The sequence below is a fragment of the Macaca fascicularis genome, chromosome 6 (assembly GCF_037993035.2).
Source record: "Macaca fascicularis isolate 582-1 chromosome 6, T2T-MFA8v1.1".
Classification (NCBI taxonomy): domain Eukaryota; kingdom Metazoa; phylum Chordata; class Mammalia; order Primates; family Cercopithecidae; genus Macaca; species Macaca fascicularis.
Window position 1 is genome coordinate 147,774,666 of NC_088380.1, and position 288,358 is coordinate 148,063,023.

The following is a 288,358-nucleotide window of genomic DNA, read 5'->3' on the forward strand; positions in this document are numbered from 1 at the left end:
CTCATTTCCTATTGTCTTTGTCTTTAGAGGTTAACATCTTTTAAAAATCCTTTCTGTTGTTTTACTTAGCAGCCTCTTAGGTAAAGCAGAGAGGATGAGAACAATCTGCAATTTGAAAATATAAAACTTCATTAAGATTTTTAAATCCCTCATGTCATAGTTGAGGAATTTTTTTCTATGTTTTGATTTCACTCTCAGCAAAGGGAAGGGAGGAAAAGCGTTTTGTTTTGATTTGTCTTGCTCTGTTGCCCAGGCCAGAATGCAGTGGCACAATCGTGGCTCACTGTAGCCTCAACCTCTCAGGCTGAAGCAATCCTTCCATTTTAGCCTCCCAAGTAGCTAATGGTGCCAGAGGTGTGCACCATCACACCCAGCTAATTTTTTTATTTTTTGTAGAGATAGATTCTCACTATGTTTCCCAGGCTGGTCTCAAATTCCTGGGCTCAAGTGATCCTCCTGTCTCAGCCTCTCAAAGAGCTGGGATTACAGAAATAAGGCACTGCACTCAGCCCAGAAATTATTTAAATAATAACATATTTAGTAGATTTTGCCACAGTCACCTAATATAAATTAGAATTTTTTCCTTTGAAGCTTCCTGTAGTCTAAAAATAAATACTGAATGGCAAATGAAACAGATATTTGGAAATGGTTTAGCCATTAGATGTAGACCTTAAGACAAAGGGAGCCCATTATATGTGTAATAAATATAAACAAGTACAAGGCATTCCAAGTCTAGTGACATGGCATATACTCTCTGCATTACTATTTCATTATGGAGAGAGCCTAAAACATATAATTAAGGTTATTTACTGTAAAGATGTTATCTGAGTGAGATTTAAAAAATATTTTACATCTTTTATCTTTCATTGCAAATAAATGGATTAAGTTCTACATTGCTATTTTATCTTCTTTAGCTGTATGAACAGCCATGCTAGGCTATCTTTGCCTCCATAAAAAGCACTTCACTGCATTCCAACCTGGCTGACAGAGCAAAACAAGACAAAACAAAACCTTTTTTCCCCCTTCCCTTTTCTGAGAGTGAAATCAAAATATATGGATCCCATTGGGCTACAGTGCATGATGCACACATATTGCCAGTCTTTAAGCACGTTTCTGTGAGTGGAAAAATGCACTCAAGATGTTTTGCTTCTGTTCACAGCACAACAATCAACACAACAGACTTCTGTGACCAAAATGGATGGGGCTTTCTCCCCACACACCAAGCAAGCAATCAGTTCTACAGCAGACACCAGCTGGGTGTTTTCCAATCTAATTCCAACACTATCTACCTGGAGAAAGCATTAGATCCCACAGGGTAAGTGCTCAGTATCCAAGACTGCACCCCACCCCACCCCAATCCCACCTCAGACACCAGTCATAAGTCTGGGGCTCCAGAACTTCTGATAGACCAGCTTCATGTTGAGGTTGCTATTGCCCCTCTTTGGGTTTAATTCACTAGAGCTGCTCACAGGATTCAGGGAAACATGTTTACTGGTTTACTATAAAATATATTACAAAACGACACAGATGAAATGATGCATAAGGTGAGACACAGGCAAAGAGGCACAGAACTTCCATGCCTTCCCCAGGGTTCCATCCTCCAAGAACCTCCATGTGTTTAGCTATCAAACAGCTTGCTGAACCCAGGGTTTTTATGGAGGCTTCATTACACAAGAGTGGTTGATTGAATCATTGGCCAGTGGTGATCAACTTAACCTCCAGCCCCTCTCCCTTTCTCTAGAGGTTGATCCTAATCCTGCCTTGGTCTTTCTGACCACCAGAGCTCATCCTAAGGCTACCTAGGGGCTGCCAACCTTCAAGTCAATCATCAGCATAGAAAAAGACATCACTTTGGAGTTTCTAAGGATTTTAGCAGTTGTATACCAGGAAACGAGTCAAAGACCAAATACATGTATCACAATATTACACTTTTCTTCACTTTGTCTCTCGGATCAAGAACACACAGAAATAACTATTGCTCCCACTTGATAGCAACACCCAGTATTATATCTTTTTTTTCTAGACACTTGTACCAGGGGACCAATATTAGATCTTGAATTTAAGAATCGAAGGCTCTCCATGTACTAATTCCATCTACTCTTCTAACAAATTCTGCTTATTTTTTTCAAATGACATTTATGTACCGGCATTACTTATATACTTATGTGCAATAAATCACTCCCAAAACTTAGCGGCATTAAAACACAAAAAACATTTGTTATATCCCATAGTTTCTGTGTGTCCAAAATTCCAGAGTAGTTTCTCTCCATGTGCAGACCTGATTTCAAAGCCACTCTCACACTTTATATTTTTATGGCAGCACCTCCCTTCTAGATAGGCAGCAAAAATTTGTATTGGTTATCTGCTGCTGCATCAGAAATTACTCCAAAATGAAGTGAAATAAAAGAGCTACAAACATTTATATGTCATATAGTTTCTGTGGATCAGGAATTTAGGAGCAGCTTAGCTGGGTATTTCTCACTTTGGGGTCTCTCATGAGGTTTCAGTCAAGATGTCAGTTACAGTTTCAGTCATCTGAAGCCTTGACCAGGGGCTGAAAAATCTGATTCCAAGATGGATCACTCACATGTCTGGTAAGTTCTGCTGGCTGTTCACAAGAAGGCCTCAGTTTGTCACCACTTGGACCTCTCCAAAGAGTGTCCCCACAATATTGTGGCTGATTTCCCTTGGAGTGAGTGATCCAAGAGAGAGCAAGCAAAAGTCACGTCTTTTATGACTTCGCCTTGCAAGTCACAAATCATTATTTCTGCAATAGCTTATCGTTTACTCAGGACATTCCCCTTCAATGTAGGAGAGGACTATACAAGATTAATACCAGGAGGTAAGAATCAATGGGAGCCATCTTGGAGGCTAGCTATCACAGTACCTGTGACAAAAAAAAAAAAAAATCTAAGAGAAGATTGTAGAGAGAATGTGGGAGATAATTTCCATGGAAGGGTCACTCTCAGGCTTCAGGTGAATAGGAAGGATGGGCATTGAGTTGAGGACATGTAGGAAATGGAAGTAAATCCAGGAAATGTAGCTCTTGCCTAGAAAAGAATATCCCAATGATAAGGATACCCATGAAAAGTTACTTTTTCTGCTTAGGAATATGTTTTCTTTATAAGAAAAAAATGTTAGGATTGTATAAAAATATATCATAAATATTGATAGGGGAAATGAGAGTTTTAATGGGACCAAGTGAATAAATGCATGAAGAGAAGAGCAAGAAATAAGCAAGAAAGGAGAAATGTTTTACCAGATAAGTGCTCCTTTCTTGCTTATTTCTTGCTCTTCATGCGTTTATTGTCTAGTATTGACTTGGAATACGTGCACTTGGAAAGTCAATACTGGACTATTGTTTTGTTTTCAATTCTCTCATGTTAGTACAGTAAATTACTTTGTATTCTGAATTTAGCTGCTCATTTATGAAGGACAGAAAAGAAAGACATCTAATCTTTCCCCTTTGGCTCTTCTACAAGGAGATACAATATAGAAACCACATATGGCAATGGAAAGAACAGAATTTTTAAAAATGAATGTGCTACATTAACCATATGCCTGCTACATTAACTATATGCCTTATAGTAGCTAGTCAATGTACTAGCTACTATAAGAAAAAGAAACTGAAGCACAGATGTTAGAGAAATTTGAGGAATTAGAAGTACCTGAAAATGGCTGAATTGCGACACTGCCCCTGCAGTGGGCTTATTCTGGTGAGCATTTTTTTTTTTTTTTTTTTCCTGAGACATGGTCTTGCTCTGTTGCCCAGGCTGGAGTGCAACGGCCAGATCTTGGCTCACTGCAACCTCTGCCTCCCAGGTTTAAGCAATTGTGTCGCCTCAGCCTCCCAAGTAGCTGGGATTACAGGCACTCACCACCATGCCCAGCTAATTTTTTGTATTTTTAGTAGAGACAGGGTTTCACCATGTTGGCCAGGCTGGTCTTGAACTCCTAGCCTCAAGTGATCTGCCTGCCTCGGCCTCCCAAAGTTCTGGGATTACAGGAGTGAGCCACTGCGCCCAGCCCTGCTGATCATTCTTCATAAAATGTACCTGAAATGAGATAAGTCTTTCTCACGAATAACAACCAAGGACTTCAGAATAGTGCTCTCTCAGGACATTGTCTCTTAAGGTAGAACACATTTAATGTGAAGCTTACTGAATGGGGTCATATGTTTCAATAGCAACAGTAATTATGAAGAGACACATGGTGAGAAAAGCCAAGGCCTTATACATTTTGAAAAACTGTATGGCCTGGCCCGGTGGCTCACGCCTGTAATCCCAGCACTTTGGGAGGCCGAGGATCACGAGGTCAGGAGATTGAGACCATCCTGGCTAACACGGTGAAACCCCGTCTCTACTAAAAACATACAAAATTAGCCGGGCGTGGTGGCAGGTGCCTGTAGTCCCACCTACTTGGGAGGCTGAGGCAGGAGAATGGCATGAACCCGCAAGGTGGAGCTTGCAGTGAGCCAAGATCACGCCATTGCACTCCAGCCTGGGCGACAGAGTGAGACTCCATCTCAAAAAAAAAAAAGAAAAAGAAAAAGAAAAATAGTACAAAACCAATGCTGATATTGAAAATATCTGCAGATGTTGAAAAACCAGATAGTGAAATTCTAGTTATAAGTGACAATCATGTGTATTCTTTTTTGTTTTTTGAGATGGAGTCTCGCTGTCACCCAGGTTGGAGCACAGTGGCGCGATCTCAGCTCACTGCAATATCCGCCTCCTGGGTTCAAGCAATTCTCCCGTCTCAGCCTCCTGAGTAGCTGGGACTACAGGTGCCTGCCACCACAGCTGGCTAATTTTTGTATTTTTAGTAGAGATGGGGTTTCACCTTGTTGGTCAGGCTGGTCTTGACCTCCTGACCTCAGGCAATCCACCTGCCTTGGCCTCCAAAGTGCTGGGATTACAGGCGTGACCTCCGTGCCCAGTTGGGTATTCTTTTACAAGTATAAAGACATCTATTAAAATGAGTATAAGGCTATTGCCTGACATGAGTTTCCAGTTAAGGGGTACCTGAAACTTCCACATGAGAATATGTTGTCTGCAAACTAGAATTTGAAAAGCAATGCTTATTTTTCCCTAGATATTAAAACTAGAACAAAAAGAGACACCACCATGTAGCTGATCTTACAGAACAATTTAGAAAAGGAAGAGCAAGTCTTTCATTATCTCACTGTGATCACCAGAGGTGAAACAGTGAGAGAAGCCCACATACCCATAACTAAAGATAAATGTAAATGACAGTGTCCCAGTGTGCCTCAGTTCCATTAAACAAAGCTATTTGGAGGAAAATATTACATTGGAAACCATACTGCATAACACCAAGGCCAGGAATCAGTACAAGAACATTAATACCTTCAATGAATTGTCAGGCATAAAACCACAAGTAACAGAGACAGATTCCCTGAGGTCAAGTTCTATGAAATACATTTGACTATACAGTTTGACTTGGAGAAAACAGAGCCAAGCATATACTGTAACACTGCCCAAGATAATAGGCAATCTTAACCAATTAAAACCATTTCCCTGATTCCAACTAACCAAAATGATGCTGCTTCTATTTTAAGCACATATCCTCCAGAACACATATATTAGAAAATAGTGGCAAAGAACCTTCCAACTTTTTAATGAAGACCACTGCACTTGACATGGCACCTGACTTGATGAAATATATAAATCACATGCTTCTTAGGAATTAGATTGAATGGCCAGATAGAGTTACCAGAGAAAATAAGGGTTGAGCTGGGCCTTCAGTGACCAAAAGCTATCTATGAGAACATCTGGTGACTATTCCAAGAAAAGAGAACTGTAAGTGCTAAACTGTAGTAGGAAAGAGCTGAGTAAATCTGTTTATGCTGCAGATAAATTTGAAGCAAACTGTTTCTGCTGTAACCTAATTTATAAGCTTTCATTTAGAAATTTTTTTCCCATCTGAATTTGGTTGAAAATGATCTCCAAAATTTCTTAAATTTGAAATCAATTACATTTAGAATAGTTGTTTCCCTATAAACACTTTTTCTAACATTTCAGTCACTCTTTATTTAGTATCTGTTATGGTCCATACCCTAATGGGTTGTAATAATGGTAAATTTACTTCTGTGTTTACTATGTTCCAGGCATTGTTCTAAATAAGTTATTTATATGATTCAGCAGCCAGCAGCCAACAGCCCAATAACCCTATGAGGTAGGTAGTATTATTGCCTCCACTTTGGAGATGAGAAAATTGAGGTAAACAGATTGCTACCTATGCAAGGTCACACAACTAACAGGTAACTGAGCTAGTATACAAACCATGCATGACATGTGTTGATGTTAAACTTTTGATCTCTCTACTATTCTTTAGTAAGTTTACAGTCACTAATGAAGCAAAATATCTCAGTAAATTTAAAGCCAAGCAGGAGACATGAACAAAGGTAATTTACACTTTAGTTATAACAGATACTCATCCCAGTAGACCATGGAGTGCATGAGTTTATAGACACTAAATGCTTCGTTCATCACTGTATATCCAGTAGCTTGTAGTTTGGCACAGACACAGACACACACACACACACCCCTTGTAGTTTGGCACATACACACACACACACCCACAAAATGTTTGTCAAATACTTGAGAGAGGGAAGCACAAAGTACAAAGTCATAATAGGGTGCTTAACCTAGAGGGAGAAAGGGGTCAGGAAAGCCTTGCTGAAGTGACACTTAGGTTGAGACCTGAGGGTTAAGTAGGACTCAGACAAAGGGTAAACTCATCTAGGTGGAGTGAACAGCTTGTTACAATGATCTATGGCCCAGAAGTGGGAGAATGAGTAAGTTCCTTGAAAAAAATGTAGGTTCAGAGTGGATTGACCATATACTGAATGAATGTGGAGCTGGGGCTGAAAAGGTAAGTGGAGCACTCATAATCTTGTGCATCTTTTTGTGAAATATAAACCGAGCCCTGAGAACAATAAGATGTCACTGAAGGGTTGTCAGCGTGGTAGTAACACAATCAAATATGTCTCAGAAAAATCACTTTGGTGGCAGTGAAAACTAAATTGGATGGTAAAGATATTGCCATTTGATAGATGATAATGGTTTGAAATAGGACAGTGGCTGTAAGGATGAAGTAGAGTGAGTGAAGAACTTCTTAAGAAGTAAAATCAGGCCGGGCGCGGTGGCTCAAGCCTGTAATCCCAGCACTTTGGGAGGCCAAGACGGGCGAATCACGAGGTCAGGAGATCGAGACCATCCTGGTTAACACGGTGAAACCTCGTCTCTACTAAAAATACAAAAAACTAGCCGGGCGAGGTGGCGGGCGCCTGTAGTCCCAGCTACTCGGGAGACTGAGGCAGGAGAATGGCGTAAACCTGGGAGGCGGAGCTTGCAGTGAGCTGAGATCCGGCCACTGTACTCCAACCTGGGCGGCAGAGCGAGACTCCGTCTCAAAAAAAAAAAAAAAAAAAGTAAAATCAGAAGTTGCGAGGGAAAGGGAGAAATGTAAAGTTGTGGCTCTAGTGTCCAGCTTCCACAGTTGGGATGTGTGGTGTGCCATTTATTTTTACTGAAACCCAAAAGGAAAAGCAAATTTTCAAGGAAGAGGAAGAGTTCCATTTTGAACCTGTATTTTTTTTGAGATGGAGTTTTGCTCTGTTGCCAAGGCTGGAGTACAGTAGCACAAGCTCAGCTCACTGCAACATCCACCTCCCAGTTTCAAACTATTCTCCTGCCTCACCCTCCCGAGTAGCTGGGATTACAGGTGCCCACAACCATGCCCAGCTAATTTTTTTTTTGTATTTTTAAGAGATGGGTTTCACCATGTTGGCGAGGCTGGTCTTGAACTCCTGACCTCAGGTGATCTGCCCACCTCAGCCTCCCAAGGTGTTGGGATTATAGGCATGAGCCACTGCACCCAGCCATTTTGAATATTTAGACTTGAGTTTCCTGAGATACTTTCAAGTATTTTTCTAGTACACATCTGGCTAAACTAAATCTGAAGCACAGAAGAATCAAAGTTGGAAATGTGGATTTTAGAATCCATTTAGAACTCATAACTGAAACAGGAATAGTGAGATCAATATACTATTTTGTTATTGTATCCAGAATCTTTCCTTTCTGTTATTGATGGAACTGCCAATATTGGTGAGATCTTGGTAAGAATAAACTACTTGATAAATGATCCAGTGTAAAGCCAGATATGGTGGGAGCTTTTCAGGTGTCAATCTTTTAAGTGTAGCAAAATACCTAGATTACCAAAACAGGAAATTTTGTCACCTAGCATCCTAAACTGTTTTTTTGTTGTTGTTGTTTAATATATATTATTCGGAAACCTCAAGACAATACAAAACCTAGATATTGAGGGAAATCTTGCTTAAGCTTACATATTCTGTGTTAAAATCTTAGTCACGGCCAGGCACGGTGGCTCATGCCTGTAATCCCAGCACTTTCAGAGGCTGAGGCGGGTGGATCACAAGGTCAAGAGATCAAGGCCATCCTGGCCAACATGGTGAAACCCCATTTCTACTAAAAATACAAAAATTAGCTGGGCGTGGTAGCGCATGCCTGTAGTCCCAGCTACTCGGGAGGCTGAGGCAGGAGAATCGCTTGAACCTGGGAGGCAGAGGTTGCAGTGAGTCAAGATAATACCATTGTACTCCACAGCAAGAATCCATCTAAAAAAAAAAAAAAACAACAAACTTATAAAAACGTTTTCAGTTAAAAGATAAATTAGCTGACCAGGCGCGGTGGCTCATGCCTGTAATCCCACCACTCTGGGAGGCCGAGGCGGGCAGATCACGAGGTCAGGAGATCAAGACCATCCTGGCTAACGTAGTGAAAACCCCGTCTCTACTAAAAAACACAAAAAATTAGCTGGGCATAGTGGTGGACGCCTGTAGTCCCAGCTACTCAGGAGGCTCAGGCAGGAGAGTGGTGTGAACCCAGGAGGCGGAGCTTGCAGTGAGCCAAGATTGCACCACTGCACTCCAGCCTGGGCAACAGACCGAGACTCTATCTCAAAAAAAAAAAAAAGATAAACTAGCCTTCTGAAGCCTGCAAATGTCAGCATATATAATTGTAGACCTGAGGACTAGGTAACTAATTTTTTTAAAAAAACATTTTAATATAGTTTCCTGTCGGATACAAGTAAAAGGGATTTTAGGCTGGGTGTGGTGGCTCAGGCCTGTAATCCCACCAATTCGGGAGGCCAAAGCGGGCGGATCACCTGAGGTCATGAGTTCAAGACCAGCCTGACCAACATGGTGAAACCCTGGGTCTACTGAAAATATAAAACTAGCCAGGTGTGGTGGCGCATGCCTGTAATTCCAGCTACTCAAGAGGCTGAGGCAGGAAAATGGCTTGAACCCAGGAGGCAGAGGTTGCAGTGAGCCAAGATCACACCATTGCACTCTAGCCTGGGCAACAAGAGCAAAACTTTGTCCTTAAAAAAAAAAAAAAAAAAAAAAAGGCCGGGTGCGGTGGCTCACGCCTGTAATCCCAGCACTTTGAGAGGCCGAGGCAGGTGGATCATGAGTTCAGGAGAGTGAGATCATCCTGGCTAACACAGTGAAACCCCGTCTCTACTAAAAATACAAAAAAAATTAGCTGGGCGTGGTGGTGGGCACCTGTAGTCCCTACTCGGGAGGCTGAGGCAGGAGAATGGTGTGAACCCAGGAAGCGGAGCTTGCAGTGAGCTGAGATCGTGCCACTGCACTCCAGCCTGGGCGACAGAGCTAGACTCCATCTCAAAAAAAAAAAAAAAAAAAAAAAAGGACTTTATTTTCAAACCCAAGCTTCTCATAAACCAACCTGTCAGAAACAAATTGCATACAACTCTACCTCTTTTATCAGTAACTGATTTTTCAAAAATAGCTCATGTTGTGAGGCATTAGATTATCTTTAAAGCATGAGAAATTTGGTACCGACTTACTTTATGAGCAATTTTGATGAAATGACATTGATAAATGACCTCAGTTCTCAGATTATTAATTATAAGAACTCAACTGAAGAAAAATAGAAATAAAATCTTAATCCAAACCAATGGAATGATTCATTGGACTGCACTTGATAACCACTGCTTTGTTTCCAACATTTTGTGCAGGTAGATTTAGTAAGCTTTTTAAAAAAGGCACGAAGGCCTTCATCTACAAAAATTAGGGTAGTTTAAGAAAGCTCTGTATCTAATGTTTCCCAGCTTTCAAGTAGATCAGATAGAACTGGAATCTTAATATGATGCAAACATGACAATTCCCAATTTCTTTACCCCTGCTGTGTTGCTTTTTTTCATAAACCAAACTGCCTCTACCTGCAGAACTGGATCAAATTTCTTAGTCACTAAACTCCACCACAAAACCACCTCAAAAGGGACCTGACTCCCACCAACCATGAAAGAACAAGATACACTACAAAGTGAAAAACAGATGCTTTTATTTATTGTATTGTAAACAACTTAATAAAATTTGCATCTCTACATATGGGAAACTGCTTTGAGTAACTGGGAAAACAGCTATTGCATGGGAAAACATATGCAAACTAGCATCACTGTCTCTAGACTAGGTTCTTCTTATTGATCTCATGTCATCATAAGGCAGCAACAGCAGCTTCTAGAAAATGGAGAAACAGCAAAGTCCTGCAGTGGAGCTATAATTAAGGTTGAACCATACATTCCACTAATCCTGCAACTTTCCTACTATCATTTTTCTGCCTATACAATCCTGCTTCTTATAGGATGAACACCTAGCAAAACAATGTAAATTTGCTGAAAAACAAAACTATAAACAAATGAAAGAACTTAACAGAACACACAGCATTAGAGGGACTAGGAAGTGCAAGGTGTTAATATCCAGTACAAGTAATAAAGCCAAGAATTTTCTAATGCTGATCAGTCTGAACACTGAAATTAAGAATCAGTTCTTTTTACTTCTCTAGGAGTGATTCTAGCTCTTCTTGCAAAGAGCTGAGTTGCTCCTTTTCTCGGTCTTCCTTTTGTTTGAGCTCATCCAGTACAGCCTGAAATCTGTTCTTGAGAGCCAGATTTTCCACTTTCATGATGAGATCCTCTTGTCGTTTTGCCCTGTCCTGGGTCTCTTGGAGCTTGCCTTTCATGTTGTCAATCTGCTTCTGAATTCCCATAACCAGCTGATTGGTTCCCTCATTTTCCTGGTGCTGTTCATCTGATTCATTTAGCTTGTCCTGTAGTTGTCTCTCCAGATCTTCCTCAGTGTCAATGATGTTTATATCTTCTTCATCTTGATGCTGGGTCTCATCTTCATCCTCACTGCTGCTGCTGAGGTCATTGAATATCTCCCGAAGCTCATCATGTTCTAATGAGTCATGGCCCTGCCTGTGACCAGACATTCCTGGAGAAGAGATATCCAGGCCTTGATTTTCTGCCTCCTTTGTTTCATCTTCAGCAATTATTTCCCACCGAGTACTAACAGCTTCAGCATCTGTACTCAGCAATCGTTTCACTTCTTTTTCCACATCTGGAGATTCAATATATTTCTTCTTTGCTGTCTTCCGGAACCTTCTCTTCCTGACATTCTTCAGAGGCAGAGTAATTCCGTGGTTCCAGATAAACTTTTTCTCTTTGTCCTTATCCTTTTTCTTGCTTGCTTTAGGATCAGTGCTAGCAACTGGCTCCTCCACAGGTGGATAGAGATCACCATCAACTGTGGATACAAGCATCTGACAGATATCAGCTGTCTTGTAAAAGGTTTTCTTATCAATGGTTTTCAAGCTTTCCATAACACAGGGCAGGTCTACCAATTTTGAGGCCAATGGAACACGGTCCACTCTGACGATTCCATGACGCCCATCAGGATGTAACTCAATTGTCAGTCTGTCCTTGAGGTTGACATGACCAGACTGTACTGCTCTTCTCACAGTAGAGGCATATTCTGGAGGCAGACGTAAGATAAACTGGCTCTCCAGTTCGTGAGGAGCATCATCTTTGCTTTTACTCATTTTTATTTCTTTGTGACTCACTTCTCCAATAAATGATGGTTACCGTAAAAAGTTCCAGCTACTGCAATAATTTAAAACACCAGTTCGCTATGAATTGAAATATTTTAATTACAAGAAGTTCTCTGTAGATCAGCAGCTTAGCGTCTATTTTGCCTTCGTTTTTATTTAAGCTCCAAGTCTTTTCTCTAAATATGCTGTGACCAAATACCAGTCGTTAACACAAAGGCTTATTCACAGACTTAAGTTCATTAAATCAGATGCAATGCCAAGTCCCAACCTCTAGGTGCCGCTGCCCGACAACGCGGAGACAGCTACCTAGCTAGGAAGCAGGAAAGCAAATGGCGGCTCCCGCGGAACGGTTTTCGGCCCAGAAAGGCCAGCAGAGATACTCTCAATTTACAAACTCTCCCGGAACAGACACTCAAAACATCAGGGCTCAGTGAGCTCTCTTCGCCTCGGGTACTTACAATCCAGTGACGATTATAAGTTCAGTTTCACCGGGCCGGAGCGAAGGGAAGAGGAGGCCGCAAGGAGCAAAGCGGGAGGCAGCCAAGCGTCTCCTTGTCGTTTCCTTAATTCTTCCTGCCGCTTGGCAGAGTGATCCACTATCGATTACTGATGAAAGCCCAGGATGGGCAACGCGAAATCTTGCCGAGAGGCGCAGCTCGGAGAACCAGACCCGGCACCTCGCCGGCCCTCCGTTCGACCGCTTGCCCAGAGAAAACGGAAGTGCTACGTCACGACGCGGGGCGGGAGGTGGATGTGAGTGACAGCCCCTCCGGCCGGAAGGGCGGAGCCCCGGCGCGCGCAGGCGCAATAGCGCAATTACGCTGCCCAGCGTGAAACTCGTCTTTTCGCGAGAACTTGCTTTTCTAGGATGAAAATGATAGTGTTTTCGAAGAGCTGTTGGTTTCAAACTATTTAGCGCTTGGAAGTTACAAGAAAGACACGGATTCGTCCCCCGCTAAGCCAGCACTTTTAAGGGATCGCTGTGGGGCCGGATGGCTTCTAGACTTCCGGGTGATTCCGGGAGATGGGGGACGCCTGGCAGTAAGCGTCTTTGCTTCTGGAAACATCTCGGATGCTTCCTAGGGTCTAGCCAATCTGGTGCCAATACAAGAATGTGTAGCTACTATACAATGGATTTTAAAGAACCCAAATCAGTGGAGTGAGGAGGACATGGAGCTCACTATATAATTCTAAACCTCTCTTTGTTTGTTTGTTTGTTTGTTTTGGAAATGGAGTCTAGGCTGTCACCCAGGCTTGAGTGTAGTGGCACAATATTGGCTCACTGCAATCTGCACCTCCAGGGTTCAAGCGATTCTCCTGCCTCAGCCTCTTGAGTAGCTGGGATTACAGGCACCTTCCACTACCCCAGCTAAGTTTGGTATTTTTAGTAGAGAAGGGGTTTCACCATGTTGGCCAGGCTGGTCTCCAACTCCTGACCTGAGGTGATTTGCCTGTCTTGGCCTCCCAAAGTACTGGGATTATAGGTGTGAGCCACCGTGCCTGGCCCAAAGTCTATATTTTGTTTAATATAATTCCCTGTAGGGGAATTGTGCCTCTGGGTTTCCTTCTGTTCTGTAATACTCCTGAGGAAACAAGGGTGATTCCTTTTTATATGCTTGATTTAGATGTAAATGTAAGCAGAGAAGGAAGTGTTCTTCTGCAAGCACAGGTTCATTTTGGACAGAATTGTCTGATAGACTGAGCATCTGGTTAAAGTAGACATAATTGAAGTATTGTTTCCTGCTTCTCATGTACAAGTAATTTTAAATACTTTGACTTTTTTTTTAACTCCACCTCTACTATTTTGCTGTTTTGTGCTTGTCTTTTCTTTGGAGGGTCAGGTATTCATCAACACATATTTTTAGTATTTTGACATAACTGGGTAACAGTTGGTACTTATTTCTATTTATTTCCATTTATTTTTAAAATATCTGGTAGAGCATCAAGGCCATTAACATTTAATTTCTATCCTCTAAAATATTACCAATTGCCCCTAAATTTAAGAGAATTCTCTTAAGATGTAATTAACATTTCCAAAATTCACTTTATTCCTGTATGATTGAAAGCTCCATGATAGTGATCTTTTTCTATCCTGGTCATTGTGTCCCAGTGCCTAGTACCAGAACATGGGAGATACACAAAAAATATTTGCTAATTGAATGAAAAAATTGATCTATCTAGAAAGATCATAGTCTTAAATGCTGTAGTGATTTGTGAGAGAAAATACATTCTTTGTCACTTTAAAATGAGATAGAGCCACTTTACATACATTTCCTCTCTAGTCAGGGACAATGCTAATTGTTATGAGGTGGGGAGGTTTGCTAATAGTGTGTGTGAATGTGGTTTAGCTAGAATGAGATACTGTCGTGGGAGGAAATTAAAATGACCTGAGGTTAGTTTGGTTCTTAATGTTAATTTTAAAAGAGAAAGTATGCCCTTCCAGATAACTGTAAATTATTTCTCTTTGCTTATAATGTGTTGAAGAATGTTAGCTGACTTACCTATACCTCTTTTTCAAAGATAAAGCTTTTTCTAGTACAGGCATGAGCCACCTCACCTGGCCATGTTTTATTTAGCCATATAAAATGTGAAGTAATTATACTTGAAAATAATCCAAATATTACTCAGCATCTTCCCTATGAGTTTTATGATGCTCAAATATTCTTATCATAGAAGTTAACTTGAAATAAATTGTATCCAATTTTTCATTTTCCAAAATTACTATATATTTTAGTTTCTAAACCTTTTTTTACATGGAATATTGCCAGACATAGTTAAAAGGATTAACTAAGGTTTTCTTAATGTATCTAACTCCTTCAGTCCTAAACTATATTTTCTGCTTTTGAGTTTAACACATTTTCTATATGCTGTTTTTAGGAGAGGAAATTATATTGACCCTAAATATTTTTTAAAATTGGGTTTATCAGTAAACATTAAGATAATCTGCTGGGTGCAGTGGCTCATGCCTGTAATCCCAGCACTTTGGGAGGCCAAGGCAGGTGGATTGCCTGAGGTCAGGAATTCAAGACCAGCCTCTCCAACATGGTGAAACCCCATCTCTACTAAAAATATTTTTAAAAATTAGCCAGGCTTGGCAGCAGGCACCTGTAATCCCAGCTACTCGGGAGACTGAGGCAGGAGAATTGCTTGAACCTGGGAAGCAAAGGTTGCAGTGAGCCAAGATTGTGCCATTGCACCCCAGCCTGGGCAACACTGGAGCAAAACTCCATCTCAAAAAAAAAAAAAAAAAAAGATAATGTGATGTGGCAGACCTCTGCCTATCACTAAGGCCTAAGGCCTCTGCCACATCACATTATCTTAATGTCTACTGATAAATCCCCAGTTTTTTTTTTTTTAATTCCATTAGACATTCAGAAAAACTCTGAATTGATGAATTACACTCCTGTGGTTGTTCCATGGAATATCTGTGATAGTAGTGAACAAAAGATTTGGGGAGAGCAATAATTTCCCCGGTGTGGTAACAAGTCCTCCAAAGGCTTCCTGCCTGTCATTAAGGAGTGTGGCAATCAGGTTACTAATAATTGTGTATGTTTGAAAATTCCATTTAATACACTTTCTAGTTCCTTAAAGGGCTCCAAAGTATAAGCAGCCCTTTAATACACTTTTTAGTTCTTTAAAGGGCTGCTTGTACTTTGGAGGTTAAATTATGGGTGATGGGAGAAATCCTGCTTATATTTAGGAGGTAGAAAATTATAGGGGTGAGGAAATAGCAAATACCACAGAAAAGCCAACTTACATATTGCTATATCACCATATATTTTAAAGGTAAAAAGGCTAACTAAAAATATATAGCAGTTCCTGTATCTAGTAGGATGTTTTCTATAGGAAAAACATTAAAATCTAATTTACACTGGTTTAAACGGTAAGAAAATCTATGATCCCAAAAAACAGGTAGTCCAGCGCAGCTTTGTCCAATAGAAATATAATGTGGGCCACAGATGGTGAGCCATAGATGTGATTTTAGATTATCTGGTAGCCACATTCAAATAGCAAAAAGAAACAGGTGAAACTTCAATAATTTTAATCCAGTATATCTAAGATATAATTGCAACATATTTTTACAATAATGTAAATATATTAATAATACATTTTACATTCTTGTTTTGTACTAAATCTTCAACACCTAGTGTGTGTTTTGCACTTACAGCACATCTCAGTTTGGACTAGCTGCATTTCAAGTTCTCAGGGACCACATGTGGCTGGTTGTTACTCTAGTGGACAGGCAGGTCTAGAAGTTTCAGTGCCTCTAGGCCAGATACAATCATGGTATAGCACAAATTGTTTTTTCTTCCTAATTTTGAAGAATAAGCACTTATTTATACTTTTTCTATTATTGTTTCAGCTCTGCTTTCCTCTCCTTGTAGAATTCCAAAGGCTGCAGTCACAAGATACCAGCCAGCAGCAATAACTGGAGAACTTTCTTCCTTGTCCGTGACAAGAGAGTCACTCTCCCCAAGCAGTCTTTCAATCCAATTGGACCAACTTAGGCCATGTTCCTATTCTTGGCTCATTAATACTCACTAGGGAAATACCCTAAGCCTGTGTTTCTGAAAATGGGGAGAGGTGAAGAGACATTTGGTAATGTCTGGAGATATTTATGGTTGTCACAACTGTGGGGGGTGGGTCCTACTGGTATCTAGTACATAGAGGCCAGGGATACTGCTGAACATTCTACAAGGCACAGAACAGCTCCCCACCACAAAGAATTATATGGCTCAAAATAGTACCAAGGTTGAGAAACCCTGCTTATTATTTTAAGTCTGTATTCCTAACTAAGCACTGTCAAGAGGATGAGATTATCATTATTAGATTAAATTTATCAGAACCTACTACAGCTCTGAATAGGTTCTGCTTCCCTAGGTACATGAAGGGTGAAAACCTAAACTAAAAGGAAGTATTACAAGAGGAAAAAGGGCATGAACAACCAATAGTATCCATAAATGAGCTGATTATTTTTGTAATTATAAAAGTATCTATTTTTAAAGTATGGATAAGCATCGAATGTAAATTCTTTATATCAGTAGTTACATAATGCAGTTACTCAATTTTACATTTTTATCAGTATTTTCCACCTTTTATAGTGAAATTTTCTCCTTTAATATATTGAATTTACAGTGAATTTTTTATAATAATTTTTTACAGTGGATAATTTCTTGAGTAGCCATTTTCATGAAAAATAAGTTTCAATAGTGTGTCATCTTGAAAAGAAAACATCAAGAGGGAAAAATTTGTAAGAATTCTTAGTCGAATTTTAATGAATTTTAGTATGGGTGCGGTGGCTCACGCCTGTCATCCCAGCACTTTGGGAGGTCGAGGCGGATGAATTACCTGAGGTCAGGAGTTCGAGACCATCCTGGCCAACATGGCAAAACCCCGTTTCTACTAAAAATACAAAAATTAGGGGGCCGGGCGCGGTGGCTCAAGCCTGTAATCCCAGCACTTTGGGAGGCCGAGACGGGTGGATCACGAGGTCAGGAGATCGAGACCATCCTGGCTAACACGGTGAAACCCCGTCTCTACTAAAAAATACAAAAAAAAACTAGCCGGGCGAGGTGGCGGGCGCCTGTGGTCCCAGCTACTTGGGAGGCTGAGGCAGGAGAATGGCGTGAACCCGGGAGGCGGAGCTTGCAGTGAGCTGAGATCCAGCCACTGCACTCCAGCCTGGGCGACAGAGTGAGACTCTGTCTCAAAAAAAAAAATTAAAAAAAAAAAAAATACAAAAATTAGTCGAGCATCGTGGCGTGTAGCTGTAGTCCTAGCTACTCGGGAGCCTGAGGCAGGAGAATTGTTTGAACCCTTGAGGCGGAGGTTGCAGTGAGCTGTAATCACGCCACTGCACTCCAGCCTGTGTGACAAAGCAAGACTCTGTCTCAAAAAAAAAAAAAAATAAGAATTTTAATAAAACGTTTGCATTAAATTTTGTGAAATGATGATTTTGTTAATATTTTATCAAAAATAATGATTTGCACCCTTCTTAGTAAAGCAGCTGGTATTTTAAAATATGTCTTGAGAAAAAAGCCGATACAGTCTCTTGTGAGGACCTTGAAAACTAACCTGCTAGGGATATCATACTGGGCCTCTGGGTGCCGCTGTCCGCCAATCCGTGGCTGGAGGGAAACAAAGCAATCCACTGACGCAGCAGTCCCTGCAGGCTTTTTAGAAACACTATAGGAGAGGACTCTGCCTGCTGTCTCTCTTGCAATCTGCTCCAAATATCTTGGTCAGGAATCTCACGATGTCTAGTGACCCAGAGTGAGGAGCTGCCTTTTATTCCTGAGCATCGCAGGGGGCAGGAAGCAGGGAGCAACGGTAGAGAGAGGTATTCGGATCTGAGTACCAGCAAGAAGAAGAAACAGAGGAAGAAGTCCCCCATAAGGAAGGTGTGAGGAGTGCAGGAATCGCTGTTTCCCTGCCTGAAGTCTTTATTCTACGTAGCTGATACGCTGTAAGATTCTGGAAGAGAAGGCTAGGGGTTGAAAGGTTGGTAATCTCTCAGAAGATCTGTGTCTCGGTGACGGGAAAAACTACGGGTAAGTGCTGAGAAGCCTCTCTTTATATACAGCTGGAGAATGAGCCAGAGAGGAGCTTGAGAATGACAGGATAGATCTAGCAGTTATGCCCAAGGAAGACCCTCGGCCATTTGAATTTGAAGGTACTGAAAAATCATATAAATGTTTTTCATACAAACGTATGCATCTTGGATATAAATAAAATGGCTTTTAGCACACGTTTTGGAAATTCTGGAAAACATCTTAATAAGAGGAACTTTTACTCTTAAGCCCGCAGTAGATTTTGAACACTGGCAGTAACTCTGTACAAATATATCAGATTAATTTTAATAGCCATCTCCTCTTCCCCTAGAAGTAAAGCAGAGTACTACAGCAGTATGTACTCTGAATTGCTGCTATTGAAGAATCCCTGAGCCTGTGCAGTGGGGCACTCCTGTGGTCCCTGTTACTCAGGAGGCTGAGGCAGGAGGATTGCTTAATGCCAGCTAGAGGCTGCAGTGCGCTATGAGCACAACTGTGAATAGCCACTGCATTCCAGCCTCAGTAACATAGCCAGACCCCATCTCTTAGAAAAGAAAAGAAAAGAAAAGAAAAGAGAAAAGGAAAAAAAAAGAAACCCTGAACCAGAGGAGCAGAGCTGCCACCATTTAGTGATGGGGAGGGGGCAGAACAGCTCAGGGCAAGACACAGGCCTTGGATGGCAATGCCAGTCATCAGATATTGAGCAATGTGTAAGTGGGGTTAGCCTGCAGGAGAACATGCCCACCACCTCCTCCTCTTCATTCTTCAGGTGATCCCCAATGACCTAGACAATATCTTCAATATAGAGTTCTCCTGATCTTTCTACACAATTTTACAGGGCATACAGAATATATTTCCTGTCCAATAATGACAGAAATACTTGATTCTGAAGAGTAACAGTTACAGCATGGAATATAAGACTGGAGGCAGTTTGAGGGCCCACTTCAGAGTCCTGGTTGAAATGAATGCAGTCAGTGCAGGTGACTTTCAGTTTGGCGTCTAGTCCTATCAGAGGTAAGAACTGTGGTTGCCCTAACCAAAACAATAGGACTAAGAGACCTTAAATGAAAGATGAAAATTATTATAGAGAGAAATGATCATACTGGCCAACAATTCACCTCCAAGAATTATGATATAATTCTTTGTCAGCTACTCACAGATGGAATTCTAAACTGGTAGCAGACCCTGAAGGACAATGTCACCATCAGAACCACCAACAAGGACAAACTGTCCCTCTCCTGCATCACCCTGCATATCATCGGCATCCACAAAAATGCTCATTCTTCAACAAGCCTCCTATTTCTTTTGGGTGACTGGAAACACTACCCAGAACCTCCATCACATACTTTAGCACTCCCCACCCTGACTTAGGGTCCCATATGCCTCCTGTTTCTTCTTGACCAGTGACCTGCCACTGTGGGCACTGTCATTCTGCATGTCAGTGAGTGCAAAGTGCTGTGGTGTTCATGCAGACTATCTTTGAGCTGACTCTGCGGGCCAGTGACCAGGGTTCAACTTGCTCAGTATCATCCTGAACTTGCATGTGATGGTGGATGACCATTGTGAAAATGCAAGGACACTACGCCAGGAGTTACAGCCAGGTGGGGCCCTCTTTGATGCTGCACCACTCACAATGCAACTGAGCTATCCCATCACCAAAGTGGACACCAGCTGGGGCACAAAGGTTGACTGTCCTATCGTGCTTCAGGTCAGCTAATGTGGCTCTTCAAACTAGGGATGTGCACGAGCTAGATGCGTGCTGTGTCACTGTGGGTAACAGAGATGCAACCTGCCAAGGTTTGTTGGTCACCATGCTCAATGGTGAATCATCACGCTGTACCTGGTTGCTGCTCACAGTTTGCAGGAGTTGCTGCCAGACCTCAGCAATCACCCAGCACCCAACAGCAGGCAACAGACAGCACCCAACAGCTGTAGTTTAACCTGGGATGGCCTTTGCCTTGATCTCCATGCTATTTCTCCTCAGTGTGACTCTGGGCATCTTTCTGAACCTGCAATGCCCTCTATAGCCACATTGCCTGGGGCTGCTTTCAGCCAGATCTCTGGTCCAAGCCTGGATATGGAGTTGTCTCCAACTTAAAGGAAGGAAATTTGCCATGTTCCTACAACGTATGTGTGGCTTTAGGTATTTTTAAAATCTTAATGTCTTTAAATTAACTCAAGAAACAGCTTTCAACCAGATATTCTCTGCAGTGCCAGCTATGAAGCTTTGTTTTGTTTTGTTTTTGTTTTTGTAGAAACGGGGTTCACTATGTTGATCAAGCTGGTCTCAAACTCCTGGCCTCAAGTGATCTGCCCACCTTGGCCTCCTAAAGTGCTGGGATTGCAGGCATGAGCCACTGTGCCTGGCCAGCAATGAAGCTTTAAATGTTACATTTGATTCAAATGTATTTGTGTGATATTTTAACATTTTTATTTTATACTTATCATCCTTTTATAAATCACTCCTGCGTGTTTTTGGTTGCTGAGAGTAGGGAGCCCTACAGGTTTACTTGCTAGTTCTTATGTATATTTTAATTTGCCTCATTAGCTCACAGTTTCCTTGGGGAAAAGTTTGTGCCTATTAATGTGTATTCTGGAAAGTTACGTTCTCTGTTAAAGAGTTCCTTCCTTGCAGTATCAAAGGTGATTTATTGCATTTTTAAATTTCTACTCTTTGGCTCCATATACTTGTCTTTGAGAAGCTGAGAAACTGTAGATTTAGTTATATAAGAACTAAAATTCTCTTTCCAAAAACTATTCTTGAGACCTTTCGTTGTTTTCTTTCTTTCCTTATTTTTAACTTTTCTCAGTCATGGTGTCATTGGGTTGGCTCGCTCAATTTGTTCCTGAAGATATCAGACTCTGGAGTGCGGATAGCATGCTTCTCTAACTTTGGGGTAAAGATAAGTAAGTCACTCTAAGCCTGAGACATTTTAATTAGTAACCCTTTGCTAATCCTGCAGTGATTAAAAGAAAGAAGGCCACATCCTCATCTTAACTGGTTAAAAAGTACTGTTAGGAGAAAACCAACTTCTCTTGGAGAAAATATTAAGCACAATTACAGGGGAATACATATTATAAGAGACAATCTAAAAATAAAGATGAGACCATTTTTCTTTTCAGCTGTAAAGAATAATATCATAGAATTTGACTCTGAAATTTGAAATCTAAATTATATATTCATGTGACTTTTCAATGAAATTCCAAGAGCCCAGTTTTATTATTTTTCAAAATGTATTACCTTTGGGTGAATCTTAAGAATTTTTTAAAACCTACATAATGCAAAGACACTTCAAAAAAAGAAGAGGAAAAATAAGGATATGGTTAAACCATACCCTTCAAAATCCCAAGGTTTCTGATAAATATTCAAATCGTAATGGGAAGGAAATGGGATGGTACAATTTTTTAAAGTCTAGCTTATATTCTAAAAGATTATCTTTCCCTCCAAGACTTTTCATCCTCTAGTCAAAGGAGAGCTGCTCTATGTGGCCTGGGAAATTATCAAGTGGTCAAGCTTTACTACAGAAAAAGTGGAGAGATGATTTTGTCCTCATTGTGATGTTAGGTTTTTACTATCATTCCCTGAATAGCAAACAAGGAAAGCAGATAGCATGAAAATACTAAGATTCTCCTGTATATTTCAATTTGGTGACATTTAGGCACATTTAAGGAAGTGAACATATAGTTTCTCCTTTTCATACATATATTGTAGAATGATTTCCTTGACAATAGACTAAAACTTAAGAAAATATTAAGTTAATGAGAAAGTTTTAAGTATTTTCTAGGAATGCAGTAACTGGTTAGGACTCTGGGTGCCGCTGTTCACTAATCTGGTAGATACAGGCAGTACACACACTTCAGGAGGAGGGGGCAAAAAAAAAGCTCTTGTGCCTCTTGGAACCTCCATAACCGCCAGATTGAAAACAGACTGTCCAAGACTGCCTAAATCCTACTTCTGGATGACTCTCCACTGAGAATTCTCCTGAAAATTGGGTTAATTTCAGCTCAGAAAAGCAGGAACGATACCCTTGGTACTGGACTGGAAGAAAACTACGAAGTGAGAGAGCCATGAAGATTCAGAAAAAGCTGACCGGCTGCAGCAGGCTGATGCTTCTGTGTCTTTCTCTGGAGCTGCTGTTGGAAGCTGGGGCTGGGAATATTCACTACTCAGTGCCGGAAGAGACAGACAAAGGTTCCTTCGTGGGCAACATTGCCAAGGACCTAGGGCTACAACCCCAGGAGCTGGCAGATCGCGGAGTCCGCATCGTCTCCAGAGGTAGGATGCCGCTTTTCGCTCTGAATCCTAGAAGTGGCAGCTTGATCACCGCGGGCAGGATAGACCGGGAAGAGCTCTGCGCTCAGCGCATGCCATGTCTCGTGAGTTTTAATATCCTTGTTGAGGATAAAATGAAGCTTTTCCCTGTTGAAGTAGAAATAATTGATATTAATGACAACACTCCCCAATTCCAGTTAGAGGAACTGGAGTTTAAAATGAATGAAATAACCACTCCAGGTACCAGAATCTCATTGCCATTTGGACAAGACCTTGATGTGGGTGTGAACTCACTCCAGAGCTACCAACTCAGTTCTAACCCTCATTTCTCCCTGGATGTGCAACAGGGAGCCGATGGGCCCCAACATCCAGAGATGGTGCTGCGGAGTCCCCTAGACAGAGAAGAAGAAGCTGTCCACCACCTCATCCTCACAGCTTCTGATGGGGGTGACCCAGTCCGTTCAGGGACCCTCAGAATTTACATTCAGGTGGTGGATGCAAATGACAATCCTCCAGCATTTACTCAGGCACAATACCATATGAATGTCCCCGAAAACGTGCCACTGGGCACTCGACTGCTCATGGTAAATGCCACCGACCCTGATGAGGGATCTAATGGGAAAGTAACGTACTCCTTTCACAATGTAGACCACAGAGTGGCCCAAATATTTCATTTAGATACTTACACAGGAGAAATATCAAATAAAGAACCACTAGATTTCGAAGAATACAAAATTTATTCAATGGAAGTTCAAGCCCAGGATGGTGCGGGGCTCATGACTAGAGCTAAGGTACTGATCAAAGTTTTGGATGTAAATGACAATGCCCCAGAAGTGACCATCACCTCTGTCACCACTGCAGTTCCAGAAAACTTTCCTCCTGGGACCATAATTGCTCTTATCAGTGTGCATGACCAGGACTCAGGAGACAATGGCTACACCACATGTTTCATTCCTGGAAATTTACCCTTTAAATTGGAAAAGTTAGTTGATAATTATTACCGTTTAGTGACTGAAAGAACACTGGACAGAGAACTTATCTCTGGGTACAACATCACAGTAACAGCAACAGACCAAGGAACTCCAGCTCTGTCTACTGAAACTCACATTTCACTGCTAGTGACAGATATCAATGACAACTCCCCAGTCTTCCATCAGGACTCCTACTCTGCCTACATTCCCGAAAATAACCCCAGAGGAGCCTCCATCTTCTCTGTGAGGGCCCACGACTCGGACAGCAATGAGAATGCACAAATCGCTTACTCCCTAATAGAGGACACCATCCAGGGAGCACCCCTATCTGCCTACGTCTCCATCAACTCCGACACTGGGGTCCTGTATGCGCTGCGATCCTTCGACTACGAGCAGTTCCGGGACTTGCAACTGAAAGTGATGGCGCAGGACAGTGGGGACCCGCCCCTCAGCAGCAACGTGTCGCTGAACCTGTTCGTGCTGGACCAGAACGACAACCCGCCCGAGATCCTGTACCCCGCCCTCCCCACAGATGGTTCCACAGGAGTGGAGCTAGCGCCCCGCTCCGCAGAGCCCGGCTACCTGGTGACCAAGGTGGTGGCAGTGGACAGAGACTCGGGCCAGAACGCTTGGCTATCCTACCGCCTGCTCAAGGCCAGCGAACCGGGACTCTTCGCGGTGGGGCTGCACACGGGCGAGGTGCGCACGGCGCGAGCCCTGCTGGACAGAGACGCGCTCAAGCAGAGCCTTGTGGTGGCCGTCCAGGACCACGGCCAGCCCCCTCTCTCCGCCACTGTCACGCTTACCGTGGCCGTGGCAGACAGGATCCCCGACATCCTGGCCGATCTGGGCAGCCTCGAGCCCTCCGCCAAACCCAACGATTCGGACCTCACTCTGTACCTGGTGGTGGCGGTGGCCGCGGTCTCCTGCGTCTTCCTGGCCTTTGTCATCGTGCTGCTGGCGCTCAGGCTTCGGCGCTGGCACAAGTCACGCCTGATGCAGGCTTCGGGAGGCGGCTTAGTGCCCGGCTCGCACTTTGTGGGCGTGGACGGGGTGCGGGCTTTCCTGCAGACCTATTCCCACGAGGTCTCCCTCACTGCGGACTCGCGGAAGAGCCACCTGATTTTCCCCCAGCCCAACTATGCGGACACGCTCATCAGCCAGGAGAGCTGTGAGAAAAAGGATTTTCTATCAGCACCCCAGTCTTTACTTGAAGACAAAAAGGAACCGTTTTCTCAGGTAAACTTTTGTGATTAATGTATAAGCTATCTAGAGAAAAATAATTCTTGATTTAATTTACTTGCGTTCACTCTTTACTACAGATAGTTCTTCTAACCCATGTATCTTTGTGGCTTTTTATTACAAGTCCTGGAAAATCACGATTAAGTGAGTCTACACGTTCATATGCAGGTATATTTATAATTGTTCTTGCATTGAAAAGGAGACTGTGATCATAATGTAGGTGGTTGGGTTGAAGGTATGTGTGAGATGCCATCTCTGTCTGGAAGGAGCACTGCATTAGAAACAGGGTGATTTAGCTTCTAACATTTTCTTACTTGCCTCTGGGTTAAAGGGTTTGATTAGAAAAGGCTCACCAATATTTAAATGTCTAATACTATTTTCAAATTTTCTTGTTATAAATACCTGCTAATTTACCCCGGAATTTAATGTAGACGTCATCTGTCAGGACACTGTGATATTTTATTTGGGGACATTTGAAGAGGTGAAGATTGTCTAAAGTAGTATTTTTAATTGTGTTCATATAAGATTATAGGGATCTATATAAACTGCAATTTTAAATTATTGTTGAATATTTTAGCCCTTTATTCTATCTTTATTTTCAGATTTTTTTTAGTTTTGAGACAGGGTCTTGCTGGAGTGCAGTGGCGTGATCATGGCTCACTGCAGCCACTACCTCCTGGGCTTAAGTGATCCTCCCACCTCAGCCTCCCAAAGTGCTGATATTACAGGTGTGAGCAGTGGTGCCTGTACTGAAGAATACATCTATTTAAGTAATTTATGAAGTAACAAAGTGAACAACAGAAAATTTATCGTGCAACTTGAGAAACAGCTTTGAAGCCTCCTGACTTATACATTATACCTGTAATGAAATCAACTAACAAAAATCAAGTGTACATCCTACTTTAATGTGTGTTAACTTTTCAGAAGAAAAAAAAAGCATGGTCGGGGAGTAGGTCCATGCTTTTTTATATTTACTCTGCTCCAATAAAATACAGAGATACATAAAATATAAGAGGAAAGCAAAAGCAAAGTGGTTAGCTGGTCTGAAGCCATGTGAGTTACAGTCTTGGACTTAAAAGAAGAAATTGGGCCGGGCGCGGTGGCTCAAGCCTGTAATCCCAGCACTTTGGGAGGCCGAGACGGGCGGATCACGAGGTCAGGAGATCGAGACCATCCTGGCTAACACGGTGAAACCCCGTCTCTATTAAGAAATACAAAAAACTAGCCGGGCGAGGTGGCGGGCGCCTGTAGTCCCAGCTACTCGGGAGGCTGAGGCCGGAGAATGGCGTAAACCCGGGAGGCGGAGCTTGCAGTGAGCTGAGATCCGGCCACTGCACTCCAGCCTGGGTGACAGAGCAAGACTCCGTCTCAAAAAAAAAAAAAAGAAATTGAAGGTTAGGAAACTGCCTCCAGCAATGTAATAGGGACAGAAGTGCTTCAGACTAGATAAATGACCTGGACCAGGCTTACTGCCTGAATCCAAAACAAGCAATGAGGCCCTTCAGCTGGTTAAAAAGGAAGAGAAAGATGCATGAACATGCTGCCTAGCTGGGCGCAGTGGCTCACGTCTGTATTTCCAACAATTTGAGAGGCTGAGGCGGAAAGATCCCTGGAGCCCTGGAGTTCAAGACCAGCCGGACACGGTGGCCTGCAACTGTAGTCCCAGCTACGCGGGGCGGGGCGAGGCGGGGCGAGGCGGGGAGGGGCGGGGCGGGCCGAGGCCGGGCGGGGCGGGCGGCGCAGGTGCTGACGTGGCGGGATCGCTTGAGCCCAGGAAGTCAAGGCTTCAGCGAACCGCGATGGCGCCACTGCACTCCAGCCTGGGCAACAGAGCCACATCATGTTAAATAAGTAAATAAATAAATAAATAAAAATAGAAGCTGCCGCCCAATTCCTGTGGTTATAGCTTTCTTGGTAAGCTGTGTAGACTGAGAGAAAGAGACAGACACGGATGCTGGATAGAGACAGCGAACACCAAGTATCTCTCATGTGAGCTGTGGTATCCAGAATATCACTGCTGGGTATCATTAAAGCGTCATTAAGAGACCCAGTTATGGCCTGGGACCTGAGGTCAGAGAGAAATTATTTATTTCAAAACCATTATAAATGAGCACTGAACCCAGGAGGGAAGGAGACAGGGACATAGTGTAGAAAAGAAAAACAAACTAAAACTGAAAATAAACAGAGCTCTTCCACTAAAAATAAATATACAAACCAAAATTTCAAAACACACATGTCTCGTAGAATTTATTGTTGCTAGTAAGAAACTTTCAACAAACTATTATCTTTTAAGGTAATCTCTGTTTTTTCTCTGATAACCATTGAAGACTTTCTCTCATTCTTGCTGTGTGTCTGTTGCATTTTTATTTTTATTTTTTGCTTGGTACCAAGAGTATACTCTCAATTGATAGCTAAGTTATCTCAGTTCTGGACTTTCTCAGCTCTTATAATCATAACTTTTTTCTGCGTATATACAAGTGAGCTACATTTACCTATTAAAGGACAAATATTACAAAATTAGTTGATTTTTAAAATCCATATTCTAATAATACATATACTTAAAAATACACTGAAACAGTAAAACTAAATATATATGTATGCACACAAAAAAAGAAAGCAGTCATGTTAATATAACAACAAAGTTGTATTTAAGGTAACAAACACAAAATGTGATTTTAAAAAATGAACTGATTATAGTTGTAAAAAGAACAGATGATCAAAAGAATATAAAAATATGAGCTTCTATTACCAAAAAATGTAGCTTAGAAAATACCAGAATATTTTAACATAATTCCATAAGAAATAATAGACCCTACAGGGAGAAAGTTCGTTAATATACAGAAGATCTAAACAACATAATTTATAAGGTTGATCTATTAGGATTCTAATAGATCTGTTGTACACACAACAAATATGGAATAGTCATCCTTGAACAGATAGACAATCTACAAGTTTATTATCTAGTCATTACAAAAAAGGGTTCAGCGAATTCCAAAGTACCAATAATATACTTGCCTTACAACACATACTTAAATCACAAAGCAAACATTTAAAAATAGAAAAGGGGGAAAAAGTTTGGATATTTACATCCACACCCTTAAATAACTCTTGGATTTCAAAAATCACAATGACAATGACAACTACTCAGAAGAGAAGGATTTAAATATTATTTATTAAAAATTATGAGATGCAGCTAAAACTAATTAGGAGTAAGTTTATAGACAAATGCAATATTTTTTTAAAAAAAACAAACAAAAATCTTTTTTTTTTGTTGTTGTTGAGACAAAGTCTCGCTCTGTCGCCCAGGCTGGAGTGCAGTGGCTGGATCTCAGCTCACTGCAAGCTCCGCCTCCCAGGTTCACGCCATTCTCCTGCCTCAGCCTCCCAAGTAACTGGGACTACAGGCGCCTGCCACCTCACCTGGCTAGTTTTTTGTATTTTTTTAGTAGAGACAGGGTTTCACTGTGTTAGCCAGGATGGTCTCAATCTCCTGACCTCGTGATCCGCCCGTCTCAGCCTCCCAAAGTGCTGGGATTACAGGCTTGAGCCACCCCGCCTGGCCAAAATTCTTTAAAATACATGAATTTAGCTTGCCATTTAAGAAGATAAAAAACACATAATGAGTATATACTAAAATAAAATGATGCAAAAAATAACAAAGAGATACATTTTTGAAATGCAACCATGGAAGAATTCTGAGGATGAAGTAACAGAAGCAGACAAAAAATGTTGTAGTAAAACCAGTGGGGAGAAAATGAAAATTCTGTCAAGTCTAATGTTAGGACTCATTTAAGAGAGCCAGGCACAATGGCATATCTATAATCCCAGCTATTGAGTAGGCTGAGGCAGTAGGATTGCTTGAGCCCAGGAGTTTGAATCCAGCCTGGGCAGTATAACAAGACCCAACCTCTATAAAACAAAACAAACACAAACACAAAAATAAAAATTAAAAAACCAAAGCAAGATATACCATAGTAACTCTACAAGAAAACATGGTTGGTATCAATTATTTCCAATACATTTTTCTTCAGTCTTCTAAGAGGAATGGATGAAAGTAAAAATGAGAAAATTTCAACAAGGAAGGAGTCAAAAGGCAAACAGACTAAAGGGTCACCAGAAATGGGCAATTCCACTTATACCACTTACAAAAATTAATTCAAAATGGATCAAAGAAGCAATATTCAGAAGCAATAAGACCCTTTTAGCTATTACGTTTAAGAACTAAAACTATGCAACTCTCAGAAGAAAACAGGAGGAAACCTTCATAACATTGATTTTGGCAATGATTTCTTGGATATGACACCAAAAGCACAAGCAACAAAAGAAAAAAAAAGGTATACTGGACTTTATCACAATTAAAAACTATGTGCAGCAAAGAACAATATCAATAGAGTGAAAAGGCAGCCCACAGAATGAGAGAAAATGTTTCCAAATCATATATCTAAGAATGGATATCCAGAATAAAGAACTCCCACAATTCAACAACAAAACCTCCCAAACAATTGGATGTTAAAATGAGCAAAGGACTTGAATAGACATTTCTCCAAAGATGATATACAAATGGCCAAAACCATGTGAAAAGATGTTCAACATCACTAGTCATATGTTCAACATCACTAGTCATTAGGGAAATGCAAATCAAAACCGTAATGAGATACTACTTCACATTCATTAGAATTGCTGTCATAAAAGAAAAGAAAATAAGTGTTAACAAGAATATGGAGAAATTGGAATTCTTGTGCTTTGCTGGTGAATATAAAATGATACAACTGCTGTGGAAAATGGTATGGTGATTCCTCAAAAATTTAAACATAGGATTACCATATAATCCAGCAATTCCACTCTGGTTATTACCCAAAAGAAGTGAAAGTAGGGACTTCAACAGATATTTGTACACCTATGTTTATGGCAGCATTAGTCACAATAGTTGAAAAGTGGAAGTAACCCAAGTGTCCATTGACAGATGAATGGGTAAACAAAAAGTGGTTCACAAATACAATGGACTATTAATCAGCCTTAAAAAGGAAGGGAATTCTGTTACATGCTACAATATGGACGAACTTCAAAGACATGTTGTCAAGTGAAATAAACCTGTCAAAAAATGACAAATACTGTACAATTCCTCATATATGAAGTTCCTAGATTAGTCAAACTCATAGAGCAAAAGGTAGAATGGTAGCTGCCAGGGACTGGGTGAAAGGCAATGGGGAGTTACTATTTAATAAGTACAGAGTTTCAGTTGGGGAGGATGAAAAAGCTCTGGAGGTGGATGGTGGTAATGATCACACCAGAATGTAATTTGAATGTACTTAATGTCACAGAATTGTATGCTTGACAATGGTCAAAATGATAAAGATAAAACAGGAGTAAGAAGACATCCACTGCATTGTATTTTACACCCTTGGAAAATGAATATCAGAAAAAGAACTTGACAACCTCAAACAATTTTGAGTGACTGATTCCAAAATCCCCTTCCAACTCTAGCTTTATCAAATAGATCTGCTTTCCATTTCTGTAATGTTCCATGCTGTCTCTCACCTTCAAGCATTTATTCTGAGGTTCTAGAACAATTCTTCAGCCTTTTTCTTGATTCAATCCTACTTTTTAGGATTCAGCTTCAATCATGCCCTCAAAAAGACTTTTCTGACTCCAAATCTAGACTGGATACCCTTCCCAGGTATTTCTCCATCACCCAGTGTTTCCTACCTCATATCATGGCAATTACACTCTCTTTACTTTATTCTATTACACTCTCATTACTCTATTACACTCTCTTTACTTTCTTATGTCCTCCTCCAACCTTCATGCTTGAGACCAGGGCCTGTGTTTATCATGTTCACCATTTCTATCTCCAGCCCCAGTCATGCAAAGTGGGAGGCACATGTACCTAACTAAGTGTCTGATGATTCAATAATTTAAAGGCAGATTTTGAAGGTAAATGCTAAGCCATCAACCACAAAAGTTCAAAATATATAACCTTAGAAGAAAATGTAGCTAACGTTTCTTAATTGATCTTACTGCTTCTGATTATACAATAAGAGATGGAAGATGTTTGTAGCAAGAGCAGTGGTGGCATTGATTAATGCCTTGAGCAGTCAATTATACTTTCCTAGCAACTATTATCAAGGTCATGTTCATTTATACCAGTCTTATTAATCCTGATAAAAAAATTCCTGTTTTGAAAGATCTAATTCTACGGTATCTTAGAGCTGTAAGATTCTTTAAAGCACCTTGAAAGTCAACAAAGGCAAACAAACAAGAAGTAACTTAAGTTTTCCCGAGCAGGTGCAGAAATTATTTAGGCCTCTGAGCGTCGCTGTTGACCACCTAAGGAGTAAAAAGCAGCAAAGCCAACCAATCCAGCAACACGCCTCCCACAGCACAACAGGCTGGAGGTTTGGCCCTAAAGCTTCAGGGCACCAAAGAAATTCAGTCGAACAGCCCACCATTTGTCTCCATAGGGACCTGGGTCCTGTGAATGCTGGTCATCTCACAGCCTGAGGAATAAAGATTGGAATCCGCACTGAATGCTGGAAGTTGACTCGGAGAAAACTGCGACAGGAAGGAAATGGCGGCTCTGCAAAAGTTGCCACACTGCAGAAAACTGGTCCTGCTGTGCTTCCTTTTGGCGACCCTGTGGGAGGCCAGGGCTGGGCAGATTCGCTATTCTGTGCCAGAAGAGATCGACAGAGGCTCCTTCGTAGGCAACATCGCCAAGGACTTGGGTTTGGAGCCCCTGGCACTGGCAGAGCGGGGAGTCCGCATCGTCTCCAGAGGTAGGACCCAGCTCTTTGCTCTGAACCCGCGAAGCGGCAGCTTGGTCACTGCGAGCAGGATAGACCGGGAGGAGCTCTGCGCTCAGAGCGCACCGTGTCTGTTGAATTTTAACATCCTGCTGGAGGACAAATTGACTATTTATTCAGTAGAGGTGGAAATAACAGATATTAACGATAATGCCCCTCGCTTTGGAGTAGAGGAACTGGAGCTAAAAATCAGTGAAACCACTACGCCAGGATTCCGGATTCCTCTTAAGAATGCGCATGATGCGGACGTAGGTGAGAACGCCCTTCAGAAGTATGCACTCAACCTAAATGATCACTTCTCCCTGGACGTGCGAAGCGGAGTTGATGGGAACAAGTACCCAGAACTGGTGCTGGAGCGCGCTCTGGACCGCGAGGAAGAGGCTGTTCACCACCTCGTTCTCGTGGCTTCTGATGGGGGTGACCCAGTGCTATCTGGCACCTCCCGCATCTGCGTGAAGGTCCTGGATGTGAACGACAACGCGCCTGTTTTTACACAGCCCGAGTACCGCATAAGCGTTCCCGAGAATACGCCCGTGGACACCCGGATACTCACGGTGACCGCCACTGACGCAGATGAGGGCTACAACGCTCAAGTGGCATATTTTCTAGAGAAAAGCCCTGGAGAAACCTCAGAGGTATTTGAGCTTAAGTCAACATCTGGAGATCTGACAATCATAAAAGATCTAGATTATGAGGATGCTACATTCCATGAAATTGATATTGAAGCTCAGGATGGTCCGGGCCTTCTAACCAGAACGAAGGTTATCATTACGGTTCTGGACGTGAATGACAATGCCCCAGAATTTTACATAACATCTGCTACTAGCTCAGTTTCTGAAGACTCTCCTCCAGGAACCGTAATTGGGCTTTTTAATGTACATGATAGAGACTCTGGGCAGAATGCATTCATCACCTGTTCACTCCCTGAGAATCTTCCCTTTAAGTTAGAAAAGTCAGTGGACAATTACTACCGACTGGTTACAACCAGAGCCCTTGACAGGGAACAGTTTTCCTTTTACAACATCACTCTAACCGCTAAAGATGGAGGGAACCCCTCCCTGTCCACGGATGCTCACGTTTTGCTCCAGGTGGCAGACATCAACGACAACGCACCCGCCTTCTCCCGCACATCCTACTCCGCCTACATTCCTGAAAACAACCCCAGAGGAGCCTCTGTCTTCTCAGTGACGGCCCATGACCCCGACAGCAACGACAATGCTCATGTAACTTACTCTTTCGCGGAGGACACTGTTCAGGGGGCACCCTTATCCTCTTACATCTCTATCAACTCTGACACTGGAGTCCTCTATGCACTGCGCTCCTTTGATTACGAGCAGTTTCGAGACTTGCAACTGTGGGTGATGGCGCGGGACAGCGGGAACCCTCCACTCAGTAGCAATGTATCAGTAAGCCTGTTCGTGCTGGACCAGAACGACAATGCGCCCGAGATCCTGTACCCCGCCATCCCCACAGATGGTTCCACCGGCGTGGAGCTGGCGCCCCGCTCCGCAGAGCCCGGCTACCTGGTGACCAAGGTGGTGGCGGTGGACAGAGACTCGGGCCAGAACGCCTGGCTGTCTTACCACCTGCTCAAGGCCAGCGAGCCAGGACTCTTCGCGGTGGGGCTGCACACGGGCGAGGTGCGCACGGCGCGAGCCCTGCTGGACAGAGACGCGCTCAAGCAGAGCCTCGTGGTGGCCGTCCAGGACCACGGCCAGCCCCCTCTCTCCGCCACTGTCACGCTCACCGTGGCCGTGGCAGACAGGATCCCCGACCTCCTGGCCGATCTGGGCAGCCTCGAGCCCTCCGCCAAACCCAACGATTCGGACCTCACTCTATACCTGGTGGTGGCAGTGGCTGCGGTCTCCTGCGTCTTCCTGGCCTTTGTCATCGTGCTGCTGGCGCTCAGGCTTCGGCGCTGGCACAAATCACGCCTGATGCAGGCTTCAGGAGGCAGCTTCACAGGCATGACCAGCTCCCACTTTGTGGGCGTGAATGGGGTGCGGGCTTTCCTGCAGACCTATTCCCACGAGGTCTCTCTCACTGCGGACTCGCGGAAGAGTCACCTGATCTTCCCCCAGCCCAACTACGCTGACACGCTCATCAGCCAGGAGAGCTGTGAGAAAAAGGATTTTTTATCAGCACCTCAATCTCTACTCGAAGATGAAAGGGAAGAAACGTCTTCTCAGGTAATCTATCTTTTCACAACATCCGTACAAGCTAGTTTGCTGAAGTAATTCACTTACTTGTTTACTATATCTATTTTGTTCCCCGTATTTCCTTGAGGGCAGAGTCAAGTTGTAGGAAGTGAGCCTTGGTGAATTATTTCTTGGTAGGTCTTAGTGTTCACAGGCTGTAAGAGGAAGAAGAGACACGAGAATCGTTGTGCAATGAATGTAAACCAGGAGTTAATAGATGATTATCCAAAGAGCACTGCATTGAGTGACTAGGGTATCTGGTCTCTTACACTTTCTTCTTCACCCCTGGGCAAATCATCTCATCCACCCGGATCAACAATTTTTTTCTTTGTTAAAAATATAAAGATTGGAGTTTATGTTTGCTCAAGTCCTTTCTTCTTTTAAAATATGACTTTTACTTTATATTTGAATCTGTATATGAACAGTGAAACACCTTAGTCGGCTAATTCTTTCTCATTCAGTCTTAATATATTTCTCTCAGTTTGACAGCAAAATTGTTTTCCTTAACTTGCATGCCCTTCCCTGTTAAAAATATGGAAATTTAGAAATATACATTCCTTACAGTGTTTCCGGAATTTATGTCATTTTATTTTGGCTTAGTTTTAAAAATCACATTAGTCTCTAAGCTATGTGCTTCTTGAAGAAGTGACTGACTTATCATCTGCTCTATAATAAAGTTGTAAAGTAGTAATAAACAGGTTTCTCCTTTTTTTATCTTTCTCATATGTGGGAACCATAGTGCCTTTTAATCTTTAAAATAATATATATCCTCAATATAGTTTTGCTTAAAGAAAAGATACAAAAGATTCATATCATACAATTGTCCAGAACCATCTTTTGTATACATCTCTCTTCTCAAGGTTTCTACTCACAGTAGCTGCTAGAAATGTTCCCAATCCCTCACCCAATCCCAATGCCCCTCTGAACAATTTTCTTTTCCCATTCCTCTTCCTATTGTATGTTGGTTATGTATTTAATAACAGAGAACAATAAACACACTAATGTTCTATGTAAATGGCATAATTTTTAATTTTTATTTGGAAATTATCATGTACCAATTGAGCCTTTTATTGAATGACACCGTATCTCTCAAAGTGCCGTGATTCTTTATGTTGCATCTTTTCTGAGACAATGTGTTGTTTTGGTTACTATTACATAATTCTCTATGAGTAAAATTGGAACTCACTGTGGCATAATATGTCACAATATCTTTACTTGTAAGTGAATAATAAAGTATAAACAGGATAATTAAAGCAGTTATTTTTAGTGTGTGTAGTAACTCCACAAGAATAAATGCCTTATGCATAGATATGTCATGCATCATGATTGAAATGACAAATATATGTGTTTATATTTCTGTGCTTGGAAACTTATAGAGAAAGAGATTCTGGAACATAAAAGCTTATTTCTACTGGTTTTAGTAGTGGGTTTTGAAAAAACATCCTTACAGTCTAGATTTAAATAAAGCGAACTTCTTTCAGTACCCTGAGGGGCTGTGAATTCGCTCTCACATCTAGGCATTGTCATGCTGTTCTCTCCCACATCCAGGCCTTTTCACTGATCCACTCCTCTCATGTTTCCTGGGAAAGCCTTTGCTAACCTTAAAGGCCCAATTGAAGGCCCCCCTAACCCGCTTGGCTTTTCCCACTATGGTAATTATCTCAGTACGCTACAATTCCCTGTTTGCTTTTATATCCTTATAATCTCTGTGAAGGAAGTGACTGTGTCTATATTGTTCACCTTAAATCCCTAAACATATTGTCTGACACCTAATTATGTATTTGTTTAATGAATATTAAATAACAACAAATGTTGAAACTAAGTTATCAGGTCACCAAGAACAAACTTAAAGAAATATAATGTATAAATATGGCTGATATTTTTGTGTGCTTCTTTTCTTCTTTTCCTTCTCTCAGCTCTTAGAGAGTTAAAAGTATAGAGAGGGAAAGGTGAAAGATATCAAATAACCCTGATAAATGTAGTAAGTATAACAATAAACACATTATCCAGATTCAGTGGTTGAAGAACAAGTGGTGGTCATGTCTTTTAATAGTTGTGTTGGTCCTTAGGGCCAGTTCTTTGTTACTGTGTGTTTCTTAAACTGAACAGTTCAAAACAGTTAACTCCACTATGTCTGAAGCAATATTGGTGGCATTAAGGTTAGTGCATGGATTCCCAAGAAAGATAACTTGAGGCCACACTGTTTAACATATATCAATTCAATTATGTTCAATCAACACTAGTCCTCTTATCTCTGAGAAGAAGGATTTCAGGTCTTGGATAACTCAAAAATAATCATCTGTTTGTATGAGAGGATGCAGTAAACGGTTAGGCCTCTTAGTGTCGCTGTTGACCACTCAAGAAGGAGAACGCAGCTGGAGAACTAGTCCACCATTTCCTTGCTCCTGCAATGCAAAGAACCAGCAAATTAGACTCAGAAAATCCGAGGCGGCTGCCAACCTCACCTCTTAGTCAACGAGCGGTTTGACCTGTGAATTAGGCCCATAAAATACTTCGTTTCTTGAGAAAATAAGATTGGAGTCCGTCGTGGGAAACTGGAACCGAATTCAGAGAAAGCTATTCCCCGAAAAGGAAATGACCAAATGCCTGAGTTTCCGAAATGGCAGAGGACTGGCCCTGCTGTGCGCGCTTCTGGGGACGCTGTGTGAAACAGGATCCGGTCAGATCCGCTACTCGGTGTCTGAGGAGCAAGATAAAGGTTCCTTCGTGGGCAACATCGCTAAAGACCTGGGGTTAAAGCCCCGGGAGCTGGCTGAGCGCGGAGTCCGCATCGTCTCCAGAGGTAGGACGCAGTTTTTCTCTCTGAATCCGCGAAGCGGCAGCTTGGTCACCGCGGAGAGGATAGACCGGGAGGAGCTCTGCGCTCAGATCCCACTGTGTCTGGTAAAATTTAACATCCTGGTTGAGGATAAATTGAAAATTTTTGAAGTAGAAATAGAAATTAAAGATATTAATGATAATGCTCCTAATTTCCCAACAGAGGAATTGGAAATAAAAATTGGTGAACTAACGGTTCCTGGAACCCGATTTCCACTTAAAACTGCTTTTGACCCAGATGTAGGCATGAACTCCCTGCAGAACTACAAGCTTAGCCCTAATGACTACTTCTCTCTGGCTGTGAATAGCGTCTCTGAGGGGGCCAAGTATCCAGAGCTGGTGCTGGAGCAGGCCCTGGACCGTGAGAAAAAAGAAATTCACCAGCTTGTCCTGGTTGCCTCTGATGGTGGCGACCCTGTCCACTCTGGCAACTTGCACATCCAAGTGATAGTCCTGGATGCAAATGACAACCCACCAATGTTTACTCAGTCTGAGTACCGTGTAAGTGTTTGGGAGAACGTGCCTGTGGGTACCCGGCTGCTCACAGTGAATGCTACTGACCCTGATGAGGGATTCAACGCTCAAGTGTCTTATATTCTAGATAAAATGCCTGGGAAAATCGCTGAGATTTTCCATCTCAACTCAGTGAGTGGAGAAGTATCAATATTAAAAAATCTAGATTATGAGGATGCCATGTTCTATGAAATTAAAATTGAAGCACAGGATGGACCAGGTCTTCTTTCAAGAGCCAAGATTCTACTCACGGTTCTGGATGTGAATGACAATGCTCCAGAAATTACAATTACGTCTCTCACAGGCTCAGTCCCAGAAGAGGGCACCGTTGGAAGAGAAATTGCTCTTATCGATGTGCATGACCGAGATTCTGGGCAGAATGGGCAGGTTGCAGTTTTTGTCCTGGGAAATCTGCCATTTAAGTTAGAAAAATCAATAGACCAATATTACCGCTTAGTGACGGCCACATCCCTAGACCGCGAACAAATGTCAGAATATAACATCAGTCTGAGAGCCTCAGATGGGGGAAGCCCGCCACTGTCCACAGAAACTCACATCATCTTGAATGTGATTGACATCAATGACAACCCACCCACCTTCCCTCACTTATCCTACTCCGCCTACATTCCAGAAAACAACCCCAGAGGAGCCTCCATCTTCTCAGTGACGGCCCAGGACGCAGATAGCAACGACAACGCCCACATCACTTATGCATTGACCGAGGACACCCTCCAGGGGGCGCCCCTGTCCTCCTACGTCTCCATCAACTCCAACACTGGCGTCCTATATGCGCTGCGATCCTTCGACTACGAGCAATTTAGAGACTTGAAACTACTGGTGACAGCCAGCGACAGCGGGAACCCTCCACTCAGCAGCAACGTGTCGCTGAACCTGTTCGTGCTGGACCAGAACGACAATGCGCCCGAGATCCTGTACCCCGCCATCCCCACAGATGGTTCCACCGGCGTGGAGCTGGCGCCCCGCTCCGCAGAGCCCGGCTACCTGGTGACCAAGGTGGTGGCGGTGGACAGAGACTCGGGCCAGAACGCCTGGCTGTCTTACCACCTGCTCAAGGCCAGCGAGCCAGGACTCTTCGCGGTGGGGCTGCACACGGGCGAGGTGCGCACGGCGCGAGCCCTGCTGGACAGAGACGCGCTCAAGCAGAGCCTCGTGGTGGCCGTCCAGGACCACGGCCAGCCCCCTCTCTCCGCCACTGTCACGCTTACCGTGGCCGTGGCAGACAGGATCCCCGACATCCTGGCCGATCTGGGCAGCCTCGAGCCCTCCGCCAAACCCAACGATTCGGACCTCACTCTATACCTGGTGGTGGCGGTGGCCGCGGTCTCCTGCGTCTTCCTGGCCTTTGTCATCGTGCTGCTGGCGCTCAGGCTTCGGCGCTGGCACAAATCACGTCTGCTGCAGGCTTCGGGAGGCGGCTTAGCGAGCGTGCCCGGCTCGCACTTTGTGGGCGTGGACGGGGTGCGGGCTTTCCTGCAGACCTATTCCCACGAGGTCTCCCTCACTGCGGACTCGCGGAAGAGCCACCTGATTTTCCCCCAGCCCAACTATGCGGACACGCTCATCAGCCAGGAGAGCTGTGAGAAAAGCGAGCATCTTCTGGTAACTCAGGATTTACTTGAAACGAAAGGAGATTCCAACCTACTTCAGGTGAGTTTATTTATTTCTTTGAATATTATGAAGAACAATTATGAGAATGTGGTTATTATAAAGCTTTAACACATGTGTATTTGAGAAATAAAGCCATGAGGTTGTCATTAGTCCTTTGGCTAAATATTTGTCCCCCTTTCTTTCTGGGCCTATAGTAGGACTGCACTCCCTGGTCTGATTATGGTTGAGTGGGCTTAGGGAAACAATAATACATTGTGAGTGGAGGTAAAGTGTGTCACTTCCTAGGGGAATCTGCAATTGTGAGAATTTTCGATCTCTAAGTTACTATTTGAAATTGTGACTGCTCCTTCTACCTGGGTCCTTGAGTAACTATGATGAGAGAACCACAACACTGGTCTGTATACCTGTGATAAATAGGCCTTTTTCATTTTAAATTCCTGTGCTTTGGAGTTTGTCATTCCAGCCTATATAGCCTATCCTGATACATACAAGTAAAAATATATATGAATAAAATGTATTTTATATGCCCATGAAATTAAATTATGTTTAACTCCTTCCAAGACAGATGAAAAAGTAGAGGCTGATCAAATGGTTTTACCTATAATTCCTGTTATGTATGCCTAAAGTATATGCTTATGTGTGTATTCATATTTCAACATTTTGCCTGAGGGTGGAAAGTTCACCTACCTAAACTATTATGAGCCTTGGAGTGGTATTTCTTGCCCTTGAGAAGGATATTAAAAATAAGTAAGGGAATATGTCTCAGCCTCTGTGGCGGATTTCCAGACTGTCTCTTCCAACAATGGAATAGAAGTCCCTTCTTTTGTCATGTTCTACAACTTTCTTCATCCAGAAATTGTTGGCTTATTCTGCAATTTATGAAATTATTTTCATTCATGAAATCATGTAAAAGAGTCATCCAAAATTAGACCAAAATATATTTTATTAGAACCCAAACGAAAGAATAGATTCCTCCCTCAATATATTAGGAAAAGGCACATTTAAATGTATGAGACAACAGGGCCAGAACACAAAAGCTGTAAGCAGAGTAAGGTGTATTCTCACTCAAACATGCAAATACATCACAGAATTTAAAAGGCCCATAGCCAGGGGAGGACTTCTGAGCCTAGGACTTCGAGACCTACTTGGGCAACATAGTATGATCCTGTCTCAAAAGAAAAAGGCGTGTAACTTTTAACGTATCATTTTTAGAAAAAAAAAAGTTTATAGTATCAGTATCACTTTCCCTGTAAGGAGAAAAAAAGTTAATTAGCTAGTGTCAGGGGGGATTTGTATGCTCAAAGAGAATTTCTAAGAATTCTATATGAAATATAGCCTACATATGTGTCATGAAAATACACTGAGAATATGGAACCTACACAATTCCACCTACTTGTACAGGTGATGGAAGATCTCGGACATCCCATTTTCACTAAAAAGGGTTTATTTTTATTTTTTTTGAAGAATGGGCAAGAATCCATTGCAACAGAAAGGGAGGAGAAGTTCATAATAAAAGGAACAGAAAGTATAAAGGCATGATGCAAGGAAACAAGTGAAAAGGTATCTTAAGAAAACAGATAATAGGCTGTTTCAACTGGAGTATGAGTATGGGTGAGCACTGCAAAATAGTAGAATAAATTGTTGAGTTGGATCTCATTTGGTAATGCATTTGAAATAAAGGGATTTGCTTTGAACCAAGACGAGTTCTAAGCCTGGAACTACAGAATAAGTTGCAGAATTGGGTGTCTAAGAACTCTGAATACCTCTCCAATATTTACCAGTGGTCAAGTCAAACTCGTTTTGCTCATTGATGGTTTAAGTTGGCTGGAGCTGAGAATTGGCATTATAGAGAATGTTTTTGAGACAGAGTCTTGCTCTGTCACCCAGGATGGACTTCAGTGGCATGATCTCAGCTCACTGCAAACTCTACCTCCTGGATTAAGCGATTCTCCTGCCTCAACCTCCCAAGTAGCTGGGGTTACAGGTACCTGCCACCATGCCCAGCTAATTTTTATTTTTTTAGTAGAAACGGCTTGCACCATGTTGGCCAGGCTGGTCTTAAACTCCTGACCTCATGTGTTCTTCCCATGTTGGCCTCCCAAAGTGCTGGGATCACAGGTCGCTGCACACAGCCTAGAGTATTTCATATACATTCATTTAAAAAAGAAACACTGGTTTCATAAAACAAATATACATTATATGAAATTCCACTTCATAAAAGCATGTGTGTGTACCCCAATACTAAATTTGCCCTTTTAACAAAATATCAGACTTTGCCCTACTTAACTGGAAATATTATCTATATTTTATAAAGAAGAGAAATATATTAACATAATCGTAAGGCTGTGATTTCCTCTTTTTTGCAAAAACTATCTTTGAAAAGTATTACTGACTTGATAACATATATATGGAGAGATTTAAAATACTAGATAAGGGAACTTATTCCAATGAATTTACAGAAAGGTAGGTATTTTAGTCCACTAAAAATATAAATAAAAATTATTAATTCACTTATATGGATACAGCAGTCATGCCAGAGTTTATAAATATAGTGAAATCACTGAAGATTTTTTTTGCCCCCAAAACTGAAAAAAATGACTGTGTGCCTTGTGACTTTTTTAAATGAAAAAAGAATACAAAATGATGAAGACCCTTATGTGATGATGACAAACTAGAAAATTGAAATGTAAAGGGGGAAATGTGAGTATTTGGTTCCTTCCAGCAAATTAAAGACAGGGTACATAGATTCAAGAGGTTGCGCTTTGAGGATAAATAGCTGGGCACTGTGCAGTTTTCCAAGACAGCCTCTGGGCGCCGCTGTCGACCAAAAGGAAGTGAAGGCGTCTCAATTCTGCAGGAGCGTCAGGCAGGGTGCCTTCCTGCCTTGTCCGGTGCACTGAGGACGGACGCTGCCCCTGTTCACCCTCGAGCGCCTGATAAGTCTTACGCTCAAATTACAGAAGTCCAGGGTGCTGTCATTGCTTTTTAAAAAAACATCCCAGAGAAAAGAAGCTCCGCGGAGAGTTCCTGAAATGCAGAGAGTCAGAGAAGCCGAAACGATGAAAAGTCAGGTACTGTTTCCCTTTCTGCTGTCTTTGTTCTGCGGGGCCATCTCCCAGCAGATCCGATACACGATTCCAGAGGAGCTAGCCAACGGCTCACGGGTGGGGAACCTTGCTAAGGATCTGGGGCTCAGTGTCCAGGAGTTGCCAACTCGAAAACTGCGGGTTAGTGCAGAGGATTATTTCAACGTTAGTTTGGAGAGCGGGGATTTGTTAGTGAACGGTAGGATAGATCGAGAGAAGATTTGCGGAAGGAAACTTGAGTGTGCACTAGAATTCGAAACGGTCTCTGAAAACCCAATGAATGTTTTCCACGTGGTTGTTGTAATCCAAGATATTAATGACAATGCACCACGTTTCGTTGCAAAAGGCATTAACTTAGAAATTTGTGAGTCAGCCTTACCCGGGGTAAAATTCTCTCTGGATTCTGCGCAAGATGCAGATGTGGACGGCAATTCACTGAAGATATACACCATCAACCCCAATCAATACTTCTCTCTGTCAACGAAGGAAAGTCCTGATGGAAGTAAATATCCGGAATTACTGCTGGAAAAACCTCTAGACAGGGAACATCAGAGCTCTCATCGCTTAATCTTGACTGCCATGGATGGCGGGGACCCGCCTCTAAGCGGCACCACCCACATCTGGATCCGAGTCACCGATGCCAATGATAATGCTCCCATGTTTAGCCAGGATGTATACAGGGTTAGCCTCCAAGAAAACGTGCCGTGGGGAACCTCCGTGCTGCGGGTGATGGCCACAGACCAGGATGAGGGCATTAATGCAGAGATCACCTATGCCTTCCTCAATTCCCCAATAAGTACCAGCCTCTTCAATCTCAATCCAAATACCGGCGACATCACAACCAATGGCACATTGGACTTTGAAGAAACAAGTAGATATGTGTTGGGTGTAGAAGCCAAGGATGGAGGAGTACACACAGCTCACTGTAATGTTCAAATAGAAATCGTTGATGAGAATGACAATGCCCCTGAGGTGACATTCATGTCCTTCTCTAACCAGATTCCAGAGGATTCAGACCTTGGAACTGTAATAGCCCTCATAAAAGTGCGAGACAAGGATTCTGGGCAAAATGGCATGGTGACATGCTATATTCAGGAAGAAGTTCCTTTCAAATTAGAATCCACCTCGAAGAATTTTTACAAGATGGTGATTGGTGGAGCCCTAAACCGGGAGCAGACAGCAGACTACAACGTCACAATCATAGCCACCGACAAGGGCAAACCATCCCTTTCCTCCAGGACAAGCATCACCCTGCACATCTCCGACATCAACGACAATGCACCTGTTTTCCATCAGGCCTCCTACGTGGTCCATGTGGCTGAGAACAACCCACCTGGAGCCTCTATTGCACAAGTGAGCGCCTCCGACCCGGATTTGGGACCCAACGGCAGCGTCTCCTACTCTATTCTGGCCAGTGACCTGGAGCCGCAGGAGCTGTTGTCCTACGTGTCCGTGAGCGCGCAGAGCGGGGTGGTGTTTGCGCAGCGCGCCTTCGACCACGAGCAGTTGCGCGCCTTCGAGCTCACACTGCAGGCTTGCGACCAGGGCTCCCCCGCGCTCAGCGCCAACGTGAGCCTGCGAGTGTTGGTGGGCGATCTCAATGACAATGCGCCGCGGGTGCTGTACCCCGCGCTGGGGTCTGATGGCTCTGCACTTTTCGATATGGTGCCACGCGCCGCAGAGCCTGGCTACCTGGTGACCAAGGTGGTGGCGGTGGACGCAGACTCGGGACACAACGCTTGGCTGTCCTACCACGTGCTGCAGGCCAGCGAGCCCGGGCTCTTCAGCCTGGGGCTGCGCACGGGTGAGGTGCGCACAGCGCGTGCCTTGGGCGAGAGGGACGCGGCCCGCCAGCGCCTGCTGGTCGCTGTGCGTGATGGAGGACAGCCGCCACTCTCCGCCACCGCCACGCTGCACCTAATCTTCGCGGATAGCCTGCAAGAGGTATTGCCAGACCTTAGCGGCAGCCCTGAGCCCTCTGACCCCCAGACGGAACTGCAGTTTTACCTGGTGGTGGCCTTGGCCTTGATCTCAGTGCTCTTTCTCCTCGCGGTAATTCTGGCGATCGCCCTGCGCCTGCGACGTTCCTCCAGCCTCAACACTGAGGGCTATTTTCAAACGGGTCTCTGCTCCAAGTCTGGGCCACGGGTTCCTCCCAACCACAGCGAGGGGACTTTGCCCTATTCCTACAATCTATGTGTTGCCTCTCATTCTGCAAAGACAGAGTTCAATTTTCTCAACCTGACACCTGAAATGACTCCCCCTCAGGATCTGCTGTGTGATGATCCTTCTATGATTGTATGTGCCAGTAATGAAGATCACAAAGTCGCTTATGACCCTTCTTTGTCTTCGCACGTGAGTTTCTGCAAATCTAGTTAAATTTTATATATTGCGGCCGGGAGCGGGTGGCTCAAGCCTGTAATCCCAGCACTTAACCAGGCTGAGGCAGGTGGATCACTTGAGGTCAGGAGTTTGAGACCAGCATAGCCAAGATGGTAAAACCCCGTCTACTAGAAATACAAAAATTATTTGGGTGTGGTAGCACGTGCCTGTAGTCCCAGTTACTCCGGAAGCTGAGACAGGAGGATCGCTTGAACCCGGGAGGTGGAGATTGTAGTGTGCCACTGCACTCCAGCCTGGGTGACAGGAGGGAAACCCTGTCTTAAAAAAAAAAAAAAAATTATATATTACATTTTCTTCTCATTGGTGCATAAGTAATTTTGATTTTCTTTCATTGTTCTAGTGACAGTATCTACTGGGGGAGGGGGTATTGGATAGATGGAGATTGCTTTCTTGATTGCTCAGTAGTCTTGGCAATTTAATTTTCAATCTTTACTGTTGGCATTTCTGTATGGTTGGCAAATATTGCTAAAGAGACCTGTTTCCTAGATGTTAACACTCTTAATAATAGCAGTGCCTTTTCTTAATTGGTATGCGATACTGGATATTTTCAAGTCATCTTATTCTTAGCTCTTTATAAATGTATTTAGAGTTCTTCCCACCAAAGTTAAAGTTTATGTTCATCTTCATCAATTACATTCTAGTTTGTCTTTTTGCAGCAGCATGTGTATTTAACACAGCCTTCCAATTATTAAGACTCTTAACACTTTGTCTCATCACAAGTAGCAAATATTGTCCAATTTTACATTTGCATCACTAACTTTGGGTCAATATTATTCCCACTGTATAATTTCAGTCAATGATATTTCATAATTTTTAACCATTCCTAAATGATTTATTTTTATGCTCTTTCTATTTTGTCTCTATTAAAACAAGGACTGTAATGAACATTTGGGTTTATAAAGCATTCTCCATACTTCTTGTTTCTTTAGTATAGATTTCTGAGGAATTAGTTAAATCTATAAACATGTTGAGTTTTTTTAATGCATACTGTCAAATTTATTTCCAAACATCTTATTTCACTTCTCAATCATCCGGAGTTTGTGCAGTCTTTGAGGATTGTGAAAAGCACCTTTAATCTACTCTCTCAAAGTCTGAGGTTTTAAAATTCTGTATAGCTAATGCACTTTTGTATGAGTCATTTCTACTGCTACTTGTTAAGTGAGGAATAAGCTTAAGAACTGATGTACTGCTTTATCTCAAATTTTCTCAGATTAGTAAATTACTGTAAGTATTCATAAGCAAGAAAGCGATGGCACGTGCAATGATAATCCATGTTCAGCTACCAAAACATTTCATTTTACTGGCTATTTCTAAAGTGAAAGCTAAAGTAAAGTTAGAAATTGTAGTAAAATAATACTGAATGTGTCATGTGAAAAAATTACTAAACTATTATCTGCACTTTATAGTTCTTCAGTCTAACTTTTCTTTTTATTTCTTTTTTATTTTTAAGATCAGAGTTATTTATCCATTGTTTTAGGCTTTGCATTTGAACCGGTCATTCATGAAACATTGAAAGGCTTCATTAAAAAGTTACTACTCTATGAAAGGTATTGTTCTAAAGATTGAGAACACATTGTAAACAAGATAGTCATATGCATAGCTTGTGGCCAAGAATGTATTGTATACAAAATTAAGAAGCAAATTCTCTTCCCAAACCTATTATTGTATTTGTCACTCTCATTCGTACAGGGGTAAGGCTAACTCTTAAACAGTAGGTGGGTTTTTTGCAAATGAATTGAAGCATTGCCCCAGGTTCTAGAGGGTCAACTCAAGTAAGGAAACTTGTTACTGCATAAATTGGGACTAAAGCCGAACCTCCAAGTTCCTGTCCCACTGTCTTTTCACTTATCGTCTCCTCCATTTTTCAAGTCCACCTTTCTCTTTAGGAGAGATAAGTATGTCCCTCACACAGTACACAGTACTGAGAATGGGCTGTGGGGATGAACAAGATGAAAACTGAAAAGATGGAGAACACATTCTTAGAAAAAAAAATCGTCATATTTTCTCTAAGAAAATAAATAACTTTATAAAGTTTATTGTACAGGAAGATTTGGATCATTCTTGAATTTTCGTTGCAAATCAAAAACAGGAATTTGACTTTTATTATCTTGGGAGAAATAGGAATAGAAAACGTGTATAAAAAGTAAACTTTTTTTACCAAGAATAAATTGCAGTAACAGGTTTAGACTCTGGGTGTCGCTGTTCACCAATCGGGGGAAAAGACAAACCAGAAATTTAATCAGAATCACAAGATTGCTGCAGCACAAAGCACTGGCTCTGGAGCTTTATGAAAGCTTCAAGCGGAAGCCCTGAGAGCTCCGGCTGTGAATGCACTTTATTTTGGACCCAGAATATCCTGGGGCTCCTCAGGCCTCGACAGAGGGAAAACCAAAGCACAGGCGACTCCGCGGCGGGGTTGTAATGGCGGCGCCTCCTGCTAGCCCAGACCGCACCCGGCTGCTCCAAATCTGCCTTCTCCTGGGGGTTCTGGGGGAAATTAGGGCCGAACAGATCCGCTACTCGGTGTTAGAGGAGCAGGAAGAAGGCTCAGTGGTGGGCAACATCGCCAAGGACCTGGGGTTGGCGCCCCGGGAGCTGGTGGAGCGCGGAGTCCGCATCGTCTCCAGAGGTAGGACGCAGCTTTTCGCCCTGAACCCGCGCAGCGGCAGTTTGGTCACCGCGGGTAGGATAGACCGGGAGGAGCTTTGCGACAGATCTCCAAACTGTGTGACAATACTGGAGATTCTCCTAGAAGATACAGTGAAGATTTTGCGGGTAGAGGTGGAAATAATCGATGTTAATGATAACCCACCCAGTTTTGGGGCAGAACAGAGGGAAATAAAAGTTGCTGAAAATGAAAATCCTGGGACAAGATTTCCTCTTCCTGAAGCTTTTGATCCGGATGTAGGGGTAAACTGCCTGCAGGGTTACCAGCTCAACTCAAACGGTTACTTTTCCCTGGACGTGCAAAGCGGGGCCGATGGGATTAAGTACCCAGAGCTGGTGCTGGAACGTGCTCTAGATCGCGAGGAAGAGGCGGTTCACCACCTCGTTCTCACCGCCTTCGACGGAGGTGACCCGGTTCGCTCTGGCACTGCCAGGATTCTCATAATACTTGTGGATACCAACGATAATGCTCCCCTGTTCACTCAGCCCAAGTACCACGTAAGTGTTCGTGAGAACGTTCCTGTAGGCACTCGGCTACTCACCGTAAAAGCCACTGATCCAGATGAAGGAGCCAATGGAGACGTGACGTATTCTTTCCGGAAAGTAAGAGACAAAATATCACAGCTATTTCAGTTAAATTCTCTGAGTGGGGATATAACAATATTGGGGGATCTAGATTATGAGGACTCTGGATTCTATGACATAGATGTAGAAGCCCATGATGGGCCTGGTCTCCGGGCTAGAAGCAAGGTACTGGTGACAGTTCTGGATGAAAATGACAACGCACCAGAAGTCACAGTTACATCTCTCACCAGCTCAGTCCAGGAAACTTCTTCCCCGGGTACAGTAATTGCACTTTTCAACGTGCATGACAGTGACTCAGGAGGAAATGGCCTAGTCACATGTTCTATTCCAGATAATCTGCCATTCACACTTGAAAAGACCTATGAAAATTATTATCGGTTGTTGACACACAGAACACTGGACAGGGAAGAAGTCTCAGAATATAACATCACTGTAACTGCAACTGACCAGGGAATTCCTCCACTGTCTACAGAAACTCATATTTCACTGCAGGTGATGGACATCAATGACAACCCACCTACTTTCCCTCATGCTTCCTACTCTGCCTACATTCCTGAAAACAACCCCAGAGGAGCCTCCATCTTATCTATGACTGCTCAAGACCCTGACAGTGGTGACAATGCCCTAATCACTTACTCCCTGGCCGAAGACACCTTCCAGGATGCACCCCTGTCCTCCTATGTCTCCATCAACTCCAATACTGGGATCCTATATGCACTTCGCTCCTTCGACTATGAGCAGCTTAGAGACCTGCAGCTACTGGTGACAGCCAGTGACAGTGGAGACCCTCCACTCAGCAGCAATGTGTCAGTGAGCCTCTTTGTGCTGGACCAGAACGACAATGTCCCTGAGATCCTGTACCCCACCTTCCCTACAGATGGCTCCACTGGTGTGGAGCTGGCACCCCGCTCCGCAGATTCCGGCTACCTGGTGACCAAAGTGGTGGCAGTGGACAGAGACTCAGGCCAGAATGCCTGGCTGTCCTACCGCCTACTCAAGGCCAGCGAGCCGGGACTATTTGCAGTGGGGCTGCACACAGGTGAGGTGCGCACTGCACGGGCCCTGCTGGACAGAGATGCGCTCAAGCAGAGCCTTGTAGTGGTCGTCCAGGACCATGGCCAGCCCCCTCTCTCGGCCACTGTCACACTCACTGTGGCTGTGGCCAACAGCATCCCAGATGTCCTGGCTGACTTGGGCAGCCTCAAGCCTTCAGCAGACCCAGATGACTCGGGCCTCACACTCTATCTCGTGGTGGCAGTGGCCGCTGTCTCCTGCATCTTCCTGGCTTTTGTCACGGTGCTGCTAGCACTCAAGCTGAGACGCTGGCACAAGTCACGCCTGCTTCACGCTGAAGGCAGCAGGTTGGCAGGTGTGCCTGCCTCGCACTTTGTGGGCGTGGACGGGGTTCGGGCTTTCCTGCAGACCTACTCCCACGAGGTCTCCCTCACCGCGGACTCGAGGAAGAGTCATCTGATCTTCCCCCAGCCCAACTATGCAGACACGCTCATCAGCCAGGAGAGCTGTGAGAAAAGCGAGCCTCTTCTGATAACTCAGGATTTACTTGAAACAAAAGGAGACCTTAATCTTCAGGTGAGTCAATCTTATAATAGATCATACCACACTGAAATATAGACAAAGAGTTGTGTAAATGTCTCCTATTACATATGTAATATATCAAATAAAGGTGCCTCTTTTAATATTTTATTGCTGTAAAGAGAACTGGTGGATGACCCTTCAGTAATGACCAACAGTCTTTACCACACAAAAATGTTGTTTATTATCCTTTTTGGTCTTCATTCAGTTGTAGTTTCAGCCAGAATTTTCTAATTTTACAACTCTAAACCACCTCATTTCCTTAAATGTCCTTTTCTGTGCTGGGTGCGGTGGCTCACACCTGTAATCCTAGCACTTTGGGAGTGTGAGGAGGGTGGATTGCCTGAGCTCAGGAGTTTGAGACCAGTCCAGGCAACATGGTGAAACCCAGTCTCTACTAAAATACAAAAAGTTAGCCGGGCGTGGTGGTGCACGCCTGTAGTCCCAGCTACCCTGGAGGCTGAGACATGAGAATTGCTGGAACCTGGGAGGCAGAGGTTGCAATGAGCTGAGATCATGCCACTGTACTCCAGCCTGGGTGACAGAGCAAGCCTCTGTCTCCAAGAAGTAAAATAAAATAAAGTAAAATAAAATAAAGAATAAATTTCCTTTTCCTTTAGGTGTTACTGCAAAGATACAAGAGACCTGTGAAATAGAAGGCAATTGTGTAAATTCAGGTTTACAATATTCTTTCTCATGAAGTTATTATTGGATCTGGACTGAGGATTTTTTAATTTCCTATTTTTACACTGTACCATGCTTTACTTGAAGTTTACTTTTCCTTCCTTGAAAGGGTATTTTGCATTATAATAGGCAACATCAATTTAAGAATACTGAAAACTTATGAGTTTAACTTTTAGATATAACTTTAACAGGATATTTTCTCAATGAACTGTTACATTTCAAATATTTTCTTGTTGCTGTTCTGAGATGCACCAGCGGTGACTATACGTGATTCCTTTGGTGCACTCTTGTGATTATGAGAAATATTTCAAAGTTAATTTCACTCATATTTAAGTAGATTCTAGAAGTAACTTTAATAATTTTTAAATTGCCTATCATGACATCACTATTGGGACTTTCTTGATTTCTTTTGTTGTTGTTGTTGTTGAAAAGATATATATATATATATATATATATATATATATTTAGAATTAGGCAGCTGGACTCAGTTTAGATGATCCCAATTTTGTTGGCAACATCCGAAGCATCATAATCAGGAGCCAGTCAAACATATGCCTTTTTCTCTCCATCAGGCCGAATCAGGGTGTTGACCTTGACCACATCAATGTCATAGAGCTTCTTCACAGCCTGTTTAATCTGGTGCTTGTTGGCTTTAACATCCACAATGAACACAAGTGTGTTGTAGTCTTCTATCTTCTTCATAGTAGACTCAGTGGTCAGCGGAAACTTGATGATAGCATAGTGGTCAAGCTTGTTTCTCCTCGGGGCGCTCTTCCGAGGATATTTGGGCTGTCTCTGGAGTCGCAGTGTCTTGAGCCGCCGGAAGGTGGGTGACGTGCGGGTCTTCTTTTTTTTTGTGGCTGTGGACACCTTTCAACACTGCCTTCTTGGCCTTTAAAGCCTTCGCTTTGGCTTCGGCTTTAGGAGGGACAGGAGCTTCCTTCTTCGCTTTTGGTGCCATCTTGTGAAAAGGCGAGACTTTCTTGATTTCTAAGGAAAAATATAAGTTTTTGGAGTCTTTTCTCTTTTCATCATGTGAGCCTCTTTCAAAGGTTGAGTTACTGGGGTTCTGGACTGATATGATTTATGCTGCTTAGTAAGTTGGCCTCATCCCTATTGCTACAAATTGCTATCAGATATTTCTGTCACCATGTGGCTCTGGGATTATTTTATATGTGGGAAAATATTTTGTGTGTAGGGGATATACAACACTTTTGTTCTTTGTGCTTTCATTTAGTTCTGTGAGTTAATTCAAAATTCATGAATGCATATGCTTACACAAATTAGTGTAATTTGATAACTGGAAGTTGTAGTGATAGACTGTGGAATATGCCTCAATTTGATTTACAAAGGAGAGTTTTAGTTTCTACATGGTTTTGTATTCATAGAAAGTTGTGGTGCAATATGTAGAGTAAGCTGGAATATGATATGCAGTTACCTAGGTTGGTAAGCAGAAAGCAGAAATAACAAGTGAATGTTGAGAGACAACTCACATCTGAGGAGAGATTGTTTAAAGTAATTAAGCCATAAAATATAATTTGGAAATGCTCAATTGGCCTGAAACTGTGTCAAGCATATTCAGGTGTTGGCATTAGGAATATGTTCCAGAATGAGAGTGCCATACGTTTTAAAGGCCTAGGAAAGCAGTAGATAACTTATAACCTAAAATCAAATTTTTTAAAAAATGTGTTTTTGTTAGAATGGGCAGTGAGTTTCTTTTAGTAAATAACAATGTTGATTAAACAAATTGTTGTATATTCATATTATGGACTACTAGATAACTATATTATGGGCCACTAGATAACTATAAAAATAAATGGGAAAGCTCTCTGTGTACTGATATGATCTTTAAGATATAACAAATATAAAAGCAATGTGAAGAACATGGTATGTTGTATGCTTACATTTGTGTAAAGAAGGAGACAGAATATTTATACAAATCCGTTGCACTATGTAAAACATATCTCCAGAAGGATACCCAAGAAACGTTAACACTCATTTCCCCTGTGAAAGCAATTCTCCTCATCTAAAGCAGGGATGAATGCACCTTTTGAATTTGGAACTATATGAATATTTCGCATATTTAAAAACAAATGAAGACTTTATAAATTAAAAAAAAAAGAAGAAGAAAAGAAAAATGTTCTTAGCAAACATTTACAAGCCGTTGGTGCAGTTTCCTGAGAAAACCTCTGAGCGTCGCTGTCGGTCAAAAGAACGAAGAGAAGATCCAGAGAAGCTTTTGGGAGCCTCTTAGAAGGGAACTTCCTGCACAAACCAACCACGCAGAGGAGGCCAGTGTAGATTCGGAAACAGAAAACAAAAGCAGGAAAAGTGACCTGAGCCCGGATTCTGCCATCCTCGGAAGGCTTATTCCTCCTATGGGCAAAGGAGCACAGGGAGCCCGAGGGAGACAGAAGATGAAGGCGAGCGCAGGGAGGTACGGGCTGGTGTGGTGGCTGCAGGTACTGTTGCCCTTCCTGTTGTCTTTGTTCCCCGGGGCTCTCTCAGACCAGATCCGCTATTCAATTCCAGAGGAGCTGGCCAAAAACTCTGTCGTAGGAAACCTCGCCAAGGATCTGGGGCTCAGCGTCCGGGACTTGCCTGCCCGGAAGCTGCGGGTTAGCGCAGAGAGGGAATATTTCACAGTAAACCCAGAAAGCGGGGACTTACTTGTGGGTGACAAAATAGACCGAGAGCAGATATGCGGGAAGCAGCCTCTGTGTGTTCTGGATTTCGATACTGTCGCTGAAAACCCACTAAATATTTTCCACATAGCAGTAATTGTGCAGGATATAAATGATAATACCCCACTATTCAAACAGAGTAAGATTCATTTAAAAATTGGCGAATCCACTAAGCCAGGTACAACATTTCCACTTGACCCAGCCCTGGATTCAGATGTTGGTCCTAATTCACTACAAAGATACCACCTTAATGACAACGAGTACTTTGATCTCGCTGAGAAACAGACTCCAGATGGACGTAAATATCCTGAGCTGATTCTAAAACATTCTCTGGACAGAGAAGAGCATAGTTTCCATCAACTGGTCCTCACAGCTGTGGATGGCGGAGACCCACCTCAAAGCGGCACGACCCAAATCCGAATCCAAGTCACGGATGCCAATGATAACCCTCCGGTGTTCAGCCAGGATGTGTACAGGGTCACCCTGAGGGAGGACGTGCCCCCGGGCTTCTTTGTGCTTCAAGTGACGGCCACTGACCGGGATGAGGGCATAAACGCGGAAATCACCTACTCCTTTCATAATGTGGACGAACAAGTCAAACGCTTTTTCAACTTAAATGAAAAAACAGGAGAAATCACGACAAAGGATGATTTGGATTTTGAGATTGCAAGTAGTTACACTCTGAGTATTGAAGCAAAAGATCCTGGAGATCTAGCAGCCCACTGCAGTATCCAAGTTGAAATTCTTGATGAGAATGATTGTGCACCTGAAGTTATTGTGACTTCAGTATTTACTCCCCTACCAGAGGATTCGCCACCAGGAACAGTCATCGCCTTGATAAAAACGAGAGACAGAGACTCTGGAGAAAATGGAGAAGTTTACTGCCAAGTGTTGGGAAATGCCAAGTTTATTTTGAAATCTTCCTCAAAGAACTATTACAAACTAATGACAGACGGCGCCCTGGACCGGGAGGAGATCCCAGAATACAATCTCACCATCACAGCCACCGACGGGGGCAAGCCGCCTCTCTCCTCCAGCATAATTGTCACCCTGCACATCTCCGACGTCAACGATAATGCCCCACTTTTCCAACAGACTTGCTACATGGTTCACGTGGCAGAGAACAATCCTCCTGGCGCCTCTATCGCTCAAATCAGTGCCTCTGACCCTGACTTGGGCCCCAATGGCCAAGTTTCCTACTCCATCGTAGCGAGCGACCTGGAGCCGCGGGAGATTTTATCCTACGTGTCCGTGAGCGCGCAGAGCGGGGTGGTGTTCGCGCAGCGCGCCTTCGATCATGAGCAGCTGCGCGCCTTCGAACTCACACTGCAGGCCACCGACCAGGGCTCACCTGCGCTCAGCGCCAACGTGAGCCTGCGCGTGTTAGTGGGCGACCTCAATGACAATGTGCCACTGGTGTTGTACCCCGCGCTGGGGCCCGATGGCTCCGCCCTCTTCGATATGGTGCCACGCGCAGCAGAGCCCGGCTACCTAGTGACCAAGGTGGTGGCGGTGGACGCAGACTCGGGACACAACGCTTGGCTGTCCTACCACGTGCTGCAGGCCAGCGAGCCCGGGCTCTTCAGCCTGGGGCTGCGCACGGGTGAGGTGCGCACAGCGCGTGCCTTGGGCGAGAGGGACGCGGCCCGCCAGCGCCTGCTGGTCGCTGTGCGTGATGGAGGACAGCCGCCACTCTCCGCCACCGCCACGCTGCACCTGATCTTCGCGGATAGCCTGCAAGAGGTATTGCCAGACCTTAGCGGCAGCCCTGAGCCCTCTGACCCCCAGACGGAACTGCAGTTTTACCTGGTGGTGGCCTTGGCCTTGATCTCAGTGCTCTTCCTCTTCGCAGTGATTCTGGCAATCTCCCTGCGCCTGCGCCGCTCTTCCAGTTCAGACGCTTGGGGCTGCTTTCAGTCTAGTCAGTGCTCCAAGCCTGGACCTGGGGTTCTCCCCAATTACAGTGAGGGAACATTGCCCTTTTCCTACAACCTGTGTGTTGCCTCACAATCAGCCAAGACAGAGTTTAATTTTCTGAACGTAACCCCGGAATTGGTTCCCTCACAAGATCTCCTCTGTGACAATGCCTCTTGGGAACAAAATACAAATCATGCAGACGCTGGGGTCCCTTTTGCCTCAGATACTATTTTAAAGGTGAGCTTTAATTAATTTATTTTCACTTCTGGTTTTATTGTTTCACCTAATTTGGGTAGGAAGTTCCATTGCAATTTCTTTGTCTGTGAGTTAGATTTGGTCAATGTTGTGCCTTAATTATCTTAATCTTATTTAACTTAATTTTAAGTGTTTTCTCTCTGAAGTGTGAGATTTATTTAGCAATAATTGCAAACCTTTATCACATGAGATACTGCACTGTATTTCTTTTTCTTCCTCGTCTTTGCTTCTCTCTGAAGATTTGTTACCATTGGGACTTTAGGCAATTACTTTCACCTTCAGGCTCTTTGTTATTCAAATTTTTGTTTTACTTCCTCTTAGCATCATAGTACTTCAGAGTAAAGAGAGTCTTCATTTTAGTAGTTTTTGGAAATTGGGAACCAAAGATGAAAGACTTTTACATAATGGCATGGCTTGTTAATTGCAGGGCATGGGTAGGACATTGTCCCATTGACTTGAAGACCCACACTGGGTAAGCTAAGTGTCTTGGAATCACAAGCATATTTCTAAAGGATAGGCAATGTTTGAGGTCTGAGGTGTCTGCTATAAAGAGTGCATTTAACAAATGTGAGAAAGCATTCTCTAACATGCATTTTAACAAATTGCTCTTAAGAAAAATTACACATTGAGAAAAATCTTACAACCTATGTTCACATCATTTTCTACCAAATATTACTCAAATCTTTGCTTTTGAATTTCCTAATTATATAGAATTTTTATTTTCTTAGTTTTCTATGAAAGTGTCATTAAACAAAATGACTTTCTGAAATGTTCATTTTTTTCAATCAAGAGGTTTTTCTATTTCTGTTGTCATATAAAGATGATAGCACTAAATAACTGTCTCAACATAGAAAGGCCACTCAGTACTGCTCAATAAGTATCTGGTCATGCTTTCCTGCATAGATGATGAAATAAAGCCCCACCCTCCACAGTTGCTATACTGATTGTCATTGGAACTACAAATATTTGAACATGATAATAGAAAAACGTAAAAATGCATAGTTAACCCTACTCTAACACTGTCTGAGATAGTGGAGAAACTTTCTGAAAGTCCTCACAAGTAATAAAGATCTGTATTTCTTCTGCATATGACAGCTAATATAACTTACATAAATCAGTAGTCCTGTTTGGAAAGGTGCATTGAGAACTGGGTTTGTTTCCTTGGCATTCTTATGTGCAAATAAGCACGTTTTCCTAAATGCATCCTAATAAAGAGATGAAATCTTGAATTCTACAAAGGTAAGAATTTGAATGTCCTAATTTAAAGGACTAAACATAGGTAAGAGGTAAATAAAGGACATAGGCTCCCCCAGTGACACATTAAATAAAATTTTTGTAAGGTATTGGAATCTAATAATATTGATCTCAGTAATTGTGGAAGTCTTGCTATTTCAGAATTAAAGCTGAATTAACAGTCATAGACAATGTTACACAGTTAAACATTAAGGATATGGCAACATTATTAGAAATAAAATTACAACTAAACTTAGGAGAAATAAAAATGGAATTTGGTGCAGTCACTGGTTAGGACTCTGAGCGTCGCTGTTGACCAAAGTGGGAAAGGAGCTGCAGCAGAGGCGACCCGACTCTGCTCCCTCCATACTAAACACACAAACCAGACAAGCTCCTACGAAAAGCCAACGCTCCACGCCCATTTTCGTCGGGGAATATGTACCCATCGGCTTTAGATAAATAAGGAAACAGCAGGCTGAACCAGAACTAAGAGAAAATTGGGCAGAGAGAAGGCAATGGCGAGTCCACCGAGGCGCTGGGCCTGCGGAGAGCTGCTGCTGCCCTTCATGCTCCTGGGGACGCTGTGCCAACCGGGATCCGGGCAGATCAGCTACTCGATGCCGGAGGAGCTGGACAAAGGCTCCTTCGTCGGCAACATCGCCAAGGACCTTGGGCTGGAGCCCCGGGAGCTGGCGGAGCACGGAGTCCGCATAGTCTCCAGAGGTAGGACGCAGCTTTTCGCTCTGAACCCGCGAAGCGGCAGCTTGGTCACCGCGGGCAGGATAGACCGGGAGGAGCTCTGCGCTCAGAGCCCGCTGTGTGTGGTGAACTTTAACATCTTAGTTGAGAACAAAATGAAAATTTATGTAGTAGAAGTAGAAATAATCGATATTAATGATAACTTCCCGCGTTTCCGGGATGAGGAGTTAAAAGTAAAAGTTAATGAAAATGCGGCTGCAGGGACACGTTTAGTGCTTCCCTTCGCGCGGGATGCAGATGTGGGTGTGAACTCCCTCCGGAGTTACCAGCTCAGCTCCAATCTGCACTTCTCTCTGGATGTGGTAAGCGGAACTGATGGACAAAAGTATCCGGAGCTGGTGTTGGAACAGCCCCTAGACCGCGAGAAAGAGACTGTTCATGACCTCCTCCTCACAGCTTTAGATGGCGGAGACCCGGTACTCTCCGGCACCACGCACATCCGTGTTACAGTACTCGACGCAAACGACAATGCACCCCTGTTCACGCCATCCGAGTACAGCGTGAGTGTTCCGGAGAACATACCTGTGGGCACTCGGCTGCTCACGCTAACCGCCACGGATCCAGATGAGGGAATGAACGGGAAATTGACCTACTCTTTTCGCAATGAAGAAGACAAAATTTCGGAGACTTTCCATCTTGATTCCAACCTGGGGGAAATCTCAACTCTACAACCGCTGGACTATGAAGAATCCAGATTCTACCTCATGGAAGTGGTAGCTCAGGATGGAGGCGCTCTTCTTGCCAGCGCTAAGGTGGTGGTCACAGTACAGGACGTGAATGACAATGCCCCCGAAGTGATCCTCACCTCTCTGACCAGTTCCCTCTCTGAAGACTGTCTTCCAGGAACTGTAATTGCGCTGTTTAGTGTACATGATGGTGATTCTGGAGAAAATGGTGAGATTGCATGCTCTATTCCTAGGAACTTGCCTTTTAAACTGGAGAAGTCAGTTGATAATTACTATCACCTATTAACAACTAGAAACCTGGACAGAGAAGAGACTTCAGATTATAATATCACTTTAACCGTCATTGACCATGGAACCCCGCCCCTCTCTGCAGAAAACCACATCCCCTTGAAAGTAGCAGACGTCAATGACAACCCACCCAATTTCCCTCAAGCCTCCTATTCCACCTCTCTCCCAGAAAACAACCCCAGAGGTGTCTCTATCTTCTCTGTGACAGCCCATGACCCCGACAGTGGCGACAATGCTCGAGTCACCTACTCCCTGGCTGAAGACACATTTCAGGGGGGGCCCTTGTCCTCCTATGTCTCCATTAACTCTGACACCGGTGTCCTGTATGCGCTGAGATCCTTCGATTATGAGCAGTTGAGAGACCTACAGTTGTGGGTGACAGCCAGCGACAATGGGAACCCTCCACTTAGCAGCAACGTGTCACTGAGCCTGTTTGTGCTGGACCAGAACGACAATGCGCCCGAGATCCTGTACCCCACCCTCCCCACAGACGGTTCCACGGGCGTGGAGCTGGCGCCCCGCTCCGCAGAACCTGGCTACCTGGTGACCAAGGTGGTAGCAGTGGACAAAGATTCAGGCCAGAATGCCTGGCTATCCTACCGCCTGCTTAAGGCCAGCGAGCCAGGACTCTTTGCGGTTGGGCTGCACACGGGCGAAGTGCGGACAGCGCGGACCCTGCTGGACAGAGATGCACTCAAGCAGAGCCTCATAGTGGCCGTGGAAGACCATGGCCAGCCCCCTCTGTCAGCCACCGTCACAGTCACAGTGGCCGTGGCAGACAGGATCCCTGACATCCTTGCTGACCTTGGCAGTATGAAGACCCCCATTGACCCTGAGGATTTGGATCTCACATTCTATCTTGTGGTGGCAGTGGCTGCAGTCTCCTGCGTCTTCTTGGCCTTTGTCATTGTGCTGCTGGTGCTCAGACTGAGGCGCTGGCACAAGTCACGCCTGCTTCAGGCTGAAGGCAGCAGGTTGGCGAGTGTGCCCGCCTCACACTTTGTGGGCATGGATGGGGTTCGGGCTTTCCTGCAGACCTATTCCAACGAGGTCTCCCTCACCGCGGACTCGAGGAAGAGTCACCTGATCTTTCCCCAGCCCAACTATGCAGACACGCTCCTTAGTGAAGAGAGCTGTGAAAAAAGCGAGCCTCTTCTGATGTCTGATAAGGTAGATGCAAACAAAGAAGAACGGCGAGTTCAGGTTAGTTTTCTCTTTCGGTAAGGATGACCAGAACATTTTTGTTTGTTTCTTTTTTCATTTATCTGTCATATTCAAAATCAGCTAGTTATGCAAATAGTGGAATATTATTTGCTCTATTGGAGATTAATTTTTTTCAATTCATTCTTTCTTCATTTGTTTTCAAATTCTGTTTTGGGAAGTCTAGCTGATATCTGTAGACTTAAGTGAAGCAAATACTTTAAAGGAAAGTGGTTAAATATAATCATTTTACCCAAATATTTTGCTATATTGGAACTGCAGTTCTATTAATAGCAGAGATGTTTTATTAATTCAAATTGTTATATGTATTGTTCTCTTTTGAGTGTCTGCGTAGACACCGTTAGTGTACGTGTTTTGGAAAGGATAATGTGTAGGATTGATATTTTAGTCTACCTGAAATTTGTTTAAGGAAATAATTTACAGTATTTACATAAATCAGTGGAAAGGTACAGAGAACTTCTGCATCATAAATATCAGAAAAGTAGATTAAATTTATAGTGATGATAACATGTAGCATTCTAAAGTCTGGAAAGTTTGTGTTAAGCCATGTAATTATTGGATATGTGGGCTTGTTGAGAGAAGAAATCAGTGTAAAGGAACCTTAAAGTTGGGCTTTGTTCTGTGATGTAAAGCCTCCAAAGAGTTACATACTGCTGCATTCAATAGATGTAAATATGTCACACACCTGGCATCTTCTGTTGTAGACAAACCCTTTACTTATTAAAATCAGCACCTACTGAAATGTTAGCTTTTCTTTAAGTGTAGGTGCAATTCTTCTTTATTACTTGAGTCTAAGGTTGTATTTGAAAAAAGAATTCAATTTAAGGATGGTTCAAAATTTTAAAGTTCATATCTAAGGGATGTGTTCATCTTAAATTAATAGACGTGCCTTAATGAAATACTGGTCTAAGTTCCTCAAATTCCAGGAGGATGTGTTATGTAATGAAAGGACTACTAGATTTCCATTCTGCATCTGATTTGCTGAAGATGATTTTCAGATGCTTCTTATTAAAATATTCTTAATCCTTCAAATTTTGTACTTTTAACACCTTGAGCATCAGCTTCAAATAATGACTAAATAAGGGGAAAAGGTAATAAAATATTACAAATGGGATAGTAAGCTACATTACTCAACCACATGAAAGGTTAGTTGACACATTAAAGAACCTAAGATCACTTGATTTTTATTTTTTAAACATTATTAAAGAGCAGTCAATTATACACACACACACACACACACATATACACATACACACACACAAACACACATACATACACACACGGACATTCTGAGCAAAATGTAAAATGTACAAACTCACTGAATAGTGAATGCATTCAAAGAGTAACAAGAGAATCTATAGAATAGGTGTGACATCATTCACTCCTATCTGAAAACTTGCTTTTCCATTTTTTTTTTTAAAGAAAATGTTATATGCTTCTCAGAGTAGGGTGTTTGGAAAAAAAGTAAACGTTATAGATTTGGGTACACTTCCTCTGAGTTAACTTTTTTGTGCAATGGAAAAATATCTTTAAACCCTCTATAAACTACTAACAGACTTTATAAAATGCTTGATTCATACATTCTGAATGTACGTACTATATATACCATATACTTTTAAATATCTGAGTATTTAGTTTTATATGTGTTCTGAAGAATAATTTTTCATATTAATTGAAGTGTTCATATAATGAACACTTGGCATTGTGTGGGAAGGCCCTTGCTTTGGAATGTTTTGGAGCAAAGTCTTGAGTCAGTTATGTTTTTGATGTTTGTATAAAGGTGACAATGAGTGGCTGTCCAGAATTCTGGATATCGTGACTAGTTTAAGATGCTATCATGCTTTTCCACTATAAGGTAAATTCAGTGTGGAACTCATTGCTTATTGCTGCACACCTGCCTGGTTTTAGAATAACAATACATTATGTAGGCTAAAGATAATTTCTTTAAGAAGATTTTCTGGTTTGGAAATGTAATTAAAACTATAAGACACCTGTCAGAAACATGGAAAATGGCATGTTATTGACCAGGGAAAAGTGTAAATAACAAAAGGTTGGTATGATCAGATGGTAAACTGGGGACCAAGGAAAAGTGGACAGAAAGATTACTTACATAATTAGATAATATAATTATAAGGACTCACAATTCACTCCCCAATCCTAATAAACACATCATTGTCAGGCTACTTGAGAAGAAGCAGTACGGTTCAGAACAATTGTGATGTAGTATGAAAAAACGTCTTCTGTGGAAGTTTTTCATCTGGTCCAGGGTGGTTCATGCCTTATAATCCCAGCACTTTGGGAGGCTGAGGTGGGAGGATTGCTCAAAGCCAGGTGTTGGCGCCCAGCCTGGGCAACATAGTGAGACCCCACCTCTACAGAAAAAAGAAAAAATTTCAATCATACTTATTTAATTTAAAGTAGACACTTGGAAACAAAGGAAAAGAGACCCTCTTGCTTCTTGCTATACTTCTATTTTATAAGGTCAATCATTTCCTCATTACCTGTAACTTCTTTTGGGGGGAAATAATAAAGATAAAAGAGAAGAAAGTGAAACATAGGATGAAACTAAAAGCTATGAGATTATAACTTTTAGAAGTTAGAAGAAAAGGAAATAGAATGCAATAACAATACACGTGAAGCTGATATTTCAAGCATCTTTATACTGCGTCTTCTGCTATCACCAAAAATAGCTTTCATTCGTATGATTTTTCTATGTATCATTTTATTTGGTCCTCATTTCTACTAAAGTAAGCAGAGAAGATGTTATTATGACCATTTTATGAAAATAGAAACTAAAAAACATGACGGGATTGAGCAAGATTATCTCTGCCCTTTGAGAAGTAAAAGGTACTTGATTTGGATGGATGAAGCTCAAATTAAAAGAAATAACAGACTAAAGATATAGTAAATATATTTAATGTTTTTTAAAAGTTCTTTTAAAATGGGAAGAAAGTATCACTATCAGTACACTGCCGATTTTTCTCCTAACTGGCTCCTTATTTGGAGAGGATTTAGTCACCACTGCTGCAGTTCTGCAGCGGAGGCGCCGGGTGCCGGTCTTGGCTAGTGCTGTGCAAAGTATTGGCTCCTCCCGCCGCAGCCAACTTGGAAGAAAAGTGTACTCTCTATCCGGCTTCCTGCAGCGGAGACACCCATCAGAGAATCCAAGCACCAAGACAAAACAAATAGTTGGTTCTGCTCAGAGAGGTCTTGGGATTATTTAAAGATCTCCTCTCCTCGGATTTAGAAAGGCAAAGGCGCAGAGAGGGGGATGGGAAATAGCTCCGGATGGAGCGGCCCAGCAGAGCGGAGGCGAATGCTGTTTCTCTTCCTGCTCTCTTTGTTAGGCCAGGGGCTCTCCCAACCGATCCGCTACGCTATTCCCGAGGAGCTGGACGGAATAGCGGAGGAGGCTCCCTGGTAGGGAACCTCGCCAAGGACCTGGGTTTTGGCGTAGGGGATTTACCCACTCGGAACCTGCGGGTTATTGCAGAGAAGAAATTCTTTACCGTGCGCCCCGAAAATGGGGACTTATTTGTGAGCGACCGTATAGACCGAGAGGAGATTTGTGGCAAGAAGTCAACGTGTGTTCTGGAATTTGAAATGGTTGCTGAAAAGCCTTTAAACTTTTCTCATGTAACCGTGCTGATCCAGGATATTAACGACAACCCACCGACCGTTAGCGAAAATATCACTGAGCTGGAAATCAGCGAACTGGCGATCACTGGAGCCACCTTTGCCTTGGAATCTGCTCAGGATCCTGATGTAGGTGTCATTTCGCTGCAGCAGTACTACCTCAGCCCTGATCCGCACTTCTTTTTAATTCAGAAGGAGAACCTGGATGGCAGTAGGTACCCAGAACTAGTACTGAAAGCACCCCTGGACAGGGAAGAGCAGCCGCATCACCACCTGGTCCTCACAGCTGTGGATGGGGGCGAGCCCTCCAGAAGCTGTACCACCCAGATCAGGGTAATTGTCGCAGATGCAAATGATAACCCCCCAGTATTTACTCAGGACATGTACAGGGTCGATGTTGCAGAGAACCTGCCCGCTGGCTCCTTGGTATTAAAAGTGATGGCCACTGACTTGGATGAGGGTGTTAATGCCGAGATCATCTATGCCTTCATCAGTATTGGTAAGGCAGTGAGACAATTGTTCAAGCTGGACAGTAAAACGGGGGAACTCACCACTGTTGGAGAACTGGACTTTCAAGAGAGTGATAGCTACACAATTGGGGTGGAAACAAAGGATGGTGGACATCACACTACATATTGTAAAGTACAGATAGATATTTCAGATGAAAATGACAATGCCCTGGAGATAACCCTGGCTTCTGAATCCCAACATATACAAGAAGATGCTGAGCTGGGGACTGCTATTGCCCTGATCAAAACACATGATCTAGATTCTGGATTTAATGGAGAAATCCTATGCCAACTAAAAGGAAAGTTTCCCTTTAAAATCGTTCAAGATACCAAAAACATATACAGGTTGGTGACAGATGGAGCCCTGGACCGGGAGCAGATCCCAGAATACAATGTGACGATCACAGCTACCGACAAAGGCAATCCACCGCTCTCCTCCAGCAAGACCATCACTCTGCACATCCTTGATGTCAACGACAACGTTCCAGTTTTCCACCAGGCCTCCTACACGGTGCATGTAGCTGAGAACAACCCGCCTGGAGCCTCCATTGCGCATGTTAGCGCCTCGGATCCCGACTTGGGACCTAACGGCCTTGTCTACTACTACATCGTGGCCAGTGACCTGGAGCCGCGGGAGCTGTCGTCCTACGTGTCCGTGAGCGCGCAGAGCGGGGTGGTGTTCGCGCAGCGAGCCTTCGACCACGAGCAGCTGCGCGCCTTTGAGCTCACGCTGCAGGCCCGCGACCAGGGCTTGCCGGCGCTCAGCGCCAACGTGAGCCTGCGGGTGTTGGTGGGCGACCGCAACGACAATGCACCGCGGGTGCTGTACCCAGCTCTGGGGCCCGACGGCTCTGCGCTCTTCGATATGGTGCCGCGCGCTGCAGAGCCTGGCTACCTGGTGACCAAGGTGGTGGCGGTGGACGCAGACTCGGGACCCAACGCCTGGCTGTCCTACCACATTCAGCAGCCTAGCGAGCCCGGGCTGCTCAGCCTGGGGCTGCGCACCGGTGAGGTGCGCACGGCGCGTACCTTGGGCGACAGGGAGGCCGCCCGCCAGCGCCTGCTGGTCACTGTTTGTGATGGAGGACAGCCGCCTCTTTCAGCCACCGTCACGCTGCACCTAATCTTCGCAGATAGCTTGCCAGAGATACAACCTGACCTTAGCGACCGTCCCACTCCCTCTGACCTTCAGGCAGTACTAGTTTCACCTAATAGTGGCGTTGGCCTTGATCTCAGTGCTCTTCCTCCTCGCGGTGATTCTGGCCATTGCCCTGCGCCTGCGACGCTCTTCCAGCGAGGGCTACTTTCAGCCTGGTCTCTACTCCAAGACTGTACCTGGAGTTCTCCCCAACTACAGTGAAAGGACTTTGCTTTATTCCTACAGTCTGTGTGCTGCCTCACATTCCTCAAACACCGAGTTTAAATTTCTCAATATAAAGGCTGAAGATGCTGCACCACAAGATCTGCTATGTGATGAAGCGTCTTGGTTTGAAAGTAATGACAATCCAAAAATGCCTTCTAATTCAGGCAATTTGCAACAGGTGAGTTTCTTCAAACCTTTCCTTCCATAAATATAATTGGGTTTCAATTCATTGATTTAGAGATAAAATGTTTACAGATTAAATATTTCCTGATTACATTATTTTATTGATTTTCTGGGTGTGGAGTAGGGTGCCTAGGAAATTCTTTGTAGAATTTCCTGTAGAATATCTGTATGGCAGTTGTTCTTTCATAGAAAGCCTCCTTTTGATAGTCTTGAAATTTTTGTTAATCCTAATACACTATAATCTGAAACATTTTTAATACAGTATTGTCTCACACTGTCATTTTCAGACATATCTATCCAGAATTAGACACAAATCTGCACAATTAAGTGGTTTACTTAGTTTTAATGCAGTCAATCCTAAAATATATTAAACATAATGTATATCTTAAGACATTTTTAATGTAACCTATATATATTTTTACTTCCCTTTGCATGGTTTTTTAAAGTATACACAGATGTTGCCTGTGTCAGGGCAGTTTTTAATTTCTATGCTAATCAAAAGAAATAATGGATCTCAAATGGCAACTCTTGTATTGGGTACTATAGTGAATTGGTTCAAAATGTGTTTGTGTAGCATATGCCTGTAGTCCCAGCTACTCGGGAGGCTGAGGTGGGAGGATCCCTTGACCCCAGAAGGTTGCGGCTGCAATGATCTATAATTGTGCCCCTGCACTCTAGCCTGGGAGACAGAGAGAGAGTTTGTCTCAAAAAAAAATGTGTTTGTGGTTGTTGGTACCCTTATTGAAAGTGGGACTAGTGTAAATGATGGTGAAATATGATAATTCAAAATTTACAGAAGATTGTAATATTATTTCTGTTCCCCAAGATCCTAAGAGATATTTTCATAAAAATGAATGGTAAACATCAGAGAACATTTAAAATTATTCAGAATAATCTCTTGCACTCTTCTAAATGCTTCATTGTCTTGGGAAGGGAAATATTATGAGTGTCATCTATGCAGATTTAGCAGAAATAAAAGCCTCTGTATGATAGTTTCACAAAACGATGCAGTATTAAGTTAGGACTCTGAGCGTCGCTGTTCACTAACCCGGGCAAGAAAATCAACGGAAACTTGAGTTACATCCTCCAACCACAAAGCAAATCAGACAGGAAAGCAGGAAAGCTGTGCGGAAATTCTGACCTGAAACGCTTCGCATCCGGTCTCTGCTTGTTGAAGGAACTTCACCGCTATTTCTGAGAAGAGCAAAGTGATGAAGACCTGTTTTTCCTCTTCTTAATCCCAGAGAAGTCTCTAATAAGCCAGTAATGGCGCCTCTGCAGAGGCGTCCGCTGCGCAGCGAGCAGGTCCTGCTCCTCACGCTCCTGGGGACGCTGTGGGGGGCCGCGGCAGCGCAGATCCGCTACTCTATTCCCGAGGAGCTGGAGAAAGGCTCCTTCGTAGGCAACATCGCCAAAGACCTGGAACTGGAGCCCCGGGAGCTGGCGGAGCATGGAGTCCGCATCGTCTTCAGAGGTAGGACGCAGCTTTTCTCTCTGAACCCGCGAAGCGGCAGCTTGGTCACCGCGGGTAGGATAGACCGGGAGGAGCTCTGTGCTCAGAGCCCGCGGTGTCTGGTGAGTTTTAACATCCTTGTCGAGGATAAACTGAATCTTTATCCCGTGGAAGTGGAAATAGTGGACATTAATGACAATACACCCCAATTCTTAAAAGAAGAATTGGAAGTGAAAATTCTCGAAAATGCAGCTCCATCCTCTCGTTTTCCACTAACGGAGGTCTATGACCCTGATGTGGGAATAAACTCCCTTCAGGGCTTTAAGCTCAGTGGTAATAGTCACTTCTCAGTGGATGTGCAAAGCGAAGGCCATGGGCCCAAGTACCCGGAGCTGGTGCTGGAGGGCACCCTGGACCGGGAAGGAGAAGCCGTTTACCACCTGGTCCTTACTGCCTTGGATGGCGGTGACCCTGTCCGCTCAAGCGTTGCCCGAATTCTGGTAACAGTTGTAGATGTGAATGACAACGCTCCAGTGTTTACTCAGCCTGTCTACCGTGTAAGTGTTCCTGAAAACCTGCCAGTAGGCACACCAGTGTTGGCAGTAAATGCCACCGACCAGGATGAAGGAGTCCACGGGGAAGTAACTTATTACTTTGTGAAGATTACAGAAAAGATCTCACAAATTTTCTGTTTGAATGTTTTGACTGGAGAAATTTCAACTTCTGCAAATCTAGACTATGAGGAATCGAGATTTTATGAGCTGGGTGTTGAAGCCCGGGATCAGCCAGGTCTTCGAGACAGAGCTAAAGTCTTAATAACTATCTTGGATGTCAATGATAATGTACCAGAAGTGGTTGTTACATCTGGAAGCAGAACAATTGCTGAAAGTGCACCTCCAGGAACAGTCATCGCTCTTTTTCAAGTGTTCGATCGAGACTCTGGCCTGAATGGCCTGGTAACCTGTTCCATCCCGAGAAGTCTCCCATTTGAATTGGAAAAGTCAGTTAGCAATTATTATCGATTAGTGACAAATGCAGCTCTAGACCGGGAAGAGGTATCCTTATACAACATTACTGTGACAGCCACGGACAAAGGAACACCACCTCTGTCAACAGAAACAATCATCTCCCTAAATGTGGCAGACACCAACGACAACCCGCCCACCTTCCCCCACTCATCCTACTCAGTCTATGTCCTTGAAAACAACCCCAGGGGCGCCTCCATCTTCTCTGTGAATGCACTGGACCCTGATATGGACCAGAACGCCCGAGTCTCCTACTCACTGGCAGAAGACACCCTCCAGGGGGCGCCCCTGTCCTCCTACGTGTCCATCAACTCCGACACTGGGATTCTGTACACCCTGCGCTCCTTCGACTATGAGCAGTTGAGAGACCTACAGCTGTGGGTGACAGCCAGCGACAGCGGGGACCCGCCTCTTAGCAGCAACGTGTCACTGAGCCTGTTTGTGCTGGACCAGAATGACAATGCGCCCGAGATCCTGTATCCCGCCATCCCCACAGACGGTTCCACTGGCGTGGAGCTGGCGCCCCGCTCCGCAGAGCCTGGCTACCTGGTGACCAAGGTGGTGGCGGTGGACAGAGACTCGGGCCAGAACGCCTGGCTGTCCTACCGCCTGCTCAAGGCCAGCGAACCGGGACTCTTCGCTGTGGGGCTGCACACGGGCGAGGTGCGCACGGCTCGGGCCCTGCTGGACAGAGACGCGCTCAAGCAGAGCCTCGTGGTGGCCGTCCAGGACCACGGCCAGCCCCCTCTCTCCGCCACTGTCACGCTCACCGTGGCTGTGGCCGACAGCATCCCGGAAATCCTGGCCGACCTGGGCAGCCTGGAGCCCTCCGACGGTTCTCACAACTCTGACCTCACGCTGTACCTGGTGGTGGCGGTGGCCGTGGTCTCCTGCGTCTTCTTGGCCTTCGTCATCGTGCTGCTGGCGCTCAGGCTTCGGCGCTGGCACAAGTCACGCCGGCTGCAGGCTTTGGGAGGTGGCTTGGCGAGCATGCCCGGCTCACACTTTGTGGGCGTGGACGGGGTGCGGGCTTTCCTGCAGACCTATTCCCACGAGGTCTCACTCACTGCAGACTCGCGGAAGAGTCATCTGATCTTCCCCCAGCCCAACTATGCGGACACGCTCATCAGCCAGGAGAGCTGTGAGAAAAGCGAGTCTCTTCTCACAACTCAGGATTTACCTGAAACGAAAGGAGACCCCAGGCGACTTCAGGTGAGTTTCTTTCCAGGCGGAAGCGGAAGAGTAATCTGATCTTCCCGCCACCCAACTATTTAGACACACTCCTCAGCCAGGATGGCTGTAAGAGAAGTGAACCTCTTTTGGTACAGGAAGATTCGTGATTTTGTAAAGTGGAAGACTCCCTTGTTCAGGTGAGGGAATTGTTTTTATTGGTTGGCATGAAAATTAAAGATTATCTTTGATTAGTGCTTAATTTTCTTAGTCCTTTGCAGGGAATCACATAATTCTAATGTTTTTCTTTTATATCAAAAGAATGTTCTGAAGTCTTAATTTTGTGGGGGGAAAATAATGCATGTCCTAGTTTTTCTTTACCTTTCTCTTCTTGGCAAACTATTTGTGTCTTGGATTGAGTACATCTCGTTTCTTAGGTTTTTTCCTATTATGTGACATTTGTAAGTTTCTTTCTTTTTCTAATGTGGGGAAAAATAATCTTAATTTAGGTCAGTGTTATCAAGATCTTGGTTTTAGCTAGCATGGTGGCTCACACCTGTAATCCCACCTCTTCAGGAGGCTGAGACGGGAGGACCCCTTGAGGCCAGGAGTTTGAGACCAGCCTAGGCAACATAGCACCACTCTGTCTCTACCAAAAAGAAAAAAAAAATTAGCCAGATGTGTGGTGTACACCTGTAGTCCCAGCTACTCGAGAAGCTCTGACAGGAGGATTGCTTAAGTCCAGGGGTTTGAGGCTGCAGTGAGATATAATTGTGTCACTGCGCCCTAGCCTGGGAGACAGAATGAGTCTCTCTCTCTCTCTCGCTCTCTCTCTCTCTCTCTTTCAAAAAAAAAAAAGATTGTGTTTTTTTCGGTGTTACTTAATAATTGTAAATGACGGAGGTTCATACAAGAGATCTTTCACCTTTACTACTTAGGAATCAAAAATTATTTTTAAAAAGATAAGAATCGTTGGTAACTGCAGCAGGGAGCACCTGATCTTTGGCGTTAAAAGACTTGAATAACATTCCTGTAACTATCTGTCATTTACTTGGGCCAGTTACAATCACCATTATCTTCCAACTAAAATTAAGACTTAAAAGACTTCCCTTATTAGAGATGGGATGTCCCTCTGTTGCCCAGTCTAGAGTAAAAATCCACTTCTAACTGCTGCTCATAGAGTGTGTATCCAGGGCAACTTAAATCTATGTTCCTGGGATGCAATCCTAAAGCTTGGCCCAAATAAGCTCTACTTATATTATTTTTTAAAACAAGACTTTCCTTATCTATCTGACTCAAATTCTAAGAAAATAATTTTATAACTTTTTTTTAAACTATAAAGCAGCATAGTGAACAAGTATTTGTTGACATCACCGTTATTATAATTATTTGGTTGTTAAGAAATAACTAAGCACCCGATGCTGTGTGCCTACTACGATGTCTTTTGCATACTGTGTGCCTGATAGTATTTAAGAGTGAAAATGACTGGGTGCAGTGGCTCACACCTGTAATCCCAACATTTTAGGAGGCCGCGGTGGGGGGCTCACAAAGTCAGGAGTTCAAGACCAGCCTGACCAACATGGTGAAACCCTGTCTCTACTAAAAATACAAAAATTAGCCGGGTGGGGTGGCATGGGCCTGTAATCCCAGCTGCTCAGGAGGTGAGGCAGGAGAATCCCTTGAACCCTGGAGGTGGAGGTTGCAGTGAGTCAAGATCGCGCCACTGCACTCCAGTCTGGGTGACAGAGTGAGACTCTGTCTCAAAAAATACTACTAATAATAAATAAATAAAGAGTGAAAATGAATTTTAAAACATGCTTGGTAGTGTCTGCTTACACGACATATCTCTAAAAATAATGACTGGTGAATGGGAGAACAAATGTTAATGAGGTTCAAATAAATAAAAATTTAAATATTTTAGCATTTTAACCCAGACAATAAGGCTTCCATCACATAGTAACTGTTTATTGAAGTATTTCAAGAAAAAGGGGATTATCATTTAGAAGACTGATTGGTCTTATTTATTATGACTGAAATGTGCAAACAAAATCATTGTTTCATGAACAGAAAACAGCAAAGTTTTTGACTATCAATGATGTTCGAATAGAAAACGGATCACTAAGGAGATAGGAGATTCTGTTACCGGCAGTCTTCAAAAGCAAGTTGATGGCCCTGGAATTAATGGAGTACAGGGAATTTTATAATTTGATGACTTGTTGAACTACATTATAGTCAAGATTTTTTTCCAGTCATGAGTTGGAAGATTCTACAATCTAGTGGCATTATAGAATGGATTGGCCACTTGTGCATCTGAATTTGTTATGAATGTGTAAGAAAAAAGTAATTGAGATGATACCTTGAAAATAAATGGAACCTCCTTTGTAACCTGACTTTGTCAGTCTTCATAAAGATAACATTGAGTTGATGTGTTTTTAAATAAGGTGCTAAGAGTAATATGTGTTTTTCTAAACCAATATTGTGGTATTTACATTTAAGGAATTATTATAGATTTATTTATCTCAAGTTTCCAAATGTGTATACCTAACCAAGAGATCTAATCATACACATCTTCAAAAGCTCATTTTTTTGTATCTTTGTGATATACTTTGATAAAATAACAATTTTAAACAACTTGAATCTTGGATATTAGTCTCGTGAGTTAGATGGGCTGTTATATGTATGATTACTTCATAAACTCTGAAAGTGTGAATGTCATTTTATTATACCACCAATTTGGGATGTTAAACTACATCTTGAGCTTTTGTTGTTATAGGGAAAGCTCACTAACTACTTTTCATGGAGACCACACTGGTTTATTTTATTCTCTTTTTACCTGTGACCATTTCATTTAAACAAATAAAACATTTCACTGATGGAAAAACTACCAACTTCTACTCTAGCAAAAGTCATTCATTCATGCGGACTGACCAACTGTTAAACATCCTGGCAATCATGGAATTTGCTAAGTTCTGACTAAATGAGGTTCTTTAATCCACCTGCAATACAGATCATTAATAATAAGATAGGCTATCTGAGGTTTTGACAGTTCATTATAGAATTTTGAAACATCAGGAAAAAAACTACCAAATTATTGTCTTATTTTATGGTCTGTGAAAGCCTTTTTTTTTTAAGACAGAATCTTGCTCTGTGTCCCAGGCTGGAATGCAGTGGTGTAATCTCAGCTCACTGCAACTTCCTCCTCCCTGATTCTCCTGCCTTAGCCTCCCAAGTAGCTGGGATTACAGGTGCATTCCACCATGCCTAGCTAATTTTCATGCTTTTAGTAGATACGGGGTTTTACCATGATGGCCAGGCTGGTCTCAAACTCCTGACCTTAAGTGATCCCCCCGCCTCAGCCTCCCAGAGCACTGGGATTACAGGTGTGAGCCACTGAGCCTGGCCTGAAAGGCATTCATTTCTGATCAGGCTTCTGTTGAGGTAGTAATTGTCAAAGGGGAAGGAGTAAAATCTCAGAGGAGAAACGTTGGAAAATACCTTTATCTTTGCTTGAGAATGAAAATCTAAATGGAACTTCAAAGAACTGTTTTGTTGTTTGTTAGTTTTTTAGTAAAAAAAAAAAAAAAAAAAGTCCCAAAAAGAAAAGAGAGAAGGTAATCAATTCAATGCCCAGGAAGCCAAATAGACTTTACATAGAATTCTTTTTAATCCAACCAAACAAATGGTTAGGATTCTTCCCAATATCTTAGTCAACAATAATATACATCTTTAAACTATGAAATGATTTCAATTTGATATAATGAGCTTATGTCAGATTTTATTAAACATGTTTTGGTGGTCTAGTAAAGATCTTTAATATTTAATTTTATGATGTTCAATAACTTAGAAAATGTGAATGCTAGAGATGATGAAGCCATTTACTCCATAGAGTATGTATGCTTTGTGTTCAGAGTAGTCTATAATTTAATTTAACTAGATCTTATTTCTTTTTCTCCAAAGAAGGTACCAAGACACAATAAGTTAATTGAGACTTTTTTAAAACAGTAGAATAAGAAACAAATGTGAGATGAAATTATGAATTCTGAGGCATCAGGTAGAAATGGATCAAGACATTGAGAGCTATAACCTCCAAACATGGAAGTTTGTTTGAAAATGTCTACAACAAGCACTTATGTTGTTTAATAATCATACACTTTGCTTGCCTCAACAAGAATTTCAAAAGTACTATTAAACAAATAGAATTTAACTCCAGTTTACAGAATTCATCTGTAATACCTCTATTAGTTCCTTTAAACAAAATTTGTCTACTTTGTGAATGCAAAGATAACTATGGATTATTTTGATAGATGGAAACATAATCTCCTGCAAAGTATTCCCTGTATTCTGGAGCAATGCCACCAGAAAGCAGAAATAGGTTACTTAGGAGACTCCCACAAAACTAAGTTAAGCTTTCTTAATGTTAGTTCTGGATTCTCCTGGTTCCACCAGCTACTCTCTAGGACCTAAAATAATTTACAAACCAAGACTGTTTCTTGCCAGGTCTTTATTCCAAAGCAGGTCATTCTCTTTTATTCTGCAACTGTGTGAAAGGAGCTTTCTTTTCTTTCTGCTAGCAGAGGGTAGCCTCGGATCCATCAATAATTTAGTTTTATTCTATCAACATCACTGGAGAGACGAGTACCTCTAAGGATCCTCTGAGGACAGTCCTGCATTTTGCTCAAATGCTGTCTAGAGATCCCTGTTTTCTCAATTACACTAGAATAGAGTAGGTTGAAGATTTGAATTGCATACTAGGGTGAAGAGTTGAAATGAATTGCATAACGAAAAGAATCAACCAATCCATTATCCACTTTCTTATGAATTCACAGCCCAGTAGGATCTCTGCAGATTTCTGCCTTCTGTAGAAAATGGGTTGCTTCTATAGCTGATTGTTGCAGCCAAGACAAACAATGATTTCTTTCTTTTTTTTCTCACAAGACTGTGAGTGAGAATATTTGGATTCCGACATTGTTCTACTACCATATAATCCATAATCAGGAACAAGGCAATTCCTTCTCTCTCTCTCTCTCTCTCTCTCTCTCTCTCTCTCTCTCTCTCTCTCTCTCTGGCGGAGTTTTGCTCTTGTTGCCCAGGCTGCAGTGCAATGGTGTGATCTCGGATCACTGCAACCTCCGCTCCCGGGTTCAAGCGATTTTCCTGTCTCAGCCTCCTGAGTAACTGGGATTACAGGCACGCGCCTCCACACCCGGATAATTTTGTATTTTTAGTAGAAATGGGGTTTCTCCATGTTGGTCAGGCTGGTCTCAAACTCCCGACCTCAGGTGATCCGCCTGCCTCGGCCTCACGAAGTGTGGGATTACAGGAGTAAGCAACCGCGTCTGGCCCCCTACCTCTCATTAAAATGAAGGTGTTAGACTATCTCTAAGGTTCTATACAATCAAAAATTTATTAAAATAGGTCTATATATTTTACAACAATTTTGACTTTCTGAATCCTGCATGATGGTGTCTAGAACATATGTGTTCAATTAATACTGAATTAATTAAAATTTATATACACTGATGTAAATATTTTCTTCGTAAAATTTTTCATATGTATTTAAATAAAATTTACCTTTTTGCCTTCAATGACTGATTTTCCTATGTGCAATAACGTGTGAGTCAGTGCCCAAAAGAGTCACTTGAAAGTTGCAAAGCAAAGCAGTTTTTAAAAAAATTATCTAAGATTATCAAACACCCATCCATGAGTACTGTTGCATTAATTCAGTGTCTTAAAATGGATTTTTAAATTATCAGGGATATCTAGAGCAAAGAAATTTAACAGGAAAATTTTGAAAGATGAAACAATTTTCTATGAAATCAGTGTATTGTGTGCATCAATCTGGTGCAGTAACTTAGTAAGGACTCAGAGCGCCGCTGTTCACCAACCAGGGAAAAACTGTGCGAGAGATCCCACAGAAACCACCGAGTTTTACAGCACAGAGAAACGACAGATTGCGATAAGCCCTCTTCTAGGCTGCACTAAACTCAAGCTTCTATCCTGCTGGATTCTGAGCTCCCCTTCCGAAGACAGAGGTGTCCACCCAGATACACCCGCATTCTGAAGCACTTCCCGAGACTGGCGCCTGAGCAAGAGAAGCAGGACTACTATGGCGGCTCAGCCAAGGGGCGGGGACTACAGAGGATTCCTCCTGCTCTCCATCCTCCTGGGGACCCTGTGGGAAGCCTGGGCAGGACGTATTCTCTACTCCGTGTCGGAGGAAACGGACAAAGGGTCCTTTGTGGGTGACATCGCCAAGGACCTGGGGCTGGAGCCCCAGGAGCTGGCGGAGCGCGGAGTCCGCATCGTCTCCAGAGGTAGGACGCAGCTTTTCGCCCTGAACCCGCGCAGCGGCAGCTTGGTCACTGCGGGCAGGATAGACCGGGAAGAGATCTGCGCTCAGAGCGCGCGGTGTCTGGTAAACTTTAACATCCTGATGGAAGATAAAATGAATCTTTACCCTATAGACGTGGAAATAATAGATATTAATGACAACGTTCCAAGATTCTTGACGGAAGAAATAAATGTAAAAATAATGGAGAATACAGCTCCCGGGGTTCGGTTTCCGTTAAGCGAGGCTGGGGATCCAGATGTAGGCACGAACTCCCTCCACAGTTACCAGCTCAGCCCCAATCGCCACTTCTCCCTGGCTGTGCAAAGTGGAGACGATGGAACTAAGTACCCGGAGCTGGTGCTGGAGCGGGTGCTGGACCGGGAGGAAGAGCGGGTTCACCACCTGGTCCTCACAGCCTCTGACGGTGGCGACCCGCCCCGATCCAGCACCGCCCGCATCCAGGTAACAGTGGTGGATGTGAATGACCACGCGCCTGTCTTCTTTCTGCCTCAGTACCAAGTAACTGTCCCCGAGAATGTACCAGTGGGCACAAAACTGCTCACGGTACATGCTATCGACCTGGACGAGGGAGTCAATGGGGAAGTGACATACTCTTTTCGGAAAATAACTCCTAAACTTCTACAGATGTTTCATCTGAACTCGCTTACAGGAGAATTATCAACTTTAGAAGGATTAGATTATGAAGAAACTGGCTTCTATGAAATGGAAGTTCAGGCTCAAGATGTTCCTGGTAGTCTGACAAAGGCAAAAGTACTGATCACAGTTTTAGATGTAAATGATAATGCTCCAGAAGTGATTATGACGTCTTTAAGTAGCTCAATCCCTGAAGACACACCTCTTGGAACAGTAATTGCTCTTTTCTACCTACAAGACAGAGATTCTGGGAAGAATGGTGAGGTGACCTGCACCATTCCAGAAAATCTACCTTTTAAATTAGAAAAATCAATAGATAATTATTATAGATTGGTCACAACCAAAAACTTGGACCGGGAAACACTCTCTTTGTATAACATCACACTGAAAGCCACAGATGGTGGAATTCCTCCCTTGTCCAGGGAAACTCACATCTCCATGCAAGTGGCAGACACCAACGATAACCCACCCACCTTCCCCCACTCATCCTACTCAGTCTACATCCCTGAGAACAACCCCAGAGGGGCCTCCATTTTCTTAGTGACTGCACAGGACCACGACAGTGAGGAGAATGCCCAGGTCACTTATTCCTTGGCTGAAGACACCATCCAGGGGGGACCAGTGTCCTCCTATGTCTCTATAAACTCTGACACTGGAGTCCTGTATGCGCTGCAATCCTTTGACTATGAGCAGTTGAGAGAACTACAACTAACAGTGACCGCACGTGACAGCGGGGACCCGCCTCTCAGTAGCAACATGTCACTGAGCCTGTTTGTGCTGGACCAGAATGACAACCCGCCCGAGATCCTGTACCCGGCCCTCCCCACAGACGGTTCTACTGGCCTGGAGCTGGCACCCCGCTCCGCAGAGCCCGGCTACCTGGTGACCAAAGTAGTGGCAGTGGACAAAGATTCAGGCCAGAACGCCTGGCTGTCATACTTCCTGCTTAAGGCCAGCGAGCCAGGACTCTTCACGGTGGGACTGCACACGGGTGAGGTGCGGACGGCGCGAGCCCTGCTGGACAGAGACGCGCTCAAGCAGAGCCTCCTGGTGGCCGTCCAGGACCAAGGCCAGCCTCCTCTGTCAGCCACCGTCACACTCACCGTGGCTGTGGCCGACAGCATCCCCGAAGTCTTGGCCGACCTGGGCAGCCTTGAGCCCTCCAACGGTCCTTACAATTCTGACCTCATGCTGTACCTGGTGGTGGCAGTGGCCGCAGTCTCCTGCATCTTCCTAGCCTTCGTTCTCGTACTGCTGGCGCTCAGGCTGCGGCGCTGGCTCAAGTCACGCCGGCTGCAGGCTTCAGAAGGTGGCCTGGCGAGTGTGCCCACCTCACACTATATGGGCATGGATGGGGTGCGGGCTTTCCTGCAGACCTATTCCCACGAGGTCTCCCTCACCTCGGACTCTCGGAAGAGTCACCTGATCTTCCCCCAGCCCAACTATGCGGACACACTTATCAGCCAGGAGAGCTGTGAGAAAAATGATTCTTTGCTAACATCCGTAGATTTTCATGAATGTAAAGACAAAGTGCCAACTATTCAGGTGAGCCCAGCCCTTCCTTTATTTCCGTGAGTAATTTGTTTGCATGATATTTCTCTATTATTTTGCAAAACAAGTGTTTTGAAAATAGGGATTTTAAAAACTTTGTAGAGGTAAAACTGAGTTTACCAGTTTCCTTCAGTTGTGACACTTTAATATAGAACACATAGGATATAGCATTTCTTTAGTGAAAAACCTGTGGACAAGATTATGAAAAAGTGGACTATCACATTTTATAATTTCCACCTACTTTCCAATCTATGTTCCAACCTACTTTCTTCACTCATATATTTTATAAATTAGAACGAATCGAGTCTTTCACATTGCACAAGGTTAGCAGGAATAAAACACACCTCAGCTGCCTTCTCAGGATTCTCTTTTGCACTTAAATATATAAAAGGTTCTGCAAGATTTCTTCCATGTAAAGATTTTTTCTGTGCCTGATTCTGCCTCCATGTACCTCAGCTTGGTGATCCTAAAAAATCTTGATTGCTTCTTGACCTATTTACAGTATAATCACCTATTAATGGGGTGATAGTAGAAGGTTATATTTATGCCTAAAGAATGAAATGTGTGTGTATCACACTTCACTAAGATCTATATCAAAGATAGATGCCACACTAAAGGCCATCAGACAAAACCAATAAAATATGTCAAATGAAATGTCATTTCAAGTGTTGTAATTGGCATTTGACATAGGCAATTACATGTTTTAACAGAGAATTCCAGTGTGCTGTTTTAGTGGTACAGCCAGGTGAAGTGTGTCTGTGGGCTATCAAAGTGGGAGATTGGGGATACTGGCTTTGTTTCAACTGTCTCATTTACTCAAACCCTCGACTATCTTATGTACACAGATCCTAGACCAGTAGTTGATTTTATTTATTAGGTCTACTGAAAAATTCAGTTGGAAATAACCCAATCTGGGATTAACTACTTCCGTATTCTTTTGTGTAACATTTTAGTAAAACTCAATATATCAAGTGATTGTCATCCAGAAGGGGTGGATGACAAGGTAATCTTGATTCCAGAGACCTTTGAGTATTAATTAAAAAGACACTTTTAGCCAGGCATGGTGTTGCAAGCTATAGTCCACCTGCATGGGAGGCTGAGGCAAGAGGATAGCTTGAACCCAGGAACTGGAGGCCCACCTAGATAATATAACAAGATTCTGTCTTTTCAAAAAAAAGACTTCTTTTTAGACTAGTGTTGTATTTGGTAGTATTTTGCACACGATAAACTGTACAATAATGTGGGGGATATATTTTACAAGTTCTGCAGTGTTCACATTTCAGATGTACAATCACTTGGGGTAGCAGGCAATGTTGCTGACACTAACAATGTTACTGAGGGAAGGTCCTATGCCAGAAATATGGTTATAAGGTATTTTGTGAAAGAAAATCTCATGACAAAAATTTAGTAGATGCATAAAATTGCTTTTAAGCAATGGAGAGAAATAATCACTAAACTCAGTGAGCTATTGAAATCAAATTTTCCAGGGATTGTTTCCTTCAATTCAGAGGTCACCAAGGAATGTAAAATAACTGCAGAGGTAGGAAGCAGTGCTGCAGTGCAGCAGATCTCAGTGACTTTGTGTTTTGAGGCTATGTATTATGCCCCTGATAACTCTGAAGATGAATGTTGTATCTCATAACCAGGAAAATAATTGTGTAATGAGGAGAGGAGTAGGCTATTGCCTGTGATCATCGAAATGAGAATCACATAATATTCCTGTAATGAAATCACTGAAAATACTGGGAAGGGGATGTATTTGAAGATAAGTATAAATTGCACCTTCTAAAAGGCAATTTTGGCATTACTGATACTCTCCAGAAAAAGTTGAAATAAATCAATTTGGAGGTACTTAGAAAAGTGGAAAAAATGTTGGGAATAATGAAAGAAAGATAAAATGTATCCAGTATATTTCTAATGAGTAAGTATGGAAAATTACTGTATTCTGAGATGGTTTAGGCCAAGTTTGTGTTATGGCTATCTTTGGGGAAAGCTTATGTCAATAGACAGATGTTTATGTACTTAATCTACATGATTTGCCTAAAAATCTTCAAAGTTGGGATGAAGGCATTCCTAAGAGTACATTTTTAGACGTCATTAAATATATAGACATATCCATGTAGTTTTTGTTCTTTCAGTTAGGCACACAATTATAATTACTGCACTGGTTAACTTGAAGCAGCAGAGGCTGTAGTTTCCTAGTGATCACTCTGGGTGCCGCTGTTGGCCAAAGTGGTGAGCTTGGCCCTCCAGATCTCCTCGCGCAGCCGCAACGCGCTTTCCAGGGCAGCCCCAGCTCAGATTCCCCAGCGCCAGCCTTTATACTGCTTCCTCCTTGGAAAAAGAAGAATTTTTTCCTGAACTGGAACTGGAACTAAAGTCCGTTCGGAGATCCGAAAATCTGCAATAAAGAGGTTATTTGTAACCCGGCGTCTCCAGGCTGGTGAGCAAGCTGAGGAGAGCAAGAGGGATGGGGAGCGGCGCCGGGAAGGTGGGCCGGGCTGAGAGGCTGCCAATGCTCTTTCTCTTCCTGCTGCTTTTGTTCTGCCCGGCGCTCTGTGAGCAGATCCGCTACAGGATTCCCGAGGAAATGCCCAAGGGCTCCGTAGTGGGGAACCTCGCCACGGACCTGGGGCTCAGCGTCCAGGAGTTACCGACTCGAAAACTGCGCGTCAGTTCGGAGAAGCCTTACTTCACCGTGAGCGCAGAGAGAGGGGAGTTGCTTGTGAGCAGCAGGCTAGACAGGGAGGAGATATGCGGGAAGAATCCAGCTTGTGCTCTGGAATTTGAGGCTGTTGCTGAAAATCCACTGAACTTTTATCACGTGAATGTGGAGATCGAGGACATTAATGACCACACGCCAACATTCACGCAAAATTCCTTTGAGCTGCAAATAAGCGAATCTGCACAGCCTGGCACACGATTTATATTAGGATCTGCCCATGATGCGGATATTGGTAGCAACACACTGCAGAATTACCAACTCAATCCCAGTGATCATTTCTCACTGATAAATAAAGAGAAATCAGATGGCAGTAAATACCCTGAGATGGTATTGAAGACACCTTTGGACCGAGAAAAGCAGAAATCTTACCACTTGACTTTGACTGCCTTGGACTTTGGAGCTCCACCCCTAAGCAGCACTGCACAGATACACGTTCTAGTGACTGATGCCAATGATAATGCTCCAGTGTTCAGTCAAGACGTATACAGGGTGAGCCTTTCGGAAAACGTGTACCCGGGGACAACGGTGCTACAGGTGACTGCCACAGACCAGGATGAGGGTATCAATGCCGAGATTACTTTCTCTTTCAGTGAAGCTAGCCAGATCACCCAATTTGACCTGAACTCTAACACCGGGGAAATTACTGTTTTAAATACATTAGATTTTGAAGAAGTCAACGAATACTCCATAGTTTTGGAAGCAAGGGACGGTGGAGGAATGATTGCACAATGCACAGTGGAGGTAGAAGTCATAGATGAAAATGACAACGCCCCAGAAGTGATATTCCAGTCTCTACCCAACCTAATTATGGAGGACGCTGAGCTAGGAACACATATTGCTTTGCTCAAAGTCCGTGACAAGGATTCCAGACACAATGGTGAAGTTACTTGTAAATTGGAAGATGATGTTCCATTTAAGATATTAACTTCTTCAAGAAACACGTATAAATTAGTGACAGATGCTTTTCTAGACCGCGAGCAGAATCCAGAGTATAATATCACCATTACGGCCACAGATCGGGGCAAGCCTCCCCTCTCCTCCAGTTCCAGCATCACTCTGCACATTGGTGATGTAAACGACAACGCTCCAGTTTTCTCACAGTCTTCCTATATAGTCTACGTGGCCGAGAACAACCCGCCTGGAGCCTCTATTTCACAAGTCAGCGCTTCCGATCCTGACTTGGGGCCCAACGGCCAAGTCTCTTACTCCATCGTGGCCAGTGACCTGGAGCAGCGGGAGCTGTCATCCTACGTGTCCATAAGCACGGAGAGCGGGGTGGTGTTCGCGCAGCGCGCCTTCGACCACGAGCAGCTGCGCTCCTTCAAACTCACACTGCAGGCCCGCGACCAGGGCTCGCCTGCGCTCAGTGCAAACGTGAGCCTGCGCGTGTTGGTGGGCGACCGCAACGACAATGCGCCTAGGGTGCTGTACCCCGCACTGGGTCCCGACGGCTCTGCGCTCTTCGATATGGTGCCGCGCGCTGCAGAGCCCGGCTACCTGGTGACCAAGGTGGTGGCGGTGGACGCAGACTCAGGACACAACGCCTGGCTGTCCTACCACGTGCTGCAGGCTAGCGAGCCCGGGCTCTTCAGCCTGGGGCTGCGCACGGGAGAGGTGCGCACGGAGCGTGCCTTGGGCGACAGGGACGCGGCCCGACAGCGCCTGCTGGTCGCCGTGCGTGATGGTGGACAGCCGCCACTCTCCGCCACCGTCACACTGCACTTGGTCTTTGCCGACAGCTTGCAGGAGGTGCTGCCGGATATCACTGACCGCCCTGTACCCTCTGACCCCCAGGCTGAGCTGCAGTTTTACCTAGTGGTGGCCTTGGCCTTGATCTCAGTACTCTTCCTCCTGGCCATGATTCTGGCCATTGCCTTGCGCCTGCGACGCTCCTCCAGCCCCGCTGCCTGGAGCTGCTTCCAGCCTGGTCACTGTGTTAAATCCGAATCCGTGGTTCCCCCCAACTACAGCGAGGGGACTTTGCCTTATTCCTACAACCTATGTGTTGCACATACAGGAAAGACGGAGTTTAATTTCCTAAAATGTAGTGAACAGTTGAGTTCAGGACAAGATATACTTTGCGGTGATTCATCTGCGGCCTTATTTCCACTGTGTAATTCCAGTGAATTGACTTCCCATCAGGTGAGTTTCCTTTTTAAGTATAACTTAAATCTCATTGCCTACCCATTTGTCCATATTCACAAGAAAATATACATATTTGCAGGAAAATATGTAATTTTTAGATCTCATGAATCATTTGAGGAAAGTTGTAGTCAGTTAAAAAGCTGTCATATCATTCTTCAAAAGAGGAGTGAAGTAGGAGCAATGGCCCAACATTTGTTTGTTTGCTTTTTAGCCAAGCTTAGATTTACAAAGCAATGAGGGTGTGGTTTTAACCACAAAGTGAAAATGTTAGACAGTTATGGGCTCTCTCCTAAAAAGTGAATGAGATTTTTCCCATACATTTTCCTTCTTGTTGCCTAATATATGATGAATACTTTTTTCAGCTTGGATATACCATAAATATGAAAATAATAAAGCCAAAGAATTTAAGCTAAAATTCAACACTTTTGTTAACTAATTTAACTGGTATGGTCTCCACAGTAGTCTACTGTTTCTTGTGTTAACTTCCCTTTTGTTTCAAGAGCTCTTAGAATAAGGAGTCAACTGGATTTTTATGTCCATGGACCCCTTGTGATTATATGCAGTGTACGCTGTGTGTGTGTGAGAGAGAGATCCTTTTACTTAGAAAAGGGTTTGCTATGCTCATGAGAAGATCAAAAGCAGAATCTCCTTACTTGCAACATAGGAGTTTCAGGATTAACCTGTATTCAAGCTCATTCCATATCCTCCATCAAAGAAAAGACAATGTTTTGTGTCTGTTGTCCCTCTCACACACAGCCCTAATATATAATGTGTAACTGCCTTATCTGCAGCCCTAAACTAATATAGCTATGGGTCTTCTAATCATCCTGCTACCTCTAGGAGAGAAATATAGTCTTGAAAACTGCCAATCTGGTGTGCATACAAAATATATACAAAATATGAAGGAACATTATATGAGCCTTTTGCTAGGTATCTCTAAGCAACTGCTTCAGTTAATGGCCACTTTACAAATTGCTGACGGAAGGAAACTTCTTTTGATTCTTTTTCTTTTTTCTTTGTCTTTCTTTCTTTTCTTTCTTTCTTCTTTCTTTCTTCTTTCTTTCTTTCTTTCTTTCTTTGTTTCTTTCTTTCTTTCTTTCTTTCTTTCTTGAGACAGAGTCTCTCTGTGTCACTCAGGCTGTAGTACAGTGGCACAATGATACCTCACTGCAGCCTCAAACTCCTGGGCTCAAGCATTCCTTCCGCATCAGCCCCCTGACTAGCTGGAACTCAGGCTCATGACACCAGACCTGTCTAATTTCTCTGTTTTTAGTACAGACAGTATTTTCCTTCACTAATTTAACTAATATGGTTTCCATTGTCTACCCAGTTTTCCATATGCATAATATTTTCACAGGAAAATATAAAGGTTTCAGATTTCATGAATTGTTTTAAGAAAGTTTCAGTCAGTGAAAAAACTATCATACCATTATTCACAGGAAGGGTGAAGTAGGCTGATCTGCTGTGTTGCCCAGGCTGGTCTTGAAGGGAAACAGATTTTTTGTTGTCATACTTACTGTTTGGCTTCTTAGTAAGTATTATATAGTCATTACTTTTTGCAGTTCATTAGATCAAAGTATTAATGTAGGTAAAGTTAACTACATTAACTTTAGAATATATGTCTACCTTAAAAAGTCAAGTCTGCTTTAAATTTAATCATCTCTGGTGAAAGGGATGGGATGGAGCTTTGCTTTTTATCATATATTCATCTGTACCTTTAAAGTATTCAAGTAGAAAAATATAAACAATGTAAATAAAATAGCAAAACAATATAATATCTCATAAAACTGCAATGGTAAAAGCATTTATCCTATTGAAATTCCACAATTTTTATTTGAAAACATTATCAACATGTAATTCAAGTGGCATTTAGAAGAATAATTTAAAAGCAACAACTCTCTGGAAAGCTTCTAAAATGATTAAGTAGTTTAAACCAAATAAAACAATTTCTGAGTCAGTCATCCCCAGTAGGTCTATTTTAGTCTCAAGATAAATTCATTTCTGGTGACAACTGAAGTTCTTAGTTATTTGTTAGTATATATTGGAGACATTTACAATAAAGCTTAGAGCACAGTGGGAAATGAAAGTATCATGTTATTTTTTTTAAGACCAAATGTATTGCAGAAATGTAAGTAATTTAATCCAATGCTACAATCTGATCATTCTGATCTAATCTGATCATTTAATAACACTAAATAAAACCTTCATCTCACATTCTTTGGCTGTTTCTTTTAAAATATGAGTTTAGGGATAAATCAAATAAATTCAAAACAAAGTAATAAGCAGATGGTATTTTTTTCTCAGTAATCTAGTAGAGTATTACATTTAGAAGTCATCTGTATCTCAGTGCAGTAACTATTTAGGACTCTAAGCGCCGCTGTTCACCTACTGGGAGAGAAATGCAACCGAAAACACTCAGATCTCACACCTCGCAAAGACCCGCAGATGCCACAAACTAACTGCGGGACTGCAGCGAAACCCCACCCCTGTTTGGAGGCACTGCAGGTTTCCGGAGGATTATCATCTCCATAGCTGCGGCAAGAAACTAAATACCCACTTATGCACAGTGAAGATTCTGAGGGGATTCTGCAGCAAAATAACAATGGCCGCTCCACAGAGTCGCCCCAGACGCGGCGAGCTGATCCTGCTGTGCGCGCTGCTGGGGACGCTGTGGGAAACCGGGAGGGGACAGATTCGCTACTCGGTGCCAGAAGAGACGGACAAAGGCTCCTTCGTGGGTAATGTCTCCAAGGACCTGGGGCTGGACCCCCGGGAGCTGGCGAAGCACGGAGTCCGTATCGTCTCCAGAGGTAGGACGCAGCTCTTTGCTCTGAACCCGCGCAGCGGCAGCTTGGTCACCGCGGGCAGGATAGACCGGGAGGAGCTCTGCGCTCAGAGCCCGCGGTGTCTGATAAATATTAACATCCTGGTTGAGGATAAAGGAAAACTCTTTGGGATAGAAATAGAAGTAATTGATATTAACGATAATAACCCGAAATTCCAGGTCGAAGATCTAGAAGTAAAAATTAACGAAATCGCGGTTCCTGGAGCACGTTATCCACTCCCAGAAGCTGTTGACCCGGATGTGGGCGTGAACTCCCTCCAGAGCTACCAGCTCAACCCCAATCACCACTTCTCCCTGGACGTGCAGACTGGAGACAATGGAGTCATAAACCCAGAGCTGGTGCTGCAGCGCGCCCTGGACAGGGAGGAAGAGGCTGCTCACCACCTGGTCCTCACGGCCTCAGATGGCGGCGAGCCGCGTCGCTCCAGCACAGTGCGCATTCGTGTGACAGTGTTGGATACAAATGACAACGCCCCGGTTTTTGCTCAACCGATTTACAGAGTGAAAGTCCTTGAGAACGTGCCCCCAGGCACGCGGCTGCTTACTGTAACAGCCAGCGACCCGGATGAGGGAATCAACGGAAAAGTGGCCTACAAATTCCGGAAAATTAATGAAAAACAAACTCCGTTATTCCAGCTTAATGAAAATACTGGGGAAATATCAATAGCAAAAAGTCTAGATTATGAAGAATGTTCATTTTATGAAATGGAAATACAAGCCGAAGATGTGGGGGCACTTCTGGGGAGGACCAAATTGTTCATTTCGGTGGAAGATGTAAATGACAATAGACCAGAAGTGATCATTACGTCTTTGTTTAGCCCAGTGTTAGAAAATTCTCTTCCCGGGACAGTAATTGCGTTCTTGAGTGTGCATGACCAAGACTCTGGAAAGAATGGTCAAGTTGTCTGTTACACACGTGATAATTTACCTTTTAAATTAGAAGAGTCAATAGATAATTATTATAGATTAGTGACAAGGAAATATTTGGACCGAGAAAATGTCTCTATCTACAATATCACAGTGATGGCCTCAGATCTAGGAACACCGCCTCTGTCCACTGAAACTCACATCGCCCTGCACGTGGCAGACATTAACGACAACCCTCCTACATTCCCTCGTGCCTCCTACTCAGCTTATATCCTAGAGAACAACCTGAGAGGAGCCTCCATCTTCTCCTTGACTGCACACGACCCCGACAGCCAGGAGAATGCCCAGGTCACTTACTCTGTGACCGAGGACACGCTGCAAGGGGCGCCCCTATCCTCGTACATCTCCATCAACTCTGACACCGGTGTCCTGTATGCGCTGCAATCTTTCGACTATGAGCAGATCCGAGACCTGCAGCTACTGGTAACAGCCAGCGACAGCGGGGACCCGCCCCTCAGCAGCAACGTGTCACTGAACCTGTTCGTGCTGGACCAGAACGACAACGCGCCCGAGATCCTGTACCCCGCCCTCCCCACAGACGGTTCCACTGGCGTGGAGCTGGCGCCCCGCTCCGCAGAGCCCGGCTACCTGGTGACCAAGGTGGTGGCGGTGGACAGAGACTCGGGCCAGAACGCCTGGCTGTCCTACCGCCTGCTCAAGGCCAGCGAGCCAGGACTCTTCGCGGTGGGGCTGCACACGGGCGAGGTGCGCACGGCGCGACCCCTGCTGGACAGAGACGCGCTCAAGCAGAGCCTCGTGGTGGTCGTCCAGGACCACGGCCAGCCCCCTCTCTCCGCCACTGTCACGCTCACCGTGGCCGTGGCTGACAGCATCCCCGAAGTCCTGACCGAGTTGGGCAGTCTGAAGCCTTCGGTCGACCCGAACGATTCGAGCCTTACACTCTATCTCGTAGTGGCGGTGGCTGCCGTCTCCTGTGTCTTCCTTGCCTTTGTCGTTGTGCTTCTGGGGCTCAGGCTGAGGCGCTGGCACAAGTCACGCCTGCTCCAGGGTTCCGGTGGCAGATTGGTGGGTGTGCCTGCCTCACATTTTGTAGGTGTTGAGGAGGTACAGGCTTTCCTGCAGACCTATTCCCACGAAGTCTCCCTCACCGCCGACTCGCGGAAGAGTCACTTGATCTTTCCCCAGCCCAACTACGCAGACACGCTCATCAGTCAGGAGAGCTGTGAGAAAAACGATTCTTTGTTAACATCCATAGATTTTCATGAATGTAAGAATGAAGCTGATCGTGGTCAGGTGAGTTTAGTTCTTTGCTTGCTTTTAATTTCCAGATGAATTTTATTTGACATAAATTATGTTTTGAAAAACATTGTAAAGATAGTTGAAAATAATTTTTAAGGCATATCACAGAGTTTCAGGTTTATTTTGTTGGTGTTACTATAAAGTTAAGCTCTAATAGTCATAGGTTGTTGTTTCATTTGCTTTTAAACGACTTGGAAAAGATTGTTGAACCATTTTAATCCTTCCAGTATTTTATTCCTATGATCACTCATTCACTTAAGAAGTACCTACCCATCCATGCCGGTAATTTTGCTATTGTTTGTGTGTACATGTGTGTGAGTGTGTGTGTGTGTGTTTCCTAAACTAGAACTTCAGAAAATTATCAAGAAGTCTAAAGCCTTGTATTAGCTTAGCAAAAGTAAAATATATCTCAGAATTTTTAGGGTTATGTTTAGCATTTGAACCTATAACTAGGCTCTTGTAGATTTTTTCACTTTAAACCTCTTTTCTGAGCCCTGTTTCTGTACCAGTGCCCTTCAAAACTTTAATACTTCTTACCATCTTTCAAAATATGAACAAACTTTAAAGATGGATCTTGGTGGGAGATGAGACTGGTTACTAAATATTAAGTATGTGTGTCAGTGGTCACCTGGGCTCCATGCCCATGGAGACATGAAATCTAAAGCCTAGAATGTCCATTGCTCCTCCAAACAAAAAACAAAAGCTAAAACATTAGATCTGGATTAAAATGTAATTTTAAACTATTGAAAGTGACTTTTGTAAAATACGAAAGAACATATTTCAATACAATTCCAATGAGCTGTTTTGGTTGTGCATTGACGTGAAATGGTGAGAATGTTGATTTTAAGAACCAACGTTTCAGGTACACAAGTTCTAAATAAGCTGATCAATTCAATTAAGTTATTCAGTCTTGGCTGGACACAGTGGCTCATGTCTGAAATCCCAGCACTTCGGGAGCCTGGAGCAGGGGAACAGCTTGAGCCCTGGGGTTTGAAACTGCAGTGAGCTATGATCATGACACTGCACTCCAGCCTAGGTGACAGAACTAGACCCTGTCTCTAAAAAAAAAAACTAATATTAGGCCGGGCACGGTGGCTCACGCCTGTAACCCCAGCACTTTGGGAGGCCGAGGTGGGTGGATCACGAGGTCAGGAGTTCAAGATCAGCCTGGCCAACATGGTGAAACCCTGTCTCTACTAAAAATTACAAAAATTATCTGGGCGTGGTGGCACGTGCCTGTGGTCCCAGCTACTTGGGAGGCTGAGGCAAAAGAATCACTTGAACCCGGAAGGTGGAGGTTGCAGTGAGCCATGACTGTGTCACTGCACTCCAACCTGGACAACAGGGCGAGACTCCATCTCAAAAAAAAAAAAACCAGAATATTAATAGTAAAAAGTCAGTATAGGCTACCCATTATTATATTCCTGCATACCTTCTTGTAGCATTTGAATAAAGCTAATCCCTGAATTGATTGATGTGAGGTAGAAGTAGATGACCCAATAAATGTTTGTTATTAATGAAAAGGACATTTCCTAAGGATTGTGTAGTGTTCTACTGTATGGTGCATATTCAGTGGAGTGGGAGTTAACTTCATAGTTTGTGTACCATTTGGATGCACATTTGAGAGGACAACATATTATTGGCACTTTGCAATTTAAAAAACTGTGATGAAAGTTGCCCTGGTAGGAAAGAAAATCCTTACTCTACCTAAAAATGTTGGCTAGTTGTTTTTATTAATCTGACAAATTGACTAAAGAAGGTTGACCAATGTCACTATATTCCATAAATTTATGTAAACAAACTTATGAGCTTCATTTATCCAATTCCAAAGTCACTTCTTCACTACAGTGATGGTACATAGATAGGACAATAATGCAATCCACTAGAATATCCATTTGTACCTTGTATTGCAGAATAGATAAGCATTTCCCCAGTAACTCTTAAGAATGAATTTATGTACTGTAAAAGATATGACATAAGACAAGTATTTTGAGATATGAAGAAGAGCAATGTAGTAGGGTATATCATTTCTTGGCTGCATCATATGGGCAGTATACTTGAAGTAATATTTTGTGAAGTAGAAGAGTAAAGAAAAATTATTTTTATAAAGAATGTTAATATTGTCAGGAAGAGGAGATGTTTGAGGATTGGTACAAAATTGCCACAACTTTAAAAAATAGTTTTAAATAGTATAGATTTCCCTAATATGTGTAATATAAAACAGTAGAAATATTGGGGGGGTCGGAAATCATATAAATGAACAGAAGAATGATAAAAGTGTTTCCACACGCCATAGCTAATAAAAATCAGTTTTTGAAATCAATATATTATGAAGCCTCTGAGAGCAAGAACTGTAACATGTTAATTATTATATTGCAGTGACAAGGGCAATACTTAGTTCTAGCTAAGAGTTCAAGGTATGTTTGCAGAATGGTGAAAGAATGGACCAATGTATGCAGGTTTGCATAAAAACCCAACGTGATATTTCTAACAATTTGGAAAACAGAGAAATATACCTTAAAGAGTGTGTTACAATTTGTTATTAAATATATGAACGTAAAAACTTGGCTTGTTAAGTTAGGCCCTCAAATACAATTACTGCACTGGTTAAACTGAAGCAGCAGAGGCTGTAGTTTCCTAGTGCTGACTCTGGGCGCCGCTGTTGGCCAAAGTGGAGAGCTTGGCCTCCAGCTCTCCTCGCGCAGCCGCAACGCGCTTTCCAGGGCAGCCCCTGTTCAGACTCCCCAGCGCCAGCCTTTGCACCGCTTCCTCCTCGGAAAAAGAAGAATCTTTTCCTGAACTGGAACTGGAACTAAAGTCCGTTCGGAGATCCGAAAATCTGCAATAAAGAGGTTATTTGTAACTCGGCGTCTCCAGGCTGGTGAGCAAGCTGAGGAGAGCAAGAGGGATGGGGAGCGGCGCTGGGGAGCTGGGCCGGGCTGAGAGGCTGCCAATGCTCTTTCTCTTCCTGCTGCTTTTGTTCTGCCCGGCGCTCTGTGAGCAGATCCGCTACAGGATTCCCGAGGAAATGCCCAAGGGCTCCGTAGTGGGGAACCTCGCCACCGACCTGGGGTTCAGCGTCCAGGAGTTACCGACTCGAAAACTGCGCGTCAGTTCGGAGAAGCCTTACTTCACCGTGAGCGCAGAGAGAGGGGAGTTGCTTGTGAGCAGCAGGCTAGACAGGGAGGAGATATGCGGGAAGAATCCAGCTTGTGCTCTGGAATTTGAGGCTGTTGCTGAAAATCCACTGAACTTTTATCACGTGAATGTGGAGATCGAGGACATTAATGACCACACGCCAACATTCACGCAAAATTCCTTTGAGCTGCAAATAAGTGAGTCTGCACAGCCTGGCACACGATTTATATTAGAAGTAGCAGAAGATGCAGATACTGGCTTAAACTCTCTACAGAAGTATAAACTCTCTCTTAACCCAAGTTTCTCATTAATAATTAAGGAGAAGCAAGATGGTAGTAAATACCCGGAACTGGCATTGGAGAAAACCTTAGACCGGGAACAACAGAGTTACCATCGTTTAGTCCTGACTGCCTTGGACGGTGGAGATCCACCCCTAAGTGGCACCACTGAGCTCCGTATCCAGGTAACTGACGCCAATGATAATCCCCCGGTATTCAACCGGGATGTGTACAGAGTCAGCCTTCGGGAAAACGTGCCACCAGGCACCATTGTGCTGCAAGTGTCAGCCACCGACCAAGACGAGGGCATCAACTCAGAAATTACTTATTCCTTCTACAGAACCGGGCAAATCTTTGGTCTGAATTCAAAGAGCGGGGAAATTATCACTCAAAAGAAACTGGATTTTGAAGAAACCAAGGAATATTCAATGATAGTAGAAGGGAGGGATGGTGGTGGACTGGTTGCACAATGTACAGTTGAAATTAATATTCAAGATGAAAATGACAATAGCCCAGAAGTTACATTCCATTCTCTACTTGAGATGATTCTGGAAAACGCGGTGCCTGGAACACTAATTGCTTTGATCAAAATACATGACCAAGATTCTGGGGAAAATGGGGAAGTTAATTGTCAATTACAAGGCGAAGTCCCTTTCAAGATTATCTCTTCGTCCAAAAATTCGTATAAGTTGGTAACAGATGGAACCCTAGACCGAGAGCAGACCCCGGAGTACAACATCACCATCACAGCCACAGACAGGGGCAAGCCGCCCCTCTCCTCCAGCATAAGCGTCATCCTGCATATCAGCGACGTCAACGACAACGCTCCGGTTTTCCACCAGGCGTCCTACTTAGTCAGTGTAGCCGAAAACAACCCTCCTGGGGCCTCCATCGCGCAAGTCTGCGCCTCGGACCCGGACTTGGGGTTGAATGGCCAAGTCTCCTACTCCATCATGGCCAGCGACCTAGAGCCTCTGGCACTAGCCTCTTACGTATCCGTGAGCGCGCAAAGTGGGGTGGTGTTCGCGCAGCGCGCCTTTGACTATGAGCAGCTGCGCGCCTTCGAACTCACACTGCAGGCCCGCGACCAGGGCTCGCCTGCGCTCAGTGCAAACGTGAGCCTGCGCGTGTTGGTGGGCGACCGCAACGACAATGCGCCTAGGGTGCTGTACCCCGCACTGGGTCCCGACGGCTCTGCGCTCTTCGATATGGTGCCGCGCGCTGCAGAGCCCGGCTACCTGGTGACCAAGGTGGTGGCGGTGGACGCAGACTCAGGACACAACGCCTGGCTGTCCTACCACGTGCTGCAGGCTAGCGAGCCCGGGCTCTTCAGCCTGGGGCTGCGCACGGGAGAGGTGCGCACGGAGCGTGCCTTGGGCGACAGGGACGCGGCCCGACAGCGCCTGCTGGTCGCCGTGCGTGATGGTGGACAGCCGCCACTCTCCGCCACCGTCACGCTGCACTTGGTCTTTGCCGACAGCTTGCAGGAGGTGCTGCCGGATATCACTGACCGCCCTGTACCCTCTGACCCCCAGGCTGAGCTGCAGTTTTACCTAGTGGTGGCCTTGGCCTTGATCTCAGTACTCTTCCTCCTGGCCATGATTCTGGCCATTGCCTTGCGCCTGCGACGCTCCTCCAGCCCCGCTGCCTGGAGCTGCTTCCAACCAGGTCTCTGTGTCAAGTCTGGACCTGTGGTTCCCCCCAACTACAGCGAGGGGACTTTGCCTTATTCCTACAACCTATGTGTTGCACATACAGGAAAGACGGAGTTTAATTTCCTAAAATGTAGTGAGCAATTGAGTTCAGGACAAGACATACTTTGTGGTGATTCATCTGGGGCCTTATTTCCACTTTGTAATTCCAGTGAGTCGACTTCCCATCCTGAGTTGGTGAGTTTTATTTATGTCTATTCTTTTTCATTACCCACCCAATTTTCTGTATTTACATGAAAATACCGTACATTTTCAGGTCTAATGAGTTGTCTTAGGAAAGTTGTAGCTGCTCAGAAAAGCTGTCCAACCATTCTTTAAGAGGAGCAGTGAATTGTGAGTTGTTATTGTCACATAAAAGAAGTAGGCTTATAGGTTTACGAAGTAGTGAGAGTTTGCTTTTAGCTTCCTAGCTAGCAAAAACATTTGGTTTTTTTGTCCTCTTTCTCAAAGCTAATGAAATTAGCTTTTACCCATTGATTGTCTCATTCTTTAACATGTTTATATTTTATCTGTAGATAAATATTAAATTTAATGTATGTAATCATTTAGTTCATCTTTCAAAGCAAAGAAACTGCTAGTAGTTGTCTTTCTTCACTGATTTCACGTAGTTTCCATCTCTTTCTCATGTTCCTCATATATACTTTCTTATTCCTACCTAATGGATTTATGATTTTTGAATCTCCTAAAATTTAATTTAAAATACTATATGTTGGCCAGGTGCAGTGGCTCATGCCTGTAATCCCAGCACTTTGGGAGGCCGAGGCCAAGGCGGGTGGATCACGGGGTCAGGAGTTCAAGACCAGCCTGGCCAACATGGTGAAACCCCGTTTCTACTAAAAATACAAAAATTAGCTGGGTGTGGTGGCAGGTGCCTGTAATCCCAGCTACTCAGGAGGCTAAGGCAGGAGAATTGCTTGAACCTGGGAGGCAGAGGTTGTGGTGAGCTGAGATCTCTCCAAGAGCGAAACTCCGTCTCAAAAAAAAGAAGCAGAAGAAGGAGGAGGAGGAGGAGGAGGAGAAGCGGAAGCAGAAGCAGAAGCAGAAGCAGAAGAAGCAGAAGAAGCAGAAGCAGCAGAAGCAGAAGCAGAAGCAGAAGCAGAAGCAGAAGCAGAAGAAGAAGAAGAAGAAGAAGAAGAAGAAGAAGAAGGAGACTATATGTTACGTGTATGCGAGAGAAAGAGAGAGACTGATTCACAGAACTTAGAAGGTCCAAATCATCCTAATCATTTCTAAGTTTATCCAGGTTTTCTTGGATGCAAAATCCTTCTCTACCTCTATATAATCGCTATTGCCTGAATTTCTCTTGCTCGGAATCCTGACATATATTCTTGAAGAAGGGGGAAAACACACCGGATTTGTCTTGTCGTTTGGATCTCTAACTATAAATGACTGGATGTTTTCTCAACATCCTTGTAGGAAAGAAGGAGAATGCAGAATTATTCCATTTTTAAGACAAAAACTACTAGTCTTGTGTACATACAAAGCTCCCATTACATGGTATAAGTATTTTGCTTGGTTTCCCTTAGTATGTGATTCAGTAAACGCTGAGATTTCAGTATTACCAGTTATTTTTAACCTTTCAGTAGTTTTCTTTGTTGTATATTTTGTGTTCTTTTTCCCAGATTATTATATAAGTTTAAATGACCCTTAGAATAATGTTTAAAACAACTTTAAAATTGCATAATTTATTGATGGAGGATTAAAATAGAAACTTGCTTTTCAGTGTACGTGCATTTGAATCATTGAAACACAGTCTGTGCATGCATTACGTATTCACATTTAAAAATTAAGCATTTTTTGAAATAGCAGAAAAGTTTAAGCAATCACAAAAATGTAAAAATTTCCAAAAAACTTTAATCCTGTTCCTATTTAGCAATATTAGGTGAGAACATCTGTAACTATTGCTGAATTAACATTACTTTTATAACACAAAAATTTAAAAGAAACGTTTTTCCAGGAATTTTACCACCAAAATAAATTAACCCCGGAAAATAATTTCAAAGTGGATAATGTATCCTTATATATGTATTCAATACAATCATATATTTTACATTTACAAATATATAATATAGGTATAAAAATTAAAAATGAATGTATTTCCAAACAAGATTGAACATAAAAATTACTTCAGAAAATTGTTGATGTACAGAAAAAATTGAAGCATCGTAAAAAGGAAATTATAATAATTTACATATCTAGAAATAGAGTGCAAAATTCTACCAAGAATAAGAGTAAATTAATATTAAGCGATGGTTTGTGATTTAATTACACACAGAAATTTTATTCCACTTTATTTACAACTCAGATATCTAAAAAATAGATTGCTTTTGAAATACAAATGTAAGAAACAATTGGAGAAATCTAAAATCATAATTAGAAAAGAGTAGTGTTTTCTCTATCAGCCATCTGTTACACATCAGTGGGTGTAGTAACGACTTAGGACTCTGAGCGCCGCTGTTGATCAACTCTAAGCAAAAATCAGGACTCCAACCGGATTTCCAGTTATGTGACTACACAAAACCCGGCAGATCCCACAAACCTGCTCCCAGACTGCAGCAAAACTCAGCCTCTTAACTTAGGGCACTCTGGCTTTCTCCTAAGGAAAAGGATCACCATACTTCGCAGGAGGGAAGAAAGAACCTGATGAAGCAGCGCGCACAGAGAGTATTTTGAGAAAATTCCAAAGCAAGGCAGCAATGGCAGCTCCAACCAAATGCCAGCTCCGCGGAAGATTAGTCCTGCTATGCTCGCTCCTGGGGATGCTATGGGAGGCCAGGGCCAGTCAGATTCGCTACTCAGTGCCTGAAGAGACAGAAAAGGGCTATATTGTGGGCAACATCTCCAAGGACCTGGCTCTGGAGCCCCGGGAGCTGGCGGAGCGCGGAGTACGCATCATCTCCAGAGGTAAGACGCAGCTTTTCTCTCTGAACCCGCGCAGCGGCAGCTTGGTCACCGCGGGTAGGATAGACCGGGAGGAGCTGTGTGCCCAGAGCCCGCGGTGTCTGGTGAACTTTAAAGTCCTGGTTGAAGACAGAGTGAAATTGTACGGAATAGAAATAGAAGTAACTGATATTAACGACAGTGCCCCAAAATTCCAGGCGGAAAGTCTGGAAGTAAAAATTAACGAAGTCGCGGTTCCTGGAGCACGTTATCCACTCCCAGAAGCTGTTGACCCGGATGTGGGCGTGAACTCCCTCCAGAGCTACCAGCTCAGCCCCAATCACCACTTCTCCCTGAACGTGCAGACTGGAGACAATGGAGCCATAAACCCAGAGCTGGTGCTGGAACGAGCCCTGGACAGGGAGGAGGCGGCTGCTCACCACCTGGTCCTCACGGCCTCAGATGGCGGCAAGCCGCGTCGTTCCAGCACCGTGCGCATCCATGTGACAGTATTGGATACAAATGATAATGCCCCGGTTTTTGCTCAACCGATTTACAGAGTGAAAGTCCTTGAAAACGTGCCCCCAGGCACCTGGCTGATTACTGCAACAGCCAGCGACCTGGATGAGGGAACCAACGGAAAAGTGGCATACAAATTCTGGAAAATTAATGAAAAACAATCTCTGTTATTCCAGCTTAATGAAAATACTGGGGAAATATCAATAGCAAAAAGTCTAGATTATGAAGAATGTTCATTTTATGAAATGGAAATACAAGCTGAAGATGGTGGGGGATTGAAAGGGTGGACAAAAGTGCTCATTTCAGTGGAAGATGTAAACGACAATAGACCTGAAGTGACCATTACATCTCTGTTTAGCCCAGTGAGAGAAGATGCACCTCAGGGAACAGTAATTCTTCTTTTCAATGCTCATGACCGAGATTCGGGGAAGAATGGTCAAGTTGTCTGTTCTATCCAGGAGAATCTATCTTTTAAATTAGAAAATTCAGAAGAAGATTATTATAGATTGTTGACGGCCCAAATTCTTGACCGAGAAAAAGCCTCAGAATATAATATCACGGTGACTGCAACAGACAGAGGAACTCCGCCCCTGTCCACAGAAATTCACATCACTCTGCAAGTGACTGACATCAATGATAATCCACCTGCCTTCTCTCAAACCTCCTACTCAGTCTACCTCCCGGAAAACAATGCCAGAGGTACTTCCATCTTCTCGGTGATCGCCTATGACCCTGATAGCAATGAGAATTCTAGAGTTATTTACTCCTTGGCAGAGGATATCATCCAAGGGTCTCCTCTCTCCACTTATGTCTCTATTAACTCAGAGACTGGCGTGCTGTATGCTCTGTGCTCCTTTGACTATGAGCAGTTTAGAGATTTGCAAATGCAGGTGAGGGCAAGTGACAGTGGAAACCCACCACTTAGCAGCAATGTGTCATTGAGACTATTTGTTTTGGACCAGAACGACAATGCCCCGGAAATCCTGTACCCCACCCTCCCCACTGACGGTTCTACTGGTGTGGAGCTGGCACCCCGCTCTGCAGAGCCTGGCTACCTGGTGACCAAGGTGGTGGCAGTGGACAGAGACTCAGGCCAGAATGCTTGGCTGTCCTACCACTTATTCAAGGCCAGTGAGCCAGGGCTCTTCTCGGTGGGGCTGCACACAGGTGAAGTGCGCACAGCTCGGGCCCTGCTAGATAGAGATGTGCTCAAACAGAGCCTTGTGGTGGCTGTACAGGACCATGGCCAGCCCCCTCTCTCCGCCACTGTCACGCTCACAGTAGCCATAGCTGACAGCATCCCAGACATCCTGGCTGACCTGGGCAGTCTTCAGATCCCTGCAGACTTGGAGGCCTCAGACCTTACCCTCTACCTCGTTGTGGCTGTCACAGTGGTCTCCTGTGTCTTCCTCACCTTCGTTATCATGCTGCTGGCCCTCAGCCTGAGGCACTGGCACGCCTCACGTCTGCTGCGGGCTACAAGTGATGGGTTGGCTGGTGTGCCCACCTCACACTTTGTGGGTGTCGATGGGGTTAGAGCTTTCCTACAGACCTATTCTCAGGAGTTCTCCCTCACTGCTGACTCAAGGAAGAGCCACCTGATCTTCCCCCAACCCAACTATGCAGACACACTCATCAGCCAGCAGAGCTATGAGAAAAATGAGCCTTTGTGTGTCTCAGTTGATTCCAAGTTTCCTATAGAAGACACCCCTTTGGTTCCGGTGAGTTCAGTTTTTTTCTTTCTTTTTTTTTTCTTTTTTTTTTTTTTTGTTTGTTTGTTTGTTTGTTTTTTGTTTTGTTTTGTTTTTGAGACAGTCTTACTCTGTTGCCCAGGCTGGAGTGCAATGGTGTGATCTCAGCTCACTGCAACCTCCGCCTCCCAAGTTCAAGCGATTCTCCTGCCTCAGCCTCCCAAGTAGAGTAGCTGGGACTAGAGTAGAATAACTGGGACTACAGGCCTCCCAAGTAGAATAACTGGGACTACAGGCACGTGCCACCATGCCCGGCTAATTTTTTGTGTGTTTTTAGTAGAGACAAGGTGTCACCATGTTGGCCAGGCTGGTTTTGAACTCCTGACCTCAAGTGATCCACCTACCTCAGCCTCCCAAAGTGCTGGGATTACAGGCGTAAGCCACTGCACCCGGCCCTTTACTTTCTATTATAGTTAGCTTTCTCTTTAACTGTTTGTACTTAAGGTAGTATAAGTTGATATCAGTGTGTTTCTCATCACTTTTCACTGAGCCTAATTGTTGCTCCAACATCAAAAGGAGGCATTTATTCGTTATATTTGCTGATATAATTTTCATGTTCTCATAATTAACCTTGCTGTCAACATAAACCATTTTTCATGGGGCAGCTCTCAGCCTGTATTGATGTGGGCTTTTTGGGTAGGGTTGCTTGATTGGTTGCAGTGGACTCACGTCATAAAATTCTTACTCCTTTTTTTTTTTTCTTAAGAGATGGGGGTGTCATTCTGTTGTCCAGGGTGGAATGCAGTGGTGTGAGTAAAGCTCACTGCAGTCTCAACCTCCTGGGCTTATGCGATCCTCCCACCTCAACCTTCACAGTAGCTAGGCCTGAGGTGGGAGGACTAGCAAGTTATGTTGCCCAGGGTGGTCTCAAATGATCTTCCTGCTTCAGTTTCCCAAAGCACTGGGTGAGGTGTAAACCACCTCACCCAGCAAATTCTTACTCCTAAGATCATTTATTCAGGTCATACTATGTTTGTAAGGGTTAACTGATAGAAAGGTAAATGTATTCTTCTTAGAGAAAAAGCTGAAAGCCCAGATTTATTGCTTCTATTCTTCCATTTCTATGATAAGAAAACACCCCTTTGAGGTTATATTTTTCAGATCACAAGTGTGTAAAGTCTGTTTGTATTTATAGATATTTTCTGATGAAGATTCAAACTTCAGTTATCCACTTCCAAATCCTAGTAAGCCAATTTTTTTCCCTTTAATGGTGAAAGTTGTAACACTTTTTATTCTCATATCTTCAAAGGTCTTAATTTCCTAACACTTTAATGTTATATTATGAAGAATAGTAGGACATTCTTCTTTTCTATAGTATATGCTTGCTCAAGAGAAATTTCTGAGACTGGACACTGTGAAATGACAAAACAAGGAAATAAAAATATTTCTTTCACTTATATGTTATTTCTGGCTCAATTCTCCAACTTTTGAAGCTAGAAATGAACTTGCATATCAGATATAATTTAAGAAAATAGTCTCAGGAACTGCTGGGAAGATTCTAAAACTCTTTTACTGTTTTTAGCTATAAGGAAGAGAATAATGTATTATTTAGTGTTATTTTAAACATAGTGTCATTTCAAGTAGTAAATAACATTTCACAAGACATTTGAAAATAAGCTTTGAAGTTGAGTCAAAATTCTATGCTAAACATGTGATCCATAGATACATTGATGACTGCTGGCATTTCTGTGGAAATGAAGAATTATTTTATTTGTTTGCAATTACTTGGGTTTCTGTTGCTTTATTTTTAAGAAAAAAAAAGCTAAACTGTCTGGAAATCCTTTATGACATACAGACATTTTAATTATTTCAAACACGTCTTCCCCCTGAAGCAGGTAGCAAAAAATAAAGCATCCTTCAGGCTCATATTTTTAACCATATAACAAGAAAATTATTACAATTTCTGTTCTGAGGAGTAACCTTCATACTTAGTATTTATAAATATTGAAATGTGTGTTAATTTGAGGAAAACATAACAGATATCCATGAAGGCTTATATGTCATGGTAGGTAGTTACTATTCAATACTACAAAAATGTCTCTTGCCCTGAAAACCAGAACACAAGGCTCACCAGACAGATAACTGAGCGGAGTATGGAAAATGTTTACTTCTTTTTTTCTTGAACTATGTAGGACTTAACTTATTGTGCATTGGTAACAGATTGTAGAACATAAGCTGAAAGATAAAATTCTTGACCTTAATGTCTCATCTTAAAAAGAAGCATTGATTGACATTCTATACTTGCATTACTTAAAAATAATGGGGGAGCGCAGTATATATTGACAAAGATTGGCTTTGTGGTGATCATTGTTGAAGGTGGGGTGGGCTATGTGAAGGTTCACTACATATACTCCCTACTGTTGTATAAGTTTGAAATTGTGCATAACACATTTATTTGCAACACAAAGCATAGAAATATCTACTATAATACTATGGTGAGAGCAAAATTTGGGGGGAACGTACACCTGCATTTTCGAAGAATATATACATTTTGGAGACCGAATTCAAAATGAAAAACCGGGCTGCTGTCCCGCACGGAGCCTCTGGGCGCCGCTGTCGGCCAGTGCAGAGCAAGCGCTGACGCCGGGGATCCCTCAGCCTCCAGCCTAGGGATTCCCTGCGCAGCCAACAACAGAAAGAAGAAAACCAGCACACACACAGAAGCTTCCAGCTGGGCAGACCTCGCCCAGCACACCAGATTCCCAGCTCCGAGACCCGGGACTCCTCCTGTCCTGGGCCGAATGCTCTTTTAGCGCGGTAGAGTGCACTTTCTCCAGCTGGAAAAGCGGGGACCCAGCGAGAACCCAAGCGAACGATGGGAGGGAGCTGCGCGCAGAGGCGCCGGGCCGGCCCGCGGCAGGTACTATTTCCCTTGCTGCTGCCTTTGTTCTACCCCGCGCTGTGTGAGCCGATCCGCTACTCGATTCCGGAGGAGCTGGCCAAGGGCTCGGTGGTGGGGAACCTCGCTAAGGATCTAGGGCTCAGTGTCCTGGATGTGTCGGCTCGCAAGCTGCGAGTTAGCGCGGAGAAGCTGCACTTCAGCGTAGACGCAGAGAGCGGGGACTTACTTGTGAAGGACCGAATAGACCGTGAGCAAATATGCAAAGAGAGAAGAAGATGTGAGTTGCAATTGGAAGCTGTGGTGGAAAATCCTTTAAATGTTTTTCATATCATTGTGGTGATTGAGGATGTTAATGACCACGCCCCTCAATTTGATAAAAAGGAAATACATTTAGAAATTTTCGAATCTGCATCCGCTGGTGCACGAATATCGCTTGACCCTGCCACGGATCCCGATATAAACATAAACTCAATTAAAGATTATAAGATAAACTCTAATCCTTATTTTTCATTAATGGTTAGAGTTAATTCCGACGGTGGCAAATACCCAGAGTTATCTCTGGAGAAACTCCTAGACCGGGAAGAACAGAGATCTCATAGCTTGATATTGACTGCCTTGGACGGAGGTGACCCACCAAGAAGTGCCACCGCTCACATACAAATTTCTGTCAAGGACACCAATGATAACCCCCCGGTTTTCAGCAGAGACGAATATAGAATTAGTGTTAGTGAAAATCTGCCCCCTGGGTCCCCTGTGTTGCAAGTGACAGCCACTGACCAGGATGAGGGGGTCAATGCCGAGATAAACTACTACTTCCGAAGCACTGCCCAGAGCACAAAACATATGTTCTTATTGGATGAGAAAACAGGTATGATTAAAAATAACCAGTCATTTGATTTTGAAGATGTAGAAAGGTACACCATGGAAGTGGAAGCGAAGGACGGAGGTGGTCTCTCTGCCCAGTGTAAAGTAATCATAGAAATCCTGGATGAAAACGACAACAACCCAGAAATAATCATAACTTCTCTCTCTGATCAGATTTTGGAGAATTCTCCTCCAGGAATGGTTGTTGCCCTCTTCAAAACACGGGACCTGGATTTCGGAGGAAATGGAGAAGTCAGGTGTAATATAGAAACAGACATTCCATTCAAGATTTATTCTTCTTCCAATAACTACTACAAGCTGGTGACAGATGGAGCCCTGGACCGAGAGCAGACACCAGAATACAATGTAACCATCGTAGCCACTGACAGGGGCAAGCCGCCCCTTTCTTCCAGTAGAAGCATCACCTTGTATGTCACTGACATCAACGACAACGCCCCAGTTTTCGACCAGACGTCCTACGTGGTTCATGTGGCCGAGAACAACCCGCCAGGAGCCTCCATTGCGCAAGTGAGCGCCTCTGACCCGGATTTGGGGCTCAACGGCCACATCTCCTACTCTATCGTGGCAAGTGACCTAGAACCCCTGGCGCTGTCGTCATATGTGTCCGTGAGCGCGCAGAGCGGGATGGTCTTCGCGCAGCGCGCCTTTGATCACGAGCAACTGCGCGCCTTCGAGCTCACGCTGCAAGCCCGCGACCATGGCTCGCCCGCGCTCAGCGCCAACGTGAGCCTGCGCGTGTTGGTGGGAGACCGCAATGACAACGCACCGCGCGTGCTGTACCCAGCTCTGGGTCCCGACGGCTCCGCGCTCTTCGACATGGTGCCTCGCTCTGCAGAGCCCGGCTACCTAGTGACTAAGGTGGTAGCGGTGGACGCCGACTCAGGACACAACGCCTGGCTATCCTACCACGTGCTGCAGGCCAGCGAGCCCGGGCTCTTCAGCCTGGGGCTGCGCACTGGTGAGGTGCGCATGGCTCGAGCCTTAGGCGACAGGGACGCAGCCCGCCAGCGCCTGCTGGTCACTGTGCGTGATGGTGGACAGCCGCCACTCTCTGCCACCGCCACCCTGCATCTGGTCTTCGCAGACAACTTGCAAGAGATACTGCCAGACCTCAGAGAGTACGATCGCCCTGTACTCTCTGACCCCCAGGCTGAGCTACAGTTTTACCTGGTGGTGGCCTTGGCCTTAATCTCAGTGCTCTTCCTCCTTGCGGTAATTCTGGCCATTGCCTTGCGCCTGCGACGCTCTCTCAGCCCTACTACTTGGGACTGCTTCCATCCTGGTCTCTGTGTCAAGTCTGGACCTGTAGTTCCCCCCAACTACAGTGAGGGGACTTTGCCTTATTCTTATAATCTGTGCATTGCACATACGGGTACAAAAGAGTTTAATTTCCTAAAATGTAGTGCACCCATACATTCCAATGAAGACATGGTTTGCAGTGTTTCTCCTGGAGCCTTAATTCCACCTCATGGTGGGGAGGATTTGACTTCACATTCTGAGACTCTAACTTCGGTGAGTTTCTCTTTTTTGTGTGTGATTTATCTAATAGTCTACTAGTTTCTCATATTTTAGGCATACTACTTTATTTTCATATCTAGAATTATATATTTAAAACTCATAGCTTTTTATCATCTTTTCTCAATGTTTTGTCAATTGTAGAATGTCACCTGATTGAAGATATTTAGTCTTTGTCTTTTTTTTTTTTTGAGATGGAGTCTCTCACTGTTGCCCAGGCTGGAGTGCAGGGGTGCGATCTCAGCTCACTGCAACCTCTGCCTTCTGGGTTCAAGCGATTCTCCTGCCTCAGCCTCCCAAGTAGCTGGGATTACTGGCGCCCCTCACCATGGCTAAATTTTTTGTATTTTTAGTAGAGATGGGGTTTCACTATGTCGACCAGGCTGGTCTCAAACTCCTGACCTCATGATCCTCCCAACTTGGCCTCTCAAAGTGCTGGGATTACAGGTGTGAGCCACCATATTTTGTCAAGTTCTGACTATCGAACAGAAGCAGTGGTCTTGGCACCTAAGAAAACAAACAAGTAACCTATCTATTCAAATTTGCCAAGACTTAGTGAATTTACCATATCTTATTTATATATTTTTAAAGCTTAAAAATATTCAGAAGGCAGGCCCAGTGGCTCACACCTATAATCACAGCACTTTTGGAGGCTGAAGCAGAAAGTATCACTTGAACCCAAGAATTGAGACCAGCCTGGGCAATATAGGGAGACCCCCCATCTCTACTAAAACAAAAATAAAACAAAACCATTAGCAGAGTGTGGTAACATTCCCCTGTGGTCCCAGCTACTTGAGAGGCTGAGCTGGGTGGATTGCTTGGTCCTAGGAGGTCAAGGTTGCAGTGAGCCCTGATCTTGCCACTGCACTCCAGCCTGGGTGACAGAGTGTGACCCTGTCTCTAAAGTAAATAAATAAATATGCAGGCAGGGCCAAGTGTGCTGTAATCCCAGCACTTTGGGAGGTGGAGGTGGAGAATCTCTTGAGCCCAGGAATTTGAGACCAGCCTGGGCAACATAGGGAGACCCCATTGCTTCCGAAAATTTAAAAATTAGCAGGGTGTGGTGGCACATTTCTGTGGTCTCAGCTACTCTGGAGGCTGCAGTGGGAGAATTGCTTGAGCCCAGGAAGTCTAGGCTGCAGTGAGCTATGATTGTGCCACTGCACTCCAGCCTGGGTGACAAAGCGGGACCCTGTCTCAAAAAAAAAAAAAAAAAGACATTTCTAAGAAATGAAATGAAATACTATTGCTGTTGCACTCAGTCTCTGTCTCTGATTCGCTGATAGAAGATTTTTGAAGAAAAAAGATAAAATCTTTGAAGAGTTCTATACTTGGAAGGCATAGTGATATAAACACTTCTGAACATCCTGTTCTCTGTGTGAAAGAAGTAAACTTCTATACCCTTTGCATTTGAGGGAATAATTGCTACTGGGTTGATGGGCACACACAGTTGAAGATATGTGAACCACTGGACTTTGGCCTCTCATACAAACTGCCTAAGAGAAGAGATTATTTATACTGGTATTAATGCTCTGATGAAAACAGGTCATTTGACATAAACACTTACTTGTTGAAAACCTATATCACTACATCTAACTTTGTTTTCTAAAACTTTCAGTACTTCAAATTCTACATATTTCTTTTCTCATTACAATGCAGACATTTTAATTTGCAACTGTAATATATGTTCATTTTAGTTTGTGATTGCCTGCTTAATCATTTAAATAGGTCCACTTAACTTATATCCCTATAAGATAAAGTACGTTTTACACAAAAAGGTTCATTAAGGCTCAGTAAAACTATTCTAGAAGAGTACTTTAAAAACCTCTTACATAATCCTAAGCTAAATAAATTTAATGAATTAAGTAGTTAAAATTATAAAGCTTCAGAGTGAACTATGTCATGAAGAGTTTATTTAATATAGTCTTGTATGAATGTATGCTAAATAAAATTGGACTATTTAAATCACAATTTTAAATTATAACACTTTTCTGAATATACCTAGACACTCATATGACCTAAAATAAGTATTATTTACCTTTTATTACAGTATGTACATTTCTGTTGGGAAAACGTGTTGCAAATATATATTTAACCAAACATTATTGTGAAATATTTACAATATTTTCACTCCACTTTGTCACACCTCCAGTAAGAAACCTACATATAGTAAATTATTTAAAGATAGGAGTGGGGAAACCAAAGAATCTATGTAAAATATAATAATCCGACAGAATGGAGTTTACTTTCCAGTCCATGTATAACTTGGGTGCAGTAACTTCTTAGGGCTCTGAGCGCCGCTGTTCACCTACTAGGAGAGAAAACGCAGCCAGAGCTCAATCCGGATTCTCAGGGCTCCAACTACACAAAGCCCCACAAACCGGCTGCTGGGCTGCAGGGAAGCTCACTCCAGAATTTAAAGTGCTCAGGCTACAGAGACACCCTGAAGCCATAGAAAGACAAAGGAACCGGTTTAAACACACAACGTGTCCAGTGAGGACTTTGCAGAATTCTGTAACCAGACTACAATGGCCGCTCAAAGGAATCGCTCAAAGGAATCAAAGGATTGCAGTGAGCTGGTCTTGCTCTGCCTCTTCCTCGGGATTCCATGGGAGGCTGGAGCCCGGCAGATCTCCTACTCAATTCCTGAGGAATTAGAGAAAGGCTCTTTCGTGGGCAACATCTCCAAAGACTTGGGGCTGGCGCCCGGAGAGCTGGCGGAGCGCGGAGTCCGCATAGTCTCCAGAGGTAGGAGGCAGCTTTTCTCTCTGGACCCGCGCAGCGGCAGCTTGGTCACCGCGGACAGGATAGACCGGGAGGAGCTCTGCGCTCAGAGCGCGCGGTGCCTGGTGAGTTTTAATATCCTTGTGGAAGAAAGGGTGAAACTTTTTGGGATAGAAATAGAAGTAACTGATATAAATGACAATGCTCCAAAATTCCAAGCAGAAAATCTAGACGTAAAAATTAATGAAAATGTCGCCACGGGAATGCGTTTTCCTCTCCCGGAAGCTATTGATCCGGATGTGGGCGTGAACTCCCTGCAGAGCTATCAGCTCAGCCCCAATAGGCACTTCTCCCTAAGAGTTCAGAGCCGTGCCAATGGCGTCAAGTACCCGGAGCTGGTACTGGAGCATGCCCTAGATCGCGAGGAAGAGGCCATTCACCACCTGGTCCTCACCGCCTCCGACGGGGGTGACCCTCTCCGATCTGGCACTGTTCTCGTCAGCGTGACTGTCTTCGATACAAATGACAACGCGCCGGTCTTCACCTTACCAGAATACCGAGTGAGTGTTCCTGAGAATTTGCCTGTGGGCACTCAGCTGCTGACAGTCACAGCCACCGACAGGGACGAAGGTGCCAATGGAGAAGTGACATATTCATTCCGAAAATTACCTGATACGCAATTGTTGAAGTTCCAACTAAACAAATATACTGGAGAAATAAAAATATCAGAAAATCTAGATTATGAAGAAACTGGTTTCTATGAAATAGAAATACAAGCAGAAGATGGAGGAGCATATCTTGCAACTGCAAAAGTGCTGATTACAGTAGAAGATGTAAATGACAACAGTCCAGAGGTAGCCATCACGTCTCTATTTAGTCCAGTGACTGAAGATTCACCTCTGGGAACAGTCGTAGCCCTTTTAAATGTGCATGATTTAGACTCTGAGCAGAATGGACGGGTAACCTGTTCCATTTTGGCGTATCTACCATTTAAATTAGAAAAGTCCATTGATAGTTATTACAGATTGGTGACACACAGAGCCCTTGACAGGGAACAGGTATCCTCTTACAATATCACAGTAACAGCCACAGATGGGGGAAGTCCACCTCTATCAACGGAAATTCACTTTATGCTACAAGTGGCAGATATCAATGACAACCCACCTACCTTCTCTCATGTATCCTACTTTACCTATATCCCAGAGAACAACGCCAGGGGTGCCTCCATCTTCTCAGTGACAGCGCTGGACCCGGACAGCAAAGAGAATGCCCGGATTATTTACTCCCTGGCTGAAGACACCATCCAGGGGGCACCTCTGTCCTCATACATATCCATCAACTCAGACACTGGCGTCCTGTATGCACTCAGATCCTTTGACTATGAGCAATTCCATGAGCTACAGATGCAGGTGACAGCCAGCGACAGCGGGGATCCTCCACTCAGCAGCAATGTGTCGTTGAGCCTGTTTGTGCTGGACCAGAACGACAATGCGCCCGAGATCCTGTACCCCGCCCTCCCCACAGACGGTTCCACTGGCGTGGAGCTGGCGCCCCGCTCCGCAGAGCCCGGCTACCTGGTGACCAAGGTGGTGGCGGTGGACAGAGACTCGGGCCAGAACGCCTGGCTGTCCTACCGCCTGCTCAAGGCCAGCGAGCCGGGACTCTTCGCGGTGGGGCTGCACACGGGCGAGGTGCGCACGGCGCGGGCCCTGCTGGACAGAGACGCGCTCAAGCAAAGCCTCGTGGTGGCCGTCCAGGACCACGGCCAGCCCCCTCTCTCGGCCACCGTCACGCTCACCGTGGCCGTGGCCGACAGCATCCCCGAAGTCCTGGCGGACCTCAGCAGCCTCGAGTCTCTGGCTAACTCTGGAACCTCAGACCTCACTCTGTACCTGGTGGTAGCGGTGGCTGCGGTCTCCTGCGTCTTCCTGGCCTTCGTCATCGTGCTGCTGGCGCTCAGGCTGCGGCGCTGGCACAAGTCACGCCTGCTGCAGGCTTCAGGAGGCGGCTTGACAGGCGTGCCCGGCTCGCACTTTGTGGGCGTGGACGGGGTGCGGGCTTTCCTGCAGACCTATTCCCACGAGGTCTCCCTCACCGCGGACTCGCGGAAGAGTCACCTGATCTTCCCCCAGCCCAACTACGCTGACACGCTCATCAGCCGGGAGAGCTGTGAGAAAAAGGATCCTTTGTCTTTGTTAAATGATTCGAAGTTTCCTTTAGAGGATACCCCATTGGTTCCAGTGAGTTTTACTTTTATTTTTACTCTTTTTCTGTTGTTAAAAAAGATTGGTTTTACTTTTAAGTTTGCAGCATGATAGTGGAAAGTGCAAATGCTAAAACACTGATGAGTAGAATTTGATGTTTATTAAGGGTTTTTTTTTAACTTTCTGGTAAAATTCACCTAGTCTCAATCAAGGCCTGTATGTCATCAGGCTTTGTTATGATTAGCTTTGCAGAACCTTGTAGTTTATAGTGTTGTTGAGTACAATATTGACAATTCTTAAGACAGACTTCCATACAGAAGTGTCTGTCGATTTATATTTCCTCCTGGGTGGTCACACATTGAAACTCCAGCCCCTTAAGCATCCCTCTTGTTCTGAAGGCAGTCTGGTAAGAATAGGTAAGTATCAGAAAGAAATGGTCTCTGGAAACACAACCCAAATCCAAGATTACTCAACGCAGCTCTTCCCAAGGAGAAGAGCAATAGGCCTTTTCCAAACTACCTTTTATATGTTTTTAAATTTATACTTTGTGGCGATAGTTGCAGTTGAATATACTGTTTTTCATTAATATTGAATTAACTTATTTATAACAATGTATACTTAGATTTTTCCTGCCCTATTTATACCTGATAACACTGAAGCATCCTTTTTGCATACAATTCTCTAATTTCCCACTACTATGTGGAAGATACAGCATTTTAATGTAACTTGTGTTGCTCAATAGGGATCCTGAAGAGGCTATAGAGGGTGAAACTAGAACATTTGGGGTTCTGCTTTTGTCTTTTTTGTTAAATGTTCTAATCACTAAGGCTGAAAGTAAATATGGATTGGGAAGACAGATAAATTTGTACATGTTCCCAAGAACAGGAGCAACAGATATATGACAAAGCTATTTCAGTGGCTGTTTAATGTATAGGGAGGCAAACACCTGAAACTCTGAAAATTCTGAAATTGAGAGGCAAAATAAACTTAGAGTCAAGAAAGAAATGCCATTTCTGCAGATCAGAATATAAGCACCAAAAATAAAAAAGAAAATAATATATGCAAATAAGTAAGGTAAATTACCTAAACAAAGGATCAGTGGAGATACTGATGAGTTCATTTAGTTCAATGAAAATAGTGATGTATTAGGTTGATCTCTTAATTTCATTACTAATATTCTACTAAATGTGGTAGCATAAGGTCAAAAAGCATTCCAAAGTTTCTCAAGACCCTTTGAAGACCATGACTTTTTTCAGGCCAGTCAACATTTGTTCAATGATAGGTCTGTGGAAGGAAAGCACACTCTTTAGGATCATAGTTATTAACTATTAAACCTTTGAAACTATTATTTCATATTTGTGTTCATAAGAGTCAAAATTGTGCATTCATCTCAAATGAAAAATACAGATTTTTTTTTAAAAAAACTACTCTTTTGACATTGTAGCTATTGTAAGAAAATATTTTTAAATATGGTTATTTAAAAGCAATACAGGACACCCTGGATGATGGTAATGACTAGAGCAATGGTTACATTCCAGTACTTAAATATGAAATTAGGAATTATTACTTTCTAGGTGAATATAGGTTAGAATTGAAGACCAAAAAAAATGTTGCTTATCTTCAGTACTTCCAGCTTCATAGATAATTACTCTTAAAAGGAACAAGAATGACTGCCTCTGGATGGAGGAAGTGGAGAGCAATGGGCCATAGGGTAGGAGACCTATAAACCTTCATGCGATATTCTTTTGTGCCTCTTTAAATTTTGAAGAAAAAATATTCATTTATTCAAGATATATGTAAATTTTAGTACATAAAAAGATGAGCTAGTTATGACCACGTGGAAATATATTTCCTGATGTAAAGGAATCACTGAGGAATAAGATTCAAATATTTTGGTTGTCAACTCAAAAAATTCCTTGAAAGAGATAAAGTCAAGCTGCAGTCCCACACGGAGCCTCTGGGCGCCGCTGTCGGCCAGTGCAGAGCAAGCGCTGACGCCGGGGATCCCTCAGCCTCTAGCCTAGGATTCCCTGCGCAGCCAACAACAGAAAGAAGAAAACCAGCACACACACAGAGGCTCCCGGCTGGGCAGACCTCGCCCAGCACACCAGATTCCCAGCTCCGAGACCCGGGACTCCTCCTGTCCTGGGCCGAATGCTCTTTTAGCGCGGTAGAGTGCACTTTCTCCAGCTGGAAAAGCGGGGACCCAGCGAGAACCCAAGCGAACGATGGGAGGGAGCTGCGCGCAGAGGCGCCGGGCCGGCCCGCGGCAGGTACTATTTCCCTTGCTGCTGCCTTTGTTCTACCCCGCGCTGTGTGAGCCGATCCGCTACTCGATTCCGGAGGAGCTGGCCAAGGGCTCGGTGGTGGGGAACCTCGCTAAGGATCTAGGGCTCAGTGTCCTGGATGTGTCGGCTCGCAAGCTGCGAGTTAGCGCGGAGAAGCTGCACTTCAGCGTAGACGCGGAGAGCGGGGACTTACTTGTGAAGGACCGAATAGACCGTGAGCAAATATGCAAAGAGAGAAGAAGATGTGAGTTGCAATTGGAAGCTGTGGTGGAAAATCCTTTAAATATTTTTCATATCATTGTGGTGATTGAGGATATTAATGACCACGCCCCTCAATTCCAGAAAGATGAAATAAACTTAGAAATCAGTGAATCTGTCAGCCCGGGGATGGGAACAATTCTTGAGTCTGCAGAAGATCCTGATATTAGTATGAATTCGCTGAGCAAATACCAACTAAGTCCTAACGAGCATTTCTCATTGGTGGAGAAAGACAATCCTGATGGTGGCAAATATCCAGAATTAGTATTGCAGAAGACTCTGGACCGAGAAACGCAGAGCGCTCACCACTTGGTACTGACTGCCTTAGATGGTGGGGACCCTCCCCGAAGCGGTACTGCTCAGATAAGAATCCTGGTAATAGATGCCAATGACAACCCCCCAGTGTTCAGCCAGGACGTGTACAGGGTCAGCCTACGGGAAGACGTGCCTCCAGGCACCTCCATCCTGAGAGTGAAGGCCACTGACCAGGACGAGGGCATCAACTCGGAGATCACTTACTCCTTCCTTGGTGTGGCTGACAAAGCGCAGCACGTGTTCTCTCTGGATTACGCTACAGGAAACATTCTAACTCAGCAGCCTTTGGATTTTGAAGAAGTGGAAAGATATACGATGAACATAGAGGCAAAAGACCGAGGATCTCTCTCAACACGTTGTAAAGTAATTATAGAAGTTCTAGACGAAAATGACAACAGCCCAGAAATAATCATCACGTCACTCCCTGATCAGATTATGGAGGATTCCCCTCCAGGAGTGGTTGTTGCCCTCTTCAAAACACGGGACCGAGACTCAGGGGAAAATGGGGAAGTCAGGTGTAGTTTAAGTAGAGGTGTTCCATTTAAGATTCATTCTTCTTCTAATAATTACTACAAACTAGTAACAGATGGGGCCCTGGATCGGGAGCAGACCCCAGAGTACAACGTCACCATCGCAGCCACCGACAGGGGCAAGCCTCCGCTCTCCTCCAGCAAAACCATAACCCTGCACATCACTGACGTCAACGACAACGCGCCCGTTTTCGGACAGTCCGCCTACCTGGTCCATGTGCCAGAAAACAACCAGCCAGGTGCCTCCATAGCGCAAGTCAGTGCCTCTGACCCAGACTTCGGGCCCAATGGCCGTGTCTCCTACTCTCTCGTTGCCAGCGACCTGGAGTCACGAACGCTGTCGTCCTACGTGTCCGTGAGCGCGCAGAACGGGGTGGTGTTCGCGCAGCGCGCCTTTGACCACGAGCAGCTGCGCGCCTTCGAGCTCACGCTGCAGGCCTGCGACCAGGGCTCGCCCGCGCTCAGCGCCAATGTGAGCCTGCGCGTGTTGGTGGGCGACCGTAACGACAACGCACCGCGGGTGCTGTACCCTGCGCTGGGTCCCGACGGCTCCGCGGTCTTCGACACAGTGCCGCGGGCCGCACAGCCAGGCTACCTGGTGACCAAGGTGGTGGCCGTGGACGCCGACTCGGGGCACAATGCCTGGCTGTCCTACCACGTGGTGCATGCCAGTGAGCCCGGGCTCTTCAGCCTGGGGCTGCGAACTGGCGAGGTGCGCATGGCGCGTGCTTTGGGTGACAAGGACTCGGTCCGCCAGCGCCTGCTAGTCGCTGTAAGAGATGGAGGACAGCCACCTCTTTCAGCCACTGCCATGCTGCACCTGGTGTTCGCAGATAGCTTGCAAGAGGTACTGCCGGATTTCAGCGACCGTCCCACACCCTCTGACTCCCAGGCTGAGATGCAGTTTTACCTGGTAGTGGCCTTGGCCTTGATTTCCGTGCTCTTTCTACTCGCGGTGATTCTAGCTATCGCTCTACGCCTAAGACAGTCTTTCAGCCCTACTGCAGGGGGCTGCTTTGAGTCAGTTCTCTGCTCCAAGTCCGGACCTGTGGGTCCCCCCAGCTACAATGAGGGAACGTTGCCCTATGCCTATAATTTTTGTGTGCCTGGGGATCAAATGAATCCTGAATTTAATTTCGTCACATCTGTTGATCATTGTCCAGCCACACAAGATAACTTCAACAAAGATAGCTCTTCCATGCTACTGGCTAGCATTTTAACTCCTAGCTTGGAAGCAAATAAGATTCTTAAACAGGTAAGTATTTAAAAATGTGTTTAATCCTTTTTATATTACAATATGCCAATATATTCCAATATAGTGATATTATTTTAAGATTCTAGATAACCTCTTCATAGAGTTCCCAAAATATAGGTCAAATTTATGGCTATCATTGTTAAAACAAAAGTTTAAATTAAATGCCTCAATCTTCCTACTATTCAAAGACATTTTAAGGCCATCTACATGGGTAATCTCTGGTGACATTTTTTATGAAATAAAATACCTTTTGGTTAAAAATATAAAATACAGGTATATTTTCACGGCATGGTATTTTAATTGAAACCCTGATGCTATTCAATTTTTCTCAAGTGTTTCATTTACTCAATAAAGGAACACTCGTAAGAATTATAGTTAGGCATCCTACCTGATGATTTTATCGGGACCATGTTATTTCCACTTCCAGAAATGTTCTTTTCAGTCGGTTAAAATCAATTGGAACCAATTATAACCTACAAGTTTTCAGCTCCAGTAATATTTTGAAAACTTTCTTAAAATTAAGCAAGTCCTTTTAATAATTACTCCTTTCGTGGGTGTTCTTGGTAAAGTTTTAACATCACATAATATAAGCATTGTGTATAATCGTTTTTAAGCTCTACAAATACGTGAGATTCACGAAGAGGTGAGCATAATCATTTCTTCTGGAATTTCTTAGTCGTTGCAATAATAAGAATGGGCTCTAGGCGCCGCTGTTCACCAATCAGGGAATGGGAAGCTGCGCGCTATTGAGTCCCTCCCTCCCCCGCCTCTACCACACAAAGCAGAATGAGATGGATACTTACTGGAGACTTAGAAGTATTTTCCTGCGCTTTCTGATATATTTTGGATGCAGTCGGCCTAGGACTTCATAGATACATAAACCGATTCACAACCAACCAGCTCGAGAAATCGCGGAATATCGGCTTAGAGCCTGCCATGGCGAATCGGCTACAGCGCCTGGACCGCAGTGGGCTGGTGCTGCTGTGCATTTTCCTGGGGACGCTGCGGGGGTTCCGGGCCGGGCAGATCCGATATTCGGTGCCCGAAGAAACCGAAAAAGGCTACTTCGTGGGCAATATCTCCAAGGACCTGGGGCTGGAGCCCCGGGAGCTGGCGAAGCGCGGAGTCCGCATCGTCTCCAGAGGGAAGACACAGCTTTTCGCTGTGAATCTGCGAAGCGGCAGCTTGATCACGGCAGGCAGGATAGACCGGGAGGAGCTCTGTGAGACGGTGTCCTCCTGTTTTTTAAATATGGAACTTCTCGTGGAAGACACCTTGAAGATTTACGGAGTGGAGGTGGAAATAATCGACATTAATGATAACGCCCCCAGCTTCCAGGAAGACGAAGTGGAGATAAAAGTCAGTGAGCACGCAATTCCTGGGGCGCGATTTGCTCTTCCTAATGCTAGGGATCCAGATGTGGGCGTGAACTCCCTCCAGAACTACCAGCTCAGCCCTAATAGTTACTTTTCCTTGCAACTACGGGGCAGAATGGATGGGGCCAAGAATCCAGAGCTATTACTGGAGGGAAGCCTGGACCGAGAGAAAGAGGTTGCTCACCTGCTCCTCCTCACAGCTTTAGATGGAGGCGATCCCATCCGAAAGGGCTCAGTTCCTATTCGTGTGGTGGTCCTCGATGTAAATGACCACATCCCAGTGTTTACACAGTCCGTATATCGCGTGAGCGTTCCAGAAAACATCAGCTCTGGAACTCGGGTGCTGGTGGTTAATGCAACGGATCCAGACGAGGGAATCAACGGGGAAGTAATGTATTCATTTCGGAACATGGAAAGCAAGGCTTCTGAAATATTCCAATTGGATTCACAAACTGGAGAAGTTCTAGTACGGGGGTCTCTGGATTTTGAAAAATATGGATTCTATGAGATGGAAATTCAAGGCCAAGATGGTGGAGGTCTCTTTACCACCGCAATGATGTTGATCACTGTTGTGGATGTGAATGATAACACTCCAGAAATAACTATCACCTCTTCTATTAATTCAATTCTGGAAAACTCTCCTCCAGGTACAGTCATTGCTCTTCTAAATGTGCAAGATCAAGATTCTGGAGAAAATGGTCAAGTCTCCTGTTTTATTCCTAACCACTTGCCTTTTAAATTAGAAAAGACTTATGGAAATTATTACAAATTGATAACAAGCAGAGTGCTGGACAGGGAGTTGGTCCAGAGCTACAATATAACGTTGACAGCCACAGACCAGGGAAGCCCGCCTCTGTCTTCAGAAACTCATATCTGGCTGAATGTGGTAGATGACAACGATAACCCTCCTGTTTTTCCTCACTCCTCTTACTTTGCCTATATTCCCGAAAACAACCCCAGGGGTGCCTCCATCTTCTCAGTGACTGCCCTCGACCCGGACAGCAAACAGAATGCCCTGGTCACTTACTCTCTGACGGATGACACTGTCCAGGGGGTGCCTCTATCCTCTTATGTCTCTATTAACTCCAACACTGGTGTTCTCTATGCCCTACAATCTTTCGACTATGAGCAGTTTCGAGACTTACAACTGAGAGTGATAGCACGTGACAGCGGGGACCCGCCCCTCAGCAGCAATGTGTCGCTGAGCCTGTTCGTGCTGGATCAGAACGACAATGCGCCTGAGATCCTGTACCCCGCCCTCCCCACAGACGGTTCCACTGGCGTGGAGCTGGCGCCCCGCTCTGCAGAACCTGGCTACCTGGTGACCAAAGTGGTTGCGGTGGACAAAGATTCAGGCCAGAACGCCTGGCTGTCCTACCGCCTGCTCAAGGCCAGCGAGCCGGGACTTTTCGCGGTAGGGGAGCACACGGGCGAGGTGCGCACGGTGCGGGCTCTGCTGGACAGAGACGCGCTCAAGCAGAGCCTCGTGGTGGCCGTCCAGGACCACGGCCAGCCCCCTCTCTCGGCCACCGTCACGCTCACCGTGGCTGTGGCCGACAGCATCCCCGAAGTCCTGGCGGACCTCGTCAGCCTCGAGTCTCTAGCTAACTCTGAAACCTCAGACCTCACGCTGTACTTGGTGGTGGCGGTGGCCGCAGTCTCCTGCATCTTCCTGGTATTTGTCATCGTGCTGCTGGCACTCAGGCTGTGGCGCTGGCATAAGTCACGCCTGCTACAGGCTTCTGAAGGCGGGCTGGCAGGTATGCCCACCTCACACTTCGTAGGCATGGACGGGGTGCAGGCTTTCCTGCAGACCTATTCCCACGAGGTCTCTCTCATTGCGGACTCGCAGAAGAGTCACCTGATTTTCCCCCAGCCCAACTATGGGGACACGCTCATCAGCCAGGAGAGCTGTGAGAAAAGCGAACCACTCTTGATAGCTGAAGACTCAGCTATCATTTTAGGCAAATGTGACCCGACAAGTAATCAGGTGAGATTTATTTCTCTGCCTCCTAATTGTTGGTGTCTTGGCACAAGTCTTTTAAGGAGATGTTTATTGAGCCTATTATGAAAATTGTTTGGGGGGGGCGGCATATATTTAGTTCATTTATATTTAGAGCAATACATGTGAGTTTTACTTTGCCTTTCATGAGATTACCATAATCTTTCAGAACGTTTTTGTGAAAGTCATTTTTCAATCCTGGCATATTTTCTTTTGATTTCAAAGGGGCCATTCAACTATGCTGGCTTGGTTTGTAGTAAGTTGAATTTTAGTATTATTTTTCTATTATCAGTGTATGAGGCTATCAATTTACTATATATAGATACAAATTAATGATTCACAAACACTTTTTATTTCCATTTCAATTTTGCAGTGCCTTCACTGATTTGTAGTTATATTCCACCATTATTTGCTATTACTGCTAATGTTCAAATTTAGATCCTGTCAATTTAATAGCATGCTCCCTCTAGCTCTCTTTCTCATCTATCTATCTATACACATGCACACACACTTACACATGTAAGCTTTTCTCTGAGCAATTTTATTTTGATTCTTGTTGGCTGGTAATATGTTTAGATCCTGTTGACTATTCCAACTTTGTCTCATTTCTTCATCCTATCAACACAGACATATTTACTGGCTTTTAACTACTGGATTTCCTTGGGAGATAAAATTTAGATGACATTTTTTCTTAAGCTCTAGATATCTTTTCCATTACTATGGTGAAGTTACATTGACTGGTCTGAGGAAATAATTGAATTATTGAACTGGTATTATTTCCTTTTATTCTTTTACTTTGGTGTCTGCGTTTGTATGTATGGAAGGCTTTTTAATGTAGCAAATCCATATATAGAAATGACTTGATTTTGATTCAGTGCTTCTCAAAAAGCTATTTTCAAATATGCTAAAGATGTCTATAGATTTATTCAAATAGAATAGTTTGTGAATATATAAATAGATTGAAGGTATTTGGACTTTAATGAAACTGATTTAGCTAGTATCCTTCTTTTTTGTTCCTTTTCAGTGTACTTGGGAGTCATAGATTCCTTCTTTCTTTCCTTTATAAGGTCTTTCTTATGGCAAATAGTACATTCAGTTCTTTTATTCAGACCAACTTGTTACTGAAGCTTGATAATTGCCTGACATACATGTTATCTGAAGCAATGTCTAGGAAAGTCAAATGAGGAATGGAGACTTATCTAGGGTTTTTGATTACAGGAATAATTTCCATCATCAATTCACTTAACACTCTCGCATCACTTCTAGGTATTTGCCCCAAATTACTTGCTTATTTATGTTCCCTTTCAAGTTTATTTTTCTCATTTAGAAATTTACCTTATGTCATTAGTTGTAAACTGACTATCTAGGGCTTGCACAAAAAATAATTTCAACTGTAGGAAAGGCAAGTCTTCCAACAGATGCCTACATTCGTCTTGAAGTCAAGAAAAATGTTGGGGTATTTTAAGCATCTAGAGATAGGATTTATACTTGTGGAATTCCAAACTGAGAAAATGGATGTAAGGCATTGTACTTTGACTGGAACTAAATAAAAAGGATATGAGGTATTTGGCTGGGAAAAGGAGATTGTTCCATATTATAAAACCTCATCTAAACTAACTGGAAGCTTGCACCCAAGACCTTGGAGAACAAAAAGTAAGGGTTGGCTTTGAAATGTGATATTAAGATGGTTAGGTTGATTTGGAGGTAGTGATAAAGTTCTGTTAAGGTATAACATATAGTCCCATTAAATAGAGGATAAAAATAAAACACCCTCACATTTCATGTTATTAAATTCCTAAGGCTACCTACTAGGCTATACCTTTATATTCTCTTTATGATTAAAGTGTAAAACACTTAATAATCCTTTTCAGAAACCTCTTTTATAAGTGATAAGAAAGGTTTGGCTATCTTTATTCTGAATATGCCCTATATAGCTTTCAGTGCTCCTCCAGTTTTCTCTGATAAAACTAAGAGGAAAATTATCTGCACATCAGATTGAAAATAATACTGCATATCATTTCATAGTGGTCAAAATTTTCCCATACCACTTGGTGGGGATGTTTTCCCACATTGTTTTTGTCGTACATCAGGAGAGAAGACTTTGCCTAGTTATTCCAATATGTGCATTGCTTCTGCTTAGAAAAAAAGAAACTTAGGCCGGCGCGGTGGTTCACACCTGTAATCCCATCACTTTGGGAGGCTGAGGTGGGTGGATCACGAGGTCAGGAGATAGAGACCATCCTGCCTAACATGGTGAAACCCCGTCTCTACTAAAAATACAAAAAATTAACCGGGCGTGGTGGCGGGCGCCTGTAGTCCCAGCTACTGGGGAAACTGAGGCAGGAGAATGGCCTGAACCTGGGAGGCAGAGCTTGCAGTGAGCAGAGATCGTGTCACTGCACTCCAGCCTGGGCGAAAGAGTGAGACTCCATCTAAAAAAAAAAAAAAAAAAAAAAAAAAAAAAAAGAAGAAGAAAAGAAAAGAAAAAAAGAAAAAAGAAAAAAACGTTTCACTTCTCTTTACTGGGTTAATGACTGTTCTATAGGATCCCATCTCTAAGGAATCTTCTTTGGTAGTAAACACTGGAAAATAGTCACTACCAAAACTCTTAAAGTGTCTAGTTTCCTATACATTAGTCCAACACATCAGTCTAAATTCTGAATCCTATTGAATTAGCAAAGTCTTCCCGGTGCAGTTTTCTAAATAGACTCAGAGCCCCGCTGTTGGCCAATGTGCTGCAAGAGCTGGAGCCTCGGATCTACCAGGACTATATTGTGCTCAGTCACAGAAGAAAGTCGGAAAGGAAAGTGGCCAAGACTTGGGCTTTCTGCTCCCTCAAATCTGATTCCTTACGGATTGGGGTGCCTTCAAACTGGGAGCATTGGGTTTTCTATGTGTGGAAGTAAATATTTTAAAAGCACTTTGTGAAACATTTTCTCTTAACGTCCGAGACTGCAGCAACGCACGGGAAGGATGGGAAACAGGGTGAAGCAGAGAAGCAGGACCCGGCGGCGGCAAATACTCTTCCCTTTCCTGCTGCCTTTGTTCTGCAGGATGCCCTCGGAGCAGATCCACTACTCTAATCCAGAAGAAATGGTCCGGGGCTCGGTGGTGGGGAACGTTGCTGAGGACATGGGGCTGCATGTTCAAGATTTATTGACCCGAAACCTTAGAGTTAGTACAGAGGAACAGTACTTTACCGTGAACACGGAGAATGGGAACATTCTTGTGAGTGACAGAATAGATCGAGAGTCACTCTGTCCTCAAAATCCTGTGTCATACCCTCAGAGATTGTACCAGAGAATCCTCTAAATGTTTTTCACATAAATGTGATGATAGAAGATATAAATGATAATCCACCTTATTTTCCCCAAAATAGCATTGTTTCACAAATCAATGAGCTAGCAATTCCAGGCACTCGGTTTGGCCTGGAATCTGCTATAGATGCAGATGTAGGGCTCACTGTCTCCAGAGTTACCAGCTCAGCTCTAATGAACATTTCTCTCTGATGATGGACAAGACTGAAGGCAAGAATGCTCCAGAATTAGTGCTGGAGAAGCCCCTGGACCAGGAAGGATAGAGCTCTCATCTCCTGGTCCTGAAAGCAGTAGATGGGGGTGATCCAGTCCTAACTGGCACTGCTGCAATTCAAATTGAGGTCACTGATGGCAACGATAATGCCCCAGTTTTTAGCCAGGATGTATACAAAGTCAGCCTTAGAGAGAATGTGCCCCCAGGCACCCGTTTACTGAAGGTGACAGCCACTGACCAGGATGAGGATGTCAATGCAGAGATCACCTACTCTTTCAAATCCCTACCAGATGATATTGGAAATATGTTTGTGCTAGACCATCAAAATGAGGAAATTAAATCCAAAGACTTAATAGACTTCAAAATTTATAGCAGTTACACCATGAGCATAGAGGCGAAGGATGGTGGAGGCATGACCAGCGAATGTAAAATTATGCTAGAAATCCTAGATGAGAACCACAACGCCCCAGACGTGGTTTTTACTTCGGTGTCCAGTTCTGTAACTGAGGTTGCAGAACCCTGGACGACGATCATTCTGTTCAAAACACATGATAAAGATTCGGGAGAAAATGGGGAGGTTACATGCCTCATAAACGAAAGAATTCCTTTTAGAATCGAATCTTCCGCCAATAATGACTATAAGCTTGTAACAGATGGGACCCTGGATTGGGACCCCGGAGTACAAGGTCACCGTCACTGCCACTGACAGGGGCAAGCCTCCGCTCTCATCCAGCACAAGCGTCACCCTATGCATTGGTGACGTCAACGACAGTGCTCCGGTTTTCCACCAGGTCTCCTACGGGGTCCACGTGGCCGAAAACAACCCTCTCGGAGCCTCCATCACACAAGTCAGCGCCTCTGACCTGGACCTAGGGCTGAATGGCCAAGTCTCCTGCTCCATTGTTACCAGTGACTTGGAGCTGCGGGCACCGTCGTCGTAAGTGTCCGTGAGTGCACAGAGTGGGGTGGTGTTCGCACAGCGCGCCTTCGAACATGAGCAACTGCGCGCCTTCGAGCAGCTGCGCGCCTTGGAGTTCAAGCTGCAGGCCCACCAGGGCTCGCCTGCGCTCAGTGCCAACGTAAGCCTGCGCGTGTTGGTGGGCGACCTCAATGACAATGTGCGGCAGGTGCTGTACCCCGCGCTGGGGTCCGATGGCTCCGCACTCTTCGATATGGTGCCAGGCGCCGCAGAGTCTGGCTACCTGGTGACTAAGGTGGTGGCGTTGGACGCAGATTCGGGACACGAAGATTGGCTGTCCTACCACGTGCTGCAGGCCATCCAGCCCGGGCTCTTTAGCCTGGGGCTGCCCACGGGCGAAGTGCGCACTGCGCGTGCCTTGGGCTACAGTGACTCGGCCCGACAGCGCCTGCTGGTTGCTGTGCATGACGGAGGACAGCTGCCCCTCTCTGCCACCGCTACACTTCACCTAGCCTTCGCAGACAGCCTGCAGGAGGCACTGCCAGACTTCATTGACCGTCCTGTGGCCTCTAATTCCCAGGCAAAGCTGCAGATTTACTTGGTCGTGGCCTTGGCCTTGATTTCTATGCTCTTCTTCCTTGCAGTGATTTTGGCGGTCGCCTTGTCCAGCCCCTCTGCCTGGGGTTCGTTTCACCCTGGCCTGTGTTCTGAGACTCGACCGGGGTTTCTCCCAACTACAATGAGGGAACTTTGCTTTATCCCTGCAATCTGTATGTTCCCTTGGATTCTAGAAAAAGAAGATTTAATTTTCTCACCGTGCCGGGCGCGGTGGCTCAAGTCTGTAATCCCAGCACTTTGGGAGGCCGAGACGGGCGGATCACGAGGTCAGGAGATCGAGACCATCCTGGCTAACACGGTGAAACCCCGTCTCTACTTAAAAAAATACAAAAAACTAGCCGGGGGAGGTGGCAGGCGCCTGTAGTTCCGGGAGGCGGAGCTTGCAGTGAACCCAGATCACACCACTGCACTCCAGCCTGGGCGACAAAGCGAGACTCCGTCTCAAAAAACAATAATAATAATAATTTTCTCACAGTGACACCAGAAACAGTCCCCCCACAAGATCTTTCTAATGAAGTTTCTCTGGTAGCAAGCTTCACTGAAGAGAATAACAAGATAAGCTCTAACTCTGTTGCTCCTACTCACCTGAGTTCCAATGAATGTCTTTCTTTTACAAATGGGTGTGGTTTAATTTTCAAACCAATATTTTGGCAAGAAAATCTTAAACATATTATATCTACTATTGCTTCAGGTTTGTTTGCTCACTCTTAATATTTCCTACTCCTTTCTGTGTGGGCAAGTAACTTCATTATTAGCTTTCATGTATTTTGACCATTTTTACCTGATACTTTTTTTTTTTTCGGACGCAGTCTCGCTCTGTGGTCCAGGCTGGAGTGTAGTGGCTCACTGCAAGCTCCGTCTCCCAGGTTTTGGCCATTCTCCTGCCTCAGCCTCCTGAGTAGCTGGGACTACAGGCGCCCGCCACCACACCCTACTAATTTTTTGTATTTTTAGTAGAGACGTGGTTTCACCATGTTAGCCAGGATGGTCTCTATCTCCTGACCTCGTGATCTGCCCGCCTTGGCCTCCCAAAGTGCTGCTGGGATTACAGGTGTGAGCCACTGCGCCCCACCCAGAGACATTCTTTATACACACACACACACACACACACACACACACACACACACGTGAGAAGTGGGTATTATGATACTGCTGTCATTGAGATATTTTAATTGAAGAATAAATTTTTTTCCTGTGGTGTTTCTTGGGACATCAATATCTTGAGTATATAAGGCTTTTTCTTTAATCCATTAACTATAAATTTTGAGGAAAATGCATGAGAAAATGCTTTTTATTAAAAAAAAAAAAATTGAGATTAAAGTCTCACTATGTTGCCCAGGCTGGACTCAAACTCTTGGGCGGTGGCAATCCTCCCACCTCAATCTCCAGAGTAGCTGAGACTACAGTTGCCTGACACTGTGCCTGGCAGAGAAAAAAGCTTAAAAAAATAAGAACATGGTAATGATTTGATAATATTCAGTTACGTTTACTTGTGATTCTTGTAATTCAAGAAAACTCAATTTTGCGTTTGATCTTTTCTCACAGCTACCTATATATTTCTTCCCAATTTAAAATATATTATTTTATTTTATGCCTAGCAAACATCTTATCCTTACAGTATAAATATTTATGCTCATGAAAGTACAGTAGCCAGTTATTTCTTAGGCAGAATTTTTTCCCTATATTTTGATGGGCTTCCAAAAGTATTACCAGTAATTCTCAGTAATTACAATTAGGTCAGTTACCCAGGAAAAGGTAAGTGTAACATTCTTTGGACTACCAATTTTCTTTTACTAAGTTTCCTCAACACTTAATATTTTTGAAATATAACGTATTAATAGAATCCTGGAGTACTTCCATTATTTCCAGTCAATGCAAGTTGGAATACTTCCACTTTATGCTAAAAATATAAATGTTTCTTTTTCACTTGGGTTCTTGTTAAGTGTGATTCTGATAATGTATACAATCACATATCTCATTTTTAGGTTTCCATATTTTCATGAAAATTTGATTTTTAAGCGTTAAATTTCAACAACCTGGTAAAGTAATCCTTCCATTCAGATTTGTTCAAGGAATCTACTTAAAAACGTTTTCCCCAAATTATAGCTGAATCAGAAAGTTTAAATTATTCCATTATATGATATGTCAAAAAAGAGAAACTCCTCCAGAGACATCCCCCATGATAGGTGTATTGGGGAAACAGTAATCTCAAAGCAGATGCACTAAAATTATAAGATTAAAATCATTGTTTACAGAAACTTCCAATTCATTTAAAAGCTCATTGGGGAAAAAAGAAAAAAAAAAGCTCATTGGGTGGAAAAAAAAAAAAGCTCACTGAAGTTTCTTCTAAAGCGAATACTGTAGATTTCCATCCCCTTTTGAAGAACAGTAGGTGGAACTATTTAAGATATAAAAACGAAATATCCTTTCTGGAAGTTCAAGATTGTGCAGTAATTGGTTAGGACTCTGAGCGCCGCTGTTCAGCAATCGGGGAGAGAAAAGCGGAGATCCTGCTCACCTTGCACGCGCCTGAAGCACAAAGCAGATAGCTAGGAATGAACCAACTCTGGGACTATGAGGAAACAACGGAGGAGCTCTGACTTCCAAACTGTCCCATTCTAGGGGCGAAAGAACTGCTCCTGACTTCAGTGATTAAGGGCAGAATTGAAAATAATTCTGGAGGAAGATGAGAATGATTCCTGAGCGACCGCACCGGGACTGCAAAGATCTGGTCCTGCTGGGAATCCTCCTGGGGATTCTGTGGGAGACCAGATGCACCCAGATACGCTATTCAGTTCCGGAAGAGCTGGAGAAAGGCTCTAGGGTGGGCGACATCTCCAAGCACCTGGAGCTGGAGCCCCGGGAGCTGGCGGAGCGCGGAGTCCGCATCGTCCCCAGAGGTAGAACGCAGCTTTTCGCCCTGAACCCGCGCAGCGGCAGCTTGGTCACGGCGGGCAGGATAGACCGGGAGGAGCTCTGTATGGGGGCCATCAAGTGTCAATTAAATCTAGACATTCTGATTGAGGATAAAGTGAAAATATATGGAGTAGAAGTAGAAGTAAGGGACATTAACGACAATGCGCCTTATTTTCGTGAAAGTGAATTAGAAATAAAAATCAGTGAAAACGCAGCCACTGATATGCGGTTCCCTCTACCCCACGCCTGGGATCCGGATATTGGGAAGAACTCTCTCCAGAGCTACGAGCTCAGCCCGAATACTCACTTCTCCCTGATGGTGCAAAATGGAGCCGACAGTAGTAAGTACCCCGAATTGGTGCTGGAACGCGCCCTGGACCGCGAAGAAAAGGCTGCTCACCACCTGGTCCTTACGGCCTCGGATGGGGGCGATCCGGTGCGCACAGGCACTGCGCGCATCCGCGTGATGGTTCTGGATGCGAATGACAACGCGCCAGCGTTTGCCCAGCCCGAGTACCGCGCGAGCGTTCCGGAGAATCTGGCCGTGGGCACGCAGCTGCTTGTAGTCAACGCTACCGACCCTGACGAAGGAGTCAATGCGGAAGTGAGGTATTCCTTCCGGTATGTGGACGACAAGGCGGCCCAAGTTTTCAAACTAGATTGTAATTCAGGGACAATATCAACAATAGGGGAGTTGGATCACGAGGAGTCAGGATTCTACCAGATGGAAGTGCAAGCAATGGATAATGCAGGATATTCTGCGCGAGCCAAAGTCCTGATCACTGTTCTGGACGTGAACGACAACGCCCCAGAGGTGGTCCTCACCTCTCTCGCCAGCTCGGTTCCCGAAAACTCCCCCAGAGGGACATTAATTGCCCTTTTAAATGTAAATGACCAAGATTCTGAGGTAAACGGACAGGTGATCTGTTTCATCCAAGGAAATCTGCCCTTTAAATTAGAAAAATCTTACGGAAATTACTATAGTTTAGTCACAGACATAGTCTTGGATAGGGAACAGGTTCCTAGGTTCCTAGCTACAACATCACAGTGACCGCCACTGACCGGGGAACCCCGCCCCTGTCTACGGAAATTCACATCTTGCTGAACGTGGCAGACACCAACGACAACCCGCCGGTCTTCCTTCAGGCCTCCTATTCCGCTTATATCCCAGAGAACAATCCCAGAGGAGCTTCCCTCGTCTCCGTGACCGCCCACGACCCCGACTGTGAGGAGAACGCCCAGATCACTTATTCCCTGGCTGAGGACACCGTCCAAGGGGCACCCCTATCGTCCTACGTGTCCATCAACTCCGACTCTGGGGTACTGTATGCGCTGAGCTCCTTCGACTACGAGCAGTTGCGAGACTTGCAAGTGAAAGTGATGGCGCGGGACAACGGGCACCCGCCCCTCAGCAGCAACGTGTCGTTGAGTCTGTTTGTGCTGGACCAGAACGACAATGCGCCCGAGATCCTGTACCCCGCCCTCCCCACAGACGGTTCCACTGGCGTGGAGCTGGCGCCCCGCTCCGCAGAGCCGGGCTATCTGGTGACCAAGGTGGTGGCGGTGGACAGAGACTCGGGCCAGAACGCCTGGCTGTCCTACCGCCTGCTCAAGGCCAGCGAGCCGGGACTCTTCGCGGTGGGTCTGCACACGGGCGAGGTGCGCACAGCGCGAGCCCTGCTGGACAGAGATGCGCTCAAGCAGAGCCTCGTGGTGGCCGTCCAGGACCACGGCCAGCCCCCTCTCTCGGCCACCGTCACGCTCACGGTGGCCGTGGCCGACAGCATCCCCAAAGTCCTGGTGGACCTCGGCAGCCTCGAGTCTCCAGTTAATTCTGAAACCTCAGACCTTACGCTGTACCTGGTGGTGGCGGTGGCCGCGGTCTCCTGCGTCTTCCTGGCCTTCGTCATCGTGTTGCTGGCGCTCAGGCTGCGGCGCTGGCACAAGTCACGCCTGCTGCAGGCTTCAGAAGGCGGCTTGACAGGAGCCCCGGCGTCGCACTTTGTGGGCGTGGACGGGGTGCAGGCTTTCCTGCAGACCTATTCCCACGAGGTCTCCCTCACCTCGGACTCGCGCAAGAGTCACCCGATCTTGCCCCAGCCCAACTATGCAGACACGCTCGTCAGCCAGGAGAGCGGTGGAAAAAGCGAGTCCCTTTTGCTGTCAGGTGATTCGGTATTTTCTAAAGACAGTCTTGCGTTAATTCAGGTGAGTTTATATCAAATCTTTTCTTCCTTCCTTCCTTCCTTTCTTTCTTTCTTTCTTTCTTTCTTTCTTTCTTTCTTTCTTTCTTTCTTTCTTTCTTTTCTTTCTTTCTCTCTCTCTCTCTCTCTCTCTCTCTCTCTCTCTCTCTCTCTCTCTCTCTCTTTCTTTCCTCTCTTTTCTCTCTTTTCTCTCTTTCCTTTCTTTTCTTGTTCTGTCGCCCACGCTGGAATGCAGCCGCACGATCATAGCTCACTGCAGCCTCAAACTCCTAGGCTCAAGCAATTCTCCCACCTTCTCCTCCGGTGTAACAGAGACTACAGTTGCAAGCCACAGCCCTGCTATCTATCTGTCTGTCTATCTGTCTATCTGTCTATCTATCTATCTATCTATCTATCTATCTATCTATCTATCACTTTCTTGTAGAGACAGGAGTCTCACTATGTTGGCCAGGCTGATCTGGAACTTGGGCTCAGGTGAGCCTCCTGCTTCACCCTCCATAAGTGCTGGGATTAGGGGCATGAACCACAGTGCCCCGCCCTTATCAAATATTCTTTTCTGAGCCTGGAGAAATATATCCCTTAGCACATCTGGAATTTATAAAGCAGACATCAATAAATTTATACATATGTGACAGACACCAACAACAATCCAGCCACCTTCCCTCATACCTTATTTATGTACATATATTTTACATGATAGATATAATTTATTAACAATTTATAACGTTATACTCTATATCATTTTCTAGCTTAATTTATCAATGGTAATGCTCTTTTCCCACTTTTAATTTTTTTCCCATTGACCATGCAGCAGTTTTGTGTAGAGCATCTGATAACAACTGATCTGTTTATCTAGAGGGGAGAAATCTAATTCAATGGAAAATATAAATAAAATTTTAGTAAACTTTTATAAATAGAGTGGCTTTTAACTACACTTGAGATTGCTAGCAAATTCATAAAGTGAATTTAGTTTCTTTCAAAGTGCAGTAATTCTTTCTGGCCATTAGGGATATGTCCATTTATACTTTCTCAGTATCCCAAGTCATTTCATGGTTTTAAATCATTTATGAACTTCCAAATATAGTGAATTTATTTCTTCTGCATTTAAAATTTTATCACTTAAATATACAATATCCTGTATTGCCATGACAAAAAACAGTAAAGACTATTTTTCACTTCTGTTATGCATTTCATTAATACAATATCTGTGTGTGTTTCCAAGTTAGACATTTCTTTTGCCCATTTCCTACATTAATGATATTAATGATGACTTTGTGGAATATTCAGAATTAACAAAATGTGTTTTGAGTACTTTTTTAGTACTGGGGCAAATTTGCAGTAATTTCCCCTGCTTTCTACATTAAATTCCCCATAACTATTACAACTAAGGGAAAATTTCTGAAACGTGCACAGATTCTAAGTGTTTTCTGAGAACTTTATGCTTATTGTAGAGTGTTTACAGATACTGAATGCTAAAGTGTATTACTCTTTGAAAAGCATTGCCTGATTTCTTTTGGTGAATTCTGTAAAGGTGTAGGGAAACATAACATCCCAATTATTTTTTCTTTCTTCTTTGTTTGCTGCCTGTCTACTGTGAAACATACAAAACATACAATAATTAAAACTCAGAAGAGAGATTGGATACCACTTAGAGAATGAAAGACATCCAAAGGCTCTAAAATGAGGCAGTTGCTGCTTCTGAGACCAAAAAAGGGGACAAAATATAGAGTGTGTGGTTCTACTTGTGTGATTTTTTGAAAGAAAGTATTTGAATTTATCTAAACATTCTAAATTTGTGTTTACATTAGTTTTCAAATAAAATTTAATAAGTACAGTGTTCTATAGGTAATATTGAAAGAAATAGAGGACAATGAACCCTCCCTTCTCCATCGTCTTGTAGGAACCACCAAAATGTTTATCACATGGACAGTTCTCATATGTAGTCAAATAGAAAGAAAGACATAATAGGAAAACAAATGATTTGGAAAGCTCAGCTAACATGGTCTAATTATTCTGACCTCTGTTCACCTAACTTGATTTAGGAACAAATCATTGAGAGTTAGAGCATAATAGTCAAGACCTTTAGATGATATCTCAAATATCAGTGATTTCAATCAACTATGTTTCCAGTTTGAGCTGAATAGACTTTATTAAATATTTGTTGAATGAATGGATAAACAAATAATGTACTCTGGGGATTACCTGATACCAGGATTTTGAATTTTCAGATAAGTCGTAGAAGGACAGCAGCTTTGCAATTAGCTAACTTCTTAACTGTGTCACCTTTAGAAAGTTATTTAATCTCTTTGAGCTTCAGCAAAGTAGAAATAATCATATCTAATTTGAAAGGTCCTGGTGATGGCTAGAGCTAACAAAAATCATCTGATTCACAGCATGCAATTAGTTAACAGTAGCCATTTTTAGTGGTTGACAAAAAAAAAAAGGATTTATATTTTCAATGCCAGCACACTCGATGTCCTGTTGGGAAAAGTAATAATGATTTTTGTGCTTCTCCATGTGGTACAATGGAATGATTTGTGGATGGAAATAAAACTATTCTAAAATTTTTTGAAAGCTGGTTTAAAAATCTTAAGTGCCTAGGTACATTCTTGATTGAGAAGCCACAGTTTTAGGCCATAAAAGATGGGGAAAATATTTTTGTATGAGACAATTTTGTGAGTGTTACTTTTTCTTTGTCTGAACCATAGTGAAATCTAAACAAGGATCCTAGGAAACTTATTTTAAAGAAGCAGTTTACTTCAATGGGATCTTAAATAATTTCACCAGAAAATGGATCACCGAAACCTGAAGGCTGGTGATCATTATTTGGTTTAGGCCATATAAGAACTGAAACTAATGGCTTAGCTTTAGGATTTTTAGGACACTTGTTGATAATTTAGGATTAGTAATTAAGATATGTGTTGATTGTTTTCTGAGACTAACTGGGCAATGGGTTTGGATATGTTTACATTTCTTCTGATTCCAGTCATAAAATTATGTCAAGGACTTTTCTTGCCTTCTTATGTGTATGACAGGTGGATATGTATCCATTTCATCTAATAAGTTAAAGCGTTCAGCTATAATTTAAAATTTTTAGCTTCACTGTTTTATAGAACCTAAAATTGGAACGTAATCAGTCAGAAGACATTCTTCCACTGCTTTCTTTCCAGAAGTATTATGCTTTTTGAAGCAGCAATAGCATAGGAATGTTAAGGAAACTATACAACACTTTTATAGTGTATTTAATCTCATACATCACTTTTCAATAAATTATAAGGCTAATGACAAATGAGCGAAGTGTATCAGTTTTCTTTATGACATGTAACAGAGTATAGCTGTGATCATGAATTGAATAGTTCTGGTGCAAAATCTTCTTTATCCTCATATAAGATGTCAGGTTTAGAAAAGCAAACACATAGTTTCGAAGGGATGTTGATCAAACTGATGAGGCTAAATCTCAAGAAAGAGACACAGTTACTCTCTAATGCTACACTTTGAGTTTTCACTTTTTTTTTTTTTTTTTTTTGAGACAGAGTCTCGATCTGTCACCAAGCTGGAGTGCAGTGGCACTATCTCAGCTCACTGCAACTTCTGCCTCCCGGGTTCAAGTGATTCTCCTGCCTCAGCCTCCTGAGTAGCTGGAACTACAGGCGCGCCACTACACCCAGCTAATTTTTGTGTTTTTAGTAGAGATGGGGTTGGCCAGAATGGTCTCGATCTGTTGACCTTGTGATCCACTCGCCTCGGCCTCCCAAATAGCTGAGATTACAGGTGTGAACCACCGTGCCCAGCCACTTTGAGTTCACTTTTAAGAAATCATACTTAATGGAAAATTACCAATAACAGGGCATACTGTTTAGGATGCATTCCTAAAATATTGATGGCAAAAGATAGCCAGCCTTTGGCAAAGCTAATTGGAAAAAATATTTTATAAAGGCTGAGACTTCTGGATAGCATAAGGGAAGGGCTCTGGTTCAGGAAAATGTTTTTAAAAAACTGTCATTGAAGAGACCATAGAATCAAACAAAATAGTTTAATCTGTATGTAAAAGAAGTTAGTACCACCATAATTTTTCTTAGACATGTCATATAAGGATCTACTCTGTGTACTGTCATTGAGGGCAGATATAATTTCTTAGTTCATCATTAGCTCTCTGAAGTATTTCACACAGTAGTTTGTACACCTTCTAAGTTCTCAATGCAATACTTGAGTTCAATTATTGGAAAGTGGTCTCAGGGAAAAAAAGAATCATAGTGCAAAACCAATTATTTTACACGGGCTTTTCCTCTATATCTAAACCGTAATAAAAGGCAGCTGTCTGACTTACCTTTTTTTTTGGGGGGGGGCGGGAGGATGGAGTCTCACTCTGTCGCCCAAGCTGGAGTGCAAGTGGTGCGCTCTCAGCTCACTGCAACCTCTGCCAACCAGGTTCAACCTCTGCCTCCCGGGTTCAAGCGATTTCTCCTGCCTCAGCCTCTCCAGTAGCTGGGATTACAGGCACCCACCACCATGCCCAACTAATTTTTAAAAATATTTTTAGTAGGCTGGGCACGGTGGCTCATGCCTGTAATTCCAGCATTTTGGGAGGCCGAGGCAGGCGGATCTTGAGGTCAGGAGATCGAGACCATCCTGGCTAACACGGTGAAACTCCGTCTCTACTAAAAATACAAAACGAAAATTAGCCAGGTGTTGTGGCGGGTGCCTGGGTGGCTGAGGCAGGAGAATGGCGTGAACCCGGGAGGCGGAGTTGCAGTGAGTGGAGATCGCACCACTGCACTCCAGCCTGGGCGACAGAGTAAGACTTGTCCCAAAAAAAAAAAAAAATTTTTTTTTAATAGAGACAGGGTTTCACCAAGTTGGCCAGGCTGCTCTTGAACTCTTGACCTCAGGTGATCCGCCTGACTCGGCCTCCCAAAGTGCTGGGATTACAGGCATGAGCAACTGCATCCTGCCAACTGTCTGACTTATCTTAAAAGGCTAAGGACCTGGTTTGTTTGTCAAATTTTGAAAATAGATGCCTCAGTTCATAAGATTTCCATGTTGTGTGGCAGGCACCTGTTATCCCAGCTACTCAGGAAGCTGAGGCAGGAGAATCACTTGCACCTGGGAGACAGAGGTTGCAGTGAGCTGAGATCATGCCACTGCACTCCAGCCTGGGCGACACAGTGAGACACTGACCAAAAAAAAAAAAAAAAATCCATATTGTGAAACCTCTTAGAAGCTTCCTATATAATTTCAGCTGAAGATTCAGCCAACAATTCATTCTGAAACTGTGTTCCATGGAAAAAGTAAAGCCCAGGCATGGAGGTGGGAATAGAAAGAAAGATTCTCAGCCTACAAATACTCAAACGTCAAGAAGAAATAAAAATAAGTCATCACTTTGACTTCATGTGCTGACATCACTGAGGTTATAAATTCCCAGGAATATTTTATTGCAGGAGCAAGACTGCACTACTGCCTTTCAGCTTGCAAGTTCCAGTGAGAAACGTCTTTCTATCTGCTCTCAACTAACTCTACAGAACGCTGTCCTCTCATTTCTTCAGGCTGCGGTTCTAGAGTAGGGACTCAGAGTGCCACTGTTGGCCAGTGTGGAAACAGAGATAAATGGGCCAATCCCCAAACATTCCCGCCTGGTGGCTTTTCTAATTTCATGGAATGCAAATCCAAGAGCAGACCCACAACATTCCTATTATGGCTCCTAGTTCTACAAATTATAAGCAGGAACGGAATGGATTTACAGGCAATGAGTTCAGCTCCTTCTTGGCTGGAGACTCTATAATCCAAGAATAGTTTGAAAAGGGGCTTATCTGGGCTGGAGCAGCAGCAACTCTAACTGTGGAAGAGATGAGTAATGGTGATGGACTAATAGGCTGGGTAGAACCAAGGCAACTAATGCTTCCTTTCCTGCTATTTCTGTCCTGCTGGGCATTCTTTATGCAGATCCATTATTCAGTCCCAGAGGAGCTGGCCAAGAGTTTGGTGATGGGAAACCTTGCCAAGGATCTGGGACTCAGTGTCCAGGACATGCCCGCTTGAAAGCTTTGGGTTAATGCTGAGAAATAATACTTCATTCTAAGTGGAGAAAGTGGAGACTTACTTGTGAGTGACTGAATGGATCAGGAGCAGATATGCCCCCCAATTATAGGTTGGACCGTAAAGCTCTGAAATAGTTGAAGGCCGGGTACAATGGCTCACACCTGTAATCCCAGCATTTTGGGAGGCCGAGGCAGGCATATCACGAGGTCAGGAGTTCAAGACCAGCCTGACCAACATGGTGAGACCCCGTCTCTACTAAAAATACAAAAATTACCAGACATGGTGGTGCATGCCTATAATCCCAGTTACTCGGGAGGCTGAGACGAGAGAATCGCTTGAACCTGAGAGGCGGAGGTTGCAATCAGTCAAGATCGCACCACTGCACTCCAGCCTGGGTGACAGAGCGAGACTCTGTCTCAAAAAAATGAACAAACAGTAGTTGAAAATTCTTTAAATGTTTTTCACATTAATATAGAGATTCAGGATGTGAAGGATCATGCACCATGGTTCAGCAGGAGTGTTATTAAGTTACATATCTCTGGGTGACCCAGCTCAGAACAAGGTTTGCAACAGAACCTGCAGAAGATCCTGATGTTGAGAGAATTTCCTTACAAAAATATCACCTTAGCAGCAACTCTATATTTCTCTTTGAAGTAAAAGAGACCAACAGTGGAAAGACATATGTTGATCATATGTTAGAGAAGCCACTTGACTAGAAAAAGCAGAGCTCCCATTCCTTAGTGCTAGCAGCCTTAGACGGCCCCCCAGCAAAGTAGCATCACTCAACTCCTGATCCTATTGGTTGAAGCCAATGACAACCCTGTGTTCAGCTAGGATGTATACAGCATCAGTCTTCAGGAAGATGTGCATCCGTGCATTTCTGTGCTGAGAGTGAGGGCCACCGACCAGGACTAGAGTGTCAAGGCAGAGATCACATATGGCTTCACAACCCAAAGTACCCATATCTAGTTTGGGCTTGATCAAATAGTGGAGAAATGAAAACTTTAAGTATATTGGACTTCTAAAGATTTTTAAATTTCCATGATTTTGGTAGCAGGTGACAGAGAGGGACTCATTGTCCAGTGTACAGTTGAGACCGAAATTCTAGAAGATAATGACAATATCCTAGAGGCGATTTTTACTTCTAATTCCACAATGATTCCCAAAGATTCTGCACCTTGGACAGTAATGACTGTCCAAGATTTAAATCAGAAGATCTTTAAATGACAAGATCTGAATTGAGGAGAAAACGAGGTCCCATGTCTGATACAAGAAAATGCACCTTGAGAAAAATCTTCCTCCAATAATTAACTACATGCATGTAACAAATGGGGCCGTGGGCCAGGAACAGACCCAAGGTATAACATCAGCATCACTGCCACTGACCGAGGCAAGCCAACCCTCTTCTCCAGAACAAGCATCACCCTACTCACTGGCGATGTCAATGGCAATGCTCTGGTTTTCTACAAGGCCTCCTACGTCGTCCACGTGGCCAAGACCAATTTTCCCAAAGCCTCCATAGTGTGCAAGTAGACACCTCCAACCTAGACTTAGGACCCAACAGCCAAGTCCCCTATTTGATCGTGGCCAGTGACCTGGAGCCACAGGCGCTGTGGTCCTAGGTGTCCATGAGCAGGCAGCGCGCCTTCGACCAAGAGCAGCTGCGAGCCTTCAAGCTCACGCTGCAGGCCCATGACCAGGACTAGCTAGCACTCGGCGCCAACATGAGCCTGTGCGTGTTGGTGGACAACCTCAATGACAACACACCGCGGGTGCTGTACCCCAGCTCTGGAGCGCGATGGCTTCGCGCTCTTGGATATGGTACTGCGTGCCGCCAAGCCTGGCTACCTGATCACCAAGGTGGTGGCGGTAGACGCAGATGCGAGACACAATGCGTGGCTGTCCTACCACGTGCTGCAGGCCAGCGAGCCAAGGCTCTTCAGCCTGGAATGCGCACCAACGAGGTGCGGACAGCTAGCGCGTTGGGCCACAGGTAAGCGACTCGCCAGCGCCTACTGGTCGCGGTACACTGCGGTGGACAGCCGCTCCTCTCGCCACCGCCACGTCACCACCACCACTGCCCCTCTTCGCCGACAGCCTGCAGGAGGCTCTGCCAGACCTCAGCGATCACTGCAAAATTACGGTCTAAATCCAAAAGTAATTTCTATCAGGTGATTGCATTAGCTTTAATTTCCTTTTTATTCTTCCTGATTGCATTGTTTGTGCTGGTTTCGAAGTGCCAAACACCCCAAAATGATCCTGTCTTTGAGCCTTTCCCACGGATGTCTATCCCGCGCTAAGCTCCAGGTTTCTGGGTAACTGTAGCTCTATGACGCCATATTCTTACCAGGTGTGTGCTGCTTCTACGAATCCAGGGCTGAGTGAACTTCTTTTTTGAATCCTTACCCCTCAGGACTCAGTAGCACCTTCACTGCAGAAAGCACATTGGGGAGGGGATGATTGTGGTTATTCTAACTGCTTGGGCAGAATCCACTCTCCAAGGTGAAAAGTTCTTGATGAAACTCAGTTCAGTCACAAGCAGGTTTTCTTCTAGCATTAAACATTTTCAGAGATCTCAGTAAAAAGCATTTCTAGCAGCAAGACCAAAGGCCTAAGATGAGAAATACTTGGCATGGTGAGCTTGAGGGACAGTAGTCAGGCCGACAAGAGTATCAGGCATGCCAGACCGTTTGGGGCCTGTAGGTAGGGAACATGTTTTGATTTTATATATTTATATGTGTTTGATTATATTTTATAATTTTACTTTTGATATTCAAATTGTACTGATCCAAAAATAAGGGAGGGACAAATCTTGGCCATTGTAGTATGAGAGATTTAAATTTACAACTCAGAATCCCTGTTTATCACTTCTCCTTCAGCACACAACTGTTTCATGTTCTATTTAAGAAACTTCCTCTCGCTGCAAAAAGACATTCTGGCTGATAAAGTTAGCCTATAATTTCAGTAAATCTAAGAATATGACTAATGGAAGTTGCCAGACCTAAACTTTGAAAATTATTGTTCCACTGAAGAGCGTCTTATGACTGAGTGTTCCAGTCTCCTCAAGCTGAACCTTGCTCTTCAAACCAGATTAAGAACACTATCATAAGTTATACTGCATTTTGTTTTCCTACCCATGTCCACTGCATCATTCTCTATAGTACAAAGAGCTTGTCTCGCCAGATGCACCTGTAATCTCAGCACTTTCCGGGGCCAAGGTGGGATCACTTGAGCCCAGGAGTTTGAGACCAGCCTGGACAGCATGGAAAAAACCCATCTCTACAAAAAAATACAAAAATCCACAAGGTATAGTGGTCCATGCCTGTGGTCTCAGCTACTTGGGAGGTTGAGGTGTGAGGATCACCTGAGTCTGGGGAGGTTGAGGCTGCAGTGAGCTCTGATTGTGCTCCTGTACTCCAGTCTGGGTGACAGAATTAGACCCTGTCCCCAAACAAACAAATGAAGAGCTTCTCTCCTTATGACTTATTTAAAGCTTGAGAAATTGTTCCAATTCAAATGCTTTAAATGGATTTGAGCTAAAATAGAATGTTGTATATGTAATGTTCTTATAATCAGGTGATTGTACAAATTGATCCAGATAATGTTAGCATAGCATTTTACTGAACTAGTAGTTTACAAACACTTCAAAAATTATCGAGTAACATTTGCATATAAAATTCCTCATATATTTCCCTATCAGTGAATTGGAATCTTACAATATAAAATATTACCAAAAAGACAAAAAAAGTGAAAAGGAAACAGTTACCTTTGGAAAACATGATTAGGTAAAATAGGTAATATGGAAAGTCTGAAAACAGTGAAAAAATTACTGGTAAGTCAAGAGAAAAGGAATATTAGTAGGAAAATGCATAAAAGTGTGTCTGACTATTCACAGCAGGATTGCTATGGGTTCTGTGGTCCATCTAAGCTATGTTAATTTTATTTTAAATGCTACCTGGGTATTGGCCTCTAAAAGGAATTCAGTGAATCAGATGATTTGGCATCTTCAATCTAGATTCTGATGCTCACCTGAAAAGTCTGCTAAGGATTGGAAACCAAGAAAAGTGAAGCATCTCAACAGATATGTGTCACTTGTGCATACTGGATTTATATTGTGTAACACTTTGCTCTAGCAGTATAGTAGGTGAGACAGTGACTGTGTCTAGTGAGCAAAAGGCACTTATTTGATACTTTTGACTCTTCCTTTTTACTTACCTTATGTAAAATTGATTTTTGCATGTGGCATGAGGCACTAATTCATTGAGGTAGGGGTTGAAATTCTTTATTTCCCATTTTTTCAATACCATTTATTAAGAAGATTTTCCTCTTTCTGTTGAATTGGCTTGGTGCCTTTGTTGAAAGTCATTTCACTGATATATGTAGTTCTATTTCTATATTCTTGATCATGTTTCATTTGTCTATTCTTTTACTAATAGCACACTGTCTCAATTACTGTAGCTTTATAGTAAGTCTTGCTACAAAGTCTTACTACAGGACAAAACCTGTACGGATTTTTGAATGGGATGGCATTGAATCTATAGCTTTATCGGGGAAAGAGGGAAGGAGGGAGGAGGCTCATCTTAACAATATTGACACTTCCAATCCATGAACATGGTATATATTTCCATTTAATTAGGTCTTCTTTAATTTCTCTCAGCTATGTTGTATAGTTTTCAGTGTAGAGAGGTCACATATATCTTTCATTAAATTGTCCCTACATATTTGATGTTTTTGAATGTTATTGTAAATAGTATTTTTAAAATTGTATTTTCTAATTGTTCATTTCTAGTTTACAGAAAAACTAAAAACTATTGTCTTTATGTACTCTATATACTTTTGAAAATGAAGAGGTGCAAGATGCTCTATTCTTACACTATGTTGTGTGAGACTATAAGTTGAAACCACTCTGCATAAGTTCAGGCTTCCATTCTCTTCAGTTTGTAGGTTGAGAGAACTCAACCAGAAACAGTAAACATTGGTGTCTGCCCAAGTCTGGTCCTGGGTGGTTCATTCTTTCATTTACATAACAAATATTTATTAACTTTCTGCTATATGCAAGGCACTGACCTATGGACTAAGGATGCAGCAATGAACAAGGCATATATGATTCCTGAATTAATGGTCCCCGTTCTAATACATGGTATTTTACAGGTCTGATAAAAGCCAATAAGGAGAAATACAAGAGCACTAAGAGAAAACTTATAGTAGGGAAGCTTGGACTAATCTGAAGGTCAAGGAAGGCTTTCTTTTTTTCAGAAAGTGATATTTAGAGAGATGAATAGATGAGTAGGATAAGTAGAAGTTATCTAGGTAACAAGGAGAGTAAAAAAGAAATTGTCAGGCAGAGGAAACAGCATGTGTAAAGATCTTTTTAAAAAATAAAATAAAAGGTGTGACTCAAGCAATTGAAAAGAGCTAGGGAGGCTAGAAATAGAAAATAAATAGATGAGACTAATAAGGCAGGGAGAGCCTTGTAAATCACACTTAAAATTCTGGATTTTGTTCTAAATAACCGTGTACTTAGGAGCTATTAAAACATTTTAAACAAGGCAGTGACAAGATAGTTGAATTATTAAGCTTACTCTGGGTGCTATATGGACAATTGATTTATGAGGGTTATAAATAGAAATAGGAAGACAAGATAAGAGACTATGGCAATATTCCTGGTAAGAAATGGAAGAAAAGATGACTTGGATTAAAGGGGAGGCAGTGGATGTAGAAATAAATGGATGAATTATAGATATATTTAGGAAATGGGTTCAATAAGACTTAATAATGGAATAGGTGGAATATAAATTTCATGAGGGCAGGGGGTGTTTTGTTTATTATTATATTCCTGGGTGTCTGAAAAGATTGTTGTCTTGCCTGGCAAGTGGTAGATCTTCAGTTAAATATTATTAACTGAATAAATACAATGGATAAATGGGGAGCAGGGATTAAGAGTGATTTCTGGGTTTCCACATTAAGGAACTGGATGGACAAAGCTACCATTTGGTGAGAATGGAAGACTACAGAATGGTAGATTTAAGAGAAATCAAGAGTTGAGTTCCAGGCGTGTTCATTTGAAGGGTCTGAGAAACAGTGCAGATATTCAGTGTGTGGTTAGACATATGGTCATCATTATTTTATTTTATTATTTTATTTTATTTTATTTTTTTGAGATGGAGTCTTGCTGTGTCGCCCAGGCTGGAGTGCAGTGGTGCTATTTCGGCTCACTGCAATCTCTGCCTCCCAGGTTCAAGCCATTCTTCTGCCTCAGCCTCCTGAGTAGCTGGGACTACAGGCGTGCGCCACCATGCCTGGCTAATTTTTGTGTTTTTAGTAAAGACAGCGTTTCACCATATTGGCCAGGCTGGTCTCGAACTCCTGACTTGTGATCTGCCCGCCTAGGCCTCCCAAAGTGCTGGGATTACAGGCGTGAACCACCGCACCCGGCTGGTTACCATTCTTTTACTCTGAGTTCCTCTGTTGTGATCATCTAGTCAGATGAGTAGATCCTTATAAGGCTGAGCATAATAACCTTCCTGATAGCTCTATTCTGGTATGTTTTGGGGTTCATGGCTCAGCTACTTTTGTGTTTTAATCTTCCTGATCTCTTTTTCACTGTAAGAAATATCCAACACCCAGGGAAATTTGCTGTCTAATTCGTACTCCACTCTTCAGACTAGTCTTAGTGTTCAGTTTGTTTTTGTTTTTGTTTTTGTTTTCTGTGTCTGGAATTCTATTTGGATTAAAATGTGTCAGGCTGTCTTAATTTTTGTTATTTAATTTTCTTTCACACGATTTTATGTGCTCCATGGATTTGTTTTGTTGTGTTGTGTTGTGTTGTGTTTGTGTAGGCGGGGTTTTGCTCTTGTCGCCCAGGCTGGAGTGCAATGGCTTGATCTCGGCTGACTGCAACCTCCACCTCCGGGTTCAAGCGATTCTTCTGTCTCAGCCTCCCAAGTAGCTGGGATTACAGGCGCATGCCACCACGCCCGGCTAATTTTTGTATTTTTAGTAGAGACAGGTTTCATCATATTGGTCAGGCTGGTCTCAAACTCCTGACCTCTGGTGATCTGCCCACCTCGGCCTCCCAAAGTGTTGGGATTACAGGCATGAGCCACCACGCCCACAGAAATTTTTAACCTCAGTTTTTCTTCACTATCTGTAAAACTGCATAGAAGGAATGTTTAGGATAAAAGATGCATAACAATCATAACAAAGTTGTTGGGTTTTAATGTTATGAGTACACTTGGAGGATTCTATGTCCACACATACCTTAAACATCCTATAGAGTCCTCAGCATTTTAAAGTTGAAACCAACAGTATTAATGATGGTAGAATTTTTTCCCCCCAGGAAGTTAGAACTGTTCCATATCTTGATAGAGGGATGGGTTATAAGGATGTACACATTTTCCAAAACTCATTGAACTTAAGAGACTTGCATGTGTCTGTATATAAATTATATTTCAATTGAAAATAAGTTTAAGAAAATAAATTTGGCTGGGCGTGGTGGCTCACACCTGTAATCCCAGTGTTTTGGGAGGCCGAGGCGGACAAATCATCTGAGGTCAGGAGTTCAAGACCAGCCTGGTCAACATGGTGAAACTCTGTCTCCACTAAAAATACAAAAATTAGCCAGGCGTGGTGGCGAGCACCTATAATCCCAGCTACTGGGGAGGCTGAGGCATGAGAATCACTTGAACCCAGGAGGTGGAGGTTACAGTGAGCTGAGATCACACTATTGCTCTCCAGCCTGGGCGACACGAATGAAATGCCATCTCAAAAGAAAAAGATTAAAAGAAAAGAAAATTAGCCTCCCCCACCCTCACTATGCCTCAGACTCACCCCTGAAAGATCACTACTATTAATACCTGGTTATATACACTTACAAGCATTTTCTATGTGTATGCGAATGTATGTGTGGGGTTTTCTTTGCACAACAGGGATCATTTTACAATATATATACTATTTTGCAACTTGCTCTTTCCACTTAATATCTCAAGGAACCTTTTCTTTGAATCTTTATAAGTCTGCCATTTACCTCAATCTTAGTAGTTTCCTTTATTTTATTTTTGAATAGGAGATACATTTACATGGTTTAAAAAATCAAAACAATATACTATGTACATATCGAGAAGTCTGACTTCCATCGCTATCCTACTCCTATTCTACCCTTGCTTCCTCCTCTCCCGGCAGGTAAACATTTTATAACTTTATAAGTATGCTGTCAACATTTCTTTGTGCAAATATGTACATATATTTTTATTTCCCCACTTTTTTTTTTACAAAAAGATAAAATACTATACACCACTCTGTATCTTCTCTTCTTCACATCATATCCTTTAAAAATATTAACATATTGACCAGGCCCAGTGGCTCACGCCTATTATCGCAGCGCTTTGGGAGGCCGAGGTGGGCGGATCACGAGGTCAGAAGATCGAGACTATCCTGGCTAACATGGTGAAACCCCATCTCTACTAAAAATACAAAAAAAATTAGCCGGGTGTGGTGGCGGGCACCTGTAGTCCCAGCTACTCGGGAGGAGTATGGCGTGAACCCAGGAGGCAGGAGAATGGCGTGAACCCAGGAGGCGGAGCTTGCAGTGAGCGGAGATCGCGCGCCACTGCACTCCAGAGCGAGACTCCATCAAAAAAACAAACAAACAAACAAACAAAAAAACCATATTAATATATAGAAAGCTGTATTTTTTTTAAACAGCTGCTTAGTATTCCTTTGGATTATTAACCAGTGGCTTATAAATGAGCGCTATTGAATAGCCCTGTACCTACATCAGTTTTTACATATGCAGTATATCTTTGGGATGAATTCCCAGAAATGGAATTGAAATTGCTGGGTCAAAGAGTAAACAGGTGTAATTTTCATAGGTATTTTCACAAGAAGTGTTAATTTTAACTTTCTGTTTTGAAATGATTTCAACTTTTCAGAGGAGTTGCAAGAATTGTACAAAGAACTGTATCTCCTTCACCCGGATGCACCTATTGTTAACATTTTGTATTTTGCTGAATTTCCTTTATCACTCTGTGTGTGTGTGTGTATATATATATATAGGTGTATTATATAAATGTATCTATAGGCCAGTGGCTCACTCCTGTAATCCCAGCACTTTGGGAGGCTGAGTCAGGTGGATTACTTGAGGCCAGGAGTTCAAGACCAGCCTGGCCAATATGATAAAACCCCATCTCTTCTAAACATACAAAAAAATAGCCAGGCCTGGTACCCCACACCTAAGGGTGAGGCATGAGAAATGCTTGAACCTGAGAGGCAGAGGTTGCAGTGAGCGAGATTGCACCACTGCACTCCAGCCTGGGCAACAGAGCAAGACTCTGTCTCAAAAAAATAAAAATAAAAAATGTAATAAAGTTTTTAAAAAAGATGTATCTATACACACACCCAAGTGTGTATGGATATATGTTTGTATGTATGTATACACACACATTATTTTTATATGATATGATTTTTTTATGACCTGATTATTTTTATGACATTTGAGAGTAAGTTGTAGAAATCACGTTTCTTTATTCCTAAACACCTCATTATGTATTTCCTAACAAGGACATTCTTTTATATAATTAAATTTCAATAATAAAAATCAGAAAATTTAACGTCAATACAATATAATTACTTAGCCTATAGTCCATATTTAAATTTTACCATACCTTGTAGTATATTTTACTATACCTTATAGTAATTTTTTTTTTAGTCCAAACTATCACACATTGCATTTAGTTGCCATGTCTCTTTTTCTTTTCTTTTTTTTTTTTTTGAGACAGGGTCTCACTCTTTTGCCCAGGCTGGAGTGCAGTGGTATGATCTTGGCTCACTGCAACCTCCACCTCCCAGGTTCAAATGATTCTCCTGCCTTAGCTTCCTGAGTAGCTGGGACTACAGGCATGTGCCACCACACCCCCACCACACCCAGCTAATTTTTGTATTTTTAGTAGAGACAAGGTTTCACTATGTTGGCCAGGCTAGTCTTGAACTCCTGACCTCAAGTGATCTGCCCACCTCAGCTAAGTGCTGGGATTACAGGCCACCATGCCTGGCCTAGTTGCCATGTCTCTTTAGTCTACTTTAATCTGAAACAGTTCTTCAGCCTTGTTTGTTTATATGAAACTAACATTTGTAAAGACTAGAAGCCATTTATTTTGTATAATGGCTTTAATTTATATTTGTTGTATGTTTCCTCATGATTTTATATATTGTTTGTTTGTTTGCTTGTTTTGAGATGGAGTCTCATTCTTGTCACCCAGGCTAGAATGCAGTGGCGCAATCTCGGCTCACTGCAACTTCCGCCTCCTCGGTTCAAGCAATTCTCCTGCCTCAGCCTCCCGAGTGGCTGGGATTACAGATGCCTGCCACCACGCCTGGCTAATTTTTGTACTTTTAGTAGAGACGGGGGGTTTTGCCATGTTGCCCATACTGGTCTCGAACTCCTGACCTCAGGTGATCCGCCCACCTTAGCCTCCCAAAGTGCCAGGATTACAGGCATGAGCCACCATGCCCGGACCTCATGACTGTATGTATTTTTATTATTATTATTATTATTATTATCATCATCATCATCATTATTATTTTGAGATGGAGTCTCACTCTGTCACCCAGGCTGGTGTGCAGTGGCGTGACCTCAGCTCACTGCAACCTCTGCCTCCCGGATTCAAGCAATTCTCCTACCTCAGCCTCCCAAGTAGCTGGGACTACAGGCATGTGCCACCATGCCCGGCTAATTTTTTGTATTTTTTTTTTATTATTATACTTTAAGTTCTAGGGTACATGTGCACAACATGCAGGTTTGTTACATATATATACATGTGCCATGTTGGTGTGCTGCACCCATTAACTCATCATTTACATTAGGTGTATCTCCTAATGCTATCCCTCTCCCCTACCCCCTCCCCACAATAGGACCTGGTGTGTGATGCTCCCCTTCCTGAGTCCAAGTGATCTCATTGTTCAATTCCCACCTATGAGTGAGAACATGTGGTATTTGGTTTTCTGTTCTTGTGATAGTTTGCTGAGAATGATGGTTTCCAGCTGCATCTATGTCCCTACAAAGGACACGAACTCATCCTTTTTTATGGCTGCATAGTATTTCATGGTGTGTATGTGCCACATTTTCTTTTTTTTTTTTTTTTTTTGAGACGGAGTCTCGCTCTGCCGCCCAGGCTGGAGTGCAATGGCCGGATCTCAGCTCACTGCAAGCTCCGCCTCCCGGGTTCACGCCATTCTCCTGCCTCAGCCTCCCAAGTAGCTGGGACTACAGGCACCCGCCACCATACCCGGCTAGTTTTTTGTATTTTTTAGTAGAGACGGGGTTTCACCGTGTTAGCCAGGATGGTCTCGATCTCCTGACCTCGTGATCCGCCCGTCTCGGCCTCCCAAAGTGCTGGGATTACAGGCTTGAGCCACCGCGCCCGGCCTGTGCCACATTTTCTTAATCCAATCTGTCACTGATGGACATTTGGGTTGATTCCAATTCTTTGCTATTGTGAATAGTGCCACAATAAACATACGTGTGCATGTGTCTTTATAGCCTCATGACTTATAATCCTTTGGGTATATTCCCAGTAATGGGATGGCTGGGTTGAATGGTATTTCTAGTTCTAGATCTTTGAGGAATCGCCACACTGTTTTCCACAATGGTTGAACTAGTTTACAGTCCCACCAACAGTGTAAAAGTGTTCCTATTTCTCCACATCCTTTCCAGCACCTGTTGTTTCCTGATTTTTTAATGATTGCCATTCTAACTGGTGTGAGATGGTATCTCGTTGTGGTTTTGATTTGTATTTCTCTGATGGCGAATGATGATGAGCATTTTTTCATGTGTCTGTTGGCTGTATGAATGTCTTCTTTTGAGAAGTGTCTGTTCATATCCTTTGCCCACTTTTTGATGGGGTTGTTTTTCTCTTGTAAATTTGATTGAGTTCTTTATAGGTTCTGGATATTAGCCCTTTGTCAGATGAGTAGATTGCAAAAATTTTCTCCCATTTTGTAGGTTGCCTGTTCACTCCGATGGTAGTTTCTTTTGCTGTGCAGAAGCTCTTTAGTTTAGATTCCATTTGTCAATTTTGGCTTTTGTTGCCGTTGCTTTTGGTGTTTTAGACATGAAGTCCTTGCCCATGCCTATGTCCTGAATGGTATTACCTAGGTTTTCTTCTAGGGTTTTTATGGTTTTAGGTCTAACATTTAAGTCTCTAATCCATCTTGAATTAATTTTCGTATAAGGAGTAAGGAAAGGATCCAGTTTCAGCTTTCTACTTATGGCTAGCCAATTTTCCCAGCACCATTTATTAAATAGGGAATCGTTTCCCCATTTCTTGTTTTTGTCAGGTTTGTCAAAGATCAGATGGCTGTAGATGTGTGGTATTATTTCTGAGGGCTCTGTTCTGTTCCATTGGTCTATATCTCTGTTTTGGTACCAGTACCATGCTATTTTGGTTACTGTAGCCTTGTAGTATAGTTTGAAGTCAGGTAGTGTGATGCCTCCAGTTTTGTTCATTTGGCTTAGGACTGTCTTGGCAATGCGGGGTCTTTTTTGGTTCCATGTGAACTTTAAAGCAGTTTTTTCCAAGTCTGTGAAGAAAGTCATTGGTAGCTTAATGGGGATGGCATTGAATCTATAAATTACCTTGGGCAGTATGGCCATTTTCACAATATTCTTCCTATCCATGAGCATGGTATGTTCTTCCATTTGTTTGTGTCCTCTTTTATTTCACTGAGCAGTGGTTTGTAGCTCTCCTTGAAGAGGTCCTTGACATCCCTTGTAAGTTGGATTCCTAGGTATTTTATTCTCTTTGAAGCTATTGTGAGTGGCAGTTCATTCATGATTTGGCTCTCTGTTTGTCTGTTACTGGTGTATAAGAATGCTTGTGATTTTTGCACATTGATTTTATATCCTGAGACTTTGCTGAAGTTGCTTATCAGCTTAAGGAGATTTTGGGCTGAAACAATAGGGTTTTCTAAATATACAATCATGGCATCTGCAAACAGGGACAATTTGACTTCTTCTTTTCCTAACTGAATACCCTTGATTTCTTTCTCTTGCCTGAGTGCTCTTGCCAGAACTTCCAACACTATGTTGAATAGGAGTGGTGAGAGAGGGCATCCCTGTCTTGTGCCAGTTTTCAAAGGGAATGCTTCCAGTTTTTGCCCATTCAGTATGATACTGGCTGTGGGTTTGTCATAAATAGCTCTTATTATTTTGAGATACATTCCATCAATACTGAATTTATTGAGAGTTTTTAGCATGAAGGGCTGTTGAATTTTGTCAAAGATCTTTTCTGCATCTATTGAGATAATCATGTGGTTTTTGTCTTTGATTCTGTTTATATGCTGAATTATGTTTATTGATTTGCATATGTTGAACCAGCCTTGCATCCCAGGGATGAAGCCCACTTGATCATGGTGGATAAGCTTTTTGACATGCTGCTGGATTCGGTTTGCCAGTATTTTATTGAGGATTTTTGCATCGATGTTCATCAGAGATATTGGTCTAAAATTCTCTTTTTTTGTTGTATCTCTGTCAGGCTTTCATATCAGGATAATGTTGGCCTTGTAAAATGAGTTAGGGAGGATTCCCTCTTTTTCTATTGATTGGAATAGTTTCAGAAGGAATGGTACCAATTCCTCCTTGTACATCTGGTAGAATTCGGCTGTGAATCCGTCTGGTCCTAGACTTTTTTTGGTCGGTAGGCTGTTAATTATTGCCTCAATTTCAGGGCCTGCTATTGGTCTATTCAGGGATTCAACTTCTTCCTGGTTTAGTCTTGGGAGAGTGTAAGTGTCCAGGAAATTCTCCATTTCTTCTAGATTTTCTAGTTTATTTGCATAGAGGTGTTTATAGTATTCTCTGACAGTAGTTTGTATTTCTGTGGGGTTGGTGGTGATATCCCCTTTATCATTTTTTATTGTGTCTATTTGATTCTTCTCTTTTTTCTTCTTTATTTGTCTTGCTAGCAGTCTATCAATTTTGTTGATCTTTTCAAAAAACCAGCTCCTGGATTCATTCATTTTTTGGATGGTTTTTTGTGTCTCTATCTCCTTCAGTTCTGCTCTGATCTTAGTTATTTCTTGCCTTCTGCTAGCTTTTGAATGTGTTTGCTCTTGCCTCTCTAGTTCTTTTAATTGTGATGTTAGGATGTCAGTTTTAGATCTTTCCTGCTTTCTCTTGTAGGCATTTAGTGCTATAAATTTCCCTCTACACACTGCTTTAAATGTGTCCCAGAGATTCTGGTATGTTGTATCTTTGTTCTCATTGGTTTCAAAGAACATCTTTATTTCTGCCTTCATTTCGTTATGTACTTAGTAGTCATTCAGGAGCAGGTTGTTTGGTTTCCATGTAGTTGAGCAGTTTTGATTGAGTTTCTTAGTCCTGAGTTCTAGTTTAATTACACTGTGGTCTGAGAGACGGTTTGTTATAATTTATGTTCTTTTACATTTGCTGAGGAGTGCTTTACTTCCAACTATGTGGTCAATTTTGGAATAAGTGTGATGTGGTGCTGAGAAGAATGTATATTCTGTTGATTTGGGGTGGAGAGTTCTGTAGATGTCTATTAGGTCCACTTTGTGCAGAGTTAAGTTCAATTCCTGGATATCCTTGTTAACTTTCTGTCTCAATCTGTCTAATGTTGACAGTGGGATGTTAAAGTCTCCCATTATTATTGTATGGGAGTCTAAGTCTCTTTGTAAGTCTCTAAAGGACTTGCTTTATGAATCTGGGTGCTCCTGTATTGTATGCATATATATTTAGGATAGTTAGCTCTTCCTAATGAATTGATCCCTTTACCATTATGTAATGGCCTTCTTTGTCTCTTTTGATTTTTGATGGTTTAAAGTCTGTTTTATAAGAGACTAGGATTGCAACCCCTGCTTTTTTTTTTGTTTTCCATTTGCTTGGTAGATCTTCCTCCATCCCTTTATTTTGAGCCTATGTGTGTCTCTGCATGTGAGATGGGTCTCCTGAATACAGCAAACTGATGGGTCTTGACTCTTTATCCAATTTGCCAGTCTGTGTCTTTTAATTGGACCATTTAGTCCATTTACATTTAAGGTTAATATTGTTATGTGTGAACTTGATCCTGTCATTGTGATATTAGCTGGTTATTTTGCTCGCTAGTTGATGTAGTTTCTTCCTAGCATCGATGGACTTTACATTTTGACATGTTTTTGCAGTGGCTGGTACCTGTTGTTCCTTTCCATGTTTAGTGCTTCCTTCAGGATCTCTTGTAGGGCAGGCCTGGTGGTGACAAAATCTCTAAGCATTTGCTTATCTGTAAAGGATTTTATTTCTCCTTCACTTATGAAACTTAGTTTGGCTGGATATGAAATTCTGGGTTGAAAATTCTTTTCTTTAAGAATGTTGAATATTGGCCCCTACTGTCTTCTGGCTTGGAGAGTTTCTGCCGAGAGATCTGCTGTTAGTCTGATGGGCTTCCCTTTGTGTGTAACCCAACCTTTTCCTCTGGCTGCCCATGACATTTTTTCCATCATTTCAACTTTGGTGAATCTGACAATTATGTATGTGTCTTGGAGTTGCTCTTCTCGAGGAGTATCGTTGTGGCGTTCTCTGTATTTCCTGAATTTGAATGTTGGCCTGCCTTACTAGGTTGGGGAAATTCTCCTGGATGATATCCTGCAGAGTGTTTTCCAACTTGGTTCCATTTTCCCCGTCACTTTCAGGCACACCAATCAGACGTAGATTCGGTCTTTTCACATAATCCCATACTTCTTGGAGGCTTTGTTCACTTCTTTTTACTCTTTTTTCTCCATGCTTCTCTTTTCACTTCATTTCATTCATTTGATCTTCAATCGCTGATACTCTTTCTTCCAGTTGATCTAGTTGGTTACTAAAGCTTGTGCATTTGTCATGTAGTTCTCGTGTTACGGTTTTCATCTCTATCAGTTCTTTTAAGGTCTTCTCTTATTGATTATTGAAGTTATCCATTAATTATTCTAGTTATCCATTCATCTATTCTTTTTTCAAGGTTTTTAGTTTCTTCGCACTGGTTCGTAGTTCCTCCTTTAGCTCTAAGAAGTTTGATCGACTGAAGCCTTCTTCTCTCAACTCGTCAAAGTCATTCTCCATCCAGCTTTGTTCCGTTGCTGGCGATGAGCTGCATTCCTTTGGAAGGGGAGATGCTTTCTGATGTTTTGAATTTCCAGCTTTTCTGCACTGCTTTTCCCCCATCTTTGTGGTTTTATCTGCCTTTGATCTTTGATGATGGTGATGTACTGATGGGGTTTTGGTGTGGGTGTCCTTTCTGTTTGTTAGTTTTCCTTCTAACAGTCAGGACCCTCAGCTGTAGGTCTGTTGGAATTTGCTTGAGGTCCACTCCAGACCCTGTTTGCCTGGGTATCAGCAGCGGAGGCTGCAGAAGATGGAATATTGCTGAACAGTGAGTGTTACTGACTGATTCTTGCTCTGGAAGCTTCATCTCAGGGGTGTACCCCACCATGTGAGGTGTGAGGTGTAGGTCTGCACCTAGTGGGGGATGTCTCCCAGTTAGGCTACTCCAGGGTCAGGGACCCACTTGAGCAGGCAGTCAGTCTGTTTCTCAGATCTCAACCTCCGTGCTGGGAATCCACTGCTCTCTTCAAAGCTATCAGACAGGGGCATTTACCTCTGCCGAGGTTTCTGCTGCTTTTTGTTTAGCTATGCCCTGTCCCCAGAGGAGGAGTCTACAGAGGCAGGCAGGCCTCTTTGAGCTGTGGTGGGCTCCACCCAGTTCTAGCTTCCCTGCTGCTTTGTTTACCTACTTAAGCCTCAGCAATGGTGGGCACCCCTCCCCCAGCCTCGCTGCCACCTTGCAGTTAGATCTCCAACTGCTGTGCTAGCAATGAGGGAGGCTCCGTGGGCGTGGGACCCTCCGGGCCAGGTGTAGGATATAATCTCCTGGTGTGCTGTTTGCTAAGACCCTTGGTAAAGCACAGTATTAGGGTGGGAGTTACCCAATTTTCCAGGTGTTGTGAGTCTCAGTTTCCCTTGGCTAGGAAAAGGGATTCCCTTCCCCCTTGTGCTTCCCAGGTGAGGCGATACCTCGCCCTGCTTCAGCTCTCTCTGGTCGGGCTGCACCAGCTGACCAGAATCGATTGTCCGGCACTCCCCAGTGAGATGAACCCGGTACCTCAGTTGAAAATGCAGAAATCACCCATCTTCTGTGTCACTCACACTGGGAGCTGGAGGCTGGAGCTGTTCCTATTTGGCCGTCTTGGGTGTGCCGTCTTTTTGTATTTTTTTTAGTAGAGACGAGGTTTCACCATATTGGCCAGGCTGGTCTCGAACTCCTGACTTTGTGATCCACCCACCTCGACCTCCCAAAGTGTTGGGATTACAGTCGTGAGCCACTGTGCCCAGCCTCATGATTGTATTTAAACTAGACATTCTTTTTGGTAGTATATTATTTAGCCATTGCTGTGTAACAAATTATCCCAAAACTTAGTGGCTTAAAAGAAGCATTTATTATCTCATAAATTTTGTGGATCAGGACTGGGTATAGCTTTGCTGGGTGCCTCTGCCTCAAAGTCTTACAAGGCAGCAATTAAAGCGTCACCTAAGGCTATTGTCTTATCTTAAGGGTCAACAGAGGATAGATTCACTTCTAATCTCTCTCACATAGTCAATGGCAAAATTAAGTTCCTTGTGGATTGTTAGAATAAGGGTTCCAGTTTCTTGCTGCTTGTTAGCTTGAGGTCTACCTCAGTTCCTTGCCATGTGGACCTCCATAGGGCAACCAGCTTCTGTTAGAGCAAGTAAAGGAGAGTGCCAGAGAGGGCAAAGGTGATGAAAGCCACGATCTTTTTATTAACCTAATTTTGAAAGTGACATACCAGGCTAGGCATGGTGGCTCAAACCTATAATTCCAGCAATTTGAGAGGCCGAGGCAGGTGGATTGCTTGAACCCAGGAGTTCAAGACCAGCCTGGGTAACATGACAAAACCCTGCCTCTACTAAAAATACAAAAATTAACTGGTCTGGTGGTGCATGCCTATAGTCCCAGCTACTCAGGAGGCTGAGGCCAGAGAATTGCTTGAACCCAGGAGGTGGAGGTTACAGTGAGCTGAGATCACACCACTGCACTCCAGCCTAGGCCACAGAATGAAACCCTGTTAAGAAAGAAAGGAAGGAATGAGGAAGGAGGGGAAGGAGGGAGGGAGGGAAAGACCGAGAAAGTGACATACCATCGTTTTTGCTGTAGTTTGTTCATTAGAAGCAAAATCACTTGGTCCAGCCCACACTCTGGGGAGGTGATTTTCTAACTCCATTTGTAATAATGTATTCTACTTTTATTAGTTGGCATTATACAGTAAGAAAGAGCTGTTGAAGATTTGCTTGCAGTTGGTTGTCTTTAAACTGAGAGTATATTGTCAAAGTACTGTGTTGAAGTGTCACCTTCAACGTGATTGAAGGTGATTTATTAAAATAAGTGATTCATTAAAATAAAGTTTGTTTCTATTATGTGCAGTTTTAGAGTTTTGCTCCACTCCAGTTGATTAGTATATTTCTCTTGCTTTTTTGCTTTGTTTTGTTTTGTTTTTGAGATGGGGTCTTGCTATGTCACCCAGGCTGGTGTGCAGTGGTACAATCACAGCTCACTGCAGCCTCAATCTCCTGCACTTAAGCGATCCTCCCACCTCAGCCTCCCAAATAGCTGAGGCTGCAAGTGCACACCACCATGCCTGGCTAATTTTTTATTTTTTATTTTTTAGAGATGGGGTCTCACTATGTTGCCCCAGGCTAGCCTTGAACTCCTGGGCTCAAGTGATCCTCCTGCCTTAGCCTCCAAGTACTGGTATTATAGGCATAAGCCCACACCTAGCCTAGTATTCTTTTTTGAATATGTAAAACATTAACATAAAGTCAAAACCATTTTTTAAAAAAAGTGTACTCAGAAAATTGTCACTCCTCCCCTACACCTTCTGCCTCATTCACACCATACTCTGTAGATAATCAATTTCATTAGTTTGTGGTTTATCCTCCCTGTGTTTCTTTTTGCAAAACACACAAAAACAACATATTTATATGTTCTTATGTCCTCTTCTGTCTTACACAAAAGGTAACACACTATGCAGGTAGTCCTGGCTTCGAACAGTTTCACTATAAAAATATTGGTTACTACAGCTTAAATAACATGAGTCTTCTAAAAATAATTCAAATTTTGGTTACCATGATATATTAACTTTGAGTAGTTCCATAAAGGATAAACTTGCCAGGCATGGTGGCTCAACCTGTCATCCCAGCACTTTGGGAAGCAGAGGTGGATGGATCACGAGGTCAGGAGATCGAGACCATCCTGGCTAACACGGTGAAACCCCGTCTCTACTAAAAACACAAAAAATTAGCGGGGCGTGGTGGCGGGTGCCTGTAGTCCCAGCTACTGGGAAGGCTGAGGCAGGAGAATGGCATGAACCTGGGAGGCTGAGCTTGCAGTAAGCCAAGATCGTGCCACTGCACTCCAGCCTGGGCAACAGAGTGAAACTCTGTCTCAAAAAAAAAAAAAAGGATAAACTTGGCTGCTAGCCCTTCAGTCCACAGATCACTTTGAAAATAACAGATGAGGCCGGGCGCGGTGGCTCAAGCCTGTAATCCCAGCACTTTGGGAGGCCGAGACGGATGGATCACGAGGTCAGGAGATCGAGACCATCCTGGCTAACACGGTGAAACCCCGTCTCTACTAAAAAATACAAAAAACTAGCCGGGCGAGGTTGTAGGCACCTGTAGTCCCAGCTACTCAGGAGGCTGAGGCAGGAGAATGGCGTGAACCTGGGAGGCGGAGCTTGCAGTGAGCTGAGATCTGGCCACTGCACTCCAGCCCCAGCGACAGAGCCAGACTCCGTCTCAAAAAAAAAAGAAAAAGAAAAAAAGAAAATAACAGATGAGCAAAATAATGTGACCAATCACATGACTTCTTTCAAAGTATGTCAGTGATTAGTCACTGTGATAAACCCACGTAACATTTTACAAAACTGTATTAAGAATTGGCCAGCAAAGATAAAAGTGCAGCAAAGAAACAAAAGTGATAATGTTTTCAGTGAAATTTGAATTGAACATAAATGGAGTTGTAGAAGAAATACCTGACCATGGGAATGTTCATACTGCTACTTTCAAGAATCTCTAGAAGGGCAGCCAAAGGAGCTTAGTGAAGGTGAATTTATTGACATGAATGAGAAAAGTAGTTGTGATGAAAAGGAAGAAGATGTCCCAGAGAAAGTAATGCCAGCAAAAACTTCTCATTAAAGGAACTCTCAGATAGTCCACAACATTGAAACCTCCAATAATAAATGTTGGAAGCTGATCCAGAATTAGAAAAGAATATGGCAATCTGTCAAGATGAAGAAAAGGTGCTATTCCTTTTTATTTATTTATTTAGAGATGGAGTTTCACTCTTGTTGCCCAGGCTGGAGTTCAGTGGCATGATCTCGACTCACCACAACCTCTGCCTCCCGGGTTCAGGTGGTTCTCCTGCCTCAGCCTCCCGAGCAGCTAGGATTACAGGCATGTGCCACCACGCCCGGCTAATTTTGTGTTTTTGGTAGAGACAGGGTTTCTCCATGTTGGTCAGGCTGGTCTCGAACTCCCAACCTTAGGTGATCTGCCCACCTCGGCCTCCCAAAACGCTGGAATTACAGGCATGAGCCACCGCGCCCCACCTGCTTATTCCGTATTATATGTTATAGGATGAAAAGAGGCCAAACTCATCTTGATATATTTTTTACAAGGAAATCATTCTCCATGGTTCTAATGTTTGAAATTACACTGTATTAAATAAATATGTTTGTATTTTTAAAATTTTTTTATTTCCCTACACATTTACAACCAATAATAGGAGTTTTTAATGCTTTGACAAAAAATGTTAAAGGTCATAGTACAATCACATTTTTTCCCATTGGTTATTAACATCACTTTACATAGTTTCATCTTGCATTAGCAATTTTGTGTGTGTGTGTGGTTTTAAGGAGCGGAGAGTTTAATAGGCAAGAAGGAAGGGAGAAGACAGAAGGAAGGAGCTTCCCCGTACAGAGACAGAGGGAGCGGGGCTCCAAAGCCGAAAGAGGAGGTCCCCACCTACCATGGCCAGCCAGGAATATATGCAGAGACTGTAAGAGGTGATGTCTGATTTGCATAGAGCTCAGAGGATTGGTTTGACCAGGCATGTCATTCACGTAGCCCGAGAAAAATCTGGCCCTCCCGCCCTAGTCTTTTAATATGCAATTGCAGGGCGCCATGGATGTTCTACACACGTGGAGATATGTGGGGGCAACCATGTGGCCAGGAACTTGTGGGGCAAGGGCAAGAAGGCTGTGGGAATCGCCATGTTGAATGGACCCAGCTTCTAATGGCCGGTATTTGCATATCAAAGGTTGCCGGCCTGGTTCTAAGAGCCCGGGCTTTAAAAGAAACTTTCCCGGAGATGGTTTAAAAAATGAAAACTTCCCAAGGACCTCTTTTCCTGTCTATCTGCATAAAATAATTTGTTTGTTTCTTTCTTTTTTTTTTTTTGGAGACGGAGTGTTGCGCTGTCGTCCAGGCTGGAGTGCAGTGGGGCGATCTCGGCTCACTGCAAGCTCCGCCTCCCGGGTTCACGCCATTCTCCTGCCTCAGCCTCCCGACTAGCTGGGACTACAGGCGCCCACCATCACGCCCAGCTAATTTTTTGTATTTTTAGTAGAGACGGGGTTTCACGTGTTAGCCAGGATGGTCTGGATCTCCTGACCTCATGATCCGCCCGCCTCAGCCTCCCGAAGTGCTGGGATTACAGAATAATTTCTTAATAACTCCAACCACATTCCCACATTCCTCCCTGTGGCGATGTCAAACTAACTGCTGTTAGGGGGTTTTGGGTGACCATTGTTTCTGGCTACTTCCTGCTGAAAAGGGGCCTCGGGAATGGGGAACAGCAGCTAGGGGTCCTCCTGCGGTTGATCTAAGGGACCTCGGAAGAATGGCGTCCATGTGTGGTTCAATTTACAGCACCATTTGGCGTTTGATTGCTTCTAGGCGAGAAGAAATAATTCAAGTTACAGTATTGAGTATACAGAGTCCAAATATCAATACAAGTCATATAAGCAAGAGAGTGCTTAATAAAGGGGTTAACCAATTCCATAAAGAAGACTGGAAGTAATTAAAGAGAGATTGTAGCCACTCGGGGCTGAAGCCCGCATTTTCCCTGAGCCTGTCAATAATTTTGATTTGATTTTTAAGTACCTGTAGATTTTTCTCTACTTTACTAGGGGTGTTAATCCCAAAGCAGAATGTTTCATTTAAAACTGCATTACTGGCCGGGCGTGGTGACTCACGCCTGTAATCCCAGCACTTTGGATGGCTGAGGCGGGAGCATCATGAGGTCAGGGGTTCAAGACCAGCCTAGCCAACATGGTGAACCCCCATCTCTACTAAAAATACAAAAAATTAGCCAGCATGGTGATGGGCACCTGTAATCCCAGCTACTTGGCAGGCTGAGGCAAGAGAATCACTTCAACCTGGGAGGCAGAGGTTGCAGTGAGCTGAGATTGCACCACTGCACTCCAGTCTGGGCAACAGAGCAAAACTCCGTCTCAAAACAAAACAAAACAAAAAAACAAAAACTGCATTACTAAATCCAATTAAAAGTCCTAGTAGGGTCAGTGATAGCAAAACTTTCATGCTTCCTTTTTGCCAGTAACTATTATCCCTGCTATAAGGATACTAATTAAGCAAAATACAACAGCAATGGAAACTCTGTCCAATATTTCAGTTAGAAGGTGCTACCATGGATAACCCTATTTCAAATAGTAGAGCAAGGACAGCAGTTCCCACAAGTGTGATGTGGTAGGTAATTTCCATCTAAAATTTTACTTGCCAACATATAGAATTCCCCTCTGTGGGCCTACGAATTTCCTTGGTTTTACTTTCCCAAAGAAACCTCCGGGTTATGGGCACCTTACTTTCATTACCTGGCACAATTTGCAAACTAATTGCCCAGAACTAGTGTATTGATTCACATTTTTACATTACCCATCCCCCTTTTTTTTTCCCAAGCTGCAGAAGATCACCACTTGATTCACAGGAATAAGCAGGATTAGTCTAAAATGTAGGCAAAAAGCTTAAAAACAATTAATGAGACTAGGATTTAATGACAAATGTATGATAAGCTTTGGAGCAAAATTTTTCTCTCCAGGCCTCATTTTTGGTAAAAACTAATTGTGAATGAAATTTAGTCTTATACTTGGCCTGATTATTTGTATGAAGTGCAGCAAGAATGGTTATTTCTATATAGGACTTTTGGATTGGCTTTGATGAAACACTGTTCCACAAGGAATTTCAGATAAGACTTTTAAAGCTGAGCCCAGCCATGACTTTGTATCCTCTAATACCTGCGAGTTGGGTGATCCTCTCCTCTTGAGGTCCCAAGTTAAACTCGGAGCTTCCAGACCTGTTAGAAAGCGACATTCTTCACTGACCACAGGTTAGGAACCCTGTGTTGGGACTGTGTAGACGAGGTGTGAGGCCAGGTCTCCCCAAGGGGCTTTTATTGGCTCTGCATGTCAAGCTTGATTCCTTAAAGGGAAACATACCCTTTCAGTTAAAGCCTTGGTAAAATAATCAGTTTTTCCAATTGTGTTCTGTTGACAAAGAAAAATGCATTCTTACTGCACTGATGTGAACAACTATATTGCCATAAGTTAAGAGTACTTACAGATAGTCTCCAAATTTTAGAGGAACAAAGCAGAGAAAAATGAACATGCTCCAAATTTTGTTCACAGTAGGATACCTTACTTGATTATTAAAGGCCATAAATAGTTTAAAATAAGTTTCCTTGACTCCATCTGATTATTGAATTTCCTTTCCCAGTCCATGCACCAAAATGATACGACTCTGATGAGTGGAGGAACAACAGGGTTCCTGGTCCTCATGCCGGTTTAGATAAAATGACACGGACTCACGTGGAGTGGTTTTAAGGAGTGGAGAGTTTAATAAGCAAGAAGGAAGGGAGAAGACAGAAGGAAGATGCTCCCCCTCACAGAGACAGAGGGAGGGGGTGTTCCAAAGCCAAAAGAGGTGGTCCCCTGCATTAGCAATTTTTAAGATACCAAACAACTGCAGAAGGCGAGGACCGCCTGCACATACTGTTTCACACTTTTGTTTTTTAAAAACTTATCAGCTTTATTTTGTTTGTTTGTTTTGGTTTGGGGTTTTGTTTGTGTGTTTGTTTTGGAGATGGAGTCTCACTCTGTCAGCCAGCCAGGCTGGAGTGCAGTGGCACGATCCCAGCTCACTGCAACCTCCACCTCTCAGGTTCAAGCAATTCCCCTGCCTCAGCCTCCTGAGTAGCTGGGATTACAGGCATTCGCCACCACACCCAGCTATTGGTTTTGGTTTCTGAGGCAAGGTCTTGCCGTGTCACCCAGGCTGGAGTGCAGTGGTGTGATCAGAGTTCACTGCAGCCTTGACCTCCCAGGCTCAAGTGATCCTCCCACCTCAGCCTTCCAAGTAGCTGGGACTACAGGCATGAACACCATGTGCAGCTAATTTTTTCTGTTTTATGGAGATGGGGTCTACTATGTTGCTTAGGTTGGTCACAAACTCACGGCCTCAAGCAGTCCTCCTGCCTCACCCACCTAAAGCGCTGGTATTATAAGCATGAGCCACCACATCCAGCCTTACCAGCTGTACTGAAATATAATTTATATAACATTAAATTTACCTTTTAAAATTATACAGTACAATGAATTTTGACAATTGTTTACATCTGTGTAACCACCATGCAATCAAAATATAGAACATTTCTATAACCTTCAAAAGTTCCCTCATGCCCCTTTGCAATCAATTCACTACTTCTCCAGCTCCAGGCAACAACTGGTTTGCTTCCTGTCACTATAAATTAGTGTTGCCTCTTTCAGAATTTCATCTAAATGGAATCCTATAACATATACTCTTTTGTATTCATCTTCTTTTGCTCAAAAGTTCTTGAAATTCATTCATGCTGCTATGTGTATCAGCAGCGTGTTCCATTTGATTGTTGAGCAGTATTGCATTGTGTGGATATATCACAATTTGTTCATTCATTCAGCTGTTGGTGGACATTTGAGTTGTGTCCAGTTTAGTGCTATTCTGAATTAAAGTGATGTGAACAACCATGTACAAGCATTTTTGTAGGCATTTTTTTTTTATTTCTCTTGGATAAATACCCAAAAACAGAATTACTTTGAGGGTCATATGAAATGGGAAGTATGTGCTTAACTTTATAAGAAGCTGCCAAACTATTTTTCAAAGTGGTAATATGACTTTACATTTTCATGAACAATGCATAAAGAGTTCTGCTTGCTATATTTTCTCACCAATGCTTCCTGTTGTCAATTTTTTTAATTTTAGCAATTCTAGTGGGTGTGTAATACTATCTCATTGAAGTGTCAACTGTTTTTCCCCTGTTGACTAGAGATGCTGAGCATCTTTTCATGTGTTTATTGTCTATTTGTATATCTTCTTGAAGTATTTGTTCATATTTAACTGAGCTGAATGCCTTCTTAAAATTGAGCTATGGGAGTTTTAAAATATATCCTTGTAGCTGGGCGTGATGGCAGGCGCCTGTAATCCCAGCTACTCAGGAGGCTGAGGCAGGAGAATCGCTTGAACCCAGGAGTTGGAGGTTGCAGTGAGCCGAGACTGCACCACTGCACTCCAGCCTGGGCAACAGAGTGAGACTTCTTCTAAAAAATAATAATTATATATATAATTATATATTTTTATTATATATAATATATATATTCTTGATGTGAGCTCTTTGTCACACACATATTTTGTGGATATTTTATCCCAGACTATGACTTGTCTTTTCATTTTCTTAGTTGTGTCTTTTGAAGAGCAGAAGCTGTAATTTTGATAAAGCTCAATATATTTTTTCTTTTATAGTTTGTATTTCTTATGTCCTATTCAAAAACTCTTTGCCTACTGAAAACTTATGATGATTTTCTCCTATATTTTCTTCTATAAGTTTTATAGTCTTACCATTTATAATTTGGTCTATGAATCCTTTTGAGTTGATGTTTATGTATGGTGTATGGTGTTAGGTAACAATGAAGATTCATATTTTTTCCAAAGGAATGTCCAATTGTCTCTTTGGAAAAATATGCTGAGAAGGCTATCTTTTCACCACCAAATAATCTTGGCACCTTAATCAAAAATCATTTGGCGATGTATATATGTAGGTGTGGGTTTTTTCTGGGCTCTCTGTGTTAGATAGACAGATATAGATATATAACTGTGTCTACACATATGTAACTGTAAACACAGTTATATATCTATATATCCACCAACAGTTGAATGAATAAACTATTGTTGTAAGTATATATACACATTATATATGTATGTGTACTTATACGTATTGCATATGTATGTATACATATGTACACACAAAGTATATATATGTATGTATACACATATACACACACTTAAAGTAATGGCCTCCAGTTCAATCTAAGTTGCTGCAAAGGACATTCTTTCATTCCTTTTCATGGCTGAGTAGTATTCCATTATATATATATGTGTGTGTATATATATATATACACACATACACACACACACACATATCACATTTTCTTTAACCACTTATTAGTCTATAGGGACTTAGCTTGGCTTCACATTTTTGCAGTTGTGAATTGTGCTGCTATAAACATATGTGTCCAAGTGGTATCTTTTTCATATAATTACTTATTTTCCTTTAGGTAGATACCCAGTAGTGGGATTGCTAGATTGAATGGTAGATCTATTTTTAGCTCTTTAAAGAATCTCCATACTGTTTTCTATAGAGGTTGTAGTAATTTATATTCCCACCAGCAGCGTATAAGTGTTCTCTTTTCTCCACATCCACACCAACATCTGTTGTTTTTTGACTTTTTAATAATGGCCATCCTTGAAGGGGCAAGGTGGTATCTCATTGTGGTTTTAATTTGCATTTTCCTGATGATTAGTAATGTTGAGAATTTTTTCATGCATTTGTGGGCCATTTGTATACCTTCTTTTGAGAAATGGCTATTCATGTCCTTTGCCTACTTTTTAATGGGATTGTGCTTTATTTTTCTCGGTGATTTGTTAGTTCCTTTTAGATTCTAGATACTAGTCCTTTGACAGATGTGTAGTTTGCAAAGATAATATTTTAGATGTTATATTTCCATTATAATTTAGTTCAAAGTATTTTCTAATACACTTTGCAATTTCTTCTTTGACCCAAGGATTATTTTAACGTTTGTTTGTTTGTTTGTTTGTTTGTTTTGAGACAGAATTTCGCATTTTTTGGCCAGGCTGGAGTGCAGTGGCACAATCCTTGCTCCCAGATTCAAGTGATTCTCCTGCCTCAGACTCCTAAGTAGCTGGGATTACAGGTGCCCACCACCACACCTGGCTAATTTTTTTTTTTTTTTTTTTTTTGAGACAGAGTCTCACTCTTGTTGCCCAGGCTGGAGTGCAATGGCACGATCTCGGCTCACTGCAACCTCTGCCTCCTGGGTTCCGGCCATTCTCCTGCCTCAGCCTCCTGAGTATCTAGGATTACAGGCATACACCACCACACTAGTCTAATTTTGTATTTTTAACAGAGACAGAATTTCTCCGTGTTGGTCAGGCCGGTCTTGAACTACCGATCTCAGGTGATCTGCCCACCTTGGCCTCCCAAAGTGATGGGATTACAGGCATGAGCCATTGCACCTGGCCCAATTTTTTGTGTTTTTAGTAGAGATGGAGTTTCATCATGTTGGCCAGGCTGGTGTTGAACTCCTGACATCAGGTGATCTGCCTGCCTTGGCCTCCCAAAGTGCAGGGATTACAGGCATGAGCCACCATGCCCGGCCTAAAGTGCATTGTTTAGACCAAATATGTAAGTATTACCCAAATATATTTCTCACTGATTTCTAATTTAATTGCATTGTGATCCAAAAATATACATTGTATGGCTTCTATTCTTTTAAATTCGTTAACATGTCTTTTATGGCACAGAATATGGTCTATCTTGGTGAGTGTTGCTTACGCACAACTGTGTGACTCTGAAAACTATATATTCTGCTACTTGTGGTTGTTGTATCCTGTAATTGTCAACAAGATCAAGTTAGTAACAGTGTCATTCAGTGATCTTTTCTTCTTCAGTGTTTACTGTATTTGCTAATCCCATCTAGTGAAGTTTCCATTTCATATATTGTAGTTTTCACTTCTAGAAGTTCCATTTGACTCTTTCATTTCTCTCCTCATTATCTTCATATTTTTCTTTAAATTTTTGAGCACATTTATAATGGAGGTTTTAAAGTCCTTGTCTACTAATTTTGTCACCTCTGTAATTTCTAGTGATGATTTTCTTCCTGGCTTGGGGGTCACAATTTGTTGCTTATTTGCATGTCTAATAATGTTTTTATTGGACAGCAGACATTGTAAATGTTATATTTTTTAGTGTTTGGATTTTATCTTTCTTTAAGAACTATTGCAGTTTGTTTCGGAAGGCTATAATGTGTTTTGCAGATTAGGTTGATCTTTTCAAGGCTTGTTTTTAAGCTTTGTTAGGACAGGTCTGTAGTAACTTTTGCCTTGGGCTAATGTAAGACCTACCACTTAATTCTGACTTTTTTGATTAATCTGAGTATTCAGCAGCGTCTCTTTATTATGGCTAAATGGAATTCAAAAATTTTCTAGCCCTATGTGACCACCAAGAATTCAGCTAATAGCTCCCTGGCAGTTGTTCTTCACCCAGCTGCAGAGTAGTGTCAGTGCACTCTATGTATGCTCAGATTATTATTTAGCCAAAGACTTGGGGATCCATGTTAATATTCCTGGAGTTCTTTGTGTAGCTCCATTCTCTTTAGTACTCTGTCCCATAAATTCTGGCTGCCTCAGTCTCCCCAAACTCTAACATCTATTCCTCAACTCAGCAAAACCATGGTGTTATTCTTGGATTTCCCCTTTCCTGCCCCACAGTCTGAAAGTTGTCTCCAGGCAAAAAAAATGGAGATCCTAGTTTGCAGATCCTCATTTGCTTCTCTTCTTTTTTTTTTTTTGAGATGGAGTCTCGCTCTGTCCCCCCCGCTAGAGTGCAGTGGCACGATCTCGGCTCACTGCAAGCTCCGCCTCCCGGGTTCACGCCATTCTCCTGCCTCGGCCTCCTGAGTAGCTGGGACTACAGGCGCCCGCCGCCGCGCCCGGCTAATTTTTTGTATTTTTAGTAGAGACGGGATTTCACTGTGGTCTCGATCGATCTCCTGACCTTGTGATCCGCCCGCCTCGGCCTCCCAAAGTGCTGAGATTACAGGCGTGAGCCACCGCGCCCGGCCTTTTTTTTTTTTTTTTTTTTTTGAGACGGAGTCTCGCCCTGTAACCCAGGCTGGCGTGCAGTGCTGCGATCTCGGCTCACTGCAAGCTCCGTCTCCCGGGTTCACGCCAGTCTCCTGCCTCAGCCTCTCGAGTAGCTCGGACTACAGGCGCCCGCCACCACGCCTGGCTAATATTTTGTATTTTGTTTAGTAGAGACGCGGTTTCACTGTGTTAGCCAAGATGGTCTCAATCTCCTGACCTCGTGATCCGCCCGCCTCAGCCTCCCAAAGTGCTGGGATTACAGGCGTGAGCCACTGCGCCCGGCCTGCTTGTCTTCTCTTATGGATTAGAATCCTGCACTGTCTTTTGGGCCAATGTCTAAAAGCTTTTATCAAACATTTTGATCCACTTCCTAGTTGTTATAGTGATATATCTGGTTTCACATGGTTGAAAGGAAAAGTTTTCACTTTGCTTTTTGTACTAATAATATATCCTGGAAATCATTCTATATAAATGTATAGAAATCTTCATTTTTAAAATAGTTTCATAAAACTCCATTGTAAAACCCGGGTGTGGTGGCTCATCCTGTAATCCCAGCACTTTGGGATACCGAGGCGAGTGGATCACCTGAGCTCAGGAGTTCAAGGCCAGCCTGGCCAACATGGTGAAACCCAGTCTCTACTAAAAATACAAAAATTATCTGGGCGTGGTGGTGGGTGCCTGTAGTCCCAGCTACTTGGGAGGCTGAGGCAGGAGAATCGCTTGATTCCAGGAGGTGAAGATTGCAGTGAGCGGAGATCGCACCACTTCTCTGCAGCCTGAGCGACAGAGCGAGACTCGTTTAAAAAAAAACAAAAAAACAAAAAAAACCCTCCATTTTATGTGTACATGTCATAATCTGTTCAACCCATCTATGACTTGTCATTTAGGTAGTTTCCAATATTTTTGCAATTATAAAAAATGCTAATGAAGAACCTGAGATATATATACATATTTTTGTTGTTGTTGTTGTTATTTTTGAGGTGTGTATGCATAACAAATTCCTAGTAGTGTGATTGTTGGATCATAGGGTAAAGGCATATGTAGTTTTGTTAAATATAACCATTCCCCATCTTGCATTCCTACAAATAGATGAAAATGTCCATTGTCCCATAGTCTCCTTTGCAGAGTATATTGTCAAGATTTTTAATTGTTGCCAACCTGATGGGTAAAAAGATATCTCCAAATAATTTTAATTAAAATTTCTCTCATTATGAATGAGGTTAAATAGTTTTTCATATGTTTAAAAGCCAGTTTATATCTTTTTGTTTATTTGGAGACCGGAATCTTGCTCTGTTGCTCAGGCCAAATTGCAGTGATACAATCATAGCTCACTGTAGCCTTGCACTCCTGGGCTCAAGCAATCCTCCTACGTTAGCCTCCCAAGTAGCTAGGACTACAGATGGATGCCACCATGTCCAGCTAATTTTTTTTTTTTTTTTTGTAGAGATGTGGGATCTCACTGTGTTGCCCAGGCTAGTCTTGAACTACTGGTTTCAAGTGATCCTCCCACTTCAGCCTCCCAAAAGTGCTAAGATTACAGCCATGAACCACCACAAATGACCCTATGTATTTTTTTTGAATTGTCTGTTGATGAAAAATTTTCATTTTTCTAGTAGGTTTTTTTTTTTTAAAGTGTTTTAGCCTAAATTTGTAAAAAGTTTAGGGGATATACTAAGGGACTCTAAATGCTTATGAAGAAATTGAATTAAAAGATAGAAATAAAAATATAAGCTTTATTTGTCAACATGAACCCCATCAATTTCAAGACACTTTTGTAAGCAATGATACTAGCCATTTAGTTCATCCCTAAAGAACTGAGAGTCCTGGGAATTTAACTATGTCAATGCAGTCTTTTTTATGTTGGCTACTGAAGAAAAAATGGGTGCCCTTTAGAGTTGTAAGATTAGGAAACAAAAACAAGTCAGAAGAAACCAAATCAGCACTGAAAGGTGGGTGCTTTATAATTACCCAAGAAAACCCTCACCAAATTGCCCTTGCTTGATGAGAGGAATGAGCAGGAGCATTGTTGTGGTCAAGAAGGATTCTGGGGAAGTTTCCTGAGGCATTTTTTCTACTAAAGCTTTGGTAACTTTCTCAAAACACTCTCATACTAAGCAGATCTTATCACTCTTTGGCTCTCCGGTAAGTCAACAAGCAAAATGCCTTGAACATCCCAAAAAAGCCATTGCCATGATATTTGCTCTTGACCAGTCTGCTTTTGCATTGACTAGACCACTTCCACCTCTTGTGCTTTGTCTTCAGGATCACACTGGTAAAGCCATGTTTCGTCTCCTGTTACAGTTTTTTGTTTTGTTTTGTTTTGTTTTTAAGAAACCCTTCAGGATCTTTATCACATTTGCTTAAAATTTCAACTGAGGCCGGGCGCGGTGGCTTACGCCTGTAATCCTAGCATTTTGGGAGGCCGAGGGGGGCGAATCACGAGGTCAGGTCAGGAGATCGAGACCATCCTGGCTAACACGGTGAAACCCCGTCTCTACCAAAAATACAAAAAATTAGCCGGGAGTGGTGGCAGGCACCTGTAGTCCCAGCTACTTGGAAGGCTGAGGCAGGGGAATGGCATGAACTCAGGAGGTGGAGCTTGCAGTGAGCCGAGATCACACGACTGCACTACAGCCTGGGCAACGGAGCGAGACTCCATCTAAAAAAAAAAAAAAAAAAAATCAAGTGAAAGTTCTGGTCTTACTGCAGCTGATCTATTTTATTCTAATTTTTTTTTAGACACAGCCTTGCTCTGTTACCCAGGCTGGAGTGCAGTGGCACCATCATGGCTCACTGCAGCCTTGGCCTCGTGGGCTCAAGCAATCCTCCCACCTCAGGCTCCCAAGTAGCCAGAACTACAGGCACATGCTACCATGCCTGGCTAATTTTCTTGTCCCTAATCTAGATGTAATGGTTTTGGCACCCATCTAATGGAAAGTTTGCTCAACTATAATTTTTCAGTCAGAATTGTGTAAGCTGAACCGAGATGTCTATGGTGTTGGCTATTGTTTCTGCTGTTAATTGTAGGTCTTCTTTAGTTAGAGCACATTTTTTTCCTCCCAAATTGATGTAGATGGTCTTTTGCTGTGGGCTTCATCTTCAACATTGCCTCATCCCTTCTTAAAACAAGTTAGCTACTTGTAAACTGCCGATTTCTTTGGAGCATTGTCTCCGTAAACTTTTCACAAAACATCAATGATTTCATCATTCTTCCACTCAAGCTTCATCATAAATCTGATGTCTGTTCTTGTTTCCATTTTAGCAGAATTCATGTTACTCTGATAGGGGCTCTTTTCAAACTGATATCTTACTATTCTTAGTGCCTCCAACTAGATCCTATTCAGACATGTTATAACATGTTAGTATGGGTTTATTTTGGTGCTAGAAATATTTTGCAATCGACGCATTTTTTTTCATAATACGCATTTTCCATGAAGTTTTTGAAAACTCCTTGTATTAGGGATATTAGTCCTTTGTCCAATGAATAGACTGCAAATATTTTCTTACAGCTTGTCATTTACCTTTTGGCATTTTTTTGCAATGCAATTTTTTTCCCTTTGTTTTTGTTTTTTGTGTAATGAAATGAATCAATGTTTTCTTTTTTCTTTTTTTTCTTTTTTTTTTTTTTTAGACCAACTCTCAGTCTGTCACCCAGGCTCGAGTGCGGTGTTGCAATCTCGGCTCACTGCAATCTCTGTCTCCCAGGTTCAAGCGATTCTCATCTCTCAGTCTCCCAAGTAGCTGGGATTACAGGCACATGCCACCATGCCCGGCTAATTTTTGTATTTTTAGTAGAGACAGGGTTTCACCATTTTGGCCAGGCTGGTCTCAAACTCCTGACTTCAAGTGATCCACCCACCTCGGCCTCCCAAAGTGCTGGGATTACAGACATGAGCCACTGCGCCCGGCCAAATCAATGTTTTCTTATATTGCATTTAGGTTTTAAGTCATAGTTAGAAAGCCTTTCCGCACACCTAGGTTATAGAAATATTCGTTACTTTTTTCTTCCAGTGCTAGTACTTGTATGGTTTTTGGTTTCCACATTTAGATCCCTGATCTAATTGGAGTTTATTCATGTGTGTGCTGAGATGTGGATCTGATTGTATCTTTTTTCCCAAATGGCTATCCAGTTGTCCCAATGCCATTTATTAAGCACTTCATCTTTGTCCTAGTGATTTGAGATAGCATCTTTATCATGTACTAAATTTCTATAGTGCCAGAAGATTTTAATTTTTTTTAGACAGGGTCTGGCTCTGTTGCCCAGGCTGGAGTGTAGTGGCACAATCTCAGCTTGCTGCAACCTCCACCTCACAAGCTCAAGTGCCCCCACCTCATCCTCTCAAGTTGCTGGGACTACAGGCACATGCCACCACACCAGCCTGATTTTTATATTTTTTGTAGAATGAGATTTCACCATGTTGCCCAGGCTGGTCTCAAACTCCTGAGCTTAAGCAATTCACCCACGACAGCCTCCCAAAATGCTAGGATTACAAGCATGAGCCACCACACCCAGCTGCCAGAAAATTTTAATGATCAGAAAGCCACAATTCTTTCTTCCTCTCTTATATGTTGAAGTAAATTACTTCATTTAGAAAACTAGGCTCGGCACAGTGGCTCACACCTGTAATCCCAACACTTTGGGAGGTTGAGGCGAGCAGATCACCTGAGGTTAGGAGTTTGAGACCAGCCTGGCCAACATGGTGAAACCCTGTCTCTGCTAAAAATAGAAAAATTTGCCGGGCATGGTGGTGAGTACCTGTAATCCCAGCTACTTGGGAGGCTAAGGCAGGAGAATCGCTTTAACCTGGGAGGCAGAGGTTGTGGTGAGCCAAGACCACGCCATTGCACCCCAGCCTGGGCAACAGGAGCAAAACTCCATCTCAAAAAAAAAAAAAAAACAAAAAAAAAAACAAAAAGAAAAAAGAAATAACTCAACCATACAAGGCTACCCATTTGGTGAGAACTAATAATAAGTTAGATAGCAATGTAATAGCAAAATGTGGGTACAAAATTGAAACAAATTATTTCTTAGGAGAGTGTAGATCTCATGGAAGATTTTCATGTGGACAAATTTAGTAAATTTTTTGCAGGTAATTTCCTGACATATTTAACATTTGTAATATAGTAAACGATAAGAAGGTACTAATATGATCCAGACTAGAAGAGAATAGCACTAAAGTGGGAGATGGGGTAAACCTGTGTTTTTTTTTTACTTTAGGCTTTTGACTAACAAATCAATGTTTGACTAACAAAACAATCCAAAATTACTGTTTTTGCTGGGCTCGGTGGGTCACTCCTGTAATCCCAGCACTTTGGGAGGCCAAGGTGGGAGGATTGCTTGAGCGTAGGAGTTTGAGACCATTCTAGGCAACAAAGCAAGAACCTGTCTCTACAAAAATTTAAAAATTAGCCAGAAATGGTGGCACATGCCTGTAGTCCCAGCTACTTGGGAGGCTGAGGCAGGAGGATTGCTTGAGCCTTTTGAAGTTGAGGCTTCAGTGAGCCATGATCACCCCTCTGCACTCCAGCTTGGGCAACAGAGCAAGACCCCATCTCAAAAAATAAAACAAAACAGACTGGGCACGATGGGTCACTCCTGTAATCCCAGCACTTTGGGAGGCCGAGGCGGGCGTATCATGAGGTAAAGAGATCGAGACCATCCTGACCAACATGGTGAAACCCTGTCTCTATTAAAAATACAAAACTTAGCTGGGCGTGGTGGCGCACGCCTGTAGTCTCAGCTACTCGGGAAGCTGAGGCAGGAGAATCGCTTGAACCTGGGAGGTGGAGGTTGCAGTGAGCCAAGATTGTGCCACTGCACTCCACCCTGGTGACAGACCGAGACTCTGCCTCTCAATAAATAAATAAATAAATAAATAAATAAATAAATAAAACAAAATAAGTAAAATAAAATAAATGTTTGTAGTCCCAAAACATTTCGATGGCATAATTTCTTCTTGTTCTAACAAAACTACATATGCATTTGTCCTATGACCTAGCAATCACACTATTAGGAATTTATCATAAATACATACCTCAAAAATTACAAAAATACATATATACCAGGTTATTTATTACAGCATTATTTTTAATTGCAAAAACATTGTAGATAGAATGGAGGTCATATAAAACTTATTCTTAAGATTCAGACCAGGTGCAGTGGCTCATGCCTGTAATCCCAGCACTTTGGGAGGCCAAGGCAGGCAGATCACCTGAGGCCAGGAGTTTGAGACCAGCCTGGTCAGCCTGGTGAAACCCTGTCTCTACCAAAAATACAAAAATTAGCTGGGCATGGTGGCACGCCTGTAATCCCAGCTACTCGGGATGCTAAGGCACGAGAACTGCTTGAACCCTGGAGGCAGAGACTGTAGTGATCCGAGATCATGCCACTACATTCCAGTCTGGGCAACAGAGCAAGACTTCGTCTCAAAAAAAAAAAAAAAAAAAAAAAAGATTCACAGATCATCTTATCAAATCAAAGTATGCAAAATATTCAGGTAAACTTCAGATAAATATGAAGGCTAAACCATTCAGCTTCTTCACCAAATCCTTGAATGTCCCACCTGTCTAAATTGAGATACGTGCTTGTTTGATTTATTGGTTAACTGTTTTTATTCCATTTTTCCTCAAATGATCCCATAATTTGACCTTAGGAGGCTGTTCAAATAGACACATTAGGTAGAATGGAAAGACTACTCGATGATATTTAGGATTTTAAGAGGATTTTATTTATTTTTACTTGTGTGCAGTAATTTAATAGCATCTTGAATAGGATTTTATGATATTACTAACCCTCTGGGAATAATATTAGGTAATTAGACAGTTAGCTAATATTAAAATATATATTAGGTAATATTTATTGAGAGTTTCCTCTGTGTCAAGCAGGGTCAGCTTCATGGGCAGGCAACCTGTGCAGGGACACAGGGCTTCATGCTTAGATGGGCCGCTTGCTTTGAAGGCCCCTACCCTTTGGTTAGGGCTCTGCTGTTATCATCTTGAAATTCTTAATAATTTTTATTTTATTTTTTTGAGTCAGGGTCTTGCTCTGTCACCCAGGCTGGAGTATAGTGGACTCACTACAACTTTGAACTCCTGGGCTCAAGCAATCCTCCCACTTCAGCCTTCTGAGTAGTTAGGATGACAGACACGTGCCACCGTGCTCAGATATGTTTTTTTTTTTTTTTTTAAGAGATGAGGCTGTCCCTATGTTGCTCAGGCTGGTTTCAAATTCCTGGCCTCAAGTGATCCTCCCGCCTTAGCCTTCCAAAGTGCTGGGACTACAGACATGAGCCACTGTGCCTGGTCAATCATTTTCAACAACAAGCCCAAGCCCCCTGTTTTGTTTTGTTTTGTTTTGTTTTGAGACAGAGTCTCCCTCTGTTGTCCAGGCTAGAGTGCAGTGGTGTGATCTTGCCTCACTGCAACCTCTGCCTCCTGGGTTCAAGTGATTCTCCTGGCTCAGCCTCCCTAGTAGCTGGGATTACAGGCACCTGCCACCACACCCGGCAAATTTTTTGTATTTTTAGTAGAGATGGAGTTTCACTATGTTGGCAAGGCTGGTCTCAAACTCCTGACCTCAAGCGATCCACCCATTTCAGCCTCTGAAAGTGCTGGGATTACAGATGTGACCCACCGCACCCGGCCTCCGAGCCCCCTATTTTTATTTTGCACTGACCCTACAAGTTATGTAGCTAGGCCTAGTTATGTTTTTAGCAAGGAAGGTATATAATCTCATGTACATTTTTGAAAGATTACTCAGGTCTCTGCATGTGAAGTGGAATTTAGGGAATGCAAAAGAGGGAGTAAAAATAACAGCAAGGAAGCTATGATAGCATTTAAGGTTGCTTTGACTCAGGGCTCGCAGTAGATAGGATACGTAATTGACAGTTTCAAAATATGTTTTGGGAGTAGTAAGCATTGGTATGGATTAGTAATATACTGGATGTGGGGATGCAGAAAAACATAGTAAAAATTACTTCTGAAATTCTGGCTGGAATAGAAGTGCCACTTACCAGGTGAGGAAGGTTGGAGACATAACGTATTTGAGGGTATAGTCAAAAGCTGAGTTTGACATTATGCTACATCATATAAAAGACATATAAAAGACTACCTATTTTATAATTCCTTTTTAATAAAATATCTGGAAAAGGCAAAACTGTGGTTGCCTGAGGCTGAAGCTAGGAAGATTGACTACAGCAGGCATGAGGGAAATTTTGGGGGTGATGAGAGTATTCTAAAACTAGATTGTGGGGTTGGTTGCATTACTATATAAATTTATTTAAAATCCCTGCATTTTATAGGGGCACTATGTATGTAGAAAGCTGTGAAAAGATTTTAAAAATGATTGACATGTCTGTGGTTATGTCAGTGAGTACTATTATTATTCCCATTTTATAGATAAAGAAAATAAAAGAGAAGTTAAACATAAAAGTTTCATGGTTACATAGCTACTAGGTTCTATGTATTGGAACCTAGTTCCAATACAATTCCAGTACTGGAATTTGAATCTTTTTGACACTAAGACCTTACTCTCAATCATATAATACATCCACTTCCTATTTTAAAGCTATATTATAGCCGGGTAGTGGCTCACGCCTGTAATCCCAGGACTTTGGGGGGCCAAGGCAGGCAGATCACGAGATTGGGAGATTTGAGACCATCCTGCCTAACACGGTGAAACCCCGTCTCTACTAAAAATACAAAAAATTAGCCAGGGATGGTGGCACACACCTGTATCCCAGTTACTAGGGAGGCTGAGGCAGGAGAACTGCTTGAACCCAGGAGGCGGAGCTTGCAGTAAGAAGAGATCGTGCCAATGCACTCCAGCCTGGGTGACAAAGCAAGACACCATCTAAAAAAAAAAAACAAAAAAACCCATATATATATATATATAGTAAATGCTGCATCTCATTGGTCAGAAGCTCTCTTGAAATTATAAAACAGAGAAGAAAAAAGATAAAGACTGGGAAATTGTGTTGAATCAGTATATAAATCCTGTATACTGGTCCTTCCATTTCCCCTAGAAATAAGTGATACAGGCCAGGCACTGTGACTCACACCTGTAATCCCAGCACTTTGGGAGGCAGAGGCTGGCAGATCACCTGAGGTTGGGAGTTTGAGATCAGCCTGACCAACATGGAGAAACCCCATCTCTACTAAAAATACAAAATTAGCTGGGTGTGGTGGTGCATGCCTGTATTCCCAGCTACTCGGGAGGCTGAGGCAGGAAAATTGCTTGAACCTGAGAGGCGGAGGTTGCGGTGAGCCAAGATTAAGCCATTGCACTCCAGCCTGGGCAACAAGAGCAAAACAAAAGAGAGAGAGAGAGAGAGAAGGAGGGAGGGAGGGAGGAAAGGAAGGAAAAGAAGGAGAAGGAAAGGAAGGAAATAACAAGTTATGGCATCTTTGTTTATTATCCACTGTGAGTTGTATTATCACACCTTACTTGGCTCTTTGGCAAACTATATTATATCTTCAGATCATTAGGGCTGGGAAATAGTCTCATCAGGTCCACTGGTAACTTGAAGGAGTAAATGTATCTTCCAAAAAATGCTTACTTCCAGGGAGATTGGATCCACACAAATGAATACGTATATAGTCCTTAGTGTATGCTATTATTGTACTATGCCAGTAGCATAAAGATTCCTGTATTAATAAGCATTAAGTGCCTGCTGTGCTAGACAGTGAGGATACAAGTGGCCACGAAAATAGCATGGTCCCTGCCCTCCTGGAGCTTCTATTTTTCTTTTTCAGTGGGAGAAGCAGACATTTTGCTTAAGCAAAAATAATTATAAAATTTAAAGTTGTGCCAAGTTCAATGGAAAAAAATATAAAGTGTTCTGAGAGAGCATAACAAAGGATCCTGGTCTTAACTGGGGCCTAATGGAAGACCTCTATTAGAAAATAACATTTAAACTAAGACCGGAAAGATTTGTAGAAATTAGCAAAGCAAAGGGAGGGAGGAGAAAGCAGCTTTCCTGGCAAAGGAACAACTTGTGTGAGGGCCCTGAGACAGGGAAGGGCTGGGAATCTGACCACCCTCAAAGTGGTGCAATGGAGTATAGTTAGAGAGGGAGAAGACATGAGAACTTGAATACTATGCAAAGGACTTGGTATTTTAATTCAAGAGCAGTATGATGCTACTGAGGAGCAGCTGGAGAATTGTGTGATCCAACTAAAATTTTAGGAAGATCAACCTCGCTATTGTGGAGAATGGATATACCAGGGTTTTGTTGGTTCATGAAGAGGTCTTAAGAAAACTATGAGCTGGGTGCAGTAGCTCAGGCCTGTAGTCCCAGCTACTCAGAAGTCTGAGGAGGGAGGATCCCTTGAGCCCAAGGAGTTGGAGGTTACAGTGAGCTGTGATTATTCCACTGTACTCCAGCCCGGATGACAGAGTGAGATCCTGCCTCAGAAACAAAAACAAAAAAACAAACAAACAACAACAACAACAGAAGTCTCAGAAAACTACAGGCCTTATTATCAAGAAAATGGCAGGCCTTATTATTGAGAAAATGACTTAACATTTTTAAAAGCTGATTTTCAAAAACCAGACTGTGAATTAAGTGATGCTGAATAGCAGAAGAAAAGATTGATAAACCAGTGTATCTCTGAATAACCCACTAGATCAGTGCTTGTCAAACTTTAACGGGTTTTCAAATCATCCTGATGTTTTGTTAAAATGTAAATCCTGTCTCAGTAGGTTTAGAGGAGGGCATTTCTGCATTTCTAACAAGCTCCCTGGTGGTGCCTAGACCATTGATCCTCACACTTTGCATAGCAAGTGACTGGGCCATACTCTATATTCTAAATTCTAAATGTATTCTATCTTCTAATGCCTATCAGCCCTCTTGCTGGTCTGGCTAATTATCAAACTTGAGCATTTAAAACTGTGGGTTTTCAGAGATGAATTGAAGTGTTAAAGGCATGGAAATGTAGGTCACATATGGCTTTTCATCTCTTTGGGAAATATCCTATATATCCTTACTTCTTTTCTACCTACCTAACCTATGTGCCTACCCCTTCACTTATGTTCAAGGTTCTGTTATACTTCAAAAGGACTCTATGCAATCAAAGTGATGTCTAAGAAATAGTATGAGGCTCTAACACTTTACATCTAATGGTGTGGTTTGCATCATTTATTGAGGCTTACCCTGTGCCAGGCACTTTACCTGCCTTCTTATTTAATAGGAGAGGACCAGGAACGCTTAGAGGTTCGTTTCTTGTTCAAGGATATACATCTCAACTCTGATATCACAGTGGACTCTTTTATTCACTATCATAATCATTATCATTTTGTTTGGTGACTACAATTCTAAATGCAGAAAACTGAAGCCTCTTTATTCTGTGACTAAAGGCTTTGTATTTTCTAAAGATTTGTGGAGCTTTGCTGCCATTATTTCAATAATTTTATAAAGATCCTAGGTGTTAAATAGGTCTGGCTTTTTTTCTTTTTAAAATCTTCTCCGTCTTCTTCTTCGTTAGCAGTGCAACTTCTTGTGGCATATGTGGCATAAGTGCAAGATCTTGGGAAAAGGATTGATCAAGTAAAGGGAAACTATAGAGAGAGTGTGCTCAACAATTGAGATCATGCTCCTTGTGAAAGATGGGGTAGGGAAATTTCTTATTGCTCCCTGGTTCTTAAGAAATGAGAGCTAACAATGACATCCAGTTTTAAAAGAAATAAAATCTGAATTGTACTTTTAAATTTTATAAGCCAGAGTTAAACCAATAGATAGTAACTCCTGCTAATTTGATAGTAGCTCCAGATAGTGAGGAAGTGACAGGGAATGCTAATTTCATTTGGTAAGAGATAAAACTGAAATTATTAATGTCTCCACGGAAATGCTAAATGCCTCCTTACAAGTAGGGTCTGGCTAATTGTCTGTCTTCCAACAAACCAGATTTGTTGGTGTTTTCCCCGACAACGTTGTGTAGTTTTCGGTTTGGTTCGATCCCCTTTCTTGTGATCAAAGAAAGTGATTCAAGTGTTTAATGGGTCTTGATTTGGATTGGAGACTTGCAGAACGGTTAGCCTCACCGCCCCAAGGCTGGCTTTCCTTAAGGTAGGTTTCCTATGCACAGATACTGGCAAGGCGCTTTGACTGGAAACTCTGGAAGGAAGCCAAAGGAAAGTGAAGTTCCTGGCGCTAGCGCGTGTCCTGCTCAGAGAGCCCGGCGCTAGCTCATTCTTCGTGCAGTTATTGGCTGGGACTCTGTGTGCCGCTGTCGGCCAATGAAGACGCTGGAGATTGGGCCCCGGCCCGTCCCCTTTCTGCGCCCCGGGATGAGGCAGAGACTGAACAGCCGGCGAGCAAATCAACGGCATCCAGAAAGCCATGTCGGACTCGGCGCCCAGCGCCCTAGCGCTAACCCGCTGAAAGTTTCTCAACGAAATCGCAGGGACGATCTGGACCCCGCTGAGAGGATCTGCCTTTGAGTGAGATGGTCCCAGAGGCCTGGAGGAGCGGACTGGTAAGCACCGGGAGGGTAGTGGGAGTTTTGCTTCTGCTTGGTGCCTTGAACAAGGCTTCCACGGTCATTCACTATGAGATCCTGGAGGAAAGAGAGAAGGGTTTCGCTGTGGGCAACGTGGTCGCGAACCTCGGTTTGGATCTCGGTAGCCTGTCAGCCCGCCGGCTCCGGGTGGTGTCTGGAGCTAGCCGAAGATTCTTTGAGGTGAACCGGGAGACCGGAGAGATGTTTGTGAACGACCGTCTGGATCGAGAGGAGCTGTGTGGGACACTGCCGTCTTGTACTGTAACTCTGGAGTTGGTAGTGGAGAACCCGCTGGAACTGTTCAGCGTGGAAGTGGTGATCCAGGACATCAACGACAACAATCCTGCTTTCCCTACCCAGGAAATGAAATTGGAGATTAGCGAGGCTGTGGCTCCGGGGACGCGCTTTCCGCTTGAGAGCGCGCACGATCCCGATGTGGGAAGCAACTCTTTACAAACCTATGAGCTGAGCCGAAACGAATACTTTGCGCTTAGCGTGCAGACGCGGGAGGACAGCACGAAGTACGCGGAGCTGGTGCTGGAGCGCGCCCTGGACCGAGAACGCGAGCCTAGTCTCCAGTTAGTGCTGACGGCATTGGACGGAGGGACCCCAGCTCTCTCTGCCAGCCTGCCTATTCACATCACGGTGCTGGACGCGAATGACAATGCGCCTGTCTTCAACCAGTCCTTGTACCGGGCGCGCGTCCTGGAGGATGCACCCTCCGGGACGCGCGTGGTACAAGTCCTTGCAACGGATCTGGATGAAGGCCCCAACGGTGAAATTATTTACTCCTTCGGCAGCCACAACCGCGCCGGCGTGCGGGAACTATTCGCCTTAGACCTTGTAACCGGGATGCTGACAATCAAGGGTCGACTGGACTTCGAGGACACCAAACTCCATGAGATTTACATCCAGGCCAAAGACAAGGGCGCCAGTCCCGAAGGAGCACATTGCAAAGTGTTGGTGGAGGTTGTGGATGTGAATGACAATGCCCCGGAGATCACAGTCACCTCCGTGTACAGCCCAGTACCCGAGGATGCCCCTCTGGGGACTGTCATCGCTTTGCTCAGTGTAACTGACCTGGATGCTGGCGAGAACGGGCTGGTGACCTGCGAAGTTCCAGCGGGTCTCCCTTTCAGCCTTACTTCTTCCCTCAAGAATTACTTCACTTTGAAAACCAGTGCAGACCTGGATCGGGAGACTGTGCCAGAATACAACCTCAGCATCACCGCCCGAGATGCGGGAACCCCTTCCCTCTCAGCCCTTACAATAGTGCGTGTTCAAGTGTCCGACATCAATGACAACCCTCCACAATCTTCTCAATCTTCCTACGACGTTTACATTGAAGAAAACAACCTCCCCGGGGCTCCAATACTAAACCTAAGTGTCTGGGACCCCGATGCCCCGCAGAATGCTCGGCTTTCTTTCTTTCTCTTGGAACAAGGAGCTGAAACCGGGCTAGTGGGTCGCTATTTCACAATAAATCGTGACAATGGCATAGTGTCATCCTTAGTGCCCCTAGACTATGAGGATCGGCGGGAATTTGAATTAACAGCTCATATCAGCGATGGGGGCACCCCGGTCCTGGCCACTAACATCAGCGTGAACATATTTGTCACTGATCGCAATGACAATGCCCCCCAGGTCCTATATCCTCGGCCGGGTGGGAGCTCGGTGGAGATGCTGCCTCGAGGTACCTCAGCAGGCCACCTAGTATCAAGGGTGGTAGGTTGGGACGCGGATGCAGGACACAATGCCTGGCTCTCCTACAGTCTCTTGGGAGCCCCTAACCAGAGCCTTTTTGCCATAGGGCTCCACACTGGTCAAATCAGTACTGCCCGTCCAGTCCAGGACACAGATTCACCCAGGCAGACTCTCACGGTCTTGATCAAAGACAACGGGGAGCCTTCGCTCTCCACCACTGCTACCCTCACTGTGTCAGTAACCGAGGACTCTCCTGAAGCCCGAGCCGAGTTCCCCTCTGGCTCTGCCCCCCGGGAGCAGAACAAAAATCTCACCTTTTATCTACTTCTTTCTCTAATCCTGGTTTCTGTGGGGTTCGTGGTCACAGTGTTCGGAGTAATAATATTCAAAGTTTACAAGTGGAAGCAGTCTAGAGACCTATACCGAGCCCCAGTGAGCTCACTGTACCGAACACCAGGGCCCTCCTTGCACGCGGACGCCGTGCGGGGAGGCCTGATGTCGCCGCACCTTTACCATCAGGTGTATCTCACCACGGACTCCCGCCGCAGCGACCCACTGCTGAAGAAACCTGGTGCAGCCAGCCCACTGGCCAGCCGCCAGAACACGCTGCGGAGCTGCGATCCGGTGTTCTATAGGCAGGTGTTGGGCGCAGAGAGCGCCCCTCCCGGACAGGTAAGGTTTAGCAAGTCATGCTTGACCCTGTTAGTGCTTTTTGATTCCTACATCATATTGAGGAAGGAATGGAGCTGTTTTTTAGTGATGAAGATGTTTTCCTGATGATGCATTCACACTTTCACCTGGCCCTTCCTAGATCAAAGTTAGTGCCTTTGTGAGATGGTGGCCTGCCAGAGTGTGGTTTGTGGTCCCATTTCAGGGGGAAGATACTTGACTCATCTATGGACCCAATTCACCTCCTCAGCACTCATTTGCTATCACAACTAACCAATCTTGCTAAGGGATGGTTAAGCCAAAAAACAAGATCTCAGCGATCAGAGTTTAGCCTGGTATCATTTACATTAGGAATAAGCTGCTGGATACCTCCAACCAGAGGCAGCTTCTAGGAATACAAAAACTACCTCATTCCTCCACCTTTCAAGTGATTGTGACATTTGTATTAAAACTAGCTTTTTGATAATTTTCCTTTGTTTACACAGATCGTGTACCTCATTCTCAGATAATTTTTTATGAATGAAATGAAATTCCAGGCATCCTTTAAATTTTATTTCAAGCACTCTACTGGAAATGATGTGCACCCTACTTACAAAATATTTTTACCTTGTAACAGTAATGCATGTTTGCTATAAAATTCGGAAAATGCAGAAAAGTATTTTAAAAATTAAAACTACAGGCAGGGAGCGATGACTCAAGCCTGTAATCCCAGCACTTTGGGAGGCCAAGATGGGCGGATCACGAGGTCAGGAGATCGAGACCATCCTGGCTAACACGGTGAAACTCCATCTCTACTAAAAAATACAAAAAAACTAGCCGGGCGAGGTGGCGGGCGCCTGTAGTCCCAGCTACTCGGGAGGCTGAGGCAGGAGAATGGCATAAACCCGGGAGGCGGAGCTTGCAGTGAGCTGAGATCCAGCCCCTGCACTCCAGCCTGGGTGATAGAGCGAGACTCTGTCTCAAAAAAAAAAAAAAAAAAAAAAAAAAAATTTAAACTACAATCTCCAAACTCAAAGATACCCACTTTTAATTATAAAAGTAATAATTTATTTCAAAAATAAATCTAGACAACCCAAGAAAACATAAAGTAGCCAGACTCAGTGATGTGCACCTGTAGTTCTTGCTACTCAGTGTCTGAGGGGGGAGGAATGCTTGAGCCCAGGAGTTCTGGGCTGTGGTACACTATGCTGATCAATTGATCAATACACTGTCTGCACTAAGTTCAGCATGAATACAGTGACCTCGTGGGAAGGCAGGACCATCAAGTTGCCTAAGGAGGGGTGAACTGGCCCAGGTTGGAAATGCAGGTCAAAACTGCTGTGCTACCCAGTAGTGGGATGACATCTGTGAATAGTCACTGCACTCCAGCCTAGGCAATATAGGGAAACCCTGTCTCTTTAACAATAACAACAACAACAAAAATCCCAGAAACTACAAAAGGAGAGTCTTTTTGGTGCCTCCAGTGTTAGTCCCTGTCCTTCCAACCTTATTTTTTTTAAGTATATGCACAATGTGAAAGGTAGATAAATTCATATCCTTAGAAAGGTAAAGCATTCATTAATTCAGGGTGGTATGCAAGGATACTATCCAAGGCATGGGTATCCATGCAAGGTGACTGCAAGGCCTTTGCCCTGGAGAGAACACTATACATACTCGCAACTGTAGGAGAACCACTGTTATTTTGTTACTCAGTGCATCATTGCTATCAACTCTTGGATTTGGCAGTTAGACAAATGAGGTTCTACCACTTACCAACTATGAGTCTGTGGCCAAGTTACTCAATCTCCTTTCTAAGCCTCTTCATCATATGCAAAAGGGAATAATAAGTGTTTTATAAGATTCATGCATGATATAATGTATGCAAAGTGTTTAGCATAGTGCCTGGCATATCATAACTGTTAAAAAATTATTAGCCAGCTCCTAGCATTTTGGGAGACTGAGGCGGGAGGGTTGCTTGAGGCCAGCAGTTCAAGACCAGCCTGAGCAATATAGTGAGATCCTGTTTCTACAAAAAAAAAAAAAAAAAATTGTTTTCATTAGCTGGGCATGTTGGCATGCACCTTTGGTACCAGCTACTTGGGAGGCTTAAGTGGGAGAATTGCTTGAGCCTGGGAGATAGAAGCTACAGTTAGCTGTGATTGCACCACTACACTTCAACCATGGCAACAGAGTGAGACCCTGTCTCAAAAAAAAATTATCAGCTATTACTATTATTATTTTCATTAGTTCTTCACCCACCTAAAATCTTAAACACACCTTGGAAATACACATATGAGAACAACCAAAAATGACAAAATAGAAGCACATAAGAAAAGGCTAAGAAAGCATGAAAACCAGCAAGAAATAGCTGCCACTCTTCTGGTCAGCCTGGAAAACAACTGGCATTTTCCCTAGAACAATGTCCTCAAATTTGTTGCACATTAAAATCACCTAGAGACCTTTTAAAAATTCTGAAACCCAGGCCACACCCCAACCAATTAAAGCACAATCTCTGGGGGTGGGACATAGACATCATTTTTTGAAGGTCCCCACTTGATCCTAATGTGCAGACAAATTTGAAAACCACTACTTTGGGAGGCTGAGGTGGGTGGATCATGAGATCAGGAGTTTGAAACCAGCCTGGCCAATATGGTGAAACCCCATCTCTACTAAAAATGCAAAAATTAGCTGGGTGTGGTGGCACACACCTGTAGTCCCAGCTACTCTGGAGGCTGAGGCGGGAGCATCAGTGAGGGAGAATCAGTGAACCCAGGACGCGGAAGTTTCAGTGAGCCCTGATCACACAACTGTACTCCAGCCTGGGCGACAGAGTGAGACTCCATCAGAAAAAAAAAAAAAAAAAAAAGAAAGAAAGAAAGAAAGAAAAAAGAAAAACAGTACTCTAGAACCTGCCAATCCATCGTTTAGCATATATGTGAAGCAAAGTGTTATTCTGGTATTCTCAGAACCAGGATCCAGCTTTATTGGGCTAGGCCCAATTTTTAAAAAAATATAGTAAGGTCTCCTAGCCTTAAAGTATTACATAGAATAGCTCTAAAAGATCACTGTAGGAAGACATAAAATGGTATTTCAGTCATCTAAGGGAAAAACCTTCCTAAACCACTAGCACCTGGGCAACTATTCTTTAAACATCTACAGCTGTTCAATAGGTATTGGGATTGTATTTGGAGGGATGTGACAAAGTTGTTGTATAATTAGATTGCGGTGATGACTGCATCAGTTTAGTATATGTAAATACACTGAAAACCATCGGATTGTACACTTTAAATATGTGATTTGTATGGTATGTGAATTATATCTCAATAAAAATCTAGAGATGAGGCTGGGCTCAGTGGCTCACGCCTGTAATGGCTCCCAGTACTCAGGGAGGCCGAGGTCAGTGGATCACCTGAGGCCAGGAGTTCAAGACCAGCCTGGCCAACATGGTGAAACCCCATCCCTACTAATAATACAAAAATCAGGCCGGGCCTTGTGGCTCACACCTGAAATCCCAGCACTTTGGGAGGCGGAGGCGGGCAGATCACGAGGTCAGGAGTTCGAGACCAGCCTGGCCAACATGGTGAAACTCCATCTCTACTAAAAACACAAAAATTCACTGGGTGTGGTGGCTGAGGCAGGAGAATCGCTTGATGGTGGAGGTTGCAGTGGGCCGAGATCATGCCGCTGCACTCCAGCCTGGGTGAAAGAACGAAACTCCGTCTCAAAAAAAAAAAAAAAATCAGCCAGGTGTGGTAGCAGGTGCCTGTAATCCCAGCTACTTGGGAGGCTGAAGCAGGAGAATCGTTTTAACTCGGGAGGCAGAGGTTGCAGTGAGCCAAGGTCATGCTGTTGCATTCCAGCCTGGGCAACAAGAGCAAAACTCATTCCATCTCAAAAAAAAAAAAAAAAAAAAAAAAATCTAGAGATGGGAGAATCATATGGCTGGCATAAAAAGTCAAGTCAAAGATATGTAAGATTAAGGCTTTATGATGCTCTAGTTCTAGTAAAACAGATTGGGTACTTGTTTTGGTGTGAAATTGCCAATATAAGTATAGTACTGTACATATTAGTTGTTTAGCTTTAGATAAGTCTTTTAATCTCTTTAAACTCCAGTTTCCTCATCTATAAAATAAAGAGAATATCTACTTTGCAAACTTGTTGTGAGAGTGAAAAGTAATGCATATAAAGTCCCTGTACAGAGCAATAACTATTTTTTGAACTAAAAATGATAATACTGATATTCACCATTTATTAGCATCCCTATGTGCCAGATACTGTAAACAATTAAAAGATATCAGTCTGGGCCAGGCGCGGTGGCTCAAGCCTGTAATCCCAGCACTTTGGGAGGCCAAGACGGGCGGATCACGAGGTCAGGAGATCGAGACCAGTCTGGCTAACACGGTGAAACCCCGTCTCTACCAAAAAAATACAAAAAACTAGCCGGGCGAGGTGGCGGGCGCCTGTAGTCCCAGCTACTCCGGAGGCTGAGGCAGGAGAATGGCGTAGACCCGGGAGGCGGAGCTTGCAGTGAGCTGAGATCCGGCCACTGCACTACAGCCTGGGCGACAGAGCAAGACTCCGTCTCAAAAAAAAAAAAAAAAAAAGATATCATTCTGGTTCCCAGAGTACAATATGAGACAGACAAGAAAAAAGGAAAAAAAAAATGGAGATCTGCATAATATAAGATGCAGTGGGACAAAATGGGAAGAAACACCTAAATCAGCCTGGGGAAACCAGGAAGAAATGATAGAGGTGGTGATGCTTGAGCTATGAACTAAAGGTTGAGTAGTAGTTTGTCAGATAGTAGAGGGGAAGGGACAGGGCAGGGAGGGGCCATTGCAAGAAATTCCATGCAGAGTGATTATGGTATTTCATTATCGCTGAACTTTAAACTGTGTGTGTGGCCGGGTACGGTGGCTCATGCCTATAATCCTAGCACTTTGGGAGGCCAAGGTGAGCAGATCACTTGAGGTCAGGAGTTCGAAACCAGCCTGGCCAACATGGTGAAACCCCATCTCTATTAAAAATACAAAAAATTAGCCAGGTGTGGTTGCCAGTGTCTGTAATTCCAGCTACTTGGGAGGCTGAGGCAGGAGAATTGCTTGAACCCGGGAGGCGGAGGTTGCAGTGAGGTAGTATCAGGCTACTGCACTCCAGCCTGGGCGACAGAGAGAGACTCCATCTCAAAAGAAAAAAAAGTGTGTGTAAAACAGACAGCCTTTGTAGGAGATGAGGTGAAGCAAGTAGGCAGGAGTTAGATCCTGAGTTACCTTTAGGCCATGCCAAGGAGTTTTTATTTTATTTCATATAGATGAGAGTCATTGAAGAATTTTGAACTGATGTACCTATGATATCATGAGTTTTTTGTTTGTTTGTTTGTTTTAGAAAGATTATTCTGTCAGTCATAAGTGAAGGGACTGGGGACATTGGGACTGGAGGCAAAGAGATCAGTTTGAAAGCTATTGCAATATTTGAAGAGATTGATAAATGCTTGAACCAGCACAGTGGCAGTACAGATGGAGGGAGATGACTACAGTAAAATCATCAGGACTTGTTGATTGACATGATATAGGAAGTGAGGGACAGGGATGAGTCAAGGTTGATCCCCCTAGATTCTGACTAAGGCAGCTGGGTGGATGACAGTGCCATTCACAGAGACAGTGAATTCTGACATATACACCTAATAGGTCAGGCTGGTTTATACCTCCATCATTCCCATGGGAGAAAGTATAAAGGGGTGTGTGTGTGTGTGTGTGTGTGTGTGTGTGTGTGTGTGTGTGTGTAAAAGAACACAGAAAGCCAGATTCCTCTCTTTGACACCAGAATATTGGTTCCCATCATAGTCAAAAGGATATTCCTGAAGATTGAGGCTTGGAAAAATATTGGGGAAGGATAAGAACTCCAGTTGTTGCTGCTTTTTTTGGCAGCCAGTGTAACCTAGGTAAGGACTTCATTGAATTAAGAAATTTCATGTCCAGATCGGATGGATTTTTCTCTTTCTCTGTGCTCTGGTGTGTTTCCCACTCAGATTGCAGGTTGCACGTACCTACAGTGTGAAGTGTGCTGTTTCTGTGCTTGTGCAAGGGAGTAGCTAGGTTGCTGGGAGGTCTGGATGAGGGTGGGGGTGGGGTGAGATCAAGTCTCCAGTTCCAAGAGGTCTGGGGCTAAGTGGAAAGCTTGCTCTTTTGAAATGGTCTTTGTTGGTAATTAACAACATATCCAGAATACCTTGGTGTCAAATAAAGGGAATTTGTAGGCACAATGCTGTTGGTAGCTGATGTCAATCATTCAAGGAAGCTATTAAATCTGTGAACATTAACATTCTGCCAGGTAAAGAGATCTGGTCCTTAGCACCTCCCAGACACATTGATTCTTTACTGTTTTGAAACATCTCCCTCTCCTGGCTTCCTCCACCCAGCTTCCATACTGTCCTTGAAATCAATGAATGGTAATTTAGTGTATCTAGTGTATCACTAGCAAATGTCTGAATAAGAGAGGTTTGGTTTCAGCTGTGCCTCCTGTTACAATGAAAACGTGTACTGCATAAATTTAATTGGCTACATTAATGTGTAAGCCTTATCTGCAAAGAGATGGATCTGTTTCTGAATATTCTGCAGAAGGGCAGAGTTTTGAGTATATGGCAGTGGTTCTAATTAGCAGTTGCTCTAATACAATCAGATTGAGACGGAAGCTACTCATTTAGAATACTGGTTGATGACAACACTGGCTTGAACAAAGTGACCACTCTCCAATGGCTACTCTCCCTCTCACTGGGCCGCAGGTTGCTAGGGCTCAGGCTGTGGCTGTTTTCCCCGCCGAAAAGGGGCGGGGTCAGTTGATGTGTTAGGAAAAAAAGAAAAACCATATATGTTGTCTGCCTCCCCACAGAGGTAACAACCCGTGGAAAAACATGCCGTTGAGCGGGAGGAAGGCGAAAAGATAGGCTGGGTTTTTTGGGGGGTGGGGGAGCGAGGAGGATAGGGTGGGCTTTTTCCCCTTCAATGCTGCGACGCATTAACCCTGCTGCTGTTGGGACGTTCTCTGTTCAGCCTATTGGCTGAGCCCGGGAGCCGCTGTCTGCCAATCGGGTGGTGAAAGGCAGACAAATCTACCCCGCCACCAGCAAAAACGGCGCGTAACCCTTGCGGCGCCGGCCGAGCCGCGCCAGAGCTGGCGCGGGGAAAGCGAGATAGGTGTCTCCAGCTGCTGTGGCTGTTTGGGGCGGGTCGGCTTCATCCGCGTCTCAAGAGCAAGTAGAGAATTAGCGGGCGGCAGCAATGCTCCGCAAGGTGAGAAGCTGGACAGAAATCTGGCGGTGGGCTACCCTTTTGTTCCTCTTTTACCACCTGGGTTACGTTTGTGGGCAGATCCGCTACCCGGTCCCAGAGGAGTCACAGGAAGGGACTTTTGTAGGGAATGTCGCCCAAGATTTCCTGCTGGATACGGACAGTCTGTCAGCTCGCAGGCTGCAGGTCGCTGGAGAGGTGAACCAAAGACACTTCCGTGTGGATTTGGACAGCGGAGCCCTGCTCATCAAAAACCCAATCGACCGAGAGGCACTGTGTGGGCTCAGTGCCAGCTGCATCGTGCCCCTGGAGTTTGTCACCGAAGGTCCTTTGGAAATGTACCGAGCAGAGGTAGAGATCGTAGATGTGAATGATCACGCCCCCCGTTTTCCGCGGCAGCAGCTGGACTTGGAAATTGGGGAGGCAGCTCCTCCAGGACAGCGTTTCCCGTTGGAAAAGGCTCAGGATGCAGATGTGGGGAGCAATTCGATTAGCAGCTATAGGCTGAGCTCCAATGAACACTTTGCGCTGGATGTGAAGAAGCGCAGCGACGGCAGCCTGGTCCCAGAGCTGCTCCTGGAGAAGCCTTTGGATCGAGAGAGGCAATCGGACTACCGCCTGGTGCTGACTGCTGTAGATGGAGGGAACCCGCCGAGATCTGGCACCGCAGAGCTCCGGGTATCCGTGTTGGACGTAAACGACAACGCCCCAGCCTTCCAGCAATCCAGCTACAGGATTAGTGTGTTGGAGAGCGCACCAGCGGGCATGGTGCTCATCCAGCTCAATGCCTCCGACCCGGACCTGGGTCCCAGTGGTAACGTCACCTTTTATTTCAGTGGTCATACCCCTGATCGTGTAAGAAACCTCTTTAGCCTGCACCCCACTACTGGAAAGCTTACTCTTTTGGGGCCCCTAGACTTTGAGAGTGAGAATTACTATGAATTTGATGTGCGGGCTCGCGATGGGGGTTCTCCAGCCATGGAGCAACATTGCAGCCTTCGAGTGGATCTGCTGGATGTAAATGACAATGCCCCTTACATCACAGTGACCTCAGAGCTTGGAACCCTCCCTGAGAGTGCAGAACCTGGCACTGTGGTGGCACTTATCAGTGTGCAGGATCCAGACTCAGGGTCAAATGGAGATGTGAGCCTCCGCATTCCTGACCACTTGCCATTTGCCCTCAAGTCTGCCTTCAGGAACCAGTTCTCCCTGGTGACTGCTGGACCCTTAGATAGAGAGGCCAAATCTAGCTATGACATCATGGTCACTGCTTCTGATGCTGGGAACCCTCCTCTCAGTACCCACAGAACTATTTTTCTCAATATTTCAGATGTGAATGATAATCCACCCTCTTTCTTTCAGAGGTCACATGAGGTGTTTGTTCCTGAGAACAATCGCCCAGGGGACCTGCTTTGCTCCCTTGCAGCCTCTGACCCAGACTCTGGCTTGAATGCGCTTATCTCCTACTCGCTCCTGGAGCCCAGGAATCGAGATGTGTCAGCTTCCTCCTTCATCTCTCTGAACCCCCAGACAGGAGCTGTTCATGCTACTCGATCCTTTGACTATGAGCAAACCCAGACACTGCAGTTTGAGGTGCAGGCCCGGGATCGGGGCAATCCACCCCTTAGCAGCACTGTGACAGTTCGTCTATTTGTGCTGGACCTCAATGACAATGCCCCAGCTGTGCTCCGTCCTCGGGCCCGGCCTGGTTCCTTATGTCCCCAAGCACTGCCTCCATCAGTTGGTGCTGGCCACCTAATCACAAAGGTGACTGCTGTGGACCTGGATTCAGGTTACAATGCTTGGGTTTCCTATCAGCTCCTGGAGGCCCCAGACCCCAGCCTGTTTGCAGTCTCTCGATATGCTGGGGAGGTGCGGACGGCTGTTCCCATCCCAGCTGACCTCCCACCACAGAAGCTGGTCATTGTGGTAAAGGATAGTGGTAGTCCACCACTCTCTACCTCTGTTACTCTCTTAGTGTCCTTAGAGGAAGACACACATCCAGTTGTCCCAGATCTTCGAGAATCTTCAGCTCCAAGGGAAGGAGAATCTCGTCTAACTCTCTACTTGGCTGTGTCCCTAGTGGCGATTTGCTTTGTCTCCTTTGGCTCATTCGTGGCACTACTCTCTAAGTGCCTTCGTGGGGCAGCCTGCGGAGTGACCTGCTTTCCTGCGGGCACCTGTGCTTGTCTCACCAGATCTCGAAGGAGGGAGGGGCTTCCCCCTTCCAATGGGATCCTCCGAATCCAGCTAGGGTCAGATGACCCTATCAAGTTTGTTGATGTGGGAGGCCACTCTCACGGCTGTACACCCTTGGCTTCTGCACCCACTCGGAGTGATAGCTTCATGATGGTGAAGTCACCCAGTGCACCTATGGCAGGGGAACCTGTTCGCCCAAGCTGCCCACCCTCTGATCTTCTCTATGGGCTAGAGGTGAGACCTTTGCAGGCTCAACCAATGCTTGAGAGTTATTCTGATCCAGGCATGTGGCTAGGCCATGTCCTAAAGAGTACTGGCCTCTCAGTAAGAGCCCATAGTGATGTCACCATTTTTGTGAGAGGTAACTATGTGGTAGACGCTGTGCTTTGTAACTGTTTTATGAATTAACTAGAGTTGTCACAATTTAGCACTGGGGGTGGGTCATGCCTATATCTGAGTCAGAAATGAAAGTAATTGGTGATCAAGAGCCAGGCTGTTGTGGAAGCATGCTGATGGAATGTGGGAGCACAGAAGGCTACAGTGCACAGGGTACAGTGCACCAGGCAGTCACTTGGACAAAGGTGGCTGTTTTCTCTACTCTTCCTGAAAGAGGGGATCAGATTCTGAAGTACCTTAACTCTAGGTTACCATTTCCCAAGGGATTGAGGGGAAATAAAATCTTTGTCTCACAGTATCCAGTACACTGTGAAGGGACCTCTCTATCTGAAACATAGCATGCAGCAGAAAGAGGAGAGAACTAAAGGAATAGAGAGGCACACATCAGAGTGGTTGGTAGCACAGATCTTTTGGTCTGGATCTTAGGACTCGGATAAAGTCCCTACTGGGGATTTGAACTAGATGCAGTAAATTGGAAGGTTGGGGCGGGCTGGTCATCACCTTTGGAAAAAAGCAGTAAGTGAAATCACTTATGACAGAAAACTGATTTACAGTTGGCTGATTCATAGAAACAGCCACCCTGTGTATCTTTAAGTTGGGTTCTCCTGAATTTGGTGAAACCATGAAACCTAGAGGCCGTCCATGCTTGGCCTCTGACCACTGTCCTGGGTGACCTGATTCAGCCCCAGAAATGTTCCCCTACCCAAAAACTGTAACACTCATTCCACATTTGGGGTCTGGGGTGTCAGAAAAGCTAAGTCCCATGTCAGCTGACATTGAGATTTCCTCAAAGCATTGCTGGAGAGTCAGGGCAAGACTTTACAAGGTTCTTACTAATCTTTTCTCTCACCTTAGCAGCATTCAGCAGGATGGGGGAGGGAGGGAGAATACATGGGCTTTGCCTCTCCCAGAAGGACAAGATTTTGCTGGTTCAAGCAAAGTGGTGGAAGCTTCTGAAGTCATGCAGGAAGTTGCTGGGACAGAACGCTGAGGAGTTTTGTATCACTTTGTCTTCCCTGTTGAGCACCATCTGAGCTGTCAAACTTTGCTGCCAAGGGGGCTGAATCAACCTGCAGCACGAAATGAGTGGGGAGGTAGGAAGCTTCTGTGACACAGATTTGCAGCGTGTGTTCCCAAGGTTTCCAGGCTTGAGGAGACTTCATAATTGGTTGAGAACACATAGACTTTTTGGCCAATCAGACTCAGAGTTGAGGTGGGAGATCTGCTCTTCCAGCCCGCCTCTCCTCCTCCAGCTCCCCAGCTTCACTCAAATTCAGCTCCCCTCCCCACCGCCCACCCCCGCCACCCGGTGACTAAGAAGAACTGCTGCAGGCAGGCAAAGCTCCGAGCAGTTATTAAGAGGCTAGAAGGAGACATAAGAGACTTCAGCTGCTGCATTCCAAGCCCTGGGTCTACCTTGGAGACAGGACAGCACAGACTTACTCTCCACGAAGGGACTTCTGGGTCATGGGGCACAAGACACCCCCACAGCTCGCTGGGAAATGGCAAGTGCTGTGCATGTTGTCCTTGTGCTGCTGGGGCTGGGTGTCTGGGCAGCTTCGTTACTCAGTGGTGGAGGAGTCTGAGCCGGGGACGCTGGTGGGGAATGTTGCTCAGGATCTGGGCTTAAAGATGACAGATCTGTTGAGCCGGCGGCTGCAGTTGGGCTCTGAGGAGAATGGGCGCTATTTTTCCCTGAGCTTGATGAGTGGTGCCCTGGCAGTGAATCAGAAGATTGACCGAGAAAGCCTATGTGGAGCCAGCACCAGCTGCCTGCTGCCAGTGCAGGTGGTGACTGAACACCCCCTGGAGCTAATCCGCGTAGAGGTAGAGATCCTGGATCTCAATGACAACTCTCCTAGCTTTGCTACCCATGAGCGAGAGATGCGCATCTCAGAATCAGCAGCACCTGGGGCACGATTCCCACTGGACAGTGCCCAGGATCCGGATGTGGGCACCAATACCGTGAGCTTTTACACTCTAAGCCCCAATAGCCACTTCTCTCTGAATGTGAAGACCCTAAAAGATGGGAAACCATTCCCAGAGCTGGTGCTAGAGCAGCAGCTGGATCGTGAAGCCCAGACAAGACATCAGCTGGTGCTTACTGCTGTGGATGGGGGGACCCCAGCCCGCTCAGGGACCACCCTTATCTCTGTCATCGTGCTGGACATCAATGATAATGCTCCAACCTTCCAATCCTCAGTTCTACGTGTGGGAATCCCAGAGAATGCACCCATTGGTACTCTGTTGCTCCGCCTCAATGCCACTGATCCAGACGAGGGCACCAATGGCCAACTAGACTATTCTTTTGGAGACCACACATCTGAGGCAGTGAGGAACCTCTTTGGCCTAGATCCTAGCAGTGGGGCAATCCATGTATTGGGTCCCATAGACTTTGAGGAGTCAAGTTTCTATGAAATTCATGCAAGAGCCCGTGACCAGGGACAGCCTGCCATGGAGGGCCACTGTGTGATTCAAGTGGATGTGGGGGATGTCAATGACAATGCTCCAGAAGTGCTATTGGCCTCTTTGGCCAACCCTGTCCTAGAGAGCACACCAGTAGGCACAGTAGTGGGGTTGTTTAATGTGCGAGACCGAGACTCAGGTAGAAATGGTGAAGTGAGCCTTGATATCTCTCCGGACCTGCCATTTCAGATTAAGCCTTCTGAGAACCACTACTCGCTGCTAACCAGCCAGCCTTTGGACCGGGAGGCCACATCCCACTATACCATCGAGCTGCTGGCCAGCGATGCTGGTTCACCTCCCCTGCACAAACATCTCACCATCAGGCTCAACATTTCAGATGTTAATGACAATGCACCCCACTTCAACCAGCAGCTTTACACTGCTTACATCCTAGAAAACCGGCCTCCAGGCTCCCTTCTCTGCACTGTGGCTGCCTCAGATCCAGACACTGGGGATAATGCCCGCCTCACCTACTCCATTGTAGGAAATCAGATTCAGGGAGCCCCAGCCTCCTCTTTCGTGTATGTCAACCCAGAGGATGGACGGGTGTTTGCCCAGCGTACCTTTGACTATGAATTGCTACAGATGCTGCAGATTGTGGTGGGGGTTCGAGACTCCGGCTCTCCCCCATTGCATGCCAACACATCTCTGCATGTGTTTGTCCTGGATGAGAATGATAATGCCCCAGCTGTGCTGCACCCACGGCCAGGCTGGGAACACTCAGCCCCCCAGCGTCTCCCTCGCTCTGCTCCTCCTGGCTCCTTGGTCACCAAGGTGACAGCCGTGGATGCTGATGCAGGCCACAATGCGTGGCTCTCCTACTCACTGTTGCCACAGTCCACAGCCCCAGGACTCTTCCTCGTGTCTACACACACTGGTGAGGTGCGCACAGCCCGGGCCTTACTGGAGGATGACTCTGACACCCAGCAGGTGGTGGTCCTGGTGAGGGACAATGGTGACCCTTCACTCTCCTCCACAGCCACAGTGCTGCTGGTTCTGGAGGATGAGGACCCTGAGGAAATGCCCAAATCCAGTGACTTTCTCAAACACCCTCCTGAGCGTTCAGACCTTACGCTTTACCTCATTGTGGCTCTAGCGACCGTCAGTCTCTTATCCCTAGTCACCTTCACCTTTCTGTCAGCTAAGTGCCTTCAGGGGAACGCAGACAGGGACGGGGGTGGAGGGCAGTGCTGCAGGCGCCAGGACTTACCCTCCCGGGACTTCTATAAGCAGTCCAGCCCCAACCTGCAAGTGAGCTCGGACGGCACGCTCAAGTACATGGAGGTGACGCTGCGGCCCACAGACTCGCAGAGCCACTGCTACAGGACGTGCTTTTCACCGGCCTCGGACGGCAGTGACTTCACTTTTCTAAGACCCCTCAGCGTTCAGCAGCCCACAGCTCTGGCGCTGGAGCCTGACGCCATCCGGTCCCGCTCTAATACACTGCGGGAGCGGAGCCAGGTGAGGGGCTCGGCGCCGCCCCGGGCGACCCCTGGGGGCGGCACTAGAGAAGCCGCCCGTCCTCATAAGGGACTGAACTGGCATCCACTCCTCTCCGGGCGGCTCGGCCGCTGGCTGCGCTCCACCCGATTCTCGGGATCATTGGACCGTTTGCGCGGAACCAGAGGAGTGGCCGATTAAGGGATGGGGCTCCGAGCACCGGGGGTGGTGGCGACTGTGATCAAGGGGAGGTGGGACCGACCCCCACCCCACACTCAGAAAAGGCTGGGGCCCCCGTCGAGCTTCCGGTGAATTTCGGGCGATTTCCGCGGGTGTCGGGGGTCCCGGGAGGAGGCAGTCACAGATCCACCCATGCAGCCAGCCTCCTAGGCGCCGGCTCCCGCACGCTTCGCCGGTCTTGAGGTTTCCTCTTCGATTTCTCCCCAACCCCCAGCATCTGTGACTTCGCTGTTACCCTCCCTATTCCCGCATCACCCAACCGCATCTGTCTGCAGGACTTAGGTGTGCGCGCGGGGCTCATGCGTATCCTCCCTGCAGGCCACCCCCACGGCCCACGCACGGTGCACCGGCTCGCCACGCCCCGCCAACACATGCGCGGACGCACGCACACACCCCTCGCACTTGCGCTTACACGAATACCAGCTTTCACTGCCACTCGCTCGCGGCCAGGTTCACAGGCCTGTCCCGGCCCACTCGCAGTTCTCCCTCTGAGACCGTTCCCTCCGCCTGGCTCAGGGGTACTCGTAGCAGATTGTGCGCGCCTTAGTGAGGGTCCCAGAACGCGGCCGCCCAGGACCAGGCGAGGACTCCGGAGCCTCCTCTCACCTCTCCCACCTGGGCCCCGGGCTGGGCTGGGTCGTCTAGGGGCGGCCTGAGCTAGGCGCGGGGCCAGGAGTGCTGGAGCGACTCCGCGCTCAAAGTGTCAGGCGGGCGGGACTCTACGACCCTTGGGCCAGAGATCCGGATGGTCCCGGGGCTCCGTCTCAAGGGTGGCGACCTCTCAACCCAGAAGCCTCCAGCGGGCGGACAGGCAGAGCTGCCCAGTGGCCCGAGGCGCAGGGCTCGGCCTTGGGCGAGTGAGTGCGCCTCTATAGGACAGCAGGCCTGGGACTCCAGTGGCAAGAGCGGCCCCTTCCTCCCGCAGGAAGTGGAAGCCTGGAGCGCCCTGGCTCTCAACGCCCAGAGATACAGGCTTTTGGCGCCGTCGTGATCACAATGTGCCCAGAGATCTAGGGTCAGAGATTTGGAGGTGACCAAGCTATCTGAGACTGTAACAAGTCCTCTCTCCTCTGGCAGATGTAAAGCTGTAGGCTCTGCCGGATGCCAGGGTGCCCTTATGTGTGAGGAAACTACAGTAGTAAAAAACACAAGCTTCCCCAACTCTAGGAGCTTTTATTCAAAATATGTCTATGCCTAACTCTGCCCCTAGGGAATCAGAACTGTAGTTTGAAACACCCCCAGGTGATTTTGATAACTGATTGAGAGAAACTTACTATATAACTCTTTTGAGCATCTCATCTCATTCGCTCTTCCCACCATTGCTGTTGGCTAGGTACTAACATGCCTCTCTTATAACAGCTTCAAAAAGGTCAACTGACTTGCTCAAGTTCACAGAGCAAGTAAGAGAGATTCTAACCCCTATCTAACTCCAGAATTTGTGTTTTTAATTTCTTGGCACTTGGAACTTTAAAAGCTTGAGGACAGGATAGGGGAGTTGGCTCTGCTGGGATTTTGCTTCTGCTGGGATGGGGCAAGGGTGGGGTTCCTACCTTTTAGGACCTTACCTGTGGGGAAAGTCTTCTGCGGCTCCTTATTTCTGAGCAGTTCCCACAGCGCAAACTTGGCCAGTTATCCTTACGTAGGTTGAGTTTCCCCTAGCTCCCTTTCCTCCTACCACAATTATTGCATTTCCATGTAGATTCTGCTGTGTCTAAGAATACAGTGGCTGAGGGCTGGCTATCCTTGTGCCCTTCTCCATGGCAGCCCTAGAATGGTGCTGGTGACTCCCGATGTACCTGGAATGCTAGGTTTCTGGGTTCTGCTCATATCACTGCTACCTGTGGGCCTTAGAGTGAGCCGCTGGCAGTTCTGGAGCTTCCTTCTCCCTGGAGTAATCTGAGATACTCACACTCTGCACTTCTGGGAGCAAGTATGAGTATTAATTACCAGCCCACCCCAGAACCAGTGAGGAGATGGCTCTAGGAGTGCTCCATGAGATTGTGTGATGGGATAACACATCCCCTGGAAAGACCAGAAGGGACTGAGGAATGAAGTGGCTGGCCAGAGCCCCACACCTTCAGCTATGTGAGAGATGGCTACAAAGCAGCCCCTTGGGAGCCCTGGAGACTTAGTTGGCCCTGCTTGGAGGTTATGGGAACTGGATCCCTCCCCCCTGCATCCCTTCCATTTTTCTCCGTCTCAGACAGAGCAGCCTTGTTCTCTTCCCCTTAGTCACAGACCATTGTCTGGCACAGAGTTCCAGGGGTGAGAAGTGTCCCGGGACTTGGATGCTATGCAAATGCCCAATCTGGCATGACTCCCAAATTAATAATGTCTTTAGCTGTGGGAAGAGATCCTTGCGAGCCAAGGACCCGGAGAAGGTGTCCCTGTGAATGTGTCACTGCACAACCTGGCACCAAAAGGGTTACCAGGAGCAGCAGCCATCTTGCTGCAGAGGATGCTTTGTTCGCAGCTGAGGAGTTGAATAAACTCATTCTAGGGCTGGTGGAATTATCATTGAAAAGCCTCCTCTGCCACTTTAGGGGGATTTCTCTGCACCTCTTCCCCCAGTTCCACAGAAGATGCCTTCAGTCCTTGAATTTTGGCTCAGGAGTTCTGACTCTGGGGGCAGGGAGGAAGGGGCCATTTCTTTAGGAAAGGAGTCTGAGCTTGCTCACTGTGATCAGATGAAATGTGATTTATCTCTTGGTTTCTGGTACCTCAGACCTCTGAGACCTGAGGTGTATTTTGTCTTTGGAGATGAGTCCACCCCTGCCCCCTCTTAGCCCGTTTTCTTCTCTGTGCCCGCTCCCCTCCTTCTCTCCTGGCCCATCCCTAGGGGCTCGGGTGACATTCTAATTTCTCACAAGTACTCAGCCCCTCTCCCTCTGTTTTCTCCACAGCAAGCCCCGCCCAACACGGACTGGCGTTTCTCTCAGGCCCAGAGACCCGGCACCAGCGGGTAGGTGACTGATTCTCCAGCCCACCCTCTTCTCTGCGGCATTTTCTCAGGGATGATATGGGAGGAGATGGGGGAGGGCTCAGCATTTGCTACAACTGGCTTCTCCCTCAGTTTGAGATCCCAGGGAGGTCTTGGTGTGTGGGGGGCTGGCACACAGACCCCAGAAGGAAGAGGCGACTGCCCTGACTGTTCAGGAAGCTCAATTCACATGCTTGCTCCTTCCGTCCTCCCCATGACCGGCACCTTTTCCTATCCCCTGAGGGCACTGTGGAACCAAAGGTGGTCTTAAGCTGGTCTCTGGGTGAAAGCGAGGCTTTCTATGCCCATGTACTGCCTAACTCCCTCCTCTGAGTTGAGCTGGGCTCCATTCTGACCTGGGGCTCAGGCAGAAAAACACTGGACCGGAGGAGGCCGTCTGCAGTCAGCACCTCCTCCAGAGCCTCCAGAGCCAAGGCTGATTGGAGCCTGGGGAGAGTGGAGGCAGCACAGCTGGAGGTGGGACTGAGGAAGGACTGGGTGGGGCATGGAGCAGGCCTCCCTCATTTGGCTGCTCCTCCCACTGTCCTCTGCCCCTACTTGTCCTGCCCTCTCTGTCTGTGGGGTCTCTGTGTCTTTGCCCCTTTTTCTTGAGTTTCTGTCTTTGCCACTTTCTCTTACCTCTGGGTCCTTCCCTCAGTCTCTATCTCGCTTTGCAATCTCTGCCTCTCCCTCTCTTCTCCATCTCTGTCTTAGCTTCGGTCTTGATTGCTGCACCTCAGCTTCAGTCCCTTTCATTTGTCTACTTGCATTGATCTGTGCCGCCCACTGTGCCTGCCATGGCATAAGTGCTCAATTAATGTGGAGTGAGTGACTACATAGGACTCTTCGTCTCTTTCTCCTTCTCTATCTCTGCCTCCCTGTCCTTTTCCTGGACCTCTTTTCTGTTTCTCCTTTCACCATTTCCTAGCGCCTTGTGTTCTTCTATCCCCAGCCTCTATGTTTCTCTGTCTGTCACTATTTCTGCTTTCCTGTCTGTTCTCAGCCTCACTGCATCTCTTTCTTTGCCTCTGTCTCTGTATATCTCTGTGCCTGTTGTCTTTTTCTGCCTCTTTCTCTGTTACTCTTTATCTCTCTTTTTCTTTTATCTCATCTTTTTCTCTGAGCCTCTGTCTCTTCTCTCATTTTTTTGTGCTTGTGGGCAAGCCAGCACACACAACCCCCCACCCACCACCCACCACCACCCCGCTCTCTTCCTTCCCTTCCCCTCACACACTGAGCCTTTGATCATAGCTCTCCACCACACCCCCTCCCATCCAAGCAGCCCCAGCTGCTTATTTCAATCTGGTATGAATTCCTGCTGAGACAGGAACCCCCTGCGGGCTGAAGGGGAGGGAAACTTCAGCAGAAAGACCTTCAGTTGGTCTGAGCAGAGTGGGATAGGCTGTGGGCCAGGCCTCCCAGTTAGAAGTCAGGAACCTGGAGGAGTCTCAGAGCCCAGGGAGAGAAGCAGGAGCTTGGGCCACCTTACCCTATCTCCTCAATGGTTGAGTACTTGCTGTCCACATTTGCCAAGTTGCTACAGATGCTGAGCTTCCAAGAATCCCCTCTCCCCATCCTACAACCAACCATACCCTTGTTGCCACAAGGACCCAGGAGCCCTTGGTGTATGGCAGAGATTCCAGCTCCTGGGCATGCATAGTCCTGTCACCTGTTTTAGGAACGCAAAGCGTTTCTTAGAAGCCCCTTAAAAAGCAGCAGATCAAAAGGCTTGGGCTTTTTGCCCTTGGGCTGCCCTTGCCCTTCCTTTGACCCCAGCCATTGTCCTTCTCCCAGCTGGCCTTGCCAACCTTCTCATAAGTTATCCATTAAGCCATTAATGTATTCATTCATTCATTTATTCAACAAATATTTATCGAGCATCTACTATGAGCAGGGCCCTGTGTTAAACATTGGGCTATAAGAGTAAACAAGTAGGCCGGGCGTGGTGGCTCATGCCTGTAATCCCAGCACTTTGGGAGGCCAAGGCGGGTGGATCACGAGGTCAGGAGATCGAGACCATTCTAGCTAACACGGTGAAACCCTGTCTCTACAAAAATTCAAAAAATTAGCCGGGCGTGGTGGCAGGTGCCTGTAGTCCCAGCTACTCAGGAGGCTGAGGCAGGAGAATGGCGTGAACCTGGGAGGTGGAGCTTGCAGTGAGCCGAGATTGTGCCACTGCACTCCAGCCTGGGGGACAGAGCGAGACTCAGTCTCAAAAAAAAAAAAAAAAAAAGAGTGAACAAGTAGATGTGATCCCGGAACTCACAGGCTTCCAGGCCAGCAGTGGAGACAGAAAATTTGCAACAAGTAACACTTAAAAAAAAAAAAAAAAAGCCTGGGCACTGTGGCCCACGCCTGTAATCCCAGCACTTTGGGAGGCCAAGGTGGATGGATCACCCCCACAAGCTGGGGGTTTGAGACTAGCCTGGCAGCCAACATGGTGAAACCCCGTCTCTACTAAAAATACAAAAATTAGCTGGGCTTGGTGGCAGGCACCTGTAATCCCAGCAATTTGGGAGGCTGAGGCAGGAGGACTGCTTGAACCCGGGAGGCAGAGATTGCAGTGAGCTGAGATCATGAAAAAAAAAAAAATCTGGCTACAAATCATAGTAAGTTCTGAGAGGCAGAGAACAATGTGAGTGTAATAGGGGGAAGATCAGGGAAGGCTTCTAGGAGGAGGTGACATTGAGAAGTTCTAGGCCATTTATGTTCCCTCTACCTACCTCCACCCCAAGCCATACACTGACTTTGAAGCAGAATTCACTGTTGAACCTGGAAGCCCCACCAACTGCCTCTCATGTGTCCTCTGGAATGAGCACCTTACCTCTGCCTCAACTCCCTTTTCATCAGATGAGAGGCTTAGTGGCCTGGAATACATGTGGGAACTCTTGGAAATATGGAGGAGAAGGTGCGGAGCCTCTCTCTCTCTCCTCTCTTTGCTTCCTTAGTTAACTTGTGGGGGACGCAACAAACAATTTTTTTTTTTTAACGGAGTCTTGCTCTGTTGCCCAAGCTGGAGTGCAGTGGTGCAATCTTAGCTCACTGCAACTTCTGCCTGCCAGGTTCAAGTGATTCTCCTGCTTCAGCCTCCCAAGTAGCTGGGACAGCAGGTGTGCGCCACCACACCCAGCTCATTTTTGTATTTTTAGTAGAGATGGGTTTCGCCATGTCGGCCAGGCTGGTTTCAAACTCCCCGACCTCAACTGATCCACCTGCCTCAGCTTCCCAAAGTGCTAGAATTATAGGCATGAGCCATTGCCCCGGCCACATTTTTGATTCAGTGGTCAATATGAAATAAGCACTAGGATCTAGTCCAGTAACTTCAACTTCTCTCCTTCATTCATTCAACAAATGGTCAGTGAGCACTTTCTGTTAGCTAGGCAGTGTTTTTGATGTGGGAGGCCCCTGCCCTTAAGGAGTTTACAGTGCATTGAAGGAGACAAATATTGACCAAATAATTACAGAAATAAATGTGAGACTGAAGCTGTCATAGTGCTAGGTAGAATTGTATCTGGTGGTGTGGGCATATAATAGGGATTTGATTTAGGGAGCAGGAGGACATCCTGGAAATGAAGTTGTGCTGAGATCGAAAGACAAATACAAATTAACCAGCTGAAGAAAAGAAGGAAGAGCATTCCAGATGGTCAGGCACACCAGCTTCAAAGCAGGGCTAGTGTTGAGTTCTTCAGTAAACTTAGTTCAAGTTCAAGCCAGCTCTGGGTCACACTGCCTACACAGAAGGAAAAGCATTTCAAATGGGAAAGCCTACGCAAAAGCCCTGTGGTGAGGCCTCCTGGGATCAAGGGAATGGCACGGAGTTTTCTCTTTGCTGGCCTTGGAGTGAGGGGATGAAGACGAGAGGTTCCTTTCATTCAGTCTAACCCTGGTTCCAGTCTTCTGTTGATGCCCTGCCTCACTCCCTCCCCACCATCTTGCCCACTGCCCTCCAGCCTGGTCTGGTCAGACACACCAGCTTCAAAGCAGGGCTAGCGTTGAATTCTTCAGTAAACTTGTTCAAGTTCAAGTCAGCACTGGGTCACACTGCCTAGACAGAAGGAAGAAGACCTGGCCAGGCGCCGTGGCTCATGCCTATAATCCCAGCACTTTGGGAGGCTGAGGTGGGCAGATCACCTGAGCTCAGAAGTTTGAGACCAAACTGGCCAACATGATGAAACCCCGTCTCTACTAAAAATACAAAATATTAGCCAGGAGTGGTGGTGCGCACCTGTAGTCCCAGCTACTCGGGAGGCTGAGGCAGGGGAATCGCTTGAACCCAGGAGGCGGAGGTTGCAGTGAGCCGAGATCACACCACTGCACTCCAGCCTGGATGACAGAGCGAGACTCCATCTCAAAAAAAAAAAAAGAAAGAAAGAAAGAAAAGGAAGAGAGAAAGGGAAAAGAATGAAGAAGACTTACATTCTTAAGTCCCTGCTTGGCACATGCTTCTCCTCTCCACCACTATCCCTTCTCAGGTCATCCTTTGGGTATCTGATCCCAATAGCTGTTGTCTCAAGCTCTGAGCCCAACAAACCATTTCCCCCTTCTTAGGCTGTAACCTAGGCCCTGCCCTGCAGCTGTCCCCAGCCTCTGCACAAAGAGTTTCCATTTGGTCCCCATCCTGTTCTCTGATGGCTCCACACTACCATCCCTCCTCCTCTGAGAGACAGTATCCCTGCTGTCTCTCAGTTTGGGCAGTCATTCAACAAACAAATAGCAACTTAATTTTTTTCTGCTTATAAAACAGTACATGCTCATTATAGAAACATGAAAAATAGAAAAAAATTAAAAGGAAAACCACCCATCATTTTACAATCTAGGGAGAACCACTACCAACTACAATTTAATATGGAACATTTCAAATATGTACAAAAGTAGAAAGAATGGTGTCATGAACCTGTATGAGACCACTATCTAGCTTCAACTAATGCCTTATCTTGTTTCACCTATATCCCTACCCTTATCCTCTCCTTGGATTTTTTTGAAGCAAATCTCAGACATCATGTAATTTCATCTTGGTCTCCACCATCTTTAACAGATGATTTTTTTTCTTGTTTTTCTTTCTTTCTTTTTTTTTTTTTTCTTGGAGACAGAGTCTCACTCTCTCATCCAGGCTGTGGCGCAATCGGCTCACTGCAGCCTTCGCCTCCCAGGTTCAAGCAATTCTCATGCTTCAGCCTCCCGAGTAGCTAGGATTACAGGTGTGCACCACCACATCCAGCTAATATTTTGTATTTTCAGTAGAAACAGTGTTTCACCATGTTGGCCATGCTGGTCTTGAACTCCTGGCCTCAAGTGACCTACCCTCCTCGGCCTCCCAAAATGTTGGGATTACAGGTGTGAGCCACCTTGCCCTGCCAGATGATTCTTATATAAGGTCCACATTTTATATTTGACTGAGTGTCTCTTAAGTATCTTAAGCTCTTTTAATGTAAAAGACTTCCCCTCCATCTTCCATTTTTGCAGTTTATTTGTTGAATCCTTACCTTTTCATATGTATCTTTCTAAACTTTTCTTTGTGTAATGAAAGAACATGCACAAGCTTCATTTTAAAAAAATCTCATTTACCTAAATAAATTGTTCACAAACTTGTCACACTTTTATGTGACACTTTATTCACATATCAAGAACTGTTATTGCCAGTCATATGGTACATTTCCTACTAGTTTTTTTAAAATAGCAACTGAGGCCATACTGTCTGTCAGAATTATAGCTTTTTTCTTCTTTGCAGTGTATCATAAGAATTTCCCCATGTCTTTCAGAATTCTTCCCAAGTCATTTGCAGAGTAACTCCTCATATGAATATACATATTATTTTGCAGAATAAGTCCTCATATGAATATACATATTATTTTTCTAATGCTAATGGGCTTTTGCTACATTGGAAAACATACACGTTCATTTACTTTTTTTTTTTTTTTTTGAGATGGAGTCTCACTCTGTCTCCAGGCTGGAGTGCAGTGGTGCCATCTGGGCTAACTGCAAGCTCTGCCTCCCGGGTTCAAGCGATTCTCCTGCCTCAGCCTCCTGAGTAGCTGGGACTACAGGCACACGCCACCACACCCAGCTAATTTTTGTATTTTTAGTAGATACGGGGTTTCACCATGTTGGCCAGGATGGTCTCGATCTCGAGCTCGTGATCCGCCTGCCTCAGCCTTCCAAAGTGTTGGGATTACAGGCAGGAGCCACCGCACCCAGCCTCATTTACATTTTAACACAATTAAATTCAGGCTGTTGTCAGGGTGACTTCCTAGATTTCTCAGTTTTTTGAGCATGATGTAGGGAGTATTTTATTATAGCCCAGTCTATGGGATATTCCCTTATACACACACACACACACACACACACACACACACACACACACACCCCAAACTCAATAGGACAAGAACCATATTCATCATCTCTTAAATTCTAGGTCCTGTCACAGGCCACTGCTTGGAAAATTGTTGACTAAATGTAGCCCATTTCTTCCATTTTTACTTTTCACTATTCCCCAAATCCTGGAAGAGTCCCTTATATCTGCTGCTGGGGCTCCAAGGCCTCCGTGCTGAAGCCCAGTACATTGTTGTGTATAAGATCATAGGCCCTGGAATCATATTAGGCTGGCTTTCAGGTTGCAACTCTACCAGTTCCACCTGTGTGACTCTGGTATAGTCTCTCAACCTCTCTGAGCCCTGTTTTCATCTGCTGAAAAATATAGATAATCATCACACTTACCTGCAGTGTGGTTCTGAGGATAAAACAGACAAACATATTACACAGTCAGCTTAGAATAGGAAGCTCTCAGTAAATGGTTAAAAAAGAGGTCTCTCTCCCTCTGCTCATCTCTTCCCAGCTTCACAGAGTTGGCAGCCCACCCACCTGTTTGGCCCTCAATCTTCAACCATTTCCCAGGACTCCTCCTTACACTCCTGACCATCATGGTTCAAGCCCACTTTTCCACTCAGCTTTATTCCCTCAACACCACTGCCCCCCATGACAGGTCATCCTCCTAACCTCTGGCATCTGGTCCCGTTGTCTCCCTGACAACCCCCATGCTCTCCTCTCTGCAACCCCTCCCTGCTTCCCTGCTCTCCCTACTTTATTCCCACTAACCCCCTTCACCTGGGGCTGAGACCACCTGGCCTTGACCCTGCACCCTCAGCCAGGCCCACAGAGAGCTCAGTCGGGCTGGAAGTAAGGACCCCAGATATTCAGTTGAGGAATTTAACATTAATACAATAATATAGAATCCACCAGCAGATTTTCGTAAATGTTCTGTGTGTTCTTTTATCCTTTTTTTCTTTTTTTTAAATCCAGGATTTCATCAAGGAGCATAGATTGCATTTGGTCGTCATGTCTTTCCTCTCCTTTAATCTGGATCCAGCTCCCAGTCTTTTTATTTTTTTAATGACATGGATATTTTTAAAGAGTCCAGGCCAGTTGTCCTTTAAAATGTCCCCTAACCTGGATTTGCTGGCTATTCTCTGATGGTTAGATTCAGATTACACACCTTGGTAGGAATACTTCCCGCAGCATCACACTGGGACATCACACTGGGACTCATCTAACGTCGGCCTGTCCCAGTGTCAGTGATGCCGAGTTTGTTCGCGTGGTGAAAACGGTGTCCCAGATCTCTCCATTATAAAAATATATTTTTATAAAGACATTTTAAAATATTTGTGATTAATAAGTAATCTGTGAAATAGATTAATAGATTAATAAGTAATCTGTGAAGTAATCTGTGAACAGATTACTTATGCCGCCTTTGAGATAGGCGGCATCCCTTCATGCAATTTTAGTATTCACGGATAATCCTTGCCTGTATGTTTTTACAAAGTGGTGATTTTCTGTCATTCCTTCTACATGTATTTGCTGGTATTCTGAAAATTACCTGGATAATTTCTTCAGATTTAAATTCACTGTCTTTTCCTCTCGGGGAAGCCTGGACTGGCTGAGCTGCCTAACACTGCCTCTCTTTTTTTTTTTTTTTTGAGAGGGAGTCTTGCTCTGTTGCCAGGCTGGAGTGCAGTGGTAACCTCCACCTCCTAGGTTCAAGTGATTCTCCTGCCTCAGCCTCTCAAGTAGCTGGGATTACAGGCGTGTGCCACCACACCCGGTTAGTTTTTTTTGTTTTGTTTTGTATTTTAGTTGAGACAGGGTTTCACCATGTTGACCAGGATGGTCTCGATCTCCTGACCTCGTGGTCTGCCCGCCCCTGCCTCTCTTCATACCCTCTGGTAGCCCCTGACACAGCCCATGGCAAGTGTCACAACTGCAATTACTGTACTGTGTAATTATTTAAAATCAGCCTCTCCGTGCCCACCATGAGCACCGTAAAGATGGACAATTTCTATCATATTCACAGCCATAACCCCAATACCTAGCTCTGTGTCTGGTACATAGTAATTCCTCAAGAAATAATTGTTGGAGGGGTGCAGTGACTCACACCTGTAATTCCAGCACTTTGGGAAGCGGAGGCGAGTGGATCACGAGGTCAGGAGTTCGAAAGCAGCCTGGCCAATATGGTGAAACCCCGTCTCTATTAAAAATACAAAAATTCGCTAGGCATGGTGGCGTGCATGCGCCTGTAGTCCCAGCTCTCAAGAGGCTGAGGCAGGAGACTCATTTGAACCTGGCAGGCACAGATTGCAGTGAGCCGAGATCGCGCCACCGTACTCCAGCCTGGGTGACAGAGCGAGACTCTAGTTGAAAAGAAAAGAAAAGAAAAGAGAAATAATCGTTGAATCAATGAAAACAAAATGACAACCCTTCCCACTTTTGGGAAGGAGAATTGAGATTCCTGCTTTCCCCTTCAACCCTAGCTTTATGTTTGTTGTGATGGTATAGAGGTCACACATGGCAGCCTGTGTCTGTTCTTAGGCTGAGTTCATCTACTTAGGGATGGGGAATCCCAGATTGGGTGAAACCAAAAGCAGGGACAGGCCTTGGAAAAATTGTAAAGCAGTTCTTGGTTGTGCTTACCCACCATGACAAAATATGCACACACACACGCACACACACACACACACATTTTCATGCCTTCAAGGCCTACCCTACAGCCTTTCCCATGGTGCCAAACCCTTCTTATTACCTTACAGTCACTTAACTGTCTCTGCTGGCTTCTTCCCATTCATTCAGGCAACAAATATTGAAAAACTTCTCTAAGCCAGATGGTGTCAAACAGTTACCTAAAGGGCAGACTGTGTGTGTGCCAGGGTTGCTTCCCGCCAACACTCCCCTGCAAATTGAAATAATTTCATCCTTGGAAATTCAAAACAAATCATGGAAATTGTCACTATGGGAAAAATCCAAGTAGAGCTGAACCTTCTAAGAAGTAGAGTTCTTCTTATGGTTTAGTATTTTTTAAAATTATGAATCATTTCATGTTTTTTCAACACTTGGAGTTTCTAAAAGTCTCAATGAGGTCCAAGTGCTAGGCTTTGTGCTAGGTGCTTCGGTAGGAAGCAGGCGGAGTCCCCGCCTCACAGAAGTCAGCATGGTGGAGGAACAGACAGGCACAACAACAGTTGCAGTGTGACTAGTGCCATGTGGGGCAGCCGCTGGGATGGGAGTACAGTGGAGGCACTGCCCAGTCTGAGTGGATTCCCTCTGATACATTTTATTCGTGTCACCATGGTAAGGGTTGGGGGACTGGCATTCTAGGGAACACCATCTGCCCAGGATTCACAGCAAGAGGGAACTTGAGGGATAGGAAACTGCACCTTGGGAAAGGTTTGATGATAGAGTGTTTGAGAGTGGGATGGGGGGCGGGGGTTCTTGTAAAATAGGAGGGGCAGGTTCTTATATCGCCGTGGATTTTACTCTGAGGGCTTAAGAAGCCACTGAATTTTAGAAATTTCTTCTCCCTGCTCCAGGGTCTCTTGGGGCCTCCTACATCTCCCCCTAGGTACTTCCTAGGTCCCCACATTTTCTCTAGCTCTGGAACATTCTCTTCCATTTCCCACCTTTACAGTTCTCTGGAGAGGGTTTGATCTTCTTCACTGTGACAGGAAGCCAGGCTCTGTCATGGTGGGTGGGTGAATGCACTATGTTAAATGCATCGGACCAGCCTGGCTAACATGGTGAAACCCTGTCTCTACTAAAAATACAAAAATTAGCCTGGCACAGTGGCAGGTGCCTGTCATCCCAGCTACTTGGGAGACTGAGGCAGGAGAATCTCTTGAATCCAGGAGGCGGAGGTTGCAATGAGCCAAGATCGCACCACTGTACTCCAGCCTGGATGACAGACCCTGTCTCAAAAAAAAAAAAAAAAAAAAAAAGCATCGGAGACAGCAAAGAGCCGGTTTGGGGGACTGACTTGTGGGATTCTGGCTTCTGAAGGACTGTAGAAGTGCCTCCTACCTGCTGAGAGAAGAAGGTCTTGGGCATGGGGTAGGGTTAGGGTACTAGGTTTGGGAGCCCAGGGAGAGGACAGGAGGGGCACGAGCTGTGCCGGCCTGGGAGTCTGTGCTCACCATCCTATTCTCTCTCCAGCTCCCAAAATGGCGATGACACCGGCACCTGGCCCAACAACCAGTTTGACACAGAGATGCTGCAAGCCATGATCTTGGCCTCCGCCAGTGGTGAGTGGTGCCAGTGCGTGTATGGAAGGGTCGGAGACCTGGGGTTCTGGGGTGCTTCTCACAGCCACCATGCCCACGGACTGGATATCAAACCTGTGTAGTTTCTCCAGATCTTTCGGCAGGTCTGAGAGGACCCATGAGTCCAAACGTAAAGCCTGGAATTGTGGCTAAGGAACAGCAGAGGGATGGGGGGTCCTGGGATGCCCGGAGGAGAGCGAACAAGGAAAGACTCATGGAGGGAATAGTGGTTACAAGTCTAGCTCTGGAATGGGACAGCGTAGCTCAGGTCCTAGCTCTGCCACCTACTACTACTATCTTTGGGACTTGGATCAACTTGCTCAATCTCTCTAAACCTCAGTTTCTTCAGTCTAGAAAGTGGGGACAGGGACCCCAAAGGGTTGTTGTAGAGATTAAATGAGATGATACCGCAAAGCATAGAGTTCTGGGCCTGGCGCTTAGAAGCCCTCAAGCAGTGAAAGTGGGTGTGGAAATCCCCAGCAGAGAAAACACCTCCTCCTTATGCGAGGCTCTTCTTTTGCTGCCCCTAACTCAAGAGTAGGATTCTGGTTTTCCCATAAGGTTGACTAAGGGCTTCCTTTGTAATAGAGATTCGACCAATGGTGGTTGTCCCTGAAGAGTCACTAGGGCCCAGAGCAGGGGAAGAAGAATATCATTCGTCCTTAAGAGTACAGGCCTGGGCTGGGTGTGGTGGCTCACGCCTGTAATCCCAGCACTTTAGAATGCTGAGGTGGGCAGATCATGATGTCAGGAGTTTGACAGCAGCCTGGCCAACATAGTGAAACCCCGTCTCTATTAAAAATACAAAAAATTAGCCGGGCATGGTGGTACATGCCTATAGCCCCAGCTACTGGGGAGGCTGAAGCAGGAGAATCGCTTGAACCTGGGAGGCGGAGGTTGTGGTGAGCAGAAATTGCACCACTGCACTCCAGCCTGGGCAACAGAGCGAGACGCTGTCTCAAAAAAAAAAGAGCATGGGCTTTAGAGGCAGGCCAATCTGGATTCAAATCCTGGCACCACCATTTAGCAATGAGTCCTTGGGTAAGTTATTAAACCCCTTGGTTTCACTTATTGTTAATGGGCACAGTATTAACGGATCTCATTGTGGTGTTACCAGGGCCAAATGCAAGTCCCTCAGCATGGGATTGGCAGAGAGTAAGGGCACAATATATTATTATCTTTGCTGACCCAAACCCATTTTTACTGGGTAGAAAGCAGAATTAGAATAATGCCTGTTAATAAAGACTAGCTTCTGGAGCAGCAAATCCTGGGCTTATAAGGAGGCTGGCAGAGGATCAAGGCATTGCCCTATATCATGAACTGATAGCCCTGCCCTCCAGCACGTCTGGAGGACTGGTGGGTAGAGAACCAGGTGAAATCACAAGAAGCACTGTCATCACACCTGCGCACACGCTAAACAAACTTTAGGGGCCTCCTGTCAATGAATCCTCTCAATAGCTCTGCAAGGCAGGCCTGATTTCTCACATTTGACAGATGAGAGAACCGCGAAGGCACTTGCCCCAGGGTCCCCAGTTTTGAGCTGCTAAGCTGAGGTTCTAACCTGGCTCAACTCCCAAGTTTATGCTCTTTCTACTATAGGGAACATGGCTGCCTTTGGATCCAGCCTCGGCTTCTCTATTACCTGAGCAGGACTAGAAGCTAACCTCTTCCTCAAGCTCTGCTTTATTCTTCCACATCAGGGTTGCCAGATAAAATACAGGCTGGCCAGTTAAATTTGAATGTCAGATAAACAGCAAGTACTATTTTAGCATAAGTCAGTCTCAAATGTTGCATGAGACATAATGTACTAAAAAAAAATGCTCATTGTTTACCTGAAATTCAAATTTAACTGGGAGCCCTGTGCTTTTATTTACTAAATCTGGCAACTCTAGCCCAGATGTCTTCGAGGTTAAGTGGGGCCAGGCCTGTGGTTGATGGAAGGACAGAGAGGTGGCAGGGACTGCTGGCCTCCTGAGGCAGAGCTGTCCCAGGTCTGGTGGGGCTATGATTCCAGAGAGGCCAGAGACTGAGTGGCAGGCGGCTGGGTATGAGGAGATGCCAAGTTGGGCTCTTGAGGGAAATAAACAGGTATATTTAGCTGTTGTGGCCTTGCGCCCTGAGGCCAGGAAGCAGCTTTTTAGCCTAAATCCAGATGTTCAAAACAGAAATGAAATCAGTATTTATGGCCCCAAACCCTCCAAAGCAAGTCATGCAGCTCGTTCCCCTGTCAAGGCCTCCCTCCTTTGGCCCACACAGGGCCTGACCCTCATCTGAGCCTGCGCCCTGGGAACGGACCCTGGGGGTGGAGGTGGTGGGTCAGGTCCTGCTCTCACTTTCACACCCGCTTCCTTGCCCTGAAACCAGAGAGGTTCCTGAAGTCCAGCCCAGCCAGGCCTGTGGGGCTGCTGAGGGGGGTTAAGTAAGAGGGAAAGTAAAACCCAACACTTGGGAGGAGGCTTTTAAAATAAACATCTTGGGGGAGGGATGCTCTCAAGGAGGCTGCGGTTTGCAGCTCAGCCAGCTGTGTTCCAGCTAATCAGGTCTCCCTGGGCTACTCTGGAGTTGCTGCCTCGGCCCTGGGATAGGGTGGGTTAAGAGGACACAGGGAGGTCAGGGAGCTGGGAGCTGAGTTTCCCTGAGTAGAGGCTGGCACAGGAGAGGAGGCATCACCCCCACCTTGTCCAGGCCAGAAGATGTCCAGCTTCTTGGGGCTCTCCTAAGTCTGCCTCTCCTTGGACCAAGAGAAAATCCCGCTCCTTGGTGGGCCTTGTGGGGAGTGGGATGTAGAGGGAGGCGCACTGGAGACCTGACTCTACAGAAGGTCAAAGCTGGCAATCTAACTTCTTCCCCTCAGACTTATAGATGGGGAAACAGGCTTGAGCCATGCAGAGCCTTGACCAAGCTCACACAGTTCCTTAGTGGCAGAGCAGAGCAGATAATTCTCTATTACATTCTGGATGTCCATATCTTTTCTCCCTCCTGGTCTAGCCCAACCTCAGGGCACCCCCCCACGAGGTGGGCGGGGGATGGTTTTGTCACTTTCACCCACTGGGGTGCTACTCAGAGATCTTGGGTGCACGTAGGACGTGGGTGGGCCGAGCTTCTAGCTACTCAGTCAGGCCCTTCCTGTCATTCTGTTTCTGCCTCCCTTCTCCCTGCTTCTCCGTGTTCCTCCTCATTCTTTTCTGTGTGCAGGGAGACCACACCCCCCACCCCGCTCTTTCTCTGGCGCCTCCGAGGTCTCCCCTCTAGCCCCTAAATCACTCTGGAATCCTGGCTCTTTGAAGCCAGATCTGGGCCCCCCTCCCCTACCCCTTCCATCCCAGGCTGGGAAAGGCTGGAAGAGGCTGATGGCTGGAGGGGAGGGGGCGAGGCGGTGGCGGACCTGGCTCCCTTTTGGAGTTAATTAGGGAAAACAGAGAAATGTCAGCGGAATGAAAGAGCTGGGGGGTGGGGGCGAGCTGGGGTAGGAGAGGAGGAAGTGGGCAGCTGCTCCCTCCCATTCAACCCCTCTCCCCCGCCCCCAGAAAGCTCTCAGCTCCGGGGATTTGCGACATGAAATGGAGGCTGTAGAAGCCTGAGCGTTGGTGCGTGAAGAGGAAAACCGAGACGCATCCCGGCTCTCCCTTCCCGTGTGCCCTCCCCCTCTTATGCCGGCTTGAAAATATTTCCTGTCTCTCTATTTCTCAATCCCTGGTTGATGTCCCAGGATTACTCAGCCTCTCCGGCTTTAGTCACTCTCTCTACCCGCTCCCAGGGTCTAGGGTGGGAGCAGAGGGAGGCTGGGGGGGAAGTTCTACTGCCAGCTGGGCCTGGGCTGGCCTGGGCATCCCTGAGGTTTTAACTGTCTCCTAACCACAGAGGATCTCAGAGCCTTCAGCAGCCAGCCCCAGGGAGTCAAACTCCTGTTTCCTCCTCTCCCACCCCTGACCCAGTCAGGGTAGGTGAAGGGTAGAGGTGATGGCATGCTGGATGATGACGCTGTTGATGATGTATTGCACAGGATGAAGCACCATCTCATTTAGTCCTCACAGCAACCCTATGAGGTAGTAAAGTGCTTCTCAGCCTTCACAGTGCATACAAATCAGCTGGCAACTCCAAGAGGCTGCATTCTAAACAAGTTCCTGGGTGATGCTGAGCCAGGGCCAGAGTGTGGACTTCTCTGGGCCACAGTTTCTTCTTATGTACAGTGGGACATTGGGCCAGAGGTGCTCTCTGATGTTACCTGGCTGTGACACTCTGAGCTTGTGCGTAAAGTGTCCCTCAGATATCTGGTCCCCGAGATCATCATCTCCTCAGCTTCATAGAGCAAGGCTCTTCTCCATCTTCTTTCTACCTCCTATTCACTCAGAGTAGGGATAAGGTCCAAGCTGCTGGTGGCGGTGGTGACTGACTGTCCCTTCCAGCATGTGCTTAGGTACACTTGGGCCTGAATTCCCCTCTAATAAATGCTGCCTGGTATGGCCTTGGTCCTTCTAAGCCTTGGTTCCCTCATCTGTAAAATGGGGGTCGTACCACATACGTGGCTGGGCTGTTATGTAGAGGTTAAAAGTGATTGTGCATGTGAAGCATCCGGCAGAGTGCCTGTCACACAGTAGGTGCTCAAATGCTGTTTTGAAATACAAAAATTAGCTGGGCTAGTGGCGTGCACCTGTAATCCCAGCTACTCAGGAGGCTGAGGCAGGAGAATCACTTGAGCCCAGGAGGCAGAGGTTGCAGTGAGCCGAGATCGCGCCACTGCACTCCAGGCTGGGCGACAGAGCAGAACTCCATCTAAAAAAAAATAAAAATAAAAATAAAATGCTGTTTTGAAATGGAGGCTTGGAAGAGCGCTTTCTTCACCCCCACCCCACACAATTACTAACAGAACTACTGAATCTCTACTCCATGCCAGGCCTTGCTTGGCAAAGGCTAGGGGCATGTACAAACCATGGCTGCTGCCCTCCAGGAGCCCATGGTCTCGCGTGGGAGTCAGAGGCTCCCTTGAGAAAGGCCAGGGCAAGGAGCTGAGAGCCTGTGTCACAGCCCTGAGAGAAATACTAGCGAATGTGTTTTGAGCACTTAGATCTACCAGGCACTATTTTAGGTACTTTACATACATTTTCTTATTTAGCATTCACTAAAACCACAAGAGGTGGTTACCATTATCATCCCCATTTTGCAGATGAGAAAACTGAAGTGGCATAGGAAAGTTAGGTAAACTTGCCCCGGATCACAGTGAGTAAGGAAAGGAGCTAGGAATCAAACCTAGACTTTCTCACTCCAAAGCCTCTTAACCTCTACCCTCAACTCTTGTGAAGAGAGACTACCTTGTATTCCCAGTGTTCAGGGCCCAGGGTGCTGTGTAGGCATTCGTTAACTGCTGGGGGTATAAGAGAGTGACTGTTGAGGACCCTAAGTTTAGCTCCCACCTGATCTTCCTCTGTCTCTGCAGAAGCCGCTGATGGGAGCTCCACCCTGGGAGGCGGTGCCGGCACCATGGGCTTGAGCGCCCGCTACGGACCCCAGTTCACCCTGCAGCATGTGCCCGACTACCGCCAGAACGTCTACATCCCAGGCAGCAATGCCACACTGACCAATGCAGCTGGCAAGCGGGATGGCAAGGCCCCAGCAGGTGGCAATGGCAACAAGAAGAAGTCGGGCAAGAAGGAGAAGAAGTAACATGGAGGCCAGGCCAAGAGCCACAGGGCAGCCTCCCCCCAACCAGCCCAGCTTCTCCTTACCTGTACCCAGGCCTCAGAGTTTCAGGGCTCACCCCCAGAATACTGGTAGGGGCCAAGGCCATGCTCCCCTTGGGAAACAGAAACAAGTGCCCAGTCAACACCCATCCCCTTACCCCCCGGGGGTTGAATATGCAAAGGGAGTTCTGCTGGGAACCCCCATCCAATCAATTGCTGTACCCATGGGGGTAGTGGGGTTAGTGTAGACACCAAGAACCATTTGCCACACCCATTTAGTTATAGCTGAACTCCTCCATCTTCCAAATCAATCAGGCCCATCCATCCCATGCCTCCCTCCTCCCCACCCAACTCCAACAGTTCCTCTCTCCTGAGTAAGTTGGTTGGGGTGTTGAAGTACCAGGTAACCTACAAGACTCCTAGTTCTGAAGAGCTGGAAGGGTATCATGACCTCTTGGCCTCTCCTTTGATTCTCAATCTTCCCCCAAAGCATGGTTTGGTGCCAGCCCCTTCACCTCCTTCCAGAGCCTGAGATCAATGCTCAAGTTTTGGAGGACATGGTCACCATCCCCATGGTACTGATGCTTGCTGGATTTAGGGAGGGCATTTTGCTACCAAGGCTCTTCCCAACGCCCTGGGGACCAGTCTTCTGTTTTGTTTTTCATTGTTCGACGTTCCCACTGCATGCTGTGACTTCCCCCGCCTCCTCCTCAAACAAGAGACTCCACTGCATGTTCCAAGACAGTATGGGGTGTAAGATAAAGAAGGGAAGTGTGTGGATGTGGATGGTGGGGGCATGGACAAAGCTTGACACATCAAGTTATCAAGGCCTTGGAGGAGGCTCTGTATGTCCTCAGGGGACTGACAACATCCTCCAAATTCCAGCCATAAACCAAGAACTAGGCTGGATCCTTCCCACTACATAATAGGGCTCAGCCCAGGCAGCCACCTTTGGGCTGAGCTACCAGGACCAATGGGTTAAACTGGCATTTCAGTCCAAGGAAGCTCAAAGCAGGTTTAGGACCAGGCCCCCTGGAGAGGTCAGAGGGGCCTCTGTGGGTGCTGGGTACTCCAGAGGTGCCACTGGTGGAAGGGTCAGTGGAGCCCCAGCAGGAAGGGCGGGCCAGCCAGGCCATTCTTGTCCCTGGGTTGGGGAGGCAAGGAGCTAGGGCAGGGACCAAATGAACAGAAAGTCTCAGCCCAGGATGGGGCTTCTTCACAGGGCCCCTGCCCTCCTGAAGCCTCAGTGCTTCACCTTGCCAGGTGCCGTTTCTATTCCGTGAAGGCCACTGCCCAGGCCCCCGGTGCGCCCCCTAGTGGCCATAGCCTGGTTAAAGTTCCCCAGTGCCTCCTTGTGCATAGACCTTCCTCTCCCACCCCCTTCTGTCCCCGGGTCCCCGGCCATTCAGCGGGGCTGCCAGAGAACCCCAGACCCTCCCTTACAGTAGTGTAGAGCCCCCTCCCTCTTTCGGCTGGTGTAGAATAGCCAGTAGTGTAGTACGGTGTGCTTTTACGTGATGGCGGGTGGGCAGCGGGCGGCGGGCTCCGCGCAGCCGTCTGTCCTTGATCTGCCCGCGGCGGCCCGTGTTGTGTTTTGTGCTGTGTCCACGCGCTAAGGCAACCCCCTCCCCCATACTGACTCCTTCTATAAGCGCTTCTCTTCGCATAGTCACGTAGCTCCTACCCCACCCTCTTCCTGTGTCTCACGCAAGTTTTATACTCTAATATTTATATGGCTTTTTTTCTTCGACAAAAAAATAATAAAAAGGTTTCTTCTGAAAGGCTGAACGTTTATGTATAAGCGATGGAAGCTCCTGGCATGTGTGCATGAAATGATGAGCTGAGGTGGGTGCTGGAAGAAGGACGGAATCGGGAGGCGACTTTGTGTCCTTGCGCATCTAGATGTTTCCGAATTGCGCTCGCGCGCGTGTGAGTGACTGTGCAATATGGCTGTGTATGCTTGCAATGCCGTTGTGCCTATGAGACAGTGCGATTGACTGTGTGCTTGTGGATCTGTGTACCGTGTGCCGCTGTGTGATCGGCTGGCAGGTCCGCTGTGGGGGTGGGGATCTGAGTGCGGCGTGTCAGTGTGCAATTGAATGTGCAGTCTACGCTTGCGGCTGTCTCCAGGCAGAAGAGGAGACCCCGGCGTGGGCGGGGGCGGGTTGGCGCCGGGCAAACGCGTTGGGGAGGGTACAGAGAACGTTTCCGTAGTTCCCGCCCCTTCCCGACTAAAATTACCTACTCGAAGCGCCCCGGAGGGTTTCGCGGGAGGAGGGAAGACTCTCCTTTGCCCCCGCACCCCCACCCCCACTGCCTAGGGGTTTTGGGAAAGCCGCGGGAGTGGAAGGGAATGCAGGAGGCGATTCTTCGAAAACCAAGTCTGCAGCTCGAGCCTCAGTTTCCCCACCTGGAATTCGCCTTCCCTCTGACATCTCCGCAGCAAAGCCTAAGAAATTGGTGGGCTCATCCTTTTCTTGCGGGGTCAAGGGAACTGAAAGGGCGTGCAGGAAATGAGATCCCTCGCAGACTCAGCTCCCCTCCCTCCTTCCTCTCGGTGCTGTTCCACTCACTCGCCTGCCCTCCCATCTCCCCGCCCCCTCCGCCTGCCTCCTCGAAGCACTGTGGGATTCCGAGGTTGCTGCAGCCAGAGAAGCTGCAGAAAACACGGAGCTGGGGGTGAAGGGGCACTTATAAGGGGAACTACCGGAAGGACCCAAGAACGCAGACAGAGCCACTGGGGTTATCTAACCGGACAGCGAGGTTAGGTTATGCGGCTTCCTCCACGCTGTGGAGCCTCCCAGAGCCAGGTCACCCACTCTGCCAGCTCAAGTCTGTTGTCATGGAAACCAAACCTTCCAACTTAAGAATCTGGGAGCGACTTTCTAGCGTGGGAGAAAGGGTGGTGTGCAAGGTTGCTGAGATGGAAGCAGGGTTTTGTTACTCAGAGCCAGGCTGTGGAGGGGCGGGGTGCCGGGCGCCTGGGTTCTATTCCAGGCACAGCAGCAGACTGGCAGAGCGCGTGAGCAGCTGTGGTCGGTCCCCTAATTGGTATGTGTGCCTATAAAGCTTTGAGCCAGAAACGCGTGGCCTCTGGGGGACAGGAGGGAGGCGGCAAGCAGCCCATCCCCACACCTTAGGCCATACTGGGGAGGCAGCTGCCCAGGCTCCAGGGCTATTTTAAAGGCTTTTATTTCCAGTTTCAGAGCCTGCCTGAATGGGTGTGTGGTCCTCTCCAGGCCCCTCCCTGTCTACCCTGGGCCTGCTCATTGCTGGTCTGGCTTTTTTGTGCAGGTCATAACACGCTCAGACAAGTATGGCTCCAAGTGGCAATCCATCTGGAGCATGACCTCGGGCTCCCAAACTCTGCTGGGCAGGCTCAGGTTTCTACCCCAGGGTAAGCCCCTCTACTCTGGAATGTGGTCTGTGGCCACCAACAGAGCAGAGGGGATGGGAAAGTGGGAGTCAGATGCTTCCCTCAGCAAGAGACACAGGTACTGCCAGGAAACCTTGTGTGACATCTGGGAACATGAAAGGTTACAAGTGAGTTCCAAAAAAGAGCTCCAAGCCAAGTAGCAGCAATGTGGAAGAGTCAGGGAGCTGAACTGGGCGCCCACTCCTTTACTGTGGCCAAACAGCCTTGAGGTGAGCTCTGGTGGGGTAGAAGCAACCATCTCTAGCCCAGTGCCCAAGCAAAGTGTCTGGCACCTTTAGCTTTTTCACAGGGATTTGTCAGGTCAACCAGGGATTTGACGCAGGAAAGACTAGAGGAGCCTGGACTACGGTGAAAAGAAAACAGCTCAGAAATTCACACAGGAAGCTGTACTGCAGCACTGTTTCAATGCTTTATTAACAGTTGGAAACAAAACCAACAAACTGGAGGTGATGACATCCCAGAAGCCTCTGAGGCAAGGGAAAGAGGTTTGCATTTTGTCCCCACACCTATCTCTCTCTCTCTTTTTTTTTTTTTTATTAAATGCATCTTAGCAAAAGTAGATTAAAAAAGAAAGGGTCAAAGCCCCAGATGTCAGCGAGCAGGGAGGAGGTGACTCAGCGGAGCAACAGACGCCCTGCATCAGAGTCCTCCAAGGAATAGGCCAAAGGAGCAGCTCTTGCCCCTTTACACACAAGCACCAGCAACCACAACCCTCCCTCCTGGCAGTAAGGCCTCACCTATAGTTGCCCTCATGCTTCCTAAGCTCTCTCTTGCTCTAACAACTCTAATTTTGGGCCAAAGCCAAGAGTGCCATTCTTTCTTCCTAGCTGGGGATGAAAAGCTGAGAGGGGCACAAGGACGACAAAAGTGTCACCCTAAGCCAGAATACTGGAGCTCCCTGTGGTTGGGGACACCAAACAGTTCGGTGTGCCCTCCCACTTCTCTTTTAAAAGAGAGCTGGGGTACAGTGTATGAAGGCACTCCTGGTGCCCAGTTCCCCAGAATGTCCAGTTAGCATCTGCACATTTGGCTTGATACATTTATACATTTATAAAAAACTCTATGGTCTTACAGCTCCCGCTCTCAGGCCTGGTCCAGCTCAACCAGAGAAGGGGTTCCTCCTGTGTCGGATTCCCTGGGAGAGAGGATCTGCCTTGGACTCAAGGGTCCAGAAGGTCCAGGGGCATATTGAGGATTGGGCCTGTGAGGAGAAATCCCAGGAACTCTGGAACCTGCCACCAAAGCTTCTTACATTATGGAGGGGAAAGGGGGAAGGAAGAGTTTTCTTTAAAAAAATTTTTTTTTCATACAAAAATAGATCCATTTGCAAAACAATTTCTCAGCCAGGAGGCTCCACCTCCCATTTCCTTGTAGACAGAGGGTAAGGTGTTGGGATGGTCACAATACAACCCATAGTCCAGATGAGATGCACCAAAGCTCGGGGAAGGCATGAGGAGGGAAGGTGGCTCAGTAGCCTGGGGTTGGTGCAGAGGGTCCACAGAGGCAAGGGCATAAAGCATGGCAGAGGCTGGGGGCAGGTCCCACACTGTCTCTATGCCCTGCCTGCCTGCCCACAGGCTCTGTCTGGCGTGGGCCACAGCACAACAGGGAAAGTGGTCCAGATCCTTTGCTTTGGAGGCCTTTCCCAGGAAGGTGGGGTAAAGGTGGGATTTGCTCCCAGCTTCCTTAGGAGCAGCTCCCAGTGCCACACCACTAATAATAAATAACCACAGCCAGGAGAGGGAAGAGCAGAGACGACAGCAATGAAAGGAGGGATCTGCCCAAAGGTTTACAAGCCCCATGCTGTTCTCAGGGCCAAAGAAACCACAAAAGAAAAGCACAAATCCAGCAAGATTGACCTGGGGGGAAAGCCCATTAGAAAGTCAGGGCTGAGAAAAAGCAGGCTGGGCCTTGTCTGAGATGAGGCCCTCTGAGTAACAGAGAGGAGACAGGGTTAAGGCAGCAAACATGGACCCTGCTTTGGTAATACAACAGCCAGGGCTGGCTAGGTTGGGCTCAGGCCTCCCCCACACTGCCCTTTCCTTCTGGCCTCCAGGCAGCTGAAGCTGGATGTGATGTTGAGAGAGCAGCAGGCCAGAGAGAAAGACAGGGTCAGGGTGGTGGGAGTGGCCACCCCAGAGGAATATCCCCTTGAGCCTTTAGGCACATGCTGCAGGGCAGGACAGTCTGCCACTCCACTGAGGAGCTCCCGCCTCAGTTCCCGCCGTCACAGGACCCACATTAGCTTGCACGGCCAACCAACTCCTTGGCTTCCTCGAGGATTGTGGGGAATGTCTCATTCTTCTTAGACACCTTGGCAGGAACAGCGGCCATGGCATCGTCCTTGGCACACCCGGCCTTCCTGTTGGCTGCAAGAGAAGATGAGAGATTCTGTCCGTGGAAGGCCTCATTTCTAATTTCTTTCAAACTCTACAGCAGATAATCAGCCGTAAGCCACACAGACATGACTACGTTGGCCAGTTCATAGAGGGCTTTACTCTGAAGAAAGAGGGGCAGAGATCCAGCATGTGGAATATATTTTTGGGTGGCAAAGAATGTAAGAGAGTATGGTGCAATGGGAAAGCAAGCCTTGCCCCCTTGCTTCCCTGTGTGAAAATAGCATAAAAGTTTGAACACAGCTAGACAGACAGAACTGGGTTGAAGTGTTAGCTATGTGACTTAGGGAGAGATGAAGTACTCAAAGTCTATTTTCTAATAATAGGGATGTTGGAATTAAATAGACTAAAGCTTAGTACATAGTATTATTTTTGTTTTCTTGACAGGTCCCAGGAAACTCCTAGGCCAAAACACTTTTCATTCAGCCCTGGGAGGGTTGTCCCTAGCAGAAGGCGACCTTCCGTAGTGGTTGGAGAGACTCCTGCAAAGAGGAATAGCAGTCACGCATTGGCATCGCACTCCTGTGTTCCTCCAACAACAGATGCCCACACGCCTTAGCTTTTTCCCACCTCTTCAAAGGTAGCAGCCGTGATACAAATGCCAAGGGCCCTTCAAGGTGTATAGAGTATGTGGGGGTGGGGTGGGGGGAGTGGAGGTAGTAATAAAAGCTCCGTCAGGGAAGCAGAACTGGGATCAAGGATGGACAGGAGAGGACCCCTACAAAGAAATCTCAGCCCATGTGGCTAAGGGATGGTCAAGTTCCAGCTGTCATCCCAGATTGGAAAAGAACCAAATCAATCCACGAGTTTCTGTTCTAACTGCTGGGTTTCCTCCCCAAGACTCTCATATTCATTTATGGTATCTAGGCTTATGGCCCCAGTATCTGCAGCAGGAAGGCCACTCCTTGAGACCACGCCCATCTCATGATGTCTCCTCCTCCCATGCCCCGGAACAGCACAGAGCGACTGCGTATATACAAAGAGCTGTCTGGGATGAAAGAAGCCAGACACGAAAGGCCATATGTTATGGGTCAGCTTCTATGAAATGTCCAGCACAGAAAAACCCAGAGAGAGAAAACAGACTGGTGGTTGCCAGAGGCAAGGGGAGGGGAGAGTCAGAAGTGACTGCTAATGGGTATTATTGTTTTTCTTTTGCGGATGATGAAAACGTTCTGGAATTAGATAGTAGTAATGGTTATACAATCTTGTGAATATTCTAAAACCCCTGAATTATACATTTTTAAATGGTGAATTTTAGGTATGTAAATGATATCTCAATTGGGGGGGAAAAAAAAAAGACTTCCTGGAGATCTGGGAAAGCTGGAGTGGAGAAAGCAGTACCGGAATGTTTTAGAAGCAGGACCAGATGAAAGAGCCGAGCACTCCTAAATGAAGACCAAGACTGGGGCAGTTGCAGGACTGGAACAAAGTGCCTTTTTGGACCAGCAAAAAGCTTTAGGTAGGCAGAAGCCAAACAGGATCAGATAGACCATCTTTTTTTTTTTTTTTTTTTTTGGATGGACTCTCACTCAGTCGCCCAGGCTGGAGTGCAGCAGCGCAATCATAGCTCACTGTAGCCTCAACCTCCCAGACTCAAGTGATCCACCCACCTCAGCCTCCCTAGTAGCTGGACTATAAGCATGTGCCACCACATCTAGCTGTTTTTGTATTTTTTGCAGAGATGGGGTCTCTCCATGTTGCCTAGGTTGGTCTTGAACTCTTGGGCTCAAGCAATCCTCCCACCTTGGAACCTAACGTTCTGGGATTACAACCGTGAGTCACCATAGCCTGCCAAAGCCCAAGTCTTAACCAGGTCTTCTCCCCCTGCAGAGCCATGACTCAGGCTACTGTTTTCATCACAGGAGAGGCTGCCCGAAGATGAAGCAGGGAACACGCAGCATGCACACAAGGTTACCAATTTAAAGGTCTGCTCCTCCTCCTTTACTTCCCAGGGGTACAAGAGGTTGTCTACCAAGAGGAGAAAGAATAGTGAAGACCCTGACTGAAAGCCACAGGACTTATCTAGTTACAGACCATAGGTATGTGACCGAGACTGTGGGAATTTCACAAACCCACTTACTGGATTATGAACACAAACTACTGCTCCGTGACCGACAAGTGAGGAAAAGGAGCCTATGTGATTGTGACTATGATGGTCTACATGTGTACATTTCTCATATTGTCCTTACCACCAAAATCTTCCTCAGGCCTCCTGCATTTCCACTCTCTTATGAAGTACTCCCTCTCTAGATCCCATTTCTCATGACCGGAAGGGTAGCAGTTTCAGATCATTTTATTATTTCTTTGAATTCAGTCTCCAGCAGTTGAGAAGACATTGCGACTCTGTGCGTGCGTGTGTGTGTGTGTGTGTGTGTGTGTGTGTGTGTGTGTGTGTGTGTAACTCTAGTGGTGTATGTATGTGTAAATAACATCTGACTCCAGACCTTGGGAAAAGGAACACTGGGCCACTTGTCCTGGGCAACACAGGAGAAGGCAGAGTTCCCATGTGGTAGGTCTTAAGCTGCTGCTTTCTGTGGTTTCTTCCTCCAAATTAAAAAGATACCATTTATTCCTAATCAAGTGGTGTCTCTAGACATTTCTGAACTCAAGAAGCTTCTGATGTATTACAAACTTCCTAAGAACCAGGAGCAGACAGTAGGTAGGGAGAAGATCAAAATTTCCCTTTTAAGCCTTGAAAGCCAGTACACCAGGGAGGGTGTGATGTGGCCTAAGGTCAGGGGATGAGAAAGCTCTTGTTGGAACAGGTCTCCCAGCTTTCCACTCAGTCACCATTATGCTCAGCAGGTTGAACAATCAAGAAAAACTGACCTCCCCACACTTCCCCCAACTTACTCGTTATAAGACTATTGAAAAGTAGCCATAGAACCAGATAAATATTTTGACTAGATGGAGTTAATGATCAGGGAGGATCATGAACTCAAAGAGAACAGTCCCACAGGCTGTGTGGGAAAAGGGAACAATCTTGAGATACTGGTGAATGCTGAGGACAGATTCCTAGAAGTTAGGGGTGGGCTAGGATAAAAACACCAGCAAAATCAACCATATAACGCAAGTGTAGCTAAATTTCAAAAAGGTTAGTGATTTGAAAAAGACCTTTATAAAACATAGGCTAGGAACTATTACTAAAGAGGAAGGAATAAAATAAGCTTCCTTAGGGAAGATGAAACTAGGACAGATGGGGCAATCATCATCACACTAAATAACTCATTCTTGTCTCAAACTCTCCTAATTATGTTTCTTGTCCTATTTACAAAAGTAGGGGGGAGAATAAGTAGTGGTACAGGAAACATTCTTAGCAACCTTCTCTAGATGGGAGGTGATATGGTTTGAATGTATAACCGCTCCAAAACTCATGCTGAAATGTGGCCTACAGTGTTGGAGGTGGGGCCTAATGGGAGGCACTTGGGTCATGGGGTGGATCCCTTATGAGTGGCTTGGTGCCCTCCCCACAGTAAAGAGCTCATACGAGCACTGGTTGTTTTTAAAAGAGCCTGGCATCTCTCTAGCTCCCACTTCCGCCTTGTGATACACCTTCTTCCCCCTTGATTGGAAGCTTCCTGAGGCCTCAACAGCAGATGCTGGCGCCATGCTTTCTATACAGTCTGCAGAACTGTCAGCCAAATAAACCCCTTTTCTTTATAAATTACCCAGTCTCAGGTATTTCTTTATAATAACAAGAAATAGACTAACACAGGTGGTCATGAGAGCACCTTCCTGAAGCAATGTCATCATGTCCAAGACTCTCCTTGCTGGAAGGTATGAAAGAATATTTCCGGCCCATACTGTGGGTTCACTGCCATCTCCTGTTCAATCATGCAGGCTGAGTGGAAATAGCCCTGGACTTGGGAGTCACAAAAGCGGGCTACAGTGCTGTCATTAGATAGCCATGTAGACCTAGGCAAGACCTTATCTGTTTTTTATTTTTATTTTTTGAGATGGAGTCTCATTCTGTCACCCAGACTGGAGTGCAGTGGTGCAATATCGGCTCACTGCAAGCTCCACCTCCCGGGTTCATGCCATTCTCCTGCCTCAGCCTCCTGAGTAGCTGGGACTATAGGCGCCTGCCACCACGCCCGGCAAATTTTTTGTATTTTTAGTCAAGACAGAGTTTCACCATGTTAGCCATCTTATCTGGTTTTAATTCCTTTCCCTATGAGCAGGTTAGATACTAATCACTGGAAGTCTTTAGAGTCTTTCCAATTCTATGATTCTATTAGATGGATGGAGCTTATAGGGAAGCTGGGAAATTAGGTAGAGGGAAGGAAAGGAAGAGTTGAATTTCTTTCTTCCCTTGGCTTTTATCCCAGTGAGCAAATGACTTGTACACAAGAGGCCACAATTCAGACAAGGAGATAAAGTTGAGTCATTAAAACCACAAGCTGACTCAACCATGGGCCTGAAATAGCAGCTGTAATACAATCACATGGATTCTTCCCCTTGACACTTAAACCATTGTTCTCCCACACCCTGCGGGTCACAGCAGTTTACATGTTGCTTTTAATGAACCAACCCTGATAGTAACTCTCCTCTTCCAACTCCTCAATGAGTCTTTGTATACTGGTCACTCCCCCAGGTCTCCAGAGACCGGAAGAATTTAACATTCCTTTAAATTCTAGGGAAAAAGCTAGTGTCTTTGAATAGGGACAGCTGTCTCTCTGGAAAAAAGGAGGGCTGTGAGGCAGATATGCTCCACAGTGCCTCTGTTTTTTTAGCTCAAAGCAATCAGCCAGGAGGAATAGTCAGAGACAGCCAGGCAAGGGGTGGAACAGCCAAATCCAGTAGCCACACAGAGAAACCTATAGCCAGTGGAACCTTTGTATTTTGAAAATGGGGCCGTCTAAGTCCAGCCTCTCTCTCCTCTTCTCCTCTCAATCCTGTTGTCACTGCACAAAAAAATATTAGAGCTGGAAGGGACTCTGGAGACCATTCATTCTAGTCCAATTCTCATTTTATACCTGAGAAACTGTGTCCCAGAAACATTAAATGACTTGCTTAGGATAACACAGACAGCATCCCAACTAGATATGACTTTAGGAGTTTTGATCCCTACCTACCCTGTGTTCTTTGTAGTCTACTCTGATGGCTATCCTCCTGTTTATGTTTAATGTGAGGCCACATCACATCACTTTACATGATGTGAAAGCACCAAGGTCTAAAGAGTTACCGGAATAACTCCAAGATATATTCAAGTGTATTTAGTGAACCCAGAGCCTAGAAAGATAAGCTTATAGGCTAGAGCCACTTAAAATATATGTAATTGTCATTTTACCTACTTTCCAATTTAATATCTCCTAGTATAAGTCTCCTCCTATTCCCTCTGGCATGGGAGAGAGTACTTTGACTAATTCAGGTCCTCTGCTGGAAGGTTAGGTTCCAACAAAATTCCTCCTTCCTCCACCTGTGAGTTCTGATTTTCCGTTTGGAAAGAAGTAAGAATGGGGCTTCCCCAGCAGAGGGAAGCCACTGATGTCTGGTTACCTGTGTACAGGAAGCATCTGGGATTCTAGTATAGTTCCACAGGAAGATTAGCCTTAAAAGGGAATTCCCCACCAAAAGTCTGATGCAGGCACTTAGCTGACGGGGTCAAAAAAAACCCAGTAAGATGCAATGTATTTTTGTAAGGCTAGAAATGCTTAATGTTAAGGCCACATCACCTTATGTGGTCAGTAGGAAATAATGTTGTAAGAACCTATAAGATGAAATACAGGAGTAAGGGTACCTCTAGCTGTACTCTCCTTGCAAACACCTATCTGTAAGACTAAACACTAGCCCAGAGAGTACTCAGCTCTTCATATCCACTTCTCCTCCCCTTTAGAAAGCCTGTACTCAGAGAATGCCAGAAAATGGATAAGAACTTTGACTCGGGAGCTTTCAGTTTGGGGAACATTCTGAAGTCATACAAGAGAGCCCTCAGAAGGGAGTATCACTCTGGTTATTCAGAGTATAAGTAGAAATGGGCAGTCAGCCATTACAGATGAAACTCACAGTGATGGAAACAGTTGGGCCAGGATACTGAGTTTATATAGGCTAGCATGCTCTAAGGTCCCCCTTTCCAGGCTGTGGCAGGTACTAGAGGCCCTACAGATACCACTAATAGCTGAGCACTGGCCAAAGCAAGCTGTGTAACTCCTTCTATTTACAATAATCTCAAAGTAAAACTCACTATCAAATGGTCCTACACAATGCAACAGCCAAGAAATAGGGAATATAGATTTAAGTCCCTCTGAAGTAGAAACCTTTAAATGATGCCTTTTTTGTAATTCCCACTCTTCAAATTAGAAAAGAAGCTACCACTCCTAGCCTCAAAAGACCTTCACTAGACACAATGGTGCAGGTCAATTCCACATGAGGGGCAGCCTTGGCTATACCTTCTTTTGAATTAGTCTCCTGGCCACTTTAAGATTCCCTCAGGGGGAACTTACTCATTAATCTTTTCCCATACTAATACCTAGATCATTTGTCCTAGCTCTTTTTAGAATCTCTAGCTCAATGTAATCCACTTAGATCTTCCAAAAGATGTGAAAGGAGATTGCAGGGCAGTGATGGGGGAAAGGCAAGGGCAACAGAGGCTAACTGCACTCAAGGAAAAGGTAGTTTTCAGTCACGGCATAATCCTTCAATAGAGATGCTCCTCTATATTTTTCTGTCTGGGAATAATGATGCCTAAACCTCTCTACAAAATTGTATACTTTCTATTATTAGTTCTCTCTATGTATGCCTTCTGCTTGTGAAGTCCAGAGTACGGACTCTGACTTATTTTTAATTTGAATTTCAATCTATACCTAATATACATTTTGTATTTAGATCAACTTTTGTTCATACACACAAATGCCCACTCAAATCCCTGTGTCCTGCAGCTCAGTTCTTTTGTTCCAAATATCGGCTTCAAGAGTGGGGAGAAATGTGGCATAATCCAATGTAACTGATTTACTGTCAGCCCTTTAAACTTGTTTTCTAAGTCGCTACTCTGTAACATGGGAAGAAGAGGACTAGATAATCCGTTCTGGATGCAGGGATTAAAAAGATGCTTAGAACATCATTATTTGCTCTTCAGCCTCAGACTGGCAGGAGTAGAGAGCCCTCACCCACTTCGACACCCAGGATGAGCTCCATGTGCTTACTTACCTTGACGGGGCCCTCTCTTCCGTCGGAATGCTGCACCTGACTGCAGGGCTTCTAGAAGACTGTCCATCACACCTGTCTCATCACCCTCTGTTATAAAGAACAAGATGGAGATGTGAACTCTTCGGCCAGAGCAGCATGGCAAATACCAAGCCCCACACAAAATGCATGGCTATTGCTCTCTCACAGCAGCTGGCAGCTAAGAAGAGACAAAGAGAGCTCAGCCTTAAGTCTCACAAGTTCATGTTTACTTGTATCTGCTTACAAATGGTTAAAACAAAAGATCTCATTGCCTAGTATCCAATGCAAACCTTGGGATATCTTCCCGCAATGCCATCCTCCCCACCCCAATCAGGACTAGCAACAAAATTATAGAACTGCCCAACTCCAAGACCAGGATAAGTAAAGACTATGACTGTGAAATTAGTCAGCAACTATATCACTCCCTCTTTATCCTAAAGTGTTTCGCCTGGTTAGGTCTCAGAGCAGGGCTGAGGAAAGACCACTGATCAAAGAGTACACTTCCCTGAAGTACTGCCTCCAGTGGCTAAGTCTTCCTGATGTCTAAGTCCTCTGCATCTAAGAGGAGCAGCCTGGCTGGAACACAAAGAGTTAATGTAAAATCTTTGTTCTAGCCGGCTCGGTTTCCATGGCAACAGCTTAGGATAGTGAAATCTGAAACTGTGAAATCCCAAAATGCCCATAGGCTGCCAGTTCCAAGGCTGGGGCTCACTGCTCCCAGCACCACCTGCTGGCTGAGCATCACCACTGCAGCTGACCTACATTCCACCCTCATTGACCCAGGTACTGGAAACTGGGCAAGGTCCATTACGCCGCCTGTTGACCCGGTGCAGCCCTCATCCCACATGTCAGCGGGACTCCACCTTCCCCCACTGCATCCTAGCCAGTACCTGGGGGCAAACCCTGGAGTCCCAGGGGAAGGTGAAGGATACTTGGTGTGGGCTTTAATAGCATTACAAAGTTGTGGCTTACAACTAAGGGCAAGGAAATTGCTTTCCAGAAAAGCATAAAGAAAAGTCCCTGGTAGCAAGAGGTATCAGAGCAGCCCTTGTGTCCGTGGTCTGTAAAATACTGATTCCTAACAAACTCAGCAGCTCTGTGAACACCTCTTCATTTGCAGAAGGCTCGTGGCCCCTCAGGTTCGGAGGAGGGTGGTATCAGCTCAGTGCTGTGTGAGCAGCGTATGCTGTATTTCCGCTGCCCACAGAGAGAGCAGTGGGGGCGAAGGGGTAGGGAATCTGCAGCAGGAAAGAAGCAGAGACAGGAAACAGAGGGCCAGTAATTGAAACCATATGTTTCAACAAAGACATGCTTCTGGTAGTGAAATAGAGATTCTGCTGAAAAAAGAAGAGGGTGACCGACTCCCCACCCCCTCCAAAAGTTCAATCCATTTACAGTCTAATTGTGTATACAACTGGGCTAAGGTACTAGGGACACAGTACTTTGTGAAATAGGCAGAAAGGGAAGACACACCACAGTTAAAAGATGGGAGGAGCGTCAGGAAAATATTTTAAAGAAAAAAAACCCAAAAGATTTAGTGGAGGGAATGAGAACAGGCCAGAAGAACCTTTGGACGGACAGAAGGAAAACAGTATATATCACAGCAATACCACAATCACGGGGGAATGAGAGAGAACACAAGAGCCAGCAAAGGACAGAAAAGGTAAAAGTTTTACCAGGGCAAGTTGGAATGTGCATTATCTGAACTGGGGTTAAAGTCCGGCATCGGGATCTCGGAGGTAGAAGACTGCCAAAAATCATTTGCCAGGAGGTGAGCTCAGACATAAGACTGCCTCTAGACTCTTAGGCAGAGAAGTCTTCCAAACATTCCTATCTCAACCCATCAACCCATCTTCACGCCTCACCTGCATTCATGTCTATGAGTTGCTCTCTCTTCTGCTGCTTCTCTAGCCGCTCCTTCTCTGCCTTCTCCTTGGCTAGTTTTGCTCGCCTCATCTTTTCTTCTGTCTCCCGCCGCTTCTGGTTCTCCTTGACTGCTTGCTGGGGCAAGGAAGGGGAGGAAGGAACACATGGGCATTGTACACCTACTACCAGCCAACAGGAACCCAGGGAAAGTGAGAAATGCCCACAAAAGATTCAGTCAGCAAGAATCCCTTGCTCACCAAAAACATATTCCGAAAATTGTGAAGATCCATGAAAAATTCTTCAACAGATAACTTCTTGGGGTCAAAGAGGAAGTAATCGCCCAGCTCCTTATAGAGGGTCTCCATGTTAGAATGCATCATCCGCAGCTTGTTATACTGTTCCTGTGCATCCTTTACAAAGCTGTGCGGCCAAGGAGTAAAGGACCAAGACCAAGAAGCAGACCCACTTCTCTAGCCCAAGGAATTACTCAAAGATAAGTACTGGCATGCAAAAGCATGTTCAATACAGCACTGTTTATAACAGCAAAAACCAAAGCCATGTAGGTAGCCTAAATAGGGGACTAATAAAATGAACTATGGTACACCTATAAAAAAGAAGGTGGCAGTTTAAAAGGGTTTTTTTTTTTTTTTTTTTTTCCTGTTTTTGTTTTTTTTGAGACAGAGTCTTGCTCTGTTGCCGGGTTGGAGTGCAGTGGCACAATCTTGGCTCACTGCAACCTCTGTCTCCCGGGTTCAAGCAATTCTCCTGCCTCAGCCTCCCGAGCAGCTGGAACTACAGGCGCCCACCATCACGCCCAGCTAATTTTTTTGTATTTTTAGTAGGAATGGAGTTTCACCATGTTGACCAGGATGGTCTCAATCTCTTGACCTAAAAGGGGGTTTTCGATAAATACTATTATGGAAACATAGCCAAGACATATTATGTGCAAAACACAATACAATGCAGTTTTTGTTTAAAATAAATGTATGAGGTGCAAATCAGAATGAAGTCCAGTGGCAGTGGTTACCTTTGGGGAGGGGAAGGAGAGGGAAGCCTGTGTGAGTGTGTGTAGTGGAGATGGGGTACAGGCAGGGGAGTCGGGAGGACTTTTATCATTGATCTGCATGGTTTGCTTCCACTCCACAACAATGGAATGCTCTCAGGAACTATGCAGCCTGGGCAACAAAGTGAGACCCCGTCTCTAAAGAAAAAAGGTAAAAAAAAGTTTAGCTGGGCCTGGTGGCACATGCCTGTAGTCCCAGCTACCAAGGAGGCTGAGGGGGTAAGGATCATTTGAATCCAGGAGGTCAAGGCTGCAGTGGGCCGTGATGGCACCACTGCATGCCAGCCTGGGTGACACAGTGAGAGCCTCTCTGAAAATACTAACAAATCCAAAAAACTATGTATTTAAAGAAAAAGAGTTTTTTAAGAGAAAAAAAATTGCATATTGCCCTATCTATCCTGTTTTTCCCCCACTATAGGAAGTTTTCTTTCCCTTCGTAGGGAACAACTCCCTCCTTTCAAGAGAGGATATAGTCATTTTTTCAACAAACTTGTCTTTTTCATCTGTGGCAGCTGGGAAATTCTGAACATCACGTTCCACATCAGAAATTTGTTTCTTCATCTGATCTAGGTTCTTTTGCAAGTTTTCAGCAGAAACTAAAAAAAAAAAAAAAAGAAAAGACACCATAAAAACAGACAGCAAGAGCTTACTAATAATCCCAGCCTCAACACCCCTTAGTGTCACCTTTCAGAGCAGAGCTTCAGTCTATACACACATTCTGGCACTTAATAATTTTAGTTCCTTATGTACTTTAGTTGTGTCACATACTTAAATTTTCATCTTTCCAGTGAGACTATAAATTATTTGATCATTGAACCTCCAGCCTTCACAAGGTATGCGGTACTAGGAACAGAAGAAAGACTTCATTTAATTTAACATGAGTCTATGAAATCTCCTGAGATCTTGGTCTCATTTATTTTAGAGAACAGGGTTTGGGAGGAGAGAGATATACATAGAAATATAGAGGCGGGGGCAGAAATCTGTTCCAATTTCCAATGAATGCTGCTTTTTCTTTGTCTAGTTCCAGGACAGTGAGGCCTAATTTTTGTTAATCGAGTCTATGTTTTCTTAATGAAAAGAACTGTTAACCTAGACTAAAAACACCTGCCTTTCTAGTTGTTTTTTGGTGTTTAGTGTTTCCTTAGGAAGAGAAGAGTGCTTCCTATTTCTACACATAAAGATCTCTCCTCAACCTTACGCTCTGCCCTTGTGACTTAGGCACCATGCCTAAATCCTATCTCATTTCCACTTGTAATAGTCTGAACTGAAAACGCTCTCAAATCTAGACTGTGTCTTATTTCCCTCCCCACGCAGAGGCTTTTGGGCTCTAGCTTCATCCCAAACTGCCCCACCTCGGCTGGCTTTCTCCACATGGGCAAGTTCGTCTGGAAACTTGAGGACATCAGGATAGTCATTCTCACACAATTCAGCCAAGAAGTGCAACAACGTCATCTTCTGATCTGTGGACTTGGTGTCTCGAAGCTTAGAGCAAGAGGAGAAACTGTTAAATCCTGACATGTCCAAGATGGCCTCCTGCCAACACTGAACTCATAGAGGCTGCATCCTTCCTTGTGTTGTCCTGCTCTAACTCTTTGGCTCACCTTACAGAGGAAGCTGATATTGAAGCCAAAAGCACCGGCATTTCTGGAGCCAGCATTCATGTAATTTCCAACAAGCAAGGTAATCTCTAGGAGACTGGAAAAGCTCTCACTCTTACGTAACTCCTCGCATGCAGCAGTGACAGACACAATCTCTGGCTTGATATTCTCCACTTGCTCGCTGAATTGTAGCTTGAAGAGAATGGCATTGAGGCGAGGCCGCAGTCGGGGCACGGTGCCCATCTAGTAGAGAACACAAGCAGTTCCATTACAGTGAAAAGAGAGTGAAGTCAGAAAAAGATACAGGCTTGAGCCTCCTATGGGAGGATCAGAGCTCCAGAGCAGGGAGAAGAGATTAAGACAGGTTCAAAAACAGACAAGCAGCAAGGAGCATATGCCCAGGCTGCTCTCTAGAGGGGAGGGGAATATAGGGGGCGGAGAACCGCTTACTGCCACAGGCCTCACTCACCACCACGCCAAACTGCTCTGACTCGGCCAGGTCATCATATTCATCCTTCAGTTCAGAAAGCATTTTTAACTGCTCTGGCTCTGGCATTTGCTTAATGAGGTTCTGAAAGAGGGAAGAGACATCTCAGCTGGAGGGGGATTCCCTGACAACTAAGCCTAAACAACTTTTACTCTGTTGTCAATCCCACACTCTGCTCAAGGACCACACAGAAGGAAACATACGGTGGGAGATGAGAGGCAGCTACTGAGATGGTGGGACTTTTGCAAAATATACCAGAAGTAACCCGACCAGCAGAGAAAAGGGAGTTTCTCAAAGCCAGCACTCATAAGTCAGCAATGCTAGAGGAGGATCCTTTTCATCTACACAGAGATGAGGCCAGTACCCAGCGACACAAGAGCCTGCTCCAGCAGAACCACCTTGCTCCTTACCTGGATCATAGACTCAGTCAGAACAGCTTCATTCACCTCCAGGATGACATTCTTAATCTCTTGATAGGGCATGCGGAAGGAACCCAGAAAGATTGCTGCCAGAAAATGAGATATTAAGACATGTTCTTCTCGGTCTGTTCTCCCTTCCAACCCATCCTGCAAACCTATGCTGGATAATCTTCCTAACATGGCTCTTTTAGGCCAGGCACAGTGGCTCATGCCTGTAATCCTAGCACTTTGGGAGGCCAAGGTGGGCGGATCGCTTGAGCCCCCAAGTTTGAGACCAGCCTAGGCAACATGGGGAAATCTCATCTCTACAAAAAATACAAAAGCTAGCCAGGCATGATGGTGTGCACCTGTAGTCCCAGCTGCTTAGCAGGCTGAGGTGGGAGGATCACCTGAGCCCAGGAGGTCAAGGTTGCAGTGAGCTGTGACTGCACCACTGCACTCCAGCCTGAGCAACAGAGCGAGACCCGTCTCAAAAAAGTCTATACACATCAAAGACTTTCACCCCACTCTACTTTAGTTTCCCACTCTCAGGACTTGATCCTCAAAGCTGCCTTGACCTTAAACTGCCATATCCTATTCCCTAACAAACACATCCTGTTTTTTCAAGTCTCCCTTTCTAATCTCTCATTTGACTCTTCAGCCTTATCAGTACCTCTCTTTCCAGTCTCCTGACTGTTGTTTTCACTGATATATCAGTTCTACTCTGCCTTTCCTATTTCATTAGGAGTCTCTAAACCATCAGTTCATTTGCTCTCTATTATGACTCCCATTAGTATTACCACTCCTACTATTACCATTCTCTTGCTTCCTTCTCAGTCTTCCATTTCATTTTTCTACTCTGACACCTGGGCTGATGCAGACTGCAGTCTATGAATTTGCAGTAGCACCAATGATAACGGGGGCATCCGTGCTGTTAGCAATTCTCTTCATGTGTCCCTATTCCACTTTCTCCTACCCTTCTTGGCAGGTCCTCCAACATATTCCCACTTTCCCACTGCCCCACCACTTCCCCATTTGTTCCAGAAAGACTCTGCTTCTCTTCACTGAGAAAAATCGAAGCCACTGGTCAAATTACTTGCTCAACTTTCTCTTATCCTACTTAAAAATAAAGCACTAGGGCTCTTGGTTAGAGCCAGACTAGAATAGACTCAGATAAGCCTTTTGGAATCGCCTAGAAGAAAACTATACCAACACTATTGTAAGCTTATAGGCAGCATGTGTTCATATACGTATTTACGTCTAAGTATATATACTCCCGTGTGCTCATCCTCATGTGTCAACAGAAAAGGCAGCCCCATAGACCTTTCCCTTCAGCATATATGCATAATCAAGTTTTTTTATCTTACTCAATGTTCCTCTCTAAATTACCAGTTTATCTTTCTTTCACTTTATAGCAATCTAAAATAGCCTATTCTCTCTCACTTCCACGACTCTGATTTATTCCATCACCACAAAGCCAATGAAAAGATGGCAGCCACTGAGAGAATATACTTTAGGTAAGACACCATCCTGCTACCTCTCACATCCACCTCCCCAAAAAGATAATCTGTTCTTGCTGAATTTTTCTATTTCAGTAAATGGTACCACTTTCCACAGAGTGACCTAAACCTCAAATCACCTTCTCCTTTATCGCAAGTCAATTACTAAATTCCATTAATTTCACCTTTTTTTTTTTTTTTTGGAGACAGCATCTCACTCTGTTGCCCAGGCTAGAGTATAGTAATGCAATCATAGCTCACAGCAGCCTCGACCTCCCAGGCTCAAGCAATCCTCCTCCCACCTCAGTTTCCCAAGTGGCTGGGACTATAGGCATATGGCACCACATCTGGCTAGTTTTTTATTTTATTTTATTTTTATTTATTTCTTGAGATGGAGTCTCACTCTGTCGCCCAGACTGGAGTGCAATGGTGTGGTGTCGACTCACTGCAACCTCCGCCTCCCGGGTTCGAGTGATTCTCCTGCTTCAGCCCCATGACTAGCTGGGATTACAGGCACGCTCCACCATGCCCAGCTAATTTTTCTATTTTTAGCAGAGACAGGGTTTTGCCATGTTGACCAGGCTGGTCTCGAACCCCTGACCTCAAGTGATCCACCTGCCTCGGCCTCCCAAAGTGCTGGGTTACAGCCATGAGCCACTGCATCTAGCCTAATTCTACTGTCTTAATATCCTCTCCCTCTCTTATTCTCATCACCTTAGTTTCACGCCCTGATCACATCTCACCTAGTTTAAAACAATGACATAACTCATCTCTGCCTATAGTCCTACCCCTTACCTTAGCAATCCAGCCTCAAAATCACTGCCAAAGCAGCCTTCCTAAAAATTACACAGGATAATCTCACTCACTTTCCTGATTAAACTTTACTCAGTTGTATTCAACTACTTGCAGTTCCTGAACTGCATAATGTTATCTCATGCTCTCATACATGCTGATCCCTCTCCTGAAACGAGCCAACCTTCCCGCCTTCCCTTTTTTTTTTTTTTTTGAGACAGGGTCTTACTCTGTTGCCCAGGCTGCAGTGCAGTGGTGCAATCACAGCTCATTGCAACCTCAAATTCCTGGGCTCAAGCAATCCTTCTGCCTTAGCCTCCTGAGTAGTTGGGACTACTGGAACATGCCACTGTGCTCAGCTAATATTTTATGTTTTGTAGACACAGGGGTCTTGCTTTGTTTCCCAGGCTGGTCTTGAACTCTTGGTCTCAAGCAATCTTCCCACCTCAGCTTCCTGCTGGGATTACAGGAATGAGCCACCATGCCCAGCCTCCTTAATTCCTTAACTGTTCTTTCAACTCAGTTTAAGTAGTAACCTCCTTTAGAATATCTTCTGGGATTTGCCCCTCCAACACTGCCCTCACTTGATTTAGATCCCTCCCTTCCTAGTACTCTCATAAATATTCTAGCATACCTCCATCATAGCATTTATCAATCTGTGCTGTTATCATCTGCCTTTCTGTCTTTACCAAATACATGACTCATGCAGATAGGGACTATTGTCTTATTCAGCTTTGTATCGTTAGCATATGAGACTGCTGAATCACTAAATTCCATCTTCCAGACCATCCTACCCTATACTACTCTCAATTTTCTTTTCTTAAATTGTTTCCCATATCAATATCATGCCACTAGAAGTCATAATGTACTACACCATTGTCCTTCTTGTATCATTTTTTAAAACAATTACTCATATCTTATGTTCCTAGAGATACTCTTGGGAAGAGGAACTGACACTACTTTAGTCTCCCTAAGACTTCACCACAGACACTATTTAGTAACAGCTGTTGACAATAATTTAAGATTATATAGTCAAGAATAATGTGACAGTTTACTGGTCTTATTGTATCACTGACTTTACTTATGGTATGTGTACTTATTGGCTGTGTGATTTGGACACTGCACATCATTTAAACTTTGTTTTTTTCATCTGGAAAAACAGCCAATAACTGCATCACAAGACTGTGAGTGGGTTTTATGGAACACACCCTTTCATCTCTGGAACACACGCCTAGTATGTGGCTGATAGAGCCTACAACATAGCAGACCTTGAAATATTTGTCAAATAAAGTCTACATTTCTCGGTATGAAGTAGGTAGATGAATAATTGAAATGAACAAAAATTTAACATTTGTCCTGATCATCAAGTAAGTACTACCTATATCAACTTTGCAGAGGAATTTCTTATTTGAAATTTTACTACCAAACAGTTATGAGTATAGGTGGAAACTTCAGAACAGAAACCTTCTCTGGAGTTACTGATCCTACTTTGAGAAGTACTAAATTTACCTTAGTTATTTTAAATCACAAAGTAATTTTAAATTTAATTGAAGCCAAGCTAGTACCTTTACTTATTAGAAAGTGAAAGCTGGGCATGGTGGCTTACATCTGTAATCCCAACATATTGTGAGGCTGAGGTGGGCAGATCACTTGAGGCCAGGAGCTTGAGACCAGCCTGGGCAACATAGTGAGACCCCTTCTCTATTTATTTAATAAAAAAGCAAAAGTGGAAAAGAGGAAATGTATAGTGGCTAGACCATCTGTGGTAGACTTTCTGTGAATGCAATGGACATAGTAAGGACTTTTAAATAAGAAAGTCAGAGGCTCGGCTGGGCGGATCACCTGAGCCCAAGAGTTTGAGACCAGCCTGAGCAACATGGCAAAACCCCGTCTCTAGAAAAAGTTAGCTGGGCATGGTGGTGCACACCTATAGTCCTAGCTACCTGGGAGGCTGGGGTGGAAGAATCAACTGAGCCCAGGAAGCTGAGGTGGCAGGGAGCTGTGATCGCATTATTGCACTCCAGCATGGGCAACAGAGTGAGACTCTGTCTCAGAAAAAAAAAAAAAAAGGCTCAAATCCCAGACCTCCTTCTTACTAGCTTTATGACTTGGCAAATTCCTGAAAGTCTTAAGTTGTTTCCTTGACATAAATCTGGATACTTAAAAATCTTGCAGTGCTATTGAAGAAATTAAACATGATACTGAAAATTCACTGTGCAATGCTTGCCATATAGCAGGAATTGAACAAATTAAATTTCCATATCAAGGGACCATAGATTCTAGAGAATTAAAAGTTATTAAAAGAACTCCTTCACATTTCGAATAGTTGGGATCAAGAGATACTCACAGAGATTCTGAGCTGTCTTTGAATCCAACACCTTTAACTCTTTTACTTTTTTCTTTTGCACAGATTTCTTTTCTTCTCCACCTTCTTGATCCTTCTTGGCTAGCAGGGAAAAGATCAGAAAAGCATGATTAAGGGTAAGCCACCTCTGTGCTTTACTAAACAACTACTGTCCAGTGTGAAATGGCCCCTCACTTCCTCTCTATTATAATGGTCTCTCTATTGTATTCCTTCAAAACTAACCTCCTCTTCAACCAACCACCCTCCTATTACTGAACCTCCCCCAACTCTAATAAATATCTCATTTTCATTTCTTCAATATGTATCAGTAACGCTTTCCTACCTACATCCTAAGTACTTGCAGGGATCAGCAAGCTTCCTGTAAAGGACCAGACAGTATTTTAGGCTTTGCAGGCCATATGGTCTGTCTCAATTTTTCAACTCTGCCACTGTAGCATGAAAGTAGGTACAGACGATACATAAATGAATGGGCATGGCTGTGTTCCATTAAAACTTGATTCACAAGAACAGTTGGTTAGCATTCGTTCAGTAGTTCCCTTCCACCATGTTATCCTTCCTTTTGTGCCTATTTAAAAATATAACTTATCTTTCAAGCTCCATGTTTTTTTTTTTTTTTGAGACAGTGTCTCACTGTGTCACCCAGGTTGGAGTACAGTGGCACAATCATGGCTCACTTGCAGCCTTGACCTCCTGGGCTCAGATAATTCTCCCACTTCAGTCTGCCAAGGAGCTGGAACTACAGGTGCAGGCCACCACGCCCAGCTGATTTTTGTGTTTTTTTTTTTTTTTTTGGAGATGGGGTTTCACCATGTTGCCCAGGCTGGCCTCGAACTCCTGGGATCAAGCAATCTGCCTGCCTCAGCCTCCCCAATTGCTGGGATTACAGGCATGAGCCACTGTGGCCCCACCTTAAGCTCCGTCTTGAACATGACTTTCCCTAAAAAAATTGTTTTCTCAACTGCCTATGATTGAGGTAAAATACACTTCTTCCCTCTACATTCTTTTCAGACTATCCAAAGCCATCATATTCCTCCCTTCTCGTGAAATGTTCCCTGATAAATGATGCTTGCTCTCTGCTTTGATAAACTAATTTTCATGGTATTTCTCATCTGTATCTCATTGAACAATTAATTACTCAATGTTTTGTGACATTTCATACGTATTATCTTGATCTTTTTAAAGTCTCTGTTATTTAATAAGTGTGGATATTTCTCATCCCACCTAGATTGTGAACTTCAAGGGCATGGGCAAAACAGTATTTCATTTTATCACTCCCTTAATGGCTCTCATGATAGTAACATTCTCTAAAAAATGGTTGATGCTGGCTATCCAAGGAGGGTTGAGCAATACATAGAAAAAAAAGTAACAACTCTGGATAGATATAATTGTAAAATACTTCATCCTATAGCGTAACTTGGTATCAAATTTTCAGAAAGTCATATGGGAATATCCCTGAGAGTCAAGAACCTGACAAAGCTAGCTGCCTCTGAGCAGAGGAATGGGGTGTTTGAACACAACAGTGGGATAATACTTTTGAACATAACCTTTTTATACCATTTGAATTTTAAACCATATGGAAAGTATTACCTGGTGCAAATAAACAAGAATTAAAAAAGTTACATACAAAAGGTGCAAAGAGCTATAAAACACATTCACTCCTGGCTGGGCGCAGTGGCTCACACCTGTAATCCTGGCACTTTGGGAGGCTGAGGTGGGCAGATCACTTGAGCTCAGGAGTTTGAGACCAACGTGACCAACATGGCAAAACCCTGTCTCCACAAAAAAAATTCAAAACTTAGCCAGACATGGTGGCGTGCACCTGTAGTCCCTGCTACTGAGAAGACTGATGTGGGAAAATCACCTGAGCCCAGGAGGTTGATGCTGCAGTGAGCTGTAATGGTACCACTGCACTCCAGCCTGGGTGACAGAGTGAGACACTGTCTCAAAAAAATTCACTGTTTTGGAGCTCAGTAGTCCCAGTTTGAGGAAGAAAAATACTAAATCCACAAAGATTAATTATTTTAATAAATATCTATTGAGTACCTACATGTGCCAGGCTCCATTCTAGGCAATGGAAATAAAAGAAGTGAACAAAATAAAGATTCCTGCCTTCATGGAACTTACGTTCTAACAAAAAGAAATAAACTAGATCAATTAATAGATAAAATAATATGCTATATTATCATAGCTGCTATGAAAAGAAAAACAGGGAAAAGGATGGGGGATTTGATGGTGGCGAGGGGCAGGTTACAATTTTAGAGGGATGGTCAGGGAAGATCTCACTGTAAGTGACATCTAAGTAAAGACCTCTTAGAAAGTGAGGGAGCAAGGCACATAAATATCCAGGGGAAAGGGGCAAAAGCATTCCAGGCAGAGGCAATAACAATGCAAAGGCCTGAGATAGAGCATGTTGGATGTGTTGTTGAAGGAGGAGCAAAAATGTCACTAAGGCTAAAAGTAGATGGAAAGAGGGGAAGAGCAGGAGATGAAGTGAGATAAGTAAGTAAAGACAGATCACATTAAAAAAAAAAAAAGGCCTGGCATGGTGACTCATGCCTATAATCTGAGCACTTTAGGAGGCCGAAGTGGGAGGGTCACTTGAGTCCAGGTGTTTGAGACTAGCCTGGGCAACATAGTGAGACCCTATCTCCTTAAAAAAAAAAAAATTTAGCTGGGCGTGGTGGCACACCCCTGTATTGCCAGCTACTTAGGAGGCTGAAGTAGGAGGATCACTTGAGCCCAGGAGGTTGAGGCTGCAGTGAGCCATGACTGTGCCACTGCACTCCAGCCTGAATAACAGAGTCCCTAGTCTCCAAAAAAAAAAAAAAAAAAAAAAGTGTGTATATATATATACATAAAATGAAAATTATGGTCAGATAAAAATAGAGACATAACATATCCAGATTATATCACAAAAACTTAGAAGCAAGGAAGGGGAAAACAGTGTCTCATTTTACATAGGAAAAGTGAAAAAATATACATACATTTATTATTGATGCTGAGAAACAGAAAACCATACTCATTTTTTTTCTACTTGTAGTGAGAAAAATAAAAAGTATAGATAGAAGAAAGGAAGGGATGAAAATGTCATTTTTGTGAAAGATATGACTATATATAGCAATTCAAGACAACCCAAGGAAGAACTACAAGAATTAATCATTCAGTAAGGTTGACAGATAAAAGACAAGCATATACACTTCCAGTTCCATCAAAATGGAGTAGCTTCATGTAGAGGAAATACTTAAGACAGTTATATTTAAAAAGTGAGGAGGGCAAAGAGACTTAAATGGAAAAAAAAGTTTCTACACTTCACTGAACTTGGTAAAACACTGGGATAGGTTATATATTAGACTGGGATAGGTTATATACATATATTGTAATACCTACAACATCTAAGAAAACTATACAAAGCAATATACTCAAACACTGTAAATAAATCAAAATAGAATCTTTGTTTTTGAGGGTTTTTTTTTGAGAAAGGGTCTCACTTGGTCACCCAGGCTGGAGTGCAGTGGCTCAGTCATGGTTCATTGCATCCTCAACCTCCTGAGCTCAAGCAATCCTCCCATCTCAGCTTCCCAGGTAGTTGAGGCTACAGGCATGAGCCACCACACCTGGCTAACTTTTTTTTTTTTTTGAGACACAGTCTCGCTTTGTCACCCAGGCTGGAGTACAGTGGTGCTACCTCGGCTCCCTGCAAACTCCACCTCCCGGGTTCATGCCATTCTCCTGCCTCAGCCTCCCAAGTAGCTGGGATTATAGGCACCTGCCACCACGCCCGGCTAATTTTTTATATTTTTAGTAGAGATGGGGTTTCACCATGTTAGCCAGGATGGTCTCGATCTCCTGACCTCGTGATCTGCCCACCTCAGCCTCCCAAAGTGCTGGGATTACAGGCGTGAGCCACTGCGCTCGGCACCTTTTTTTGGTTTTTTTAAGGCAGAGTCTCACTCTGTAGCCCCGGTTGGAGTGCAGTGGCACCATCTCGGCTCACCGCAACCGCCGCCTCCCGGGTTCAGGTGATTTCCCTCCCTCAGTCTCCCAAATAGCTGGGATTACAGGCACCTGCCACCATGCCCGGCTAATTTTTTGTATTTTTAGTAGAGATGGGGTTTCACCGTGTTAGCCAGGATGGTCTTGATCTCCTGACCTCGTGATGCCCCCACCTCAGCCTCCCAAAGTGCTGGGATTACAGGCGTGAGTCACTGTGCCCGGCACTTTTTTTTTTTTTTTTTTTGAGACGGAGTCTCGCTCTGTCACCCAGGCTGGAGTGCGGTGGCCGGATCTCAGCTCACTGCAAGCTCCGCCTCCCGGGTTCAGGCCATTCTCCTGCCTCAGCCTCCCGAGTAGCTGGGACTATAGGCGCCCGCCACCTCGCCCGGCTAGTTTTTTGTATTTTTTAGTAGAGACGGGGGTTTCACCGTGTTAGCCAAGATGGTCTCGATCTCCTGACCTCGTGATCCACCCGTCTCGGCCTCCCAAAGTGCTGGGATTACAGGCGTGAACCACTGCGCCCGGCCTTTTTTTTTTTTTTTAAAGGCAGAGTCTCATTCTGTAGCCCCAGCTGGAGTGCAGGTGGCACAATCTCGGCTCACCGCAACCTCTGCCTCCCAGGTTCAGGTGATTTCCCTGCCTCAGCGTCCCAAGTAACTCGGATTACAGGCACCCACCACCATGCCCGGCTCATTTTTGTATTTTTAGTAGAGACGGGGTTTCACCATGTTGGCCAGGCTGGTCTAGAACTCCTGACTTCAGGTGATCTACCTGCCTCAGCCTCCCAAAGTGCTGGGATTACAGGCATGAGCCACTGTGCCCAGCCTCCCTGGCTAACATTTATATTTCTTGTAGAGACAGTTTTGCCACGTTGCCCAGGCTGATCTAGAACTCCTAGGCTCAAGCAATCCACCAACCTCAGCCTCCCCAAGTGCTGGGATTACAGGTGAACCACCACACCCAGTCAATAGTTTTTCATTAAAGATTTTTGCTACCATATTCATAAAAAATATTGCCCTATAGTTTTTTCTTATGATGTCATTGTCTGATTTTGCCATCAGGGTAACACTAGCCTCATAAAATGAGATGTGGGCCAGGCGTGGTGGCTCACGCCTGTAATCCCAGCACTTAGGGAGGCTGAGGCAGGCAGATCACTTGAGGCCAGGAGTTTGAGACTAGCCTGACCAACATGGTGAAACTCTGTCTCTACTAAAAATATAAAAAAATTAGCTGGGCATGGTGGCGCACACCTGTAATCCCAGCTACTTGGGAAGCTGAGGCATGAGAATCATTTAAACCCAGGAGGCGGAGGTTGCAGTGAGTGGAGATTGCCCCACTGCATTCCAGCCTGGGCAACAGAGCAAGACCCTGTGTCCCCCTCCAAAAAAAAACCCAAAAAACAAAAAAAAACTGTTGTGAAATATTCTATTTCTTGGAAGAGTCTGCAAAGAATTAGTGTTAATTGTATTAATTCTTCGTTAAATGTTAAGTGAAGATATCTGGGCCTTTTCTTTTTGGGTAGTTTTTGACTAATGATTCAATCTCCTCACGTTACAGATCTATTCAGATTGTTTATTTTTTCTTGCATCAGTTTTGGTAGTCTGTGTATTTCTGGGAATTTGCCATTTCATCTGGGTTATCTAATTTGTTGATAAATCACAGTATTCTTTATAATCCTTTTTATTTCTGGAAGGTTGGTAGTAATGTCTACTCTTTCATTCTGATTCAAGTCTCTGTTTTTCTTGGTCAATCTGGCTAAAGTTTTATGAATTTTGGTATCTTTTTAAATAATAAGCTTCTGGTTTCATTGGTTTTCTCTATTTTTCTTCTATTCTCTATGTTGTTAATTTCCTCCCTAATCTTTATTATTTCTTTCCTTCTGCTTGCTTTAGATTTAGTTTGCTCTTCTCTTTCTAGTGTCTTAAGGTTGAAGGTTAGGTTACTGATTTGAGTGAGATCATTCTTCTTCCTTACTATGGGCATTTACAGGTATAAATTATCCTCTACTGCTTTTTGTATATCCCATAAGGCATAAGGTTGTTTTTTTCTTTTTTTTTTTTTGAAATGGAGTCTTGCTCTGTAGCCCAGGCTACAGTGCAGTGGCATGATCTCAGCCCACTGCAACCTCCGCCTCCCGGGTTCAAGCAATCCTCCTGCTTCAGCCTCCTTCTCGAGTAGCTGGGATTACAGGCACACACCACTGTGCCCGGCTTTTTTTTTTTTTTTTTTTTGAGATGGAGTCTTGCTCTGTTGCCCAGGCTGGAGTGCAGTGGTGTGATCTTGGCTCACTGCAACCTCCACCTCCAGGTTCAAGTGATTCTTTTGTCTCAGCCTTCCAAGTAGCTGGAACTACAGGTGCCTGCCACCACGCCCCAATAATTTTTGTATTTTTAGTAGAGATGGGGTTTCATCATATTGGCCAGGCTGGTCTCGAACTCCTGACCTTGTGATCCGACCGACTTGACCTCCCAAAGTGCTGGGATTACAGGTGTGAGCCACCACATCCAGCCTAATTTTTGTATTTTTAGTAGTGATGGGGTTTCGCCATGTTGGCCAGGCTGGTCTCGAACTCCTGACCTCAGGTAATCCACTTGCCTTGGCCTCCCAAAGTGCTGGGATTACAGGCATGAGCCACTGCACCTGGTCTCAGGGAAATTTTTAAACAGACATGACACTAGCCTTATCACCTATCAAAAGATGCCATTTCAGGCCGGGTGTGGTGGCTCACGCCTGTAATCCCAGCACTTTGGGAGGCCGAGGTGCACAGATCACCTGAGCTCAGGAGTTTGAGACCACCATGGGCAACATGGCGAAACACCATCTCTACTAAAATACAAAAAATTAGCCTGGGGTGGTGGCACTTGCCTATGGTCCTAGCTACTCTGGAGGCTGAGGCACGAGAATCGCTTGAGCCTGGGAGGGGGAAGTTGCAATGAGCTGAGATCACACCACTGCACTCCAGCTTGGGCTATTTCATCAAATACATGATGGTAGCAATTATAAAATACACACTATTTTATGCACCATTAAAAATGAAAGAGTCCTGCCAATGAAACTATGACATCCACTGTGAGAAACATCATGATTTCAGAGATGTTTAAAACACTGTATCAGCATTTGACAAAATTTAAAATCCTATTCATGAAAGTCTAGGTAAACTTGGAATTAATGGGAACTTCTTCAACCTGAGAAAGCACATTTATGAAAAATTTACAAATAACTTTATGCTTAATTGTGAAAGACTGAATGCTGAGACTCCAGAAACCAGGTAAAGATGTTTGCTCTCACTTCTCTCTCTCTCTCTCTCTCTCTCTCTATATATATATATATATATTTTTTTTTTTTTTTCAGACGATATCTCACTCTGTCACCCAGGCTGGAGTACAGTGGCAGGATCTCAGCTCACTGCAAGCTCCGCCTCCCGGATTCACGCCATTCTCCTGCCTCAGCCTCCGGAGTAGCTGGGACTACACGTGCCCGCCACCACACCTGGCTAATTTTTTCTATTTTTAGTAGAGACAGGGTTTCACCGTGTTAGCCAGGATGGTCTCGATCTCCTGACTTCGTGATCTGCCTGCCTCGGCCTCCCAAAGTGCTGGGATTACAGGCATGAGCCACCGCGCCCGGCTTTTTTACATATATTTAAGGGCTGTGCACAGTGGCTCATGCCTGTAATCCCAGCACTTTGGGAGGCCAAGGCAGGTGGATCACTTGAAGTCAGGAGTTTGCGACCAGCCTGGACAACATGGTGAAACCCTGTCTCTACTAAAAACACAAAAATCAGCTGGTGGTGGTGTGTGCCTGTAATCCCAGGTACTCGGGAGGCTGAGACAGGAGAACTGCTTGAACCCAGAAGGTGGAGGTTCTAGTGAGCCAAGATCGTGGTGCTGCTGCACTCCAGCCTGGGCAACAGAGCAAGATCCTGTCTCAAAAAAAAAAAAGAAAGAAAGAAACGAAATGAACAACTAGAAAGAGAAATAAAGTACCATAAGACAGAAGCAAATAAATAAATAAATAGAAGAGAAACACTTCATTTACACTTCAGTTATGTGAACAAAAGTTACGTGACCAAACTGTATGCTAAAAACCACAAAACACTGATGAGAGAAATCAAAGACATATACAAATGGAAAGACACATGATGTTCATAGAATATAAAATTCAACATTGAAAGATGTATATTTTCCCCACATCGATCTACAGATTCAACACATCCTTTCATCCTATTAAACGGAATTACCATATGACCTAGCAAATCCACTCCTAAGGCATATACTCCCCAAAACCAAAAACAGCTACTCAAATGGATACAAGCACATGCACATTCATCGCAGCTCTATTCAAAATAGACAAAGGTAGAAATAGTCTAACTGTCCACCAGGCACAGTGACTCACGCCTGTAATCCCAGCACTCTGGGAGGCCGAGGAAAGCAGATCTCGAGATCAGGAGTTCGAGACCAGCCTGGCCAACATAGTGAAACGCCATTTCTACTAAAAATACAAAAAATTAGCCGGGCATGGTGGCTCATGCCTGTAATCCCAGCTGCTCAGGAGACTGAGGCAAGAGAATCACTTGAACCCAGGAGGCAGAGGTTGCAGTGAGCCAAGACCGTACCACTACACTCCAGACTGGGCAACAGAGTGGGACTCTGTCTTGGAAAAAAAAAAAAAAAAGAAAGAAATTGTCTGTCTGTCAATTAATGCATAAATAAACTGTGGCATATGCAATGGAATATTATTCTGCCACAAAAAGTAATGAAGTACTGATAACATGATACAATATGAAGAAATCTCAAAGACATCATGCTAAAGTGAAAGAAGTCAGACACAAAAGTCACATACGTTATTTCACTTATATGAAATATTCAGAAGAGGTAAATCTATAGAGATACACATAGACTGGTGATTGTTAGGAACTAAAGGGATGGAAGAATGAGGAGCAACTGCTTAAACTGTAAAGGATTTCTTTTGGAAGTGATGAAAATGTTTTGGAACTGGATAGATATGATGGTTGTACATTGTGAGTATACTAAATGCCACCTAATTGTTTGCTTTAAAATGGTTAATTTTATGTTGTGTGAATTTTACCTCGATAAAACTGTTGTCTTACATGTTTACAAACTAATTCAATTGGTGAAACCTGAATATGGATTGTGTATTAGATAACAGTATCCTATCAATGATAAATTTTCTAAATTACACTGTGGTTATATTGTATTTAGAAGACACATGCTGAAGAATTTAAGGGTAAAAGGTCATGATGTTGGTACTTCATCTCAGTTTAGTTAAAAGAAAAAAGAAAATGTACATAGCAGCATTATTTATAATAGCCAAAAAGTGGAAACAATCCTAATGTCCATCAACTGATGAATGGAAAAATAAAAGGTGGTGTCATAAAAAGGAATGAAGTGCTAATACATGCTGCAACATGAACCTTGCAAGCATCATGATTAGTGAAAAAAGCCAGATACAAAGGGCACATACTCTATTAATTATATTGACACAAAATGTCCATGACAGGCAAATCCATATGATAGTAAGTAAATTAGCAGTTGCCAAGTTGGATGGAATGGGAAGTAGGGAGTGGCTGCTAGTGGATTTAGGGTTTCTTGTAAGTGTGATAAAGAATGCTGTGGAATTATAGTGGCAATGGCTGGACAACTTTCTGAATACAGACTATCCCTGACTTAAGATGGTTCAACCTAACAATTTTTTTTTGTCTTATGATGGTACAAAAGCCATATGCATTCAGTAGAAATTGAACTTCAAATTTTGATTCAAAATTCATTATCAACATTATAAAACTGGCTTTGTTAGATTATTTTGTCCAAATGTAAGCTAATATAAGTATCCTGAGCACGTTTAAGGTAGGCTAGGCTAAGAAAGATGTTTGGTAAGTTAGGTGTATTAAATGCTTTCCAACTTAACAATATTTTCGACTCACAATGGGTTTCAGGACATAATTCTATTGTAAGTCAAGGAGCATCTGTACACACACAAAAAACGGGATTGTATACTTTAAAGATGAATTTTATCATATGTGAATTATATGTCAATACAATCAATAAATGTATACATGCATACAGACAAGCATGCATCTATACAACGGACCACAAAGCTAAACAGAAAACCTAAAACTACCAAACATCTAGAAGAGAACAGGGGAAAATCTTCACAGCTTTGAGGTGGTAATAATTTCTCAGGTAAGACACACAAAAAAGTATAAACTGGCCAGGTGCGGTGGCTCACGCCTGTAATCCCAACACTTTGGGAAGCCGAGGCAGGCAGATCACAAGGTCAGGAGATCGAGATCATCCTATCTAACACAGTGAAACCCTGTCTCTACTAAAAATACAAAAAATTAGCCAGGCGTGGTGGTGGGCACCTGTAGTCCCAGCTACTCGGGAGGCTGAAGCAGGAGAAAAGCATGAACCCGGGAGGTGGAGCTTGCAGTGAGCCAAGATCCTGCTGGGATCCAGCCTGGGCAGCAGAGCAAGACTCTGTCTCAAAAAACAAAACAAAACAAAACAAAACAAAACAAAAACAACGCATAAACCATGCAGTAGTCAGAATCATAAACTGTCCAGGTTTCTTTCCCCTTAGTGTGCATGCTCTGTATAACCCTTCCTCCTAAGTGTGGATGGGCCTGACCTAATGTAGTAAGCCCTTTTAAATGAGGTTTCAGAGGTCAGAGACAAGAAAAGTCAGAGATTCAAAGTTGCAAAGGTACTCCTCCTGTAGTCCTTGAAGAAGCCAACTGCCATGTTGAAGAGAAGGCTATGAAGCAGGAAATGGTGGGTGGCCTCTAGGAGCTGAGAATAGCCCTAGCTGATGGCTAGCAAGAAAGCAGAGACCTACATCCTACAATTACAAGGAACTAAATTCAGCCAAATACCACAGGAGCTTGGAAAAGGACACGAGCTCCAGAAAGCAATGCAGCCCACCTGGAACCTTGATTTTAACCTGGTGTGACCTTGAACAGAAAATTTGGTTAACTTAGACAACAAACCCACGGAAACTGTGAGACAATGCATTTATGTTGTTTTAAGCCACCAAGTTTGTGAATTTCCATGCAGCAATAGAAAATAATACAAAACATGGCCGGGCGCAGTGGCTCACGCCTGTAATCCCAGCACTTTGGGAGGCAGAGGCAGGTGGATCATGAGGTCAGGAAATTGAGACCAACCTGGCTCACGTGGTGAAACCCCGTCTCCACTAAAAATACAAAAAAATTAGCCGGGCGTGCTGGCAGGCGCCTATAGTCCCAGCTACTCGGGAGGCTGAGATAGGAGAATGGCGTGAACCAGGGAGGCAGAGCTTGCAGTGAGCCGAGACTGCGCCACTGCACTCCAGTCTGGGTGACAGAACAAGACTCCATCTCAAAAAAAAAAAAAACCAAAATAAAATAAAAAGAAGAAAAAAAGAAAATAATACAAAACATAAAAACAAAAATTGATGAAGCAGACTTCATCAAAATTAAAAACTTCTGTTCTTTGGAAGACGTTATTAAGCAACGAGAAGACAATGGGAGAAAATACCTGCAAAACACTTACCCGATAAAGAACTAGTATACCCAAAAGAGATTAAAAAGTTATGACTCAATCATAAGAAAACAACCCAATTTTAAAAAATGGACAGAAGATTTGGAAAGTCACTTTACCAAAGAAGATATACACATGGCAAATTAAGCACAGAGAAAGCTGCTCAATATCATCAGTAAGTCATGAAAACTATGTACTAGGAATTAAAATAAGAATTAAAACTACAAAGTCTAACCTTTAAAAATCACTAAAAACAAAACAAAACTGATGAGACTTAAGTGTTGGTGAGGATGCAAAGCATTTGCAACTCTCATACATTGCTAGTGGAAATGAAAAATGGTACTCCCACTTTGGAAAACAGTTTGGCAGTTTCTTATACAGTTAAACATACATTTACCATACCATATGATCCAACAATCTCATCCCTAGGTGTTTATCCCTCCAAAATGAAAATATATTTCTCTAGAAAAAATTCTGTATGCAAAAGTTTCTATCAGCTTTATTCATAATTGCCAAAAACTGGATACAACCCAAAAGTCCATCAGCCAGTGAATGGACATAATGGACATTATGCTAAAATCAAAGAATCCAGACTGAAAAGGCTACTTAGTGTATGATTCTACTTATATGAGAGTGTGGAAAAGACAAAACTGTCAGAAAATAGATCGGTGGTATGCCAGGGTTTGACAATAAGGAGGAGGACTGACAAATGAACATGAAGGAACTTTTTGGAGTGACTGTGATTACATGGCCGTACACATTCGTCAGCCATATAATACTGTACACATAAAAAAGGTGAATTTTACTATCTATAAATTGTATCTCAGCAAACCTGATGAAACAAATTGTATCTTCAAGGCCAATAAAATACAGTAGGATAAAGCTAAAATAACCATAACAATGTGAGAACAGCTGGGCACAGTGGCTCATGCCTGTAATCTCAGCACTTTGGGAGGACAAGTGGTAGGACGGCTTGAGTCCAGGAGCTTGAGACCAGCCTAGCCAACACAGTCTGTCTCTACAAGAAATAAAAAATTAGTCAGGCATGGTGGCACATGCTTATAGTCCCAGCTACTCAGGAAGCTGAAGTAGGAGGATTCCCTGAGCCCAGAAGGCTGAGCCTGCTGTGAGCTGTGACTGTGCCACTGTACCCAGCCTGGGCAACAGAATGAGACCCTGTCTCAGAAAAAAAGCAACGAAAAAACAGTGTGAGACTGAGAGAAGAACACATTAAGCAAATAAAGAAATAAAATAAATTCCATAAACAGATATATATTTTAGGCTTTGTGGGCCACATATTAATCGTTTCTGTTGCAACTCCTCAACTACGCTGGCATAATATGAAAATAGTCATTGACAATGACAACAGAATGGCTGTGTTCCAATAAAACCTTATTAACAAAACACATTGGCCGTAGTCTGCTGACCCCTGGTCTAATCAATAGTGTTGGGACGACTGGCTTTCCATTTTAAAGGAATATAGTAAGAGCCTAACTTTATGATATTCACAAAACTAAATTCTAGATACATTAAAAATCTAACTATAAAAAACAGAAATATAATCTTGAATAAATGAAAACTTCCCTAAGAATAAGGAAAAATCAAGATGGTATAAAGTAAAATATATGAGACTCTGGAGCCGGGCACAGTGGCTCATGCCTGTATCCCAGCACTTTGGGAGGTTAAGGTGGGCAGATCACCTGAGGTCAGGAGTTTGAAAGCAGCCTGGCCAACATGGTGAAACCCTGTCTCTACTAAAACTACAAAAATTAGCCAGGCCTGGTGGCACATGCCTGTAATCCCAGCTACTCGGGAGGCTGAGGCAGGATAACTGCTTGAATCCAGGAGGCAGAGGCTGCAGTGAGCCAAAACTCCGTCTCAAAAAAACAAACAACAAAAAAAATATGAGACTAGTTGGGCATCGTGGCTCATGCCTGTAATCCCTGCACTTTGGGAGGCCGAGGCGGGTGGATCACAAGGTCAGGAGTTCAAGACCAGCCTGGCCAACATGGTGAAACCCCGTCTCTACTAAAAATACAAAAATGAGTCAGGTGTGGTGGCAGGCGCCTGTAATCCCAGCTACTTGGGAGGCTGAGGCAGGTGAATCGCTTGAACACGAGAGGCGGAGGTTGCTGTGAGCCGAGATCGCGCCACTGCACTCCAGCCTGGGTGACAGAGTAAGACTCTATCTGAACAAAAAAAAAGGAGACTCTCCTCCTTAAGGTGGGGGCACAAAAGGCTATATCCTTAAAGTTGAATAAAACAGGCTCACAGCTGAAAGTCTTAGAAAGACTACACTCTAGGAACAGGTTGAAAGAGGTATCTCAAGCTTTTCCAAAACCGCAAGCAAGTCTTGGCACAGCTCAATTCCTGACTGGATTAACACAATCAGCCTCTACTATTACCTGTCTAGAGAGGAAAGTGTGACTTCTCTTTTCAGAGAAAAGCAACATCATCTGGAGTTTCCACCATTTTTGTATGCAATGCCTGTGCATTTAATCAAAATTACTAAGAATGGCAAAAGGGAGGATCATTTGCCCAAAGTTCAAGGAACACACAAATAGGAACAGATTCACAAACAACTCACATTACAGTTTCCCAACAGGGACTTTAAAATCACTCTGGCTGACATGTTCTGGAATACAGAGGAAAAAATAAAAATAAATGAAGATGGAGAGATTCATCAGAGAAGTAGAATTTACTTTTAAAAAATCTATGAGTATTCTACAACTAAAAAATATTAATATAATTGAAATCAAAAGCTCAACAGATGGGTTTAACGGTAGACACAGTAGCAATGGGTGAACTGGAAGATAATAACAAAGATCCAAACTAAAAGCATAGCGGTTAAAAATGGTAAGAATGAAAAAGAGTGTAATGGACATGTGAGACACATTGAAAAGGCCCAAAGGTCCAACACATGTATAACTGGAGGCCCAGAAAGAGAAGAAAAATTGGACAAGAGCAAGATTTGAATAGAAAAGAGTTGTGTATTTTTCAGAAGTGATGAAAGCCTTCAACATACAGAATCAAGCAGCTCAGAGAAACTCAAGTATAAACACAAAGAAAACCACACTATGGCATATCATCATAGTAAAACTGCTAAAAATCAGAGTTTAAAAAAAAAAATCATTGCTGGGTGTGGTGATCCACATGATTCACACCTGTAATCCACTTTGAGAGGCTAAGGTGGGAGGATTCCTTGAGCCCAGGAGTTTGAGACCAACCCAGGCAACACAGGGAGACTCCATCTTTACAAAACAACTAAAAAATTAGCTGGGTATGGTGCTGCATGCCTATAGTCCTAGCTTCTCAGGAAGCTGAGGGAGGCTCGCTTGAGCCTGGGAGCTCAAGGCTGCCGTGAGCTGTGATTGCGCCACTCCACTCCAGCCTGGGCGACAGAGCAAGATCTTGTTTAAAAAAAAAAAAAAACCCTCAAAATAGCGGGGGTGGCACATATTATCTTCAAATGAAAACCAGTAAGACTGACAGTGGAATTATTTTAAAAAGACAAGAACATCTTCCAAAATATGGATGAAATAAAGATATATCCACACAAAACCAGAATTCATTACCAGCAGATCTGAACTAACATAGTAAAGGGAGTATTTATTCAGGCAGAAGAACGAAAAAATTATCCCGAAGGAAATACAAAAATGCAGACAGGAAGTAAAAACACTAGAAAGGTGTTTCTAAGTGAATATTGGTATTGCAGAATAACAGTAAAAATATCTCTGGGGTTTAAAGCACATACAGAATCAAAATGCATGACACCAATAACTCAAAAGGAAGGAACATAATAGAACTAAAATGTTCCAGCCTGGGCAATAAGGCTGAGACCCTGTCTCTACAAAAAGTACAAAAATTAGCAAGCATGGTGATGTGTGCCTGTAGTCCCAGCTGCTTGGGAGGCTCAGGTGAGAGAATCACCTAAGCCCGAGTAGGTTGAGGCTGCAGTGAGCCATAATTATGCCACTGTACTGCAGCCTGGGTGACAAAGTGAGACCCTGCCTCAAAAAAGAAAAATAAAAAAAGAAATGTTGTAAAGCTCTAGTAATGCTAGATAATTCTAGAGGGTAGTAAAATTATAATTTGTATTAGACTATAATAAGTCAAGTACATATACTGTAATTTCTAAGGTACTCACTAGGAAGATAGTAAAAAGGTATATAACAATAGGGGAAATGTGAAATAATATGGTTCTAAATTAATCCGTAAGAGGACAAAAACAGAAAAAAGAACATAAATGATGAAAATCAAACAGAAAACAAATAGAAATAGGGTATATATCAACACAAATGGATTAAATATATGAAAAGACTAGAACTGTCAGACTGGAGTTACAAAACATACTTACAAAGTATGTGCTGCTTATAAGGGACACACCCTAAAGACACAGATATGTTGAGGTTAAAATAGTGGAAGAAGACACACTCATCAAAAGAACAATAATCAAGAGAAAACTGGTGTAGTTATAATACTAATATCAGACAGAGATATCTCTAATAACTGGCATGATACATACATTTATAATATAGGGTCAATCCTTGAGGAAAATACAATAATTCTTAAATCTAAAAATATGCAATAATGTAGTTTTAAAATATATAAAGTTAAAAATTGAGTGAACTAAAGGCAGAAAAAGACAAGTCCATAACAACAGCGGAAGAATTAATACCCTTCACACAATACTAATAAAACAAGCAGATAAAAACTTGGAAAGGATATAGAAAATCTGAACATACCTAACGTTGACATGTTAGAACAATGTACCCAATAATATCTTTTTTCATATGCATACAGCATATTTGCCAAAGTTTACCATATACGGGTAAAAGCAAGCCTCAACAAATTTCAAAGGATAGAAATAACTCGAAGTACTAAGCTATCAGTAAAAAGATAACCAAAAAAATACCCAATTATTTGGATATTAAGCAAATATATAAATAACTCTGGAGTTAGGTAAGAAATCACAACAGAAACAAAAAAATATTTTGAATGGAACGAAAGCAACACATCATATGAAACAAATGGAACTCATAAAAAGCACAAAATAAGATGGTAGATTTAAACCCCAGTATTTCAGTAATTACATTAAATGTAAACAGACTACATACTCTGTATTGGTTAAGACCAATAGTGCCAAGTGGGTTAAAACACAAGAGTCCAAGTATACGCTGGTTATGAGAAACATCCAGAGCAAGGATACAGAAAGGAAGAAAAAGTATAGCTATACCAGGCAAATTATAACTAAAAGAAAGTTGCCCAAGTTGCATTCATATCAGATGAAAATAGTCTTTAAGGCAACAAAAAGCAGTATAGAAGATAAAGAGGGACCTTCTATACTGATTAAAAAAAAAAAAAAAGTTTAGTTCATCAGCAAAATGTAAGATTTTTAAATTTGTACGCACCTAATAACATTATCTTAAGATATATAAAGCACCAAAAATGTATAACCTGAATCTAATCATGAGGACACATGAGACAAATCCAAACTGATGGACACATTAAGGTCACAAAAGGAAGACTAAGGAACTATAACGAAGAGTCTGACTTCATTTTTTGATGTTTAACTGCTGACAGCTTACCTCTTCCTCTTATGTCCTATATCTGGACATAAGCCAGATGTAAACCTCACCTCTTCTTCTTTCTCCTATGTCCCTTATCCGGGCAAGATGATATGAAAGTCTAGATGTTCCTTCCTAGGGAACCAGCAAGAAATCCAAACTAGGCAAAGTCTGCTCTCACACAGGAACTCTTACCCCAGCCCAAGTCCCTAACCACAATAAAAGCCCAAACCAATCTCCTTTCCTTGTTCTTTCTTTTCTTTTCTTTTTTTTCGAGACAGAGTCTCACTCTATTGCCCAGGCTGCAGTGCAGTGGTGCAATCTCAGCTCACCCCACCTCCCAGGCTCAAGAAATCCTTCTGCCTCAGCCTCCTGAGTAGCTGGGAATACAGGTACACACCACCATGCCCAGCTATCCTTTCCTTGTTCTCTAAAGCCATTTCAAACCTGCTTGAGAGGACTGCCCTGCTCTCCTGGACCTCAGTTATGTAAGTTAATAAACCTTTTCACACCCTCTTGTTATGCATGTGACACCAATAGTCTTAACATCCAAACCAAATTTTATGTGGGGGTCTATAATGCCTTTGCGGGTGACCACAACAGGAACTGTTCCCAATTAAATGAGACTAAAGATAAAAGACAAATGAATGCAGTGCACGATCCAGGACTTTTTCCTATAAAGGACATTATTGTGACAATTGGCAAAACCTGAAGAAAGTCTGTAGATTAAATAATAGTATTGTATTTATGTTAATTTTCTAACTTTGACAATTCCATACTGCGTTTACGGACCTGCTATTAGAAAACACACACTCGGCCGGGCTCAGTGGCTTATATATCCCAGTACTTTGGAAGGCCAAGGAGGAAGGATCACTTGAGACCAAGAGTTCAAGAAGAGCCTGGGCAACATAGTGAGACCACATCTCTACCAAAAATACAAATAAAAAAATTAGCCAGGTGTGGTGGCACACACCTGTAGTCCCAGCTACTCAGAAGACTGAGGTGAAAGGACTGCTTGTGCCAGGGAGTTCAAGGTTGCAGTGCTACCACTCCAGCCTGGGCAACAGAGCAAGATCCTGTCTCTCAAAACAAACCAAACAAACAAAAAAGGCATCGTGTCTAACTTACCCTCAAAGAGTTCAATAAAAAATACTATACTCACATACACATACATACATAACACAGAAAGAGAGGGAAAAGGATAAGACAAAGGTAAAATATTAACAGTTGAGGAATGTGGTCAAGTAAATGCAGGAATTTTTTGTACTATTCTAGCAGCTTTTCTGTATGTCTAAAATTATGTCAATATATAAAAAAAAAGAAAAATATGAAATAAAACCAAATAGAACTACAGTGCCAACTCTACAAAGTGAGATATTTTGACTACTTTTCTCAGTAACTGATAAAACAAATAGAATACAGAAAATTTAAACACAATTAACAGACAGGAACAAATGGAGACATACAGAACACTTCACATAACTGAAGACCGCACACATGTTCTTTTAGTGCACACAGAACATTTATAATATTTGGCAATATTCCGAGCCATAAAGCAAAACTCTACAAATTTCCAAAGACTGAAATCACAAGAGCACTTACCAGAATGCAATTAGCTGGAAATTAACAAGAAATACAAAAAATCCTGAAAACTCCATGTGGTAGACAGAATAACGGTCCTCCAAAGATGTCCACATTTTAATTCCCAGACTCTATGAATATTGAACAACCTTATGTAGCAGAAGAGACTTTGCAGGCATGATTTAATTAAGGATCTTGAGATGACAGGATTAATCTGGATTATCTGGGTAGGCTCGGTATAATCACAAGTTGGTTTTCTTTTTATTATTTTATTTATTTATTTATTTATTTATTTATTTATTTATTTATTTATTTATTTTATTTATTTTGGTAGTAGAATTGCAGTCCTACTTGGTTGCCCAGGCTGGAGAGCAGTGGCGCAATCAGAGCTCACTACAGTCTTAAATTCCTGGGCTCAAGCGATCCTCCTGCCTCAACCTCCTGAGCTGTTGGGACTACAGGCACATGCCACCACACTTAGCTACAAGGATTCTTGTAAGAAGGCGATATGACGACCAGAGTCAGAGAGGAGATGTGATGACAGAAGCAGAGGTCAGAGAAAAAGATTCGAAGATGCTATGCTGCTGGCTTTAAAGACTGAGGAAGGGACCACAAGCCAAGGCATCTGGGCAGCCGTTAGACACTGGAAAAGGTAAGGCAATAGAGTCTTTTTTAGAGTCTCTAGAAGGAATACAGCCCTACCAACATTTTGATTTTAGAAATTCTGGCCTTCAGAACTGTAAGATAATAAATTTGCATTGTTTTAAGTCACTAAATTTGTGGTAATTTGTTATAGTAACAACAGGAAACTAATACACTCCATATATATGGAAATTAAGTACTTCAAATCTGATGTGTCCTTATAAAGAAGAGGAAATCTGGACACACAAGGAGACACAAGGAATGCGCACAGAGAAGAAAAAACCACACGAGGACACAGCAAGATGGCAACCATCTGCAAGAGAAGGCGAGAGGCCTCAGAAGAAATTAAACTTGCTAACACCTTAATCTTGGATTTCAAGCCTCCAGAACTGTGAGAAATAAATTTCTCTTGTTTAAGCTACTCAGTCTGTGGTACTTTCTACGGCAGCCCTAGCAAATGAATACACTTCCTATCAAGACTTAAGGGATGTGAGCCAGGTATGGTGGCTGACACCTGTAATCCCAGCACTTTGGGAGGCTGGCGCGGGCATATCACTTGAGGTCAGGAGTTCGAGACCAGCCTAGCCAACATGGTGAAATAACCCTGTGTCTACTAAAAATACAAAACTTAAGCCTGGTGTCATGGCACATGCCTGTAATCCCAGCTACTTGGGAGGCTGACGCAGAAGAATTGCTTGAACCCAGGAGGTGGAGGTTGCAGTGCGCCAAGATCCCACCACTGCACTCCAGCCTGGGTGACAGGCTTTTTTTGACCGTCTCAAAAAAACAACTTAAAGGATGTGTCCGAAACAACAATTTAAACAAAAACAGTCTCAACCGGGCATGGTGGTTCACGCCTGTAATCCCAGCACTTTGGGAGTCCGAGGCGGGCTGATCACCTGAAGTCAGGAGTTTGAGACCAACCTGCCCAACATGGTGAAACCCCATCTCTACTAAAAATACAAAAAATTAGCCAGGTATGGTGGCGGGCACCTAGAATTCCAGCTACTCAGGAGGCTAAAGCAGGAGAATCGCTTGTATCCGGGAGGCGGAGGCTGCAGTGAGCTGAGATCGCACCACTGCACTCCAGCCTGGGTGATAAGAGCAAAACTCTGTCTCACCCCCCCCCCCAAAACCAAAAAAAACCCTCTAGTCTCAAATGCACATACAACGGGGAAAAAAGACTAAAATCTAAAGAGGTAAATACCTATTAAAAAATTAGAATAAGAACAATAAAATAAACCAAAAGAAAAATTTAAAGATATAGACAAGAACAGAAATTAGTGAAATCTGTAGCAAAGGGGATTCACAAAGCCAACAGTTTTGGCTTAAAAAAAATTTTTTTAGGACTAGTAAATTCAGTATTTTAAAACAAGAAAGAAAAAGAGAGAAATCAGGCATAAGTCACTAACATCAGAAACAAAATATAGGACTGAACTAAATATGGCTCAGGCTCAAGCATTAAGAGGAATAGTATCAGCTGGGTGCGGTGGCTCATGCCTGTAATCCCAGCACTTTGGGAGGCCGAGGCGGGCGGATCACGAGGTCAGGAGATTGAGAACATCCTGGCTAACACAGTGAAGCCCTGTCCCTACTAAAAAAATACAAAAAACTAGCCGGGCGTAGTGGCAGGCGCCTGTAGTCCCAGCTACTCAGGAGGCTGAGGCAGGAGAATGGCGTGAACCCGGGAGGCAGAGCTTGCAGTGAGCCGAGATTGTGCCACTGCACTCCAGCCTGGGCAACAGAGTGAGACTCCGTCTCAAAAAAAAAAAAAAAAAAAAAGAGGAATAATACCAGGCAGGGCGCAGTGGCTCACGCCTGTAATCCCAGCATTTTGGGAGGCTGAGGCAGGCAGATCACCTGAGGTTGGGAGTTCGAGACCAGCCTGACCAACATGGTGAAACCCAGTCTCTACTAAAAATACAAAATTAGCCGGGCATAGTGGTGCATGCCTGTAATCCCAGCTACTCGGGAGGCTGAGACAGGAGAATCGCCTGAACCTGAGAGGCAGAGGTTGCAGTGAGCTGAGATCGTGCCATTGCACTCTAGCCTGGGTAACAAGAGCAAAACTCCATCTTAAAAAAAAAAAAAGGGAATAATGTCATACAAAGTATGTCTGCAAATTTAGATAAAATTGATAAATTTCCAGAAAAATATAACACATCAAAACTTACCCAATAAGAGAAAACCAGTCCTATAAACATAAAAGAATTAAATCAGTGATCAAAAATTTCTTTAGAGACCCAGATGACTTCACCAGCTATTATTTCAAACACCCAAGGAATAAATAATTCCACCAATTTTATGCCAAAAATTTTCCCACAGAATAGAAGTATATTTTCTCAACTCATGTTGTGAGGCTAGCATAACTTCACTATTAAAATGTGAAAGAACAGTATCAAAAAAATCATAGGTACTTTCACTCATAAACATAGGCACAAAATTCCTAATAGCAAAGTTAATTAAGGAGTATAAGATAAAAAGAATAACAGATCACGTCCAAGTTAACTTTGTTTTAGGAATACAAAATCGGCATAACAGAAATCAGTTAATATGCTTCACCACAATTACAGATTAAAGGAGAAAATTATATGATCGTCATCTCAACAATACAAAAAAAAAACTGACCAAATTTAATATCCATTCAGAATAAATAGTCTTAGCATACTAGAAATAGAAGAAACTTCTTTGACAAACTGTATATATATCAAAAGCTACAGGCAAAACCCTTCAGGACAGTGGATACTGTGAGTTGGGGTGGAGGTTCAGTTGTAACTGGAAGGGGGCATAAAAAAGGGAATCTGGCCGGGCGCGGTGGCTCACGCCTGTAATCCCAGCACTTTGGGAGGCCGAGGCGGGCGGATCATGAGGTCAGGAGATCGAGACCATCCTGACTAACACGGTGAAACCCCATCTCTACTAAAAATACAAAAATTAGCCAGGCGCGGTGGCGGGCGCCTGTAGTCCCAGCTACTCGGGAGGCTGAGGCAGGAGAATGGCGTGAACCCGGGAGGCAGAGCTTGCAGTGAGTGGAGATCGCGCCACCGCACTCCAGCCTGGGAGACAGAGCAAGACTCCGTCTCAAAAAAAAAAAAAAAAAAAAAAAAAAGGGAATCTTGGTCTCAGACCTTGATTACATAAATGTAAATTTCCTTTTTAATTTTTTGAAATTTAATGCTGTATAATGAATTGTACACTTCGACCTGAAATAAAGAACTAAGATACACACACACATCACCCTCTGATTACAACCATGTAAATGCTATATATACATCACAGGCAAAGACTACAAGGGAATATGAACAAATTAAAACAGTTTGATTTGTTAACATAGTGTGATAATGTAACTGTGTAAATTTTAAAAACTGTCACCAACCAGGAAACTGTGAGAAAGGCAAGATAGATATGGCTCAGGGCACCATCTATTGTATTTTCATATCCTTAGACAGGTAGGCCTGGTTCAACTTTGACGGTGGGTTGGGAAGAACTCCCACTGACAACCAGTAGTAAAGACAGGCAGTCAAATGTAGAACCCATAGAATGGTTCCACTTGCCGCCTTCCCAGCCTTCTTACAGGAATGGTGCACTAATTAATCATCCAGATATTAAAGCACCTAATATACAACCTTATCAATAATGCTTGGGTTCCAGCCCCCATTTTCACAAGAGCAAAGATGAGGAGTCCAGAACAAAGGCCTCCTGCTGTCCCTCATCCTAAAAACAACATCAAGGGCTGAGTAATTTCAATTTACAGAATTGTGTGAAATAAGGGACCAAAATAGGTGGGTATAGATAGCACCTTAGCACAAAGGAAAAGAGGAAAATTTTATCTGCAAAGGCTGTGACTCTCAACAGACAATAGTAGAAAAGAGAGACCCTTACACCTAGCTATGGGGTTAAAAAGTGGCTGTGCCAGGTTCCGTACTTCTAGCTGCTACAATCCTGACCTTTACAGCAGATTCTAAACCCTTTGCTAGTGGGAACTAGAACTTCCAAACTAGACATGGGGCCAATCTAGTCTCCACAGACCAGACTCTATGAGTGTCCTGCCAGCCTTGCCAAGAAGCCAGACCCTGCTAATTCCCTTCTATTATCTGTGCCCTCCCTTGGACAAGGGAATAGACTGCTTGCTGTGGCTGCTAAAGTCAGAGTCACTGACCCATTTCAGAAGGGGGAGAAGAATATTAAGCAAGAACTTTCATCTGATCATTTGCATCTAAGTCAGTCTCAGGGAGTATCTCCAAAAAGGTCAAGGGGAGGAGTAGCGATATTATAATCCTGAAGCCATAAAGGACTTTTCACCACATCCCCCCCACCCCAAAACAGTATTATACTTTTTCTTTCTGTAAAAGTCCGTGAAATGCTCTTAATTCATTGAGTCTTACCAAGGAGAAAGCTGCTACTTAAGTAAAAAAAGTATTTGGGAAAAAAAAGCTAATACTCTAGAATCACCATAGGGATGCAGCTATCAAACAGTGGCCAAACACAGTTGTCCCAACGCTTAAAAGCTCTCCTTTAATTCTTAGAACAGGTAAGGTCCACTTCTATGACCATGTACTCTGTTGAAGGCAGTGTGCAAACTTTTGTCAAGACTTTGGGTAACTGATTATCACGTCAGGAGAAAAGTTAAGAGTCCAGTCCTTTCTCCCTCTGAAGGTGGCAGGGCATTGCTCCTTCACTTTGTCTCCAATAGCTTCTGGGGGAAATCCTAAAGAGAGGCTCTGCTCTGTCAAGAAGGGAAGTGTGGCTTTGCATCTTCTCAGTCCCAATCTGAAAGATCTTTTTATTATTTATTTATTTATTTATTAAAATGGAGTCTCACTCTGTCACCCAGGCTGGAGTGCAGTGGTGCAATCTTGGCTCACCACAAACTCCGCCTCCCGGGTTCAAGCGATTCTCCTGCCTCAGCCTCCCGAGTAGCTGGATTCTAGGCGCGCGCCACCAGGCCGAGCTAATTTTTGTATTTTTAGTACAGATGAGGTTTCGCCATATTGGCCAGGCTGGTCTCGAACTCCCAACCTCAGGTGATCTGCCTGCCTTGGCCTCCCAAAGCGCTGGGATTACAGGCGTGAGCCACCGCGCCCGGCAGATATCTTCTTTTTAAAATAAATTAAGTCTATAAATAAATTGCCAAATAAAAAATAAAAGGGAGACAGCACAAGAGAGAACCTATAGAGACATCAACCAACTGCAATGTGCAGACTTTATTTGGCTCTGATTCAAATGAACTATTAAAAAAAAAACAACTATCATAAGATAATTTGCAAAATTTAACACTAACAGGCTATCTGATATTAAAGAATTTTTTAGATGTGATAATGGCAGTAATTATCTTCTTTTAAAAGTCCTAATTTTTTTGACACACATTCTGAACTACTTAAGGATTAAATAATATGAACAAGGATACATGTAAAAAAAATGGGTGGCAAGGACAAAGTTGATACAGGTATATGAAACAAGACTGGCTGTTGATAAGTTTTTTAAACGGGTGATGGACACAGGGTGTTCATTCTAGTCTCTTTACATATATGTGTGTATGTATGTGTGCATTTTTTTCATTGTTTCAAAAATAAAATTAAAAGAAAAAATTCAAGATCATTTCCCTTGAGTCATCGGGGCATTTGATTCTTCCCAGACAGCTAAGTAAAAGGGGTTCCTTTTCCTCTTCTTTATTTGGGGTTATCTTTTCTTCTTATCTGATCCTACAATTAAGAATACTGCCCTAAACATCTCTGTAGCAAAAACACCTAAACCCAGGCTTACAGTCTAGATGAGGCAGAGGGGATGCCCTGGCCTGCTGCCTCAAAAGCTAGCACCCTGTCACTGTTAGTAGGTGTCCAGCAGCCAAACCATTTTGCTCTGTGCTCTGCTGGTAGGGACTTGCCGCATCGATTGTTCAGGATGCAGGCAGCCTGCAGCAAGGTGTGTCCCTGATGAGCAACTGCTGAGTAAAAGAGTACGTAGCTGTGCCTCAGCCAGTCTCCCTCCCTCTGCAAACCAGACTCCTCCTTTGCCTAACTCTTTTTTTTTTTTTTTCCTGCGTCACAAATACAAAATGGAGTTAGCTGGGAGCAAAAACAATCTGTCTAAAATGGCTGAATGCAGTAGGGAGTGCCAGACAGTAAAGTGAAGGGAAAGGGCACCCCCTGGCGTCCAAGACAGGGAGCCTATTTTATGTTCTTCACTACTTTTGCATGTCAAACCAATCAGTCCTACAGAGTCCAAGTTAATTTTGTCACAAATCTTGATACTGAACTCTAAAATTCAAAGAATAGAAACTGAGGCACAAGAAGGGAAAATAATTTTCAGTCTCTAAAGACAAAGGGCACAAGTCAACAGCCCTGAGTCCCAGTTACTGCTTGGTTATGATCAGTAATAGTTTCTAGGAGACAACAGAACGGAAGGGAGGTCCTTTTATAGTACATGATTCCCCAGCTTCAATAATGGACTAATGACCCCCGGAATCCCACCGCTATAGCCTTCACTTCCCCAGGAATTCCTGTTGCAGGCATCTCTCAATGAAGACCACAAACAGGAAATGGAGGAGTGGGGAGTTGCCTGACATCCTGGAAACTATGTTCTTAAGAACTGCAGGTGGGAGTAAGTAAGTGGGATAGAAAAATGGGCTTTTCAAAAACACTGTTGAGAACACAGACTGACTCTAAAGCCAGTTATATCCACAGGGCTGGAAGACAGGCTGAGCTATAATGCAGCTCCACCTAACCTCACTCACTTACTCAGGACCAACACCTTACTTGCTCTGCCCAAGATAAAGCCTGCAGCATTTGTACCTATTCTACAGGGAACACCCTCCATTATCTTTATCTGATGCTACACCTCCCTTGAGTAAGCCAAGTACCTATGACAAAAAAGAACATGTAAGAAAGGTGGAAAAAACAGAAACATCTGGAAAAACTTGTGGGTGCAAGTCATTAATGGTTGCCACTACTTAAAGGAGGCTGCACAAATATGCCAGTTTATCCAACGTCTCTAAAGATAATGGCAACACATACAACACAGGTACACAAAAATCACAAGATGTTAAAAAATATATATATAGCATCACTGTATTTTTCTCTGAAGAAATAGGGTCTTTGTGGAAGAATCCTAGATTTCTCAGGCATATGTGAAAGATCAGAACACTTAATAATCTCTCTAGGAAATAACTTCCCGTGAGGGTAACATAGCTATAAAATTTCCAAGTTCACCTAGCATACAATAAGCCATGTCTATTAAGCACTACATCAACTCTCTAATTCTGGGAAGAGGAGAGAGTAAGAGGGTCCCATCAGGTGTTAATGTCAGAAGCTGCCCAGATGCAGGACTTCTAATTTATATTCTTCATGGTTGTAATACACATAAGGGATAGATTCAGCACTTTAAAACAATCACTAAGCTATACATTATAGATGGAAAAAATATGCCAACCGAATAGCAGTTATCCCTGCCCAAAGGTAACCATATCACTGATATCTTGGCCAAAATATACAACTATCTGCAAAATCCCACAGAACTAGACCATCACAGATGTGCAAGCTGTAAGGAGGGATAGGGCAAACTGGCATTAATGAACAAACCTAAAGGACAAGAACAGAGCCAGACAGAAGCCCAAAGGAAGAACCAGATGCTGAGAATTACAAAGAAGGGGACAGATCTAAGTCTGGAAGGGTAGCAGAAAAACAGTATTAAAAACCTGGGCACTTCACCAAGCACTTGGTCTTTCCAATAATATAGTCATTGAGTTTCCCACAGATACTTTCCCAGCACACCCAGGATGGTGACTCAATTAGGGAGTGCTAAAAAGAGGTCTGCTTCTGGGATGTGGGTGTGGAGGGACTAGAAGGACAGGCACTATCCCAAGCAAGGACTCAGGTATGTCAGCAGAGAGATATGACAAGTTTATGCAAGGAAACAATAGCCTAGAAGGCAGAAGAAAAGGCATTAAAATAAGATACTAGGAATAAAACTCTTCTCCTGGATTAAAAAATGTTTTATTATGGGAAAAATTAAACTTACAAAAACAGAACAATTAATCCCCACGTATACATCACTCAGTTTCAACAGTTATTCACTGGTGACCAATTCTGTTTCATCTATACCTCAACACACTTCTAAATCCCAAATATGATCCGCAATTATTTCTGTACGCATCTCTAAAAGATGATGACTTTTTAAAAAATGCGAAGAAACCATGATGACACTAATTTCCAGTTGTCTCAAATGTCAAATGTTTTGTATAGTTCATTTGGTTGGATCGAGATCTAAATAAGTTCCATATACTGTACTGGTTGATAAAATTTAAAATTCTCTCTTAATCTTTATGTTCCTTTCCATCTCATTTTTTCCCCTGAAATTTATTTGATGAAGAAATCAGGTCACTAATCACCGGTAAAAAGCAAGAAGCACTAGCACATCAGTGACTTTACACAGTCAGTCACTGGAAGCAAGCACCTGAGGTTTCTCTCAACATGTCTGCGTTCTTGCCACTCTCTTTCACTAAGTGCTGGATTCTGAGTCCAATATATCTAGGCTCAAATTCTGGCTTGGTGTTTACTTGCTATAGAATCTTAATAAGCAAAGGACATGTTAATTCTCTATTTTATATCTCTCAATTATAAAACAAAGGTAATACCAATTACGCATTATGGAAATAATGTTTTGATAATTGGAAATAATAGGTGATAATTCCCTGTCATAAATCTGACATTAAATAGGTATTCATAATTTAAGACTGAATGAGAAGGCAAAGTACCTTCATCTTTTTTTTAGGTGCTCCAGATCAGTTTTAATATCTGCTGTGTCTCACCCACGCTAATCTAAATAAATACTGAGTAAACTGCAGATTTCTAAACCATTCTCCATAACAAAGGGTGCTAGAAATACCCTCTGTTTTATTCAGGGTTGGGAAGGGAAGTAACATGGCAAGCGCAGAACAAAGAGAACAGATGGAAGAAACACCCAGCCCCCAGCCTGAGCCTGCAGAGACAGCTGCTGGTTTTCGTCATACTGCTGTTTTTTTCCCTTCTTTGTTCCTGAGGTGGAAGCCAGGAAAGGGTGGGGAAAGAGGAGGGGGGAAGGGGTGGAGATGGGAGGGCCGCCATCTCTGTTACTGAAAGTCACCTGATCTTCTCCTCCAATCCCTAGTCTCTGACCTCACCATCTGGAACCTGAGCCAAAATAGCTCAACTGCGCTCACTCCGTGGCCGAAAAGAAAAATGCAAGCAGAATAGGAAAAACGGGAAATTCCTGGGAAGGATTTTTGCAGTTTTTCCTGCTAAGAGAAATGCAAACACACACACAGGAGAGTGCCGTATCTTCCCATATTAATAGATCTAAAAGAAGAAATCACTGGCTCTAACAAGAGTTGGGATTATTATAGGATCAGGAGTTAAGAATGGTACCATCCCATCTTGCAGAAATGGGGTTACCAGTGCCCTTCTGTTATATCACTGGGGTCCCTTGCGGTACTTAGAAGTGAAAAGTTGTTTTTTTTTTTTTTTTTATATTGGAATCTGTTTTTTTAAAAAGAAACTGTTAAGAGTGAAGTAAAGGATGCTGTTACTTGCTTTATAGAACTGAATGCTAGTACTTGGCTTGGCAGACGAAATCTCAGGTCCAAGTACTTTTAGAAATCTAAAAGTGCTCTAGAATCTTCTCCAAGCATCTCAGACACTGAAATTTCCTTTTTAACCCTGTGTCTTTTTCATTATAAAAATATAACCACATTATAGAAAAATTAAATGTAGTACCCTAACAAAATCTGTTACAGTATTCTAGTATATTACCTTCTAATCTTTTACTAATGCATTTCTTTTTAATATGAAACAATTGTAATAAGGTGTACATAATTTGTTTCCTGCTTTTCCCACTGAACACTGAATAACAAGCATTCTTCCACACTGCTCCAAAGGCAATGGGAAGGAGTTCTAATACATGGAACAGTTACAGGACACCAAGTTCTAGAGCAATTAATCTGCAGAACAAAAACTGAAATGGAAGCAAGAAAAAAAGTAGGGTAGGCCACTCCTTTCCTTTAAAGACTTTTAGAGAGCTGCATCCCTTTGCTAGCAGTACAAAGATCTCCTCCTGTTCAAGTATCACACTTAAGTGAAGTCTGGAAGGGCCCCTGGCTGAACTTTGCAAGTCTCTCTTCCCCACATCATAATGGTTATAAGCTCTAGTGTAAGTGGCCATACATTTACAGAGCTGATGTGGTTAACTAACTCTTCAGTTCATTGTTATGTACGAGTTTTTTTAGGAAGATCAAAAGGACATGTATACATGCTAAGATGAGGCCAGATCAAATGGGTTACTGTTCAAAAAAAAAAAAAGGACAATTATTTCATTACTCCATTTTTGTTTTATTCTTGTGTTCATTATAAAAGTAATGCCTGCTTATTAAACATTTATACCTTTTTAAATGAGGAAAATCTCTGCATACTGATAGGAAGACTCTCCAGGATATAGAAGCAAGGTATAGAAACAGTATAGATAGTATGTTCCTTTTTTTTGCTAAGAGGAAGGACAAGAATCTGTATCAGCATTTGTTTATAACTGCATTTTTAAAGAAAGTCTAAAGGATAATCAAACTAATAAAAATGGTTACCTCTAGAAGGTAGGAGAGGGAGAAGAATGGCATGGATGAATACTAGGGTGGGAATGAGACGTTTTTATACTGTTTCGACTTCTGAACCACTTATGTTATCTAGGCAAAAAACAAAAAACAAAAAACAGATAACAGAGAAGCTGAAAGAAAGGCCCCAGAGGAAACATTCCGTGGAGACACCCTTAGTACTCCTCGCAAACTAGCCTGTCTACAACTTTATGTTTGGAGGGAGACTTGTTCAGCATCAGCAGGACAGTTATTTCAGGTCCAACAATTCCCAAATAGTGTAAGATCAAGGGATCATCAAAACAGTGCCTTTTCCTTAAGGCAACAGTTTTGGGTTCTAGTATGTAGTAAGAGAGCACCGGATCACTCTTATTCACCCCAAACCTTAGTTCTGCTTTGACACTTGCTAGATATCCCATTTCTTCGCCTAAATACATCTCTGATCGCTACCAACTCCAGGTCTCCACAGCAAGAGAATAACCAAACTTGAACAAAAGTTATGCCTGTATAGCTGTAACACTCTTCATCTTGATCTCTACCTCCTCCGGTTTCTCACAACTCCTTCCATGTTGTACAAGCCCCAGTCCAGCACAATACTCTGCCCTAATCATTCTGCTCTCCATCTATCCTCTCCAGCTGAGTCAGTCTCTAAGTGTTTCGGAGCTACTTCATTGACCACAGAGGACTTCTTCAAAATGTCCTTCTAAGATGGCTACTGAGACCTGGTTTAGAAGATGGCAAGAAAAGTGCCTCTGAAATAGTGACTCCAAAATTGACTGCCAAGTCAACAGAAAATGTTGAATTGTTTCCTAATCAATCTCATATGACCTCCATAAAAACAGGGATAATACTTATATAATATCTATTCAGATACAGATATCAAAATATCATTACGAGAACAGGTGAAGAGTGGCTTAATTCACACCATTAACATGCTCCTCATGCAATCTTTATACTAAAGTTTGAGATTTAATGGTATCAACAGACATTTAAGGCTAGGAACTGACTGTACCAACATGTTAGAAGTTTAAGTAATACTGATCCCCCAGCTAGATGGTCTGAGTCTCAGACAATGACATTTAAAAGGATATTTGGTTAGAAATAAAATCTGGAATCCACAGATAATGGCAGATGGTACCTTGGATTTAAAAGATACCATTTCAGTCTACATGTTTCTAGAAAAGAGTAATACAGGCACACACTAAAGTTGGGATGGCTAGAAAGAGGCTCTAAAAATGAGACTAGCTGGGGATAATTAGGAGTTAACATATGACACAATGGGTTGACTTTGACTATGAAAATCTTTCTGCATCAGCATATTCTATCCAAGTTAGACCAGGGGAATTCCCTGAAGAAATGGATTCAGTATATTATCTCTGGCTAGTTATTGATATATAATGTGGATAGGTTCTATTATGTCCTTAAAGTAGTTTTTCACCAGAAACTGAGACAGAGATGGGATTATGAGTGTGTATATAATGAGGCTACAATGAGCTACCAAGCTGATAAAATACAAACCTCTCTTTGAGCCCTCTCAAAAGAAGGCTATGCTTTCATGAAGGTATCAGACTAAAAAACAAAAACTTTTTCCAACCTCTGAACACCAAGAAGAACACTAATATTGTTACTACAGAAAATACTAGCTGCTACAGGACAAGATCCTTTTGCAAAAGGGCAAGCTGTAGCTTTCCGCATAATTTAACTGCTGATCAGTCCTCCAAATAAATTTCCTGACAGGTAGAGGGCAGTATACTAAGCAGCTTGTATTTGGAAAGGACAGAGGTTGCCTCTCTCTAACGTGATGACATCACTACCAAACGCAACAATGACACAGCTAAAATAAAATAGATCCATGTGCCATCTGGTGGCAGAAAGCAGTAAAGCACACTGCTAGAAATAAAATATCAAATTCCCCCGGTTGAGAAGAAAATTAAAATTTATTTATCTGATGATGCAGTACCTTAAATCTCCATCAGTAAGTCTTCTGTGGAAACTACATCAGCAGCCTTCATGCAATAGTTTTAAAGTTTTGCCCCAGTTTAACTCTATACTCCTAAACACTGGTTGTAAGCAAGCAGCAGCTCCTGATGCCTGACCTTTGGTGCACAGAATAAGAGAATGAAACTCAGACCAAAACAAACAAAATAACAAAGGGACTTAGAAGGCTGTCAGAAACAAAAGAAGAGTTTGACATGACAGATAATACCAAAGACAGCTTACTGCAAGGAAAAAAACAAAGTAACAGAACCAGAAGTTTAAAATTGAAAGATATCTTTGAGGTTCATGTATCTCACTTTACAGACAGAGTCAAGGTATAAAAGATAACCTTTGGTGCAATCTTATTAGTGGTTGGACTAAAACAACATATCACTTTTCCCCTACTAGACATTACCACAAATTTTTTTTTATTTTTGATGGAAGTATAAATTGCTACAATCTTGTACCTAGCAACTTGGGCCCAGAAATTTTATTTTTAAGAATTTATTGTGCAGAAGTACAAGTTTGCAAAGACAATTAAAAATGGATGTTTCCTTCAGCATTGCTTGTAATAAAAAAATGGAAAACTTATTTGCATTATATGACAGAATACATCTATGAGAAATAATGACACAGATCTATAAGGACATCGAGATGCTAAAACATGTTAAACAAAATACAAAACAGTATAAAATGTATGAGATCACACCAACTGCATTAAAAAAGAAGTGTGTATACCCTCATATTTCTGTAATTTTGTTTTTAATTCCCTTGCCCCTTTTCCAGTAAAGTTTTATTCAAAAATTTACCACACTTTCTCACTTGAACTAAAGAAGAAAAGGATTTTCCCATTCCTTTATTAGAATAACATATGCATATAAAAAGTATGATTTAACCACAGTCACTCTGGGGGAGGACACCTTTTTATCTTGTATTTCCAGTGTATTCTACATATTTGTTAAAATGAAGATAACAAATTAGTCCAGGAACTGGCTTTAGACAGGACCATGGTAACAAAGGAAGACAGAAGGTAGGTAAAAGTAATGATGGGAAGTCTCTGGAAGTTCCTTTTCTGATTGCTTCAATTTTGTCAGTGAAGCAGAAAGAAAACATCTTCAACTGGGAATGAGGATGAGGGAGGTTTGGGCTGTTGAGGAGGAAGAAAAAAAGGTATGAAATAACCTTTAGGAGAGCAGGAAATTCAATGAATTCATAATGCTTAAAATATGATTGCCTGGCAGTATCAAGGGCCAAGCAACTTCACAAATTAAGCAGAGGAGAGTTGGAAGAAATAACACGCAGTAAGTTAGCAGGAAAAGTAAGTGTTTCCTATCCTGAAAGCTAAGAGAATAAAGTCTATCAAAAGAGGGCCCAGTTGCATGGTTTTCTCCAGTCATGTTCAGTTGCACAGCTACAGGAGCAGGACAAAGACAGAAATGGAATTAACCGGGATTGTGGTTTTGCCAATCGAGTATGAAATGAGAGAGGTAATGGAAAAACAAAACCCAAGAGAATGATTGTAATGATAAACCAAGGAATTTTAGCTCAGGGAAAGAGTGAAGTCATCAGAAGGCGAAGGACAGTGAAATGCTGGTAGGACAAATGGATTAGCCGGGCTGGAGGACTGCTGGGGTCAGGATAGCAAAGGGAGTAAGGTAAAAAGATAGAACCTGGGTGGTATGATATGAGATCCGAGAAGTGGGGAATGGGTGAGGTAGGATAGAGGACAAAATCAGTAGAAGAATTCAAGGAACTGAAAGGCCAGAATATTGGTAGGATCATGACCTTTTTGTATAAAAATTCCTAAGAATTAAGTCAGAGCTAGTATTGGAATATAGAAGAGAGTGGATATGAGCCAAGAGCTACATTGGTTGAGAAATGAGGAGTAACATGGGTGTCAGTAGATGAAAACATGAAGAGAGAAAATGGGTGACATAACTTGATGTCATAAGATTTGAAATTGTTGGTTTTTAGGAATTGTTTCCTCTTAGGAAAGAGGCAAAATGATCTGAGAGTGGCAATGAAGAACAAAGATTACATCTACCCCATCTCCAAGTCCACTGGGGTGTGGTCTATGAGAACAAAGAAAAACAACCCCATGGGCTGGGCATGGTGGCTCACGCCTGTAATCCCAGCACTTTGGGAGGCCAAGGTGGGTGGATCACCTGAGGTGAGGAGTTTAGACCAGCCTGGCCAACATGGTAAAACCCCGTCTCTACTAAAAATACAAAAATTAGCCACGTGTGGTGGCGCGTGCCTGTAATCCCAGCTACTCGGGAGCCTGAGGCAGGAGAACTGCTTGTGACCAGGAGGCAGAGGCTACAGTGAACTGAGAGCTTGCCACTGCACTCCAGTCTGGGCAACAGAGTAAGACTCCATCTCAAAAACCAAACCAAACCAAACCACACCAAACCAATCCAAACCAAACCACATGAGCAAGCAAAAGGGAAAGCAGTATTGAAGAGAAAACCAGGTTTCCAGTAGAGCAAGGTGAAAAAGGTTTTGCCAGTAATGGACCATGAATTTCAGAGGGTACAGTGGACCAGTTTCAGGAGCTTAGGTGGGATGGGAGGAGACAGAATAGGAACCACACAGAACCTTATCGTGATTAAACTATGGGAGATGAAGGATGACCCAGGAGTCTGGGGCTGCCTGTGGTAAGTGACATAAACCAAGATAAACGGCATAATATTAGATCCAGTGGATTAAAAGAAAATGATGATGGAAAGGTTGGGGTGTAGAGGGGTATATGAGGGGCTGGTTTAGGTTCCTTTTTTATACCACTAGTAACAGTGAGATGACAATCTGGAGGAGGTATGGTACTTTTTCCATGTGAAGAACTTCTGGTAACCCCAGATAATAGGCATAGATTTATGTTTTTAAATCACAAGGGACTAGTATCTGATATTACAGAACTTCCTAATTTCTTTGTGCTAGTAGTCTGACCCTACTCAAAACCCAAGAGAAGCTAAGTAATTAAAAGGTAAGAATCCCAACAAGTGTTCACTTGACTAGTACCACTAGTCCTAATCCTACCGACTTGAGTGGAGTAAGGAAATGATGGAACAGACATCCTTCTGCTAAGGGACTCAATGAACAAGGTAGAGCAGGTTGAGCTCTCACAAAATCTTGCTGCTAAAGGTTAAAGCTGCAGAAGCTACAAAAATTCACTAATAAAGATGCAACTGGGTGAGTGCCATCTAGTGGACAGAAGAGAATCACAGGGAAAAAGAAAAAGACCCTTAGATCCTTCATGGGAAAGAATCAGCAGGCTTCCTGCTGAAACCTGAAGCAAAAAAATTATTTCAGGGCAGCAGACAGGAAAACCTATCTGTTATGGCTAACAGTTCTGACTTCTGGAACAGTAGTACTGGACCCACACAGTCAAATGCTAAGTAGAATACTGTTATTTTTTAATAAAATTCTCAGTTCTTAGTGAAGGTCTTACTTTTTAGCCAGAGTTTTTCTAAATTACTGCCATTAAATATTTGCAGAACTGTTCTGATGCTCACAGTTCCCATAACACACCTCTTACTTTAACAAGTCTAATGTTCAATATTGTTTCTGGAAGGAAGGAATAAACCTAAAAATAAAAGTCACTGTACTTAAGACATGAGTTATCATTCACCATGCTATGGTTCAAGAGGTGGTAGTGTAATGATCACATAATCAACAAAAGAGAGTAAGAGAAGAAATACAAAATGAAAAACTAGTTTATCTTGTACATACAAATAATGAGCTGCCTAAGGCTACTACAGCAATGAAAATGCTCGCTTGGAGAAAATGAAACAACAACAACAAAAACAGAAGTTTAACTACTGGACATGTTTCCAAGAAATTCAAAAAGAGTCAACAAAGAGTCCATGATAAAAGACTCCCTGCTGTTCACTATAAGGAAAGTGAGAATGTGGAAAAGGACTAGAAGTTTTATGGCACTGCCTATCAAAAGTAAATTCAAAATATTCCCTGGCAGGGAATAAGTTAACTGAGTAAGTAAATTCTTCATTTATGGGAAACAAAGCCTTCAGAAACAAGACACTAATCCTTAAAAGAGAAATAATGTGTAAAAGAATCTGGAGTATAAAATTCTGGGACCAGTTCCTGTCTCTCAGCTCTTCTCTTGTAAAAAGGCACACATATTCTTGAACCATAATGAAGCAGTAACAAGAGACTTTTCACTACAGGAAGCAGATGTGCAGAATGAGGCAGGTGCTTTCTTCAATGCCCATTCTTGGAGAGGCCAGTAGGTATACTGAAGGTTTTAGGTATCAACAGAACATAAGGGGGATACAGGCATGCTTAACAAATAGCAGAGTTGTGTTTAGCAAGCAAGAGAGGAAATAATGCAATATGATGAAAACCTAGTGTCCAAATAGCTTCATCAACACTGGCAACCACCTGGACTGAAATCATCTAAGCAGTGCTTCTACTAGATAAACATGTCTTATTTCTTCAACTGGATTAGTTCTGCTAGAGTTGAATATAGTCAGAATATGCTTTCTCTTTTATAACCCTAAATATCTAGTATCTCACTTACTTTCCCTAATCTATTATTGTTCCCTGTTTTCTACTCAGTCGCTGCCAATTCAAGGACATTGGTGTCTGAGTGAATGAAGTAGTTCCTGAAGGCAGTATATCCCCTTTCTTGCAGCTTTTGTCCAGATCTAAGCTTTCAGAGACTCGTAGGGCAAGTACATACACACTTCTGAGAAGTAGAAGGCTAGAGCAAGGACTTTGGAGTCACTCTTTAGGGTCTGAATTCTGGCTCTGACACTTTTTATACAGTTTGGAAAAAGTTATTTAATCTATGTCACTACTTCATCTGGAAGATGAAATATTTACAAGGTTGATAGAGTAGTTATCTATCATTTAATTATATCATCAATATCAAGACTATGAATGACAGACTTGGTAACTGACACTGGCTTCAGTATTCAAATTGAACTGGTTCAATATTCAATTCAGTATTCAAGAATTACTTTTAAAAAGTAGTAAGGATGGCCGGATGTGGTGGCTCACGCCTGTAATCCCAGCACTTTGGGAGGCTGAGGTGGGCAGATCACCTGAGGTCAGGAGTTCAAGACCAGCCTGCCCAACATGGTGAAACCCCATCTCTACAAAAATAAAAAGAATTGGCTGGACATGATGGTCGATGCCTGTAATCCCAGCTACTTGGGAGGCTGAGGCAGGAAAATCACTTAACCTGGCAGGCGAAGGCTGCAGTGAGCCACGATCACACCACTGCACTCCAGCCTGGGCGACAGAGCGAGACTCTCTCTCAGAAGTAAAAAAAAAAATAGTAGTAAGGATGAAGATCTTTTTCTGAAATATAAATACTAGAGATGTTTAAAGCACTGGAAGTAAAGTATACTTGCTGTGATACTGAGATCTGGGTCTTCTGAGTGCTTGCAATTTTTGAGAGTTTGAAATTCCTTATCTGACATAAATCTAAACTCTAAATAGGAAGCACAAAGATCTCTTACTAAAGTTTTCTTTTTATTGGCCTTTTGTGAATAAGGGGGCCACTTTGGTATTTTAAAAAATACTACTATATCCCAATTCACAATGAGAATATAATGCCAAGGAAGACCACTAAACTGTATAAAACCCAACTAGAATTAATAGGAATACAAATGCACAGAATAAAAGGATGGGGATTGGGGTGGGGGGAGAAAAGAGGCCCAGTCAGTATTCATTTGCAATGGCACTAAGAGTGCAGAGCCCAGACTCAAGAAAGAAACTTATGCCAGAGGCCAACATAGGGATTCCGTGAACTTACAAATTAGAAAATCATTTAATTTTGACTTTGTCAACTAGTCTTTATTGATACACTAATACAGTATATGTGGTTACCATCACAATATTTTAATTAAGAGAGTGGAATTAATCCCGTAGGCTGGACTTTGGCACGGAAGGTGACCGTTTTCTTAGAAGAAAAGGCCATTTTGACCTGAATGATAGGGCAACAAGACAGATCTGAGCATTATGGTCTTATACTCCTAGATACACACACACACTCATATGCAACTAGGGGCCACCAAGGCACCTCGAAATCTGTTAGACTCCTTATTAGAACAAGGTGCTTCCATCAGATTACTTAAGGAAAAAATAAGAATTGCCTGTAAAAGTACTAACTGACTAGGGGGAGGCAGGGAAAATAAATGCTCCAAAGTTGCACTTAATTTTCATCACTAGGGTCATAGTAAGTCTCTAAACAAACAAAACTGCTGGAAGAAGATGAAAATATGAAATTATTGGGTTATAATTATCATTATACATGACAAGATCTTTTAAATACTCTCTCAGAAGTAACTACAAGTACACTATCACAAGGCAGCACAAAACCACAAGAATTAGGAAGTGAAGAAAGAAGAGAGCAAGGTAGATCAGCTCTTCTAAACTAAAAGGAAACATATGAAGGCTAAAAAACAAAAGCAAGAATTTATATAGAAAAAAATGGACCAGAAGTCAAGACTCCTGGTTCTGATCACATAACCTTGGGAAAGCTACCTAACTGTTCAGAGTCTATATATGCTACAGAATGGAGATAATACACATCCTGCCTGTCTCATAAGGCTTCTTTGCATATCAAATAGGGTAATATATGTTAAGGCACTATGAAAATTGTAAAACAGCACAAATGTAAGGTAACAGTATTATTACCTACATTGTCCCTCACCTTCTAGAGAGATTAAGTATGTTGTAGTTTAACGTGAAACAAACTTTCTTCCCTAATAGTTAATGCCAAAGCTACTGGTCCTTTTGAACTCCAGGGGAGGAAAAAAAAACCAAAAAACAAAAAAACAAAAAACACCTAGCAAAGACAAGTCAACCCTCAATCTCTGGTCTCAGGTTTCTAATTAGAAATTCCTTTATATCTATTTCATCTTTTTCTCTAATATTCAAGAGACCAAACTAAAAGGCTCTTTTGTATTCTTACCTTTGGAAGCTGCAGGAGCAAAGTGCCAGGAGAGAGAAGGCATCCAATATTGGAAAGAAATGGAAGAAAGGGAATCACATATGGTTCTTTGTTACTATAGACAGTCACTCAGCCACCCAAACTGTTAAGACTCTATCCAACCCTTATTAATTATGTACTTAGAACTGGAAATTGCACGTTAAGGCAATGACAGAATCTGTTCAAAAGTATCATCAAAATGGGCCCAAATCAAGCTCTGTCACTTTAATCTCATATCCCTACAAGTTATACTGATACGAAATACCTACATACAACAGTTCTCTTTCCCAAACCAAGTAACTCCATAATATTTAATATAAAAACATATTTTCTTTCTTTTGGATGGGAAAACCCATCGGTCTTCCATCCGACGTACCCTTTCTATCCTCACCCAGGGAAAGGAAGGGAATAGGAAACCTAATGAAAAAATATTCTAAGCCCTACACTGGACCTTTGCATGAAAGAGGAAGGTACTCACTCTTGGTCTGGGCAGAGAAGGTAAGGGTAAGTTTGGCAAAAAGTTCATTGTTCTCAAAGCGGTCCTCCTTCACCTTTGTCCAGAAGCAGTCCTGGGAGAGGTCCTCAGCCACAAGCTGTGGATAAAGGCAGGGTGTTAAGAATTAGTAAACTGAGCCCTGTACTTTTCATCCTAGAAAATGGATAAGGCTGTAAAATAGGTGGCTGGCTGATTATCAGCAACGTCTCACTAAAATAAGACTAACTTGAGGCACAGAATAGCTGCAGTGGGATTAGGAGAGGATACTTCCAGTTTATTTGTTAATTGGTGATTATTCAAGAACTAGATTCATATATACTACGTATCCTCCTCCTAACTCCATATCCTCTAGCTTCATAAGCATTAAGTCTTTATTTCAGAGAAGTTTTGCTCATCATCATATTTTTCCCACCAGTTTGGCTAACTGTGCCAAATTTGCTCATTTTATGAGCAAATCCCTAAGGTCCTTTATATTAACTTGGTTTCTAGAAGCAAAAGGCTAACTCAGAATCACAGGCATCTCAAACACATCATGGGAACAATACTGTGCATGCAAATATGGCCTGTGTAGGCCAGGCGTGGTGGCTCACACCTGCAATCCCAGCACTCTGGGAGGCCAAGGTGGGCGTATCACAAGTTCAGGAGTTCGAGAGCAGCCTGACCAACATGGTGAAACCCTGTCTCTACTAAAAATACAAAAATTAGCCGGGCATGGTGGCACACGCCTATAATCCCAGCTACTCGGCAGGCTGAGGTTGCAGTGAGCAGACACTGTGCCACTGCACTCCAGCCTGGGCAACAGAGCGAGACTCCCATCTCAAAAAAAAAAAAAAAAAAAAAAAAATGGCCTGTGTAACTCACATCCTGTGGAATTGGGGTAGGAGAGTGGATTCATAAATCCATGACTTTGGGATCAGCACAATTATCAGTAGTTTGCAGACTAGTGAATGATTATCATCAAACCGTGTGTTACCATGGTATTCAAAGTCTCAGAGAAAAGGCAAAAAACATTAAGTATAAGTTAAGATTAAATTCAGAGTACAGGGTTCACAGAACTCTCCATGGTGATGTATGGAATAAAGAAGATGCCTAATATCTGCTGAATAAACATAAGCATGAGTGAAACTTGAAGACAGAAAGATGTAAGCCCTAAGGAAGGCGCAGCCCATCCATGCACAAAATACAAAGTAGAAAACTGAAACTGTTTCTCAAGATTGACTGGTGAAGAAATAGACAGAAACTCTTACCTTGGACCAGTTTGGCCTCCGGAGCTGCACCTCTGGCTTATAAAGCTTTTTGGGGGTTAATCCAAATGGCAGAACTGGGGCTGCAGAAGCTCCAAATCCAAATGGGGGAGGTGGAGGCATACCCATTCCAGGTGGAGGTGGAGGAATGCCAGGGCCTCCAGGAAATGGAGGGGGTGGAGGGATTCCAGGACCACCAGGAAGAGGGGGAGGAGGAGGTGGCATTCCTGCTCCTCCTGGCAAGGGAGGAGGTGGAGGGGGGATTCCAGCATCCCCAGGCAAAGGAGGGGGTGGAGGGATGCCAACATCCCCAGGCAAAGGAGGGGGTGGAGGGATGCTAGCACCCTCAGGCAAAGGAGGGGGTGGAGGGATAGCAGTACCTCCAGGTAAAGAAGGGGTTGAGGAGATGCAAACACTCCCAATCAAAGGAGGTGGAGGAGGAGGAGGAGGAGGAGGAGGAGGAGGAGGAGGAGGAGGAGGAGTGGTACTATCCCCAGGAGCAGGTGGTGGCCGAATAATAGTGCCAGAGTCACCAGGTAAAGGAGGGGCCGGGGGAGCTGCAGCACTACTAGGAACAGAAGGAGCTACAGTAATAGCCGCCGCAGAGAGGGAAGCCATTTCTTTCTTGGCATCTTCCAGTTCCTTTGTCAGCTTGGCAACCTACAGAAATAACATCAATGTGAGTACTTCTCACCCCACTTCAGGGACTACTGGGCCTGGAAGGAACCTAACAAATGACTTAATCCAAACTTCTCATGTTACAAATGGAGGAACTGAGGAGTCAGAGAAATGATATGATCACCTAAAGTCACACTGCTTAGCAGCAGAGCCAAAACTAGAATTCAGGTCTTCATGTTCTTAGTTCAACATGCTTTGTATGCTTTGTATTAAGACGACGATTTCAACTTTTATGTTAAACTCTCCCTTGATTAGAAAATGCAAAGTCAAGTAAATCAAACGTTCTAGTTATATAACTAATATATGTGCTATACAGATGATTATATAACCACACAAGTAATCAAGTTATCAGATACTTGATTTAAAGATCATTTAAGTATTTACTACTGCAGAGAGAGTATATAAGGATAAATCTGTGCAGAGATGACTAAAGTAACAGGAAATTAGCCAATTTTTAACAGTTTAGTTTTTATTCCTAATTTATTAGAAGACTTATTACCTTTATTTCTGGGTGGTAATGCAACTTACTTTACTCTTAATGTTTTTCTGTATTTTCCAGATTTTCTGTCTTATGTATTACTTACCCTCAACACAAACCAAAAACCAGTATATTATTTTTAAAATATGCACCATGTAACTAGACTACCTATTAGTAGCTGAACCCTCCCTAGGAGTAAGATGACTGACTCCTGTTCCAAGTCATGTGCATCCAGAGATTACAGGTCACTCTGCCTTCCCTGCTCAGGCATTACCTCTCCTGTGAGCTGGGACACCTCTGCTTCCAGGTCCTGTTTCTCTGTGGCAATTTGTTGCTTTTCAGAATGCAGTGCATCCTTTTCTCCCTGAAGATCTTGAAGCTTCTGCTCAAAGTCACTTTCCAGCTTTTTCATTTCCACCTGTAGCTCATGTCGGGCTGTTAACTCTGAGTCCAGCTAGAGAAAAAACGAATCAGGCTCCCAGCAAGCTCTCCATCTCAGTAAGCAGCACAGTATTATTACCCATAATTCCCCCCACCTCCTCTTTTGCCTGGGGGTGCTGGAATCCCCTCCCCCTACCATCTCCAGTTCTGGGCCAATACTTGATCCACAGAGCTCACAAATCCAGGCCATGCTTGGGGAAGAAAGCACCATGATTCTGATCTTAAAATCAAGGTCTGGCTGTGCACGGTAGCTCACACCTGTAATCCCAGCACTTTGGGAGGCCGAGGCAGGTGGATCACCTGAGGTCAGGAGTTCGAGACCAGCCTGCCCAACATGGTGAAACCTCACCTCTACCAAAAATACAAAAATTAGCCCGGCATGATGGTGGGCGCCTGTAATCCCAGTTACTTGGGAGGCTGAGGCAGAAGAATAGCTTGAACCCGGGAGATAGAGGTTGCGGTGAGCCGAGATCACGCCACTGCACTCCAGCCTGGATGACAGAGTGAGACTTTGTCTCAAAAAAATAGAAATAAAAATGAAAATAAAACAATCAAGGTTAAAGGAGAGGGGAATCGGTTCATTTCCATAGATTCCCTATTTTTATAGTTAAAAACAAATAAGATTTTAAAGGTATTTAAATAGGACAGTCATGATAGTACAATCCCAATATTCTCTAGGATCAAAACCCTATTAACCACAATAAGAGTTCTTAACAACTGAAGAGAAAAAGATAACTCTGACATCCTCTAGTTCTACTGTTCTAAGGACCCTAGTTCCTATTGTTCTAAGCGTAAGAGGCCTAAAATGCCAAGCAAACCTGAGAGTGCCATTACTATTATATGAGTATCATCTGTCTTTCTTTTCCTGCCCAGTAGCCCAAGAACTGCGAGCCCGCCACTAGAGCTCCTCATGAAGACATCCATATCATTTTCTCCAATGACTAACCTACACTGGAAAGGTTTCCCCTGGGCACTACACTATTGGGTGCTAAACGCTTCCAAAATACCACAGAAAAAAAACTGTCTCACAGATCAGGAAAACAATAATGCTCAAAGAAAGATATACTCAAACACATGTTTTTGGTCTCTCATATGCACCTGCTTTTCCAGCTCTGCAGCTTTGGCTTCAGATTTCTCCACCTTTGTCTTATCAATCATTTGATCTGAAAAGAAGAAGAGTCAGTAAGTAAAGCTCCTAATTCTCTTGGTCTATTTATTTCATAACTAAGCCCTTCCAAAGAACAGTCTTTTTGATCATTTTTATTATCTTTCTTAATGTTCTGCACTAGACAAAGACATGAAACTTTCGGTTAAGTTCAACGTGTAATCTGAGTGTGTGGTAAGGCCACCATGCTGGGTGGCATGAAGAATGCCTATGAGTGATACTTTTGACTCTCTGAGACCACCAGGAGTTCCTGCAAAAGGTGCTGGTGTGTGTTTTATGTAAAAATAAACTAAAGACCTATAGATTCCTAGCAAAAATGCTGGTTATTAAACCTAAGAAACGACAAAAATGGAAGTATCTGGGGACTGGAAAGGTATCTTCTCTGACATTTTCACTGAAACAAGATGCAAAATGAAAGGAAGAAGCAATACCTGGGAGAGACAGATAGAAGAGTATGCTTACCAATTAATCCCTCAATCTCAATCTGGAGGTGACGGCACTTGAAGTCAGGATCAGCCCCATTCTTGTGCAGAACTATCTGGGAAATACATTCTTCAATCAACTTATAGTACTGAGGTCTACAAGAGAATAAAACAGGGTCACCAAAGGAAAATCAAAATATAATTTTCAGAAGTATTCAGGACCAAGAAAACTGCTTTGACAACTAAGAGACCTGGAAAAATTTTTGTAAAGTTAATACAAGTATCACCGCCATGCTAAGAAAACTCCTTTTTCCACATCAGCTACCCTACCCCATCTACTTCAGATAATCAAAACTTCTTGCCATCTGCTCCTAGTGCCAACACTTTCCCATCTAAAAATTTGGGTTTGATCCTTCCTGTGATGGATAGTGCTATTGCTAAATCTATACTTCTAGGAAACTAGAAAGAATTTTAAATTGCCACTTCTCTTTGCTATCATCTTCATCCTATTTACCTACTCCCCTCCAAAAACAGAAGGGCATTTCACCTTATACACTGTGACCTCTTCCATAGGGATGTCTTTGAGTTGGATTAAAGAAATAAGACAACTTCCTTTATTTCTGTGACTAATGAACCCTCATCTTGGGTCTTTTTTACTTTCTCCCTTTATAGAACAATCTTTGAATTTAAGGAACTCACTCTCTTCACTTAGGCTCGAATTCAAAACTTCCCATAAGCACACCATCTTACCTGGCCTCATAGTCATTTCGGACCAAGAGTAAGTGTTGCAGGATGGAAAGGAAGTGTGGCTCTGCCTTTGAATCCTTCACTGTGTTTAAAAGAATCTGAAAGACTTCATTAAAGTCAGTGGAAAAGGGGAATAGGCTAAGGAAAGCAAGTATGTAGAAATTATGTTTGACAGGTGGCTTATTTAACTCTTGAAAAAGCTAGGGAAAAGTAGCAAGACACTACTTCCATTCTACTGGCTGTTCTTCCTGTAAACATCACCAGAAACTTTAAGCTCTCTAAAACGTTCTTTAGTCAAGGGACCAGTGAGTTGGGTGGTACTATACACACAGAGGTTTCCTAGTAAGTAACTGGCTTGAAGATCAGGCAGTAGACAGAAACTAAGAGGTAACTGCCTCAAAGTCACTTATTGAAAATATTAACAGGTAACTAAATTACTCCCTCTGTCAGTTCAAACATCTCTAAAAGCCAGTTCTACATCTTAGTAAGCTAAGCTATCACATTCTAGAAAGCTTATAGATTTTGATGGCTTCCATGCTCAACAACCCTCAGATCACCTTTACTGATTTCCCTGGTCTATGATAAGGTAAGTAAAGCCAGCAGCAATAAAAATACATCTGCCTTATTTAATGAGAAGACACATAAGACCGATGCTCTGTTCTGAGTCATCATCTCCCAAACCATTCCACACAGGGATCAGGGAACTAAATACAATGAATGTCTCATCTGTCTTGAACCTAGTCAGTAAAAGGATATTCCATCTCCATGCGAATGTCATCCAGCCGTCCCTTCAGGTCATAGGAATCCTCTTCCCCTTGTTCATCAAACACATTTAGTTGCACTCTCATATCTTCGTTTTCAATCTCTCGAAGGTCCTATCAACAAAAGTAGAAGTTAGGGAAACCCAAAAGTATCCTCTGTGGTTAGAAACCTAAGCTTTTCAACCTGGTTTTTAATTGAAAACCAGAATTATCCCAGGGATGACTGGAGCTGTAGAGCAGGAAGGAACCAGTCTAGCCTTTCTAATGAAGTGTAATATCTTACCTGCAACACCTGATGTAGCCCCAAGCGCATCAGTTCACTTCTGATGTGAACTCGGAAGTCAAGTTCCTCAGCTGGTGTGATGAGAGCATTGATCAGCTGTAGGCATCCAACCTAAAATAAGAAAATTCAGCAGCTATGTCAATGCTAACTCCTGGAGATCAAGAATCCATTTTCTTCACATGCATTCTTAGGTCCCCAAATACAACTTGAAAGACACAGTCCAAAAACTCTAAAAATGACTTTTCTACTATAGCAATGAGACCTGGTTTGAGTACAGAACTGGAGAGCCTAAAACTCTAAATGGATTCCAAGGATTTGACAGTATGTTATTGTAGGTCTCGGTTTTCCTAGATTGTAAATATACATCATGCCTTTTTCCATCTCATAATGAGGAAAACAGTTCATTCTTTACCTTCTTAGAAAGAAGGTTCATCATTTTCCCTTCATAACAGATTCTGAAATGTACAATATATAGTTGGGAGTCACTCTATGTATTTTATTAAAAGGTCAAATGGATTTGTCTGTCCATCTTGAATTCTATTATCGGGCCCAGTTTCAGGGGCTATACATGCCTTCAATGCAATAGTGGTCCCACTTTTTAATCCATCCAGTAATGGCTGGAAACGTTCCACTTCATCCATCTCAGCTCTTTCTGTCATTGCCTCCAAAACCCTTTCATTCCTGCCCAAAAGAAAGGAAATGGAGAGAACTTTCCAGGTACTCTAACACAAATTAGTAGATTACACAGGGGCACAGACCACTTAGGAAACAGGACATTATTAGTGTTCCAGATTTCTCACATTATTATTGTCACCACTCAGTTTCCAGAAACTGATGAAAGCTAAGGACCATCTCTTCAGGGAAATGCATTCCCTACAATCCATCCCTAGGCTCCTATCCATAAATACCAAATCAAGTGCCCTGTTCCATGAAGTATAAATTGATACAACTTTTGGAGGGACATTTAACAGTACTAATCAATTTCTCATGCATGTAACATATAGTCTACTTCTAGAAATGTATCCAATATACGTGCATAAATGTGAAAGAAGATATGCACAAGGATGTTCACTGCAGTATCATTTGTAAAAACGATCACCTAGAACAGATACAGAAATCTGCTTTAAAAAATATCTGTAAGTTGGCTAGGCACGGTGGCTCACGCCTGTAATTCCAGCACTTTGGGAGGCCGAGGCAGGCAGATCACAAGGTCAGGAGTTCGAGATCAGCCTGGCCAATGTGGAGAAACCCCATCTCTACTAAAAATACAAAAATTAGCCAGGCCTGGTGGCGGACTCCTGTAGTCCCAGCTACTTGGGAGGCTGAGGCAGGAGAATCACTTGAACCCGGGAGGAAGAGCTTGCAATGAGCCGAGATCGCGCCACTGCACTCCAGCCTGGGGAACAGAGCGAGGCTCCGTCTCAAAAGAAAGAAAAAAAAAAAAAAATCTGTAAGTCCAGCAACAGGGAAATTGTTAAATAAATTATAGGCCATACATACATGTATATGGAATACTAAATAGCCACTAAAGATAATAAGGTAGATCTGTAAGTATGGACATAGAAGAAATGTCCAACATCTATTATTAAAAAGAAAGAGGTTGAAAAGAATGATTAAGCTTTCGTTAAACCAAATCCCTCTTCAATAATAAAAATCTATCCTATATATGCAGTTGGTTTTATACGCATAAGTGTCATTCCTCAGCTCTTAAGATACTATCTTTTGTGGTAGCAGATGTCTAGAATCAAGGGAATGCAATATGTTTGTCTATGCTTAGAAAACTTTCTATGAGACTATTCCATGCCATTAACAGTCATTGTCTCTGCAGAACAGGATTTGGCAAAGGGATGAGGCGGTTAAATTTTACTTTATATACTTCTATATTGTTTGAATTTTAAAAATAACATTGTGTCACTTCTGAATTTAAAAAAAAAAAAAAGAATAGTAAAAAGAAACCCTCATCCTAGACAATACAGACATTAATGGTGATATGGGAGACATTTTGCTATACCTCTGATAACCAGTGGAACATTCAGGATAGCACCCATCACTTAACAATTGTTCTTAAATGTTAAGATTCTTAGTGTTCACTTCTGGGAAGAAACACAATCTTACCTAGTATTTATGACCGACGGGATACCCAACCAACTCAATTGTCCTCTAAACTAAGAGAAAATGATAAAATTGAAAATGGAGAAGAAAAATGATTCTAGTCACATACATGTCCTCTGGCTGTGGTAGAATACAAAGAGCAGAAAGCAGCTTAGCTGCATCAATCATCATGTTGGGAACAGCAGGATCCATGGCTCTGACCAGCAGTAGGATTCCTTCTTCTGTCTCCAGCATGGTCTTGATTCCAAACTGGTAGGGCCAAGAACAAAGAAAGGAGTCTGAAAGATGATAGCATCTAACTGGGGACAAGTTTAGGGGTTGGGTTGTTATGGGTTGAATGGTGTCCTCTTAAATTCCAGTGTTGAAGTCCCAACCCCCAGTAACAAAATGTAACCTCACCTGGAAATATACTCATTGCAAATATAATTAGTCAAGCTACAATGAAGTCATACTGGGGTAGAATGGGTCCTTAATCCAATATGGCCAGTGTCCTTATAAAAGGAAGAAATTTGGATACAGATACATACAGAGGGAGAACACCATGTGATCACACAGGCAGAAATCAGGATGATGCATCTACAAGATAAGGAGTGCCAAGGATTGCCAGCAAGCTACCAGAAACTAGGAGGGGTATGGAACATATTATCACACACAGCTTCAGAAAGAACCAACCCTGCTGATACCTTGGAGTTTGAAATTCTAGCCTTTCTAGAATTGTGAGATAATAAATTTCTGTTAAGACACCTAATTTTGTGGTACACTAGAAAACTAATACAGGGGTAGAATACTTTTCCCAATATACTTAGAGATGAACATACCAAACTAATTTTCTAGGAGGTACGACAGAATTAGATGTCTTCCAAGAATAAAAGTCTTTGGTTTATATGTTTCTTGTTAATTCTCTTCCTCCTAATCCAATGGAATAAGTTAATTACAACAAAATTAAACAACGAGAGAGATTTGTCCTCAGAGGCACATGATTGTGGGCTCCCTGGGTTGAATTACTAAACAGACAAAAAGAAGATAAAAATGGAGCACCACTCTAGAAGAAAAAAGAAACAGGAAATAAAGCAAATATTGCACAAAAAGTAACTACAGGTCAGGAAATTCAAGAATTAGCAAAAGAAAGTAAAGAAAGAGAGACTGGGCACCATGGCTCACGCCTGTAATCCCAACTAATCCCAGCACTTTGGGAGGCCAAGGCAGATGGATCACAAGGTCAGGAGATCGAGACCATCCTGGCTAACACGGTGAAACCCCGTCTCTACTAAAAATAAAAAATAAAAAAATAGCCGGGCATGGTGGCGGGTGCGTGCAGTCCCAGTTACTTGGGAGGCTGACGCAGGACAATGGCATGAACCCGGGAGCTGGAGCTTGCAGTGAGCTGAGATTGAGCCACAGCACTCCAGCCTGGGTGACACAGCAAGACTCCATCTCAAAAAACAAACAAAAAAAAAGAAAGTAAAGAAAGAGAAACGACATTGAGCCTGTCCTCTGAAACAGAAGTTAGAACTGAGAAAAAAATATCCATAGAAGCATGTATACGTGGCAATGAAAAACAGTTATGATACTAAAAGAGAAAGCCAGAAGTCCTGAACCTCATATTCCTAGTTTCTCTTTCGGGTTTGCCAACAGAAGAGAAAGAACAGGCGTCCAGATGGGGTTTGGAATGAGAATGGGAAAAATCTCACCTTGTTGTTCATAAAAGCTTTCAAGCAGCGAATAATCTCATGCTTGTTCCGGCTATCGTAACTCCTGTACATAGAAGACATAATTAGTGAGGTCCCTTTATTCTCTACCCCTTTCCCATTTTAAATCTTGCAAACAAGATTCTTAGGAATAATAGCCCCATCTAGTAGATGAGTAAAATTTTAGGAAATAGCACTTTGCCCAGAAACACTGAAGAAAATAGATAACTGAAAAGGGATCTTCACCGTCAAAAAATCTGGCTGATCCTCTTGTAATCCAAGAATTAAGTATTAAATTAAAACCTTCCTTTTAACTCTCCCTAGGCTCCTAAGTGCTAAATTCTATCAGGATAACATCCCATCTATTGCTGCTTGCCTCACTACTAGAGGTTTCAAGTCTGAGAAGATATATGCAGGTCTTGGCCATGTATTATTTTGTTTCAGAAAGATTCCAGAAGTACTCTGCTTCAGGCTGGCTTCAAGGTAGCCTGAGAGAGTCCAAGGTATACCTAAAATTATTCCAATCTTGAAGAATGCCACAATACTAGTTCCAAGTATACTATAAGACTTCCAAATAGATATTACCCAGACCAGATTACAGGGCAGCACTAAATCAGATTTTATTTCCAGATTGAAAAAGAACCAGTGCTGGGAGACTAATAGTATTATATGGTATATATTAGAGTTATCCAACATGAAATTTAAGTTCCTCCTCCCTTTCCTATATCTATAATCATCATTCATCCTCTAGTCACCACTATGATAAACCCCTTCTCAGTTAAGAGTACATTCCCCTAGCCCACGACTTTACATTTAACTCTACTTTCTACTTCAGAGCAAACAGCAAAGTCCCCTGTGACTCTCCAACTTGAAGTTGCAAAGACTTGGAAATCCTCACCCAGCAGTCTCTTCTTTCTCATCATGAAGTCGTTTAAGAATGTCCAATAAGGAGGCCAAGCCTTCAGCACCAAATGTTTGCACCCAACTGTAGGGAACAGAGAAAGGCAAAGCAATATCAAATTAATAAACACTTATTTGCCAAACAAAGTTTATCCTGACAACTTTCTACTCCCAATTCAGACTATTCTCATACTTCCCCGGCTCCTTTGATCGTCAATCACCACCAGTGAAATCCAACATTCGGCTCCTACTCCTGTTACCTCCTCAGAATCCTCACCTGACGGGGTTGTTGTTAAGAGACACACGAAGGGACTCCAGGCAGCTGAGCAGAGGCATATCCCGCAAGCCTGACCTCAACTCCTGAATATACATCATGGCAGACTTAGAGCTCTCCTTCTGGCTCATGCCCTGGACAGGGGGCAGAGACAGAGATTAGTAATGGTGGACCCAGTCATAAATTAGGGACTAGCATTAGTCAATAGAGTTTATATTTTATTTTTATTTTTTATTTTTAGTAGAGACAAGGTCTTACTACGTTGCCCAGGCTGATTTCGAACTCCTGGGCTCCAGCGATCCTTCTGCCTCAGCCTCCCAAAGTGCTGAGATTATAGCAGTGAGACACCACGTCAGGCCACGTTTATCAGGGCAGATACCCATCTCGCATACCACCAAAATATGTGAGACTTAGAACTGCCTATCCCATTCCCTATATTTACATACTTCATGAAAATTTAACCAGGCAAAAAGTATGTAAGCATGGCAACTAAGTAAGAGAGTAAAAAGTGAATAGGCTTATATAATATAATGAAACCGAACTGATGCAGACATAAAATGTTACATAAAATTGGCAAAAAAAAAAAAAAAAAAACAGGTCCAAGACAAGGGCACAGTCTCCCATGTCATGGGTACCTGCCCCAGGACTCACAGCCTTGGAAGTGTACAAGTACTGGGACACCATCTCCCTCTTGATGATGATGTCCTTCTCCCTCAAAGGTTGCTGTTTCTCCTCATTCAGGTTCATATCCAGCTAGGAGAGGGAGAAAAAAGAGAAAAAACAAAATTGCCTCAAATTCCTTACAAATTTTTAGTGTTTAATATTAGTATGCTTAGTGAAGAGTTGAGCATGTAAAATGCTTATTGAGTAAATAAATCTTTTTGATCCCTAGAAATTTAAGCTATTACAGCTGATGAAAATTCCTCAAAGATAAGTTAACATTTTAGTATAAATCTCTATAGACATATACACACTCTTTCTCTAAGAAAAATGGACTCAATAAAAATGAAAGATTTATTTTGTATTATTGAAAGAAAACCACACATAATGCTTTCTGCATCAAGGATGGACCTTAAAAATCTCTTCAGACTGAAGCACTGGATGAATGGCATAATCTAAACACAAGCAAAATCAACAGCAGCAAACTCTGCACCAACTCTAGGGCGTACAAACCCATTACCAACCCAGTTAACTCAGTCCCTGTACAAACTCCTTTCCCACAAAGAAAGAATTGGAAACTCTATGATAAAGCAGAGATACCTTGACAGACATAATCTGATGTATGTTTGGGGAAAGGCTCTGTTTGATCCTTCTACATATATAACAACCATGTGTCCAAGTCTAGTACCTCGGTGGGCACAAATTTAGCCCTAATAATTCCAGAATGTTAATTGAATCGAGAAAAATATGGAGGGGGGGATGTATTCTATTTCTTCTGCAAGTAGCAAAATTAATCTGAAGTTTTTGTGACTTAATTCCTGGTGCTTTTTTTTTTTGAGACGAAGTCTCACTCTGTCACCCAGGCTTGAGTGCAATGACATAATCTTGGCTCGCTGCAACCTCCAGTTCCCAGATTCAAGTGATTCTTCTGCCTCAGCCTCCTGAGTAGCTGGGATTACAGGTGCCCGCCACCACACTCAGCTAATTTTTGTATTTTTAGTAGAGACAGGGTTTCACCATATTGGCCAGGCTGGTCTTGAACTGCTGACCTCGTGATCCACCCACCTCGGTCTCCCAAAGTGCTGGGATTACAGGTGTGAGCCATCACTGCCAGCCAGGTGCATTTTTCCTCTTACAGATAAACTGAACATAGAAGTTACAAAATGGTGGCCCTCAAGTTAAGTCAAATCCAAAGATAAAATGTTTCACTTGGCTAGCTCAACATTTTAAATCTGGGGGACCTTACATAAAAATACAGATCTCTAGTAAAACAGCTCCAATGGATGCAACCATCAAATTTCATGTTGTGGGAAACTCTACAGGTCAAACAAATGGTTTCTTCAAAAAAATTTTTTTTTTTAGTATCAATAATAAGGATAAAAGAAAAAGAGGTGCAGTGGCTCATGCCTGTAATCCCAGCACTTTGGGAGGCCGAGGCAGGCAAATCACAAGGTCAGGAGTTCGAGACTAGCCTGGCCAACATGATGAAACCCCGTCTCTATTTAAACTACAAAAATTAGCCAGGCGTGATGGTGTGCACCTGTAATCCCAGCTACTTGGGAGGCTGAGGCAGGAGCATTGCTTGAACTCGGGAGGCGGAGGTTGTAAGTCTTGCTCTGCTTGCGACAGAGCAATACTCTGTCTCAAAAAAAAAAAAAAAAAAAAAAGGAAGGGAAACCTATAGTTTAAATGAAAATTGAGAATATCAGTACAGTGGACTATATTTGGAATTGTGATTTGAACAAACTAGTGTTTGAAAAATGACCTAATTGGGGAAATTCAAATAGTGACTAGGATATTTGATGTTATTCAAGATTTATTATTTTTTTTAAATTACAGATTTCTGACTTCTTTTGAAAAATAGAAATATCTGGCACTCCTAGGCAAGTATTCCCAACTGGAATGCAACCACCTACTAGAACTGAGTTGTGGCTGGCTTTTCTAATAAAAATGCCAAAAGCCTCTCTTCAATTTGCCACATTCCCCACTTATTTTGTCATCTTCTGTCTAGCCTGCTTACCTTATTTATACTACCTGCCTGGCCCAAGAGACATTTAAACTTGCAATCCAAGGCCAAGAGATTATCCTGATAGGCCATACTCTTTACACTCTTAATGTACTTGGAATATTAAGAGACAAACTGAAAGATTCATTGAAAAATAACAACGGTAGTACCAGTTGAGTGCTTACTATGTACCAGGCCCTGTGCTAAGGATTTTAAACCTAAGCTTTTAATTAAGCTAGGCCTGCCACTAGTCTCTATTTGAATCTGAGATCACATATCCATGCAATATACAGGTCTTACGAAATCCTGTACTCATCAAAACTTTCCAAGACTTACCACTAACGGACACTCATTGAATACCCTCCTTATTCGGTGTTCCTCACTGAGGAAAACAAAGTAAGTCACATGCACATATACTTCGTTACTTAGCTGACTTCAGACACAATCTTTAAAGGTCTTCTAGCAATTTTATGTATTTTCTTTCCAGATTCACCACTAAATACAGGACCTTGAGCAAACGATATTCCATTCTCAGTTTCTCCTTTATACAGAGTTTGTTGTGAATACTTCAACACTTTATCTGCTCTGGCTTAACCCAAAGGTGGGCTCCATATTACCATCTCTGGCACACAGGGTGAGATGGTCCACTATGTCTTTGTGGCTAAAGTGTTGCTGGGCAGAAGGACATGAACAAGACAGTGATCGGATGTTTCCAAATACAGATTCCAATTTGATGAACTGGTATTTGTATATTTAGTTCCTAATTATGGGATTATAGGGTTAATATAAAAAGTTCCATGTTAAGCCTGGAATTCTTTGTAATAAAGTGCTAGTTAGGGAACTATGCACCAAAAAGAGCCCACCATGCCCATAAATTCCCAGGAAGAAGCAACATTTTGGGAATGGAAAACTTACCAGCATCTGTTCAAAGAGAACCAGAACTTGTTCATCTGAAACATCTTGCAATGACTGTGCTGTGGGATCATCCCCATATGATGCAGAAGAATTTCTATGAGCAGAATTGGGCTTTTCCTTCTCCTTCTTAATTCTCATGCTGGTAAATCTCTCCAGCTGAGAAACAGAAAAAAGCATTAGCAGTGATCCATTTTCACTTACATAACAAACCACACATCAAATTCTTTACCCCTTTAACCTCTTACACGGGCATGGTTCCTCTGGTTCACGAGCAGTTCAAGACTCTTCTGACATGAAAAGAAGAAATCAGTCTTCCTCCTATCTAACTTAGCATACTGACTCTGTACTCTCATCTATGTTCAAAGATAACAGAACCAAAGTATTAAGATTTCAAACCTCTTTACAATAGAAGAAACACTGTTCTTGATCTCCCCTACCATTTCTAAGTCTTGTAAAGTAGTACAGAACTGAAAGCCTCTCATGACAGAGTTCTATCAATAAAATGCCCTTTGTTTCCTTCTAGCTACCCAACAATAAATGTTGCTAGGACCCCAGAAGATGCCTCCCTTAAAGAGGTATTACTACAGAATTTAATAGATATAAGCCACATAGGATAAACGTGTCCTTAAAGTCAGGATTCATTCCTTTCTCTTGAATTTGTACACTCCACAGCACTTGTGTAATGTAAGTAGCAAAAGTTCAATATATATTCTTCAAAATCCCCTTTACATGACATCTCGTCAAAGAATACAATGTACCTCAGGGGTATATATGCCATCTCTCTGCCAAACAAATGCTAACAAGCCATTCCTCAAATCTCAAATACCAATGCTTACATCAAAAAGAGTCCCCAATAAGCAATAGCTTATCAGCTCTCCTCGTTAGAAAATAACAGTAATTATCTGTAAGTATTATAGAGCTTCAAGTGATATGAGTGGCATTCAGACTGCAAGTCAGTTTGGAGTTTAAAAAGCATGCCTAACTTCAGAAGATAATGAAGGTCCATGGAAATGCATGCAACGGGCCAAACACAGAGCAAAGAGTTAGGAAAAAAGCCTTGAGATACTGAGTAGAAGCCATATCACCACTATAAGTTACAGAAAGTCAAAGTTATGAAAACTGGTAAATATTATAGTGTAGGCAATGAGCTAGAACATGCACATGCTAAACAAAATGTCCTTACCTCATCTGCCATGAGCCGCTTCAGAGTCTAGGAAACAGGAAAAAGGAGGGAGAAGAAAGAAATCAGTGAAGTACAAGGAAACCTCCCAAACACCAGACGGGTTGGGGAAAAAAGGGAGAGAAGTTGAAAGGATCCAAGCTACTTTCCACAAGCTAATGATTTCTATCAAAGTATTCCTTAGCACATTCCCTCAAGTAAGGGGCAGGAAGAATTTTAAGGTCACTAACATATGACTCTTAAAAAGGAAAAAAAAAAAAAAAGAACACGACGCAGAACTGAACAGAATCCGAATCTGATGACCGATACACTTATGAGATATGCTCAACTTCATAGTAAATAAGGCAATGCGAATTAAAACCACAGTGAGATATCAATTCACACTCCCAAGACTGGAAAAAACGTTCATGTCCGTCTAGTCACAGACCAACAGGAACTCTTGGTGGTACTATAAAATGCTATAGTCACTTTGGAAAACAGTAAGGCATTATCCAGTAAAGTTAAATATGCACATGTACTACAACGCAACACATCAATTTCTATGTAACTATCCTGCTGAATTTTGCACATATGTAGTGGAAGGTGTATACCAAGAGTGTTCATAGTAACACTATGACATGTAAAACAGAAAACAATGCAAATGGTCATCAAGAGTAGGGTTTTCTGATCCGCCATCTGGATATATTGGAACCATCACCAAAACACAAATTTTCATAAAAATCCTTAAGGGGGAGGCCATCACTCTTGAGGTTGAACCCTTGGATAAAACAAAATATAAAGGCCAAAATCCAGGATAAGGAAGGAATTCCTCCTGACCAATAAAGACTGATCTTTGCTGGCAAGCAACTGGAAGGTGGATGTGCTTTGTCTGACTACAGCATTCAAAAGGATTCGACTCTTCATCTTGAGACTTTGTGGTAGGGCTAAGAAAAAGAAGTTTTACACTACTCCCAAGAAGAGTAAGCATGAGAAGAAGGTGAATCTGGCTGTCCTGAAACACCATAAGGCCAATGAGAATGGCAAAAGTAGACACCTTCGT

General features: G+C 43.7%; 5 protein-coding genes, 1 long non-coding RNA gene and 2 pseudogenes across 32 annotated transcripts in view; 5 read left to right on the forward strand and 3 right to left on the reverse strand.

The window, feature by feature from the left end:
• Positions 1-10,395: 10,395 nt before the first annotated feature.
• Positions 10,396-12,682, reverse strand: TAF7 (TATA-box binding protein associated factor 7). Its single transcript, XM_045394341.3, has one exon. The coding sequence runs from the start codon at positions 11,949-11,951 to the stop codon at positions 10,902-10,904; it is 1,050 nt and encodes a 349-aa protein (XP_045250276.1). The 5' UTR covers positions 11,952-12,682; the 3' UTR covers positions 10,396-10,901.
• Positions 12,683-18,128: 5,446 nt separating this feature from the next.
• Positions 18,129-21,268, forward strand: LOC141407078 (uncharacterized). The gene is made up of 2 exons (XR_012414204.1): positions 18,129-18,511; positions 19,281-21,268. It is a non-coding gene; the product is annotated as an uncharacterized lncRNA (long non-coding RNA).
• A 1,130-nt stretch (positions 21,269-22,398) lies between these two features.
• Positions 22,399-210,716, forward strand: LOC102120633 (protocadherin gamma-C4). 26 transcript variants are annotated; one of them, XM_045394966.2, is made up of 5 exons: positions 84,209-84,594; positions 84,789-86,810; positions 192,601-192,659; positions 203,151-203,239; positions 208,692-210,716. In XM_045394966.2, the coding sequence occupies exons 1-5, from the start codon at positions 84,526-84,528 to the stop codon at positions 208,916-208,918; spliced, it is 2,466 nt and encodes an 821-aa protein (XP_045250901.2). In that variant the 5' UTR covers positions 84,209-84,525; the 3' UTR covers positions 208,919-210,716. The 26 variants fall into 26 exon arrangements, with proteins under 26 accessions (XP_065401975.1, XP_015307519.3, XP_015307521.3 ...); XM_065545903.2 differs by lacking the exons at positions 84,209-84,594; positions 84,789-86,810 and adding an exon at positions 22,399-24,994; XM_015452033.3 differs by lacking the exons at positions 84,209-84,594; positions 84,789-86,810 and adding an exon at positions 31,376-33,989.
• On the reverse strand, positions 50,442-50,957 carry LOC107130083 (large ribosomal subunit protein uL23 pseudogene; annotated as a pseudogene).
• LOC107130081 (protocadherin gamma-B3) lies at positions 62,186-65,235 on the forward strand. Its single transcript, XM_015452046.4, is given in 3 exon segments — positions 62,186-62,433; positions 62,436-64,384; positions 64,386-65,235. Coding segments are annotated over 3 exon segments (2,442 nt in total). The 5' UTR covers positions 62,186-62,310; the 3' UTR covers positions 64,756-65,235.
• Positions 122,860-127,854, forward strand: LOC107129945 (protocadherin gamma-A12-like). The gene is given in 2 exon segments (XM_065545912.2): positions 122,860-124,290; positions 124,293-127,854. Coding segments are annotated over 2 exon segments (2,856 nt in total). The 5' UTR covers positions 122,860-123,042; the 3' UTR covers positions 125,901-127,854.
• A 2,045-nt stretch (positions 210,717-212,761) lies between the features above and the next one.
• Positions 212,762-288,358, reverse strand: part of DIAPH1 (diaphanous related formin 1) — a 106,201-nt gene continuing 30,604 nt past the window's right edge. The window contains exons 2-26 of one of the 2 annotated variants that reach the window (XM_045394960.3): positions 286,140-286,295; positions 283,211-283,312; positions 282,563-282,693; positions 282,284-282,370; positions 281,389-281,452; positions 279,807-279,946; positions 278,158-278,266; positions 277,586-277,696; positions 277,298-277,416; positions 276,545-276,661; positions 275,835-275,950; positions 275,306-275,370; positions 274,041-274,220; positions 272,614-273,270; positions 271,349-271,463; positions 231,982-232,080; positions 227,356-227,450; positions 226,928-227,029; positions 226,462-226,701; positions 226,213-226,342; positions 225,332-225,456; positions 224,055-224,219; positions 223,797-223,932; positions 221,914-222,000; positions 212,762-214,740 (exon numbers count right to left, since the gene is read on the reverse strand). In XM_045394960.3, coding sequence (XP_045250895.2) covers positions 214,613-214,740; positions 221,914-222,000; positions 223,797-223,932; positions 224,055-224,219; positions 225,332-225,456; positions 226,213-226,342; positions 226,462-226,701; positions 226,928-227,029; positions 227,356-227,450; positions 231,982-232,080; positions 271,349-271,463; positions 272,614-273,270; positions 274,041-274,220; positions 275,306-275,370; positions 275,835-275,950; positions 276,545-276,661; positions 277,298-277,416; positions 277,586-277,696; positions 278,158-278,266; positions 279,807-279,946; positions 281,389-281,452; positions 282,284-282,370; positions 282,563-282,693; positions 283,211-283,312; positions 286,140-286,295 — 3,576 coding nt within the window. In that variant the 3' untranslated portion in view covers positions 212,762-214,612. Of the gene's footprint in view, positions 214,741-221,913; positions 222,001-223,796; positions 223,933-224,054; positions 224,220-224,460; positions 225,457-226,212; positions 226,343-226,461; positions 226,702-226,927; positions 227,030-227,355; positions 227,451-231,981; positions 232,081-271,348; positions 271,464-272,613; positions 273,271-274,040; positions 274,221-275,305; positions 275,371-275,834; positions 275,951-276,544; positions 276,662-277,297; positions 277,417-277,585; positions 277,697-278,157; positions 278,267-279,806; positions 279,947-281,388; positions 281,453-282,283; positions 282,371-282,562; positions 282,694-283,210; positions 283,313-286,139; positions 286,296-287,322; positions 287,350-288,358 lie in introns of those variants that run through there. The other variant, XM_065545902.2, reaches the window with a different exon arrangement.
• Positions 287,826-288,358, forward strand: part of LOC107129946 (ubiquitin-ribosomal protein eS31 fusion protein-like) — a 651-nt pseudogene continuing 118 nt past the window's right edge.

Excerpts from the sequence above, each read along its gene's own strand:
- TAF7 (XM_045394341.3), bottom strand. The coding sequence starts at position 11,951 with ATGAGTAAAAGCAAAGATGATGCTCCTCACGAACTGGAGAGCCAGTTT.
- LOC102120633 (XM_015452025.3), top strand. The coding sequence starts at position 46,796 with ATGCACTTTATTTTGGACCCAGAATATCCTGGGGCTCCTCAGGCCTCG. Across the intron at positions 49,310-192,600 it reads AAGGAGACCTTAATCTTCAG|CAAGCCCCGCCCAACACGGA; the intron begins GTGAGTCAATCT and ends TTTTCTCCACAG. Across the intron at positions 192,660-203,150 it reads CAGAGACCCGGCACCAGCGG|CTCCCAAAATGGCGATGACA; the intron begins GTAGGTGACTGA and ends TTCTCTCTCCAG.